The sequence below is a fragment of the Cetorhinus maximus genome, chromosome 20 (genome assembly GCF_964194155.1).
Source record: "Cetorhinus maximus chromosome 20, sCetMax3.hap1.1, whole genome shotgun sequence".
Taxonomy (NCBI): domain Eukaryota; kingdom Metazoa; phylum Chordata; class Chondrichthyes; order Lamniformes; family Cetorhinidae; genus Cetorhinus; species Cetorhinus maximus.
In genome coordinates, this window is record NC_135898.1 from 62,880,204 (window position 1) to 63,148,428 (window position 268,225).

At 42.8% G+C, this 268,225-nt stretch overlaps 3 protein-coding genes across 5 annotated transcripts; 1 reads left to right on the plus strand and 2 right to left on the minus strand.

Moving 5' to 3' along the window:
- Positions 1 to 20,325: 20,325 nt before the first annotated feature.
- On the minus strand, positions 20,326 to 39,983 carry oat (ornithine aminotransferase). Of its 2 annotated transcripts, none has more exons than XM_078564831.1 (10): positions 39,866 to 39,983; positions 35,368 to 35,595; positions 32,040 to 32,264; positions 28,918 to 29,013; positions 28,270 to 28,397; positions 28,034 to 28,156; positions 27,813 to 27,941; positions 23,899 to 24,012; positions 22,020 to 22,164; positions 20,326 to 21,015 (listed from the first exon to the last, which is right to left on the minus strand). In XM_078564831.1, the coding sequence occupies exons 2-10, from the start codon at positions 35,567 to 35,569 to the stop codon at positions 20,855 to 20,857; spliced, it is 1,323 nt and encodes a 440-aa protein (XP_078420957.1). In that variant the 5' UTR covers positions 35,570 to 35,595; positions 39,866 to 39,983; the 3' UTR covers positions 20,326 to 20,854. The 2 variants fall into 2 exon arrangements, with proteins under 2 accessions (XP_078420957.1, XP_078420958.1); XM_078564832.1 differs by having other exon boundaries at positions 35,368 to 35,590; positions 39,862 to 39,933.
- Positions 39,984 to 71,133: 31,150 nt separating this feature from the next.
- On the minus strand, positions 71,134 to 78,136 carry nkx1.2la (NK1 transcription factor related 2-like,a). Its single transcript, XM_078565304.1, has 2 exons — positions 77,896 to 78,136; positions 71,134 to 71,756 (listed from the first exon to the last, which is right to left on the minus strand). Exons 1-2 carry the CDS (start codon positions 78,134 to 78,136, stop codon positions 71,134 to 71,136), a joined length of 864 nt encoding a protein of 287 aa, XP_078421430.1.
- A 4,450-nt stretch (positions 78,137 to 82,586) lies between these two features.
- On the plus strand, positions 82,587 to 240,091 carry lhpp (phospholysine phosphohistidine inorganic pyrophosphate phosphatase). 2 transcript variants are annotated; one of them, XM_078564853.1, is made up of 7 exons: positions 82,587 to 82,767; positions 108,557 to 108,744; positions 115,876 to 116,029; positions 122,563 to 122,626; positions 132,165 to 132,257; positions 166,550 to 166,641; positions 239,283 to 240,091. In XM_078564853.1, exons 1-7 carry the CDS (start codon positions 82,619 to 82,621, stop codon positions 239,374 to 239,376), a joined length of 834 nt encoding a protein of 277 aa, XP_078420979.1. In that variant the 5' UTR covers positions 82,587 to 82,618; the 3' UTR covers positions 239,377 to 240,091. The 2 variants fall into 2 exon arrangements, with proteins under 2 accessions (XP_078420979.1, XP_078420980.1); XM_078564854.1 differs by lacking the exon at positions 239,283 to 240,091 and adding an exon at positions 199,975 to 201,994 and having other exon boundaries at positions 82,601 to 82,767.
- Positions 240,092 to 268,225: the final 28,134 nt, after the last annotated feature.

Genomic DNA, 268,225 nt, shown 5'->3' on the forward strand with positions numbered 1-268,225 from the left:
TAGGGTTAGGAATAAGCAATGTCATAAAGTAATTCAGGGATGATAAGTTGAAGGTTTTAGGGAACCAGCAGCCAATTTAGATCAGCAAAGATTGCAGCAGTTAAAGAAGACAGCGCACCACCACCTTCTCAAGGACAATTAGGGATGGGCAATAAATACTGCCCTAGCCAGCGATGCTCACACCCCATGAACATATAAAAAAAAGGGCTGAGGTAATAGGTGAGTCAACCAGGCAGTTGATCTCCTCACATTTCTATGTTGGAAGACAAAAGAAGAAACATGAGCGTCATCCAAGACACAGACATGTCCACCAAGAATAGAGGCCAAGATAATCTCACATCAGCTGAACATGCCTTCAGAATGCCTGTCTCAAGACTGCCCAAACAGGTGCTCTGCTCAGAGCTTTGCACAGGCACCAAAGGAAATGTTTCAAAGACAATTGCAAAGCCTGCATGAAGGTCTACTTTATTAACATCAACACATGGGAAGCAGTTGCCCAATTGCTACCAAAATGACAATCCATCTTCAAAAATGATGTCAAGACCTTCTAATCAACAAGACCAGCCACTGAGAGAGAATGAAAAGATGGAATGAGAGGGCAACTGCTCGAGCCAAAAATTTACCACCACCTCTACCAATGTCCTCATTGTGGGAGAGCCTGTAAGACTGAGATAGGGTTCATAAGCCATCTGTGAACTCAGAACAAACATTGATATCTCACTTAATCCCAGCCGTCCACAAATATGAATCATCCTCAACACAAGGAATTGCTGTTGATGATGATGATAGGTGAGGAACACAGTGCAAGATAGGATATGGGCAGTAGGATTTTGGATGAGTTCAAGTGTTTAGACCATGGCTGATGTACGGATGGTCAGGAGAACATTAGAAAAATTAAGTCTAAAAGGTGAATGAGGAAGAGGAGGGGAACAACTTTGGGAGTCTCCGGGGCTAATAGCGCAGCGAGGAAGAGACATCGTTGCTGGAGATTCTCAGATTGTAATTGCAAAGGTAAAAGTAGAGCCATGTTGGACGCAGATGTGAAATGCTGGCGAAGGATCAGAGGGATTGAGGGAATGAAGAAGAAAAGTGCACCATAATCGCAATTCCAGAGGATGTTGTTTGTGAAACAAAAACAAAAAATGCTGGAAAAACTCAGCAGGTCTAACAGCATCTTTGGAGAGAAAGACAGTGTTAACGTTTCGAGTCCGTATGACTCTTCTTCAGAGTCATACGGACTCTTCAATCTGTGGACTTGAAACATTAACTCTGTCTTTCTCTCCACAGATGCTGTCAGACCCGTTGAGATTTTCCAGCATTTTTTGTACTTGTTTCAGATTTCCGGCATCTGCAGTATTTTGCCTTTATCATGTTGTTTGTGAATTTGATTTGTGTTGTTTAAGTGCTGTGACAGAGATGAAGGGTGGAATTTTCCATTCTGAAGATTAAATGCAGTGGTGGGCAGGAAAGTTGGAGTGATTCCCATTGGGCAGCGGGGCGGAATTTCACACCAGATCTTTTGCTTTTTAGCTCATTATCTAGGCATCAGCGAGGAGCTCGTCGAATATCATGGCTGGGCAAGCAGGCATTCACCATCCCATCATTACCTCATGGGGTCCAAGGTCCTGGCACCACATTTAAACGGAACCAATGGATCAGTTCTAAGCTCTGCAGTCCTGCCACATCCAATTGTGAATGGTGGTGGATAAGTAAACAACTCACTGGAGGAGGAGACTCCACAAATATTCAGCTCCTCAATGATAGAGCAGCCCCAGCACATAATTGCAAAAGATAAAGCTGAAGCATTTGCAGCAATCTTCAGCCAGAAGTGCCGAGTGGATGATCCATCTCGGCCTCCCCTGGAGGCCCCTAATATCACAGATGCCAGTCTTCAACCAATTTGATTGACTCCACGTAATATCAAGAAACAGCTGAAGACACTGGATACTGCAAAGGCTATGGGCCCTGACAATATTCCAGCAATAGTACTGAAGACTTGTGCTCCAGAACTTGCCACGTCCCTCACCAAGCTGTTCCAGTACAGCTACAACACTGGCATCTACCCGGCTATGTGGAAAATTGCCCAGGTATGTCCTGTACATTAAAAGCAGGACAAATCCAACCCGGACACTTACCGCCCCATCAGTCTACTCTTGATCATCAGTAAAGTAATGGAAAGGGTCATCAACAGTGCTACTAAGCAGCACTTGCTTAGCAATAATCTGCTCACTGGCGCCCAGTTTGGGTCCCGCCAGAGCCACTCAGCTCCTGACCTTGTTACAGCCTTGGTTCAAACATGGACAAGAGCTAAACTCCCGACGTGATATGAGAGTGACTGCCCTTAACATCAAGGCAACATTTGATAGAGTGTGACATCAAGGAGCCCTAGGAAAACTGGAGCCAATGGGAATCAGAGGGAAATCTCTCCACTGGTTGGAGTCATACCTAGCAGAAAGGAAGATGGTTGTGGTTGTTGGAGGTCAGTCATCTCAGCTCCAGGACATCACTGCAGGAGTTCCTCAGGATAGTGTCCTCAGCCCAACTATCTTCAGCTGCTTCATCAATGACCATCTTTCCATCATAAGATCAGAAGTGGAGATGTTCTCTGATGATTGCACAATGTTCAGCACCATTCGTGACTCCTCATATCCTAAAACAGTCTATGTCCAAATGCAGCAAGACCTGGACAATATCCAGGCTTGGGCTGACAAGTGGCAAGTAACATTCGTACCACACAAGTGTCAGGCAATGGCCATCTCCAACAAGAGAGAACCCAACCATCGCCCCTTGACATTTAATGGCATTACCATGATAGAATCCCCCACTATCAACATCCGGAGGGGTTACCATTGACCAGAAATTGAACTGGACCAGCCATAAAAATACTGTGGCTACAAAAGCAGGTCAGAGAATAGGAATCCTGTGACGTGTAACTCACCTCCTGACTCCCCAAAGCCTGTCCACCATCTACAAGGCACAAGTCAGAAGTGTGATGGAATACTCCCCATTTTCCTGAATGAGTGCAGCTCCCACAACACTCAAGAAGCTTGACACCATCCGGGACAAAGCAGCCTGCTTGATTGGCATCACACCCACAAACATTCACTCCCTTCACCACTGACGCACAGTAGCAGCACTGTGTACCATCTACAAGATGCACTGCAGGAATTCACCAAGGCTCCTTCGACAGCACCTTCCAAACCCATGACCACTACCATCTAGAAGAACAAAGGCATCAGATGGATGGGAACGCCACCACCTAGAGGTTCCCCTCCAAGTCACTCACCATCCTGACTTGGCAACATATCACCGTTCCTTCACTGTCGCTGGGTCAAAACCCTGGAACTCCCTTCCTAACAGCACTGTGGGTGTACCTACACCACATGGACTGCAACAGTTCAAGAAGGCAACTCACCACCACCTTCTCAAGGGCAACTAGGGATGGGCAATAAATTGTGGCCCAGCTAGCGAACCCCACATTCCATGAATGAGTAAAAAAAATCCCCAAACACACATTCACTCACTACAGCCCAGGTGTGTGCTGAAGGTAGACCTAAAGATGCTGACAAAGCAAACGAAACACTCTGCTTCACATTTCAGTGAGGCCTCCCTTGGAATTCTCCTCCAGACTGTCCAGGAAAGGAGGGAGGTCCTCTTTCCGAGGGACAGGAGCAGGAGGTCCACCAGCCTGACCAATCCGGCCTGGCAGAAGGTCACCAGGGAAGTCAGCTCCCATGGGCCACAAAAAAAGGACCTCCCTGCAGTGCAGGAAAAGGATGAATGATCTGACGGGTTCCACGAGGGTAAACGAACCTTCTTGTCACTCCAAACTTACGCTCCTATAAGGGCATCAGGCAGTCTAAGGGTTAGAGTCCACAGGGGTGTCACACACTACCAGAAGATTGGACATCAGCATTGAATGTCTGTCAGCCACTTTAAGATCCCCATCTCAATTAAGATCCTGCACAAATGGTATCTTAATCCCTTACTGGAGAAGGATTAGTACACTCCGCAGGCATGCATGCTTCTGAACCGCTCTTTCATCCGCAGTGCTCACAGTCAATCCATCTGACTTTATGCAGGATAGGCTCACCCACAACAAAACAGAGAGAGGCAAGTCCGGTGGGGGTACCCTGGACGTGAGAGCAGTCACATCCCATGAACAGCAAGCTGCAGAGCTGGTTGCTGAGGACAAAGATTGTTCCTGCATTGAAGGCGAGATCAGTCTCCCTGAACAAGCCAGTGATAGTCCATCCAGTACACATCTACAACCTGGGACAATGACCTAGTATAGGAGTCTGCCTAGTCCATCACTGATTATCTCTTTTCTCTATTCCAGCCACCAGCAAGAAACAGGGCAGGAAGAGCTCCAGCAAGCGCCTCAGCCCCAGCCCCCAGACCACTTCAGATGAGGATGCTAGACACCCAACTGATGAAGATCCATCACTGTGCCCTCCACCAGCTCAGATATATGCACCTCGGTGGGTCCTAGTAGGTTCAGGTTCACAGTCTGGTGATCACCTCCCCAACACGTGCCCACAGCTGGCAGAGGCATTGACAGCTGAGGTCTCTGGCACTCAGAGGACTGCTGGAGACCAGGCCCCTGCAGAGTCTGAGCCTGATGATGGCCTCTGCAATCAGCCCTTAGAGAAATGCTGCAGATGCAAAGACAGGCAGGAGAACATTAGGCAGGGTTGTCAGAGGACATCGATAGGCTGGAATGAATGACGGAGGAGTCCATGCACATCCTGTTTGATGTTCTGACTCTGGCACACGAGTGCATCAAAGTCTCCTTTGGAAAGGTGGCGGCTGCCTTGAAGACCCAGGTCCAGCAGTTTCTGCCAAATTTTTTGCTCATACCTGCATCCTGACTTCTTGCAGGTGCCTTTTCTCCTCAAGGAGTCAGGCAGCGGTCCTCTGGCACCCAAAGGGAGAAGGGCTAGCCAGATACCCCAGGGCCATCCACCCAGGAGTTTCCAAGGGTGTCCTACTGCTCCAAATCTGCTTTGCCTGTCAACTCCAACAGGTCAGGCTGAGGAGGGTGCACCTGCCCCAGAGCAGGAGACCCTTAGCAGGTCAGGCGCTCCAGGCCTCGGGTCACCAGAGGAAGCATGCCAAAGTTATCTCAGAGATCAGAGCATAGCAGTCAGCTGGCTGTCTCCACCTCTGCTGCAGATGTTGGGGAAGAACCAAGACGTAGAATAAGAAAAATCGAGAAGTTGCGACTGCATTTGGTGGCACAAGTGTTCAATTACTATATATACTTTTCACTTTTGTAAACATATTTTGCTTTTATCCCCCTCCAAGTCTCAGGTATTGAATGGTTCATGGGTGTGATGCAAAGTCCAATGTTCATTCAAGGGTACCAAAAGCCACACCCCCAATTGTTTGCACCTTGTCCCTCCATTCCATGTCTCACTCAATCTCTTCACAGTCAATGCCTTTAGTTCCACATCAGCTTCTTGAACAAAGGCAATTCCTATGTGAAAATGATGGCTGGACAATGCACATGTAACCCTTACACCTGAGGTTCACTTTATGTGACCTCATGAGCATTGTTCATGGAAGGTTAATGATTATCCTGATGCTCCCCCACTGAAGTGTATTCTTTGTGTGTGTGGTGAGAATCTATTGCGACCCACGTTGAAGTCTTTTCACCCAAGTGCACTTTGCAATGGCCCTTACTTTATGACTGTGAGGTTTTGGTAAAAGTATTAATCATCATGAAGCACAAGAGTCTTTCATGTCTCCCTGTAGTGTTATAACGTCTCCGCTTTTAAGGCTGAACATAACTACTTCATTAGTCCCCACTCCCCCCATGCATGACGCTGAGCAATGCAAGTTGGTTCCACTCGGTGACATTTGAAATGTCTGCTCGATGGGATTGAGTGTGTGATGTCAGAAGTGTATGTTTATCTTGATGAAAACACCCAATAACCTGTGAGGATGTTACTTTGCTCCTGAGCAGCTGCCTAGTGTTGGAAGCAAAATACTGCAGATGCTGGGAATCTGAAATAAAATCAGAAAATGCTGGAAAAACTCAGAAGGTCTGGTAGCATCTGTGGAGAGAGAAACACCCGGGTTAGCATTTTGAGTCCATATGACTCTTCTTCAGAGCTGGAGCCAAGTAGAAATCTGATGGATTTTATACTGTTTAAGAGGGAATGGAGCAGGTGAAGCCTAGCGTTACTTGATGGAATCCCTCTTTGAGGTAACAGAATGTCAACCAATAGGGGGATTAATTATATGTTTGAGCAATGACTTAGGGTTCATGGCAAGGAGTGAGGTGGACAGTGTCGAGGACTGTAATAGTATGAAAGCAATGCTCCAGCAGATCTCCTCAGTGCTCCTCAGTATCTCGGAAGGGAGTAAGTTATCATTGACTGCTGTGTGAAAACTGACTGGGCCACGTCTCTCGCAGATGCCAAGGCAATGCAAAACTTAAACTTGGCAGACTTCTGACAAATGCAGGTTCATTAGTGATTAACAATAATCACACGAGGGTCCTGCTGAGCCGTTGTCTGTGAGGACAGTGCTAACATAACTCGCAGATTTGCGTCCATGCTGTTGTGCTACAGATCACTCCATCCTGATATCCAATGGCACCTTGGGGTTCAGTATCAAGATGCAGCCTCTGCATTAATTGTGCATGAGAGCCAGAGCTTGGAGAGATGGTGCTGTCCAGCTGTAGTTCTGCCTTCAGACGGTCAAGCGATAATCAGTGACAGATATTTTTCCTCTTAGAACTGCCTTGCAGTTCTGTCACACTTGCATGAGTGCATTAATGTGTGCAATAGTGTTTCTGCCTCCTGACATCTGCCATGCCCACTGATATTTGCGCTCCATGGTTGCAAGGACTGCATTATGTGTAGTTGTTTAAGGATGTGCGCTTATCCCATTACACAGCAGCCCATATGCTCCCTAGGCTACTGCACCTTCCAAAGATGCCCGTGTCATTAGGGTTCAAGGTGATTTATGCTTCCTCCATTATCATTTGCAGATTGATGACCTTTCGTCAGATGTTGAAGATGTTGTCTTCCATGCATCAAAACATGAGGAGAACTGCACTCCTTGCAGCTTGTCTTCATCTTATTTCTCCTGGAATCGTGTAGCTATGAGGTTGCCGTGGGAATTCCTCCACATCATTCACATGCAATGGCATCCTTATATGCCTCATTTGAATCCTCATGCTCTGCAAATTCATCACCTTCAACATCCTCCTCATCCAAAGAGACAATTAGCTCCTCCATGTCTCCATCCGGCAACGCATCCCCTCTTTGCAGTGTTGGGTTGTGCAGGGCAAAGCAAACAACAATGATGTGGGACATCCTCTGTGGTGAGTATTAGAGAGCCTCGCTTGATCAGTCTAAGTATCTGAAACACATCTTTAAGAGGTAACAGTCTGCTCTATTAAGGACCTAGTGGCTAAATGTGCAGCATTGTATCTCTCCTCAGATGCACCCTGTGGATTCTGAGAAAACGTCATTAGCCACAACTTTAGAGGGCACCCCTTACCACCCAGAAGCCAACCCTCTATGCACTGAGGGTCCTCAAAGATCTGTGGCACCTGCGAGTGCCTCAAGATGTAAGAGTTGTGAGAGCTCCTGGGTACCTAGCACAAATATACATGATCTGCTTCCTGAATTCACAGATAAGCTGGACATTGAGAGAGTGAAATCCTTTCCTATTATTGAATCTCAGAAGCTGCTGCCAGGGAGTTCTCAAGGCCACATGTGCAGTTGATGGAGCCTTTCACTTGCGGGAAACCGGAGATTGCAGGAAACCGCACAGCTCTGGCAGTCTGGCTTGCTTCATCCAGGCGGAACTGCACGTAATGGTGAGCTTTATTGAAAAGGGCATCAGTCACCTTCCCAATCCATTTATGTGTTGTCGATTGTGGGATTCTGCAGGAGTCCCCAGTGGAGCCCTGGAAAGATCCGTTGGCAAAACAGTTGAGTGCAGCGTTAACCTTAAGTGCAACCTGCATTAGATGCCCTCCCAGTCTGCTCGGCCTGAGTTCTTCATGGAGAATGTGGCAAATATGAGCTACCGCCTCCCCAGACAAGCGAAGGCAGCTCCGGCACTGTCTTTCGCTCATCTCCATCTATGAGCAGCAACTTCTGTAGACCGTTGGTCGCACCTAACTCCTTCATGGATTTGGACCCTCCTCATTAGCATCTGGCACTTACTGGGGCCCTGCTGGCTCTTGTTCCTCAGGGTGACAGCCTTCTCTGAGCTATGCCAAATGGTGATGGGCCCTTCTTCTCCTCATTCGCATCAAAGATATCAAGAAGACAGTATGGCCTGCAGCCTGCATTTTCAACTCCTCTTCATTTCTGTGATCTGATACAATTGAGTAACCAGTGTTAGTTCCCATTGATTTGTGTTCCTTCATTTGCAAAGCACCTATGTGTTCCCCAGCCCTTGGCTTTTCCTTAGTCTGCACACCAGCATACCAAGGCCACCCCTTGCAAGATTATATCACCCTGGAGGACGACAACTGACTGAACTTTCCCCTCAGATGTGAATGCACATTCACAATGAGGGTTAAAAACAAAAAGCTAAAAGCTACTGCGGATGCTGGAAATCCAAAACAAAAACAGAATTACCTGGAAAAACTCAGCAGGTCTGGCAGCATCGGTGGAGAAGAAAACAGTTGACGTTTCGAGTCCTCACGACCCTTCGGCAGAACTGAAGTATAGTTAGGAGAGAGGTGAAATATGGTGAAATATTTCACCTCTCTCCTAACTATACTTCAGTTCTGCCGAAGGGTCGTGAGGACTCGAAACGTCAACTGTTTTCTTCTCCACCGATGCTGCCAGACCTGCTGAGTTTTTCCAGGTAATTCTGTTTTTGTTTCACAATGAGGGTGTTCGTTAGGGAACAAAGACCCAAGTCCTAGGAACTATAGTCAGCCTTGAGTTGGTTGTCCTCCAGTGGCTTTTACAGCAACAATGGATAGCCATGTATTGCACTTGCATCTTGACTGCAAGCTTGGTGCCTTGAATGCCATGACCAATGCACTTGGAAGATTGGAGGTTTGTCAGGCCCATGCCTCTATGCAGCAAATGTGGCCATTGATTCACAGAGCATGCATCCACTCTGACATGTCTCTGTAAGGATCCGATACCAATTCAGACCATATGCACCACAGCACCTAAACTTAATGGATTGTCACCTGAATGTGCACCATTCGAAAAGCAGCCAAACTCATTCATTGCACATGAGAGCCTCAAGTCCAGCACTCAGCTGAGCCATGCTTTCCATGGTTTGAGCAAGACAGCTATAGGGTACCCCTTCAATCAGCCCAAAATATTTGTGCACAATTCCTATCACACACCTTGGGATCCCTCCCATTTTGTTGTTTTTTCATTTGTTTTTCCAACTGCATCATTGATCACAGTGGGTGAACATGGTGCTCATGAGATTCATGAGTGCAACCAGCTTCCAACCTCCCCCATCACCCACCAAGTTCCTCCCATCCTCCATAGTCACCATCTCCTAATTCCCATACCTCCTGTCACTATCTAGCCCCAACCCCTGTCACCCTTGACCCCAACTTTGTTCATGTTAATATTCTTGCCCTGCCCTCTGAACCCTTTAATGTTGATGTTCCCATGTTCTTTGTGGACATGAGCCCTCCCCTTCTCGAGGCCACATGCATCATGACTTTCTGGGACCCCCCCCCACAAACCCCCATGACATTTCAGCTACCACCTTACAGGATGCAGATACCTCCCCTGACCCCGACTGTGCCATCTCACAGTACCATGCCTCAGGACCAAATTTCTTAGATGAGTAACCACACCCTGTACACCATCCCGTGCACAACCGCACTGCCCAGAGAAGTCTACCCCTGCCCAAGACTGGGAACAAGACATGAATGATATGCAGAGCTCTATAACATAGCCCATACAGCGCCAGGATAGTCTGCTCAATATGCCCCGACAGCATGTCCTCAACCCCAGGACAGTTTCTGACTCATCCTTGGACATTCTTCTAACTCTTGCCCAGGACAGTTTTTCACTACTTTACTCTGTTCCTTGCTGCCAAGCCCCTATTCCTGCCTCCATCTTCCATCTTCCCTCCCATGCTGCACTCACCCCCTATCTCCCCCTCACCTTCTGCTGCCATCTTTCCCCTCCCCACTGGTCTTGCCTCCTGTGCCCAGCCTTGGCACAGCTTGTGAAATCTCACAGCAACGCTGTTGTAGGTAAGCAAAAGAAGCATTTATGCACCTCAAAGCTGTTGACGAAATGAAGCTTGCCAGGTGCACGCCACTTATATACAATCGGAAAACAAACTGTTCTAATTATCTGCTGACGGGGTGTTTCATTTGGGGGGAGAACATAATTCCAGCGAGTTTGCCTTTTAGTGAGCATTCACTTGATGGAAATGAATGCAAATGTGGTTTCCGACTTAGATCAGCAGGACGGTCGGCCCACCTTTAACCCGACATGAAAGTCGGGAGAACAAAATTCCAAACTAATTTCCCGCCGATGGGAAACTGACTTTTGCCATCATGCCAAATTTTGTGCCCCTGCCCACTAGGATTCCCGCCGCTGGCCAAAGTAGAAAATCCTGCCCAAAATGTACGTCCAAAAAGAGCACCCGGAATCGTCCTAGATGCAGGTTTTTATGTCATATCATCCCAAACCCGCCGCATTATATGCATTCCCGTGAATCACAGCGTTTCCATGGCGGGCGGGTCCTCATTCTCCCGCCATGCCATCACCTCGCCGCTTTATCACGCCGGGTGCCATATTTAAAGTCCAGCCGCATGCACACCTCTCAGTGCTTCCAGCCCAGGGCTACTGCAGGGAAGATATCCATGAAAGGCAAAAAGTCTGCAGCCCCCAGGTTTAATGACACATCACTAGAATGCCATTTGGACGCTGTGGAGGTCCACCATGATGTCCGCTACCCCCACTCTGGCTGCAGGATGGACAGCGACATCACCAATCCAACAAGGCAGGCAGTGACAGCAGTGGTCAGTGCCAATGTTGCGCAGAAGAGGTTGGCCATCCAATGCAGATAAAGGATGAATGATCTCATCCATGCAGCCAGGGTAAGGCAACCATCTCATCACTCCAAACTCTCACACTCAACCCCATCACACATTCACTGGCATCTCACTCACTGCCAGCTCAAGGGACATTACCACCCATTCTCACGCACATACCCTCAAATGTCCATTCAGCCTCATCTCCTCTGGAGACTGCCTCCTCAGAACGTAAGACCCGAGTTACTCGCCCTCAAACTTAATTTGAAATTTTACCATGTTGTGATCGCTACTCCCTAGAGGATCCTTAAATACAATATCTCTTATTAATCCCACCTCATTACTCATCACTAGATCTAAAATAGCCTGTTCCTGAGTAGGTTCTGCAATGTATTGCTGTAAGGAACAACCCCTGATGCACTCTACAAATTCATCTTCTGTTACCTCTGCCAATCTGATTTGTCCAGACAGTATGCAGATTAAAATCACTCATGACAATTGTAGCACCCTTCTTACATGCCTCCATTATTTCCCAATTTGTACTTTGTCCTACAGTGAGGCAACTCTTCGGGAGCCTATATACAACTCCCACCCATGACTTCTTCCCCTTGTTATTCCTTATTTCCACCCAAACTGATTCCACATCACGATCTATTGCACCTATATCACTACTCACCACTGCACTGATACATTCCTTTATTAACAAAGCTACCCCACGTCCTTTTCCTTTTTGCCTATTTTTCCGGAATGTCGAATACCCTTGAATATGCAGTTCCCAGCCTTGGTCACCCTTGGCAACCACATCTCTAATAGCTATCAAGTCATATTCATTTATTTCTATTTGTGCAGTCAACTCACCTATCTTGTTACAAATGCTGTGTGCATTCAGATAAAGAGCCTCAAGCTTTGACTTTTTTACCATTACTGCTCATTCTGGTTCTAATTTCTGCTGCACTCTTCTGCTTATATTTTCTGCCCCTTCCTGTCACACTTTGATTTTATCGTTCGCCTCTTCACTACCCTGCACCTCTGCTCTCCCATTTCTTTTTGATTTTTTAAACTTCCCTACAATTAAACCTCACCATCTTGAAGCCACTTTCACAGATCAACATGTGACCCCGCGCACACCCTGGGATACCCTCCTTTCCCAGTACAGCTCTTGTCCTGCAGCCTCTTCCCTTGCCTGAGGCCACTTATCCCCCTTCCCCAAGCAAGACCATGCCCTGCAACCATTGAAAAGTCACCCATATATGGCTGACCTGGTAGGTAGAGACCTACCTGTGAGCTCCCATAAAAGTGATGTGGTGCTGTATGAGTGCTGACCTAAGCAAGGTAGGCAAACAAACCTTGAAGTCCCAAGCGAAGTGCAGGTGCAAGATGCTTATGTGCTGTTGTGAAACGTGTTTTCCCACCAACGTGGGCGGACGATCCAGTTGGTTTTGGTGGGGGAATGGGGTTGGGGGTGGTGGGGAGACGGTGGCTGCCGGGAGGGGAGATGAGCCTGGCGGGCTGACCTTATAATGATATCCTGATGTATTACAATGAGGTTCCCCACGTCCAATGGCGGGAGACAAGGCCCGCCATCAGCAGGCTGAGCTGATAATCGCAAACTGGTTTCACGCTGTTGTGAAACCAATCATGCCATATTGTTCACTCACACCACCGAACACACCCAACGCCAGCCAGTGTTTCGATTTGCATGCAGCCTAATTACTGGATTCCAAATTAACCCTTTAAGTTATTTTAGTCCGACATAAATATAACCATCAGGCAAAGACTCAGATGCTGAATTAGCAAATAATACCAAAGTTTATTGAATAAAGAATAAAATAGAACAATACACTTATCATTTAAGTAAAAGAGAAAAAGAACAAAAAGGTATACTTATCAATAATACAATACAGACTTCACAACTTCAAATGCATGGCCAATCCAGATGCAGAAAACAACCTCAACTTTTCTCACCAACAGGGATTCTGCGGCTGTCCCTGGGCCCAATGCAACACTGCCCGTTCTCACACCAACAGGAACTCTGCCTCTGTCCTCAAGGAAACAAAACAGGGACCCTTTACTTGGTGTGCACAAACAAAGCAGTTCCCAAACCCTCTTTTATACCTAACTTTGGCATCGCCTCACCTTAGCCTGTTGTTAATAGCTCATTGGTCAATAATGTTGTAAGGGTCAATTTCATTGGATTTGTCCTTCTGCATGCATTAAGAAATTGATTATCTTAAGATGTATTCTTTATCTTAATACTGCACAACTGTCTTATTCATTAGGCCCAGTACTAGACAAGGACAGCTTGCTTTGATAGGGGTCTCTACTGGATAGGCTCGGATCTGTAGTAATAGTGGGGTCTGGTACATACAACATTAATGTGGGACTGAGTACAGTACCACCCACACAGTGATGTAAGAAGGCACATGACCCAGAGCTGGGTTCTGTTGAAGGGTCATGTGGACTCGAAACGTTGACTCTTTCCTTCTCCACCGATGCTGCCAGACCTGCTGAGTTTTTCCAGGTAATTCTGTTTTTGTTTTGGATTTCCAGCATCCGCAGTAGTTTTTTGTTTTTATCTCAGTCTAGAGATGTGTAAACACCTAGGATGGAGTCAGTTCCACACCTGTACCCTCTACTGTATATATTTACATAGTTATGAGTCATTAATAAAGACTTACTGTTAATATACTCAAAACAACCTATTTCTTGGTGCCCGAAGCAGGATTCTTTGTGGTGGCAGCGTCTGGATCAAAAACCCTTATCCTCACAAGAATGCAGAAAAACTAAGAAAAAGGACACCTTCAATGGGTTCTGAACTGAAACAAACTCCCAGCTGAAGGTACAGACGTGGAGAAAATTCACCAGAAAGAGAAAGCTCGAGAGAGAAAGAAGAGCCTTGAAGCAAAAAGGAAGAAGTTTTACTCCAGCAAAAGACTTCATTGGATCTCCCTTGGAAGTCTAGCGTCAACAAGCAGAGCTCACGGCCAGCAATGGTGAGATAACACTTTTTTAAATTCGAGACCAGCCAGTCCTGAGAAATCCCTTTTCATTCATTCAGTCAGAGGCACCGTTTGAAAGAAACCACTAGCTAATCCTGATCCCCAGCTCCGAGTCTCAACACTTGGCTCCCCGGTTCAGCAAAGAAAAAATAAATTAATTAATATTGTCTGAGTTCGGGTACCTCACGACCATCCGATTTCCTGGATGGAAAGCCTGCAGTTGTTTCCTACGCATCCTGTCTCACAATGCTATACTGCTGATTAAATTAAGTCAGCAGCCGGCTGACCCTTGCAGCCATTGCAGACCCTTCTTCTTCGGGCAGAAGTGTGCCACCACCATTTTGGAAAGCCAGCCAAAAACGGGCAAGCACGGGAAGATCCATTGTTCGGCAGTGAACCGCAACATCATCTTGGAAGCCTGTAAACTCTTAAAGCTGTACCCACACTTTTAAACACTTCAAAATCAATCACAATTCCACACTTCCAGCTCTACTGGGATTCACTCATGGCCCAGTCCAGTCACAGAATTGGAGCCTTTGGAAGAAAAGATTTTTAAGATGCAGCATTGCTACAGGTCTCAATCAAAAAAAAAATCAGAAGAATAAGTCAATACAGTTCTTTACTCAACCTGGGCAATTGCAGAAGACATTGTTGCACAACGAGCTACTGATGAGTCATCTGGCAAATTTGATGATGTTTTAAAATCATTCTATGTTTATTTCAACCTGAGATCCAATAAAATATTGGAGAGAGCTAAATTTAATAGGAGTCCAGCTCCCTGGGGAACCTGTTGATTCTTTATTAACGGTCTCTACAGGCTGGCAGAGAGACATGAATATGGAGATGTAAAGTTTGAGTTCATCCGAGGCAGAATCATGGTGGGTGTTGCACCTGATTCATTCTCTGACCCCCTAGCTAAAGATGATTTTACCCTAGACAAGGCAATCCAACTAGCTAGGCTGGCTGAGCTACGTGAACAGCACAGGACCATCCTAAGGGGAGAGAACACTACTTGGGGCAGAAACCAACCCTCAGTCCACCATAAAAGTTCACAGGGGCCATCCAAGTCAAGGAAAACAATTCCTGAACCGCCCAGCAGAGCAACCTTGCCAGCACTGTGGTGTGAAGCACCCCCACGGAAAAGATCAGTGTCCTCTGAGTACTGTCCAGTGCTTCCACTGCAACAGACGGACACTTCAGTAAACTGTGCAAGTCAAAACCCCAGCACCATGCAGATAGCCCAAAGGTAATCCACGAAGTCGAGACTAAAAGTCCTGAAGACATACAACCATGCTTCTTGGTGACATCAGAGAATGTGGTTCTTTGTTTTGGAGTGCTGACATTCTGGTAAATGGTAATCTAACAAATTTTAAATTAGATTCAGGTGCCAGCGTAACAGTCCTGTCAGACGAGAAACCATGCTCCAAGGCCTTTGGATTTGAATGACAGGCACTCCACTTTATGGAGCAGGGGAGTCCGACTCCCAGTCACCGGCATGAACCTTGAACCACTGAGGTATGGCAACAAATAGATCTTTGAGTTGATGAAAGTAATCAGCCTTTCTCCCTTCTGAGCAGATGCCTGCGTAGCTCTCAAACTCCTCCAGATAGCAGATGATGTCAAGACTACCACTGTTGCTAGCCTGCCAGAACAGCACAGTCCTGAGTCCTCAAACACCAAAGAATATTCAGACTCTGATTTCAATCTCTCTACTCTGTGTGGAGCAGGTTTGTCCATCATGACCAGGGTCAATATGGGACTGAGTACAGTGCTGCCCACACATCATGTAAGAAGGCACATGACCCAAAGCCAGGGTCAGCCTAGAGATGGATAGAGTTATGTAAAGGCCAAGGATGGAGTCAGATCCATACTTGTACCCTCTACCATATATATGTATATAGTCATGAGTTGTTAATAAAGATTTGTTGTTAATGTACTCAAGACTATGGTGCTTACTTCCTGTGTCCAAAGCAGAATTCTTCAGGTTCCTTTCTCACAACATGCAGTCACAGCATGGTTAACACTCTGGCTTTGATTCTAACATAGGAACGTTAGTAGAAAAATACAAATATAATCCAACTTTCATTAACTATCTGGTTATTAACTATCCTGCAATTACAGAGTAATTGAGATACTTCTAATACAATCATTTACTACTAGCTGGTCAGTTGCTACTTTACAATACTAGTGGTTAGTGTACTAAAATATTGCATAGTTTGGCAGGTGTTCAAATCGCAAAATGGCCTCTTTTATATAAGGTGTTAGTACAAAGTGCTGGTTCGACCTTGTTAGCCTTTTGCAAAACGCAGCTTCTAAAAATGGTCAAATTAAGCAGGCAACCAAAATCCTGTTAAAATTAAATATAAAACCTAGGCCAGCATACAGGAAGCCTGACTGCAGAGATTCAAACAGAAAGCTGCAGAAAAGGTCAAGACAGAAAGTGACAACATCTTCAAAGAATTAATAAGGGCTGTTGAAGCTGAGATAAAGTGGATGAGGACCCCGGGGTTAAGGGCAAATTTTTTGAGGGAGTGGTTTTGAGGGTCAGGAACGGGAAACTGTTTAATGAGCTATTTGATGGGTACAGAGGTCAAGGAAACAGAAAGTGAGTCTCAGGGACAAGATCAGCTCGAGAGTGGGAACGAAGGGGGTTAGGATGGAAGTGATATCATGGGATTTAGGCTGGGGCTTAGTACATACTGGGAAGGAAGCAGAAGAGGCAGTTGAACAGATGGCCTCAATTTTTATGATAAAGTAGTCTATGAGCCCCTCATACTTGTTTGCAGTGAGCTTGGAGAGGGCTTAAGGAGATATTTGGTAGCAGGGAAGAGAACTGGAATTTTGTCCTCCAGGATGATCCTGATTTTAGTATGGCCCATTTTAGCAGGAGATTGAAACCTGGTAGTGCTTGATGTCATCCAGCCAGATCTCATGATATATTAAATCAGGTGTGCCAAATATGTTCAAATCCACACACCCAGGAAATTGACCTGTATGGGAGAAAGTGAAGGCTGCAAAGCTTAAAAGTGTAGCTGTAAGCAGACTGTTTTCAGCAACTGAGGTATCTAAAACAAGGAGCCATACATGGGTAAATTAAATGTGACATTTAGAACAGAAACTTAACACAAAGTTGTGAGGTTGTGGAATCTATTTCCAGGATTTGTGGGTGATCCCAACACTACTTGCATAATCAAGATTAGATTGGAAATTTTAGAGGGATATGTAAACAAAGTCAACAATGTGATGACTATTTGCTCGCAATGGTAAGTGCCAAAATAGACTAGGTAAGCTTTCTATGTTGGAACCCCTTTCTCCCCTTCCACTGTTTAAGTATTACCTTGTTTATTTTAAATGGGTCGTGCTTCTGCAAAAATTGTAGGCAAAGGAATATCACATGAACATGCTAAACGTTTGTCCGCTGATAGCAGTCATTTTTTGGCTTTAATGCAAAATTGGGTGTGATTATATTATAGGCACCTTAATCAGATAGCAGATTGCCTGTATAATGCAAGAGTGCCCTCTAGTGATTGAGATATTTAAAATAAAGAACATGCTGTGTTGTGAAAAATTACAGTAGGATTGTGAAATACTTATCACAGTCACTAACTTTTAAGAGTAGATTTCCAGAATGTACAGCGAATGTAAATTTGCCGGGTGCTTTGAAAGCGAGTTGAGCAAGTTCCAGCAAATGGAAGAATTCTCCAATTACAGAATATAGATGATTTAATTGGAACTGATATCAATTATTAGTCTCTAGGAGCTGCTCAATTGCCTTCAGGGATCTGAAAGGAAATGCCCAGTTTTCCTAAATTGGCCAGAAGTAATTTTTCGTTTTTTCTTTTATTCTTTCCCTGAAAATTGCTGGCATACTTGATGCTTTAAATGTGCAAGGAATAAAATAAAAAATCAAAACAGCAATGTTCAAATCAACAGGCATCATGCTTAGACATTACAGTACTCTGATCAGATCACATGTAAGGAGTAAATTCAGACTTGCGTAACTGTGGCCAGTGGAAAATAAATACCAGACTGTTGGGCTGTGGTTTCTCTACCACAGCCCCCAATTATTGGAGTTGTATGGTATGTGGAAAGACTGCAGAAACAGGAGCTTTTCAACCTGAATGGAGACAGCTTAATGATCTTGGAGATTCCCAATAACAGTATGGAAAAAGCACATCTAATTCTCAACTAATTTAAGTGTAGCATGGCTCAGCAGTTCAAACTTGTTAGAGATGACTTTCCTCAGAGTAATCAATGTGCAATGGGTTTCTGGGTGGGGTTAGGTGAAAAAATTCAAACTATTTGAGAAACAACTGGATTCTACAGCAAAAGGTCGGGTCCTTTGGGACGGATGAGCTAAAATGGGAAAAATAGCCATCCATCCATCCATAATTCTCCTGAAGTCAATCCTTTATAATATTTGGATTAAATAATTGTTTGCTATAGATTCATATCTAAAGTGTACAATTATAATACAGAATGAAGAGTTTTATCATATTCCATTGCTCCGATGTGCATGCTATACATCTTGTCTGGATATTGAAATAAACAAAACCAAACTATAGCCAGCAATTATTTCACAAGCATACAGCAGGTTCCTACATCACAGACTTCTAGTAGATATAATCATGCTGTCTGAATCTAGGGCCAGAAAGACCTGTGGGAAGGAAATAATGGTGTTTCCCAGGGATCGGTATTAGGATTACTGCTCCTTAACTTAATGACCTGAACTTGGTTATAAAAGGCATAATTTCAAAGCATGCAGATGATAAAACTCTAATGTAGAGTTATACAAAGAGCATACTAACAGACTTCAGGAGGACAAAAACCGAGTAATGAAATTTGCACGTATGGCAGTTAAAATTAACAGAAATGTGAAGTGATACATTTTGATAGGAAGGAGGCAAAATAAACTAAATTGTACAATTTTAAAAGGAGTGCAGGGGCAGAGACCTAGGACCATGCTTTAGGAAGGAGATCAAGGCCTTGGAGAAGGTGAAAAGATTTAATATAATGGAACCAGGGATGAGAGATTAGGCACGAGGGACTGGAGAAGATGGAGTTGTTCTCCTCAGAGCTGTGTAGGGCTGAAGGAGACTAGACATGAGGGGCAAGGCAATGTATGCACTTAACATGAGAATATTGATTTTAATGTGACAGGGGAAATGAGAGTTAATGTAGACCAAAGAGGATGGGGCTAATTAATGAACTGGACACAGACAAGCTGACATTTCAGGACATATATTCTGTAACCAACAGGGAACAGGCAAGTTTAAACTTGATAATTTGTAATGGCACAGGATTAATTAATAACCTCATAGCAAAGGATTCTCTAAAAGCATTCATAACATGATGAATTCCGGTTTGAGGGTGAGAAATTTGAGTATTAAACTTTATAAAGGCAATTACAAGGATATGAAGACAGAGTTGGCCAAAGTGGAATGGGAAAATAGGTAAGATGGTAGAGAAGCAGTAGCAGACATTTAAGGAGACATTTCATAACTCTCAACAAATATATAGTCCATTGAGAAATAAAGATTCTATGAGAACTAAGTTTAGGATGGTATCAAATTGAAAGAAGAAATTTCCAATGCTGTAAGTACCAGTGGTAGCCCAGGAGACTGAGCAAATTGTGGAAACCAGCAAAGGATGACTTAAAAAAAAGGGGGGGGTAAATTGGAGTCATTGAAAACCAACAATATAAAAATACAGTAAAAGCTTCAACAAATACATAAAGAGAAGTGAGCGTTGGCCCCCTAGAGGGTGAGATTGGGGAATTAATAATGGGAAACAAGGAAATGGTAGAGATTTTGAACAAGTATTTTGTATCTATTTTTACAGTAGAAAACACAAAGCATCTCAAGAATAGGAGAAAATCAGGAGGCAAAAGGGAGGAACTTAAAATAATCACTATCACTAGAAAAAAAGTACTACAAACTAATGGGACTAAAGGCTGACAAATTGCCTAAAACTGGTGGCTTGCACCCTCAGATCTCAAAAGGAAGTGGCTGTAGAGATAGTGGATGCATTGGTTACAATCTCTCAAAATTCCCTCAATAATGGAAAGGTAAGTGGTCAGCACTTTTAGCCCTTACCACTACCATTAACACTCCCTTTGTCTTTATGTCCATGACATCTTTGTTAATCTTTCTTTAACCCCCCCCACCCCCCCACCTATTGCTGGCCTTTATCCAGCTTCACCTACTCCACCCCACTTAAACAGTATAAACTTCATCACATTTCTACTTCTCTTTAGCTCTGAAGGGTCATACAGACTCAAAACGTTAACTCTGTTTTTCTCTCCACAGATGCTGTCAGACCTGCTGAGTTTTTCCAGCATTTTATGTTTTTATTATGATTCTTACAACCCGAAATTTAAAACAGAGTCAAAGGGCTTCATATATCTGTGTTCATTTAAGAAAATGGAGTGTCAAAATTGAAACTACAACATTTCAAGTGAATTATTTTCAGGAGAACAGAATTTCCACAATGATGAATGTATATAATCTTTTAAATTAAGTTAATTTGAAAACCTTACGTGAACTTCAATTTCACCTAGGATTTTATTCTAGATTTTAAATCGGATTTGTAGCACAGTTCAAACTGTCACTGGTTTAACAGTCAAACAAGGACTATTTCAGATCTTTGGTCTGTGACTGAAGTTAAATGTAGTTTCCTAATTAAAGATGAAGATTTGAGAAACGCATAGTAGGTATCAGCTACTTCAAATAAAATCCTAGGTATATGTGCAACAAATACTATATAGCTGCAAAGAGATCAAGAATACATGATCATGAATGCAAGACCTTGAGTACGTATTGAAAATTCATAGCATTAAGAGTTTTAATCTGCTTCAAAAAGACAAAATAGTCTTCTGAATGATGTCCACGCATTCTCTTAATTCATCTTCTTTGATGACAAGGGGTGGTGCCAGTCTAATGATGTGCCCATGGGTTGGTTTAGCTAGCAGGCCATTATCACGTAGTCGAATGCAAACTTTCATTGCATCAAAAGCTGAAATGGGGAATAAAAAGCTAAATTAAAAAAAACTATTGAGGTTAACAATTCTGAGATTGCTCAAAAACAAATCTTGGTATTTGTTCATATTTTATGACCATTTTCCATCATGTAAAGTACCTTTCAGCTATAAGTACAGCATTAAAAATCACCTTGGTTTGTGCAGAACAGGAATGGAGCACTAAAATCATCCTGCATTGTTGAGCTGGAAAGGATTATGGTGACCTAATATGCACACTCCTGATTACTAAGCAATGACCTCATATTCGTTCTGGCTGGTTTGGGTTCAAAAATGTTTGGATTCAAACAGTAAACAGCCTATGAAAGCAGGGTTACTTGTCTAGCCTTACATGACAAATGTGACAGCACAAGTCAGCCAGCAACTGAGAGCACAGCTCAAGTTCAGCCACCATCTTCAGGAGAAAATATGTGGGCAAGGGAGAAACAAAATGCAATCATTTAGGTGAGGCAAGAAACCCTATTTGCACATTGAGCAGGAAGCAAATTAAGTTAAGTGCTGTTTAGCTTAATGCTTCATAGACCATTTTGGCTGAATAACAATTAAAAAATACACTTATCTGGCACTGGGCTCCATACACTAAGAGGATCCAAAGTTTAAATACTTGGTACATAAATTAGCTGATCTTAGCTGGGGTGACAAGAATGTGAAGACTACACCTCTAAATAAATTGGATTGCTGACTCAATAAGATTACCTAGTTTTAGCATTTCTTTGTACATAGAAGCACAAAAACAAGTTGGAGAAAGTCTGTCTTCTTTGTGGTACTCCATTGGTAGCGCGATGATTGTTTCATGTTGAGAGATTAAATTTGACATCTGTTCTAGGCACCATCATCTCTAGCTGCATTCTGTTAGGCCACCAATGAAACTTATTTATTTAAATTGTCTCTAGTGATCGCCTGTGTTGCTTGACTGGAATTGCTACAATACATTGTGTGTAACAGAGCCATAATTGATGAAAAATTCACAGGCTGTTTGTACCTTTTGTTTCTCTAATAACAATGGCATTCAATAATCCTTTTCCTCTTACAGCAGTCACAATATCTGCTGGCAGTTTCATCAGCTCACTTCGAAGGAGCATTCCCATTTCCTCTGAATTTTCTGCCAAATTTTCTTCTTCAAGAACCTGTATATTTCAGTTAAAGGGATATTGCAAAGTTTAGCTCAGTCGTTAGGAACAGATAAAGCCAACTAGGCTTAAACAAGCATTCCCTTTTTCACATAAGCACCATCTACCTGTCTCCTCACTACATTCCTCAACCAGAAACTCATCTTACTGCCTCTTGAAAACATTTATATGGTCTGTTTCAAAGGCTTTCCTGATGACAGTCCAGAACTCAATCATCCTTTGGGGGAAAACATTCCTCCAGGTATGCCTCTTTAATCCAAGCTTCTTCAGTTTTAAACACTCTGTACACCAGATCTGAACCCTTCAATTGAACAATTTTCCTTAATAACTTTCTTCATATTTCTGAACATATCAGCATAAAAACTTTTTCAAAGAAAAACTTCCAAAACAAATCTCTACAATTTCTGTCAAGCTACTGCCTTATTTCCAGCCTGCCTTTTTTTCTCTATGATGCCATCCAACTTTGCAGCCCTTAACTTTGCCTGAACACCCTCCGACCCAATTTCTGATCTGCCCACAATGCTGACGACACTGGTCAAAATCAATGTTCTATGTGCCTGCACTGTAAGCTCAATAATAACCAGCCACTTCATTCTCTTCCATGTGTGTAACCCATCTTCAACATGTTCAATTCCAACTTCCAATATGTTGTAATATGTTGTAAGCCTTCTTGTCCAACTCTCAGTTAAATCAGCAAGATGCCCCAGGGGTTCTACCCTGAGCTCCCTTTTATAACTTGCATGCTAGACCTCTAGACATTATTTGAAAGCAGGGAGTAGGCTTTTGTATTTGGCAATGATACCCAATTCTAGCTATCAACACCACTCCAAGGATGTGGCTACACTATTGGATTGCCTGTCCAACTTCAAAGTCCTGGATGAGTTTAAATTTTCTTCAATCCACACGAACAAGGTCTTCCCACTAATGCCTACATAGCAACTTCAACCTCTCAACATGGGCTGAACCCTGTGGAGCATAACCTATGCACTAGGTTAATCAACCCCATCCAACTCAGGCATTTTAATTCCATGTCTAACCAGTTTTGCCCAATGATTCTTCTCTGCTAAAAAAAGCTGCCTTTATCACTCCAAGGATCGATTTCTCAAATGGTGTTCAGTTTGCCTTCCTTTAACGGTCACATATTAATCCAAAACTGCCTCATGTTCTCAAAAGTTCTATGCACCAAATAATCTGTCCTTACCAGGTTTCACAAGTTAATTCTCCCTCAGCTTATCAACCACAAGACTCTTGTAAATTCCTCCAGTCCCATACCTTCTAAGAAATCTACTTCAGGCACATGTCTCATTCACATTCTAGGTTCCTCCAGCTTTGCACTAATACTTACCCACTGCTCCAGGGATTAATGTTGAGCACTACATACCTGTTCTTTGGAACTTTGCTGTGCTATTTCATTCCTTCTAAAGCTTGTAAGCCCATCTCTTCAGTCAATTTAAATCCCCTTCCACATCCACCACCCCCCATACATTTTCATCTGTAACCTGCTCAGTTTTCTCTATTTGCTAGAAACAGATTATCTAAATGAGCGTACTTTATAAACAGCAGCTGTTATTTTTTTTATCTATATTCACTTCAGTCATGACAATCTGGAAATCAATTATGAAAGTATTTCTGTTAAGAAGGGGGAATTCATTATAAGTGAAAATTCAAGCTGATTGGGCATAAAAACTTACTCCTGTAGCTAATTTCCACCTGTCTGGATCACAGACATACCTCAAGTGCAGCAATAGCAACACGACATGCTAAAGGATTACCACCAAATGTTGACCCATGCTGACCTGGTTTAATAGTTAACATAATTTCATCATTGCACAGCACTGCTGACACCTGTAAAGAGAGAAAAATTATCAACTTCATTCCTTATGAAAAATATACAATTTTCAGCAACATTTTCTTTGGAATAAAGTGCTTCTATAACAAACAAAAATCAGTGCAACTAGATGAAATGCTCATTTAGACAGCCAGTGCAGACATAGATAGGCTGAATGACCTCCTTCTGCACTAAAAATTCGGAACTGATTCTTTTAGCCACCTCCTGTTGAAAATCAATGGTCACAGACATAAACTATTCTGCAGAAGCAAAGAATAGGGAAATGATTTACTGTTTAATTAAGATTGCAATCTCTTTTTGAATGCGAATGAAAACAAAAACACAATGCACAATCATTTTGACACTTCCATGTGTTCAGTATTACACATACAGGGATACACAATGGTTTTCTACCAGAAATTTTAGTTATGATATAGATGCAATGTTGGTGAAAAAACTTGCAGAATAACATCAAATTGGGAGCTAGTGCTGTCTGAAGTCTAATTACAAGTATTCCCTACGTTACAAAAATTACCAGCCCTGTGCTCATAATTTAGCTCAAGGAACACATTATGCTCAGTGGTTTAGTGAAAATTGGGGGAGGTGTTGTGCTTTGGGAGCTGGTTGCAAGCAGAGTTTAATCTTCCAGGTGTTTAGTGAAAGGCCAATTTTCCCATGTTTAATGAAAAGGAGAAGGAATCAACGATGATGACCCAGACCTCAGTTTCTGAGTGAGTACACACAAGTATCATCCGCATACTCAAGCTGCATGACCAAAGCTAGAATGATTTTGGATTGAAGACAGTGTAGATTGAACAATTTCACATCTATTCTGTAAATTCTCTATACTTGTGGGTAGGTTGCTTGAGGTGAGATGCAGTATTGCAGCGAGGAAGATGGAGGAGGAGGTTCAACAGCGAGATCCTGGAAAATGTGGCCCATTTCCATATATTGGGAGCCTCCTCTCAACAAAGAGAGACAGACAACAAAATTCAACATCGCCTCCAGTGTGCCAGCTCAGCCTTCAGTCAACTGAGGAAAAGAGAATTTGAGGACCAGGATCTCAAACCCAAGACTAAGGTTGTGGTTTACTGGAACACAGTGATCCCCACACTCCTATATGCTTTGGAGTCTTGGACAACCTACAGCAGGCACTTCAAAGCACTGGAAAAGTACTACCAGTGGCACCTTTGCAAGATCTTCCAAATCCAGTGGTAAAAAAGGCAGTTCAACAACAGCATCCTCTTCCAAGCCAACATGCCTATCATTGAGGCACTAATCATTCAAAACCAGCTCCACCAGACAGAACATGTTGTTCACATGCCTGACATCAGACTCCCAAAACAACTGCTCTACTCTGAGCTCAGTTGCAGCAGGAAGCTCCCAGGAAGACAGCGGAAATGCTTTAGGGATGTCCTCAAAGCATCCCTGAAGAGGTCAAACATCTCTGACAATTCATGGGTGCCCTGGATTGTGACCCACCGAAACGGAGAAGAGGTTTATTTGGGAAGACAAACTCATTGAGACACTTTGTCAGGAAAATGCAGAGGCAAAGCTGTAGCGTCAGAAAGAGCACACAAACAATTCATCTAACCCGACCCTTCAAGCACCACCTGCCTGCATGTGGCAGAATCTGCAGATAGCACATTAGACTCATCAGCTATCTCAAAACCCATTAAACCAGAGTGGAAGCAAGTCATCCTCGATTCCAAAAGACTGCCTAAGAACAATGATAATTGTGATGCATCTGTACAATTCATTGTAAACCACTGATATGGTTTTTAAAAATAGACAGTAAGCCCTGACTGCTGAATAGAATGTAGACAGTACTCCATCATGAAAGTCATGAATATTTAGAAAATTTAACAAAATTCCCAAAGATGCCTTTGAGCTGAAGCCCAAAGACACTGAAACCCTGTAAATTAGGACTTTAATTTTTAAAACAATTGCTACTCTGCAGAAGATTCAGCAAAAATGCTCCAAGTCCTGATTTCTATTATGGGATAGAGGACAAAAAAAATACCATTGAATTGACAGGATAATTACACTGCCATGTTTGTTCAAAAATTGGAAACTTTGTGAATCAGATTATAGGACAAATGTGCCACAGGTTAGTATGCCAATTCTAACAGATGCTTACTCAGCAGCTACCCCAAAGGGTCTACCTTGAATACAATGGTCAAAGGGACAGTAACCAGAGGATACAGGTTTCAGATAATGGCAGAACCAATGGGTAGCAAATTTGTAGACCCAGCAAAAATCTGATCTGCAGTTCTGCTGGTGAACAAGGGATTAAAATATCAAAGCATAAATGCTGCTAACTGCAGCAAGTGCCAGGATGTGGAGACCATCAGTCATACATAAGCAATCACAGTTTAATGTCTTGAGATGGGCATCTGTGATTAGTTGTTTATGCACTTCCGAAAATTAGAGTTGAAAAAGCATCTCATGTTCCCTGCCAGAGGTGGGGCTAAAGTTTAGATTTTTCGAAGAATGGAGAATATAATAGAAAGCAAAGTGTGTAGTTTTAGGTTAAGTTTCTGTGTACCCTAACAGAAGTGGAATGGATTACAGATTCACTTGGCACCTCTTAACATGTGCCATGAGGTTATTTAATCCCAGCTCTAGGAAAGAGAACTACATAAAGGACACAGATCACAGTGCTCCCACAAGATGTGGTGACTGCTTCAGAGATGCAGTCTTCACATTTTCCTTCTTTACTGTTTCTTCTTTGGTGGTTTTTGCTGCACCATATTGTAGATCACAATAAAGTGGCAAGACAAAACCAAAATACTGCGGATATTGGAAATCTGAAATAAGAACAGAAAATGCTGGAAATACTCGGCAGGTCAGAAAAGGAATGAAACTGGACTTTGATGCCATTGTAAAGAGGGATGACCAACCACATTGTTCACATTAAGCCAAGAGAGTGGGGCTAAAGATGGGTCATTTGGTTTCGTTACTGTATGTAAAGTATTATGATTGTACAATTACTATAAAAGGTAATGTTTATTTGTATCAAAATTTCTTATTGTTAATTACTTGAGCATTTATGGCACAACCCCCTCATCCAATACAATTTCTATGACCAGATGCAACCCTCTGGCCAAAGTTTTCCCATCCCTGTTCTGGAGGTCTCGATTTTCAGTAATACACGACTGTAACAAATTCTACCAGACTCCCTATATGTTAGTAGCACACTGCAAGTCTGGCATACAATAATGCAGAGTTTGATATTCTAATTGCTCCACAAGCCAATTACCTGGAGAAAATTTATGTCAACAAACATGCTCTGCAACTGACCAATGACTTCAAGTAATTAGATATTTATTCCAAATATCAAATTCTAGTAACTATTTCTCATTTAATTTTCAATACTTGACTATAGTTACATCTGCATTGACCCACACTGGCCTAGCACTAATTTATAAGCATACTTTGATTTGTTAAAAAAAAATTATTTAAATGCAAGTAATTTCATTCAGCCTCTGTTTTTTCTCCCTCTTTGCATTTAAGTGATCCCAGAAATGTCACATTTATTGCCCATCCCTACCTGCCTTAAGTGGCAGACCTATTTGTATAAACTGAATGGATTAAGAGTCAACCATAAGATTTTGGTCGAGAGTCACATGTATATCACAAAACGGCAGGTTCAATTCCCTGTGGAATATATGACCTAGTTGAATTTTGCAGTAATCTAGCAAGTTAACATGTTATTCTATTTCTTGAATGCAATTTCACTATTTGCCATGGTGTCACTACCATATGCTTGCTATGTTGGAAACACTTCAGATTATATCTGAAAATCACCACTCACTGGATACACGCCTCCAGAGAGAGCTTTTCCAAGAACAACAATATCTGGTCTGACATCTTCGTGATCACATGCCAATCGTCGTCCAGTCCTAGCCAGTCCAGTCTGCACTTCATCTGCGATGAACAGGACCTATTCAATGATGCAGAATCATAACTAAAATGTTTCCTGTTCAGATTCAATAAACTAGCAATGCTTGTTATAACTATATTTCTACAACTCACATTATATTTTGTACACAATTCTCTCACTCCTTGAAGGTAGCCTTTGTCAGGAACAATTACTCCAGCTTCTCCCTGGATTGGTTCCACCATAAATGCTGCCATATTAGGGTCCTGGAATGCACGCTAAAGAGAGAACTGCAATTATCTAGTAACAATTATCTAGTAGCAATATCAACACAAAATTAATGAAAAATATAAACTGCAACAAAACATTAAAACCAATTATATTTTAATACCTCTATAGCTGGCAGGTCATTGTATGGGATAATTTCAAACCCAGGCATAAAAGGTCCAAATCCTTCATAACTACTGGGATCTGTTGAACTGGAAACAGCAGACATAGTTCGACCCCAAAAATTACCAGCTGAAGGAAAGGGTATAAATAAGATAAAGTTAATATTAGTGAACCGTCAGGCAGTCCAAACTTTCTAGCTCCGGATAGGGCATGCTGCAAATCCACTTACGGAAGTGTTTCCTTTGGGAGTTCAAGATGTATACCACAAACTTGATGCTGCATTTTTCTTGGAGAAAAAAAATCTTTGGCTACCCAAATTTTTCATTTTTCTTTTGAGGATTTACCAGAATTAGAACAATTCAAATAATAGCCAGATGAGAAAACAAGAACTTTGCACCATTATATATTATTTTAGTTGGAAATGTATGTTTCAGTCCTAGAGCAATCTAATAGAATTTAATGGGCTGTCCCATCTCCTAGGAATCAGAGTAAAATATTACATTTACAGGTAGTCCGAAATAGTTTTAAAACGTTACCACACTTGACATTTTTGAATGTAGTAAACAAGGATTACTTAATGTGAATTACAACTGCAGTGACTGAATGTTACATGGAGCTGATGTCCCACTTTTTAAAAAAACAATCTTACCTGCAAAAAGAATTTTTGCTCTGTATTTAGGAATTCCTTTAACTTCATATGCCCATTTACGAGCCAGCTTGCAAGCACTTTCTCCAGCTTCCACACCTAAAACCAAATTTTATAATTCAAAAATCCAAAAACAAATAATATTTTTGAAAAACAATTGCCAGAAGTTGATCAGAATTTGGTTTACATGCAAGGCAAATGGTTCCAAGCACAAATTTCTATTGTTCCTTCCATTTACCACAAGAATGTAGTAATGTTAGAACAATTTGAAATAGTTGGAATAGAAAAAGTCTATATTGCCAAATTTCAAGTCACGTTCTGCCCGCCTTTCAATTTCACTCCACATGACGGGGGTTAGTCCAGGATCTCCATTCCATTCTGCTGAATAGTTTTCTTTCTCTTCAGAAAATGAGCACTCAGGGCCCAAATCATGTATACAAAAATCACGAGGCCAAGAATCTCTCCCACACGCCTCATGGAGTCCCGTGTCACATGATTATATTTAAATCAAAAAGACTTTTGGGTTCCAATATTTTAACTACTGCTTAAAAAGAATAGCAAACAGTATAGATTCCATAGTAAGCAATGCAAACTTACCACTTGCTCACCAGAATGGAATATTGGGCAAGGGAACAGGATCACAATGGGCCAGAATGCAATTGCTTTAATTCATCCGAGTATGACTGATTAAAACAGTAGAAATAACAAAAAGGAAACATTGAATATTGCTGAAAAGATACGTGTCGCCGAAGCTTTTCATCTTGCATTCCATCAGGACAAATGCAAGAATGTCAAATTATCATGACAATTTATACTACAGAAGAAAAGAGTGTGACTGGTTGGCAAGTTGATTCTGATTGGCTGAGGCATTGCCATGGAGAAAGCAACGGGGAACTATAGGCTCCCAAGGTCCTGGGTAATTCAAAAAAGACACAAGGCTTGAACATACCATTCGTTTTGTTTGCAGAGAACAGGTCCCATGTATGCATGTACATCGTTTCTAGCAAGCATAAATAAGCAATGTTATAAGCTCAACTGATAAACTAAAATTAGTTGTTTGGGTAGCTATTAGTGCACTCAGGGTTATTCAACAAATGCTGCCCTAATAAAGTGCACACTAGACCCTGGGGATCTGCCTATAACTTTGTCTGGCCCCAGCTTCAACAGAGGCAGGTTTGCACCTTGGTAGCAGCTGGCACTGGTGGGCAGTAGCCCAAACTGTATATGGCCTCTCCTACCCCAGTGGCGAGCTGGAGAGAGGTGGTAGAGCATTATTTTGTGGTGCTGTTTTATTAAATTCTTTTCAGTAGCTTGATACTTTGAACTAATATTTCTAACAAGCTGTCATGAAGCAGAATTGAGTTGCAAGAATGTTATTTATCCTGCAGAGTGAAGAAACACCCATCTAAGTTGTCAGTGAAGCTCAATTGGCTTACAACTGAAATTCTTGATTAGATTACAACATTGAATTTCATTCTTTACGCTAAACTTTTTATGTAGATTTACACCCATGCTCTTTCTCTAGAGCCCTGTTTCATTGCATCAAATAGTTGGAACTTGGTATGAATCTGATCCGAATTTATTATTGTAAATTGAGAACTGTATTTAGAATCCAAGTTTGAGAGAAAATACCAAAGAACAAAGGAATAATGAAAAGGAGTCCCTAAAACTCAAAGTTCCATCACAAGAAAATCTCAAAAGTAGCCCTCAAAACAAAAAAAATTGACCCATGATGGGCAAGGCATCTGGGAATGGCAAAGGCTTTCATGAGCCAGGTTTTTTCCTTCCTCCCATTTTCATGTTCACACATCCGACTTACAAATGAAAGACTGAACAAAATTCTGGGTCTCATCACTTTAGTTAAGAGATCTTTAACACAACTACAGTTCAGTACAAACCCTAAAATGCACAAATCAACTGTACACAACAAACCTAAGGCTAGACTGGATGAAAATCTCCATAAACCAAAACCATGAATTCTGAACACCAAGGTTTAAACATGGAATCAGTATTAATTTTAAAAGGAATCTAATAATTATAAAAGTTTGATGAGAAATATCAAAAATATTTTGAGATATTATTTATTCACCTGAAGAAACGGACCAAATCAGTAGTCAACATGAATTTAGAAGCAATGGACCATGCCTCAAATCCTTTGAGCTAACTGAATTAATGACAAGGGAAGTTCAGTGGGCATGATTCACTTACATTATAAAGGATTCTGAATGCAATGTTTCATTTTCTGACTTTATTTTAATCATATTCCAGCTAAAAACTGCATATTTGTATAATGCTGTGTTCTTAAAATTCCCCACCTTACCACAAAATGCAAAGAGAAGTTGATACAAGTTAGTCAAGTTAGACAAATGTTCAAACAACAAGGCACAGGTTTAAATCATTCTGTTCAGTGCCCTGACTTGCCAGCCTAGCTAGACAGCTGACTAGATTCATGGCATCGCACGGACCAAAAAATAAATGAAATTAAAATTAAAATCTTAGATGCGCTTGCTGAGGGTTATTAGATAAGCACCCCATTTTGGTCAATTTAAATTAATTTAAATATAGCAGTTCAAAGCTCAACTAAGAGGGGTAAGATCTTTGATGAACTAATTTCCAAAAACCTCTAGCATTTTCCTTAGAACAGGAGTAAGGTAACATGCTGCTGAGCACTAAGTAATGGTACTGAATATCAATGAACTGTGAGCTGCTCAATTAAACGTCTTTAGAATCTTTAATCTGATATAAGAAAACACAATTGCCACACTGAGCAGACCATGAGGGATTAAAACCTATAACATGCAAAGCTGAACACCAAAAGTTGCATTGTAACTCAGCAGAACTCAAATGCCTGCTCTTAAATCTTCTCCACATTGAGATGTTGAACAGAGCACAAGCATGCCCTTGCAACCATCCAGAGGTAGCGCCCACGCACATTCCTGTGGGACTTTTCAAAGCTGTGCTTCAGATATTGGACAATATAAACCTGTGCCTTGTAAAAGCCAAAACAGTGAAATGGCATAGTATTTCAGCATGCCATAAGAAAAAGATTTTTTTTTTTAAATGCACATTTTTCCTTTATAATACAGCTGTGAACATTCTATATTAAATTATCATTGTTTACTAACCTGTATTCATTGGCAACACCTTCTTGTAGTTGAACAGCTTAGTGACATACTCTTCATACTCTCCCAGTACATCATTGTAGAAAGCCCGTGAAGTGAGTGTCAATTTATCAGCTTGAGATTTAAGTGCTTCAATAATCTTTGGGTGACAATGGCCTTGATTCACAGCACTGTAAGCACTCAGGAAGTCAAAATACCGTCTGTCTTCCACATCCCATACATAAACTCCTAAAAAGTTGAGTATGATGAAAGCTATGACTTTTGTAAAATATTTATTTGTCAAATATTTGAAGTCCACTTTTTACCATCAATAGGAAAAACTAATTTACCTGCACAGGTATAAGGCACCAATAGTACTGCATGACTATGAAAACATGAATCCCTCAAACCAGTTTCACATCAATACAAACTGGTTCAATATGCAAATGATACCAAAAGCTAGGAAGCATCATCAAAATTACGAAAGAGGTGAAAAACACGAGTGACTAGAAAATTAGCACATACGTTTTCAGACAGACAAGTGTTGCATATAGGAAGGAAAATGAGTGATGTATTCCATATTGTGTTAAAATGCTTGGATTGAAACTAATAGGCCTAAAAGTATGAGTAGATTCTGCACTCATCTCCAAGCAAAGCCAATAAAATATTGAACTATATTCAGCAAAAGCAGTTTAGTACAAGTCAGAGGAAGTCATGATAAAACCTGAAAAAAGAAAAGGGAAGCATTCGTAAGGGCTAGAAGGCTGGTAACAGATGAAGCCCGTGGAGAATACAAAGAAAGTAGGAAGAAACTTAAGCAAGGAGTCAGGAGGGCTAAAAGGGATCATGAAAAGTCACTGGCAACCAGGATCAAGGAAAATCCCAAGGCCTTTTATACATATGTAAAAAACAAGAGGGTAGCCAGGGAAAGGGTAGGCCCACTCAGGGACAGAGGTGGGAATCTGTGTGTGGAGCCAGAAGGAATGGGAGAGATACTAAATGAATACTTCTCATCAGTATTCACCAAAGAGAAGGACTTAGTGGTCGATTTGTCTAGGGAAGAGTGTGTAGATAGCCTGGATCATGTTGAGATCAAAAAAGAGGTGTTAGGCATCTTGAAGAATATTAAGGTGGATAAGTCCCCAGGGCCAGATGGGATCTACCCCAGAGTACTGAGGGAGGCAAGGGAGGAGATTGCTGGGGCCTTGACAGAAATCTTTGTATCCTCACTGGCTACGGGTGAGGTCTCAGAGGACAGGAGAATGGCCAATGTTGTTCCATTGTTTAAGAAGGGTAGCAGGGGTAATCCAGGAAATTACAGGCCGGTGAGCCTTACATCAGTGGTAGGGAAATTATTGGAGAAGATTCTTCGTGACAGGATTTACTACCATTTGGAAGCAAATGGGCGTATTAGTGAGAGGCAGCATGGTTTTGTGAAGGGGAGGTCGTGTCTCACTAACTTGATCGAGGAAGTGACAAAGATGATCGACGATGGAAGGGCAGTGGATGTTATATACATGGATTTCAGTAAGGCCTTTGACAAGGTCCCTCATGGCAGACTTGGACAGAAGGTAAAGTCACATGGGATCAGAGGTGAGCTGGCAAGATGGATACAGAATTGGCTTGGTCATAGAAGACAGAGGGTAGTAGTGGAAGGGTGCTTTTCTGAATGGAGAGCTGTGACTAGTGGAGTTCCGCAGGGATCAGTGCTGGGACCTATGCTGTTTGTAGTACACATAAATGATTTGGAGGAAAATGTAACTGGGCTAATTAGTAAGTTTGCAGACGACACTAAGGTTGGAGGAGTTGCAGATAGTGAAGAGGATTGTCAAAGGATACAACGGGATATAGATCGGTTGGAGACTTGGGCGGAGAAATGGCAGATGGGAGTTTAATCTGGACAAATGCGAGGTAATGCATTTTGGAAGGTCTAATACAGGCAGGAATTATACAGTAAATAGCAGAACCCTTAAGTGAATCGACGGGCAGAGGGATCTGGGTGTACAGGTCCACAGGTCACTGAAAGTGGCAACGCAGGTGGATAAGGTAGTCAGGAAGGCATATGGCATGCTTGCCTTCATTGGCAGTGGTATTGAGTATAAAAAATGGGAAGTCATGCTGCAGCTGTATAGAACCTTGGTTAGGCCACACTTGGAATATTGCGTGCAATTCTGGTCACCACATTACCAGAAGGATACGGAGGCGTTGGAGAGGGTGCAGAGGAGGTTTACCAGGATGCTGCCTGGTCTGGAGGTTATTAGCTATGAGGAGAGGTTGGAGAAACTCGGATTGTTCTCACTAGAGCGACGGAGATTGAGGGGCGACTTGATAGAAGTTTACAAAATTATGAGTGGCATGGACAGAGTAGATAGTCAGTAGCTTTTTCCCAGGGTGGAAGAGTCAATTACTAGGGGACATAGATTTAAGGTGAGAGGAGAAAACTATAGAGATGTGCAGGGCAAGTTTTTTTACGCAGAGGGTAGTGAGTGTCTGGAATTCGCTGCCAGAGGAGGTGGTGGAAGCAGGTAAGATAGTGGTGTTTAAGAGGCAGCTTGACAAATACATGAATAGGATGGGAATAGAGGGATACGGACCCCGGAAGTGCAAAATGTTTTAGTTGACAGGCAATATGATCGGCGCAGGCTTGGAGGGCCTAAGGGCCTGTTCCTGTGCTGTACTTTTCTTTGTTATTTGTTCTACTCTGGCTGGATTACACTGGTGTACTGTGTCTAGTTTAGGTCTCTGAAGCACAAGGGAAATAAGAGAAAAACAACTAGGTAGAGGTCCAGTTTCAGAGCTCTGCGAAGCAATGCAAAACTGAACGAACTTGAACTTTTCAGCCTCAAAAGAAGAAATATACAACATGCCAATATAGAAAAGCGCAGTTAATTACTAAAACTGCCACAGGAGCAGTAACACAGGTTCAAAAGTAGTCAATGGAAAGTTTCAGATTAACTTTTAGAAAGGTCTTCATGCACAGCAAAGGATACATGGAACAGGCTTTTGAACAGTGCAGATAACGTAAAAACATGCAACCATTTAAGATCTAACTGAATGTTCCAATGCAAGAGGGCTTCCAGAGTATCTCTGAATGGATGATGAGTTGTGACTTCTCCCATCCAGAAATATCGTGATTAATACAGATATCCAAAAGCAGATGTGGAGTGACCAAGTCTTAAACAAAACGTTCTGCGTTTATGTGATCATTTCAACAACTTTGAGTACAACATGAAATAAATATCAATTGTATTTTGCTCAAAAGCATAAGAAATGCTGTACAGGATATGGCTTGGGCATTTTTAATTGTAGAATCTGCTATTAAGTTTTAGAACAAGTATTCAGAACTGCCTACCTTCCCCTTTGGTCAATGCTACAGGCAGTGGACTATAATTATGTGCACCATACTTTTCTTCACGTGCAAAAACCTCTTCTGAAGTGAGTGACTTCTCAGTTTTTAATGCTGTTTCTGTGGCTGCAGAGTAAGCCACTGTCTTTAGTCTTCGCTTCAAGACTGAAGTGCTGGAATTTATGTAACGTGAGAATTGGGACAGCATTTTTCTTTAAAACGTTCCAAGCTTTGCTGTACAAATAAAAGGAACAGAGTTAATTATTTGTGTATTAAATTTTATGTAATTTATGCAGCAGTAAGCCTTGGTCTCAGCTGATATTTCATTTCAATGCTTCAGCTACAATGCTGAAACATTCAAAGAGTTTTAAACTAACAGTGAATGAAGTACATGCAGAGGAACCCTCCATTTTGAAAAAGGAATCACTATTCAATTCCCATACACCAGCAATGTTAACGTGAGCTAACTTAAATTTTCTCAGCTATACCCGAATACTTATCATTGCATAATAAAACTGGGGCCCAAGATTAGAACGTATTCAGATGATCAGTATTTAAATGGAAGGAGTGATTTATAGACTCCATCTCCGGGTTCAGTAGGTATGCAGCAGTCACTTCCTGAATTCCTACACAACCTAGGCCAATGCATGAGATAAGCCCAATTCAACAATCCCTTCCTAACATCCACAGGAGGCAAAGTCTTAACCATCCTTTATGTGGCAATGATGCAACAACATCTGATGTCAGGAAGTTGTCAAATTGTATTGCACCACAAACAGTACCTTTTCTCCCCAGCACATCTATACAACCAACTCAATGTACAATGAATTCTACCGAAATTGTCATGCAAGTGAGTTCAAAGTATGCATTCTTTAAGATAACATGATTTTAAAAATAGAAAATTTGAGATAGCAAAGCAAGCCTGAGCAAATAATTTGTATAGATGCAACATGTATATTCAAAGTTAATATAATAAAGCTATGCTTGGCTACTTTAATGCTTGTTTCACTGTCAGTGAAAACTTGGCACAGGCAGTAATCTGGAAGAAACTCATGTTATATGATGCAACATGCAGGGAGCATTGCTCTAGTTAATAGAGGATAAGTTTGTATAGCCAAGGATGAACACCACTGACGAAAGCACTAATGTACAAATATTTACACAAATTAGTTTTACTGTATTTTAAAAACAAACTAAACTATAAGGTAAGTAACAGGAAGGCATTATATTTTCTAGTTTACCCTCACCATCCACCATCCCCTGCACACCACCCCCCTCCCACCCCACCCCAAAAATAACTATCCTGTGCAATCTCTCAGTTTGCAACTTTTTTTGTTTACTCCTGTTGTAAAGTATATCATTTATGCAAACACAATCCTGGAGATGCAGGAATTTTTGAAATAAAAAAACAATTTGCTGGAAATAAACAAGTCAGAGTTAACATTTCAGGATTTTTATCACAGTGCTGATGAAAGGTCAGAGGTACAATGTTAACTCGGTTTCTCACTCCACAGATGTTGCCTGACGTGACTATCTCCCACATTTTCTCGACCATTTATGCCTTTCTTACAACTGCAAGTGCTTAAACATGAAGTTTTAAAACTATCACAACTGCTGATTCACAATGAAACTTCTGAAAAATTAGTTTATTCTATACAAAGCATCTTTAATTTTGTAGTCAATCCTAATGAAAACATTAAACAGTAAAATTTAGTTTTGTATGTTAAACTATACTTAATCCTAAACTTTGTAACTACATTTCAACTCATACTGTACCCAAATTGGTCTACAAATATTCATCATTTTTGAAACAAATTCTGGGCTATTAGTTCTTCAGAACATCAAGTATTTGCACTGAAACTTGATAATACCAGCTTGAAGGGCAAGTTACACCTACTGAATGCCTTTATACTTCAACTCACTAGAACAAAATATAAATTCTGAATCACAAGCATACAACTGTTGAGCCTAAAATGAATGGCATTCATAATTCTGAAGCTAGGTTCATTTAAGCTGATTGTCATCAACTCAAATCATTAACTTCTTCATCCTCCACAGATGCTGCCTGACCAATTTGCTATTTTAAGCATCCATTACACTTGCGCAGAAACATAGCAGATAGGAGGAGTAGGTCATTCGGTCCTTCGAGCCTGCTCCACCATTCAATATCATCATGGTTGATCCTGTCTTGACGCTGTACTCCCAAGCACTCCCCATTTCCCTTGATGCCTTTAGAGCCCAGGAATCTATCCTTCTTAAATATATTCAGTTACTTGGCCTCCACAGCCTTCTGTGGGAATTCCATAGGTTCACCACCCTCGGTGAACAAATTTCTCATCTCAATCCTAAATGGTCTACCCCGTATCCTGAGACTGTGACCCCTGTCCAGAGGAAATATCATCCCTGCATCCAGTCTGTCCATCCTTGTCAGAATTTTAAATGTTTCAATGAGATCTCCTCTCATTCTTCTAAACTCCAGTAAATACAGGCCAATAGTCAGCCCAATCTCTCCTCATACAACAATCCAGCCATCCCAGGAATCAGTCTGGTGAACATTTGCTGCACTCCCTATATGGCAACTATATCCTTTCTTAGTTAAGGAGACCAAAACTGCTCACAATATTCCAGATGTGGTCTCACCAAGACCCTGTACAGCTGCAGTGAGACATCCTTGATCCTGTATGCAGTCCTCTCGCAATGAATGCCAACATACCATTTGCCTTCTTAGCTTGCTGCACCTGCATGCTTTGAGTGATTGGTGTACAAGGACACCCAGGTCCCTTTGTACATCATTTCCCAATCTATCCATTAAATAATACTCTGCCATTCTTTTTTTCCTACCAAAGTGGATAACTTCATACTTATCCACGTTATGCTGCATCTGCCATGTATTTGCCCACTCACTCAACCTGTCCAAATGCCTTGAAGCCTATTAAACATACCTCATCGCTGACATTCCCATCAAGTTTCGTGTCATCAGGAAACTTGGAAATATTACATTTAGTTCCCTCATCCAAATCATTGATATATATTGTGATTAGCTGGGGCCCAAGCATTAGCTGGGTCCCTGCAGTAACCCACTAGTTACCACCTGCCACTCCGAAAAAGACCCATTTATTCTTACTCTGTTTCCTGTCTGTTAACCAATTTTCAAACCATGCCAATATATTACCCCCCCAATCCTATTTGCTTTAATTTTGCACAGTAATCTACGTGGGACTTTATCAAAAGTTTTCTGAAAAACCAAATACACCACATCCACTGGTTCTCCCTTATCTATTCTGCTAGTTACATCCTCAAAAAAACTCCAGTAGGTTTGTCAAACAAGGTTTCCTTTTCATAAATCCATGTTGACTTTGTATAATCCCATTGATATTTTCCAACTGTACTGTTATCACATCCTTTATGATAGACTCTAACACTTTCCCTACTACTGTTGTTAGGCTAACTGGTCTGTGTTAGGTTAACCGGTCTAACCGAAGAATTAAAATCACCAGTATCATATCAAACAATACACTATTATTTCACCTCTTTTCTATTTTTCCTTAGTTCTGTTGAAGAGTCATACGGATTCGAAACGTTAACTGTGTTCCTCTCCGCAGATGCTGCCAGACCTGCTGAGTTTTTCCGGGTATTTTTATTTTTGCACTGTATCCAAATATTGCCTTTGCTGAGAATAGGCCGGTTCAACCTTTGACAAACAGGCCTTGGAAGAGCCATCCAATATTTCTCAAGCATTGGGTTGCTGCAGTAAGATTGCCAATCACAGAACTTTGGCATTTGCTGACAAATATTTTTGGCAGTCGCGCAGCTCAGGGGGGCAAGTACTGTGTCGACCAATCAGCAGGTCCCTGCAGAACTTTCACAACTGAGTAACCTGAAGCCAGTCTTTCAGATACTGCACCACTCATATTCGTTCATATAACTTACAAAGTAAAAAGTCAAACAGCTCCCCAGTTACCATAAAACGGGTTTAACCATCTCACCTTAACATCCCAATGAGCTCCATGATCTATATCCATCCTAACTCACCCTAAAGTAGATCAAAACGCATCGACAGCTCACTACTGAAATCCTCCACAAGCGTCCACATAGAGACCTAAAATAACCTGCACTCTCTTCTGCACATTCCCCAAAATGCCTGGCATCCAGAAAGCTCGAAAGCATATAATCGCTCTGCCACCCCGTCCCTCCCCTCTCCATGTAACAGGCGGACCCGATTTTATTTCATTGCGAACTGACGCGTCGACTGGCTCTGGCACGGGCGGGACTCCCGATAATTCCAGTTCAGACAGAATTAAATGCCCAGTGATGGCGGTGCCGGGGGGGGGGGGCAAAACCACCGTCAGCACGGGCCCCGGCTTTCGGCCAACCGGCATTACCTACGCGAGTTACACCTCACGAGACCACCGCGGCCCGACTCGGAGGTGGAAGCCGAGGAGAACCATCCCGAGGAGACCGACCGAATCTGATGCGTGCTCCACCCCCTCAGACTCAGACTCACCTTCACCACCGGATTGACTGGACAGGACAGGACCGCGCGCGCTCCCGACGGCCGTTTAAATAGGCGCGTGGACCTCCCACGTGACGGCGGACACGTCACCGCGCGGTGGATGTGCGCGCGACTCCCGTGGGCCGAGAGCCGCGTCACCAACAGCTCTCACTGATCCCTTTGGTCCCTGGTGTGGGGGCTGGGCTTGGTGGGTGGGCTGGGTGCTGGTGTTTGTCAAGGGGAGATGAGGTTATTAGTGATTGTCTGCATTGTGACCAACGTAAAGCACACAGTTTCGTCAGATGAATGGCAAGATGGTGATGGGTCCTCACTAGGTTGGGAGATGCCAATCTCACCCTTGGCACAGACGCGGTCCTGTTCCTCACCAGCCAGCTCTGCTGCACGCTTGTCAAACTCTGTGAGGGACCTGAGCTCAGGCATCCACCGCCACCCCAGGATCTGTCCTTGTTTTTTTTCATCAATTCATGGGATGTGGGCATCACTGGCTGGGCCAGCATTTATTGCCCATCCCTAATTGCCCTTGAGAAGGTGGTGGTGAACTGCCTTCTTGAACTGCTACAGTCCATAACAAAAACAGAATTACCTGGAAAAACTCAGCAGGTCTGGCAGCATCAGTGGAGAAGAAATCAGTTAATGTTTCGAGCCTTCACGGCCCTTCGGCAGAACTGATGCATAGTTAGGAGAAAGGAGAAATATAAGCTGGTTTAAGGTGGGGGGGGTGCGGGGGGGGGGGGGGGGGGGAAGAGAGAAGTTGAGGGTGTGGTGATTGTGGAGATAAGCAAGCCGTGATAGGAGCAGATAATCAAAAGATGTCACAGACAAAAGGATCAAAGAGGTGTTGAAGGTGGTGATATTTGTCTAAGAAAAGTGCTAATTAAGAATGGAAGACAGGACACTCAAAGTACAGCTCTAGTGGGGGTGGGGTGGAAAAGACTAACAAGGTTTTAGTTTTAGATTTAAAAATAATGGAAATAGGTGGGGAAAGAAGAATCTATATAAATTATTGAAAAAAGGTGGGGGGGGGAGAAACGGGGTGGGGATGGGGGGAGGGGGAGTTTAAGATCTAAAGTTGTTGAATTCAATATTCAGCCCGGAAGGCTGTAAAGTGCCTAGTCGGAAGATGAGGTGCTGTTCCTCCAGTTTGCGTTGGGCTTCACTGGAACAATGCAGCAAGCCAAGGACAGACATGTGGGCAAGAGAACAGGGTGGAGTGTTAAAATGGCAAGCGACAGGGAGGTTTGGGTCTTTCTTGCGGACAGACCGCAGGTGTTCTGCAAAACGGTCGCCCAGTTTGCGTTTGGTCTCTCCAATGTAGAGGAGACCGCATTGGGAGCAACGAATGCAGTAGACTAAGTTAGGGGAAATGCAAGTGAAATGCTGCTTCACTTGAAAGGAGTGTTTGGGCCCTTGGACGGTGAGGAGAGAGGAAGTGAAGGGGCAGGTGTTGCATCTTCTGCGTGGGCATGGGGAGGTGCCATAGGTGGGGGTTGAGGAGTAGGGGGTGATGGAGGAGTGGACCAGGGTGTCCCGGAGGGAACGATCCCTACGGAATGCCGTCAGGGGGGGTGAAGGGAAGATGTGTTTGGTGGTGGCATCATGCTGGAGTCGGCGGAAATGGCAGAGGATGATCCTTTGAATGCGGAGGCTGGTGGGGTGATAAGTGAGGACAAGGGGGACCCTGTTCATGTTTCTGGGAAGGAGGAGAAGGCGTGAGGGAGGATGCGCGGGATATGGGCCGGACACGGTTGAGGGCCCTGTCAACGACCGTGGATGGAAAAACCTCGGTTAAGGAAGAAGGAGGACATGTCAGAGGAGCTGTTTTTGAAGGTAGCGTCATCAGAACAGATGCGACGGAGGCGAAGGAACTGAGAGAATGGGATGGAGTCTTTACAGGAAGCGGGGTGTGAGGAGCTGTAGTCGAGGTAGCTGTGGGAGTCGGTAGGCTTGTAATGGATATTGGTGGACAGTCTATCATCAGAAATTGAGACAGAGAGGTCAAGGAAGGGAAGAGAAGTGTCAGAGATGGACCATGTGAAAATGATGGAGGGGTGGAGATTGGAAGCAAAATTAATAAATTTTTCCAGGTTCCGACGAGAGCATGAAGCAGCACCGAAGTAATCATCGATGTACCGGAGAAAGAGTTGTGGGAGGGGGCCGGAGTAGGACTGGAACAAAGAATGTTCCACATACCCCATAAAGAGACAGGCATAGCTGGGGCCCATGCGGGTACCCATAGCCACACCTTTTATTTGGAGGAAGTGAGAGGAGTTAAAGGAGAAATTGTTCAGTGTGAGAACAAGTTCAGCCAGACGGAGGAGAGTAGTGGTGGATGGGGATTGTTGGGGACCGTTTTGCAGAACACCTGCGGTCTGTCCGCAAGAAAGACCCAAACCTCCCTGTCGCTTGCCATTTTAACGCTCCACCCTGTTCTCTTGCCCACATGTCTGTCCTTGGCTTGCTGCATTGTTCCAGTGAAGCCCAACGCAAACTGGAGGAACAGCACCTCATCTTCCGACTAGGCACTTTACAGCCTTCCGGGCTGAATATTGAATTCAACAACTTTAGATCTTAAACTCCCCCTCCCCCCATCCCCACCCCGTTTCTCGCCCCCCCACCTTTTTTTTCAATAATTTATATAGATTCTTCTTTCCCCACCTATTTCCATTATTTTTAAATCTAAAACTAAAACCTTGTTAGTCTTTTCCACCCCACCCCCATTAGAGCTGTACTTTGAGTGTCCTGTCTTCCATTCTTAATTAGCACTTTTCTTAGACAAATATCACCACCTTCAACACCTCTTTGATCCTTTTGTCTGTGACATCTTTTGATTATCTGCTCCTATCACGGCTTGCTTATCTCCACAATCACCACACCCTCAACTTCTCTCTTCCCGCCCACCCCCCCCGCCCCCCCCCACCTTAAACCAGCTTATATTTCTCCTTTCTCCCAACTATGCTTCAGTTCTGCCGAAGGGCCGTGAAGGCTCGAAACGTTAACTGATTTCTTCTCCACCGATGCTGCCAGACCTGCTGAGTTTTTCCAGGTAATTCTGTTTTTGTTTTGGATTTCCAGCATCCGCAGTAGCTTTTAGCTTTTTGTTTTTATTACTGCTACAGTCCATGTTGTGTAGGTACACCCACAGTGCTATTAAGGAGGGAGTACCGGGATTTTGACCCAGCAACAGTGATATATTTCTAAGTCAGGATGGTGAGTGACTTGGAGGGAAACTTCTAGGTGGTGGTGTTGCCATGCATCTGCTGCCCTTGTCCTTCTAGATAGTAGTGGTTGTGGGTTTGGAAAATGCTGCCTAAGGAGCCTTGGTGAGTTTCTGCAGTGCATCTTGTAGATGGTACACACTGCTTCTACTGTGCATCAGTGCTGGAGGGAGTGAATGTTTGTCAATGGGGTGCCACTCAAGCAGGCTGCTTTGTCATGGATGGTGTCAAGCTTCTTGAGTGTTATGGAGCTGCACTCAATCAGGCAAGTGGAGGGTATTCCATCACACCCCTGACTTGTGCCTTGTAGATGGTGGACACTCTTTGGGGAGTCAGGAGGTGAGTTACTCGCTGGAGGATTCCGAGCCTCTGACCTGTTCTTGTAGCCACAGTATTTATATGGCCGGCCCAGTTCAATTTCTGGTTAATGGTAACCCCCAGGATGTTGATAGTGGGGAATTTAACAATGGTAATACCATTGAATGTCAAGGAGCAATGGTTAGTTTCTCTCTTGTTTGAGATGGTCATTGCCTGTATGGTGCAAATGTTACTTGCAAGATCAAATTGTCATTTGTCAATCCAAGCGTTGATATTGTCCAGGTCTGCATTTGGACATGGACTGCTTCAGTACCTGAGGAGTCGCGAATGTTGGACAGACTGTTAGCAGGACAGATGCCAAGGCAGATGATAAGGACGCCTGCCTTCTGTGGGTGATGAGTGGATCTGCATAAGGGCTGAGGATGCGAGCGGCACAGAATGTGAGAAGAATAAAGATGTCAATGTGTATGTGAGAGTCACTGGTGATGCCCCTTGTGCTGGCAGTGTGTGAAATCCATGTGTACAGGGTTCTGTGATTGCCAAATGGGCTTGTGAGATTTCAGAGTGAGGAGAAGGTTGACTTACCCTGGCGCAGCGGATGAGATCATTCATCCTTTCCCTACACTGGATGGATGTTCTGTGGGCCACCTTGGTATTGACTGCACTGGGGACCTTCTCCCAAGCTGGAGTGGTGAGGTTAGTGGACCACTGTCTCGCATCACTGAGGTAAAGAACATCTCAGTGTGCCTCCACCGCATCCAGAAGTACCCCCAGCGCTTTGTCACTAAACTTGAGAGCCATCACTCGCCATGACCAGTCCTGAGCTGCAGAGAGTGTATCATGTGCGTGAGTGCAGCTTAAATATAGCGCCCAGAAAGATGATTGGATGCGGTCACGGTGGGGTGGACGAATCGCAGCCTGCCCCGCCACCAGACCTGACGTGGATCACATTCATGCATATATAATGAGCTGAAAAACAGATGATCTGGCACGCAAACCTGCCTTTCCTGCGGGAGATGCGCCACTTTTTCCACCTGCCACCACACTTAGTCTCCGGAGGGGAAAATTCCATCCCTCGTCTTTTGCCCTCGTGCTAGGCTCTGCCATTGTTAAGGCTGGGAATATAAATGCACCAAATATTGTGCTCTGAAATTTAAGAAAATTGGGAACAGAAGTAAATTAACACTTCTGTAGCACTTATAGATTGTGAGTGAAAAAGGTATTTTTCACTAGCTTATGCAGCAATCTCTGATTTACTGTGGCAAGATTTAATGTAACCAGCTGTAAAGTGCCCCCTACAACTTTAACCAGCACAGTTGCACAGGAATTGCATGAGCTGCTTCTTCCCATGACCCTGACTCATGTTTTTCTTCATACCAGAACCCCTATGGGTTCTAATTTCTTGTATCAAGTGGGTTGTTCTGTAAACGATGACTTGCTGTGAAACAGATAATTCACGAAAAATAAAATTGTTTAAATTTCAGTTTAAGAAGGCATTCCTGCATTGGACAGTGAGGAAATGGCAGAAATGCTAAATATACACTTTACTTCAATTTTCATGGAGGATGTAAATTTTGGCTTTATGTAAGTGGCAAAGGTGAGTGTAAAACTCAATGGAAGTTGCTACTGGAAGAAAAATTGGGCAAAGGAAGTTAAACTTGAAGTAAACAAATCACGAGGTTTATAAGTGGAAATTCTAAATGAAGCTAAAGAAGAATTAGCAGACTCTGACTATAATCTCCTAAGACTTTGTGGAAAGAAAAATTGTGCCACAGCAAATGTTGTATTCCTTTTCAAAAAGACTTGAATAAGACGGGAAATTATGGACCTGTTGGTCTTAAATTGTTGGTAAATTACTACTCTTTATTACAGGATTAAATTACTAAACATTTGGAGAAACATGAGTTAATCAGAGTTAGCAACAATTTCTCAAGGTCTTGAAGATTATAAAAGAGTTATGATAAGCTAATAATAGAATGTTTCCACTGATTGGTGAAAAGGTGATGGGAGGACAAAGACTGAAGATAATCACACAGGGTGGTTAGAATGTGAATCCCTCTGCCACAAACATTTATTGAAACAGAATCCATAAATTCCTCTAAAAGATAATTTAGTTAAAACGAAAATAAGCTTTGTATTTATGTAGCACTTTCACAGCCACCGGATATTTCAAAGCTCTTTATAGCCAATTAAGTACATTTTGAAGTGCAGTCACTGTTGTAATGCAGGAAATGCAACAGTCAGTCAATGTGATAATGACCAGGTAATCTATTTTTTGTGATGTTGATTGAGGGATAAATATTGGCCAGGACATTGAGGAGAACTCCCTTGCTCTTCATTGAAATAGTGCCACAGGCTCAGTTTAGCGTCTCATCGAAAGACAACACCTCCGACAGCGCATCACATCCTCAGCACTGCACTCAAAAGTCCGCCTTGATTTTTGCACTCAAGCCCTAGTGTGGAACTTAAATTCAGTAACTCAGATGCAAGTGTGACCAACTACCACAGGCCACAACTGAAACTCTTAAAAATTACTTAATTTATTATTTGATATAATAAAGATAAAAAACAATATTACAGAATATGGAGAGAAAGGAAAGTCAGATTATACAAAATGGCTACTATAGATAAAAACAGTGCAGACTTGATGGGTGACTATCTCTGTCCTATAACATTTAGCGTTTCTCGTACCAATAAAATCTCAATCTCGGCCTATCCTTGACCCAGGGTCTGTTTAAATGTATACATTGGAGTGTGAAATATACAAATTAATTTGTAATGACAGTTCAAACATGGACTTCTGATCCTATTAACTATGCTTCTCATTTACAAGTTACCAATTTTACCTTTTGCAGTTAGTTGTTTCTGTGCCAGGAACAACCGAACCTTTCAAGTGATATATGTTAGCTGCATCTTTGTTCCATTCTGATTATCATGAGCAGGGTCAGAAGTTAGTACTCTGTCTTCATAAGCACACTTCTGTTCCAAGCCACTTGCAAGCCTCGACTTTTTCAGAAAATTGATTGGCAGTTTCTACTTGTGTTCTGTCTGTACGTGAAAAGTGGCTACGTGTGGAAAGAGCAGCAGTAAGAAGTTCACACACATTGGTTTACAAATTAATGATAACTTTAATTCAGTAATTTACTGATATCTTCTAATTGGTGACCAAATAACTAGAAGCATCAACCTGTATTTATAAACATTTGCATCTACTGCATGTCTGACATCACACTTTAAAGTGTCAGAAGTATAATAATAAAAAAGCCAATGCTGTCTTTCTGATCTTAATAACCTGGCCTATCTCTAAAAGCATATGATAAATACTTGCAAATATCTGCCAAGCTACCAAAACATCCTTCAACAATTAACATCTACTTGACTAAAGGATATACCTATTTAGACCACTTCTCTACAGAGAGTATTTGAGAAATATGTAAAGGGATGGTTAAACACACTGAGCATTTATCTGAGCAGATATATATTGTAACCATACTCCAAAAGCCAGACTACCGTGAGCAATACAGCTGGCAATATATTAAAATGTTTTCCATACAGCATACATTGCATATTAAATGTATTTGTAATGCAAATAATTGTCACAATTTTCTGGATAGTTCAGAAATTTGACAGGGATGAAAAGAAGAAAAAACCTATCAGTTTACTTATATACACGTACCTCACAATATACCCCAATGCCACAAGGGACCCACCAGCAAAATTTGAAACACAGCCCATTAAAGTATTAGAACTTGAGTCATTACTGAAAGTGCAATCAGTGAACATTATTTAGCTATAGATAAAATGAGATAGACTAATTTAGTGATTTGAAGAGAAAAAGTAGATAAAACTGGTGTATTACCCCCATTTCTAAACACTGACCCCGACCCAACCCTAGAGTAACAAATGCTACTTCAATTCAGTACCAGGCTGTTCCTTTATCATTGCCTTTTCTCAAGTGGAAATACAATGCTATCTAAATCTTATTCTGCCAAGTAAACTGTTAAAGAATTCACTGGTATAACAGTAAAAGAAATACATTCATTTATAGTGCTGTCTGGCTAGTGAACAATTGCAGTATTTTTCACTAACGTAATTTCCTCAATGAGTTTCAGTGAAATTCATCAAGTCTAAAAGTCTTGGTTCTGCCAATGGACCTGCTTTCATAATGAATTGCCCCCAGGATCTTTGAGTTTTTTTTGTGGTGGGGGACAAAGTGGGTAGGAACTTGACTTTGTGTGATAGTGTAAAACAAGCAACAGCAAATCGGCAGCCTGTTTTGCATCTCCCCTGCATTTTATTTTCATCCCCTTTGACCTGTTTTACGCTATGAAACCGAGCCAAAATTGTCTCCAGGGATTCAGTCCAAAGGCACTTTTCAGGTCAAGCAGAGTTAGAGGGCTAGGAAATAATTGAACTGGAAGGGAGAGAGGAGGGGTGGGTGAAAAGGGAGAGAAATTGGATGAAAGACAGAGGAGGGGAGGGAGAGAGAAGTAGGTGAGAGATGATATGGAAGAATAGGGATGGGAAGTTCCAAGAAGCATTGAGGAGGAAGAGGAGGGATGTAGAGGGGAAAAGAAAGTGATTTTCACTCCTTTGCATATTTTGCATCTGAGTTTTCATTGCTGTTTCCTGTTATACCACATTTCTTTATGCCAGGTTTCAGTTGCTCGTTTGCTCATCGCATAATATGATTTCTGGGTTCTTTTGCTGTTCAATGATGAAGAATATAGACTTAGGCCTGAAATATCGCTCCCAGGTTGGAAGTGCAAAGTCAGAATGATTCCCAGCTCCGCAAACCCAACCTGGGAACAAGTGCCCTGGCAGTTCCAATCTTCAGTCTGGGGAGGGGGGAGGGGGGTGCATGGGTGAAAATGGGAGTTATGATGGGCAACCCGGGAAAGAGTTCAGAAGCTGCTGGGTGCGGAGGCAGGCTGGGCGGAAGGCTTGCCTCAGTGCTCCGGCACTTAGTCAAAAATGTCCAAAGATTATAGGACAATAAAAGACCTCCAGACTTTATCCCTCACATTCCCTCACCCCCCACACACCCCATGCCCATTCCATGCCTTCCCATACTACCTCATGCCCGCACTCCATAGTCCCTCATACCCTCCATGCCAACCAATGCCATTCTACCCACCCCCAAAGCCCTTTCTAGCCCCAATGCCAACTTAGTGCCAACTCACACCAGCCACCCTTTGCCCTTACACTTACCATGCCAACTCATCCAGTATGGGCAGCCTTAGGACCCATGCTAAGATTAAATAAAGCTCTTAAGTGTCTTTTGATTAAATCACTATTTAATAAAAACAGTCTCCTTGATAAAAAGAAACAATTCACGACATTTAAATTCTTTTAATCCCCAATGAAATAAACATTTTTATCTATAGACCCATTTCAAAGAGTTTATAACCACTTGGAACTGTCAGTCAAGCTGTGAACTGACACCCTTCTGTGATAATGATAGGTTGTGAAATCAGCCATACAACACTAATCCTGTAATGATAGTTCTAAGGCTTAAGTCACAGATTGAAATAGCATGCACTAATTTTCTTTTACACATTTAAATGCCTTGACAGCTTAATAGTTCTTTTGATAGTTCTCTTGACAGTTTTTCTGACAGTTATTTTGACAGTTCTCTTGATGCCTCTTTTGACAGTTCTCTTGATGGCTCTCTTAAGAGTTCTTTTGACAGTTCTCTTGACAGTTCCAATGACTTTATGCACTTTTTAGGCATATTCATGTCTATCTTTAACAATGCCAAAGGGCACCTGACCTCTCCCAAAGAATACCTGAACTTTCGCAAAGGTGTCCCAGGACCATATCCAAAAGGTACCTTACCACTCCAAAAGGGTACTCTATCTCTTCAAAGAACTCTGGCAGCTTAGACCTTCTCCTATCAGATCTAAGGTGCACAAGTCATGTTTTGGACATCCCATTACCCAAAATCAGATCTGACTGAGGCAGCTGCTCCGTGCAAAAATGGCAGAGGCCCGGTTCAGGAGCAGGGCTTCTAGATCTAGGCCTCTTCTGCCATTTTTGCTACGACAGAGAACCTCTCCATCTATGCAAAAATTATGCCCTTATACTATGTAACTACCTCAGGAGATCCCAAAGCATTTTGCAGCCAATTTTATGACACAGCCGATGGTAAAGGCTGAGTTGTTAAAATCCCAGAGGGAAACTTGAAACAACTGTCATAACCCATTTCTGCAATTTGTATGTTTCGAGATGCAGGCTTTGACTTCAGTAGTAATAAAACCACCGAGTCTCGAGAATTTTTTATAAAACTAAATTAAACATTAATAGAAGAAAGATTGTAAACACATACATATGTCTGCAAAATCACTACTATAATAACTACAAAATTTCCTAATTAACTTGACTCTCGTTTACACCCCCGTTAAGGCAGCAGCAAAACTCATAGGCCAGAACTTTTCTGTCGGCGAGTTGGGGACGGGGACCACTCGCCAACGCGAAAATGACCTGGGATGATGTCAGGAGGATCCATTTAAATATTCAGGAAGGTGGGCGGACAGCGCGATCAGCTGTCTGCCTGCTGACCTGTCAATGGCCAATTGATGCCATTGACAAGGTAGTTAACCCAATTAAAGGACCTGCCCATCCAACCTTAAGGTTGGCAGGCAGGCCAAGAGCCCCAGCGGGCAGTAGAAAAAACATGAAACCTCATCTACTGGCGGGATGAAGTTTCATGTCCATTTTAAAAATCTTTATTAAACTTTATGTCATATTTATTAACATGTCCCATCTCGTGTGACATTGTCACATGAGGGGTCATGTTAATAATTTTTTTATTTTTCTATTTTTGAGGTTTTTTAAACTGTCACCAATCCCCCTGAGACAGCACTTAGTCTCAGGGAGATGCGCAAAAAAACGCACTTTGACAGTTGGGGAATCCCTCCCCCCCTCTGCACAGGAAGCACTATGCGCTTCCCGCAGGGCATCACTCTGGGCGGGCCTTAATTGGCCCGCCTACTCAAAATGGCGGCGGGGCCCGTTTTCGGCGGCAGAGTTCGGCTGCCCGTCCGCTGCTGAGCCGGTGGGGCCCGCCCACCCATCGAGGGCTAAATTCTGCCCATAGATTTAACAGACATCTGACAAAGCACATTCTGGACAGTCGCATTCAAAATGAGTTTCTTTCAGCTCTGGGTCCTTGCAGACAGACTTGAGGCTTACAGGCTAGAGGCTTCTCACACTTGTTGATTCTTAAAATGCCTCTACCTTACACACAATCTCCTTCCTCCTTGATACATATCTTTCTCTTTGAATGTAAATTTTCCATTGTATCACTGGGCTTTTAAATTTACCTCTTCTAACAATAACATCCTTTCATCCCACCAATTTTATTAGTAACATCAAAAAAAATAAACACCTTGCTTGGCGTCTTCTAGCTAGGTGTAACATTTCACCCACAGTCTTGAATGGTTTCTTTTAACAAATGCAAATTTACACTTTACCTTCTACCCTCCTTACATTTATCTAATTAACATCCCAAAACTACTATACATCAAAGCACCCAGACTAGCTGGCTTTAATCCATCTAAGATACAAAGAGACACAGACCTCACTAGAACTCTATTTTAAAATAATTTCCCATAACATTAGGCATTAATATCTCTTCATGGCAGCCAATTAAATACTTAATTAAATAAATGTTATTAGTGTTGTAGGAAATACACAGCCAATCTGTGCACAGAAGTTCCCCCAAAAAATGAAATAAATGGTCAGACCATCTGTCTTAGAAATTGTTTGAGGGGTATATATTGGCTGGACATCAGAAGAATTTCCCTGCTCCCTGAATAGCACCATGGGAGCTTTTATGTCTACCTGGGTGGAGAGATGAGGCATCAGTTTAATATTTCATCTGAAAGACGGCACTTCTGATGATGCAGTACTCCCTCAGTATTGGGTGTTAACCTAGCTTATTTACATGTCTATGGGAAAGGAGGAGGGGACTGCAAGTAATTGGATAATTCTAGCAAAGAAGGCATGATGGCTTCTTCTGCATTTTACCATCCCATGTTCCTATGATTATGTGCTCAGATCCCTGGAGGAGAGCATGAACCCACAAGCTTCTGATCTTATATACTCTTCCATTATTTTTAGATAGCCTTTCTCTAAATGAGTGATATCAAACATGGGCTTCTTTTTACAGGTTTAGGTCACATAATGTTACACTCACAGCTCCACCACCAACAGGTGCAATAACTTTGGAATGTTGCCACCACTCAATATTTATCATATATAATAGCTCATTTGTTGACCATTTTGTTTAATTTTTCTTTCTTCTGTATCTGATTATACTGGATATCTTCATAGAGGAATTTTTAGGTATATATCAATTATTATATGTTAGTTGTCGTACAGATATGATAATGCCCTACTGTTGCACAATCACATTTGTCTTTTAGCCAGTGCTCTGTTTAGTCTGCTAAGTACTGATTCAAAGGTGGAGTAGAATTGTGATACTTTTGTCTTTAAAGTCCTGGGGCTGAATTTTCCCGGAATTGCATTAAGTGCGGTAGCGGGCAGGTAAATGGAGTCCTACCCACCGATGAAAATGGTGGATTTTCACGCCGTATCTTCCCAAGCCCGCCTCATTATATATTCACACCCACGAAACATGCCATGTCATTTACCCACTCGCCATCACCCTGCTGTTGCATCATGCCAGCGCCATCTTTAAAAAGCAGCTGCCAGCAAAGTGCTCATCACCACAAGCTCACCATCGCTGCCAGGGAGTCACGTCCAGCAAAGGCAAAAAGACTGCAGCTCCCAGTCTTCAACGACGGGTCCCTTGAGTGACTGCTGGATGCCTTGGAGGCCCACTGGAATGTGCTGTTACCCTGGCTCTGGCCTCAGGATGGGTAGCAATGTCACCAACCTGACTTGGGAGGCAGTAGCAGCGGGAACACCCTGCAGAGGAGGACAGCCACCAGGTGCTGAAAAAAGGATGAATGATCTCCTCTGTTCCACCAGGGTAAGTCACTCTTTTCATCACTCCCAACTCACACACTCACAAACCCATCACACATCCACAAGGCCCTCACTCACTGTCAGTGCAAGGGACATCACCATTCACTCTTTCACACACACCGTCATTGTTCTCAGCCCGTCCATGGGACCACCCACCACCTACACTTGGCATACTTGTCATCTGGCCCGGCAGGCGTCCTGATACACTCTCCCCACCTCTATGCATGCAGGACAAACCGGCACACGACATGAGGCAAAGGTCGCAGACAGGTGAAGAGATGCCGGAATTCAAAGTTCTGACAGAATTCGAAAACAGAGCCATCCAGCTGGCCGACGATGAACGGGACCTTTCCTGTGCTAACGATGAGGTCGGCACTGCTCTACCAAGTGAGGACCCAGCAGTGCAACATCCATCAGACAATCATGTTGTGAATGATGTGTCCTCTTTCACAGGCCGCTGCCATGCACTAATTATCTCCCCTTGCTTTTGCAGGCACATCTGGGAAGCAGCTGACAGAGTACACGATCCAGAACCTCCAAGCTTGCTCCAAAGAAACCTCTGAAGAGGAATCTGAAGGCACCCTTCCTGAAGTCCTGTCACAGCGCTCACCCACACCCTCCACCAGCGCAGAGATACTCATCTCCTTGGGACCTAGTTTTAGAGTAGCCTCGGTTTCACAATCTAGTGAGCACATCATACTTTCTGATCCACAGCCGGGGAAGGCAGGGACTTCCCAGGTCCCCAGCACTCAGAGGACTACTGGAGGCCAGAATGTTGCTGAGTCCGAGTCAGATGACGATCCTCTGGACTCGGTCATGTCACAGTTGCTGGACCTGCAAAGACAAGCTCGGGAACATCAGGAAGGGATGTCCACTGCACTCCTCAGATTGCAAGGCACGATGGAGGAGTCCGTCCATCTTCAGGCTGAGGTGAAAGCGCCGGCAAAGCAACGCACTGAGATCAACACTGGCATGATGGCGGCCACCATGGAGACCTTGGTCCAGGACCTCACTTCTGCACTGCTGCGTGGGCTTAACTCCATCGCTGATGCCATAGTTGACCTCCAACAGTGTGTACATGAGAGGGGTGCTGGGCAGCTTGATCTCACTCCAGCTACTCCTTCCACTCACGCAGTCAGCCACGGGCCCTCAGGCACCCATAGGGAGGAGGATCAGCAGGTGCACACTCTGGGGCCATCCACCCAGGTGACTCTGGGAGTGACCGGCCCATCTGACTCCCCGCTTCCCGTGACCTCTGCAGATCCAGCTTTACAGTCCGAGGATGGTACCACTGCCACAGCAGGTTCCCGAAAGCAGGCCGGGGCCCTCTAAGTCTCAGCCCTCCAGAGGAGGCCCGCCAAAGTTATCACATACAGGGTATCACAGTCAGCAGGCTGCCCCCATCTCTGCTGTGAATGTCCGGGGAGCACCAAGACGTAGCGGCAGGATTAGGAAAGTTAAGGAGAATTAGTTGCACAGCCTGGGCACAGGTGTTAATCACTTGTACATAATGTTCACTATTGTCAATAAACTCCCAAGAATGTTTCCCTGCCTGTGGCTCCTTATTCTGATGAGCAGTGTTCTTGTCACTCAGATGTGAAATCTTTCTCCACAAGATAAAAGACAAGTGTTTCAGTCCAGGGCCTCTTCCCTGTGCTCTGTGTGGCCTTCAGACCACAGTGATGGTCCAGCCTTACACTCCCGAGAAACATTACCGATGCCTGCACCTGGGCAGTGCTGGTTATTGCTGCCAGAATGTAGTGGGCAGGCGCCACAGAATTCTCTCATACTCTCTGTGTGCTTTCAGCATCTTTAGGGTGGGGCTGGCCCCCATCCCACCAGCATCTGCGACCAGTGATGCTGTGCACCAGCTCCTAAAGGGCTGAGGTGCTGAAAGCAGACACAGCATCAGATGCATCTAATGCATCATGGCTGCGTCTCTGAGATGGTCCTGATCATGGAGCATAAGCGAGTTGCCCTCGTCCGAACAGGAGTCGGACATTCTCAAAGGCTATGTGAAGATCTATGGAGAGTCCTCACTGCATGTTGTCATCATCCTCCTGTGATTGAGCGTCTACTAGGGCCTCCACCGCATCTCCATGACAGGAGCATTCTCACAGAGGGTATTGGCGCTGCCATAAGCCAGACTGGAGTCAAATGTTCACAACTACAATGTGAGGATCTACGGGGACCTCTCTGCATGTCGTCATCATCCTCCACAAATCTGGCAGCTATGAGGGCTTCCCGAGTGTGCCTGCCTCATCTGGTTAGTGCAAGAGCCTCATCCCGTCGTCGCCACCACCGAGGACCCCTTCACCCGCATCCCCGCCAGCATCCTCCCCATCTGAGGAAATATGCAGCTCCTCCATCTCCTCCTCAGCCAGCTCCTCACCCATTGCAGCGCCAGTTTGTAAAGGGCACAGCAGACAACAATGATGTGTGACACCCTCTGCGGACTGTATTGCTGGGCTCCATCAGACCAGTCCAGGCACGGGAACTGCATCTTCAGCATCCCGATGGTTTGCTCCACCAAGTTGTGAACTGCTGCATGAGCCTCATTATAGCTTCACTCTGCTGCAGTCTGAGGCCGCCACACGGGTGTCATCAGCCACGGCCTCTGCGGGTAGCCCTTGTGCCCAAGGAGCCAACGCTGCAGCCTCTGTGAACCCTGGAAGACTGCAGGGATCTGCAAGTGGCTTAGGATGTAGGCGTCGTGCACACTCCCTGGAAATCGTATGCATACCTGCAGGATGTGTTTCTGGTGGTCGCATACCTGCTGCACATTCAGCGAGTGGAAGCCCTTGCGGTTGATGAAGTCCACTGAGTGTAGCGATGGAGACCTGAGCGTCACATGAGTGCAGTCAGTCGCACCCTGCCCCTGTGGGAACCCCGAGATCAGGGCGAACCCAATGGCCCTTGCATCCTGGCTGTCCCGGTCGCAGGCAGAATGTACAAAGGCATGTGCCATGGAGGAGATGGCATCCGTGACCTCATAAATGCATTTTTGGGTGGCGGATTGTGAAATCCCACAGGGATCACCTGTGGAGCCATGAATAGAGCCACTGGCATGGAAATTGAGCACCACGGTCACTTTCACAGCCACTGGCAGTGGATGCTCTCCATGTCCCCTTGGCGCCAAGCCCTGCAGTAGCTGGCAGATGTGAGACACCAGGTCCCTAAACATGCGCAGTCATCGGCGACACTGGTTCTCAGTCATCAGCAGGTATGGCAGATGGCGTCTATAGACCCTGGGTGGCGCTAGGCGCCAACCAGCCATGGCTCACTGTCGCTCCTGGGCAGCGTGTGCAGGAGCCCCTGCTGCCACTTCTTCCTGAGGTTGCTGCTCCTGCCTTTGCACAGCCAGGTGCCTCAGTCACTCTTTCCTCCGTCTTCTATGGTCTCTGGAGGCCGTCAGGCATACAGCTAGGTCACCAGAATCCATGATCCTGATGTGGTCCTCCTGCAGCATGAAAGAGAGAGACGTGGTTATCATGGCTGTACTTAGCACCTTTCCTGGCCCTGTATGACAGCACCTGAACGTTTTCCGGAGAGCGCTGGTCCCTCCTCGGATGACCAGAGGTGAGTGCACTGCATGGCTGCCTTGTCGACCTGCGACATGGAGGACACTGGTCCAAAGCAGGATGCTGAGATTGCAAGGGGCTGTGAACGTCTTCAACAGTGACTGCTACATGGCCAGTGTTGGTGAGGAGATTGTACAACGTGTGCAGCCCAACTGCTCCACGGTCCAATAAAGTGGTGGCGGACTCAAAGTCTGTGCTGGGCGGGTGGGTGTGGTGGGGTAAGGTATGGAGTGCTTGGTGGCCCTTTGGTGCCTCCATGTTGCTTGCATGGGCAGGCAGGCTAGGAGCCTGACCCCAATCATATCACTGTGGCTGCGCCTGATCTGTCCCAGTTACAGAGGCATGGTCAGTTTGTACAGGTGTCCCTAATGCGTGGCCACTTCCCTCGCTTACTTTGACCACCACCTCAATTACCTGTGCGCAAGATGCAGCGCCAGGGCAGCTTTTGACCCCTCCTCAGCAGTCGCCTCCGAGCCTGGCCAGCACTTGCCCCCAGACACATCCCCCACCCCTCAGCAGTCACCTCCAAGGCTGGCCAGCACTTGCCCCCACACACCCCCCCACCCCTCAGCAGTTGCCTCCGAGGCTGGTCAGCACTTGCTCCCAGACAACCCCCTCTGTCCCTCAGCAGTTACCTGCGGTGCCAGGCATCAGTTTCCACCCCCCGTCCTCCCAGTGTCCCTGAGGCCTGAAAACAACAGGTGAGCTGTGGAGAATGCTGCTGCTCTCTCACCTCAGTTCCCCCAAAGTGAAGGCCGCCAAGTGCACATCATCTGCGTGCTGTTATGAAATACGCATGCTTTCCCGCCAACATGGACAGATATTACGACAGGGTTCCAAGAGCCTTTTAATTATATGCTAATGTATTACAATTAGCTCCCCGCCGACCAATGGCGGGAAATGCAGCCCACCAGCAGTGGGCTGAGCAGAAGATCGCGACCTGCCTTCACACCGTTGTGAAGTGGGTCCCGCCATATTTTCCACGCATGCCAACTATCACGCCCACTGCCAGTGGGCTCGGAATATTCCACCCCTAGTAAGGCAGCGGAAATAGCTCCTAAGCTTAGGTTGGTATTTCATGCCAACATTCTGAGTGCAAACAAAACATATATATTTTTACAATAAATTGCAGTTACAGGTTAGGGTGGATTTAAAAGATTCTATATTCATTGGTACAGGAATTGAAGAAATGGAGCACTGGCCCTAACTTGAGGGACAAACTATAAATCACACCACAACTTTCAGAGTTGGCTATCTTTGAAGGAGTTCCACCAGTTCTCAGCCAAGTAAGTCAAATGAATCACTTTATAGCAGCAGAATATTCAGTTTTGGAAAGAGAATCAAAGATGCAAAATTGGTCAGTCTATCAGATCACTATCTGATAACATTGATGTTTACCAGGGAGCAGAGTTCAGCCCTGGCTCTCCTACCTTCCCAGTCAAAGAGATGAAGTGTAGCAGTGACAGGTGATGTGAACAAACAATTAAGGATCTAAAATGGGAACATACTGTAAAATGAAGAAGATCTGAAACCTGCTGACAATAACAGGCAATAGTTTTGTGATTAATCTTGCATGTCTCAGCCAGTGAGTGAACAAATAAAGACAGTTGGTTAGCTTTTTTAAGCAGATGGGTGTTTGGATATGGAAAACCCTGACAGATTTTGTGTTAGAACCAGGATTCATAATGGATTTTAAAAAGAGAGTGGATAAATATTTGGAGAAAGAAGTGTACAAGGAAAGAGCAGAGGAATAGAACTATGTGGTAGCTTGGTAGCTTTTTTAGAGAGGCAGTACAAGTGCAATGGGCTGAATGGCCTTCTACTGATCTGTAAATTCTATGAATCTATGAGTTTAGTCAGCCTTTTGGAGAATAGGATAAACCCAAACAAAGTATTGACTGCATTTGTAGTGTTACTTTCACACACTATCAATATACTTTGGGATTGGTGACGGTAGCACTCCATGAATAGTGAAGGTTATTAAACTAGTAATGTACAGATGGTATATCATACTGACAGAAAATTGTTACATGTGAATAGATACTCACATCCTCGGGGAGCTGTTATATATCAGGCTTTGCACTCATATTTCTTTCTTGCGTAAATAAACAGCATTTGTTTCAGTAAACAGAACATTCACTGACCAATTCTCTTATGAAATGAAATCTGAGTCTTTTACTATGTATTGTGCTATAGTTTAGGTCTAACAGCCAACTCTGAATATGATAGGTTGCTTACTGAAGTTGAAGTGGATGCCCTATTATGGCAAGAAACTACTGATCATGTTTATTTCCAATTAGATGATTCAGAAATTCAAATAAATAGATAAAATACTATAATATCACCAATGGTAATTTGTAAGCTCATATTTTTCATCCCTGTTATCATTGCAATATATCTAAATATGCATTTTCAAGGGTCCAATATATTTTCTAAACTGAAATTTCCAGGGCTGAATTTTCCCCCCGTTGGCGGGGAGGTTGATGGGCAGGCGCGTACGGGCGCACTTCTGATCGGCGCCCCCAATCGGAGGCACGGCGCCATTTTACATGGGCAGGCCAATTAAGGCCCGCCCAGCGTGACGTCCGCAGGGAAGCACTATGCGCTCCCTGTGCGGGCCGGGGCGGGGGGATTCCTAAAATCGAGAGTGCGCTCTTTTGCACATGCGCACGAAAGAGCACACTCATCTCCCTGAGGCTGCACTTAGCCTCAGGGAGATCAGCTCTAAATGTGAAAAAGCTCAAAATAGAAAAATAGAATTTCCCTAACTTGTCCCCTCATGTGATAATGTCACATGAGTTGGGACATGTTCAAAATTTCCAAAAAAGTAAAATTAAATTTTTTAAAACCCTACATGAAACCTCATCCTGCCCGTGGATGAGGTTTCATGTTTTTTCTAGTTCGCGTCGGGGCTCCTGGCCTGCCCGCCAACCTTAAGGTTGGACGGGCAGGTCCACTAATTACTTTAATTGATCTGTCAATGGCCTCAATTGGCCATTGACAGGTCGGCGGGCGCACTGCTGATTTTGCTGCGGCCCCGCCTTCCTGAAAATTTAAATGGGGCGCAGTGACGTCGGGAGTTCCGCCTGATGTCACCACACATCATTTTACGCGTCGGCGAGCGGGCCCCACCCCACCGCTCGCCGATGGTAAAATCCAGCCCCCAGAATTGCATGCAGTACTCCAACTGTAGCATATGTTCCAGTTTTGTACAAGCTTGACACTCCCTTTCAATATTCTTCCCCTCAGGTTCTAAACTGAGCTTCTCTACATTACTTAAAGTTTTAAGTTATTCAATCCTTTTCGCTGCTCTTTTTATACCCTCCTTATTGCATCAATTTTGTCCAAATATGGCCTTACTAAGAGCTATGCAAGATTAGAATAACCTTTATATTTAAAGGATCTCAAATTCCATTCTAGCACTTCAATATTAAATTACTATAATCAGCAAATTGTTGCTAATTTCTTTGTCAAGACACTTACATTTTCTACATTGTGATATCTAAGAAATAACTGCAGAAATCTTTCTGTCAGTATATTCAATATATTTATAACTGTATTTATCAAACAATAATGTTAATAGAACACTTTATAAGCAAACAGGCATTGTAAGTTAATTCACTGGCAGGTGCAAGTAACAAATCTACCCTTAAACCTATTGACATTCAAACATTGCCATGAATAGCTATTTCCTTTTTTTAAATCCTACTGATTCCACCATTTGCCATGTATCTCAGTCTGTTATAATGGTTGTCGTGAAATTGTCAATATTGTTGTCCATTAATGTTCTATGCCTTTACAGGAAACAAGATAGTGCCAATAAAGAAGGGTCAAGGAGCTTTTATTACTATATGTCCCTTGTTTTAATTACATATTTATATTTCATATTTGTTTATACACTTTCATCTGGAAACTGTATTTTGCAAGCAACAAGTGCTTTGCAATGTTAATAAACTTAAGTAGTTACAGGTTTAATTATTTAATATTAAATAATAATCCAATCAAGGAAACAAATTGCATTATAGAAGGGTGATCGTTAGCAATTAACCAAGTAATTGTGCTGAAAGCCCAGTCCTGTTACCAAAAATCCATTATTTCAGTTGGATTTTTAAAAATCTTAACCAGACTGCTAAATACATCATACGGAAGATAAGCCATTTCATCACTGAAACAAAGAAGTAGATGTTCCATGTTGAATTGTGTTTGTTTAGATTAAGACTGACAATAAAGGAAACAACAATATAATGACTGAAGTTTGCAAATAGAGAATAAGTATATCTGATAATCAGTGCTATCCTGCAGCTACATTAGTGCTATTGAAAGAACAATGTCCATCATCTGAAAGCTTTGCCGGGCAGTTGGGAAGCCAAATGGTCAAAACAGTTAACAAAAAAAACTAGTAGAACATTATCTTTAATGAAATTGAAGAAGTGAGAAATGGAATCCATTCTTTTTTCTCAGCAACTAAGGCTGTATTTTGATTTAGCCTCGTTAAAAATAATAAAATGGAAGAGCTGTTAGATTGAATATTAAACAATATTTATTAAATTGTTGTTAAGGATCCACTTCAGAGCAAAATTCATTTCTTACAATTAACCATTATATTCCACTTAAATTAAGTCTTAAACACTTAAGTTACAAAACTGCTTCTGCATAATTGCTATCATTTACTGATAGTTCTGATGTTAATCTTCTTGCACATTTGTTAACTGCTAAAAATGACTTTTCTTAGACTTTTATTATAAGAGCCACATAATACTTCCCATTTGCACACATGTAGCATATGTACAAATATATATCTATGTATATACACGTATGTATTATACATTGCTTAATATGTCACAGGACTATTTACATTCATTTAAGACAGCAAAACATAAGCATGCAGTCACTGTGGATATTCATTCATTAATAGAACTTCAGGCAGTAAATAGTAAATAATATTATATTGTACAATTACTCACGTTAAGTTATCCATTACAACTGTATGATCTTTTGATGCCGTAACTCTTAGGAATTTTATGTTTTACTTGTATACTTGTTATTTCCCACTTGTGTTTCATTAACAATATCTTGGTGTCCTTGTAAATGTTGATTTACGACCAGGCATCCCCTACAAATGTTGACAGGCTGCTGAAGCCTCAATTTCCCAACTTCCAAAGGAAATTAAGCAGAGAAAATCATTGCTATTTTACAAGAATATGTTTATTAGAATACAGTGACAGAAGTAATGTGCTAGTATGTAATAAATCAGAAAAATACACAAATCTGATGACATAGACAAGGATATATCCTTGGGAAACCCTCATAGACTCCACTTTCAAAATCCATGACAACTAATCCAACTTTGCCATTAAAATATAGGTCACATTTTAGAATTAAAAACAAATGTAAAATTATCTTACCTCTTCCAGTCAGATTTGAATCCCCACTGACTGCAGAGTTCGAGAACAGCAGGTCCAGTAACATTGTTGCTGATTTTAAGTAGTCACTTACGGGTATTGTATTTCTTCATCTGGCAAAGAAACATTCACTTACACCATTTTACAAAACTTACCTGAAGTAAATATTATATTTATTTGTATAGTAAATGTTCCCATTATCAATGTTGCTATCATCACAAATATAATTGGCTTTCTAGTATTACGGAGTTTCCATCATTTTGGTCTATTTATTTCAAGACTTGATACAGAGACAAGCATAACAAAATACGGAATAAGTAAACTTTCCAAGAATTTATGTTACTTGATAACTGACCCTAGCAGCAATCCATATTGACCTACACATTTGGTCAGTCTTCTGTATAATTTCTCACTGAACAGGATTTTCTTAAAGTACAACCAATTAGTTTTCCATTGCAGTCCCTCAGTCTGTTAATAATTCCGGGATGAATTATTTCCTGCAACTAAACTAGAACCAGGAGTTTTAAGGAGATTGATTAAGAAAGCCAGGTTCAGCATACAGAGAGATGTTATGTGCTTTGTGATAATGAGACACCAGTGTTTACATTAACTATCAGACATATTCCACTGTTTCTTATTCACTTATGAGAAAAACTAGTGCACAGATGGTGACTATACAGGATACTAATTTAATTACATTGCTAGTATTAATTCATTTCTTATTTATTTTACCAGGGTCCAGAGTAAATGGTTTCAATTGTGCTGGAGGTTTAATTTCTCCAATTATGACCATGCCAGTCCCATTCAGCATAAACTAGAGCTGACCCAAAACCTCCCCACCTCAATTCTCTCCTGCACCAGGTCCTGCTCCTCTATCATCCTTGTTTGATTCCCCATGAACTCACCGCAAAAATCATGTATTTTAACGGCATAAGCATGGACTTTTTTGCATGTTTGGAGAGCGCATAAGTTAGTGTCAATGTTGATTAACCTAATGTTTTGATAATGTAATGATAATGTTTTGGAGTTTCCTTTCCAATGTAACTCGAACTATTAAAAATAAGAAATCTAAATTTTAATTTTAAATTGTTCTGTAGGGTTGTATTATTTCTATTGTAGACAGTTCTATAAATTACAAGTTTTTTGACTATGGTTGAAGTGCTGGCTAATCTCTCGTGGCATTGCTCTTGTGTAGTCTGAGTCCAGTCTTGGCACACCTGTAATATTTAGTATGTTCCTATTCTGAGCGAGGAAGCACAGAACAGAAGGGCTGGGCGAGTAAAAGATGATAGAACTTTAATATTGGAAGCACTGGAAAATAGATAGGTTGGGTCTTGTTATGTTCTTCCTTCCAATAACTATGGAAGAAGATTTATGCTATATGCTACCTATAGAAAAATTACAAACAAATCTATAATAAACATATTTACAATTTTCTCTTTTGCACTATCTTTACTGTGGAAAATGCCCCAAAGTTCAAGAAGAGAAAAAGGAGTGATTTATAACAAGCAGTAAGAGAAGCAGTATTAGGGGAGGTGATTGAAAGCATAGTTAAAGAGGTCAGTGATGTCAAGAAATGGCTGAAGGCACTGGATTTGTACAGCAAAGGTTATAGGCCCTGACAGCATCTCTCTGTAATACTGAAGATTTCTGCTCCAGAACTAGCCATACACTTGGCCAAGCTGTTCAAGTACAGCTACAACACTGACATCTACCAGTCAGTGTGGAAAATTGCCCAGGGATGTTCTATCCACAAAAAAACAAGACAGAGCAAATCTGGCCAGCTACCGACCCATCAGCCTCCTCTCGATCAAAGTGATGGAAGGTATCGTCGACAGTGGTATCAAGTGGCACTTACACAGCAATAACCTGCTTACTGATGCTCAGTTTTGTTCTGTCAGGGTCACTTAGCTCCTGGCCTCATTGCAGCCTTGGTCCAAGCATGGACTAAAGAGCTGAACTCAAAAGGTGAGGTGAGAGTGACTGCCCTTGACATCAAGGCAGCATTTGACTGAATGTGGTGTCAAAGAGTCCTAACAAAATTGAAGTGAATGGGAATCAGTGGGACAACTCTCCAATGGATTGAGTCATATCTAGCACAAATGAAGAAGGCTGTGTTTTTTGGAGGCCAATCATCTCAGCCCCAGGACATTGCTACAAGAGTTCCTCAAGGTTGTGTCCTAGGCTCAAATCATCTTCAGCTGCTTCATTAATGACCTTCCCTCCATCATTAGGACAGAAGTGGGGTGCTCGTTGGTGATTGTACTGTGTTCAGTACCATTTGTAACTCATTAGGTACTGAAGCAGTCCGTGTCCATATGCAGCAAGATCTGGACAACATTCAGGCTTGGGCTGAATAAGTGGCAAGTGACATTTGTGCCCACACAAGTGCCAAGCAATGAACGTCTTCAGCAAGAGAGGATGGAACTATTTTCCCTGACATTCAACACCATTACCATTGCTTAACCCCCCACTATCAACATCCCAGATAGCCATCTAAAAACTGTGGCTACAAGAGCAGGTCAGAGGTTGGGAATCCTGTGGTGAATAATTCACTTCCTGGATTCCTCAAAGCCTGCCCACCATCTATGAGGCACAAGTCAAGTCAAGTCTCCACTTGCCTGGATGAATGCACTTCCAGCAACACTCAAGAAGCTCAACACCATCCGGGACAAAGCAGCCTAATTGATTGGCAGCCCATCCGTCACCTTAAACATTCACTCCCACGACCACTTACCCACAATGGCAGAAGTGTAAACCATATACAAGATGTACTGCAGCTACCCACCAAGGCTCCGTTAATGGCAACTTCCAATCTTGTAACCTCTACCACCTAGAAAGACAAGGGCAGCAGACTCATGGAAACATCACCACCTGCAATTTCACCTCCAAGCCACACACCATCCTGACTTGGAACTATATCGCTGTTCTTTCACTGCCATTGGGTCAAAATCTTGGAACTGCCTTCCTAACAATACTGTAGGTGTACCTACACCACATGGGCTATTGTGGTTCAAGAGGGTGGCTCAGATCTTCTCAAGGAAATTAGGGGTGGGCAACAAATGTTTGCCTAGCCAGAGACACTTACATCCCATGAAAGAATTTAAATAAGTGTTAAAGAGGCTTTGGGTGGTGGAGAGACATATAACAAGGTGGAAGGTTTTTGTGAGAGAGCTCTGAGGCAGAACCAAGATGATTGAGATCTATCACTGAGAATGCAAGGAAGGTAAATGCACAGTAGAGCAGAATCAGAAGTATTGCGTGTACAAGCTAAAACATGGAGCTGTAAGAATACCAGAAGACTCACTTTTTTATTTTCTTTAAAACATTGATTCAGTGAAGTTATAAATCCAGTTGTAACTGCCTCCATTTTACAATAATGCCCCAAAGACCCAAGACATCACCAAGCAGGGCCTACGATAGTAGGTTAGCTATTACTTGTTATGAAGCTAAAGACTACATATTTCATTTTACTACTGTTTGATAATGTTGGGAAATGCTGAAGCATGAAAAAAAATCTGGATTGGATTTCCATTCAGGATTCTGCATGTTAGTGCAATATTTAATGTTTGTCCAATTAGAAATTCAGTTGTGTTTTTAAAGCAACAGATTTTTTAAGATAAACACCAGGGGGGTGAATTTTCCCCCCATTGGGGGTGTTGTGCAGGGGCGGGCAGGAGCGAGCGCGAGCCCGATCAGCGTCCCCAATTGGGTGCATGCCGCCATTTTACGTGGGCGGGCCAATTAAGGCCTGGCCAGCATGACACACACCCGGAAGCACTGAGCGCTCCCTGTGTGGGCGGGAGTGTGTATTCCCTGAGAGGTTCCCTGCGCTCTTTCGCACAGGTGCCTCAGGGAGATTGGTTTCAGTGCTAAAGTTTGAAATGTTTGAAGTTTAAAACATGTCCTCTCATGTAACACTATCACATGAGTTGAGACATGTGAAAGAATAGAAGTATAAATTGTTATTACATTTTAAATCAATTCATGAAACCTTATCCCACCCGTGGATGAGGTTTCATAAAAAACACGAAGGCCGCCTGGGCTCTTCGCCTGCCTGCCAACCTTAAGGTTGGACGGGCAGCATTCTTAACAGCTTTAATAACTTTCTTAAGGGCCTTAATAGGCCTTTGACAGTTCGGTGGGCGCACAGCTGACACAGCTGTGTGCCCGCCGAATTGAAAATCTAAATGACTCGCGGTGACGTCGGGACGCATGCCCAACATCACCACACGTCATTTTACGCTCGGCGAGCAGGCCCCGCCCCCGCTCGCCGACGGGAAAATTCTTCCCCAGGACTCACTATCAGATCATATTGTGATTTTCTGTTTGCAAGCCTTACCCCTCCAATTTGACCACAAGAAGTTGTTCAAAGTAACCTAGTGCCATCTGGATGTTTTAATTCACAACCAGCTGTGATTGGAAGTACATTGTAGGGTAACAATGATGAATTCTGGAAGTTGCTGTCTATAAGATTGATGTGCATAAAGTGAGAATCTTAGAATTGTCAGCTGTAACCCAATGAAACCTCCATATGAATAGGAAATGGATGCAAGTTTCAATAACTCATGCATTAATTCAGTAATTCATTCATTCGTCCTAGTTCTCTCACTGGGACCTGTGTATTTCAGTGATTTCAAACAGAGAAGCTAGCTCTAAGGATAAGTTTAATTATACAGTTATGAATTATTTAGTTTTTATATATTTATGTTCTTAATTAGAAATTGTATTAATAGTTTTTCACTGAAGAAAAAGTTGCTGAAAAAAGAGGCATTTTTCAGAGAAGCTTTGTGTCTTGCACTCATCAGGACAATTCGCAAGAAAGTACCAATACTGGTGCCTTCTTCAAGGCAATGCCTCTACTAATCAGAGTCCACATGCCAACCAATCAGCACTCTTTTCTCATACAATATAAACACGTTGTTTCTCCTGACATTGATATTTTCTTGTGAATTGTCCTGATGAGTGCAAGACAAAAAGCTTTATCAAAAGTGTCTCTTTTTTTTCGGCTATACTTAAGTTCTCTGCTACCAAACGACTATTAGAAGGAAAAAATGGCCATTAAAAGAATTTTCAAAAATTATTTTGGTTTATTCTTTGTGAATCACCTTGAGACATTTTCTTATGTTAAAGGTGCCAGATACATACAAGTTGTTGTTGTTTTAAACAATGGAGTATACTTTCTCCCGTCCCACCTCATTTGATTTGTTTGGTAGTTTGTTCTCATGTTCACTCCCTCTTAGGTGGACGTATAAGATCCTATGCCACTTTTTGAAGAAGAGCAAAGGAATTCTCACACTATCCTCACATCATTTATCCTCAATCAACACTATCAGTAACAAATTGACTGGTCACTCATCCCATTACTGTACTGCACTTGGGACTTTACTCTGCACAAATTGGCTGCCAGATTTTCCTACAAAGCAACAGTGACATTTCTAAAATAATTAATGGTTTTGAGGTGTCTGGAGATGTGAAAGGTGCTATATAAATGCATTTTTTTTCTTGAGCACCTTTTGAGCCTGCTTTCCTCCTTGTTCAACAATATTGAGGCAATCACCATTGTTCCAAGATTTGTTTCTTTTTCATGAATGTGATATTTGATCAAGTAAATGTGATGGGCAATTTTTCCATGCACCACTAGTGCATGCTAGATGCAAGATTTTTAATTGTCTCTATACCTACGCTTAGAAAATGACATTCTGCAAAATTAATTTAGGCAACAAAATATTCCGATTTTAGCGAGAAGCAAATTTATGATGTTACAGTGTAAAGTATGGGGTCTACTTAAATGTTGTTTCTGTTTAAATGTTGAACAGTGCTTACATAAGGTAGTCTTTTTCTTTTATAGCTACCCACACCAGTTAATGATTATTGAATAATGTATCATAGTAATCCTTTCACACTAGGTGTGTTTAGGAATAAAGTTTTAAAAATACGCAACATTAAATTGAAGAATTTACGTGCTAAATGAAGGTGCTTGATGGATACTGGTGCCATATTATATTGTTCAGGTAAGCTTGACTGGAGAAAATACAAGTAACAAAGCCATGAGAAAGTTTTGTCTGATCACACCCCAATTTATACAAATATAGCGGGCAGAATTTTACCAGCTGTGCACCTAGCTTTGGTGGCAGGTGGACGGGGGAGGGGGATCTTTTAAAATGGCTTTTCAATTCAGCCACCTAACACCTCCATTCCTCTGGCCAAATCTTGCTGGGCAATGGAAGCTACTTGTGTAAGGAAAGTTTTACTAAGTGTCAGTACTTTGTGTTTCAACTTTTCTTCTCAATGTATGTACTTTTGAAACAAATTTTTATTGTAAGCAATCATTTCCACTGATGTGGAGATATATCAAACGCAATACTTTGATGTGGTTCAGTATGGACTGTTGCTTTTGTCCTAGAGCTAAGACCTTACTCTATATTTTTATAAAATATATATATATATAGCATCCTGTCTAATTTATAAATATTTTTTAAACTGGACAAAGGCTTTAAAATGACTGAAGCCATGACTGACCATGAATCACATAAAAGGAACATCCTGGCATTCAGGACAACTGCCTCCTTGTTATTTCTAAAGAGGCGCTAATGCTCCCTGCGACTGCAGAGATCAAATCCCAGGGAATTGTACAAAGTCCATTTACATTTCTAAGGCCAGGCCTTGGCCAACAGAGATGACCAGTCTGCAAGAACAAAGGAGCCTGAAACCACATTTTTGAAATTGTTAGTGGTTGAAACATTAACCATCTCAAGAATCCAGACAAAGGAATATATAGCCTTTGTCCGAACCACAGTGGAGAAGTGAAAGTCAGGTCACAGGACACCAATCCCGCGCCCCCAACACCCGCCGTACCCCCCCAACCCCCCCACCCTCCGCCACCCTGCAAGCCTGGTGGAGCTTATAATATTGCTTTGTGGAGTGAAAAATCTCAGACTGCCATCTTCCATCAACCAAGCAGCAGCAGAACCAGAGCTCTGTCCAGGCCTGGGCCCATCTACACTATTTATATTGGAACTTCTGCTCCAGTCCTACAAGACTAAATCATCTGTACGTGCCTTTCCCATTGTGGAAGTCATCTCTACTTCCAGAAGTAGTGAAAATTATCCAGCATCCATCTTTAGCCTGCCGACTCTGTGAAAGAATAACCATCGGACTTTGTTTCTCACTCTGGACTCACGTGAAACAAAAATTCTAATTTTGTCTGTAATCTTTTCCCTCTACGTCTTTCTGTTCTCTACCCCACCTTTATTGTATGAATGAAAAGGAGGCTATGTTGCAACCCTTCTTTCACGTTTGTGTGTGTGCAAAGAAATTAGCCCTTTTAGTTCCTCCTATCTAGAGTTTGCTGTGGGGTTATTAATAGAGAATTGGATCACACCAAAACTGAGGGGTTGGGAAAAGATGCCACTACATATAAAGGGGGAAATCAAAAATAAAAAACACCTCTCTGTTTACAGATGGGTGCTGAGAGGAGAAATCAAGGCTGTTCAGATTAAACCCCCGCCTGCCTGTAGCAGTGTATAACGGTAAGATTTTTGTAGCCTTGCAAATTTTAGTTTTTACATGATTTCATGTGGAAATATGAACACAAAAAACTATACTCTTCCAAAAAATTTGGATGGCATAAAGACTGTTTCAACTTCTCTTCATTTTCTACATTTTATTGAACCTTTACGTTGTCCTTAACATTGTTTCAAAATTTTGCCTGAAATATGTTAATAATGCATATCCACTGGTTTTTTTATAAATTTGCTCTGGTTTACAATTTATTTTTATTTAAGCTAATAAAGAAACAGTGGTGCAGTCAGCTAGTACCTGTTTTTTTTCCTAAACTTTATTATTATTATATATTATTCTTTCATCTGAATAACTTACAGCAAATACATAAACATGGACCATGTGTATTTGAAAAGCATGTGAAATTTAATACTATGAAATTGAAATTAAATAGCATTAAAACCTCACTGAAGAATCAAATATTTAAACTAATGCATTGAATAATATTACAAAGTTCGTGACCTGGCATTTTTACCATTATTTCTGGTGGATTGTCACAAATCTTATCTGGATTGTAATGTCAGTTTGAATAATTGACAAATGTTTAGCTAGAGTGAAGGAGAAATAATGGGGTTAGCAATGAGAAGCAGTGGGGATTGAAGATGACCCTTTACCCAAACATCTATAACTCACAGGAATTCTGCAAATAATTTTGCTAACCTCCAAACAGAAATTTCATATTTCTTTTACTTATAATGGACAGAAGACAGTGCCTTCTTTCATGGTGTTCTAAATGCTATTATTACATTATATTCAAAAATTATTTTTAAACTAATTCCAATGACTTCTCATTAATGTTTGGCCAGCTAAAATCTGGGTGTTTGTGTTATTGGGTTCAGAAGACCACCATGCATGAATAAGCTTACAGAATGTCCATAAATGGTTTCTACATCACATTAATTCATGTTTATTTTTAATCAAATGCTGCATTAAATAGCTAAGTACATTGTCTGAAGTTATCGTAATCATGGAGACAAATAGTTTAAAGCAAATCTTCAAGAAAACACAATATGGTTGCACTGTAATATCTACCAAGAGAAAAACAAATGTGAAAATGTGTTGCTTCTATCCATGGACAATAAGTAGTAACCCACTTTCCTAATCTTTTATTGGCCAAACTGAAACCAATTTAAAATTTGAAATACATATCCTAACAGAAAAAAATCAAATTAGTTTATGAAGATTATTGAGTTTGATGGTAAAAGTCATTTACCTTTGTTGCAAATAAATCGCGTTATAATCATCAAAGCCAAGTTACTTTAAGCATGTAGGAATACCTGATGGTACTTTAGTGAATTCATGTAGTTGACCAAAGTTAGCCTCTTGGAAAAAGTAAGACCGTGGAATAATTTAATCAAAGTTTATTATGTTGTTGAAGTAAAGTCCATATAGCACCATGAAATGCTTACTATAGTACCACATCTAGATGAGCCAGAATAATTTTAGGTACCTCCAGATATGTTTATTTTCCTGCTTTAACTTTTTAAAATGTTATCTCCAATAGCAAACTCAGTACATGTTTATGGGATGAAATTTATCCATCCCATCCACTTTGTTATTTAATTGATGTAATTTGCAACATGTGCCTTCCTTTAATTTAAGAAATGGAACAGTCCACCATGGATTCCTGTAATTTCTGTTGTTAACATTTGTCCCAAGAGTTTGAAATCATTTAATATGGATAATAGTAATGAATCCACAAAGGTAGAGTTTAAATACTACAAGGAACAGAATATCAATAATTGAGTGCCCTTTTTATTATCTATGGACACAAAGGTGTAACTGGCCTCCTAATTTCATAATCATATAACCTTAGACTTAACAATGTTCCATAAGAACCTATCAAAAGTTATGTGTCTTCTGTGTGGATCTGAGCTTGGCAGGTTTGTCCATTCTCTCATTGAGGGAGAGCAGCAGTATTTGTCTAATACCTTGCCTCAGACTTTGAGCTTGTCATTGTGCAGCATTGAATTAGACTGACTGTTGAAGACAGATTCCGAACTGTAGACTACTACTGGAACTACTTGGTCCCTTAGGCGTGGTGATGTTGCTGTTTATATTACCATTGAACTGTTAAAAAGAAGAAGCACACAAGATGTACAAGAATGGCAGCTCAAGGAAAAAGTTGGTTGTCAGTATATTCCACATCAGTGTTTGTAATTTGCAAGAGACAATTTGTATAGTTTTCACAAATGTGGAGCGTAAAATGGTGTCAGGTAGGCAGAACTCAGAAAGGGAGACATCAGCCCTGCAGTAGATGATATTAAAGGGACTGGAGTTGCTGCCTGGCAAATGACATTCCCTGCAGCATATGTCTGAAAAGTTGGGAAGTTGAGTACACTTGGTCCAGGAGGGCTTGGGCTGACTCGAGACAAGCTAGTAGATCCGGGCTGCATTGTACTATCTGCCCCAGGGTTCTGTTTTTTCCACTTGGTACGTCTGTTTTGAAACCAGATTTTAACCTGTGTTTCTGTAAGGCTGAGGGCCAGGGCCAGGTTGAGACGTTCACAAACCGACAGATAACGAGTTGAGCGGAATTTATTCTCCAGGGCCACTAGTTGCTCATACGTGAAGGCAGTTCTAGCTCGTCTTGGTTTAGCACAGCCTGGCTCAGCTCGACGTCGTTTTTGTCTGGGTGCAGTGTGTTCCGACCTGGCTTCCAATTCAGTTGAGGCAGTGTGCTCTTTGTCTAATTCAGGTTGTGTCGGAATTTTATCCTCTTTAAATGGTTGAAAGCTTTCATGAGGTTCTAGAGACTTTTTTGGTGTATTAGCATTGGAAAGTGTGTCTTGTTCCCAATCACTTCCATCTGCAAATAAGCATTTAAAATTTTATCAGCCAGATAAGTTATAGAATGCATGATGACACTACCACCTTTAACCCCCCTTTTCTCTGCTGATTTAAACAAACAAAGATGCATCCTATCATAGTTAGGTAATTGCTATTCTCAAGCTTAAACTTAACATAAGAGGATAAATAGGAGCAGGGGTAAGCCATTTGGTCCCTCAAGCCTGCTCAATCATTCAATAAGATCATGACTGATCTGCTCTTGGCCTCAACTCCACTTTCCCACCTGTTCCCCATAACACTTAATTCCCTTGTCAATCAAAAATTAGTCTAACTCAACCTTGAATATATTCAATGACCCAGCCTCCACTGCTCGCTGGGGCAGAGAATTCCAAAGTCTGCCTACCCTCTGAGAGAAGAAATTCCTCCTCATCTTAGTCTTAAATGGATGACCCCTTATTCTGAAACTATGTCTCCTAGTTGTAGATTCCCCCATGAGGGGAAACATCTTCCCAGTATCTACTCTGTAAAGCCTCCTTAGAATCTTATATGATTCAATTCTAAACTCCAATGAGTATAGGCCTAACTTGCTCAACCTTTCCTCATAAGGTGACCCCTTCATTCCAGAAATCAACCTAGTGAACCTTTTCCAAACTGCTTCCAATGCATACATATCCTTCCTTATGTAAGGAGACCAAAACTGTACAAAGCACTTCAGGTGTGATCTTACCAATGCCCTGTACAGTTATAGCAAGACTTCCCTACTTTTATACTCCATCCCCCTTGCAATACTTCACTGTTGGAGTACTTCACTGTTGGAGGTGCTGTCTTTTGGATGGAACATTAAACCTGGCCCTATCTGCCTTCTTGCATGAATGTAAAAGGTTCTATGACACTATTTTGAAGAAGAGCAGGGGCTTTATCCCTGATATCCTGGCCAATATTTATCCCTCAATCAACATCACAAAAACATATTATTTGGTCATTATGATAGTGCTATTTGTGGGAGTCTATTTTTCTTCTTGAGTTCTCAGCAGGTCTTTGGCAATTATTTATCTAACCATGGCAAAGTGCCATGATATTTTACTACAGGTAGGACAAGGAGGCAGGTTCAGTCTCTAATTCAGCTGGAACGGGGATCAAACCCTCTGCTGTTGGCATTCTTCTGATTCACACACTGTCCATCTAGACAACTGAGCTAACCATCCTCAAAAAATAAATTTGTCAAACATGACATCCCTTCCATAAAACCATGTTGACTGTTTGATTGTATTATGATTTTCTAAAAGCCCTGCTACTATTTCTAGAAATTTCCCAATGACAGATGTTAGGCTAACGGCCTGCTTTCTGTTTCCCTCCTTTCCAATCCACTATAACTTTTCAAGAATCTAGGGAATTTGGAAGATTACAACCAGTGCAACAATTATTTCTGCAGCCACTTCTTTTAAGACGTATCAGGTCCAGGGGACTTGACAGCCTATAGTCCCATTAGTTTGCCTAGTCATTTTTCTCTAGTATATAAAAACAGAAAATACCAGAAATACTCATCGGGTCGGACAGCATGTGTGAAGAGTCATGTGTGAAGAGTCATTGACCTGAAACATTGATTGTTTTTCTCCACAAACCCTACTGACCTGATAAATATTTCCAGTATTTTCTGTTTTTATTTCAGATTTTCAGCATCTGTGGTATTTTGCTTTTGCATTACTTTTTCTCTAGTGACGGCGATTGTTTCAAGTTCCTCCCTCTCTTTTGCCCCTTGATTTTCTTTTATTAGGATGCCTTTAGTGTCTTCTACTGTGAAAACAGATACTAAATATTTGTTCAAAACCTCTGCCATTTGTTGAATGTCTTCCTGTCTGTGTTTCTTTTTTATTTCTTGCGAGTTTGCTTTCATACTCTATTTTCTTCCTTTTTTTGTCATCCTTTGCTGGTTTCTAAAATGTTCTCAATCTTCAGGCCTACCACTATTTTTTTCAGTATTGTATGCCTTTTCTTTCAGTTTGATGTCATCCTTAACTTCCTTTGTTGATCACAGATGGTTCATCTTTCTTGTAGAGTATTTCTTTTTCAATAGAATATATTTTGTTGGGAATTATGAAATGTCTCTTTAAATGTCTGCCACAGCTTACCTACCATCTTACCTTATTTATCTGTGTTCCCCATCCATTTTATCCAACTCTGTCTTCATACTTCTGTAATTGCCTTTATTTAATTTTAAGACTAGGCATAAGTTTCTTGCCTTCATGTTATGATCACTCTTCCCTACAGGATCCTTTACTATGAAATCATCCATTAATTCTATCTCATTACACATTACCAGATCTTTTATGGCTGGTTACACTGCATATTGTTCTAGGATACTGTAATGAATACATTCTATGAACTCATCCTCAAGGCTACCTTTGCTAATTTGATTTGTTCAATATATATGAAGATTAAAATCACACATAATTATTGCCAGACCTCTCTTGTACTCAATCTTAAAGTACTATTAGGGGGCTTATAAACTACTCTTTTGCTGTTTCTGATCTCCAACCAAACTGATTCTACATCTTGATCTTTTGAGCCAAGATCATTTCTTACAACATGCTGATCTCAACCTTTATTAAGAGTACCCCACCTCTTTTCCCTTTCTGACTATCCTTCTGAAATGTCAAATATCCTTGAATATTCAGTTCCCAACCTTGGTCACCTTGCAACCTCTCCCCAGTGCTCTCTGTTTAGATGCACCATATCACAGCAAGAAATCCCATAAGGAAGAAAGAGAAATGTGTGATGAGAAACAGAAGTAGGAATAATGATAGAAATCAGGAGGGGCAAATGAGAGAACACGTGTGCGCCAGAAAGGAAAAAGCAAAACATGAGATCAAAGCAAACCAAAAAAAAACAAAGGGGTAAGACACATGAACATATAAAGTCAAGGTTAGCCAGTGATTCTGCTGGTTCACATTAATTAATATAAAAAGGGAGGCTTACACAAACATGTTAAGATAATTGCAAGAATAGTGGCCTAATTGATATAATATCAAGCCTGAACTACTGCTGGAAATTCCTAACACAGTCCAATCGAAGCTTCCATTCCTTTATTATCTCTCTTGTTGCAATATATCTTGTATAAAGTTTAGCTGCTTAGTACACAACCCCGACAGGTACAATCAATCAGTTACTACAATAAATGGCATTTTAAAAGCTCATATCGCCAAACTAACCCGTTTTTAAGGTACAAGACATTGCATTAGCTCTAATTTCATTTCCCGTTGTACAATACCCTCCTGTAACGCTTATTGTTTTATACAGAGAAGCAAGAGTGTTTAGGGGTTACTAATGCAGAATCAATCTAGACCACATTTGATCTAGAAAAGTACTATACGTTTTCTGTTTCACCCATTTAATCACACCCTTGCCTATAGTTTCTTAACACTAATTTTCTTTATTTCCCCACTTGCTGTTTCACTCTATGTTTGTGTAGATCCCTGTCTTAAACCAATTGCTATTAACAGTTGTATAAATTCTGAACCAATTGATCCAGCCCCCGCCCATCAATCCGCTCAACCATTGGTCGCTTAGTCATAGCTATTTTCCTCTCTTCATTTCGATCCTAGAAACAGTAGTTGCTTCCGGCTCATAGATCAGTGGAAATTTTGACCCACTTGTACTGATTGTAATGCAATATATTAGGGATGCAACAACGAAATCCCACAAAACACAGCATGCTACAAAGTGGCAATAAGTAATATGAAAATGTAAGGTCATAGATTGGCTGTTCTGTATGTCTTGTGTTAACTCTATGGCATTCCCCCTACGTTCTTCGGTAGTGTTTCAAAGTTGTTTCTAACAAATTGGTGACATTAGAAATTACAGAGTCAGCTGTAATGGACCTTCTTCCAGCAAAGTTAAAGATCGGCCAACTATATATGTATAGCCATATATATATATATATATCTATATGGAATGTCCCATTGAAAATTACCCGTAAGTGCTCAAGTATCAGCAGTTCAATTTGCGAAGCGTTCGTCAGTCTCACTCCAAAAGCTGCCCATCTTGAGCAGACGTTTAATGAAAGAGAGTGACGCCCAGTGCGCCACCATTTCAGAGCAAGGGTTAGAAATCATGGAAATCCGTGGCTGGCGATGCTCCAGCTATTTCATCAGTGAGAAACCGTGTTTTACAGCCGAGTACTTGTGTGGAAGTGCACAGCAGTACTTGAGCATCATTTTGGGAATGCATGTTCCCTACGCCACCCGCCCTCCCTCCCCTAAGGTGCAAGAGTAAGATTTTAATAACGGTATAGTTTTTATCCTTTCAGTAACGGTATAGTGTTTTATTTGGCGTATGACATTTTTATTGAATCGTGGCTCTATGACTTTTTTGTTGTTTTGTGGGGAATGTAAGGAGGACAACGGTCATATGCACTGATCGCATCCCGATTGGGAGGAAGCTAAGAAATACTTAAAGGCAGATGGAAGAGTTATGGCAGGATACACGAAAATGTGTCCAAATCTGCACCAGCCACGATGTGCAATTAGAGTTTCAGATTTTAACAGATCGATAATGCCATCTATTAAATGTAAGTTTTAATCGAAAAATATTTGGACCTTCGATCTGCTTCAGACTCGTGTTTTCACTGCTGTACCTGCAAGCTGTTGGAAGGAGATATGCACAACTCAGTAATAGGATATCGATCATTTGAGCAGCGGCATCCTCCGTGGGACGATTTAAACAATTACCCAGACTCTCTCCCAGTGCCAATCACACCTAGCAAAGAGCTGTTATTGAACAACTGTAATTGTTTTTCAAGATATAACACGTAGTGTATGTCATATTTATGATTTCGGTGGATTTCACGATAAAGAACATAAGCGGAATAGTAAATTAAATAGACTAAATGTTCGATGTCGTGGAAGTGATCATGGCAAAATTATCTTAAATGAAACAAAATAGTTGTTTCTCATTTGAAACCTGCCTTCCGTAGGAGATGTGATTGTGCATACGTCGAGGAGCAGATGAATTTTGCAAAGTCTTAACCAAGTCTCTCCATTTAAAAAACAACCTGAGCCACAATGTTATTTATCTGACTCATACACTAATTCATTTCAGTTACTATGCTTTGTCGCGTCCGGGGGAGTAAACAAGAAGCGTGGAGTTACATAATACAAACACTCACCTATGCCCATAATACAAACACTCACCTATACCCATAATACAAACACATCCCTACATCCACAATAGATATACACTCTCTTATACCCACAATACAAACAAACACTCACCTATGCCCATAATACAAACACTCACCTATACCCATAATACAAACACTCTCCTACACCCACAATAGATATACACTCTCTTATACCCACAATACAAACAAACACTCACCTATGCCCACAATACAAACACTCACCTATGCCCACAATACAAACACTCACCTATGCCCACAGTACAAACACTCACCTATACCCATAATACAAACACTCACCTATGCCCACAGTACAAACACTCACCTATACCCATAATACAAACACTCACCTATACCCATAATACAAACACTCACCTATACCCATAATACAAACACTCACCTATACCCATAATACAAACACTCACCTATACCCATAATACAAACACTCTCCTATGCCCACAATAGATATACACTCTCCTATACCCACAATACAAACACTCACCTGTATCCATAATGCATTCACCTATACCCATAATACAAATAAACATTCTCCTATACCCATAATACAAACACTCTCCTATACCCATAATACATTCACCTATAAAAACACTCACAATACAAACACCCTCCTATACCCATAATACAAATAAACATTTTCTTATACCCATAAAACTATAACGCTCCTACTGCAACCAACTTCTTGTCAATTTCATAAATTCAGAACATCCGCTCTGGATCGGTTTGAAAATACATGAGTTAGAAAATAGAAGGCCTAGTTATTCACTTAATAACACTATTCTCGTGTGAAAGTCAAGATAATATAACATAGGCAATATAATATAACAAGAGCTGCGCAATTTCTTCAGAGAAATAAAAAGCCTGTAAGAGGCCCAAGCAAAACAATGTAATTTGGCACCGTTAACCAGAGTTATTATTAAAATGTCGTAACGCTGGCTAAAGATGAGACTGTGCTGTTACTCACCAGAATAGGTGCCGATTTGGTTGCTGTTCTTTTCAGCACTTAGTTTTACACCTGTCTCTTTCAAACTCTGTTCTTCACTGCTGAGTACTGACACCTCACTGCCTTCATTTAGCCCATTCTGTCGCAGCTCAAATGCCTGCGACTTGCCTGTGAATTTCTGGGGGTCGAGGATGTCTATGATGGAGAAGGAAATCTTGTGAGTGGGAGCCATCTCTTCCCCACTGCCCGGGCACTCGAACATCGCCCTCTTCCCCTTTAGACACTGTCCAACGGCTAGAGTTTGCTCCACAAATCAGACAAGTTCAGCGATTCTGTCACAAATAGTGCGGGAATGCACACAAGAATTCACTTTAGACTTAACACAGATTTTCAAGACAATGCAATTCACAATTCACACATGCCACTAAAATGATTAGCTGATACTTTAGTTTTGCAAGCATCAGTAGATGATGGATGGACCCGAGATCAGTTCTGCTCGTCAGATTGCCGTTTATAAAACAAATTGCCGGTGCCTCTACATGAAGGTGTAACCTCTGCCACGGCGCTTGTAATGTGGGACTCCTTTTCTAGTTTGAAGCTGGTCTGTTGGACGTCTGGCTACAGTGACAGAGACTAATAATAACAGCGCACGTGGTATAGAGCCCAGCAGCACATCAGCTATTAACACTACAGAGGCCTTTGGATATGCATGGACAGATTCGCCACGTGTGATTACAATAATAGTTTAGCTGAACATCAAAAGGATCTCTCCTGACATTACAATATATAGAAAACAAAGCTTTCTTTTGTTTGAGAAGACTTAATTTCAGTTAACTGTTGCAGTAAATGGAGAACCATTTAACACAAAATGCTCCCTACAGCTGTAATTTTTTATGTTAATCTTGCATGGTCTATCAACACTTTTGAATGGATATTCAGCACAGAACATTATTTCATAAACTACCTCTACTTACGACAGGATACGCATGTTTAAGTAACCTACGTAAAATATTTAATGTGATCTTCTCATTATATTGGCACTTAATCATTTTCATTTGAATCCCAATTTTGTATCAAAGTTGGAGAATGCACATCCAATAATTTGATTCAATTATTTTACTGAACTACTGTCCTGCTGTTAATTATTTCTAAATCTCAGGTCCCATTTGATCTTGCGCTTCCTGCTGTTCAGCAGTGCTAATCTAGAGTGAGGACAAACGTGTTGGCATTTCTATACCAGCCCTTGCCTTTCTATTTAGACATCGAACAATACTTTGTGAAAAGTTAGTTTTTAGGTCCGGACAGAGCTGAGGACTTCCAGCTGCTCTGTAAAGACTTTACTTAAGAAATCAGATTGTTCACACAGCACTTCCACACTTTAAAGTTGTAACGGGCTAAAAACAATGAAATCATCTGTCCCCGTGAAAGGTGAATCTATTTTTCTGCCCACTGTCCTTTTTTAAAGTTGGCGCATCACACTGGTACAGCATCAAAAGCTATGCATCTGTCGTTCGCTCCACAATGTACCTTTAACTGGAGGAGGGCATTTTCAAAGTACCCAGCAGAGTTATATTTTAATGATGTGTCCCCCAGTTTGACCGCATTTTTCTTCGTTGTCATTGAAATGAAGTGGATGTACTTTGAAATAACCTGTTGTGGATAGCGTTTTAAACGTCCAGTAAAAATGTTCTAAAATCCATTCGATGCGGCCCATCTGGGACTTCTCGCAAATCAGCGGAACAATTCATGTTGCACTTTAACCGTCCATCCGGCACTGCAATTATACCCCATTGTCCGCTCTAATTACATGGGTCTTTTAAAAAACATTATGTAGATCAATTTATTTGCATCCGATAATACCTTTAGGGGCGTTCCCAGACGGGTGGAAATGCAGAGAGCTGAAGGATATATCACAGATCAGTGTTATAGCCATCCTGCACCCAGCTGGCAATGCAAATAAAGCTTAAACACAACCTTACACTCACTTTTGACTAACTTCTCAACGCTCCTGTTTTCTTGCAATACAAACTACAACATTTACTTTAAAAATAGTTTCCCCGTGACTAGTGCTTAATATGCTGCAATAAGCTGAATGTACATCACATACATCGAAAGTGATAATTTGTAACGCTTACTGTCAGCGATGTTTAGGCTCCTAGTTTTTCTTTAAATCGTGCCGTTAAATCTAGGATGAGCAGGCGCAGCGACATTAAACTGTAATAAATGATATCGAGCTGCCTTATCATTAAATATTCCTAGGGCTTCACATCATTACCTCAAAGTGCTGCAGTAACAAGGTTCAAATGCACATTTTTCAAATGTCACTTTCAAGATAGTTATACAAAAAAAAATCTTGCAGCAACATATAAGCACTTTTTTCATGAGATTTGAATGGGATTAGGGCTGTGGATGTTCTTGAATCTGATGTCCGCTCGCCCAGTTGGTTCTAACCTTTGTACGTTGACAAGATCTGGGACCGGTTTGTTGGTGCTCTGCAGCAACAAGGCCAGCACTGTATTTAATGGAATATATTTCAATAAGTGAACCTCACCCATCAGGACATATTCATAACATTAAGACAATGATGAACTGTTAGTTCACATTGGTTAAACTGCACGGTGAATTGATTCAAAAATAACGTACAGGTCAATAATGGTGCTGTGGCCGAGATTGTTTCATTCTGTATGCTAATAGAAACAGTACTAGGATCTTCTGATGCCCACTTATCCGAGATTCAGTAAAAAGGCTCCCCTACCCTTCTTTATATATGTTTCTAAATCCTGTGCTAAGATGTCCATCTGTGCAATGTTGGCCATTTAAGGTCGAGGTATCCCATTATTATGGACGACATATTTTACCGGATAAATATTATAATTGAAAGCTGTGTTGTCTATTTTGTTAGCTTTGTGGGTTTAGTTCAAATTTTGAAGCATTTATGCACAAGCTAGATGTGCCTTTACGCCACCATTCTATTGGCACCGTTCTATTCACTGTTCCTTAAATGTTCATGCTCGACCTAACTTTAACAAGCGTTACCCACCTTGACGGGCTGGCAAAAGAAATAATGCGTCATGAATAAATGACTGCATTGTACGTAATGCAAGGATATTTGTTTATAGTTTTAGTTGCAACTCCCATTCAGAACTGCAGTCATGTAAAAAAGTTATACTGCACAAATCGCTTTTAATATGGATAATAAATATTGTGGCTCTTCCGAACAACCAGAATGGGTCATCGAGCGATGGTGTTATTTTAGTGAGTTCCGCCTAAGGTCAACTAAGGTAATATCAAGTATTTATAAAACCATTTCCTTACTACCCCATTATATTATAGATCATACTTTTTAGTTACTGACCTGATTACTTTTAGTGTGCTGCAACGATGCCATTGAAGTTCTCAAATGGTTAATTTTTAAAGTTATTTTCCACAGACTTGTTGTGAAATGTCCTGCTTTTTGGCAGTTTTAAGTGGCTTTGCCAGGGCAAAGGATTAGAATTCAATGTGAGTGCTGTCTTTAAATTGCTTTGACGCCAGGTGGGATTCAGACCTGACCTGTCCTTATGGCAGCTGATGGCTTGAAACAAGCTGGAATCAATATTCACAGCGGGTGTCCTCTGCTGATAAGACTGTCCAAGACAATGTTCACTATCAAAGTAGACAGCTGAGATATTACACTATTAGTAATGTTGTTTTAAATAACTTTCTCAATCTCTTATTCTAGTTAATGAGTTTTACAGCATAGATACTATCTGCAAGAAGATAGAACCATTGCAAACCAGTAGTACGCAAAACACTGTTGGAAATTATATTCAGATTTTCAAAGAAATTGGTCGGAAAGAGAGAAGACACAAACCAGCACAGAGACAACACAGCGAGAAAGGGTCATACCCTATAATTTATTCGCCGATCCCAGAGAAAAATCGTTACTTACTATATAGATAGGTAAGAAGCGTTATCTTGGTAATTACCATAAAGAGTGATTAATTACGTATTCATGGGGACATTAATTAAAGTCTGTTCTCTTCTATCTTGACAGACGTCTTGTGTAATATATGGCCTGTCTACTATTTTCTTTATCATAACTTATGGTACATAATTTACATGTTTCCTTATAATACAAATATTACGCCCTCGCCCAGTGCCACTTGAATTGAGGGTACTAACATTTGTGCTCTGCATGTTTGCCAAAGGAATATAATAAATAGGTTATTGCATTGTCATTTCATTGATTGAAATGTTATACATTTGTTATTCAGTGTCTGTTTAAAGTTTTGAAGTATATATACATGATCTTTCTTAAGGCACCTTGTAGCAACAATGTAACCGTTAAACGGCACTAAAGATACATTTAACACTGAAATATACATCTCTGTCAAAACTATTATGAATTACTCAGATTAATTTCATACATCAGCAATATGAATGCTGTACGCCTAATTGAATGTGTGAAATAGTATATAATTCAGGTTTTCTTGCTAAGTTCTGTAATCGTGTGCAGAAAATATATCTGTGATATTATTACTATTAGCATACAGCGCACATTCCTATCTTATATTACACAGCCCAGCACCATGGAGCGGTCAGGGCATAGCACGGGATTGGACATTGAGCAGAGTTAAGCTTGTGCACCAATTATTGTCTTGGGCTTTGGGAGGTAGCACTAGCGCACGGGGCACTGGTATCTGTAGTCCATTTCCTCTGAGCTTGTATAACTAGCAGCAGTTAACAGACTGCATCTCCCAAAATGCAGCGTGTTTTAATTTCCATGATGGCCGAATGGTGTAAGCCTGCAGGAAGAGTGAGAGGGGTGCTGTTAGATATTAGTGGGGTTCTGTATGACAGTGGGGAAGGAGGAGGGGTTCCTATCCCCGGCTCGACGGAAGCGGTGAAAAGGTGAGTGTCAAAGCTGCATTAGAAGTCTGTTTGCTCAGCAGGGGAGAAAATCTCCCTGGCACTTTGTGACAGATGTTAGGTGACACAGCTTTGGTTCTTTGTCAGATAAACATTGGTCTGGGGGAGTTATTGGATATGCTGCCAACCCTCTTGGGATGGAATGGGTTGGCAAGCTGCCTCCAACTCTTTAGTGGTTTGTGAGTGCACCATAAATACTGGGTTTGACAGTGCAGTACCTCCCCTTTCTGGCTGAAACACTCAAGGTGTTTCTCTAAACTCCAAAAAAAACTTTTAAAAAAACATGTAACCTGGTCAAATCCCAACAAGAGAGCTACAATTCAGTGAGTTTCACATTGGGGGATTTAAAGGGACCTCCATCATTTCAGAAAACTAATTTATGTGACCTAGAAAGCATTAGTGAGGGAAAAGTTGGACAGGAATCCAAATCCGGGTTGTTATGCAGTTGGTCCTGGAGAGTGAGTTAGGACAGGATCCAGTTGGCCTATGATGACCTCGTTCCTGTCCACAATCACCAGCATCTCTCCCCCCCCACCATCAGTGCAATACCAACATTCACTTTTAAAGTTTGAACATTCACTTTTAAAGTTTGTGAGATTAAAGACAGTTATACAGAATTAAATGTTCAGAATTCTGCCTTCAAGTTCTAAACTATAAATCTGTTTCTGTGAGGCTGCCTGTGTTTATTTTTCGTAGAACACCATGCTGCAGGAGTAACATTAATTGAAGACAAAAGGCAGTTCTAATACATATAAAATTCCATGTTGATTAATGTTTCTATTTGATATTTCCCATGGGTAGCTTCAAAGCATCAAATATTACAGAGGAAACATGGAAACGTACAGAAGGGTAAGGAAGGGCCATCAAGCCTGCCCCATCCAATGCAGTGCAGCAAAACACACCACTAACCCTTCTTCTCACAATGTAATTTACTGGAGAAGGATAAAAAAGTGGAAAATCCTGAATTAAATCCAGAAAACCCTCAAACATCTGTCCTATTCCCTAAGGTAAAATGCTGGGAGAGCGAGGTTCCTTTAAATCACAACTAGTAGGAACTTGCTCTCAATAACTGGAAATATCTTCTTCATTCATGAACCCATTTCATTCCTTCTAATAGGCTCCACTATATCCTTATCCATAAGTATTCAGGTAGTCTGTTCTGGAGAGAAATATTCTGGGAATAAGTATTCTCTGACATCTGACTTAAGGCTTTGCCTACATGCTTTACATGCATGTCCTCTGGTTATAATTAAGAACTCAGTTATCTAAAGTAGAACAATTCAATAAAGGATAGAACTGGAACCTATTCTTTACACACTTGCAGAGAAAGGGAATTAATGTCCACCACCTGAATACAATTAAACAATTAATATACAATTAACAAACTCCTGGGTGAGCTATCATTCTGGTTCCCTTCCTTTGCATCCTCTTCAGAGCCTCAATATCTTCATCATGTGCAGGGACTGAAACTGCACATTCCCAAATCTGAATTATATAATATATTCATATATAGTCTAAGTCTAGCTTGGACTCTAGCTCCTCAAACTCCATCAGCAGAACATCATGCCTTGTCCTAACTGTGTTATTGGTTCCTAGGTGGACCAGAACAACTGGATCCTCCCCCTCCAGGTTTCTTTCCAGTCACAAGGAGATATCCTTAATCCTGGCACTGGGCAGATAACACAACCTTCGTAACTCATAGTCACAGCTGCAGGGGACTGTATCTATACCCCTGGACTATACTGTCCCCTATCATTACCACATTCCTTTTCGCTCTGCCATCCCCTTTGAATGGCCATGAAAACTTGGTAAGTTTGCTCATCCACCCCTCAGACTTTGCCATTATTCACAGTGGCAACAAGATCCTCACATCTCTTGAATAAGGGCAAAGGCTGAGGCTGCTCCAGCAGTGCACATGGAGTTTCCTTACCTATCTAATTTGTAGTCACACTCCCCTGTTCCTTACCATTAACCAGATATGTACCACTTACTAACCTTAGAGGTGTGACTGCCTCCTGAATCAGTGTTTAGGTAACACTCCTCCTCCCCTGTTGTCCCGCAATGTTTGCACCTTGGACTTCAGCTTAACAACTCTAATCTGATATTCCTCAAGATGCAGACACTTACTGCAGATGTGGTCGTGTAGGATCACAGTGCTCTATACCAACTCCTACATGTTGCAGTTGTAGCACACCACCTGCGCTGCTGATCTGATATAACCTTGTTTCATTTCATTAATTAATTAGTCTATATAGTTAATCAACTTAGCTTATAGTTTTAATTAACTACTTGATATTAATTGTTTCTGCCTATAGCTTACACTAAGTATTTACTGCAACACGAACCACTACAAGTATTCGAGGCAACAAATAGCACCTCCTTTCACCTCTGCACTAAATTCCCAACTTTTACACTCTGGCAATGTTCTGTGTCACTCTGCATTAATAACCAGCATAAAACTGTAATGAATCATAGAAGCCGTTTATCCAACAGTAATAGCACCTGTCAGGAGAAGGGTCATTGCTGAAGTTGCTTCAGGATGCAATAAAACGCTTAATATACTGTTGAATGTTCATATTGAACATTGAAACAGTTTCTTAGTTCCTGTATATAAATGCCTGTAGTCCAGTGTGAGTGGTTTTGAAAATCTTTCTGATGCGCTTTACATCTTGTGTTTATTGAACTTCAACTTTTATATTTTCTAATGTTGTAATAAAAATAATGAAAACTATTATTTAATGGTAACAATTAACAAGTGGATATATTATGTCCGTATGGCTTCTTCTACAGAAAATCACTGTTGCCCATGAGGTACCAGCCTTGGCTCAGCTGGTAGCACTCTCATCTCTGGTCAGAAGGTCATTAATTCAAGTCCCACTCCAGAAACTTGAGCACAAAATCAAGGCTGATACTCCAGTGTAATACTGAGGGAGTGCTGAACTGTCAGTGACGTCATCTGGTTGTGACATTAAACCACCTCTCAGGTGGATGAAAAAGGCCCCATTGCAGCACGATATTTTAGAGAAGAGCAGGGGACTTTTCCCTGATGTTCAGGTCAATAATATCCCTTAACCAAAATTCATTTTAGGATAAAAATTCCATCATTGTCACATTGTTGTTTGTGGGACCTTGATGTTGTGCAGATTGGTGTTTCATACGTTGCAACTGTGACTACATTTCACTGACTGTAAAGTGTTTGGGTCATCCTGTGGTCATGAAAGGCACTATTGAAATACAAGTATAGATATAGAAATTACAAAGACGCTAAATTACAGGAAAAACTTCAATTTTTCCATCGTTGCAACATTCCAGTACTTAGTATGTTACAGTGGAAGGCTAGAGCTGATTATAGGATTAATCACAGCCTTCTGCTTTAATTAGCTTTAATCACCCCCTTTTCTACCTTCTACACAACTACACCCCCCCCCCTCCCCCCCAACCACCTCTCCACCCCTTCCACTGCCCCCAGCATAAAGTGTATTGGACTTTCCATTATAACCAATACTAATTGAAATTGTTTTCATGTGAATTATGAGTATGCAGCATAAGAAAGTATGTTATTTTTTTGTCTGCTAAGCTCTTAAGCATTGGTCATTTACTACATGTTCCACTTCTCAGTTAACAAGTTGGACTATAATTAATATTGTGTGGTCAAAATTGAAGAAATGTACCTTTAGAATATTTCCTTAAACATAATCTTGTAATCTTGCTAAATTTTGGCTTTAGGGTAGAATTGATACTATAACCCTCAAAAGGTTAGTTATTAGTAATGTGAAATTGCTCCAGTAAATTGCCAGAGTTGTTAAACTGCTGGAGAATGTGATTTGTGCTCCCTTTTTGTATTTTAGATCTGTGAAATATCTTAGGGTCCATTGAGGCTTAATTTCTCCAAACGCGCTACTCATTTCTTTCATCCAGTTCAAAAATATGTATAGCACCAGGATATGTTTTAGTTCTGCTATCAGCGGTTGGCCTTTTACATTTAAATCGATATACTGAAAATGAGCGTGAAAAATACAGAATAAGTTGGGTTTTTACTTCCATTTGGAAATATCTTCTGAACTTTCCCATGCCTCTTCCTGACTTCAACTATTTTGAATCTGACAGGATTAAAAGCTGCTCAAAAGTTGTATAACATGTGATGTATTGGGCTAGAATATTCTGAAAGAATTTACCAAAAGCATTGGAAATACAAAGGCAAAATCCAGTTTATCACCTACAAAAGGAAAATCAGCCAGGGTTCCTGAATCTGATCAGATCTGGTGGCCTTTTGTGGAATGCAAATAATTGAAAATATGTGATGTGTTATGCAATGGAATAGCTCCCTAGCAGATAGTATGGAGGCTCATGTATCAAAAATAATAGATGGGATGAAAAGTTTCTTTGAAGCATACCTCACCAACAGGAAAGCAGGAGTAAGGGGCTCATCATCCTGTAACACAAACCTGGGCTTAAACTCAGATCACAGATGAAAGTATGTTCTGTAAACTACATGTACAGGAGGTACTTCTGGACTACTGCTATTTGCATATCAGTTTAGCATAGTCAAAGAAGATGTTGGAGAAGATATATGACTGGAGGGACCTAAGGGTGGTGTGAGGTCATGGAGGGAGTTAAAAATGGGGACTCGCATTTTAAATTAAATATGTTGGATGTCAGGGAGACAACACAGATCAGTTGCAGATGAGGATGGAGATCTTGATGTGATACAGGGTATGGGAACCGAACTTTGGATACATTGGAGTCTATGATGGGTGGTAGATGAGAGGACATTGGAAAAATCAAGTCCAGGGACGACATAAACATGAATAAGAATTTCAGTAATGAAAGGGCTGAGGGTTGGGGCAGAGGTTGGCAATGATACTGAAGTGGAAAATGATCTCAGTGATGAATAGGATGTGATTTTTGAAGCTTGGCTGTGGGTTGGACAAGATGCCAAAGTTTTGAAAAGTTTGTTTCGCCCTGAGCGAGTGACAGTGGAGCTAAGTTTGTAATGGCCATAAACAATTGCATTAGTTCTCAATTGGAGGAAATATCGATGCATCTATAACTTGATATTTGATGGGCAGACTGACAACAGTCTCAGTGTTGAAGGTGGTGAGGGGCAGGGTTGGGCATTGCAAGTGTGCACATGAAACCTGACTTCATGACTGTAGGTGAAGTCAGCAAGCAGCAACATGTAGGTGAGGAAGTGAAAGGTCTAAGAATAGAACCTTGAGAAATTCTAGCGATTACATCAAGAAGTCAGACAATTGCTGGAGATAGGCCGACTGTGTTACCAAGATGGAGTGGAACAAGTAAAGACAGCTCAATGGAGCTGGTCAATGAAAGAAAATCATTGGAAATCATTAGAGTGGACCATTGTACCGAATGCAGTGATTGAAGTGCAGAAGTCAAGGACAAAGAGGGATGACACACCATAATCACAATTACACAGGATGCCATTTATGAATTTAGTTAGGGAAGTCTTGGTTATGCAGGTAGGGCAGAAGCTGGACTGAAGGGATTCAGATGGAGTTCTAGGAACAGCCATGTGAGGACCTATTGAGAGAGGAAAGAGATTGGAAATGAGACAGTAATTGGCAAGGATAGGTAGATTGACACTTTTTTTTGAGTGGGGCAGGTGTGATGATAGTGGTTTTAGCAGGGAGTATGAACATATCTGAGCAACATGAACTATTGATATTAGCTAGGATGGGGGCCAGGAGGGCTCATTGAGGAGAAATGAGAGGCGGTCAAGAAAGTGGAACGTTGGTTTTAGGGAGATAAGTTTGGCAAGGACATGGGGTGTTGGGGGTTAGGGGAGGGGAGAGGGGGGTTGGAAACAAGGAAGGTAAACTGTTTAAAATATTGTGGAATTGGGACTAGAATGGTTAGGAGACTAGGAAAAGGTGGGGTTGCAAGACAGGAAGAGATGATGACTGCATAGGCAGCTACATGGATGATAATCAGTTATGAAGATGAAGATGTCTGTGCTCCTTGCACTTACTGTTAGAGATGAGGTTGGGGTGAGCAGAAAGGTTTCAGGAGGCAATTAGCTGTGGAAAAATGGATCTTTGCCTTCACGAATGATCTTGAAATAAATTGTAGTAGAGAAGAGCAATGGATGGTAATGGTCAATATAGTAGAGCCAACCCTGGTAGTAAATGACTGGATTGCCTTTGCGAAAATTGAGATTTTTATAATACCAATGAAACCTGAATTTAGTACTCAACTGTATTCATTTGAATATCCAGTTGTACAGAAACTCAAGAGTATTGGAGCATTGTGGATATGAAGGGCATGAAATGAGATGACCACACAAAGAAACTCTAACTGGAACAGTGATCAAAATCTGTGAGAAGGGGAAAACTCTTTTGAACTCAGTCACATTAACACATCTCAATAACTGAAAGTGCCTGTGTCCTGTACAATATCCCAAGTGATACAATATTGTAGCATTTATCATTAGTAGGAAGTAAGCTCCACTCTACATCTGCAAACACTAGATAAATAAATAAAAATTGAAAATTCAGAACATTTTCTTCTAGTTTAATGTTGACAAAACCCAAGCTTTTATTTTGGGTGCCTCCCAACACCTCTTGTCTTAGCTCCATAAACCTTCCTGACTGCTGCTGCAAGCTGAGTTATAAAGTGTGGAACCTTGACCAGTACCTGTTTGGACCCCAGCTCTGTTTCCTCCTCCTTTTACACCACGCACCACCCCCCCGCATTACCCTCATCTGCTCCAGTACTTCTGATGCTTTTTTCCACCTCTGCATCATTATATGGCTATGTTCCTAACCTCCTCCTCTCACTCAAATCCTATTCTATGGATTTATTGCCTCAAAGTCCAACTTCCAACACGCTCAAAACCGGGAACTTTACCCCCACATGCTCAACTCGATGCAGCAAACATCTTCACTCACACTCACTGTTGACACTTCTTTTGCCTTCATCCTTTGACAAGCCCCCCATGCTCCATTGAGCAGGCTTTAGAGTTTTCATTGTCACTTTCAAATCCTGGCATTGGTCATATCTTCCTGCTTTACATTGCTGTGCACACAATCCTTGCTGTTTGCCATTGGTAGCTACTCATTCATCTATGACATTCCTGTCCTCTGCAACTTTTTGACCAGTTCCCTCTGTCTTTCCTCTTCCCTAATTTCCAAAAACCCTTTTCTTTAGTCCTTTAGACCTTTAGTCTTCTACCCCAGCCATTCCAATTTTTTCCTTTTTGCTCAGCATTCACTATTTTGTGCTCTTAATATAAAGCTGTTTCACATGGCTTCCTGCAAATAAGGTGCCCTGTATAAATATTGTTTGTGTTGTGCTTCTGCTACTACATAAATACTTAAATTCTCTGTAATGATACTTCCATGATTTCTGAACTCACAGTTAACTGAAGAATATTAAGTGGTTGTAATCTCTTTAGAGTAAATCTACAGGGAAACAGCACAAGGAGCCATTCAGCCCATGTTTTAAAATAAAATAAAATAAAAACGATGTCAGTTTTTTACATAGAAACATAGAAAATAGGGGCAGGAGTAGGTAATTTAGCTCTTCGAGCCTGCTCTGCCGAAAAATATGATCATGGCTGATCCTCTATCTCAATGCTAGAGCAATCCTGAACTAATCCTTGCTTTTGTCCCATAGCTATGTATCTTCTACTACTACAAATATTTATTTTATTTTCTTACTAAGATGCATTGGGCACTGCCTCAACCACACGCCATATATAATGTAGTCTGCAGTTGAAAGTTTGTAACTCAGCGTAACTAACAATAGCACCACCTTCAGTTTAGCAATTGGAAGCAAACATTTTCCATTAACAGCAGGATGCTGCTGTAGTAGGCCATTGCTTTGTGGAAGGTGAGCTGTCTGAAGCCCCTATTCAGTCATAGCTCTGTTTACCAGTACTTTCCATTTGTATCCTGATAGCCTGCCCACTGAGAGTGATTCCATATGAAAAGCAAAGAAATCTTGGAGTTTTACAACATCCTGTTTTTGGTTTGGTGGTAGTGCATCTGTTAGCAGAACTTTAAACAAGGAACATGGGATATTAACAAAAGATCAGCAAGGACTATCCACAAGAAGGCAGTAGGAGCAGCTGGCCAATATACGGCCAGACAAAACCCTGCAGAGCTGTAATAGTGCCGAGATCACAGGAAAACCAGCAAGGGGCTTGTTGGTTACACAAATACACCCATAAAGCAATCTACCACCAGGGAGCCCCACATTTGTTAATGATCTGCCAATCCTGGTAAGAAAAGATGAGTGAATCTGCCTTGGCTCTGCTTAACCCAAGTTGACCCCAACCTACAGAATTCAAACCACATCACATCCCTGAGTTCCAAACCCCAAGTTACACAAGAGGAAGGTTGCAACAAATCTTATGTTTTTTCTTCCTGACAGTTGGAGGAAGAACATATCTGCAATTTTTCACTATTTACCTGGGAAAATCATTGATTTCGTGAAGGCAAGCAGTTCTGTGATATCGGTGTCAAAATTTCAAATAGCAGATGTTCTTAGAAGTTGTTTAGGATTTAAACTATACATCCTAAAAGATAATCTTAAATGGAAGGCCAGATGGAACAATTTAATGGAATTGAATAGGTTTCAGTCAAATCCAGCTTTCCTAGAATGAAGAGGTTGCATCTGTTTACCAGAATTAGCACACTCCTAAATGAATGTATTTCTTGCAGAAAGTCTTGATGTTTTGATACATGTGTACAGCAGTGATTTAACACACTCCCTTCCCTCTAATTGTGATTTCAGGTGGCACTGCCACTCATGCCCCATTTCTGTGACTAATCAAACTTAAAGTTGGATGTTTTAAAACTTATATTGACCAATTACACCCCTTTGAAGGTCTACGAGATGTTTCTGCTACATTAAAGGCACTATATAAATGCAAATTCAGTGCAAAAGGAATTTTTTAAAAAATATACATGTTAGTCTATTTTTCTGTTCACTCTGTCTTGAAATGCACCAAAGGAGTTATCATTGCATAGGCAGTGGTTCCTCTGTGTACAGTGGTCACTATTCATTGTGAGAATTGATGAGCTAATAGGCGACTGAATATGGCAACATCAAAGCTGACCTCGATTCTGTATCTGCCTGTTTGGGGCGGGGGGGTGCGGGGGGAGGTGTCTGTGTCTCCGTATGTCTGTGTGTGTATCCAACACGTAAATGTTATCAAATAGTCTCTGTGACTCTATGACTGTCTTCAGTAGGTAGAGAGTAACAGCTGCCAGAATGTAATTCTTTTGATTTTCATTACTGCACTGCTCATTTTCTGGAATTGTTCTACAAATATGTTTAAACTTTTTATATCTTGGAGTACTGTACTGCATATGGTTGGTAGAGTATAAACTTATAACTTTTTTTTATTCTTGGGGACCCATATGAGATTATACCACCCGCACAGCTCGCCATTGCTTTTCTGCACTGTTAGCCAGGTGAAACTAGATTGTTTGTTTTGATATTCATTCATGGGATGTGGGCATCACTGGCTGGGCCAGCATTTATTGCCAATCCCTAACTGCCCTGGAGAAGGTGGTAGTAAGCTGCTTCTTGAACAGCTGCAGTCCATGTGATGTAGGTACACCCACAGGGCTGTTGGGTGGGAGTTCCAGGATTTTGACCCAGCAACAGTGAAGGAACGGTGCTATATTTCCAAGTCAGGATGTGTGTGGCTTGGAGGGGAACTTCCAGGCGGTGGTGTTCCCATCTATCTGCTGCCCTTGTCCTTCTAGATGGTAATGGTGGTGGGTTTGGAAGGTGCTGTCTAAGGAGCCTTGGTAAGTTTCTGCAGTGCATCTTGTAGATGGTGTACACTGCTGCTACTATTCATCAGTGGTGGAGGGAGTGAAGGTTTGTGGATGAGGTGCCAATCAAGCAGGCTGCTTTGTCCTGGATGGTGTTGAGCTTCTTGAGTGTTGTTGGAGCTGCACTCATTCAGGCAAGTGGGGAGTATTCCATCACACACCTAACTTGTGCCTTGTAGATGGTGGACAGGCTTTGGGTAATCAGGAGGTGAGTTACTCACTTCAAAATTCCCAGCCTCTGACCTGCTCTTGTAGCCACAGTATTTATATGGCTGGTCCATTTCAGTATCTGGTCAATGGTAACCCCCATGATGTTGATAGTGGGGGATTCAGTGATGGTAATGCCATTGAGTGTCAAGGAACGATGGTTAGATTCTCTCTTGTTGGATATGGTCATTGCTTGGCACTTATGTGGCGCGAATGTTACTTGCCACTTGTCAGCCCAAGCCTGGATATTGCCCAGGTCTTGTTGAATTTGGACGTGGACTGCTTTAGTATCTGAGGAGCCATGAATGGTGCTGAACATTGTGCAATCATCAGTGAACATCCCCACTTCTGACCTTATGATGGAAGGAAGGTCATTGATGAAGCAGCTGAAGATGGCTGGGCTGAGGACACTATCCTGAGGAACTCCTGCAGTGATGTCCTGGAACTGAGATGATTGACTTCTGTTATGACACAGCAGTTGATAAAGGCTGAGTTGTTTAAATTTCAGAGGGAAACTTGAAAAACTGTTATAATCTATATTTTCAATTGGTATATTTGAGATGCAGCTCTGAATTCAGGAATAAGACCACCGAGCCTCAAAAGGTTTTTTATATAAAATGGAATTAAACATTTATTAATTTACAACAGATTAAGCACATATACGTGTCTACAAATTACTACCATAATGACTTTTAAACAAATCCCCAAATTAATCACTCCCAGGTAAATCTTCACCAAGGCAACAGTAACCCATAGAGGAGAATTTTCTGCTTGTCGGGTGGGCCAGTCGGGAGCGAACGCAGGAGGGTGCAGAGCCGATCGCTCCCCGCAATCGGCTGCATGCTGCCATTTTATGTGGGTGGGCCAGTTAAGGCCCGTCCAATGTGATGCACGGCCGGTAGCGCTCAGCGCTACCTGTGCGGGCGGGGGGAGGAGGGAGAGTCGGAGCTTGCACTCTTTCACGCATGTGCGCGAAAGAGCGCAGAAATCTCCCTGAGGCATGGAGCTTCCTCAAGGAGATTAAGTTCAGATTGAAATTTTTTAATAAAGACAGATAAAAAATTATTTACACATGTCCCCTCATGTTACAGTGTCACATGAGCTGGGACATGTTTATCAATTTATCAGAATTTATTTATTTATTTATTTAATAAAACCTTCAGGAAACTTCATCCCGCCTGTGGATGAGGTTTCCTGAAAAATGTGAAGGCCGCTTGGGCTCTTCGCCTGCCCGCCAACCTTAAGGTTGCTTTAATTGTTTTTTTAATGGCCTTAATAGGCCGTTGACAGTTCGGCGGGCACGCAGCCACCTCTGGCGCGCGCCAACCGAACGTAATATCTAAATGACGCGTGTTGACTTCAAGACGCAAAGCTGACGTCACCGAGTGTCATTTTACGTGTCAGCGTGTTGGGCCCACCCCCGCATGCCGACGTCAAAATTCTGGCCATAGGTTTTAAACAGACACCAGGCAAAGCACATTGACCTTATGAATTAAAATGAGGTTCCCTGTAATTTGGTTCCTTTGCAGACACAGTTGTAGGCTTACAGGCTGGTTGGATCTACACACAATCTTCTTTCCCTCTTTATACCTAGCTTCCCCTTTGAATGTAAATTTATCATGGTATCTTAGGCTTTTAAAGTCACATCTTCTAACGATAACATTTTCATGCCACTAATTTTATTAGTAATGTAAACGCATTGCTTGGTGTCTCCCAGTTAGGTGCAAGATTTTACTCCCACTCTTGAATGCTTTATCAACAAATGCAAATTTACCCCTCACCTTCTATCCTCCTTACTATTTACCCAATTAACATCTCAAACTACTATACATCAAAGCAGCCAGACTAGCTGGCATTAATCCAATTAAGACACACATACACACACATAGATACAGACCCCACCACAATTCCTATTTAAAAATAATTTACAATAACATTATAGACATTAATGACAACCTCCAACAACCACACCCATCTTCCTTTGTGCTCGGTATGACTCCAACCAGCAGAGAGCTTTCCCCCTGATTTCCACTGAATCCTATTGATGCCACACTTGGTCAAATGCTGCGTTGATGTCAAGGGCATCTTGACATCACCTCACCTCACCTCTGGAGTTGAGTTCTTTTTGTCCATGTTTGAACCAAGGCTGCAATGAGGTCAGGAGCTGAGGTTTTTTTTAATATTCGTTGTGGGATGCAGGCTAGGCAAGCATTTATTGCCCATCCCTAATTGCCTTTGTTCATTAAAGAGTCAACCACATTGCTGTGGGTTTGGAGTCACATGTAGGCCAGGTAAGGATGGCAGATTTCCTTCCCTAAAGGAGATTAGTGAACCAGATGGGTTTTTACAACAATTGACAATGGCTTCAAAGTCATCATCAGACTTTTAATTCCAGATTTTTATTGAATTCAGATTTCACCATCTGCCATGGTAGGATTTGAACCCCGGTCCCCAGAGCATTACCCTGGGTCCCTGGAATAGACGATATCACTATTCCACTCCCTCCCTCCCGGAGTGGTCCTGCAAGAACTGAAACTGAGCACCAGCGAGCAGGTTATTTCTAGCAAGCACCACTTGATAGGACTGTTGATAACCCCTTCCATCACTTTACTGATGATCGAGAGTAGGGTGGTAATTGGCCGGGTTGGATTTGTCTTGCTTTTTGTGGACGGGACATACCTGGGAAACTTTTCACGTTGCCGGATAGATGCCAGCGTTATAGCTGTACTGGAACAACTTGGCTAGGGGTGCAGCAAGTTCTGAAGCATAAGTTTTCAGTACTATTGCTAAAAACCTTTCAGGGCCCATAATCTTTGCAGTATCCAGTGCCTTCAGCTGTTTCTTGATATCACGTGGAGTGAATTGAATTGGCTGAAGACTGGCATCTGTGATGCTGGTCACCTCCGGAGGAGGCCGAGATGGATCATCTACTTGGCACTTCTGGCTGAAATTTCTTGCAGATGCTTCAGCCTTATCTTTTGCACTGATGCGCTGGGCTCCCCCATCATTGAAGACGGGGATATTTGTGGAACTGCCTCCTCCAGTGAGTTATTTAATTGTCCACCACCATTCATGACTGGATGTGGCAGGACTGTAGAGCTTAGATCTGATCTGTTGGTTATGGGATCGTTTAGCTCTGTCTACTGCATGCTGTTTCCACTGTTTGGCATGCAAGTAGCCCCGAGTTGTAGCTTTGCCAGGTTGACACCTCATTTTTAGGTATGCCTGGTGCTGCTCCTGGCATGCCCTCCTGCAGTCTTCATTGAACCAGAGTTGATCACCTGGCTTAATGGAAATGGTGGAGTGGGATATATGTGTCAGGCCAGGATGTTTCAGATTGTGTTCGTGTATAATTCTGCTGCTGCTGCTGATGGCCTACAGCGCCAGCGCCTCATGGATGCCCAGACTTGAGTTGCTAGATCTGCTTGAAATCTATTGCACTTGGCATGGTGGTAGTGCCACACAACACGATGGAGGGCATTCTTAATGTGAAGACAGGATTTAGCTCCACTTCCACGATGACTGTACGGTGGTCATGGACAGATGCATCTGCAGCAGGCAGGTTGGTGAGGATAAGGTCAAGTATGTTTTTCCCTCTTGTTGGTTCTGTCACCACCTGTCGCAGACCCGGTCTAGCAGCTATGTCATTTAGGACTTGACCAGCTGGTCGAGTAGTGGTGCTACCAAACCGCTCTTGGTGATGGACATTGAAGTCCCCCACCCAGAGGGTACATTCTGTGCCCTTGCCACCCTTGGCGCTTCCTCCAAGTGGTGTTCAACATGGAGGAGCACTGATTCATCAGTTGAGGGGGTGAGGTATGCGATAATCAGCAGGAGGTTTCCTTGCCCATGCTGACCTGATGCCATGAAACTTCATGGGGTCCAGAGTGATGTTGAGGACGCCCTCCCGACTATACCACTGTGCCGCCACCTCTGCTGAGTCTGTACTACTGGCGAGACAGAACATACCACTAGGGATGGTGATGGTATCTGGGACATGACCTGTAAGGTATGATTCCTTGAATATGACTATGTCTGTGAGACAGCTCCCAATTTTGGCATAAACCCCCAGATGTTAGTAAGGAGGATTTTGCAGGGTTGACAGAGTTTGCTGTTGTCCATTCATGGTGCTTAAGTTGATGCTAAGCGGTCCATCTGGGATCATTCCTCATAGGATTTGTAGTAGTTTGATGCAACCAAGTGGCTTGCTACGCCTTTTCAAGGGCATGTTTTGACCACATTGCTGCGGGTCTGGAGTCACATATGGGCCAGATTAGTGAATCAGCTGGATTTTTTACGACAGTCGACAATGGTGTCATGATCATAATTAGACTCTTAATACCAGATTTTTATTGGATTCAAATTCCATCTGCCGTGTTGGGATTCGAACCCGGGTCCCCAGAGTATTATCCTGGGTCTCTGGATTATTAATCCAGTGACCATACCACTACACCACCATCCCATGTTTTTGAATAAAGTTCCTTACTTGTTTTTAGATAGTGCTTCTTTTGGAAATCCCCTTCTTAAATATGACTTGATATGTTAGTTCACGTATAATGAGAAAATGGATATCCATTTTATTTGTGGTAACTTTCTTTACCTGGATCTGTTTTAAAGAATAATTATACACTTGCGAGAATTTGCTTTATCTTAACCAGTGACGGTAAATTGTGCCTCTGAATTCCGTGCATACCTCTAACTGAAAATGATCAAGCTGCTTAAGAGTTAACACATGAAAACAAATCTCAGAACTAATAATCTGCAGTGTCAGGCGTGTACTGTGTAGAGCCTTTGTTCCATCTTTGTGTACAGTTTAAGCCGTATGGAAAAAGTGAGAGAAAACCACCAAGCCTATTCAAACTGTCCTAAACATAAGTAAATGCTAACTCCAGGGAGTGGCAAGCAACCTGTGGCCAGCTAATGGCAAAACCTGAGTCGGATGATAAGTTTTCCAAAAATAATTGAGGTAACTCCAGGAAACAGTAACTCATTGCACATAACTTAATAATTCCTTCCCCCTCCCTCCACACCAAATGTTCCAATTTCTTTAAGAACAAAATCATTTCCAGTCTTGTATAGTTACCATACATAATTTCCAATAGTTTTCAGTTGACTTCTCCGTTAAAAATTGATCCATCGCTCTGTTAAAATTTGCACCATTACCCACTTCAACTATCTCCCTTGATTGTTTCTTCTACATATTTACCTCCCTCTGCAAAAGTAACTCTTAATCTTAACTTTGTATTCAAAGTTTCTAATCTAGAAATTTTAATCAATATCCCCTTGTGTTAATATTAAACATCGTTCTAGATCCAGTTTAGTTGTTCCCTTGAAGATCTTTGCATCTTGCAAAGTCACCTAAGGTGAAAAAAGTCACCTCAAATGTGAACATCTCTAATATCTTCATATTTTCATAGCTCTGGTTGAGTTTCCTTTTGTGCTGTCTTCAGGGCCAAGAGGTCTCCTGTTCAGTAAAGACACAGGACCATGAAGCATACTGAAGTTGAGGAGGACCATTGTTTTGCACAAGCTAACTATCACTGGACATGTGCTCTATCTATTGAGCTGTACATCCAAAGATCTTTTTTGCCCTTTTCACCATTGTTGCACATTGTGCTGATGACTTATAGGCTTTCCAACTAAAACTGTCAGATCCCTTACCTCTCTCATTTCCTATTTGTTTTACACGTCTGCTATTTTGTTTCCTCAGTGTCATGACTTTTCACTTTTCTACGTTTAAACATTTCCCTTTCTAGTACAACCCTCTTACTCACCTAGATATCTCCACTAGTCTGGAATGTACTGCCTGAGAGTGTGCCGGTGACAGATTCAATCGTGGCTTTCAAAGGGAAATTAGATCAGAATCTGAAGAGAGAAGATTTCTATGGCTATAGGAAAAAGGCAGGGGAGTGGGACTAGCTGAGTTGCTATAGTAGAGAGTCGGCACAGACACGCTGGGCCAAATGGCCTGCCTCTATGCTACAATTGTTGTATGATTCTAAGAAAATTGAAACCTTGCTCCTCACATATTGTAAAAAAAAGCATTGTTTTCCCAAATAATTATGAATTTAATGCTATATTTAAATAATTTGTTGCTTTTCCTAGTTAGAGCTTCTTGTCTGTGTACTTTTCATTTTAAATGAGCAATGCTTTGTGTAGGTCGAGATTTTGGGTCTGGAGTGTCTTCCGTAATTGTGTTTTGATACACACACAATTTGAGCACAAGCTAATTTTGTGGCTTAAAAGACATTGAATTTTGGGTGTGAATTGCTATGATACACCCAAGTCTTTTCAGTCTTTTATGTACGTCCATTAATCTCCATTCACAAATTGGCCACGTTCCTGACTCTCCCATGCAAATATCCTCTAATTATGCTTGCTCAGGGGATCTCTCAACATTGAGACCAGATTACAAAATAATTTTGCTGGTTTGTTATGTACAATTTTGCGTGCTTTTCTTTAATCCTTACTGATGCTTTGTATTCACTGCATCTTTTAATGTTACGTATAAGTGATATTGGAAAGCTACTCAGGTTCTTAAAAATATTGTGCATGAGCGATGATTAAATGAGTTAAAACTTTAAATTTCAAGAGTGGAAGAAATAGATTGGTTTAGTTTCGGCACTTCCTTGGGCCCTGATTTTTTTGCACTGATTTATGCCAATTATACACTCTTTTCAGTTTGGGAATATTCTAATGAGATTGGGAGGATGCTTGGCAGGTTTTCAACATCGACATAATGGGCACAGTTTCAGGTGCCATTTCAGGTGAAATCTGTACCTTGTGTCCACGGAGGAAATCTTCTGGCTTTAAATTTATGCTGTCATTCTGCCTTCCCAATGGAGGATGTGAGTAAGATTTTCTTGTGTGAAAGTATCTCAAGTACTCTTACCTTCAGAGCTGCAAACATGTAATAGAAGCTGATTTGACCAGAAAGAGGAGGACCTATAACCTCTATAACATGAAGCCTATTTGTGTTATGGAATGTGGAGTAGATATACTTTTATCTACTATACAAGTTATTGTACAAGTGTAGTTCCTCCACTTTTGGCTCATTAAGCACAAACCTGATTTTAAATTGAAAATTGATTCCGTGAGCTGCTAACAAATCAAATGCCAGAATCCAGATTGCTACTCTCTGGATTTGTGCCAGTGCAGAGGACATCAAAAAATGTCTTACTGGACAGGGACTACATTTCCTGTGCAAACCACACCTTGTTGCTGTGTAAGTCCATTGGAATCCACCATAGACATAATTATGGAACCTCAGTTTCCTGCTTGAGTTGTGTCAATGGAAATTGGATTTAATGTGATCCAAACCACTTTCTCAATCACTTTGTGTTTAGATATTTGTGTCCATGGCTACTACTTTCATGGCTCATTATTGCGTAGTTTTATGTACAATTTCCCAAGTTTATTTATTTTTAACTTTACAAGGTGAGGGATCTTAGTGCTAAGATGTTGAACATTCTTCTGATACCTGGTATCTTGTTTGAGAGTTGAGTGATTTCAGGTGAGATGTAGCGATGAAAAGCTCACTCCAGCCTGACCAGCTTTGGAGCCCCCTTGCTGTGTCTGTGCTGGCACTTTTATTCCATTTCCACCTCAGTTGTTCTGTAGCTTCCCTGAATTAGACTATCAAAGTGGAGATGGTTTTCTGCTTTGGGCCCATACATACCTGATTTCACATCAGACCCTCGCAGATGAAGGAGGCTTTTCATGCTAACTGTCTGGACAAGGTTCACTCAGTTCCATCGCCAGATTTTAGATGTTCCTGTTTACCATTAACAACATTGAGAACTTTTGGATCTGGCCAGCAACAGTAAGCAGTCTCACTAGTTTGGCACACACTGAAGTTTAAACCAAGGAGTGCTGCCGAGTTAAATATTCCAATTGGAGAATATTTGCATTCTTCAGCATTGAGCAAAATGTGAGTCCCTCTTCTGTCTTTTCCAGCTTGCATCTGGAAATGAATGAATTTGTCCAAAATTCATTCACTAATGTAGATCGCTTTCAACACCCAAATACCCATGGCTTAAAGGGGTCATGAAATTTAGATTTACACAAGGTCAGTTGGGATGTTCAGTAATTGTCATAATGCTTACCTGTTCTGGGGCAATAACAAATGCTTTTCATTATTTGCACATGACTGAGCGTGGCAGATGCTGACAGCCAGCAGATGTGTAGAATTCTGGGTGATTTGTAAGGAGTTGCACATCTGACGCTCAGTAATTGCATTGTGGGGCATCATCAGACTGTTGACCTGTTAGGGCGAGGTAAAGGTCAGTTCAAAGCAGCCTTTTAGTGGCTAAACTACAGATCTTCAGCCAATTTTTAACTCCTCTGACTGTCCTGCATTTCATCTGATAATGATGAGTGTCTGTATAGGCAGACAGTGGCAGCATTTCAATTGATTAGCAAGCTTTGTACAACATGGCTTGAGATGGAATGGATTGCTTTGTGTGTTTGCCTCACGCGCTGAACAAAGTGCTCTGTGCCAGCCTCAGGAAGGTGCAGATAACTAGAGACCAGAGTGTACCCACTTCCGCTGACCAATTCCAGAATAATATAGTTTATTTAAAGAGTAACATTGTTGGCGACCTGGGAACAGGGTTCTTGATCACCTCCTGTCAGCTGGGAAAAGGGAATTGTGTGGGTTTAAAGAATTCAAAGAAAAGGAGAAATGACCCTTCAGAAATAAGTCCAGGGACAGGATATTTGTATATTTGGTTCTTTACAACCATTTCAGCTCTGAATCATTTGTACTTTGACAATTTTGTGAAAGACTGTACTGTAATTATATGGTTCACAGTAATAACTAAGTGGCATTTAACAGTAAGTGGTATCACTTCTGGCACCTCTCCCCTGCACCCCCCCACCCACCCCATCCTCAAACTTTGCTGAATTGTTTATATCAGTGACACCACAACAATTAACTACATAAGTGGGTGAGCAGAAGATGGGGTAGAAAAGAAAAACAAAAGAGCTGTGATTTTTTTTCTTTAGGCTAAACTAAATGAGGAATGTTAGTGCTGGACAATGGAGTTCTCCCATTTCAGGCACCCTGCACCTGAATTAAGCACTGCCATTCTGAGGTCAGTTGTAGCGCAGCCAGATACAAAACTCCCACTACTATGACCCAACAATATGCCTGAGTCCCCACTTTGAAAGCACACCCCTGTGCCGTCTATTCTATTTTCTACTCATACATTCTGTGGCCGAGTGAGATTGCCAATTAGTGCCAGGTTAGGAAAGGCTGAGTCTGTGTTTGCTGGGTACTGGATGGAAACTGCCTAAAATAATTTGCAAAGACCGCTTCTAATCAGCTTACAGAGGAGACTTCCATCCCATCAGTTCAGGCTGGATTTGAACCCAGAGCCAAAAGGCCTACATTCCACCCACTGTAATACTTACTTGCCTCAGACAGTCATTCTTAAGCCACAGTCTAGCACCTCCTACTCCTGCTCAGTTATGGAGAAACATTGATGACTTGGGAAACATTGGGTTCCTCTCTGCCTTTCAGGGTGTGTATGGCCTGAAGAGACAAAAAGGGAAAAATAATGGAACCCACCATTACAACAAAAATCGATCAATAAATCCCAAAGGGATTGGGTAATGTTTTGATATATCTAACAGTGTCTCCTGCCAATGCAAGATGGCTGCACAAGATGGCTACTGATACCTGACTGCGCATGTTCACTGGTCCCCGCATGTGCAGAAACTGAATGACATCACCCTTGTGGGGCTGGCAGGACAATGTAACCGCAATCCAGTGTCAGGGAAACAATGGTTTGGCATTGGTACTGGAGTCGTGAACTGGAAGGAGATGGGAGTTGTTTAACAATTGTCCTCAGGCAGTTTGGCCTTTCCATCATAAAACAATGATAGTCTCCTCAGCAGGTGTAGAATAGGGTTAGGAATGGACAGCTGCAAATGCAAGAAAAATACATCATTGGGTAAGGGGAGTGGTGAAACTCCCCGCACAGACACAAAACCCCCCCTCCTTGCCTGGGAAAACTCTCACTCTGGACTCTGTGTTGGGTGGGGAAGGCCCTGGTAACGGCTGCCATATTAATGTTGCGGCTGGAGGGAAAAGCTCGGTTGGGAACTCTTAAAGACAGTCAAAGAAATCCACGCTTCCTTATTTCCCAACCATGATCCTGCCCCATGCTCCTAAACCCCTCCCAGAGTAAAACACTAGAACTGCGCATGCACAGCATTGGCAACATATATATCTAATTCTTCTGACACCTCTCAGACCTGCATTTGAATCCATTGGAGATGCAGGCATTAAGGGCCCCTCTGAAATGAGTTTGAGAACAGCCTAAACTAAAATTCTTGAGATTGCAGACCACAGTACTCAATTGCCCAGGTGTAGAATTGGTTGTTTTAATTGGAGTCCTCAAGGAAGGCTGGTGTGGGAAATGGAAGAAGTGATAATTGTGCAGTAGCTGATGCTACCAACTAGACATAATCTATTCCTTATTTTGCTAATAAAAAGATCAACGAGAAACATCTCCAGAACTTGCTTTCTATTAGCTTTGGACACATCACATTTTAGTGGGATTGGATGTGTAATCAACGGCAAGAATGGGACTAGCCAATGTCGTTTGAATGATCCAACTAATGTCAGCGTTGTGTACAAAATGCCATCAGAATGTAAGCTATTTCATGTCCAAACAGAAATTCCAGTCACTTTAATTCCATCAGCGTACTTAAGTGTCTTAGATATAACTAACTAAGCATTGGAGTCTCATGGCATGTTTGAGCCCCTTCCATTTATAGTCCCTGCCTATAAACATTATTGTCAAAATTACGTCAAAATGCCAAAATGGTGAAAATAAAACTCAAAATTAAATTTCTGACTCCAAATATTGAAAACAGAATTGATAATTTCATAAAAGTTGACTGTTTAAAATATAACTTTTATCCCTTAATGTCTGGTATTAAAGGTCCATGCACCTTGATGAAAGTAATGACAATGTACTCTAATTCGTGGATAATTATCACTTTGCCACATTTTCTTCCAAAACCTCATGACCTGTGACATGCTACGTGCTTTTATACAAAAGCTAACTTTTTATTATTAGAAAATGTTTGAAAAACATCTGAAAGTGAAGAAAGGTTGAAACCATCTCAAACGCTAACCTTTCCTTTCACTTTCGTTACTGCAGGGTTTCCAGTATCTTGTTTTAACTTTGACTTTTTTCTTTTTTTTTGCACTGTTTGTTCTGTTGTTTCTATTGGTTTTGATTATTGAGGTTATTCTGCTCTAGACAGTCAGAACTAAGTGCATGCAAATAACTGTATTTGACTCCATAATGTGAACACAAACTTTGCTGAAGTGAAAGTTCCAGCAGATGTCAACTGTAGTTATCCAAAGGGAGCATGTGTTGTCCATTACCCTTACAAGGTCAAATGATAATTCATTATCACTGATTAGCCCCATGACAGTCTCTCTAGTTATTCAGTCAATTGCATCAGTAAATTAAGAGAGGCTCTCCTGTGAAAAATGAAATTACTTCACAATTTAAAACAATGGAGATATATTGGTAATGTAAATGTGACCGTTAATTGTAGTATTATATTAATGGCCCTGAATGAACTAAAAAAGCTTTCTGTATGAAGGGCAATTACTTCTAACTGTAATTGATAATTCACACTAACTGTAATTAGCTAAGATAAATAGTGCTAAAGAAACTGATCATCAGTCTCATTAAGAAAGACCTGTTAAGTCATGTACTTTTTTGTTGCTCAGTACGCAGGCTGACCTGCTTTCCAACACAAACATTGATAAAACTCAATGGCTTCATTATCTTATCTTCATTGTTCTATGTTCACAACCAATATTTGCCTGTTATGGAATATTTGGCAATGTTTAAAAAGAGTTCAGTTGATTAGAAATCTCTTAATGAATTGATTATCTGATTTCCCTCCCCACCCCCCCCTCCATTGAGTTCAATAAAGATTCTGAAACTTTTGGGAGACACACTTTGCCGCTCCCTAAAATGCATAAATATTGGCCGGAATTTTCCAGCCCCACCCACCCCACCTACCTCTCCCTTGTGGTGGGGCTGGCGAGCCATTGAAATCTCCGTACACATCGGCAGGACCAGAACGTCGGTGTGAGGGGCTGAAAAATTCCGGCCATTGAGTTTCAGCTGTGAACTGGATTTAATATTTTTTAATTGCATTGTTGTGTCTTTGTGTATCTTAGTGAACCTCCTTTAAAAATTGTGATCTAGCTGTGGATGTGAATTGCCAGCCTTTCAATTAACCTCATCTCCTGCGGTGACCTTCCCTCTATGGCTTCCGCCTCATAGTTCCCCAAAACCCATAAACTGCCCTGGTAGACCTTTCGAGCTGGATTTCACGGGGCACATATTGCTTGCCCCCCTTGCAAAGATCGAGTGCCAGGTGGACTGTTTTTAACAAAAAAGCCTGCCCCTCAGCGATATCTCGCTGGGAGTGGGCTCAACAAGCAGAGAGTGGGACTTCCTCCCCTCAGTGGGAGGAAGTCCAGCCCTCGAGACCTGCCAACCAATCTGATTGGCCGGCAACTCTATTGGTCCCAGCAGCACCAGAACCCAGCTGTGGGTGTTAATGGGGCTGCAAGCAGACCCTGGGAGGTAGGCAGCCATGGTGTCTGGAACCAGGCAAAACCGTGGTTTGACTGGGGAGGGATTGGGGAGCCTCGGGGTGGGGGGAGGGGGTTGGCTTAGGGCGAGGGAGGTGGGGGGGATGTGTTTTGGAGGATGTGCGGGGAGGATAAAAGGGAGGGTAACATCTTGGCTGAAGGGGTTTGCATCCAATGTGCACAGGGGACCCCCCCCCGCCGAGAATGACATGCTCCCCTTCCTTTCTGCTTTTCCACAAAATTAAATATTATTATTTAACTGTATTATGGCATGGGCAGAGTAATATTCAGGTCAATTGGCTTGGCGACAACCTCAATTGCCTGTTAATGGCATACAAGGCTGCTGATTTTCGCGCCCGCCTGCCTACCATTTTATGGGGACCAGGTCATGGAGTGGGCAGGAGGGCAGTGGGCTAGCCACCTGTCATACTTTACATGCTCCCCAGCAAAAACATGCCTGGACCGTAAAATCCAGCCCACGATTTCTTGCCACCTGGACTATTTTTTCTCCCCTTGTCCAGTCTCTTCCCTGCCTACAGCCATGGCTCTTCTGGTGACCTCTGTCACTTTAACAGTTCCGAATTTCTAGTTCCTAACCATCTCCCCTCAACACAGGCACCCAATCTCTCTACACCTCCATTCCCCACCAGGACAGTCTGAGGGCTGTCCGCTTCTTCCTTGAACAGAGACCCAACCATCGACCATCACCCTCCACCATCCGACTGAACTTGTTCTCTCATTAAATAACTTTTTAAACTCAACTCACTTCCTCCAAATAAAAGGTGTTAGTATGAGCACCTGCATGGGTCCTAGCTACCCCTGTCTTTTTATGGGACGTATGGAATATTCCTCATTCCAGTCCTACTCCGGGGGTGAGGGGGGGGGGGGGGCGTTCACAGGACCCTCCATCGTGTCTGATCCATTTCCTGCACTTCTCCTCCCTCCCAAGACCATGATAGGGTTCCCCTTGTCTTCACCTTCTACTGCACCAGCCTCCATATACAATGAGTCATACTCTGCCTTTCCCACAACCTCCAGCGTGGTGCCAGCACCAAACATCTTCCTCACCGCAGACCCCCCCCCCCCACTTTCAGCTTTGCGAAAGGACTGTTCCCTCTGTGATACCTTGGTCCACTTGTCAATGATCCACAACACACCGTCAACTTCCTGCAGCACCATGCAATGGCAGGAGGTGGAACACCTGCCCTTTTACCTCCTCTCTCCTCGCCTCCCAAGGCCCCCAAACACTCCTGCCAAGTGAAGCAGCGATTTAGCTGTATTTCTTTTAATTTAGTACATTGTAGTCACTGCTCACAGTGTGGTCTCCTCTACATTGGGGAGACCAAGTGCAGATGGGTGACCACTTTGCGAAACACCTCCATTCTGTCTGCAAGCATGATCCCAAGCTTCTGGTGGCCTATCGTTTTAGCCCTCCACCTTGCTCTCACCCTATTATTCGACCTACTGCGCTTTCCCAGTGAAGATCAACGTAAACTCGAGGAACAGCACCTCATTTTTCGATGAGGCACTTTACAGCCTTCTGTCTTCATGTTGAGTTCAGACCCTAATCTTTGCTCCCCCATTTTGTTTCCTTTTCATTGCCTTGTTTCAGTTTTACTTTCAGACAGCAGCACACCTGCTCTAGGCACACCTTTTATTTCTTTGGGGAGAATTTTCTACCCCCTCGGGTGGGCCAGTTGGGGGCGGGCGCGGAGCCGATCACCGCCCGCGATCGGATGCACAGCGCCATTTTACGTTGGTGGGCCAATTAACACTCAGCGCTAACTGTGCGGGCGGGGGTGAGGAGGGAGAGTCGGAGCCTGCGCTCTTTTGCGCATGTGCACGAAAGAGCGCAGAAATCTCCGAGGCCCGGAGCTGCCTCAAGGAGATTAATTTCATTATGAAACATTGAATAAAATAAAAAGAAACATTATTCAGACATGTCCCCTCATGTGATATGTTTATGAATTTTGATACATTTTATTTCATTCATAAATCCTTCGTGAAACCTCATCCCGCCCGTGGATGAGGTTTCATGAACAATGCGAAGGCCACCTGGGCACTTCGCTTGCCCGCCAACCTTAAGGTTGGACAGGCAGCCCTGCCAATTACTTCAATTAGTTTATTAATGGCCTTAACAAGCCTTTGACAGTTCGGCAGGCGTGCAGCCAACTCCGGTGCGCGCCACTGAACTAAAGATCGGAATGACGCACAGTGATGTTGGGACTCATGCCCGACGTCACTGCGCGTCATTTTACGCGTCGACGTGCGGGAGCAGAAGTTTCTGCCCTTTGTTTCTCTCTTGCCCCATCGCAACTCCCTTTGACTCTGTATGACTAACTCTTCTCTCACATAATCACAGTGCAGAAGAGGCCCTTCGGCCCATCGAGTCTGCACCGACACATGAGAAACACCTGACCTACCCACCTAATCCCATTTACCAGCACTTGGCCTATAGCCTACAGAAAATCTCTCTTGTTTTCCACAAACCTTCCTTTTGTTCTCGACTCACCCACCCCTTACTCATTTCCTGTTACATTTCTAACTTTTCCTGATGAAAGGTCATTAACCTGAAACGTTAACTCTGTTTCTCTCTCCACAGATGCTGCCTGGCCTGCTGAGTATTTACAGCATTTTCGGTTTTTATTTCAGATTTCCAGCATCTGCAGTATTCTACTTTTCTCTTGTCTTTAATGTGCGAATGCAATAATTAGTGAACGATATTACTTATCACTAATTACATGAATCAAGTGCTTTTGTTAAATTTAATGCTGACATTATCTCTTGTTGCTGTTGAATGATTGTTGAACTACTTTCGGAGTGCATTGTGTAAACACTTTGAGATATTTCAGTAGCATCTGATGTTTCTATTTACATTCCTTTAATTCAGTTGTTGAAAATCTACCAACTTGACACAAGTTAAAAGGTCAATTCAAAATGTTTTCATGTGTACCCAGCACTGTTAGGAGCACTGATCCAATGATGACATAAGGTATCTCACATAATAGCCCAAAACAGGTCATTTGTGACAGTAGTTTATTTTTCTTAAAACTCTGGTAAATGGCAGTATTAATTTAAAGCACTGTTAAATGTAAATGATTTACTTTTTCTGGTACAGACTCAAAGAGGCCAATTTAAAGGTGCGTTTCTGCACCAACGAAACTCAGGCCACCCGGGAGAGGTTTGTGAAGAAGTTGCAGAGCCTGGGGTTTGATATCGCTCTCGGAGAAGTCTTTGCTCCTGCCCCTGCTGCTTGCCAAATTTTGAAGGAACGTGGACTTAGACCACATCTCCTCGTACATGATGGTTAGTGCTCAAATGTCTCGTTTATTTTTAACCACTGAATTTGTTGGTTCTTGGTGAATAACAAATGTTATTGTTATGAAATTATTTGATGCTGTTTGTGTTTTACTCGTTTTTAATAATCAAATGTTAGTTTTGTGGCGAGATCGGTCATAATTTAGGTGAATAAACTCGGCAAGTTTGGCCTACTCTCTGTTGAGTGGGTATAGATATCAGGAAAAGGATTGACAAGCTGGATTCTCTTCTCTCTTGAAAGAAGAATGCTGAGGGGTGACCTAATCGAGGTTGTTAAAATGATTAAAGGTTTTGCTAGAGTGAATACAGTGAAAACATTTCCTCTTGTGGGGAAGAGCACCAGAGGCCATGAAAATGAGATAGTCACCAGAAAATACAATAGGCAACTCCGAAGAAACTTCTTCATCCATAGAATGGTGAGTGTGTGGAACTCGCTACCACGGGGAGCAGTTGAACTAAATAATATAGATGCATTTGAGGTGAAACTAGACAAACATATGAGGGAGAAGGGAATAGAGCGTTACAATGGTAGATTTAGATGAGAGAAAGTGAGAGGAGGTTTGAGTGGAGCATAAACACCGCATGGACTTGTTGGGGGCTGAATGTCCTGTATATCCTGTGTTCCAAAATGAGCTTACTTGATAGTTCTGGGACTTTTGAAGAAGATAATGGGATTTGGTAAATTAGGAATATTGTACTAAGACTGGTTAATGGATGAAAATGTTTAACATTGTGACAGCTGGATCAATATCAAATGCTCTGTCTAAAGACACTAAGTCAGTCTACTACGGAATTGCAAAAAGCATATTTGTGTACACACTCTGATTGTTAATGACCAGGAGCTTTGTGTGCATAGAGAAGTAAAGTACCAGGGGCATGGGAATGTGCATGGCCACAAAAGATCGGTTTGGTCCATCTACCCAGAAGACAGTTTACTACATACATAGCTCCACTGATTTTCTCACCAAATGCCTATCCTTCAACCACCAATCCCACCCACCACTCCTTGTAAGATTATTGATGCTTTTCGCTTCAATTGCCTCCCTGAGCAGTTCATTATAAGCATTCACCACTCGTTATTTGTAATTGTTATAACTCATCCATTGGTTCACCTTATTTCAAGCTCACTCCTTGTTATTCTCTGGGGTACTAAGCTTTGGATTTAAAACTTTTTAAAGTACTTTTGCAATTTGGACATTAAGGGGAAAGAAAAAATTGAAAGCAGTTCAATTCTGCCGAAGTTGTCAGATTTTTCTGTCAACTAAAAATAGTATATTAAATGCTAACTGCTTGCGTGGAGCTGGAGTAGAATACCCCAGGTGTATATTCAGAAAGCATGCCCTAGTAGTGCAGTATTTGCAAAGTAAGGGCTTTAGGTTTAAAATTTTCATGATTAACTTAGCACAGTTAGTTACGCTAAATAATACCTGGACCTTCTTGGGTGACATTTGGAACAAACATCCTTGCTGTGACTCTCTGTCCTGTATGGCTCATTTTCATTTGGTTGTTTGTTTGTACCAATGTTGGACTATAATTCATTTTTGATTTGTTTTGGGGATGTGGGCGATGCTGGCAAGACTGCATTCATTGCCTATTGCTAGTTGCCCTGAAAAGGTGGTGATGGGCTGCTGTTTTTAAATGTGCTAATTGTTCTTCTCCAATGTTCTTGGATCAGAAATTGCAGGATTTTGTGATAAAGACGTGACAAAATGGTCCGGATTTTCATGTAGATTTGGGGAAATCCCAAGCTGCGCATTTTTGTTCCTTCCGAAACGCACACCCGAACCTCGTGTGACTTTGCTCGGGATTTTTGTCTTTTCACAGGGGTCAGGCTTGCAGTACGTCTTGTGAGCTGTGGTAGAGTGCAAGAGGAGTACGGGTGCGAAGGTGGGCCAGTTAGAAAGCCCGCCTCGGTTCTCCACCACAGCAGCCCAGCTCCCAACATTGTTTAAAGCTGTTCCCATTTCCATTTCAAAGCAGTTTACCTGTCAATCAATGGAGGACAGCACGTGCATAGATTTTTTTTTTCAACTTTCAGAAGCAGGGCTTTTGTTGTAACATCCAGCAAGGTCCGTTGATTTAAATCACAGCGCAAAACATGACAGCAGAGACTGACAGATCATCTTTTTAATGTATTATGGCATTTTTGATAACTAGAACAATACTGTAATGCATGACAACACTTACACAATGCTGGTCAATGTAAGGGTTAACTTACCTTTGCAGGACAAATCCCTATGATGAATCACTGCATTAAAAACAATACAACACAGCAACAAATAGTGACATTTGAAGGTGTCAAAGCATTTTACACTTAGCTTTCTGAATCTTCTCAACTCCTCAACAGGCTTCCCCTCATGGTCAAGAACCCTTCAAGGAGGTGTGTATTTTTTAGGGCTTACAGAACCCCAGCCAGTTTACAAGAATAGTGTGTGGGAGGAAATGCAATTTTCCTGTGGTCCTCACAATGGGCTACGTGTGCAATTTTCACTCTCAGCCTTCCCAACCCGCTAGATCATCCCTCAGGCATTGAGGAGGAAGAGATGCCCAAGGAGGCAGTGTCACATCATACTAGGCACACTTCTTCAATTCGGATACGAGCATTTTGATGTAGAGCATGCATCTAGAGTCGGTGGCACAGGGTCAGTCACCGCACTAGAGTGCAGGAGGAGATCTCAGAGTCGAAGTGATCTGTGCACAGTCTCCCTCAGAGGAGGGAGAAAAGCCACAATGATGCAGGAACCTGCAGCCTCAGGTGTCACCTTTTGGGAAACAATGTTTAGATAATCAGCAGCAGATGTGTGGACATTAACTGAGTTTCCTGAAGCAGTGGGAGCTCTTAGACTGTGAATGGAGAAGCCCATCACTGTCATAAACTCCACATTATCCCAAGGGCTCAACTATATGAGCTGTGACCATGCGCAGCAGCAGCAGATGCAAGAGCGTCTCAGCTAGGAAAAGGTGCAAGGTTCAGTAGCCTGGATCAGTCTGCTCAGAATATGAGCGCTGACATCCATGAAATACACGAGGAGCTGTGTACCCTTAACAGGGCAGTCACACTGTTGGCACAGCGGTTCCTGGAATGGACGACTGCTGTGCACCAGCAGCCGTTCCCATCAACCCCACCTGAAGGCCAACCCAGGGCTATAGAAGTCACTGAGGAGGGTGTAGGTATTGGGAGCTCCTCAGCACCTTCACTTTCCTCCACCTCCCCGGCCCCTCCACCAGAGCCCTCGTCTGCTGCATGTGTGCCAATGCCCGTGCAGAGAGGCAGAGGCTGCAGTCTGAAGGAGTGCCTGCATGACGAGGCAGGCCACCACATTCCCCACTGCTGTTTATGCAGAGAAGTGAGCGGCCTGCTTCCACCTCCTCTGAGCCAACAGGGATGGCACTTCATAGGAGTGTATGAGAGGGAAGGGCACCGTCTCGCCTAGAGCGCGAATGGATTCACCATGGTTACACTTTTCACATTGTATATTACATTTGAGCACTTCTTTAACTTATTTACTTACACTTGTACACTAGAGAGCTCACAAAGAATGGAAACATTATGAAGGCAGTTCTTACCAGTAATAAGGAGGGCGGTCCATCTCAACATGCCCTCTTACGGGATCAAGGTTGTCAGCTGACTTGTGGTGCTTTGGAGGGCTTCTTCCTTCTCTGCTGTATCACGTAAGATTCCAAAGGTTAAAAGCTCAAGTACTAGATGCTCCTCATATCTTTCATTGTCCATCCAAGCTTGACTTTAAGGGAGGCTCAATGATCAGACTGCATGAACAGATGTTGGGCAGCAGGCACATCTCAAGCATGAGTGCTGGGTGCAAGGCCTTCATCTGCACTGCAGTGTTACACATTGGCCTGGGTGGAGGCAGAACAGCTCGAGAGGCCATGTATTGTGCAGGTAATATTGGTTGTCTGCTGTGCCCATTACTTTGGCTGTGTTCGCATTCCAAGTGTCACAGGGTGTGCTTTGTGTGGTACACAGAGGTATACAGAGGTTAGGAATGTTGCATGTGGTGCCCACGTCAGAAACTGGGCCATTGGCCAGAATGGATGGTGCACAAGTTCTTTCAGAGAGCTGTTGTGCAGAGCTTTGGGCTCATTATGTGCGAGATGCCTTATCTGCTTGTATGCAACTAACAATCCTATCAGCGTTTATAGGGTTTGAAGTCTGACGTTGTCTAACTATCAGTATTGTGGGCATGGTTTGATTATGGACAATTTGGAATCATGGGTCCCTCATTTACAGTCTTTGGTGTTTATGTGAGGGGGCCAGGTTATGAATGACTTATACCAAGTATGTTTATAATACAATGAGGCCCTTGGTTATGATGGTGAGGGTTTCAGCCATATGATTGTGACTGAGTCCAACTCATTGATGTTTATTCTCTCCTTCCTGGGCGATTGGCAATCCCTTGAGTAATTGTGGAGTTATCGTACAAGGTTCTTTAGGTGGAAGTATGTCACCAGGGACTGGCTGATGACAATTGTGATATCTGAGGACCCTATGAGAATCTATTTTGCACAAGAACCCACCTGGTGATGGCCCCCCCCAGCACAGAGTCAGCCCTGACTATATGGCCATGCCTCCCAGCTGCTCTGTCATTGGCAGCCTCCTCATCCATTTCAGAATCTTCTGAATGGACAGAGGTTACTTCATCTTCCTCATCCTCCTCTTCAGAGGTTGGAGCTCTGCCCATGGAATCGTCATCATCGATTTGTAAGCCCCCCTGCTGCGCAATATGCCACAACACTACCATTCTTGATAACCTTGCTGGGGCATACTGCAGAGCTCCACCCGAGCAAAGGTGCATCTGAAGGGCATCATTAAAATCCCAATTGTCTTCTCCATGGTACACCTAATGACAACATGGCTGCTGCTGTGGTTGCGCTCTGCCTCCCTTTGTGGGGTCCTAAAAGGAGTCATTATCCAACTATTTAATACTGGTCATCTGCTGTGCCCATTACTTTGGCTGTTTGTTCCCTAGAAGCAAACCAAGGATCTGTGTTGGTGGCTAAAATAGCTGAGGGAGTTGGGAACTCCTTAGTATGAAGGAGTTGTAACAGCTGCCAGGGAACCTTGTACACACATGAAGGAAGACCTTGTTGTGGTCACAAACTACCTGGTACATTGAGCGAGTGGAAAGACTTCTGTTTGACAAAGGTGTCCGCATGTTGAGTTGGGGCCTTTACAGCAATATGGTGTAATCAGTAACACCCTGTACTTGAGGGAAGCCTGCTAATTGAGCAAAGGCTGTGGCTCTCTGCGTCTGAGATGCCAAATCTACAGAGAAATTAATGTGATCCCCACACGAGCAAACAGGGTATTAGTTACAGTCTTAATGTAGCTGTGTGCTGCTGACTGGGATATACCAGTCAGGTCTCCTGATGATCCCCGGAAAGATCCTGAGGCATCAAAGTTAAGGGTGACGGTCACCTCCATAGGCTCTGGCAGGGCATGCGGGTGGATGGATTGTGGCTCGAGCTGCTGCTGGACCATGCGACATATGTCTGTCACCACCTCACGGCTTAGCCTCAGTCACCTTCAACACTCTGGCCTCTGGCTGCTCATGGTGACTGGCTTCTATGACCTCTATATGCAAGGGTGCCATGCTCACCTTCTGTGCAACTTCGCACAAAATGCCATGCGCCCTTCACCAGGACAAAGCTCTTCCTGGCATTTGGGTGCACAAATCGGTAAGGGCAAAAATAATTGCCCTGTGGGACCAGGAGCCCCACCTTCCTACTACCTTGGGTTACGGGAAGACAGTTGGAATTTTCTTTTGTGCCACTTCTGGGGCTGTGAGTAAAATTTTAAGGCAAATTCCATGTGGGTCCTCGGCTATCCAAAGAAATATGCCAAGTTCAGACCTGTTCTTTACCAGGTCTACTTTTCACACTTGGGGATCCACACTCCTGGGTTACCAAAATCAGACCAGAGTGGAGGCAGCTGCTGATTTAAATTGCTAGCTGGCTCCGTAAAACACTTTTGCATGAAACGTGTCCCACCCCGACAAAAATGGGAAGTGCCATATTCGCAGGCAGGGCTTATGATTTTCAGGCAGCTCTGCTATTTTTGCCACGATGGAGAGATTATTTGTCGTGGTGAAAATCTGGGATCTAGTTCAACGTTTCGCAACCGGATTCGCATCTCCGTCAGGAGACGAAAATCCAACCCTTTATGTCTGATTCAGAATGGTGTGTGCTTGGGAGGGAAGTTGGCACTTGTGGTGGGATGTCACTGCTCTTTGTCTTTTTGGTGGTATAAGTTATGGAACTGGAAGGTGCTGTTGAAGTAAGCCTGGTTGTCACTGCAATGTGGGACATTGTGTATGTGCTGGAGCGACAGTACACCTGGGGTGCATATTGAGTATAGTGGCAGGGATGTCATTGAAACGAACTGCACTGTCCTGGATGGTGTCAGACTTGAAAGTTGCAGCTGCACCCATCTAAGCAAGTGGTGAGCATTCCACCACATTCCTGATTTGAGGCTTCTATGTAGCAGCCTTTGAAGGGTCAGGAGACAAATCACTCGTCGCATCTCTGCACTTGTAGCCAGATTATTGATCTGGTTGGTCCTGTTGCCATTCTGGTCAATGACAACCTCTTAAGATATTGATGGTCAGGAGCTGGGTAGCGGTGCTTTTGATTGCCAAAGTTTGGACTTTTGTTATTATCGTTGATCATTGCCTGTCCTGGTTCAGTCAAAGCCCTCACCTTGTGCAGCTCTCATTGTAGGCTAGCATAGCTTGCTTCATTTTCAAATAGTCCAGCCCTTGTTTTGAAAAATACACCCAGCAACTGTGCCATGAGATTTTGTGCTTTGAATTTTTTTTTGAAGGACTATGTGTGTGCGTGTGTCGGCCTCTTTTAGATCATTTGCAGTTGAGGGTATCTCTTATTTCCTCCATCACCATTGCTAGGTATATGACTAAAGAAGTATTTGTAAGGATCTTGAAGGTGGTAGAAAACAGTTAACACGAGGTGTTACTAAATCTCCTGTAGTAGAGTTCGCATTGTAACCATTAATTCTTAACATTTGAAAATTGATCTAACAAATGAAACGGTAAAGCTGTGAGCACAGCATTTAATGTGATCCTCTCTTCAATTCAATTCTAGATCTTCTGCCAGAATTTAACCAGATTGACCAGTCGAATCCCAACTGTGTCGTGATTGGAGATGCTGCAGATAATTTTTCTTACAAGAACCTGAATGAGGCCTTTCAAGTTCTGATAGGCCTGGAAAAACCTGTCCTGCTATCTCTTGGCAGAGGGTAAGAGGCTTTTTACTGTTGGATACGAATGCCTTGAAATCCGCAAACATTTCCGCCATGTGAATAATTTAGTCTTAAATCGTGTAAATGGAGGAAAAATTAATGGGTCTCCCCTCATGAGATCTACGCTGAGAAATTAATTACCAAAGGTTATTCCAACAAAGCTCTAGTTTGGTTTCGGGTGTGTCATTGTGTAAGGGACAAGAATGTAAAGTTGTCACGTTCCATAATAATAATTCAGCCTTATATTTTAATTATTTTGTTAGTTTATTTCAAAAGGAACAAATGTATTGTAAGCTAAGATTTTGCTTCTTGGACTATCAATGCAGTCGGCTCTCCAGAAATGTGCGCCCTGACAGTTTTGAAATGGGGGATATTGTAATAAGTCTCTAATCAAGCTCCCATGATGCTCATAATCAGGAGTCAAAACCATGTGTTGTTTTCATGTCAAGTAGGACATTTGGGCTATCTGGAGGGAGGGGGTGACACAAGGGTGGGAGGAGTGAAAATGGCTGGGAAGGGGAAATTGGATACCTCTCTGGGAGGGTGGGAATAGCCCCATGAGGGCCAGAAAACTAGCCCAGTAAGGAAGACAGCTGAGCTGAGGGAGGATGGTTGATGAAAGATTTGAATAGGGAGAATCGTAGGCTTGCAAATATGCTGAATTCCACTTGGCACTAATATTTGTTGATTTGAGTTATACAGCTTGGGATGAAATCATGAATTCAGTATTTGAACTAATAAAGTGAATTTGGTCAGATTTGCTGGGGGTGAGCGGGCTCTTCTGGTTGCATTAACAATGCCTTAAATAAGTCATGGCATGCAGTGAATTAATAAGCCCATGAGTATGACCTAGCTGGAGAACTGACTGAACAATTTTTGCTTCTGGCTGCGTATGCAGTTGCAGGGAGGCAAGGCAACCAGTCAGCTCAGCATGGCAGACAGACTGAGATCTTTACTGTCTGAGGAGATTGTCAAATTTCTGTCCAACAGATAAAGTACAAAGTTAATTTTCTTAACTTTTTGCTAACACCTTGACATTTGAACAGATCAAAAGTCCACTGTTGTCATATCTGACAGAGTTTGGAACCCAAGCTAGTGCAGAGTCACCCAGTGGCAAGAACATGGAACTGCAGGGAGGCTCAAACCAGGTATTGCAATATGGGATTGTGCCTTCAAAACTCAGCCCTTCCCTTTCCCTTTACTTACATGGTCCATCACCGACTCATCTCTTCCTAGACGTTTCCTTTTCTTTTATTCTCTTACCTTTTTTCTTGACATCTATTATAAATGCACCAACTTTCTAGATACATTCCTTCCCATCCATTATTATGTAACAATTCCGTTCCCCCCTTCTAGGGAAGAAGAGGGCACTGTGGAGAAGGCTATAACCACAGCACTTACATTGTGCCTTGGTGAAGGCCAGTTAGGAATCAGGCTACTTCACTTCACTAAAGAAGCTAAGTTACCTGCTGCTACCACAACTGGAGCCTCAAGACCTGCCTGTGGCTGTTGAGGTCCTTGTGGGTCTTGCCTTTTATACAGTGGGCTCCTCCCAGGCTGATATCTCCCAGGTTTCTATTCATCACTGCACTGAGAAATCATCGAGGCTGATTGTGCTAACAGGGAAAGCTATATCACACTCCCAACGGACAGAGCCAAGCAGGATGAGAGCATTAGGCTTTTCTCACATTGCAGATGCCCCCAGGGCGCAAAAGGACAAAGACTGAAGCTCCAATGCCTTGCATACTTCCCACCACTATTCAGGTATCTTTCTCAGTAAAAAAAGAATCAATGGTCCAGTTTTTTTGGGACCACAGGCATCACTGCTCTGTGCCTGGTTTCCTGCCAACCGTCATGACTCATTCATTCTGCACCAGTGCTTTGTGCCACCTTAACTTCAACTAGGAGGTCAAGTCAAAAGCTGTTTTCTGTGTGAGAAAAGATATTCCCTCCAGACACGGCTCATGACTTCTCTCAGGAACTGGTGCCTAGCCACTGAGGTGGCCAGCAAGAGCGCTACGATGCCACCAGAAATATAACCGAGTAGAAAATTAGTGGGCTCGTGCAACATTATTATCGGTTGGGCTGTTTGGGAGGAGCTTTACAGTTACCCCTGACAATGTTTCCAGATTTAGAAACAGAGGAACATGGGTTTACTCATCTTTGCCTCAAACCATCCATACCCTTACCTAACAAAAATATATTGAAAATTTCAGCGGACCCAGATTCCACAACCATCTGGGGAGCACATTCTAGATTTCCACTGCCCTTTGGGTGAAAAGCATTTCCTGATTTCACTCCTAAATGACTTAGTTTAAGTTTATGAGTTACTTAAGTTTATAATCTAAGTTTATGATTATCCCCCCTTGGACATCCCCACGGGAGGGAAATGGTTTCTCTGTATCCACCTTAATGAATCCCTTAATCTTTTTAAAACCTTGATTTGATCATCTTTCAAGTTTCTGAATGCAAGGGAATACCAGCCAAACTTATGCAAAAGCCTTCATAATTTAACTCTTTAAACCCTATGGGGAGAATTTTTCCATTGTCGGGCGGGCACGTGCCCGACCTGAATGAGTGTAAGATGACCCGCGATGACATCGGACGAGCATCCCAATGTCATCGCGCACTCGTGCGATATTTCGGTCAGCAGGTGCGCGCGGGAGGTGACAGCGCGCCTGCCGACAATTTAAAAGGCCTAATTAAGGCCATTAACAATCCAAATGATTTAAACTTTTCACTTCCGGTTGGCGGCAGGCGAAAAGGCCAGGCGGCCTTTGCATTTTTTGTGAAACCTCAACCTCAGGCAGGATGTGGTTTTGATCCAGCATTTAAAAAAAAAATTCCATCCTAATTTCTAACACGTCACTGCTCATGTGACATGAGGGGACATGTTTTTTAACATCTTGCAATGCTTTATTTTTAATTTTCAAAACTGTTCATCTCCCTGAGGGAGCTTTTCCATGGCGCACCCGTGTGTCCGTGTGAAATTGCGCGCTCGCTCTCCTCTTCCCCCCCACCCCCCCCCAGCTGCACAGGCAGTGTTGAGCGCTGCCGCACGTGTTTCATGCTGGGCGGCCCTTAATTGCCCCGCCAGCATAAAATCGCGGTCTACCCCGATCGCGTGTGGTGGTCGGCTTCTCGACCTCTCTCACCCACCCTCACTGAGCCCACCCAGCGAGGGCAAAATTTACCCCTGGTATTTGTTGGTATTGTGCTGCATTCTGCATAACTTTGTGATACTTAGGGACCAGTCCTTACTACCACATGGGCAGTATGAAGTGCACAAAGAGGACAAAGAGCAGGAGCCATATCAACTGTGTCAATTACCATGCCTCTATGTGGGAATATGAAGTCCGCAGCAATTTACATGAATTGTACCTGCGATTACTTCAGGTTTTTGAAATACTAAATCTTTGATTGCAGTCGTTCATCAGTGTCAAGTTATTGATCTGAAGAAAGCCAAATTATTTGATCTGTGGCTGTCTGTGGGAAAGCACACCTGCATGATCTAATAATCGGTTGGGAAGTTCTGTTGTCCACTGTTGAGGTTAAATTAATAATCTTTCTTCTGCACTGTGGAGAATGGTGTTTTTGTCTCTGGCATTCCAGTTTTAAAAAAAAGAGCACCTCATATATAAATGAAGTGGACATCTCAAAAGCACTGTACAGCCAATGAAGTACTTCTGAAGTGTAATTACAGTTCTAATTTTGGAAATGTGGCAGCCAACAGCCATTTGTGCACAGCAGACTCCCACAGACAGCATGTGACAGTGACTGGATAATGTGCTTTTTGTGGCATCAATTGAGGGATAAATATTGACCAGGACACCGGGAATAACTCCCCTCCCCTTTGAAATGGCGCCATGGGATCTTGTACATCCACCTGAAAAGGCAGACAGGGCTACAGCTTAACACCTCATCTGAAAAATGGCACTTTGACAGTGCAGCACTCCCACAGAACTGTACAGGAGTGTCAGCCGTGATTTTTGTGCTCAAGCTCTGGAATGGGACTTGAAACCACAACCTTTACAAGTTTCCTTGCAAGTGTCATCTGCCCCTGCACGATAGAGGTGAAATGAAACTCTGCAGATCAGAGAGAGATCGCGTACTGACCATCACAACCTCTGTTTAAAAATAAAAAGCAAATATGTTCAGCTATTTGATTTCCCACCATTTGGATGGGCTAAATTGTGTGGTGTGCAACTTGTGGTGCAGAATGACTCTGTATTGAGGTGATGGTGAATGTTGTGGTATATTAAACATTTGCATGTTCTGCCGGTGGAGGTAGATTTCAGATCATGAAAGCTGTGGATGAACGTATAGAAACCCCATAAGATTGTAAAATTTGGGAGAAAGCTCTAGTTTTGACAAGGGTAATGCCACTATTGTTCAAACATTGCTCCTTGGAATAGGAAGGAAATATCAGAGAGAGTGATAAGTAGAAGGTGGGAAGAAAGGAAAGAAAGGACACTATCTAGCCAGTCAACTGCAAGTTGTCAAGTCACATTTATCAAGGGGAAAAAAGGGAGAAAAATAACAAGAAAGGGTGGACAGTTGCTCACAAAAATATTCCATTGTTGGAAGTTTTTAATAATAATCCATAATTCAAATTCCTTTGTCATAGGCACTAAAGCATAATCACCCGCTGTAAAATCACTCAGTAGAGAAGTAATGTTTATGCAAACATGGATACGGTATATATCTAGGTTGACAAAAATACAATGTGACTCCAGAATGAAGTCAAAATTGGCAAGGCAGACCTATACTATAGTCAGTAAATGAGAAGTTAAAAGTTATGCCAGCATGACAGAATTACTTAGGGAGTCTCCTCTAAATGTATTGATTTACATTCAGCATCTATTTTAGATGGGATATGGAATTGGTAGTGTAATTTCTCCAGTCATGCCAGTGTCAGAAAATTAAGCTGCTTACCCTAGTCTATGGAAGGTTAACGGTTGCGCAAGCAGAGGTCAAGTGGTCATTTGAGAGAGAGGCTTTGATGTATAATTGAAAATGGCAGAAAGATAAACCATAAAACCATGTCCGACCATGTTGCGCATTTCTCATCTGCTGTCGGAGATCTTAATGCAGTCCATCTGGCATGGAGCAGAAATAGTTCTGAAAAAATGATTTGCTCAATAATTCTGTCACTCAGCTGACATTATCTGCTTGAGTGAAGGTGAATTACATTTAAGTGAGAGAACAATATGAATTATTTTTTTAGAAGTTTATTTAGCTTGCAATAGATTGAAAGTCATTTAATATTTCATCCCCTACCCATTAACCTACAGATTTTCCTCATGCTTTTGTCTCTACTGCAGGGTTACTCTGAAAGACTTCATGGAACAATGTGCTCTTCATATTGGCAATGAAATATTTGATCACTTTTGTTTTTCTTAATGTGCATGTCCTAACATAGAGGAGGAGGCTATTTAGCCCATTGTGTCCCACCTGGGGCTAACTCCATGTTGGAGTTAAAAAATAGAATCATAGAATGGTTACAGCATAGAAGGAGGCCATTCAGCCCATCGTGTCCATGCCAGCTTTCTGCAAAAGCAGTTCAGTTAGTCCCACCCCTTTCCCATTGTCATGCAAAATTCTTCCTCTTCAAGTGCTTATCCAATTCCCTTTTGAAAGCCACGATTGAATCTGCCTCCACCACACTCTCAGACAGTGCATTCCAGATCCTAAACACTCGCTGCATAAAAAAAGTTTTTCTTCATTTATCCAAAGGTCGTTTTGCCATTCACCTTAAATTTGTGGCCTTTGGCTTGTGACTCTGGCCAATTGGAACAGTTTCTCCCTATCTACTCTGTCTAGACCCTTCACGGTTTTGAACACGTCTATCAAATCTTCTCTCAACCTTCTCTAAAGAGAACAACCCCAGCTTCTCCACATTACTGAAGTCCTTCATCCCTGGAACCATTTTCGTGAATTTTTTCTGAAGCTTTCAAATCTTTCCTAAACAGCGATGTCCAGAATTGGACACAGTACTCCATTTGAAACCAAACCAGTGTTTTTATAAATGTTCAGCATAGCTTGCTTGCGTTTTGAATTCTGTGTTTCTATTTATAAAGCCCAGGACCCCGTATGCCTTCTTAACACTTTCTCATTCTACCTTGCCACCTTCAACGGCTTGGGCCCATGTACCTCCAGGTTTCTCTGTTCCTGGACACCCTTTAGAATCGTACTGTTTATTTTATATTGCCTCTCCTCATTCTACCTGCCAAAATGCATCACTTCACACTTCTCTGCATTGGAAGGAATTATTTTCTGCTATCATAAATCTCCTCTTCGACAAGATTTGTAAGGTTGAAGCGTGTTAGTCCCTCACCATGTAATTATGTCATAGTTGTAACCTATTACTCAGTTTCATCACTAGTCGAGAAACCACACAAGATGCCCTCTCTGACATGCTGGATGCTTTGGCTAAGCACTCTGTATCCTTCCAAAAGACGTCTTGCAAAATGGCCTATATATATTTGATGATACTTATCTCTACATTTCTTCATGTTTCCATACTCTAGGCGATATTATAAGGAAACGGATGGGATGAAACTTGATGTTGGAGTTTACATGAAAGCATTAGAGGTATTAGAATGCTTATGCTAAATCTTCCTTTTCTATTCTGGGAATATTATGGCATTGAATAATATCATATTATACCTCAAAAATATTAAATTTTTTGCCTAGTATTCCAGTATTTTTAAATTAAAATGTAACCAGGTCACCATTTGGAATGAGACATACACAACACTTTGAAAACTCTACAACTCCAAAATTGGATCATATACATACAGAGACCCAGATTCTTGCCACGACAGAGAGCCTCTCCATCATGGTGGAAGTGGGCGAAAATCTTAAGTCCTGCCCCCAAACACGGCTCTTCATATTTTCGTGGGGGCGGGAATGGGGGCAGGGCATGTTTTACGCAAGCACATTTCACGGAGGCAGCTGGCCATTAAAACCTTTGCTGCCTCCAATCAAGTCAAGAATTTTGGTAGCGCAGGAATGTGAAACCCGAAGTGTGGTAAGAGCAGGTCTGGACTTTGTGGATTCGTTTGGATAGCCAGGGTACCCTTTTGGACAGATAAGATACCCTTTGAATCTGGTCCCAGGACACTTTTGGGGGAAAGTAAGATGCCCTTTGAGGTAGGTCAGGTTCTCTTTGGAATTATTAAAAGTAGGCATAGATGTGCATAAATAGTGTATAAACTCATTAGTGTCAAGCTCATTGGAACTGTCAAAGGGACCTGTCAATACTGTCAGAAAGATCTTTTGTTTTATTCAATCATGGGCTGTGGGCATTGCTGTCAAGGCCAGCATTTATTTCCCATCCCTAATTGTTATTGAGAAGGTGATGGTGAGCTGCCTTTTTGAACCGCTGCAGCCCATGTGGTGTAGGTACACCCATAGTGCTGTTAGGGAGGGAGTTCCAGGATTTTGACCTAGCCGACCGTGAAGGAATGGCGATATATTTCCAAGTCAGGATGGTGACAGGCCTGGAGGGGAACTTCCAGGTTGTGGTGTTTCCATGTACCTGCGACCCTTGTTCTTCTAGACGGTAGAGGTCGTGGATTTGAAAGGTGCTATTGAAGGAGCCTTGGTGAATTTCTACAGTGCGTCATGTAGATGGTACATACTGCTGCCACTGTGCATCGGTAGTGGAGGCAGTGGATGTTTATGGATAGGGTGCCAATCAAGCGGGCTGCTTCATCCTGGATGGTGTCAAGCTTCTTGAGTGTTGTTGGAGCTGCACTCATCCAGGCAAGTGGAGGGTATTCCATCATGCTGCTGACTTGTGCCTTGTAGATGGTGGACAGGCTTTAGAGAGTCAGGAGGTGAGTTACTCACCACAGGATTCCTAGCCTCTGACTTGCTCTTGTAGCCACAGTATTTATATGGCTAGTCCAGTTCAGTTTCTGATTAATGGTAACCCCAGGATGTTGATAGTGGGGGATTCAGTGATAGTAATGCCATTGAATGTCAAGTGGCGATGATTAGATTCTCTCTTGTTACAGATGATCATTACCTGGCACTTGTATGGTGCAAATGTTACTTGCCACTTGTCAGCCCAAGCTTGGATATTGTCCAGGTTTTGCTACATTTGGGCTTGGACTGCTTCAGTACCTGAGGAGTCGCAAATGGTGCTGAACATAATGCAATCATCAGCGAACATCCCCACTTCTGACATTATGGTGGAAGGAAGGTTATTGATGAAGCAGCTGAAGATGGTTGGAGCTAGGATACTACCCTGAGGAACTCCTGCAGTGACGTTCTGGAACTGAGACGATTGATCTCCAACAAGCACAACCATTTCCCTTTGTGCTAGGTATAACTCCAACCAGTAGAGAGTTTTTCCCCTGATTGCCATTGACTCCAGTTTTACTAGGGCTCCATGATGCCACTCTCGGTCAAATGCTGCCTTGAAGTCAAGGGCGGTCACTCTCACCTCACCTCTGGAGTTCAGCTCTTTTGTCCATGTTTGAACCAAGGCTATAATGAGGGACCTGTCAAAAGTGTCAAGGTGTTTAAAAGTCCTGCCCTTTAAATCATTGAAAAAAAAATGTCTGCAGTTTTTTTAAAAAAAGATTGCTTGCTATTTTACTCTGTCAGTTGACATCAGCCTGAGGATTTTCATTACTGATTTGGTACTGCCTGACTGATTTCACAACCATCCATGATACAGTAGGGTGCCTGACATTTCCATTTGATTGACAGCTACAAGTGGTTATAGACTCTTTGATGTGGCACTATGAATTTCAATGCTTAGTTGTTACAGGGAATTGTACACTAGAATTAAATATTTGTTTATATAAGGCTTTATTTAGTTGAAGGAATGTAAATGTAGTAAATAGGTTTTTTAAATGAAAGTTTTTATTTGAATATAGTGAAGTCTGCAATAGACACCTAGAACTTTATTTTATTTTATCTCATCTCCGCACGGGTCCTGAGGTCTGCCCATGGTGAATACTAGGTAAGTTGGCATGGTGGGTTTAAGGGGAAAGGGTGGTGGGTGGGGGCGCATGGATTGGCAAGAGTTAGCACTAAGTTGTTATAGAGGCTATAAAGGGCTAGGGGAGTGGGTGGAGGGGCATAGGTTGGCATGGAGGGTATGAGAGGCCATGGGAGGTGAATGAAGAGGCATAGGTTAGTAAGGAGGGTATGAGGGGTCGTAGGGGTTGTTTGGGGGCATACCTTGGCATGGGGGGAGGCATGAGGAGCCGTAGGAGTGGATGGGGAGCATGAGGTGGTATTGGTTGGAATGGATGGGGTATGGGAGTGTGTGGGGAGATTGAGAGGGTGTGAGGACTGACGGGATATTTCATGTTTTATACTTTATTTTTGATCTTTGGACACAGTGCCCGATCCCCAGGCAGGCCTCCACACCCAGCGGCCTCTTTAGTTCTTCCCAGGTCTCCTGCCCCAACTTCTAATCCAGCCTTCCGCCTCCAGACCAAAAATCCGATGTCCGGGCATCGATTCTTTAAAGGTCAGGTTTGCGAAGCCTGGAATTCCCCCCTCTCTGCACACCCATCCCGGGGGCGAAACCCTGGGCCAGAGTATGAAGAATGTAAATTACCAGAAAAGTTCAACTGAATCTGTTCCTAATGCACATATTAATTGTGTGTTTCATTTGTTCATATAATTTTTGAAATGCACATTTTTTCCTTGCTATGCTTCTTCCAAGTTGTCTCTTCCCTCTCTCCAGTGTGTTGTATCTTTCAAGATATGGCTTCAAATATGCCCGTCAGCACCTCTGCCGTTCACCAAGTGACTCGGTACATTTGTGAAGTTTGCCAAGATACGTAACTGTAGGGTGCATCATAATTTTAGTTCAATTGTGCCCTCAACTGACATTCAGAAATGTGCATAACAGTCAGAAATAGGAGCACATAACACCCCTGTCACCATCTGGACAGAGGTCAGCTCATTCAGCAGAAACTGAGAATGGAATCCAGAGCTTTCCCTGTCTGTGCAGCTCAGCTACTTCCAGATAAACTCCCAATAGGAGAGTCTTCATTGGGACACCATTGACTTTCGTCGTTTGATAGTACAGAACTCCAGTATTGCTGAAAAAAGAGACATGCTATCAAAGCTTTCATCTTGCACTCATCAGGATAGCTCGCAAGAAATGACCAACTGTAACGGGGGAGCAACAATTTCTATTGCACGAGAAAAGTGTGCAAGTTGGTTGGCAACTGGACTCTGATTGGTGAAGGCGTTGCCATGGAGAATGCAGCATGAAACAGTTAGCTGCCCAGCTTTGCTCAAATTCAAACCGGCAGGTCGACTCTGATTGGTCAAGGCATTGCCCTGGAGAATGAACCAGGGAATGACTGTTCCCTGAGCTTTTGTTTAGATGAAAAAGGTGCAAAGTGTGCACATGTTCCTTCTGTTGGCAAAGGACAGAGCCCTGTGTGTGAATATATGTGGCTTCTAGCATGTGTAAGTGAGCTACACCATGAGCCTGACTGACAACCTTAAATTGATTTTCAGTGTAATTCTGAGCACGATCAGGATTTAAGATTGCGGTTCACTAGGGAAATCCAAAGGGAAATCTTCAAGATCAGACAGAGGATATGGCTAAAGTATTACACCTTGCATTTGGTTCAGTTCCAATGGAAAAGATAGAGTGAATACATAGAAGAATTGTTCGGCGATGGCAAAGGACCTCGACCACCAATCAAAAATGAAGACATAGGCACAGAAACTTTGCGAGGAGAAGTGAAACTTGTGCTGAAGAAGATAAAGAATTGGGAAGGCATTGGGAGCAGATGAAATAACAAAAGAGATTATTGAAGCAACAGGACAGCTAGGAATTGAAAAACTGAACTACCACACTGGCGTTATCCCTGAAGATCTAACTAAGTCTGTTTATATTGCTTTGCCAAAGAAACCTGGGGCAGTAGGATGCAAGATACTTCAAACAATCAGCCTAATCAGTCATGTAGTAAAGATCATCCTCAGAATCCTAATGTCCAGAGTTAGAGAGAAAATTAAATCAGAGATTTCAGACACTCATTGTGGCTTTGTAGAAGATAAATGGACATGAAATGCAATCTAACTAAAATAGAAAAAGCCATTGAAATGCAAAACAACCTTTACCTATGTTTTATTGATTATAGTAAAGCATTTGATAAAGTCCAACACAATCATCTTGTTAAGATGCTGGAGTACATCAACATCGATGGTAAAAATCTTTGATTTGTCAGGAATATTTACTGCAATTAGGTAGCGATAATCAGCTATGAGAACCAAATTAGTGATTGGAAAGCGATCAAAAGATGGGTTAGACAAGGCTGCGTTCTCACTGCACTGATTCTCCCTATACCGTGAATACATTCTCGGAGGAATTGAAGGGATTTCAAGGTTGGAGGGAGCGTCATCAATACAATCTGTACTTAGAGCAACAAATGATGAAGACTTGCAAAAATTAATCAATACAGTCATAAAGGAAAGTGGTAGATACAGGTTTACACTCAACTGCAAAGTACGCTATGGTAATGACAAAGAAAAAGGGCATTTGAATATGCAACATCACAGTAAATAGAAGCAAGTTAGAAAATGTCAATCAAAGCAACTATCTAGGAAGCACAGTAACATTCTATGTCAAAAGCAGTACTGAAATCTGACAGGCTAAAAGTGTTTTCACAAAATTAAGCAACATTCCAAGAAATATCAGCTGGAGTCTTAAAACGAGAATCTGTGTACTAAAATGTTATGCCTGTCAATAATGAATTATGGATGTGAACCTTGGAGCATTGGGAAAGAGGAAGAAAAGAAAGTAAATCTGACGCTTAAGAAGGATCCTAACGGTAAGCTGGGTGGAGAAAAGAATGAAGTGCTGAATGAGGCCGGAACAACAAGAGAACTCTTAAATAATATTGAAAGAAAACAAATGGAGTCCTGTGGAGCAGAGTTGGATTGCCTAACCACCACCAGAAGGATTAACTAACGAAGCGCAAGAGGCGGACAGTGAAGGATGCAGCTAGACAACATTGAAGACGGGTTTAACCTGAACTCCAGCAATAAGGTCACCCACTGTTGCTGTGGCCGGAAAGTTTGGAAGACTGTGCTTGCCTATGCTACTTGGCGTGGCGCTTAAATGATGATGACCTTGCATTTGTCTTCACAAAGGAAGCAAATGATGTGAAGGCTACACTAAAAACAAAAGGGAGTTATAGACAGGATAACGATAGAGAAGGCATGGTAAAAAGATTAGCCTTACTGAAAGTTGATAAGTCATCTGGTCCAGATGGAATGCATGCTTGGTTGCAGAAAGAAACAAAGGTAGAAATAGCAGAGGCATTGGTCACAATCTTTCAATCCTCATTAGATACAGGAGTAGTGCCGAAGGACTGGGGGAGTTGCTGATTATAATATCGCTATTCAAGAAAGGGGAGTGGGTGTACTAGGAAACTACAGGCCGGACAGCCTAACATCGATGGTGGGGAAGTTATTGGAAACTGTTATCAGGGACAAAATAAGTTTTCATTTGGAAAGCCATGGATTTGTTAAAGACAAACTGTGTCTGACTAATTTGATTGAATTCTTGATTGAAGTAACAGCGAAAGTTGATTATGGTAGTACAGCAGATGTTATATATATATGGACTTTTGGAAGGCATGCGACAAAGTGCCTTACAGGAGACTTATTAATAAGATGGAAGACAATGGAACCAAGGGGAAAGTGGTAGTAAGGATATAAAATTGGCTCAATGACGAGAAGCAAAGGGTGGTGGCTGAGTGTTTTTCTGACTGGGGAGCATTTAACAGTAGCGCTCCCCAAGAGTCTGTTTTGGATTCATTACTCTTTTCAATTTTTATAAGAAACCTTATCTTAAGTGTAGGGAACAACTTTATAAAGTTTGCAGATGACACAAAATTTGGCAAAGTAGTAGATGGTGGTGACGATATCTACAGGCTTCAGGATGACCTTGACAGGATGGTGGAATGGGCAGAAACACGGCAGGCAGAGTTCAATGCTGAGAAATATGAAGTAATGCAATTTCACTTCAGGACAAATGTAAGGGCCTTAGAAAGGATGCAGAAGAGGCTTACTAGGATGATACCGGGGATAAGGGACTTCAGTTATGAGAATAGGTTGAAAAAGGACCTTTTTTTTGGACAACAAAGGTGAAGACAAGATAGAGGGTTTTCATGATGATGAGCGGTTTTGATGGAGTAAACAGAGGAAAACTCTTCTTTATGACAATGGGCCAGTAACCAGAGATCATAGATTTGAAATCATTGGTGGAAAATCTAAAGAGGACATGAGATTTTTTTTCACTGAATTGACAGAATCTGGAGTGCTGTACTAGAATGGAAGCTCATTCCATCAATATTTTTAAAAGGTACTTGAGGATGAGGGACTTACAGGGTCATGGACAAAAGCAGGGAAATGAGACCAAACAGGACTGCTCTTTAAAAGAGTCGGCTGGTACGGTCAGCCGAATGGCCTTGTGCTGTGCTATACGTTTCCATTATCCTATGAATTCAGCAACATAGAATTGTGGTGTGCGTTATAACTAAGTTTTCATAAAATTGCAAAAACCATCTCTTTCACAAGATCAGCATATGCCCTTATTTCTACAGAAGTACATTGTCTGGGCATAGGGATGAAGGGGGGCGGGGGCGGGGGCGGGTGTTGCGGTTAGCTAGATTGCTAGTGTGTGGTTCAGAATAACCCCAACAGTCAATCCACATCCTGGCTGAGGGTCTCTCTCCTCACCCTGTCCCATAGCAAAATCACGGCATAAACCATTGTTCAGTGGCCCTCGAATAATCAAAGGTGCCCCCTAGAGAAGAAGAAGCACATTATTTATCTTAGTGTGCCAATACATCTCAGCCAAGAGTTTGCTAAATAAATAATAGCTTCAACCCTAGAATTAGGCTCCCTTTGCTGGTTGCATATGGAATTATGTAGTTGGCTGAAAGCATGACACTGATATGAATGGTCTTGCCAGAAACAACATCAAGTGCTTCTTACTTGAATTGATATTTGTGTTATTGAATGTCTTATAAAGTGAGATAATTATAAGAAAAGGCACACATGCAAATGGAGTGAATGTCAGGATAAAAATGGTAAAAACTGGCAGGCTCCCATTTTTCACTTCCATTCGCTTCTGTGATGCATGAGACATAATGGGCTGGATTTTCATCCTCGAGGCAGGTGGCGGGAGTTGGGAAAATTCCTGTATTCACCCCCACCCCACCCTCCAGCCTGCCTCAGGAGAAAGTGCCAGGAAGGATGGGATTTTCATTCCGGTGGAGAGGGGTGCAGTAGACAGTAGAGAGTGGGCTGTAGACAGGCCAGTCAACATGGGAAAATGTTCGGAGGAAGACACACGGGATAAAGGACCCACCTCAATGCTATGGGAAATTGTCCCAGTTTATAATAAAAACAGGCCCTCCAGCCCTAATCCTTCATGCCCCCTCACCCCCACACACACCCCATGCCCCATCCATGCCATCCCACGCTCCCCATCCACCCCCTATGGCCCCTCATGCCAAGCTATTACCCTTCCATGCCCATTCACCCACTATACACCAATGAACCCTATAGTGACAGTAGGATGTCTTTAAAAAGACGCTTTAACGAAACAGTCATTCATTGATAACTTACACCTTTCTTTAAAAAAAAATCCTCTTTACTACAGCACGATAAAAGGTTCAATCATCTAGACCCTTTAAAATATCCATAGCTGAACCTACAAGTGCTTGAAACCTCTTTATCTTGTGCAAATGAACATTGTGCAATTCACAGCATAGATAAGGGAGTTAGAGCTGTCTATCAAGCAATGTTTTCTCTCTTCTGGGGATCAGGTATTACTTTTGAAACATCCAAGCCTCCTAACGCACCCCCCCCCACCCCCCTCCTCCACCACCCTGTGTAAAAATTGCTTGATTGACAGCTCTGGCCCTCTGATCTGTGCTGTTAATTGCACAATGTTTGTTTACAGAAGCTAAAGTGTTTCAAGTGCTTGCATTTTCTGCTGTTGATACTTTAAAGGGCATGGATGATTGACACTTTTATTGGGCTGTAGTAAAAAGATTTTTTTTAAAGTATAAAGTTAGCAATGAACGTTTGTCATGAAGCTTATTTTATGCATCCTATTGTCACTATAGGGTTCATTGGTTAATTACAGTGTATAGTGGGTGAATAGGCATAGAGTGCCATAACTTGACATGGGGGGGGGGGGGCATGAGGGGCTATAGGGATTGGTTGGAAGCGGCATACCTTGGCTTAGAGGGCGTGAGGGGCCTAGGGGTTGGTGGGGGGCATACCTTGGCATGGGGGCATGATAGACCATGGGTGTGGGTGAGGGACATAGATTGTCATTGGGGGCATGAAGGGCCATGAGTGTGGTGGATTGATGGGGCATACGTTGGCTTGGGGTGCATGAGAAGGACCTTTTTGAAGTTGCCTTTCAAAAAGTTCCTTTATGTAGACTATGGTTCATGACACCTCTGAGGTGATGACTCTTTGAAAAGCTGGCTTGAATCCATGAAAATTGCAGGGGACTAGGGCCTATCCCCACAATGGAGCCGGCCAGGTCGGGAGTGCAGTGTGTGGGCTCGCGACCCGAACCAGCCCGAACCCTTAAAAGACACTCCTGTAAATGAGAAACCCTGGGATAAGGTCAGGAATCCTGGGACCGGGGCATATCCAACGTTTTTAAAGGTTACCCAACTCGGCGAAAATCCAGCCCAATATTAACTGCCTTTGCTATACACGGTAACTGTAGTGAGGACCATCATTAATCTGATAAAATGATTCATCAGCATGACATTTTTGGATCAAGTTTCTGAGAGAAAAAGTACAGTGACCCAATGTGTACTGTAATGTGACTGCTTCACCCAGGAAATAGAAACTCACTTAAAAAAAAATCAAAATAGCTTGCAGCACAATAATTTCTACAATTAATCATCAAAGCAGCCACTTATTGCCTGTTGCAGTTTGACAAGGAAGTGAATAAATAATCCACAACTAAACGACCACTCTTAATTTACTGAATATCCTTCAGTGCCTTTAATGTACATCTCTATTCTGCCTTGAAGTTTCAGATACCTTTCGCTCGAGAAGTACACGTGAATTTGATTTTATTTTTATTTCCTCCTTCCAGTATGCCTGTGATATTGAAGCTGAAGTTGTAGGCAAGCCGGCAAAAATGTTTTTCTTGTCCGCTTTATCCGACATGGGCTTGGAGCCAGATCGGGTAAGAGCTGTTCGTTAATACTAGGTACTGTCATCTGTTTGATTTTTAAAAAACTTGTTTGAACTGTTTCTGGCGATTTTGGTACACTTGATTTATCAAATGGTTACCGATTTTTCTTCCAGAATTGTTAGTTAAGGTTCAATATTAATGAATTATGGACACAACTGAATTGTTGTTGTGTTTGCAGCAAGCCAAGCTTTTAGTATTTATAAGGAGTAATAAATGTACAGCAAACAGACTTTTCTTTCTGATCAATTGGAGGATATAAAAATCTAACCCACGTACTTCTTCAAATCCATTTTAGATGAATTTTTAACAGTATAAGTCATGGATTTCAAAACCATAGATCTATACATTAACATCAGCTGTGCTTTAACTGCATCTGGTACCGAAATCTAGAGAAGGGTGAACAATCGTGTATCGAATTTAGATTCTTGTGGGACCATGCAGCCCTCAATCGATGCTTAATGAACTGTGATTTATAACTTGAAATTTGTAACTTGAAGTTTATCTTCTGGATAAAAGTTGTTCTTTTCACCTCGCGAATATAGTGGCTAAACAGGTCTCACTTTCAGTTTATTAATAGGGTTCTAAAGATGAATGCCTCAGCTAGAGACCAATAATGAGTGAGAATGACAAACCTGTTGATTGAAAAATTGAAATATTAATGTTTCATCAATTTCCATCTACTATTCAGCAGTGGACTATTGAAGGAGCTCATTGCTTAGCGGTAATATGTTGGAAAGGTTTTTTTCAACTGTGTGGCATCTTTCCATCTCATTTGGTTTGCGCCATGGTGATCAACTCTGTGTTAAGCACCGTCTGGTGTGGCTTGGGAACCCCACTCCAGCATGGCACTCTTTGCCACATTTCCTGCAGAGGACAATAGTGGGCTGAAAGCGTACATGATTCACTGGCCTCTAATTTCTCTGAGCCCCCTTCTCCGCCAGCTGAGCTTTTCGTTTCTGCTTGCCTCTTCCAATGCCCTTCCAGACAGTCAGCCTCCAGAGGCCAAAGCCGTCAACAATTGTCTCCCAGTTATCAGTGTCAATATCCGGCATCTTCATATCTCGCTTTCAGGTGTCCTTGTAATGGAGGTATGGATGCCTAGGAGGTCATGTCATGACCCTGTGCCCAATTCATCATACAGAAGATGTTTGGGTATATGGCCATGATCCATCTGATGAACCTGGCTGAGCCAGCGCAGAATATGTCAAAGAATGTCAGTGCCAGCACAAGACCCCATTTAACCCCACTGTGGATCTCAAAGGGTTCTGATGTTGCACCATCATAGCTGACGTTACCCATCATGGAAAGAGGAGGTCACATTAAGCAGCTTCAGTAGGCAGCTAATTTTCTCCGGTAGCTTAAATAAACCACCTTTGTTCACATGGTCGAATGCCTTGGTGAGATCGGTGAAGGCAATATATACTAGTTGCCTTTGTTCATGGCGTTTCTCTTGCAGCTGCCGGACTGAAGATTATGTCAAATGTAGATCCTCCAGTTCTAAAACCACACTGAGATTTGAGATAAATGTGTTCAGCCAAGATCTACATTCTGACAAAGGCAACACAGGCAAATACTTTTACCATGGTGCTCAGTAGGGAGATGCCTTGATAGTTGTTGCAATTGTTCTGGTTGCACTTGTTCTTGTACAGGATCCCAATCCTTGCATCGTATATGCCCTGGGGTGCTGCCCCTCTCTCCAGCAGAGACAGAGGTTCATGGAGATGATGCAGGAGTGCAGGTTTAGCGTACTTGATGATTTCAGGCAGTATAGCAGCTGCAGCTTTGCTCATGGCAAGTGAGTCAATAGCTTTTCTAAGCTCTTCCACTGTGGGTTCGATATCCAGCTCTGCCATGACAGGCAGATTTTCTATGGTGTCTAGAGTTTCCTTGGTGACAGTGTTCAGCCAAGAGTACAACTCCAACTGTTTATTGCATTACGGTCAGGGTTTTCTTTGCTGATGAACTTGTTGCCTTTTTGACCTCTTCATACATGTCCCTGCCATTCCTTGTGTCGAGGACATCTGGATATTCAGGCAGAATTGTAACCAGTAGTAATTGGCGCACTGCCTATCAGTCTGTTGGACTTTACTTTGAGTGGCTGTTAGTGCATTCAGAGTCTTCTTGCTCAGCTCTCTCCTAAAACTAATGAGAACGAACTGTTTGTTTTCAATGATAAGTTCCATCACAGTGATGTTAACCTCGAACCAGACAGCAAAATTCTCCTCTTGCTTCCCATATATTGAGTGTGCGGTATTGTAGATGGTGTCTCAAAGTATGTTCTATTTCGCTTCTGCACCCTGTGTGGGAATGCCAGAGGGTGTCTGTTCAATCAAGTCGCAGAATATTTGGAGTTTATCTGGGTAGGCAGTACGGCTGATGTTGCTACAAGGACAGCATCTCTGCTTTAAATGAAAAACTTTCAAGGGTTGCATCCTCAGCCTAGTGCACACTAGGGAGTGATCTGTATCACAGCCAGCACTGTGGCAGCTGTGTGTGTTGAAAATACTGTTCAGAGAGTCACCTGTGGTTATAGTCAGATCCAGTTGGTGCCAATGCCCTGATCTTGGATGCCTCCAGGACACCTTGTGGCATGGTTTGTTCTGAAAGAAGGTGTTAGCTTCACAAAGTTCGTGGTAGCAGCAAGACTCCAGTAGTCTCTGTCCGTTCTCATTTATCTTTGTCAGGCCACAATGTCTGAGGCAGGAGGGTCATGCCTCACGGTCCGTGCTCACTCTTGTGTTGAAATCCCACTGAAGGTATAGATGTTCTGATTTAGGGATTCTGATGACAGAAGTGTCAAGCTCCTGATAGAGCTGGTCTTTTGCCTCTGTAGTGGAGCACAGTGTTGGAGCACAGGTACTCATGAGGTTAGCTGGCCCTGTTTGAGTGGAGAGGTGGATAGTGAGAACACATTCTGAACCATTTGTGGGAAGTTCTATCAAGAAGAGTAGCGAGTTCCTTACAGTGAAGCCTGCACCTTGCTCACACGTTTCTTCTGAACTCTCCAGACGAATATGTAATGATTTTCTTTCAGTGACCCATTCTTGACGAGCCTGGTCTCCTGTAGGTATGCTATGTCGATGTTAAGCCTGTCAAGTTCCATGTCTATCACAGCTGTGTTGTGCACGTTATTGACCAACTGAAGTTGTCTGTCGATCCTGTGCATGCGACCCTGATGTTCCAGTTTGCTAACTGAAGTGTTGGCATCTTCTTCCTTTCTGTTTGTTTTGTATTGTTTGCCTGATACGATGGATTCCATCCACTTGTTGAGCAGACTCTAAGCTCCAAGAACCAATTGAAGTAGATGTACTGTGGCAGGTCAGCACCTTACTTATTCAGGGGCTGCCCAACGAAGCGGCCGGTGGCTGACCAGTGGCTCAGCATGGTACCTGCCACCTTCAGAGACAGCCCATAGCACCCGTTCTCTATGCTAATTGAATTGGGTTTATCTCTCGTAACTGCTGTCTCTCATTTTGTGTTAATGCTGTGCAACAAAGCTGGAAAGTGTTCTCCAGCGCGCAAGCCTGGGCAAAATGTATGGAAACCTTGGGCTGCCCAAACATTAGGGTCCCCCCTTCGACCTCCCCACTTGGGTGAAAAGGAATTTAAAGCACGACATTTGGCACCAGCCTGGTTGCAGGAGTTACCTGGAAAGATGACATGTTTAGACATCAGTCTGTCCTTGTCATGGTTTACTCACTTTGCCTTTAACTCCCGAACTATCCATAAGGCAGTGAGGCTATTCGTCCTTAGCTGGGAGTTTAACTCATGACTGCTAGGGTGTGCCCACATGCTGGTAGCAGACATAACACATGGCATGTCTGGGGGCCAAATCTCCTCCAAGTTCCTCTGGGGCCCAAAAAGACCCAGTTTCAGTGTCGCCACGAGCTGGCACAGGACAGAACTTGTTGATGGAGAGACTGTATACTAACAAAGAGAGACTTTACACTCTTGGCTCTCTTTTTCGCATTGCTGCTAGCCAGCGGTGTGGGTTGAAAATGAGAAGCAAACTAGCACACAATAGTGGAAAGCATGCTAACTGACTTCACCCACACACTAGACGCATCACATTAACCTGTTGGACACACACAGGTTCCCTGGTGATCTGTGGATTCGATGCTTTCACCGACCCAGCCAGAGTTCAATTCTGGATCAGGGAATGAAGAATTTCAGCTTTGTTTAGCTGGAATCTGTGCCATGCTTAGTTGGTATCCGTGCCATGTTTAGCTGGTATCCTAGCTTGTTGGTAACTGTGCCGTGTTTAGCTGGTATTGTGCCATGTTTAGCTGGTTGGTATCCCTGCCATGTTTAGCTGGTATCCTAGCTTGTTGGTAACTGTGCCGTTTTTAGCTGGTATTGTGCCATGTTTAGCTGGTTGGTATCCGTGCCATGTTTAGCTGGTATCCTAGCTTGTTGGTAACTGCCGTGTTTAGCTGGTATTGTGCCATGTTTAGCTGGTTGGTATCCGTGCCATGTTTAGCTGGTATCCATGCTATTTCAAAGCACAATGTTCAGGCGGTCACATGCTGTTTCAATCACTAAAATTGTATTGTAAACATTGCTAAATGATGATGAGTCAGCACATTTGACTTTTTTTAGATAAACTGTTGACCCCATGACTTCAAGTGGAAGCCTGGTTGAATCAGTCTTTTGACTTCTCATCCGTTTATGATTATAAGACAGTTGAAATATATGTATGGAAGTGATGTGAGCACTCTTATTTTTTTGCCTTGCCATGCCTGGAAAAATATACTCTAGCCACTCGTTGGAATAAATGAAAAAGTCCATCCAAACAGTTTTGGGTCACAGTGGAAAGTGCATTTTGTACTAGCTATAAAAAAAAAAGTTGTGACTTCTAGAGGTAAGCAAAGGCATTCAATATTATCTTTTCTTCTTGTATATGGAAAAGAAATGACAAGAGCAGCTTTTAATTGTAGAAAGAGGGCACTCGTGCCAACTTCTGCCTGTGCTGCATCTCCCAGGATGAATCTGGTTGTTTCTCGTTTCCCACGTATACTTTTATCCACATGAAGCAAAACTTAGAAATGAGTGTTTCCAGTATATAATCTGGAGATTATCTGAATCATTTGATATATTACATAAAATATAGAACACAGAAATGCACTGTTATCAAACCTGCCGACAAGGGTGGTGCTGTTGTTGTCTGGCGTACTGACCTCTACCTCGCAGAGGCTGAACGCCAACTCGCAGACACTTCCTCCTACCTCCACCTGGACCATGACCCCACCACCGAACATCAAGTTATCATTTCCAAGACTGTCACTGACCTCATCTCCTCTGGAGATCTTCCCTACATAGCTTCCAACCTCCATAATTTCCCAACCTCGGACGGCCCGCTTCTACCTCCTCCCCAAAATCCACAAACAGGCTTGTCCTGGTAGACCGATCGTGTCAGCCTGTTCCTGCCCCACGGAACTCATTTCTTCCTATCTTGACTCTGTTCTGTCTCCTCTTGTCCAGTCTCTTCCCACCTACATCCACGATTCCTCTGAGGCCCTACATCATATCAACAATTTCCAGTTTCCTGGCCCCAACCGCCTCCTCTTCACCATGGACATTCAATCCCTCTACACCTCCATCCCCCACCGGGATGGTCTGATGGCTCTCCGCTTCTTCCTCGAGCAGAGACCCGAACAATCCCCATCCACCACTACTCTTTTCCGTCTGGCTGAACTTGTTCTCTCACTGAACAATTTCTCCTTAAACTCGTCTCACTTCCTCCAAATAAAAAGTGTGGCTATGGGTACCCGCATGGGCCCCAGTTATGCCTGTCTCTTTATGGGGTATGTGGAATATTCCTTGTTCCAGTCCTACTCAAGCCTCCTCCTGCAACTCTTTCTCTGGTACATCGATGACTGCTTCTGTGCTGCTTCATGCTTCTGGACCTGGAAAAATTTATTAATTTTGCTTCCAATTTCCACCCCTCCATCATTTTCACATGGTCCATCTCTGACACTTCCCTTCCCTTCCTTGACCTCTCTGTCTCAATTTCTGGTGATAGACTGTCCACCAATATTCATTACAAATCCACTGACTCCCACAGCTACCTCGACTACAACTCCTCACACCCCACTTCCTGTAAGGACTCCATCCCATTCTCAGTTCCTCCGCCTCCGTCGCATCTCTTCCGATGATGCCACTTTCCAAAACAGTTCCTCTGACATATCTTCCTCCTTCCTTAACCGAGGTTTCCCACCCACGGTGGTTGACAAGGCCCTCAACCGTGTCCAACCCATCTCCCACGCCTCTGCCCTCACACCTTCATCTTCCTCCCAGAACCATGATAGGGTCCCCCTTGCCCTCACTTTTCACCCCACCAGCCTCCGCATTCACAGGATCATCCATCGCCATTTCCACCAACTCCAGCATGATGCCACCACCAAACACATCTTCCCTTCACCCCCCCTTGGCGGCATTCCATAGGGACCGTTCCCTCCACGACACCCTGGTCCACTCCTCTATCACCCCCAACACCTCAACCCCCCCCCTCCCACAGCACCTTCCCATGCAATCGCAGAAGGTGCAACACCTGCCCCTTTACTTCCCCCCTCCTCACCGTCCAAGGGCCCAAACACTCCTTTCAAGTGAAGCAGCATTTCACTTGCACTTCCCTCAATCTAGTCTACTGCATTCGCTGCTCCCAATGCAGTTTCCTCAACATTGGAGAGACCAAACGCAGACTGGGTGACCGTTTTGCGGAACACCTTCAATCTGTCCGCAAGCATCACCCAGACCTCCCTGTCGCTTGCCATTTCAACACACCACCCTGCTCTCAATGCCCACATGTCCGTCCTTGGCCTGCTGCATTGTTCCAGTGAAACTCAACGCAGACTGGAGAAACAGCACCTCATCTCCCGATTAGGCACTTTACAACCTTCCGGACTGAACATTGAGTTCAACAACTTCAGATCATGAACTCTTCTCCATCCTCACCCCTTTTTGATCCCCTTTTTCAAATATTTATTTATTAATTTTTATATATTTTTCCCCATGTATTTTCATTGTTATTATAAGTTTATTTCCATTCATTGTTTTATCCCCACCTTTTGGCTTATTTCGATCTTTTTTTCCACACACACAACACCCCCACCCCACCTCCCCCGCCAGGGGCCATCTGTCACTTGCTCATTCTACTTTCTACTCTTAATGTCACCATTAGCACCTCCTTTAGCCAGTATCACCACCTTATGTTTGTGACATCTTTTGCAATCTCCTCTTTGCCTCCACCTATCACTGGCCTTATATCCAGCTTCACCTGTCCCACCCCCCTCAAACAGTATATATTTCACCACATTTTTACTTCTCTTTAGTTCTGAAGAAGTCATACGGACTCGAAACGTTAACTCTGTCTTTCTCTCCACAGATGCTGTCAGACCTGCTGAGGTTTTTCCAGCAATTTTTGTTTTTGTTACAGAAATATGCATTTGGCCCCTTTGGTCTAAGGCAGCATTTATGCTCCATACAAGCATCCTCCCAATCTTATTCATAGGAACATAACCGAAATAGAAGTAGGAGTAGGCCATGTCCCATTGAGCTTGACCCACATTCACTTAGACCATGATCTTATACCTCAGTCCACATTCCCACCCTATCCTCTGACCTCTTGACTTCCCAACCCTCTCAGAACTCAAGAACACGAAATAGGAGCAGGGGTAGACCATATGGCCCATCAAGCTTGCTCACCCATTCAGTTCGATCATGGCTGATCCTGAGCTTCAGCACCACTTTCCTGCCTGCTCCCCATAGTCAATGTATCAGTAATTATACTGTCAAGGTCCAATAACAATCATCTTGTTGTCTGGCAATTACATTGTATGGCAATTATATTGTTAAGACAATTGCATTGTTAAAATGGGTGATGGGCATTGGATCACCTATAAATGGGTACAGCTGTAACACTCTGGGGTGGGAGGGACTGGGAGTTTGTTACTCTGCAGTGCTATCTTAAGAATAAACCTGCTTGAGGTAAAACACTGGCTTTGGCCTCATTCTTCCACGATAAGCACTTGTTGGAATAACAGCCATATCCCTTGGTTCCCCGAGAGACCAAGAATCTTCCATCCCAGCCTTAAGTATATTCAACAATGGTGCATCCATAATCCTCTGGGATACAGAATTCCAAAGGGTCACAACCCTTTGAATGAAGAAATTTCCCCTCATTTCAGTCCTAAATGGCTTCCCCCTTATCCTGAGTCTGTGCCCCTGTGTTTTAGATTCACCAGCCAGTGGAAACAACCTCTGTGTCAAGCCCCATCATAATCTTGTGTGTTTCAATGAGGTCACCTCTCATTCTTCTAAACTGCAGAGAGTATAGGCCCAATTTTCTCAGCCTCTCATTATAGGACAACCCTCTCATCCCAGGGACCAATCTAGTGAACCTTTGCCTTCAATGCAAGTACATCTCTCCTTAAATATAGAAACCAAAACTGCACACAGTATTCCAGATCTCGTCTCACCAAAACCCTGCACTTCCCGTACTTCAATCCCCTGCAGTAAAGGCCAAAATGCTATTTGCCTTTCTAATTGTTTGCAGTACCTGCATGCTAACTTCTGTGTTCCTTGTTCAAGCACACCCAAGTCTCTCCGTATGTCAACGTTTTTCAAGTTTCAATCCTTTTAAAAAAAATTCTGCATTTCTATTCTTAACGACTAAAGTGAATAATCTCACACTTCCCCACATTCGACTCCATCTGCCATCTTGTTGCCCACTTACTTGACCTGTCTGTGGCCGGGATTTTCCATTCCCACTGGCATCAGGCATGTTCGGTGGCGAGAGCGGACAATATGGTGAGAAGATCAAAAATTGGAAACAGTGGGTTTGGGACAATACGGTGTGAAAAGCTGCCATTTCAGCCGCTGGGTAAAGCATCATTTTTCCTGCCTACTACCGCACTTAGTACAAATCTAGGACGATTCCACCCTATATCTCTCTGCAGCCTCGCTCTGTCCCACTCACAGCTTACGTCACAAATGTAGATACATTATTCTCTGCCTCTTCGACTAAGTCATCAATATTGATTGTAAATAGCTGAGGCCCCAGCACTGATCCTTGTGGCACTGCACTGTCCTAGTCACAGCCTGCCAATTTGAAAATGCTCCATTTATGCCTACTCTTTGCTTCCTGTCCGTTAACCAATCCTCTACCAATGCTAATATATTACCCCCAACTCCATGAGCCCTAACCTTTCCTGTTAACTTTTTGTGTGACACCTTATCAAATGCCTTTTGGAAATCCAGATATACTACATCTTTTGATTGACCTTTTATCTACCCCACCTAGCTTCATCCTCAAAAAGCTCCAGTAAATTTTTAAAACACAATTTCCCTTTCATAAAAGCATGTTGATTTTGTCTGATCGTAGTATGTTTTTCTAAGTGCATTATTCAGTCCTCCTTAATAATAGATTCGAGCACTTTCCCAGTGACTGATGTCAGGCTAACTGGCCTGTATTTCCCTGTTTTCTTTCTCCCTCCTTTCTTGAATAGCAGTGTTACATTTGCTAACTTCTGATCTGCTAGGACCATTCCAGAATTGAGGGAATTTGGGAATATCATAACCAGTGCACACACTATCTCTGCAGCTCTCTCTTTTAGAACCCTAGTATGTAGGCCATCAGATCCTGTGGATTTGTTTCTCCTGTACTTTTTCTCTGCTGATATTAATTACCTTAATTTCTTCTTTTTAGTCCCTAGGTTACCCTCCATTGCTGGTGTGCAACTTGTGTCTTCTGCTGTGAAGACAAGACAAAATATTTGTTCAATATATCTGCAATTTCCTCATTTCCCATAATAATTTCTCTATTCTCTGCTTCCAAGGGACCAACATTTACTTTAGCTACTCTCTTCCTGTTTATAAAATCTCTTACAACCCTTTTTTAAATTCCTGGCTAGTTTGCACGTGTATTCTTTTTATTTTCCTTTTTATCAACTTTTTGGTGGCCCTTTGCTAGTTTCTAAAAACACTCCCAATCCTCAGACTTGGTACTTTTCTCTGTAACATTATAAGCCTCGTTTTTTAAAAAATATTTATTCTTTCATGGGATGTGGGCGTCACTGGCAAGGCCAGCATTTGTTGCCCACTAATTGCCTGGCTTCCTAGGCCATTTCAGAGGGCAGTTAAGAATCGACCATGTTACTATGGGACTGGAGTCTCATGTAAGCGAGGCCGGGTAAGGATGGCAGATTTCCTTCCCTGAAGGGCACTAGTGAACTAAATGGGTTTTTAACAACAAGCAATGATAGTTGTCGTGGTCTAGCTTTATATTCCAGATTTATTAATTGAATTTAAATTCCACCAGCTCCTATGGTAGGATTTGACCCTAGGATCAGAGCATTAGCCTGGGCCTCTGGGCTACTAGTCCAGTGACATTACCACTATGCCACCGTCTCCCCCTTTTTAAAAATCTACTACTATCCTTAACTTCCTGACCTAAGCCACGATGGATCTTTATTGCTGACTTTTTGTTTTTCAATGGAATATATTTTTATTGAACCTTTTGAATTGCTTCTTTAGATGTTTCCCACTAATTATTTACGACCATAACTTTTGGTCTATTTACCCATTCAACCTTAGCCAGTTTCCCCCTCATACCTATTTTATTGACTTTGTTTAAATTTAAGATTCTTGTTTGTGATTAGAGTTTATCACTTTCAAACTTAATATGGAGTTCAATTGTATTATGATCACTAGTTCCGAGCAGATCTTTTACTATAAGATCACTAATTAACGCAGTATTAGATCTAAAATAGCTTTATCCCTAATTAGTTCCACAATGTACTGCTCCAGGAAACTGTCAAGTAAACATTCTACAAACTCATCTTCTAGACCACCTTTGCCAATTTGATTAATCCAGTCTATATGAAGATTAAAGTTCTCCACAATTATTACATTGCTTTTGATATATGCTCCAATAATTTCTTGTTTAATGCTCTGACCAATGGTATAACTAGTGTTAGGGTGCTTACTAACTGTTCCTACCAGCATTCTCAGAGTTTTGCTATTGCTGATTTCTATCCATATTGATACTGCTTCATGATCTTTTGAGCCAAGATCCTTTCTCACTAATGTCCTTCACAATCAGGGCTACCTCTCCTCCATTGCCATTCGGGCTGTCTTTTTGAAATATCTTGCACCCTGGAATACTTATTGCCCAGTCTTTGTCACCATGTAACCATGTATCTGTAATGGTGGAGATCTAACCTATTTATCTTTATTTATGCTACTAGTTCATCAATCTTATTGTGGATGCTTTGCACATTCATTTTTTTACTACTATTCTTTGAATGGACTTTCTCATTTATGCACTGTTACACTCCCTGTCCCTTTATGTCCCACCGTGCCTGTTTTTATCCTCATCGCTACACATTTCTATTGCCTTGACTTTTCTCTTTAGATTTCTAAATCTCCCTTCACCCTCCCCTTCCCTCATCACTAGCACCCCACCCCACCCCCCCCCCCTTATGTGTTTATGTAGTCTTTCCTTAAATGCTTCAATGCAATTCACCCCCAACTACTCCATATGGCAGTCAGTTCATCATTTCCACTCTCTCTCAGTAAAGAAGTTTCTCCTGAATTTCATATTGGATTTATTAGTGACTGTCTTATATTAATGACTCCTTGTTTTGGTTCCCCCACTAGTGAAAATATGACTTTAAATATAATGTAGGACTGCAACATGGGTTTCAAGGGAGTGTGAAGGAAAATGTGGTGGGGTTGGGGGGCATTGGAGGAAAGAACATTAAACCAGCTGGGGAAACTGGAAAGAAAATGGAAAAAATCAAAATAAATACGTTTTGAACAGATCCTCGTTCGGGACAGAATAAGAGAATAGTGGATTTTCATACAAACAAGAAATTCTGTGGGTAAAACCTCATGTACTTTGCCTTTTTGTGTCCAAAATGGTTCTTTGCATGTTTAATTGTTTGAATGCCTATTGAACTTTGCCTTATAATGTATTCTTGGCTGAGAGCCCAGACATCCATTACAGTACCAAGCAAGTGAAAAGGTGGAGGATGAAAAAGAATAAAAGGGAAGGTCTGTGATGGGGTAGAGGGTAGGAGAGATTAAATGACAAAAGGATTCATGGTGCAAAGCAGTGGTAAAGATAAAAGATTTCTCTGAGGTGTGAATGGCAGACCCTGAATAGTTGCTGTCTGAACGCAAAAAAAGGAAAACAGAAAGAAACAAGAAAAATAAACTAACCATCAAAGATAAAGGATAAAGCACAGATCCCTGTGGTATGCCACTGGACACTGGCTTCCAGTCGCTAAAGCTGTCATTACCCTCTGTCTCCTACAACTTAGCCAATTTTGAATCCACCTTATCAAATTACCCTGTATCCCATGTGCATTTGCCTTCTTTATAAGTGTCCCATGTGGGACCTTGTCAAAGGCCTTGCTGAAATCCATATAGACTATGTAATCTATATAATTATTAAGAGAGGTTGGTTAGACTTGGGTTGTTTTCATTGGAGCAGAGAAGACTGAGGGGAGACCTGATCGAGGTGTACAAGATTATGAGGGTCATGGACAGGGTGGATAGGGAGCAGCTGTTCCCCTTAGTTGAAGGGTCAGTTACGAGGGGACATAAGTTCAAGGTGAGGGTCAGGAGGTTTAGGGGGAATGTGAGGAAAAACTTTTTTACCCAGAGGGTGGAGACGGTCTGGAATACACATGGGATGCAGGGTAATTTGATAAGGTGGGTTCAAAATTGGCTTAGCTGTAGGAGACAGAGGGTGATGACAGAAGGCTGCTTTAGTGACTGGAAGCCAGTATCCAGTGGCGTACCACAGGGATCTGTGCTCGGTCCCCTATTATTTATCATTTATATAAACGACATAGATGACTGTGGGGGGTAGGATTAGTAAGTTTGCGGATGACACAAAGATTGGCCGGGTGGTTAATAGTGAGGTTGAGTGTCTTGGGCTACAGGAAGATATAGATGGGATGGTCAAATGGGCAGATAAGTGGCAGATGGAATTTAACCCTGAAAAGTGTGAGGTGATGCACTTTGGAAGGAGTAACTTGACAAGGAAGTATTCAATGAACGGCATGACACTAGGAAGTTCTGAGGAACAAAGGGACCTTGGCGTGTGTGTCCATAGATCTCTGAAGGTGGAGGGGCATGTTAGTGGGGTGGTGAAAAAGGCACATGGGACACTTGCCTTTATCAATCGAGGCATAGATTACAAAAGTAGGGAGGTCGTGTTGGAGTTGTATAGAACCTTGGTGAGGCCACAGCTGGAGTACTGTGTGCAGTTCTGGTCGCCACATTATAGGAAGGATGTGATTGCACTGGAGGGGGTGCAGAGGAGATTCACCAGGATGTTGCCTGGGATGAAACATTTAAGTTATGAAGAGAGGTTGGATAGACTTGGGTTGTTTTCGTTGGAGCAGAGAAGACTGAGGGGCGACCTGATCGAGGCGTACAAGATTGAGGGGCATGGACAGGGTGGATAGGGAGCAGCTGTTCCCCTTAGTTGAAGGGTCAGTCACGAGAGGACATAAGTTCAAGGTGAGGGACAGGAGGTTTAGGGGGGATGTGAAGAAAAACTTTTTTACCCAGAGGGTGGTGACGGTCTGGAATGCGCTGCCTGGGAGGGTGGTGGAGGCGGGTTGCCTCACATCATTTAAAAAGTACCTGGATGAGCACTTGGCACATCATAACATTCAAGGCTATGGGCCAAGTGCCGGTAAATGGGAATAGGTAGTTAGGTCAGGTGTTTCTCATGTGTCGGTGCAGACTCGATGGGCCAAAGGGCCTCTTCTGCACTGTGTGATTCTGTGAAACAACATTTGAGCAGAGGTTGCAGTCTAAAACTGTTGAGCTCAATATTGAGCTTAGAAAGTTGTAGAATGCCTTGCTGAAAGATGAGGTGCTGTTCCTTAAGCTTGCATTGACCTTCATTGATACATTGCAGGAGACCAAGAACAGAAAGTTCGAGTGGGAGCAAGGTGGAGATTTGAAATGACAGGCGACTGGAAGCTCAAGGTCATGCTGTCAGGCTGAATGGAAGTGTTCTACCTAGTCTGTGTTTGGTCCCCAAGTGTAGGGAAGACCATAGTATGAGCAGCAAATACAGTATACGAAATTGAGAGAAGTACAAGTAAATTGCTGTTACACCTGGGAAGTGTGTTTGGGGCTTCGGGCGGTGAAAAGGGTGATGGTAAAAGGGCAGCTATGACATCTCCTGTATGTGCATGGAACGATGTGGTGGGAAGGGGAGAAAGTGTTGGGGATGATTGAGGAGAGGACCAGGGTTTACCAGTCCCTTTGGAATGCTGAAAGTGAAAGGGAAGTTCTGTTTGGTGTGGTATCATGCTGGAGTTGGCAGAGATTCTTCTTGTTTTCTACCCAAAATGGGATATCTGCCTGTTTAAGGATTTTTAATGTTTAACAGTCTCTGTTTAATATTTCTGGTGGAAAATGCCTTCTTCTATTTGAAACTGACTGTTCTGGTGAGAATAATTGGCAGTGAGTTCAAACACAGAAGTTCACACCACATTTTTCCATTGGTGCCCTGGTTTAATGCCAAACCTACTTCCCAATTAGAAGCAGATCAGGAGCAGACAAGCCCCATTATTGTTATCGAATGTCAAACCTGGCCTTGCTGGTTGGAAGCTAAATTTCACAGCATGTTGGTACATGAGTTAGCTGCAGCATAGAATATTAGAGCACAGTTTTTTTTTCTGGTCCCTTAGTCTAGATTAAATATCACTTCTCCCTGTGGCTACCTGAAGCACATTATTATTGGTGCTTTATGCCCAGTCAGTTGGCGGAGGTGCTCTTTGTTTCTTTTATTAAATAAACAATACTTACACCCTTTCTTTGGGTTGCTTTATGTTATATTCAATTTACCTATGGTGAGGTTTTTGCAAAATGTCTATATGTTTTAGCTCTATGTTATGAGAGTCAATGGTCAGTAGTTTTCCTGATGTAAGAGAGCTTGGGATATACGACCATCCCAGGGCTCACCAAGCTCTGGGTGAGAGTCAGGTTTGAATGTTATGCTTCTTGCCACTGGAGGCTAGTGTCACCCTGGTTGACTGGTGGTGCTTGGGTATCTGGCTGGGGGTTGAATTCAAAGCCAGACCATTTGGTATCTCTGGAAAGTGGGATCAGATTGGATGGCTACCTATCAGCCGGTATGGACACAGTGGACTGAATGGTCTCCTTCCAAGCTGTAAATCTCTGTTTCTATGATTCCGTGGTAATTCTAACAATCATCACCTCTGAAGGCTTTGACAATATTTGAAGATTTGCCAGTCGCAAGAGAAAACCTGCAGCTTCAGTGCCCCTTTTATTAAAAAAACGTGTTTGCTTTTATTTTTCCTTACCTGACATCTGTATAATGAAGTTACATTGACCTGCAGAGTTGCTGTTGACAGTATGTTGGATGACCTAATTGCCAGGCAGTGGGCTTGGTGGGCATTGGACAAACCTGCCACAGAATCAGAAGAAGAAATCAGATAAATAAATTATTCAGTAGTGTAAACACTTTGATTGTGAGTAGAGCTGTTACTATCCCAGCACTAATCTGATCCTGATAGCCCCTCTGTAAGTGCTGTTTGTAAGTGTAGGTCTTTAATAGCTCATCAGAACTGCAACATTCACTTGAGTACATTCCCCCAAACTTAATCTGTTTTTTATTTCCTTCAAATACCCTTTTAATAATGGAATAAATTTTATTTTTTTTAAAGTTTCATAAATATGAAGAGAAGCTTTGTGTTTAAAGCTGCTTCAATCAATAAAGTTGTCATCAATGATTTCTGCTGTTCAATATTGTTGAATAGGTATTAACTCTGCATTCCGTTATGAATGCAGTCTTGTTGTACGCAACATAAAGGAGAACAGTCTTTACCCCGAGGACTTGGAATAATGCACGGTCTTTACTCCTTTTGAAGGAGCCAAGAACTGAAGCTTTCGAACAGAGCTTGCACGTTGTGCTGCTCCTCCCACTTCTACAGCCATAGTTATTACCATTTAAAATTACTTTTTGGGCAGCAATTCTTTACGGAACTTTAAATATATTCACAAATGTTTGCATACTGAAAGTATAAGGTGATTCCTTTAAATGCATGATGATGTAAACCATTAATCTTTCTCCCTGGGGTGTCCATCATATGTGTCTGGCAGAATAACAGGTGACCCTCAGCCAGGCCTCCATTGATATTATGACTGAAAAGTGAAAAGGACAGTTCACTTCATTTGACCACCTCCCCCACTTCAACCCCCCACCGCCCCCTCTCTATTACTCGTGGAAGATGAGAAATTTAATAAGTGAGGAATCGTGCCTGTATTTTTCACTGCTGCGATGTGTTAATGTAGCACCACTTGTTGCCACAATATTACAGCCTGTGTTGAGCTTGTTAAAATAGCCCCTGCCAACTTAATTGTGAAAACTTTAGGCATAATTAATAATAGAACTCGACCTTCTGGGATCTGTTTTTCAGCATAAATCAGACACATTAGATCATTGATTTTTCTCTATTCTGACTGTTAAGGTCTTATCCTAAGTGACATGAATTGAATAATTCTCCCAACCCATTGCCACTTAGTGTACTCCTCCTCTCTGCACCATCCCTTCCTCCACCCAATTTTGTCCTGACTGGTGCTAATTTTATCAAGCCGGCCTTGAGAAGCTCTGAGTAATCTGCAGAGGGGTGGACAGGAAAGGAAAAGTCACACTGACTTTGTGTCAGAAGTGTTTGAAGAACATGTAAATATTTTGAAGGCATATTAAAAATAACTTTCAGGTCTTCCTTTATAAGCACTCTTCTCAGTTTTATTAACAGGAAATTTAATGATTAAGTAATCCCACAGCCAACGGATCAGATCTAAGCTCTTCCACCCTGCCACATCCAGTTGTGAATGGCGGTGGACAATTAAACAACTAACTGAAGGTGGAGGCTTCTAAAGCATCCCCATCCTCGATGATGGGGGAAGCCCAGCACATCAGTGCAAAAGATAAGGCTGAAGCATTTGCAACAGTCTTCAGCCAGAAGTGCCAAATGGATGATCCATCTTGGCCTCCTCTGGAGGTCCCCAGTATCACAGATACCAGTCTTCAGCCAATTCAATTCACTCCACGTGGTATCGGGAAATGGCTGAAGGCACTGGATTCTGCAAAGGCTATGGGCCCAGACAGCATTCCAGCATTAGTACTGAAGACTTGTGCTCCAGAACTAGCTGTGCCCTAGTCAAGCTGTTTCAGTACGGCAACTACACTGGCATTGACCTGGCAATGTGAAAAATTGCCCAGGAATGTCCTGTCCACAAAAAGCAGGACAAATCTAACGCAGCCGATTAACCACTCCATAAAGTGACGGAAGGTGTTATCGACAGCGCTATCAAGTGGCACTTACTCAGCAATAACCTGGTCACTAACGCTCAGTTTTGGTTCTGCCAGGACCACTCATCTCCTGATCGCATTACAGCCTTCGTCCAAACATTGACAAAGGAGCTGAACTCCAGAGGCGAGGTGAGAGTGACTACCCTTGACGTCGAAGCAATGTTTGACTGAGTTTGGCATCAAGGAGCCCGAGCAAGACTGGAGTCAATGGGAATCAGGGGGAAAACTCCATTGGTTGGAGTCATACCTAGCACAAAGGAAGATGATTGTGGTTGGTGGAGATCAATCATCTCAATCACGGGATATTGTTGCTGGAGCTCCTCAGGGTAGTGTCCTCGGCCTAACCATCTTCAGCTGCTCCATCAATGACCTTCCTTCCATCATAAGGTCAGAAGTGGGGATGTTCGCTGATGATTCAGCATCATTCATGACTCTTCTGATATTGAAGCAGTCCATGTCCATATGCAGCAAGACGTGGACAACATTCAGCATTAGGCAGACAAGTGGCAAGTAACACTCAAGTCACACATGGTCAGGCAATGACCATCTCCAACAGGAAAGAATCTAACCATCTACCCTTGACATTCAATGGCATTATCTTCACTTAATCCCCCGTTTTCAACATCCTAGGTGTTATCATTGACCAATAACTGAACAGGACTAGGAATATAAATGCTGTGGCTACAAGAGCAGGCCAGAGGCAGGGAATCTTGCAGCAAGAAACTCACCTCCTGACTCCACAAAGCCTGTCCACCATCTACAAGGCACAAATCAGGAGTGTGATGGAATGCTCTCCACTTGCCTCGATGAGTGCAGCTCCAACAGCACTTGAAACTCGACACCATCCAGGACAAAGCACCCCACTTGATCAACCCCCATCCACCACCTTCAACATTCACTCCTTCCGCCACCGACGCACAGTAGCAGCAGTGTGTACCATCTACAAGATGCAGTGCAGGAACTCACCAAGGCTCCTTCGACAGCACCTTCCAAACCTGTGACTTCTACCACCTAAAACGACAAGGGCAGCAGATAGATGGGAACTCCACCACTTGCAACATCCCCTCAAAGCCACTCACCATCCTGACTTGGAAATATATCGCCGTTCCTTCACTGTCGCTGATTTAAAATCCTGGAACTCCCTTCCTAACAGCACTGTGGGTGTATCTACACCACGCGGACTGCAGCGGTTTAAGAAGGCAGCTCATTACCACCTCCTCGAGGGAAATTAGGGATGGGCAATAAATGGTGGCCTAGCCAGCAACACCTATTCCACGTAAACGATAAATAAAAGAAAATTGGATGAAAACTGTCAAATTGTGTGAAGCGCAAATGGAAGAGAATTGCTAATAATGAATTGCTGTTGAACAAAGAAAGAAATAGGAGAATTCCCATCATTTGGAGAAAGCTTCAAGCCCAGTGCACAGAGGGCCCCTGACACTGAGTTCTGTTGACAGAGGACTAAGTTACGAGGCAATGTTAGAAAATGCAGAGGAAGTAAATGAGGATAGACCTTTTATTAAATGGGTGAAGATGTTATTAATCCAGAGCACTATTTAAAGTTAACGCATCAGTGTAAAGAAGGTATGTAGGTACAAACTGATAAAAGCAAGTTTTGTATTGCTCTGAATAAGCACTTCCTCATGCAATGAGTGATTGCCTGGAAGATAACATCAGATATTGGAGACAGAGGTTCAGGGATATTTAAGAGGCAGTTAAATACTGTGGGAAAATCATAAGTTAGATGGGTTGAATGGCCCTCTCATGTAATTTTGTGATGAAATTAAAATCAATAATACAGTAACATAAGAGCCAAGCTTATGCAAGACCTAGTTTGGTTCCTGTAAAACTGAAATGCTCCATAATTAGTCTTTCTGACAGGTTACCTTCACTAATTGGCGAAGCTCAAGATTCTTATTGATAAATAATGTGCATTTTTCAACTTGGTTGGAATGATCTCTTAAGAATCTGAAACCACTATAATTTCTTAATTTCTCAGCAACACCAGAACTTTTGATTTCCAGTTATGTGTAACAATGAACATGGAGTTTCTGCTGAATGCTCAATCTTGGTGAACACTTTTCAGGGTTGGCCTGTTAGTTAGTAAGCCATGTATTTGTTATTGGTTTAGATTGTGGGTGTGGGGAGAGGGCGGGTGGGCTGGTGGGTGGGTGCAGTGTTGGTGTAGTTCACTAGTGCAATGACAAGCTGGTAGTATATTACAATTAAACCTGTTGTTTTTCCATACAATGCTCAGTGATTTTTTTTTCTCTAGTGTTTTCTTTTTCCTTTTACGCTCTCGCTCTCTGCTTTCAGCGTGCATCTGCAGCCTAGTTTTGATCATAGGTGTATTCAAAAAAAAATTGCAGAAATGTGCCACTCTTCAATTGCATGATTACATTTCAACAGTAAGTAGTCTGAAAATTACTCGGTGAATAATGTAATATTGACAAAGGGACACCAGGGAATGACTTTAAATGAATGGAGTGAGCTCGTTAAATTAAGCTGTGGATACACTTAATCTATAGGATGATGAAAATGCACAAGGTCATCGTGAACCACATCTGGTTTTGAGAAACTACTGATTACAGCCAAAGTTACTTTTGCCTGGGGTCTGAGAGGTTGCAACCCTACAATGTTATTCTTTGTTACAGGAAAAACTTGGTCCTCTCCATATGTTGTTAGCATGGAGATGTCAGTGAGTGGAAAGTCAGAAAGTCCTTCATTGTATCACTATACTTTATTTACTGCAAATATACACTTAATTGTTTGCAGTTACTGTCATTTTAACTGGCTGATCAAGTTGAATAAAAATATGTTTACCAGTATGATATTTTGCTCAAATTAAAATTTAATATTCATAAACGTTTCAGAGCTCCAGTGGTGAGGAGAACACTACCTTAGAACAATTGCACTTTAATAAGTTATTGCACTATTTTAGTAGTCTATTTTAGTGGTCATTTTCATATATTTTCTAGTAAGTTTTGGTGATGTGCCGGTATACTACGCCAATGATGGAGCACCAATGTACTGCGCTAAAGATGGCAGGCCAACTATGCCAAAAAGTGATAGGAAGTGTGCTCAGGACCATATATTTCCAGATTTGTGGGGTTTGTACAATGTGGAAAGTTTAATTTTCGCACTGTCATTCAGCCATCCCAAATTTCTGTATTACATATGAGCAGGACCACTAGATTTAGATTTGCTAAAATGATACCAGAAATGAGGGGCTATATCCATCAGGATAATGTTACAGACAGGAGGGAGGTTTAATTTAAACAGCCCTGATTTCTCCTCTCACTAGCTGTCCGTAAACAGAGAGGTGTCTTTGATTTTTGACTTTCGATTTGCACCCCCCCCCCCCCACTTAATAAGTGGTAGTGTGTTTTCCCCAACCCCTCAGTTTTGGAGTGATCCAATCCTCTATTAATAACCCCGCGGTAAATCCGAGATAGGGTAGAATCAGAGGGTGGGATTTTCAGGCCCTGCCCGCCACCAGGATCGTCTGGTCCTGCCGAAAGTCAATGGACTTCTGGCTGGGCCGCCGTACCTCCCCGCGGTGGACCCCACCACGACAGGGCTGGAAAATACCAGCCAGAGGGTTAGTTTATTTTACGCTCGGAACGCAGGGAATGGGTGTTGCTATGTTACCCTGGTACATTCACGCAATAAAAGAGGGATAAGGGAAAGAAAGAGACACTTGGCAAAGACGACAGACAAAATAAGACTTACATGAGTGCAGAGTCCAGTAAGTCACTGTCCAAGGAAGGTTCTTTCAGTTGGCTTTGTCTGGCCGAGTTCCTGGTCTTTTTCCTAGCAGCTCAGTTGAAGGCTGAGGCAGGTGAAGATGCAGCAAAGCGTTCTTGTATTCTGGGAATTCATTCACTTTGCAGGCAAAATGCAGGATTCTTTCTGGAGATCGGGCTTTGAAAGAGTCAGAGGTCAGAGCCAGGTTGCTGTAGCCTGGAGTCCTGTTGCCTCTTCTGAGGTTAAGCAGCAACTGAAAATAGAAACCAAAAGCTGTATAATTAAAGTAATTCAAACAACTCAAGTCTCGGTCATTTGACAGGGTGGTTTTAGGTCGGGCCATTCAGGTAACAAGGCCCCCTTGTTAAAACCCATTGTATTTTGAACAGGCACTTGTGAAACCAGTAACACAATGTTGGAGATGAGGCTTGTCTACTAGTTCTTTGTGTTGGCTTGGCTGGAATGCTCATACAAAAGAAGTCACATTACAGGAGGTTGATGAGTTTGTCTGTTGGAATTGCTCAGAATTTTACAGAACTACCAGCATGTGACTAGCTGGGGCCATTTTATCAGCCAAGCATTTGTTCATTTAAAAAATAGAATTTAAACAAGAGAATATGGAAGAGAAACAAATTCCTTTTAGATTTCCTTCCCTCATGCTTTCTTGGCATGACAATAGATTGATTAGGCTTGGGGCCCTTCTGTCTAGAAAAGGGAAGATTGAGAGGTGACCTGATTTTTTTTTTGTTTTTTTATTCATTCACGGGATGTGGGCTTCGCTAGCTGGGCCAACATTTATTGCCCATCCCTAATTGTCCTTGAGAAGGTGGTGGTGAGCTGCCTCCTGCAGTCCATGTGGTGTGGGTACACCCACAGTGCTGTTAGGGAGGGAGTTCCAGGATTTTGACCCAGTGACAGTAAAGGAACGGCGATATATTTCCAAATCAGGATTGTGAGTGGCTTGACGGGGAACTTGCAGGTGATGGTGTTCCCATCTATCCGCTGCCCTTGTCTTTCTAGATAGTAGAGGTCGTGGGTTTGGAAGGTGCTGTCGAAGGCACCTTGGTGAATTCCTGCAGTGTATCTTGTAGATGATACACACTGCTGCTACTGTGCGTTGGTGGCGGAGGGAGTTAATGTTTGTGGAAAGGCTGCCAATCAAGTGGGCTGCTTTGTCCTGGACAGTGTCAAGCTTCTCGAGTGTTGTGGGAGTTGCACTCATCCAGGCAAGTGGGGAGTATTCCATCATACTCCTGACTTGTGCCTTATAGATGGCGGACAGGCTTTGAGGAGTAAGGAGGTGAGTTACTTGTCACACAATTCCTAGCCTCTGACCTGCTCTTCTAGCCACAGTATTTATATGGCTAGTCCAATTCAGTTTCTGGTCAATGGTAACCCCCAGGATGTTAATAGTGGGGGATTCAATGAAGGTAATGCCATTGAACGTCAAGGGGTGTTGGTTAGAATTTATCTTGTTGAAGATAGTCATTGCCTGGCACTTGTGTGGTGCGAATGTTACTTGTCACTTGTCAGCCCAAGCTTGAATATTGTCCAGGTCTTGCTACATTTGGACATGGACTGCTTCAGTATCTGGGGAGTCGCGAATGGTGCTGAACATTGTGCAATCATCAGTGAACATCCCCACTTCTGACTTTGATGGAAGGAAGGTCATTGATGAAGCAGCTGAAGATGCTTGGGCCGAGGACACTACCCTGAGGAACTCCTGCAGTGATGTCCTGGAACTGAGATGACTGACCTCCAACAACTACAATCATCTTTGTGCTCGGCATGACTCCAACCAGAGAAGAGTTTCCCCCTGATTCCCATTGACTCCAGTTTTGCTGGGCTCCTTGATGCCACACTTGGTCAACGGTGGTCTGAAAGTCCAGGACAGTCACTCTCACCTCACCTCAGGAGTTCAGTTCTTTTGTCCATGTTTGAACCAGTAATGAGGTCAGGGGCTGAGTAGCCCTGGTGGAACCCAAACTGGCCATCAGTGAGCAGGTTATTGCTAAGCAAGTGCTGCTTGATAGCACTGTTGATGACCCCTTCCCTTACTTTACTGAGGATGGAGGGTAGACTGATGGGGCAGTAAATGGCCGGGTTGGATTTGTCCTCCTTTTTGTGTACAGGACAAACCTGTGCAATTGTCCACATAGCTGGGTAGATGCCAGTGTTGTAGCTGTACTGGAACAGTTTGGCTAGGGGTGTGGTGAGTTCTGGAGCACAAGTCTTCAGTACTATTGCTGGAATAATGTTAGGGCCCATAGCCTTTGCAATATACAGAACCTTCAGCCGTTTCTTGAGATCATGTGGAGTCAATCAAATTGGCTGAAGACTGGCACCTATGATGCTGGGGACCTCCAGGTGAGACCGAGATGGGCCATCCATTCGGCACTTCTGGCTGAAGATTGTTGCAAATGCTTCAGCCTTATCTTTTGCACTGATGTGCTGGGCTCCCCCATCATTGAGGATGGGGATATTTGTGGATCCTCCTCCTCCAGTGAGTTGTTTAATTGGCCACCATCTTTCACGATTGGATGTGGCTGGACTACAGAGCTTAAATTTGATTGTGGGATCGCTTAGCTCTGTCTATCACTTGCTGCTTATGCTGTTTGGCGTGCAAGTAGTCCTGCGTTATAGCTTCACCAGGCTGACACCTCGTTTTTAGATATGCCTGGTACTGCTCCTGGCTTGCTCACCTGCACTCTTCATTGAACCAGGGTTGATCCCCTGGCTTGATGGTAATGGTAGAGTGGGGGATATGCCAGGCCATGAGGTTACAGATTGTGTTTGGCCGCTGCTGATGGCCCGCTGCGTCTCATGGATGCCCAGTTTTGAGTTGTAGATCTGTTCGAAATCTATCCGATTTAGCATGGTGGTAGTGCCACACAACACGATGGAGAGAATCTTCAATGTGATCTTTAAAGGGTTTGATAGGGTAGACGTGGAGATGTTAATTCCACTTGTGGGTGAAACCAGAACTGGGGGCCATAAATGCTAAGTATTCACCTATAAACTTAATTAGAAATTCAGAAGAAAAGTGTTAATCAGAGAATGGTTAAAATGTGGAACTCGTTACCACAGGAGTGGTTGAGGTAAATAACATTGATGCATTAAACTGGATGAATGCATTAACTACATGAATTAACTAGATAAACATATGAGGGAGAAAGGGTATATTTATGGGTTTAGATGTAGAAAGGTGGCGGGAGACTCCTGTAGAGCAGAAATACCAGCATGGATCTGTTGGGCTGAATGGCCTAGTTCTGTGCTGTAAATTTCATGGAATAATTTGTAGTGTGTATGGCGATTGAATAAATCAGATTTTGCTGCTAAATGAGATTCTGAGATTTTTACCATATTTTGGGGCTCACATTCTGCAATTCTAACTTAGTGATTCAGACTGCTAAATTATTGATAGCGAAACATTACATGGGATTATAGAGTATATCACGGTCGCTGGATCAAAATCCTGGAACTCCGTCCCTAACAGCACTGTGGGTGTTCCTACACCACATAGACTGCAGCGGTTCAAGAAGGCAGCTCACCACCACCTTCTCAAGGGCAATTAGGGATGGGCAATAAATGCTGGCATAGCCAACGACACCCACACCCCATGAACAAATTTTTTAAAAATTCAGGGGTGCTAGTCAGTATTTTGTGGTCATATGTGATTTTGTACCTTTCCCATGTGAACTGAGACATTGACTGAGATCTAATTGCGGGCTACCTGCCTCCTCGCTCTTCCTTGGAGGCAAAGGCATGGGGCGAGGCAAAGAATTTTTAAGAGAAGCTTAGGGGAAAGATTTGCATGACGGCTGTATTTTTGTTTGTGTATAATCACTCTCTTATTTATCAAGCTGTTTACCCAGAAGGTAAATGAATATCATTGTTAGGAAGAAAATAAATAACAGAAGGTTCGTTAAAGGCCTAAGCAATTGTTAGTTCTATTAGTAAATTGTCTTACAGACTAAAAGAAATGCTGTAACTTTTGCAATCGTGTTCTGTTTGACATGGAATGTTTGAGTATACTGTTGAGACCGGACCTTCACTTTACTGAGGGATAATTCACACTTATCTGTACATCAGAATGACAAATCATATGTAGGGATTATCACTTAATGCCCAGCAGTGTTTGAGACATGACTTGAAGTAGTTGAAAATCCCTCAGGAGACATCTACACATAGAATAAGCCAAATATTTCATCAATGACAAGGAGTTCTGGGTGCTTTCTCATGAGTGCAAAAGACTGTCATAATACGCTCATGGCTACAATGGGCATGGATAGTAGATTTTTCAGACTTCTTAACGAACTGCTGTAACTCGGTCACTGGTAACCCATACAAGAAAAATGTGATTTAACGAGGAACATTTATTCCCTCGGAGGATGAACCAATTTAACTAAAGTACCGGTGACCTTTTATCTGTAGGTATTATTTTATCCAAAAGGAATTTATTCAAAATGTATTAAATGTTTTTAGCAGTTGGCAAACGTGTAAATTCCAGAAGACATCCAGTACTCAAGAGGGTTGATCAGTTTATTTTGTTTGACTTTGTTTGTTTGTTGTGCATTTCCATGTGACTAAATTTAGCCTGAATGGCTAACTTCATCTTGACAGCCAGTGTACTAGTCACAGAACATTAATTCTTAACTCTAAAGTGACCAGTTCTACTTCCCCATTAATCAAGAAGCTGCTATTTACTTTTCCAATTTACTGCTTTTATTATAGGCTGGTCACACTGTCTGTCACGGATGTTCATCCTCTTAGATATTCCTACCTACCTTGTCAGCCTAAAAAAGTATTTTATACCTTACTTTTGACGACCAGAGCTTTTTATTTCCCCTGACATAAGACCTTTCGACCTCTATCTTCTCACCAATGATTTTTTAAATCCTGAATGATTTGGGAATAATTGCAGTGCCTTTAGTGATTATTACCCTTCACTGATAGTAAATCACTGAACTCCCCTGAGGCCAGAACCCAATTTTTGTATGCGTCTGCCACTGTCTGTTGCTGCAAGCACCACTGCTCACATGCAGCTGTATTTTAAGCAGCATCTGCATGTATCTGTCCTTGCTTTCTTGGTTTGACGCATAGGATGAAATATTTGATTTTAACAATTAAGCTGCTACTGCCACTGCTCATAACTTAATTGCAGTATTGGTGAAGTGGGGAAACCAGTTTGAATAGGTAGTTAACTGGCTACCTTATTTGCAGTCCAGCCCGTTCAGGTACCCAAGTTATGGCAGGAGAGCAACAGAATCCCATTGAAAATCGACACCAGCACATTCACTGAATACCTTCTTTCTTGATCATTTTCTCTGCTTGCTATTGGCTGTTTGCAGCAACAAATGTTCCGCAAACATTCTTTTACGTACTTTGCCCAAATGACTCTTACAACGTGAGCATTGATGGAAGATGCCGGAAAATATTCAACTGCAGAAGGAATCGCTGTTGGACCTTGTTCTCACCTGATGTTCACATGCAAGGGATTGCTGAATAGTAACTGTGATGACAAGCTCCATCAAATCTTTCCACCCCCGAGACCCAGAAGCACTGAAACCAATTATATCCCCTCCAACAAGGACTTGAAAATGGCTAACTCAATATGTTATTAACTTATGACTAAATCTGGAACCTTCTTGATCTTAGTAAGATCCTTTGCGTGCTGCTTGGGGGCTTTTAAGAGAGAATTTGATTTAGCCACAGAGTCACAAAATGGTTACAGCACAGAAGGAGGCCATTCAGCCCGTTGTCTGCGCGGGCTATCCAAAGGAGCAGTTTACCTCGTGCCACTTTAGCTGTATGGCTATGTTTTTTTCTTCAATCTCCCTCTCACTTTAAAGGTGGAAAATCCTGATTGGGTACTATACAAAACATTCTTCAGTGAATTCCTAGAGGATGGTGATGACTTTCTGGTAACTCATCCAAGTGGCAATTCTTTGTGCCTGAGTGTTGACTTGTTTTTTAACGTAAGCCATCCCAGTTGAGTGATCCCTGTCCTTTCTTGATGCCCACTTAAAAGTTACAGATGTTTTTAAGTCTGGAAACTCTGACCAGTGATGGGTTACGTAGAGTGCCTGTTTGTTCAATTCCTCACTTTGTACAGGAATGCTAAGGCCCAATGCCTCTCTCTCTCTCTCTCTCTCTGCCCCTCCCCTCCGCACCGGAAAAACTTACACCCACTCCTAGATCAGCTAACTGGAGACAAACTGCACATTGGCCTTACCCCCGATCGTTGGGCTGGTTGACAGGCTGGCAGGGTGGTGTTCTAATTACCTTTCCAGCCGCTTTTTATAACCTCATCTACTCCAGTTGCAAAATGCAGTGAATAAAGATTTCGGCTGGCTTTCTACAAGTCTGAGCAATGTACTGAAGAAAAACCTCTAATTCAGCCTTTTTTTTTAATAAAAGCTGTGATCTGCAGGTCCAATAAAATGGGCACATACAAAATAGATGCTATCTCTCTTCAGAGGGATAAGCTGCTGTTATTTCTACAACTTGTTCTTGAAATCTAAACTGATATGGGATCCTTTTCGCAAACTCTCTCCTTTTTTTTACCATTTCACTGAAAATTACTAAATTTACACTATATCTCAAAGCATGTAAATGTCCTAAAAATAAAATACATTCTCTAATCAATTCTGCAATTTTCTGGATTTAGACAAAGGAAATGCAAATTCATGGAAAATTACATAGTAACAGTCTTCCTGATGGCTTGTGTCTAAAACCCCTATAATAAGTCCTCACTTGCATAACAAAAGATCTAACTGCACAATTATGATTCTTTAAATTAAGACACGATACTGGTATACAGATTATTAAAAAAAAAGTACCATTCAAATTGCTCTCCCAGTGTTTGTGATTTGGTTAGGTTTAAGATCAAGTATCTAGCTGCATGAGCAGCAGTGGATTAATATACTTGGGTCATTAATAGTTTTTAATGATTATCATAAATTAAAAGATCACCTAAACATTATTAAAACGGCTGCTGTGGGAATTGCATAATGCATTTGCTTGCAAAGTTCTTTTTTTTAAAAAAAAAACAAATCACTTTCTGCGTTCTGGTTTTAGACGGCTGATGAATAATGTCGGTCTGACTGACACGGACAAAATCTTCGATCTGAAGTATTCGGCGGAATTTTCTGAGCCCACTGGTGGTGGGCGTGATGGGTGGTGTGCGCAGAAAATGTGGCGGGACCTGCTTTACGGCGGAGTGAAGGCAGGCCGCGATTGTCCATCCAGTCTGCCGATGGTGGGCCGCGTTTCCCGCCATCAGTCGGCAGGAAGCTAATTGTAAAACATCAGCGTATAATTAAAAGGCCTTCCCGCCAGGCTCTTGGAACCCCCGCCATGTCATCTGCTCCTGTTGGCAGGAAAGCACTTGGCGGCCTTCACTTTGGGGGAACTGAGGTGAGTGAGCATCAGCATTCTCCACAGCTCACCTGTTGTTTACAGGCCTCGGATGGGGGCGACGGCGGGGGCAACTGATGCCCGGCCCCGGAGGCGACTGAGGTTGGGGTGGGGGGGGGCAGTATTCGGGGGCAGGTGTTGGCCATCCTCAGAGGTGACCATTATCAGTGGGTGGGGGGTGGTGGGGGGGAGTCAAGTGCTGCCCTGGCGCTGCATCCGCGCACAGACAATCAAGGTGGGGGGCAGGGTAAGCGGGGGAAGTGCATATTAAAGCTGATCCATCATTTTCAGATGATGCCATTGGGCAGCATGTAGGTGAGGAAATGGAGAGAAGCTCAGGCTGGGTGGGTCATTGGGGAACTCCAAAATAATGATGTTGGAGGGGCAGGGAAATGGTAACAGAAACCATTGATAGATATGCTCCGACTATAGTCGGATAGGTAACAGTGGAACCGAGGAAGGCAGCTCAAGTGAGCTGGACAGTGGAAGAGTGCCATTGAGTCAGAATGGTGTGGTTGATTGTAAATAGCATAATGCGCCATGGCCACAGTCAGAGAATTGAGAGTTTGGTTATGTATATTTTGCTGCTGGAGAAGAGGTGAAAATTTGATAGCAAAATTTCAAACAGGGAATTCTAAGAAAAATGGTCATGATTTTGTTTTAGCTCAGCGATAGTACCATTGTCTTGAAAGCTAAAGGTCATGGAATCAAGCCCTACTCCAGGATTTGAACACAAAATCTCATATTTCATTGCAATACTGAGGGAATATAGCATTGTCGGAAGTGTTGCATTTCAGATAGACCATTAAACCAAAACCGTATGCCCTTTCATGAGGACATAAATATTCTCTGCAGTTAGTTAGTTGTGTGCCTTGAGTATTCAATATGCAGCTGCAATTTGGTTCATCTGTAGGGGTAGAACTTCTGTAGCCTTTGGAAATGCAAACTTCTAGGTGCCAAGGAAATTATTCAATGCTCAATATGTATGACATCTCTCACTTCCCGGACTCTTCTGCATCATTGCTCGGAACCTTTTTTATAAAACCTTACTCTCCCGTTATCTTTTTTCTTGTCATATTGGTGATTGATTATGTAGGTGACATTTGAAAATTTAAGTATTTGGAATTTATCCTATTTTAGATTAGACCCCTTTGAGCACTTCTGCTAGGAAAAATAGAGTTACATTCTTAAAGGATGCTTTTTCTTTTAAAAAATTAAGCTTTCCACAAATAGGTGCAAGCGCAGAAAACCAGGCAGATCCAATTTGTCTGCATGAATTTTATGCACCAAATATTAATATAAACATATCTTTAGTCCTATCCTTATCCAAAGATATCTTGCGGGAGAAATGTAACAGAGGCCGGAACTTTCCATCCCCGTTAACGTTGGTGGACGTGAGCGGATAATATGACGAGAAAGCCAAAAATAATTTTCACGCCGTCGTGAAAACAGTTTGCGATCGTCCACTCCACCCGTCAATGGTGGGCCACCTTTCTCGCCACTGGCTGTTGGGAACATCATTTAAATACATCTGCATCCCATTATAAGCCCTGCTCGCCGGAATCATTCCACCCGCGCCCCCCTCCCCCCCCCACCCCACCCGCCAAACGTCAAATTTACCACTCACGTTGGTGGCAAACACGCCGACCCAGAACACGTCTTGACAAGTGTGACATGCAGAAGTCAGGACTGACCATTAGGGCCTTGATCACATTGTGGACATCCGAGGAGCAGAAGATGCTGGAGCCCGACAGCAACAGGACCCTGGAGGAACACGTGCATTGCATACTGGGTGGGTTTTGATAGACATGGCCTCATCACGAAGTGGCTCACAGAAGGTGGAAGGTCACCGCTAGTGTCTGGGGTCTACTTCGGGACATCAGTGTCTCGGCCATGGTCTGCAGGGGGAGGACATGCGAAGCCTGTAAATGAAACTGAAGGACACCATTACACATTACTCCATGAAAGTGAATATATTTTTAGATTATAAAGTGACAAAATGTGTTCACCCGTACAACCACTTGTGATCAGAAATCCTTAACTTTTCTAGGCTGACCACTTCTTCCTGACATCTGCAACAGGGGTGGAGACAGCCTGTGCAATGGTTGGCCCTGTTGCCTCTAATGACTTCGGCATGGGTCCTCTGGAGAGCCAAAGCCTTGAGGACCCTGGCTTGCATTGGCTGCCCTCCTGTGGGCCATCTGCTCCCTCTGTGAGGCTGAGGGGGTCATGGACAATGGGGACGCAGAGGGAGAGGACAGCCTCTGAGACTCCTGAGTGGATGACCCAGGGGTGCCCAGCTGCCGCTGCTCCTCCCTTTGGGTGTCCAAGGGCCTCGGCCTGTCTACCTGAGGTGAAAGAGTACCTGGAGGGACGTCGAGGTGCCCTGCCTCCCTCTCACGTTGTCATTGCAGGAACTCGCCCATGGCTGCCACGATGGAGTGCAAGTCTGCGTGCATCTCCACGTTCTGCTGAACCAGTTCTCCATGGTGTCCGCCATCCTTCCTATGGAGACCTCCATATGTACACAAGTGGGCACCACTTCATCAGAGAGCAGATGGACGCATTCCTCCGACTCGTGTGCCACTCAGTTGAGGGCTTCTAACAGCTCTGCGTGATGTTCCCCCACCTTCTGTTGACTGTCCCTGATGAGCTGGAAGGCCAAATCCAGAGGCTTGTCATCTAACTCGGACCTCACAGATGCCTCTTCCCTAGCAGTCCTCCGAGTGCCAGAGAGCTTGGCTGAACCTGCCTCCTCCTGCTGCGGACGATTGTCCAAGCAGTGACCACCGAATTGTGAACCCAAGCCTGCTCTAGATCTAGGTCCCACTGATTTGTCCCAGTGTTTGTCTCTGCGCTGCTGGACGGTGTGGGTAAGCGCTGTGACGGGTCTTCCAGGCTGCTTATATCCAACGCCTTATTGGAGGAGGTGTCCTCTTTGCTGGAGGTGAAGACCTGGATGGAGCTGAGAGACTGGCTGGCTGAGGGTGTCACTCGCTTGGCAGAGCTCCCTGGCAGAAGAGTTAAAAGCAGGAGAGAGAGCACTCACAGTTGCGTTGAGAGAGTGAAGATGTGGTGCAGGATCCTCACGTGGGTGTTCGCCACCAACCTCACCGTTGCCACAGGCATAGTCCATGTCCTCATGAGTCAGCACGATGGCACGCTCCTCAAAGTGAGTGAGGGGCCTAATGTGGGCCGCTCCAGCCCCAGTCTGGGACCTCTGCCTACTGAGTCAGCTTCTCCTGCATGAAAATAAATGGAGAGAGTGCATGCAGGACATGAGGCAGAGAGTGGAATGTTTGTGCAGTGAGCAGAGACATGGACGGGATGAGGATGTGAGTTCCAGAGGATATGAGCCTGATGGAGAAGTGAGGGTGTGAGAGGGTTGTTCCTCGAGGTGTGAGATCCCTGTGGATGTGTGATGGGTTTGTGAATGTGTGAGTTGAAAGTGATGAGAAGAGTGATTTACCCTGACAGAACAGATGAGATCATTCATCCTCTCTCGGTGCTGGGTGGCTGTCCTCTTTTGCAGGGCGTTGGCGCTGACCACCGCTGCCACTGCCTCCCATGCTGGATTGGTGACCTTGCTTTTTAACCTTTGCCCAGAGCGGAGGTAGAGGACATTATGGCAGGCCTCCACTGCATCCAGCAGGTGCTTGAGGAAAGTGTCGCTAAACCTGGGGGCAGCATGTTTCCTCCCTTTGGCAGCTATCCATTCCCGGCAGCTTCCTTTCCATTGAAGAGTGCTAGCATTTGGCAGGGGTGGCCTTTAAATATGGTGCCCTGTTTACTGAGGTAACCTGAGGTAACAGCGGGGCAGGCGAATCAGGGGACCCCCCATCAGCGACCCAGCGTGTTTCCCGGGAACGCATAATTAACGAGGCAGGAATGGGACGATATGACGCGAAAACCCGCCATCGCAGCCGGCTGCTACCACACTTAGTGCAAATCTGGGGCAATTCCTCCCAGAGTTTTACCTATATTCAGTTTCATCATTAAAAATGATTTCTGACCAGTTGCCTGTAATATTAAAAGCTACTGTGTGAAATTACATGGAAATGGAAACTATATGACTTACGGCGGGATTTTCCTCTGCGATCTCCCGGTCCCGCCGCAAGTCAATGGACTTGGAGGCAGCACCACCTCGCCTGCAGCGCCCTGTCCGCGACAGGGACCGGAAAATCCCGGCCTTGAATTCAGTTGAACAAATTGCATGCAGCGTCTTTTGAGAGAAGAGAAGTTATTTTTTTATTTAGGAATTCCTTGTATTGTTGTGCCCTATTGTCTTGCACGTGCGAGCACAGTTCGGGTGTAGATTTGCTTTGTTTGTGTAGTTTTGCCCTGTGTGCTATTCCGGCAGCATAGAATGAGCCTGACAGTTAAGATTTTCAGTATCTATAATTCCAACCAGACTGCTGAACTGCATTCACCCTGACTAAACTGGGTTTTGCATGTACTGGGCAGGTACGAAAAAGTGCTTTTCAGGTACCTTTTAAAAAGACCAGGGGACTTCTTTTGCATTCTTATATCAGCTAGGCTCCTCTCTCCACCCTCAGCCATCAATTGTCAATGGGTAAAAGAAATAGCATTTTGTTGTTCTAACCAACGCCGGAGTGGAATTGGATGTCAGCGTACCTGAATGTTCTCACCCACCTAGTTGGAGGAAGGATGTACATTTCCAACTGGCCCTCTTAACCCTGATTTTTGTGTTTATATACTGTGGCTGACTCAAATAAGGGAGTTGGTACTGAAATCAAATCTCTCTGATCCAGAACTGATACAGACGAGATTGTTCTTTCTTCACCCAGTTCCTGCCTCAGAATGCCACCGCAGTAAATCTCAAAATTGTGTCTTTCAGTAGTGAAATGACACTGTCCAATTTCAATGCAAAACCGCATGACCAAATTCCAAAGAACATCAGAAACCTAGGGGCCTGGCAGTTTCTCAGTTTTAATGTCAGCCGGAAGTGCCATTGGTTATAGTTATACTTCTAAAAATCCTAAACATCAAACTGATAGCCTCTTGTCTGTTGCTCTAAGGTGCCCTGGGAAGCACTTTATTATACCTCCCAGTACAGACAAAACTCAACCTTCTGGTTGGAATTAAAAATGCTGAGAGTTTTATTATTGGACCCATGCTACCTGAATACAAAATCCACCACAAAAACTATTTTCATGGAACTTGGCCTCAGATATACATCAATACCGAAGGTGGATGTATGACATTTGCCAACTTGCAATCTGACACCTGAAAACACGAGAGCCAGGAGATGTCAGACTTCTTCAGTAGGCTATCTCGTTGTTTGGATGTCTCACCTTGTGATATGGAACTCCAGTCTGACAAAGATTCACAGAAATCCTGAACTTTTCTCAACTTTTCTGTTAAAATTTCTGGTGCTCCAGAAGGTTTATTTTAAAATTCAGACTAGTTTACTTTTAAATAATGTTAGTTTTGAACTTCATGTTTTTGACTTGTGTAGAATTGGTTTCAAAACAATAAAATGGTAATTTAACTTTGGAAAAGCTTATGATAACAGCTTGTTGACTTGACGGTTGCACATTTACTGCCCAACTTTTACAACCTGCCATTTCCTTGTGTTGTATATGCCGATATCCTCTTGTTCAATGACAGTGTTCAATGTCAGCTAATTCATCTTGGTGACTGTTCACATCAAATATTCTGAGAAATGCAAACATATCAAAATAATCTAACCTGACATCAAACACATCATTCCTTTTTCTGACAGGTCATCATGATCGGGGATGATATTGTGAATGATGTAGGTGGAGCCCAGCAGTGTGGTATGAAGGCTGTCCAAGTAAGGACAGGAAAGTACAGGTTAGTAAATTTTCAGACCTATTTTTCATTATGTAGGAGTCTTGACCGACCTAATAAGAATGACTGCACCTCAATGGATTTAAATGCCGGAAAGGCATCATTGCACAACCACACTAATGGGTGGAGAACTTCAAGGAAGAAAAGAAAGGAAAACTGGTGCATTACAAAAAGCCCAGATCGCAGCTTCCCGTAAAAGAGATTCTCCGTTCTAATCATAGATGTGGGACCAGAAAAAAACAGTAGGCAAAATGAAAGGACCTTTAATTAGTATCTATTCCAATGTGAACATTTATTAGCTTTTTAAAGGTTGGCAGTTATTTTTGTACTCCCACTCTGTTGTGTAGAATGCAAGATAGAGAAATTATAGCATTTTTTTTTGCACTTGTCAGTTATTCTAGTGGCTGTAATAATCCATTGTAAAAATTCATTCAGACAACAGGTGGTATTTGCATTACAAATGTCATGAGGATAAGTACATATAAGGGAAACAGAAATACCTGGAAAAACTCAGCAGGTCTGGCAGCATCGGCGGAGGAGAGCACAGTTGACTTTTCAAGTCCTCATGACCCTTCAACAGAACTAAGTAAAAATAGGAAAGGGGTGAAATATAAGCTGGTTTAAGGTGTGGGGTGGGGGTGGTTTGTTGGGACAAGCAGCCAGTAATAAGTGGAGCCAATACTGGCTGCTTGTCCCAACAAACACCACCCCCACCTCTCCTTAAACCAGCTTATATTTCACCCCTTTCCTATTTTCACTTAGTTCTGTTGAAGGGTCATGAGGATTCGAAAAGTCAACTGTGCTCTCCTCCGCCGATGCTGCCAGACCTGCTGAGTTTTTCCAGGTATTTCTGTTTCTGTTTGTTTTGGATTTCCAGCATCCGCAGTTTTTTGCTTTTATATACATATAAGGGAGGCCATTTGACAATACCTGATTCTCCTATAAAACCTGCAGTTTATCCCCCACCACAATTGTCACAACATCCAACTGCCTTTTGAATAACTACAGATTTTGCTTCTACTGTACTATCCAGGAGGCCATTAAGGTTTTATTCTTTGTGTGATAACTTCCTAATATTAATCTTGAACTTGCTTTGCCAGTTTACACTTTTATCCCTTTGTCTTGTACTTAAGGTTTGGCTTGAAGTCGTATTGACATTTTTTATTTGACTTAGTATCTTTATTAATACCTCTGAAATGTCCCCTTTCTTTTGAGGCTGAAGCATCGCAGTTTGTCAATTCTTTTGTTTTGCTCTATCCTCTTGCGAATAGAGATCAGGCTTATAATTCTCTTCCAGTTGCTTGGACATTTCCCCTTTGTACTGTGTCCCGCGGTGGTGTGACGATGCCTTACACAAAAGCGCCAAAAGCACTGTACACGTGCTAGCTAAACACGAAAAACAACTTGCAGGCACTGAGCACCATTAAATATAAATATGGGCGCAGGATAATGTTTCTTTTGGTCTATTTATAAAGTGTCAGTTCGGTCACATATTCCAGTGGATAGTTTTTACAGCTGAACAAGCTTTGGACATATTTTGCATTTTTTGACTACAATTGGGAATGTAGCTCTCCAAAGGTCATACTTCTGAATTCTTTTTAATTTATCTGTAAACATGCTGTCACGTTGAAAGAAGAGTTTGGTTTGAAAAAAGAAACATACAGCACATTTTATTAACTGCTAATTCTGATTAACCTCTGGTCCTGGATTTTAATACTCCCAAGATAAAATGATCAGTGGAATTGAAAGAGAGAATAAGCAAATAATGACTATTTGGGTTTACCTAATATTTCTGTTAATTACATCTTTTTTTATTTGAAGAGGACTCCAATAACTCAATAATTTGCAGTTTAAATAAAAGAGCAGTTGTTTTTAGCATTATTTCAATTTGAATTTAAGATCATTCAAATTAAGCTACTTTGAATTAAGCCTGCAGAAAGTTGCTATTCTTTTAGTAAATCACGTGTGCAACAGTTGACCTGGTAACAGATTATTTCAAGGTAATCGGAATGGTTACTGGGGAAATTACGTTAAACCGGCATGTTTTTGGAGTGGAATTGCTTTTTAAAAGTCCTGTAGCATCAACCAGGTTCTTCTTCCACAGCTTTCCTCATGCATGCTTTAGCATGTTAGCTTTAATGGCTCAGAAGTTCCTCAAACGGTGTAATCAGCAATTTAGACCGACGTTTGCAACTGCTCTGGTCAGCAGTAGCTTACACTGAAATTTTGTGAGAATCTTATTGAAGTATACAGCAACGTAAAACAAGCAGGAGTCTAAACAATCATGGCCCGAGGAAAGTGGAGAGCCTATTCTACATTCTTTTTATTAGGTTTGAAAATGGAAGTTTGAAGCTATCAAATCATCATTTATGCGTGTTTTGCACAGCATGTTTGAGAAAATAAAATTGTGGAAGATTGCAGCTTTTAATGTAACTCATTCAGAAAAGCACTGGTAGTTTCACTGATTCAGTGTAAAAGATAGAGGAGACACAGGTGGAGCATTAAAAACTGGTGCAATTTCCTCAATCTTTTGTACTGAAAATGAGCATTCTGCTGCACTTACGCTTTTGTTTTGACACCGGTGTTCTGAGCCACGATTTCCAAAAAGTACCTTTCAGCTGTTAATGCTGTTAACTGCTGTCGGTGTTCCAGATACTGCCGTTTGCTGAGCTACTTGTTTTGTCTCTTAACCTGAAGTGTTCCTGTTTTTTACAGTTATGCTCCTGTGTTATTTTTCAACTATTTTAGACCACCTCTAGGTGGTGCTGTGAACTGTAAATCTGCTCCATTGAAACACTCCTGAACCATTAGATAAATCTATGACATTTTCTATAATTAAATCATCGCCCTTAATTTTTGTCCCAACCAGTTGGCGTTGAATTCTGCTGTTGCTTCTAACTATGTCTGTAATTGGGATATTTGGAATCTCGACAAGCCAAGGTAAATCCTTCAAACTTGTGTTTCAGCAACTAAAATGGATAGAATTCAGTGAAGTGATGTCATCAACATGGGATTTAAGCAGAAAAATGTATTGTCCGTAGATGCTACACAGAGTAAATTGAAACAAAATCGTGATTCTCACTCGCTGGGCAGAACTTACTGCCCTCCATCGTGGCGAGCTTGGTAATACGGTTGTAGGGGGGGGGGTTGCGTTTAATCAGGCAGGAGTGTGGTGGGTGGGGACCACCATGGTGGGAAGACCCTCCCACCCCGCTCTTAAGTGGGCATTAAATTCTCATCCTGCCACCACTGGTATTAACCAGGTTGGGGAACGTCATGCAGACAGCATGACAAGCAAACTGTGTGGGGTTGCTTGTAGGCGAGGGGTGGGGAGGAGAAAGGGGAGGGAAGGAGGAGGTGGGGGGGAGAGGAGGGGAGGGGTCCATCGTTCAAAGGCACTCGGTGTCTGATTGCAAGACCTGACATTGGAAGATGCAGGGGGGTGAGTCTCTGAGACCCAACCTCTTCCTTCCTGCCGACCACCCCTCTCTTGCAGTTCCTGCTTGGGGAACCCCTCCCGCCATCACTCACCTGTGGCCTGGGATCCAGCGACGATCCTGAGCCCTCAGGTGGGTGTTGTAACCGGCATCAGCCGCCACCTCCCCAGTTTTCCTGCCGTCCAGCAGAACTGCCAGCCTCTTATTGGCCGGCAGCTCTTAGCGGGCGTGGCTTCTACCTCTGGGCCCCTTGATTCTGGGGAAAGCCTGCTGCTATCTGGTTAAGTTCTGCAGTGGCACTTAATTCAGTGGGCCTTCACTAAAAGAGGTGACACGAGACCTGTGCTGGCTCTCCGGCTAGAGGCCGAGATCCCCATCACCTCCATTAAATACCACCCCCCGCCCCGCTTCTGTCCAACAGAATGGGAGACCTGAGTAGGTCTAACTGCAGCTTCTCCTTTTGAGTCAGTTGCAGTCTGAACCAAGCTACTCCAATCTACATGTAGGATTCTTGTTTTGAATATATTTTCACTCCCTGTAGGGACGTGGCCCATTTTCCCAAGGCGTACTCCTCGAGTTTAACTAGGCTAGAACATTGTAGTCTGTTGGTAAATGACCTGCTGCTTATCCAGGTAGCACTGTCCTCTACCCACTAAGACATTGGCTTGTAGGGTTTTTTGGGGTGGCAGGAATCTCAGCCCCAGTGGCAGGTACACTATCCTACTTCCATTATTGAACCAGATGGGCAGGTTAATCAGCAATGCTGTCCTGAAGTACTATAAATGGCTTGAGTTGACTATTTCTCTTTGATAATTAGCATTTGTTACACTTCCTAGTATAGTTTGATTTCTCATTGCCATAAATGCCACTGAGCTGACAACGCATTAGATGATTGATAACTACAGTGAATTCATAGCTAGTAGAATTTTATAAAGATGGCCTTTTAATCTGTTTGTCATCTAATTGCCCCGGCCTAATCCAATAAATCCTTCTGCTTCTTTGTTCCATCCTGTTTCATGTAATCTCTTCTATCTTTATAACACCTCCTGAACAGTCCATTCTTCAGATTTTGGCCTTCTGTGGACCCCATTTTCTATCTGCACCCCACCCCAGAACATTGTGACAGACATTCAGCCTCCTTTGTCCTTCTCCCAACTTCTCGAACCCGTCTGTCTCTGTATCTAGCTTTTTTCAATCTCATGTTCTGTTTTTCCAAATTTCTTTGAAAAGAAAATCTCTTAAACCTATCTTTAGTGGCTCAGCATCCATTTTAATTGCACTTACTTTATCAATGAGTGTTAGCTGATTATTCTACAAGGCAGGTGAGGGATGGAGGATTGGATTACCATAACCTGGTCATGTCTTAAACTACAATCCCCACATGGAAACTTAAAGTGGGGAGTGGATGAACAGCAATCAGGATTTGGCACCGTGGGTGCTTTTCACCATTCCTCAATCCAGCTCTGAAGCCATTGGCAATATCCCTAAAGCTACCCATCTAAAATCTAATTCCATATTGACCTGGGAACTAACCTGGCATGTCCTTGTCTTCTGCACAGATACTCACTGGATTAACTTGTTAAGCACTTTAAAATTTGAATAAGAAGTGGAAAATGTCAAAACCATAAAATACCATGGTTTCATGATGGAAAAGTAAATACCAGGCTATCATATTCTGTAAAGAACGCTAAAAGACTAGACGCTGGCCGTTGATTCAGGCCAAAGCAACTGTTTGCAACCTCAGAGTCCCATTTGACCCCAAAGCTGAGCTTCTGATCTTTGATCCTTCCCGTCACCAAGACGGTTTACTTCCACCTCTGTAACGTTGTAAGCCTCAGAACATGCCCTCACCCATGCCTTTATCACCTCCTGACTCAACTAATGCAATGCTCTCCTGGTTGACCTGCCACCTTCCACCCTCCATTAACTTCATAACATGCAAAACTCTGCTCCCCGAATCCTATCCTGCACCAAGTTCCACTCACCTTATCCTCACAGGCCTTCAATTTAAAATTCTTATCCTCTGTATTTAAATCCTTTCAAGGCCAGATTTCCCCTCTATCTCTAAACTCTTCCAGCTCTACAATCAATCCTCCTCAGACGCGCCATGCCTCTGATTACAGCTGCTTGTGCAGCATCACCCCTTCATCCCACCATTGGCAACTGTGTCTTTAGCCATCCAGGCCCCGTACTCTAGAATTTATTTCTCATCTGTGTTTGCACCTCTCTCCCCACCTTTAAGACCTACCTCTTTAACCAAGCTTTTGGTTGCCTTTTCTAATATTTTCACCTTTGGATTGGTATGCACCTTTCGATTAAGCCTCTGTAAAGTGTATTGGAATGTTTTTATATGTTACAGTTGATACAGATGCCACAACAAATAAATATATATATGTGCATATATCATTCATATAATCTCAGCCCTGTATATGGGGCACTGCCCTGAAACTGCTGTAATCCCATCACTGCAAAATGAGATGGTAGGCATTTGTGTACTTAGATATTTTCTATTTTCCCCAACACCATTTCTGACTGTTCATCTTAACGTAGACATCTGCTTCAGGTCTGGAATTGGACCAGCCCACTGCAATGCTTTGAATCCTCATCTGTCTTTTCATTCAGTGCAGTTTTTAAATTCTACCAAGTTCAAATCTCTGAGAAAAGAATGGGATAACTGCATGCTATATCATAAGTATAATAATCTACAGGAAAATAAAAAAGGACCCAGCACGGAAACGTGCTTTTGTCACCTATTATGTGCCAATTGAATATTCCTGTGTTCAGGGTGTTTTGGGACTCTGATTTTATTAACACAATTAACACAATTTGAACTTTGCATGGCATGCCTACCTCATTTTTCTTTTGGCCTCAGATCAGTCCATTTTTCAGTTAGATTAGCTCTACGGGCTGGATCAGTTAGCTGTCATTCAGCTCGTGTTGTATTATGGCTGCCTGGCATTACAGCATATTAGATTAATATCTGACGCAGAGGAAACAAATTGAGCAGCATATGTATTTTTCCAACGATCATACATCAAAACCTTCCAGGGTGTTGATGAACTTTGTGCTGTCACTGAGGGGGAAGATGAGAGGCCACTAAGCGTCACAAGACGTGACTGTGGACATGTGGTTTTTGACATTCCATTTTCCCAAGATTTAAAAAAAACGTACGCTTTATATTGCTTTGTAGAATTAAGTCAACTTATAAAATGTTTAGTCTGCAATGAGCCGGGTATCTGGATTTGATCAAAATATAACCCAGCGCTATTAGATCCAAAAATTAAAATCGTATAGTTCATTGCACGGTCATTTTGAGGAAAAAAGGAAACTGGGAACTTGCATTGAACCAAATATAAAGGCTAAGTTTAATATAGACTCCCTGATTTATTTTGAAATTTGTAGCTATTGATTTAATGAATCGCCGGGAGTTTCCCTGGTCTAAAAGATGTGGAAAAGAGGGTAGAATGGTGCACAAGTAGAGAAAGGAAAGATTTTGATTTTTGATTATTACTGTTATTTTATTGACAGGTTTGACTTTCAGATGTTTGGGCTATAATGAAAGTGTAATTTAAAAACTTTTGCAATTGGGTGTTCTGAAATCTATTTTTTAAAAATACAGCCCAATCATGATTTTTAAATTAAATTTTAAATACTGCACACAGTTCATGTTTAAGATAATATTCCCTTCCCTCACTCCTACCCTTTGACCGGGGTCATCAATTTTTTGGCTTTAAAGTTGTTTTGGTTGAGATTGCCTAACTCGGTATAAGAGTGGAAGTCAAACCTAGGTGCTTTTTTTTTATTCATTCATGGGATGTGGCTAGGCCAGTATTTATTGCCCATCCCTTGCTGGTACACTTACCTCAGTAGCATGCTATAGATTGTGCCATCGGGAGACAGAACTATTTATATAGGGCAGTTTTGCATTAGATTACACTTTACACTCATGATGCTGAAGGGTGTTAATGATGGATCCCATTTTCTATGAATAACTTTTTTTTTAATTCATTCATGGGATGTGGACATCGCTGGCTAGGCCAGCATTTATTGCCCCTCCCTAATTGCCCTTGAGAAGGTGGTGGTGAGCTGCCTTCTTGAATCACTGCAGTCCCTGTGGTTTAGGTACGCCCACAGTGCTGTTAGGAAGGGAGTTGCCATCAATATGTGTGTGTCAGTCACATTCACTGGCCTCTCTTTGCATCTCCTTATGCTTACTATGATGTCTTGTATGAAATGGTATCTTTCAGCTTGTGTGGATTCCCACAACAGTAGATTGCCATTCACCAAAATTCCAGTGAACTGCAGCTCATCACAGCATGGTACAAATTGATAGCCAAATAAATTACCCACCAATGAAGTTATCCTTGTTGTACTGAGTAACAGCGCGCACAAAAAAAAAGCTACCAATAGACATCTGGTGGGGCGAGTGTAATGTTAACACGAAAAGCTTTGTTTGCACAGAGGCACTTACTTTGGTTTTAGTGTTGCTCCCGTTATTTTGACTTATCTACTAAATCAGTCAGGTTTAATTTTGTCCCTCTATGCTCCTGTCAACTATTTTTGAGCACACTATAACCTTAGTGTCCTGTAATTTTACAATGATACAAAGCTTGTGAAGCTGGGGAAACCGTGTAGCTAATTCATACCAGAATAGGTAATGATACATAAACATTGCCTAAAACTACAGATTCAGTTGCAAGATGAGAGATAGGTAAAGATATCCTGTAAATTCTGTGTTGGCTGGCACTTCTACCAACCGGAATTCCTAATGTTCCCTTAATACGGATTGTCACTTTACCAACCGGAAGCAATTGCAAAGTTATCCGGAACCCGTGCCAGTATACTGGATCATTTTATACTTGAATTTATGTTTTAATGTACTATTAAAGATTAGAAGTAAAATGAATACTATTCTTTATTACTTCAGTACTTGCATATCAGTTCATGCTGCAAGTATCGCACTGTATCCCATTGGTAAATGGAACTCTCCATTAATCAGTATTTTTGATTAATCGGCACCACCCAATCCCCATGAATGCAGGATAATAAAGATTTGACTGTATCTGTAAAATATCTTCATCAAGACTTCACATGGGAACCATAACAACATCCATGAAGATCCTACTAATTTTAGATGAATTTCTGATCATCTGAATAAGTTGTAGCAAAACCAAGGATTGCGGGTCTTGAATTGGTTGCAAAAGTATGTTGTCCCCACGTAATTCCAGATGTTTATGGACTGCTGTGGCAATTTGTGCAGCAGCTTCTCTTCACTGTGTATCCCAATTTAGAAAGTGATCATCTAGTTGTTGTATAATCCAGCCCGTTTTGTTACATGGGAAAATCAGGCCTGTGAATTACTTCTTAATCTTACAGTAAGGAGTTACCCATTTAAGACCGAGAAGAGGAGGAATTTCTTCTCTGAGGGTAGTGAATCTGTGGAATTCTTTACCGCAGAGGGCTGTAGAGGCTGGGTTGTTAAGTATATTTAAGGCAGAGATAGACATTTTTAATCAATAAGGGAATCAAGGATTTTGGGGAAATGGCAGAAAAGTGGAGTTGAGAATTATCAGATCAGCCATGATCTCATTGAATGGTGGAGCAGATTCGATGGGCCGAATGGCCTACTTCTCTTCCTACATCCTGGTCTTACTTTCTATCACCCTCCTAAAAAAATCTGTTATCTTTAATATTCCTGTCAACATGTGTTCTGCAGATTGATTTTAATTTTGCAGGATTAATTAATACATCAAAATTAGTAAATTGGTGTGTGAGTGGAGAGAGATGGGTTAAGTTGAACTAGTCAAAATTGTCAATAAATCTGTTTTGTAAAACCTCTCTTGTGAAGTAGCCACTACTATCATGTTTAAAACATTTCTGATCTTGCTGAATACAAAAAAGTGGGCCAATTAATAAATAAAGCTGTTTGGGAACATGAGAAATTGGAGCCGGAGTAGGCCATTTGGCCCCTTGAGCCTGCTCCATCATTCAGCAAGATCATGATCCAAATCGTCCGACCACCGTCGGAACCACTGTGCCCTTCACTGATCGGACAGAAAACTCTGCACCTACCTGGATACGTTTTAAAAAGGCCAACTTTCAATGCAGCATCCAGAATTACTCCCTCAGTGCTGGAATCCATGGAGAGGCCTGCGAAGAGGATCAGCACAGGAGACACACCCCTTTTTCATGGCACTAGCTGCCATATTCTGGTAATTAGTTTAAGGTCTAATCTTTTAATGTTTGAGTGTGAGTTAGTGAATGGATGAGTGAGTGGGTGAACGAGTGAGCGAGTGGGTAGGTGGGTGAGGACATTAGGTGGGCGAGTGGGTACTTGGGCGGTCGGAGAGTAGTCGGGTGGTTGGGGGTTAGTAGGGTCGGGTAAGCAGGTGGGCGGGTGGTGGTCAGGTCGGTGGGGGCGGGGGGTTAGTCAGGTGATTAAGAGGGTGGTCAGGGGATAGCCGGGGTGTTGACTGGGGGGCCGATTGTAGAAGTACATGGGTGTTATATCAAGTTTTAATCTGTCTGATGTTCCCTGGATAACTATACAGGTTAATACCGCGGAACTGTCCGAAGTTTCTGACTCCAGCTCAGAATCAGAGATGTTCACAGAGAGTCCCAGGAAGCAGTGGAATTGTCCATTGGAAGTTTAAGCTTCCTGGGCAGTTCCCACGTAGGTCCACACGTGAGGACTTCCACAGGGTCCAGGTGGGCATCTTCGGCCATGGGTCTGGTCTCCGACAATTCGGAGACTGGAAGATTTGAGCCCATGATGGATCTTCTACCTCAACTCCACTTTTCCACCCATCCCCATAACCCTTGATTCCCTTAGTGCCCAAATATCTGTCAATCCCTGTCCTGAATGTACGCAACGACTGAATATCCTAGCCCTTTGGGGCAGAGAGTTCCAAAGATTCACAACCCTTTGAGTGAATACATTTTCCCATCTCAGTCCTAATTGGTTGCCTCTTTTCTGAGGTTGTGACCTCTAGTTTGACACTTCCTAGCCAGGGAAACATCCTGCAGCATCTAATCTCTTAAGCCTCTTAAGAATTTTATATGTTTCAGTGCTATCACCTCTCATGCATCTAAACTCTAGGAAATATAAAGGCCTAGTTTATTCGATCGCTTCTCATAGGACAATCCTTCATTCCAGGAATCAGACTGTGAACCATTGTTGCACTCTCTGTAAGAATAGTATATCCTTCCCTAGGTAAGAAGATCCAAACTGTATGCAGTACTCCAGGTGTGAACTCATCAGACCCCTACATTATTGCAGTAGGACTCCTTTACTTTTATAAACCAATCTCTTTGTTTAAAAAAAAAAGGCAAACATACAATTTGTTTTCCTAATTGCTTACTGTACCTGCATGTGAACTTTGTGATTTGTGTATGAGGACACCTTTGAATGCAAGCACTTCCCGGTTTCTCATATTTTAAAAAAAAATGCTGCTGCTTTTATTTTCCCTACCAAAGCTGATAACTTCACATTCCTCCATGTTTTATTCCACCTGCCGCTTTCTTGCCCACTCACTTAACCTACCTGTATCCCAGTGTAGCCTCTTTGTGTCCTCCTCACAGCTTACTTTTCTGCCTAACTTTGTATTGTCAGCAAACTTTAATACATTACACTTTTCCTCCTCATCTAAGTCATTGATTTAGATTGTAAATTGCTGAGGCCCAAGCATTGATCTTTGCAGTACCCCACTAGTTACAGCCTGCCAACCCAAAAATGAGCTAGAATCATAGAATGGTTACAGAGCAGAAGGAGGTCATTTGGCCTGTTGTGTCCATGCCAGCTATCTGCAAAGCAACTCAGCCAGTTCCACTTCCTTGTGTACTCTAGTATCCATTTATAAAGCCCAGGATCCCATATGCCTTTTTAACCGCTTTCTCAGCCTTCCCTGCCACCTTCAATGATTTGTCCACATATAGCCCCAGCTCCCTCTGTTCTTACACATTTGGAATTATACCCTTTATTTTATATTGCCTCTCCTCATTCTTCCTACCAAAATATATCACTTCAATCTTCTCTGCCTTAAATTTCATCTGCCACATTTATTCTTAATGCTTTCTGAGAGTTAATCAATGCACATTCCCATGAGCCCTAATTTTGTGTAAATGCTCTTGTATGGCACCTTATCAGATGCTTTTTGAAAATCTAAATATGTCGCATCTATTGGTTTCCTCTTGTCAACCCTGCCAGCTACTATCTCAAAAAACTGTAACAGATTGGTCCAACACAAATTGCCTTCCCCAAATCCATGCTGTCTCTGCCCAATCTTTATATGATTTTCTAAGTGCCCCTCATACCACATCCCTAATAATAGATAATAGCATTTTCCCTACCACTGATGTCAGGCTACCTGGCCTATAGTTCCCTGTTTCTTTCTCCCTCCATTCTTGAATAGCAGGATTATATTTGCTACCTTCCAATCTGCTGACACTATTCTAAAATCGAGGGAAGCCTGGAAGAACAAAACCAATGTACCCAATATCTCTGTAGCCTGAAAGATTAACCCTGTTGCTCTATCCACACAGCTGCTGCTTAACCAGCTGAGATTTTTTTCAGCATTTTCTGGTTTTATTTCTGTGGCCACTTCTTTTAAAATCTTGGGTTTAGGCCATCAGGTCCAGGGTGTTTGCTCCTATTATTCATTCTTCATCTGGTTTGATCTGTCTCGGCACTTAGATGAGAAATGATTAGTTCGTTGACATATTTAATGAGTTCACTTGGAACATTGACCTTTACTGGAACCATAGGAAGATGAAGTAGGCCCCTTAATTGCTGCACTTCCTGCCTGTCCTCCATTAACCATTCATATTCCATAGTTACTTCAAGTATAGGTTATCTCAAAGAACAGAAACCAAAGTACCCGCGAACGTAATCTGTTTTGTTTCAAACAAATATATTTAATTGAGATATTCCAAGTGCGTATAGAGTTTATTGTGCACCGGTTGATCAATGGTCCATTTCAAAGATTCTGTTTATTCAGAATCCAATTGTAAAACACAATCCCAAAACAATAATAGACCCTATTTTCTCCCCTTCTGGTGTCCATTTATAAAACACAATTTTAAAGTTGCCTGTTTTTAATATAATCTTTCTCTAGCATGACGTCAAGATAATTACACGTGGCAATTAGCAATAATAATGTCAAATGGATAAGATTACAGAGATTTTCTGGTGAATGCTCTGATACAAACAAATGGACATTTTAATTGCAAGTGAAGTGAAATAGGTCAAAGCACAGACAGATTTGATATTCTGTGCGATTTTATAAGTTCCTAAATTCTGAACATTTTATCCCGTTTGAAATGCAAGTAATGATGCATGCCAGAAAATTTCAAGCTTTATGTTGCAGTTTATTTGATGGGCCTTTTGTAATGGTTCATTATCTATATTGTTGTTTTTCATGAATTGGTGAAAAACAGATTGGCTAATTAAATGTGCATTTGCACTGCAGTGGTAGCATCTGGTTTCACTTCGCACCGACACTAATGTTTTATCGTGTAAATCAGAGCTGCAAATTTGCCTGACTCTGGGGCAAACAGTGTGAGACTGCCTCCTAAAGTTGGGCCCTGACTCAGCTTTTGCACTGCAACTTCCGCATCAGTGAAAAGCAAAATGAATTCACACTAACATTATTATTGCAGTTTAAAGTCATGAAAGAAACCCGACCGGAAGCATATGTAAAGTATTTGTTACTAAGCATTTAAGACTTGTCTGTCATGTAATCATTGAACTGAGCTCCATCTCCATTCAGAGATTAGGTGCAGATTTAACCAACAGATCTTTATCAAATTAGTTTTGCCACAGTTTCACAGACACAACAGACCTTTCTTTCCTCAATTAACAAGGATTTCCTGTACCTCTGCACCAGTTTTATAAATAGCTTCAGAACTAAATAATATAATTGTCTGTGAAGCATGCAGAGTAACACTGGGCAGAATCTTGTGCCCTCCCTCATGATGAGTTTGGTGGTGGGGATGGTATTTAATCAGTGGGAGGCTGGCGAGTGCACCTTCCCACCTCTACCCCAATGAAGTATGTGGTGATAAGGCCCATGGATGGCCTGCCCACCCCGCTGCCAATTGAGACACTTAAGGGTCTCATCCTGCTGCCGCTGGTATTAACCCAGTGGGGGGGCTTGCCATGCAGGAAGCATGACAAGCAAACCTGTGCAGTGTTCCTGGAGGCAGGGGGCGTCCCCTCATTCAAATGCACTTGGTGACTAATCAAGGGACCTAGGATCAAGAAGGGGGGGGGTGGAATCCGCTAAGAGCCACCTCCCTGCCCTTGCTGCCGACTCCCCTCCCCACGACCTCCACCCTTCTAACACCCTCCACTAAGCCCTCTCCTACCACCATTCACCTCTGGCCTGGGATCCAGCAACGATCCTAGGCCTCGGGGTGCGTATCATACTGGCAGCAGCCACCGCCTCCCTGATGGCGATGCCGTTCAGTGAAGGCCAGCAGCTCTTGGCGAGCAGGACTTCTTCCCCCAGGGTCCTTGATCCCAGGGAAGGCCCACCACTGGCCTCTCGAGTGCCTGAGTGGAACAGGATGTGGCGAATCTTCCCAGCCAGCAGCCGAGACCCCCACTGCCTTCACAAGATTCTGCCCATTAAGTGAGAAAACTATTCAGTGCAGAAAATGATTATAGAAACTTTAAATATATTGGAGGTGAAAATGGGTGTTGTGGCACCTTTTTTTTGGCACTACCAAGCCCCTTAAAAGTTCCAAAATGGCATCCATGGCATACATACATACTTTAGATTTGATGTGTGCCGGAAAGCATCTTGATAAAGGGATGAGTGTCTAACATCCACCAGGAATATGCAGAACAGGGAGACCACACTGAGCATCAGTGATCTATGCTGATTTGATAGCAGCGCTGCCATTTTGGAGCTCCTCATTCCAACCTGCATCCTCGCTTAACCTCCCACAACTGAACACACATCAAGCAGCATGAACGACCCTCCACCAGCACTATTTAAAGGGATCATTAACTACTTGCAAGTTGGTTGCTGGTTTATTTCTTCTGGCTATTGCTGCAATCCTGAATTTTGGGTGCTTTCTGTTGTAGGTTGAGGTTCCTGTAGTCTACAGGGAGCGAATGTGGATGGTGCTGAATTACTTCTTTGGTGACTGCAAGGCTTTTGCACAGAACAGTTGCTTCAAGACATGTGTGGGCCTTCCTTTTGATATTGAGCATGACTCTGAGAGGCCAGGCAGGGGAGGACAGGGTGTTAGACAAGGGAAGAGAGGGAAAAGGACACTTATCAGAGGACCATATTTACAGAGGGTTTTTAGAGAGCAGATCTGTTAGAGGATGGATTGTTGGGGTGCTGTGATGCTCTGGAAGCCACATCCAGAGGTGTCATGGCAGCATTCTGGCCCTGCACGGCAGTAAGCTGAGATTGCTTGACAGGAGTCTAAGTTTCCACTGCAGCATCCAGAAGCTTGGTAGGTACTGCTTGTGCTGCAATGGAAGCTGAGATATTGGCCATCAGGTACTGTGTCATTGTTAGCTCCACCAGTGCATCGATGGAAGTAGCCCCTAGTTTGATGTCGGAAAGAATGGGCTCCAGGTTCTGCACAAACCCCCCATGCCAAGTTGCTTCTGGACTCCTCCATGCCCCTTGACGTTGAGGACAGGCTTTCTGGTAAGGTTCCCAGTGCACTAAGCGTTTGGGCACATACACCCATCAGCACTCTTCTGTAGCCTGGCCCATTAAAGTCATCATCATCTGAGTCCTCTGCTGTAGAACTTGGCCTCGCCCTCTAGTGAGCTGGTACTTTCAATATCCCTTCCTCTGCCCTAACTGTAGTGTACATGCCCAGTGCCTCACCACGTGCAGATCTTTAGCGATCCACAGTGAGCTGTGACTATGAAAACAAATGATGATGTGTCTCCATCTTCACGCTGCCTTTTTGCTTTTCCTGCAATGCCTGGGCAGGTTGCAGTTCTTGGCATGTGAAAGGAAAAAGGTAGGGTTGTGGTGAGGGGAAGAAGAGAAAGTAAGAAGAGCATGCTTACACTTTCTGCAGCGTCTCTGTCAGAAGAGCATGTGGGCTGAGGTAGAAGTCGATGAATATGAGGATTAGGTCTGTATTTATTCTCACCTTCAATGGCTTCAGCCTGACCATTGACCAGGGCCTCAGTAATAGCCCCTTCCCAATGGCTAGCACCATCTCCTCCATTGGGATTAGAAAATGCAGGCGGCCCTCTACCTCTTTCGCCTCTGGTTGTGTGTCACGTCCCTTCTGCTGCAAGAGAAAGGAAAGTGTGTCAAGTACGTGCCATGCAATCTGTGTGGCTGTGGGGCTTGCAGCAATGCAAAGCGTGTGAGAATGAGGTGAAGCAGATGAATGTTGGATATGAGAATGAGGTGAAGCAGATGAATGTTGGATATGAGAATGAGGTGAAGCAGATGAATGTTAGGTATGAGAATGGGGTGAAGCAGATGAATGTTAGGTATGAGAATGGAGTGAAGCAGATGAATGTTGGATATGAGAATGAGGTGAAGCAGATGAATGTTAGGTATGAGTCGTGTTTGATAGAGATTGTTGGTAGGTGAGTGATGAGGGTGTGGTTAATTGAACAGTGGCTGAGGCTAATGGTGCAGTTAGTAGGATTGGCATTCACCTTGACCACTCGTGTGAGATCATTAAACTTCCTCCTGCACTAAAGGGTCCATCTCAGTTTATATGTGCTCAAAACCTGGAACAGGACTTGAACCCATAATCATCTGACTCAAAGAGAGTGCTACCACTGAGCCAAGCTAACACTCGTGAATGGATATGCAAACAGTTGAATTCCCAATGTGAAACCCATTTGTATAATGTGGTATAGTTTCCCTTTTCCACATTAGTCTTAATGGAATTTTACAGGCATTTTTCATTTTCCCTCATCTTACCCTCACTTCAGGTGTGGCCATTAACCATTCTGAGAGTTTCCTATTGGAGATTACGATTGAGTCTTGATGTACGCCCAGACCTCCTCCTTGAGTTCTCTGCCTGAAGGCAGATCCTTGGTGATTATTCACCAAGCCACGGCAATGTGCCATGATTTTTTTTACTACTGGTAGGGCGCAGAGGCAGGCCATCTCAACCGGAACCTGGAATCAAACCCCGTACTGTTGGCATTAATCTGATCCGCACACTAGCCATCTGGCCAACTGAGCTAAACCCCACATAGGCCCTGATGGGTTTTGTTTTAACTTTAAGCTTATTTTGGAATGGTTTCGTTTTTAATATAAATGAACGTTTTTGAAACACTTTCTAAAAAAAAATGTCCTTCGTCACTGTACGGAAATAAAATGTATTCATAAACCACAAAGATCTGAAGTGCAGCATTTTCAGTCAAAGTATATCTGAATGCTATAGACTTTTTGGGTTAAGAGAAAACAGTCCTATTCATGTACTCTTATGGCTGGGATAAATTTGGTGTTGTATTATGCACGATGACTGGCACTTGGCTTTGATACCCACTTCAGGAGAATTGAGGCAAAGCTATTCAATGGATCTCAAGAATTGTGAATAATTTTGCTGACTCTAATGACATTCAAAGTGTTCAAATGTTGAACCCATAAATGGTGGCAGTAACTTCACACAGACAGCAATGTCTGAATGTAATCCTAAGAACTATTGAAATGCTAATTATTACCACTGAAGCACATAGGTGTTTTAAAATGCACCGTGTATTAAATTAGAAACAATCTAAAACCAAGGCCTAAAGATATTTAGCAGTCTTTAGGTCGTTGGTGCATTAAAGAGCAGAGTTCTGTGAATAGAGATTAAAACTAATCTAAAGTTTGAGAAGGAACTGATAAAACTAGGGCTAATTATATGGAAGAAAATCATGAGGAATATTGAAAATATTAGGAGATTAGAAAATTTAACAGGGAATATGTAAACATTCTACCAAATACAATAAGGGCTATTTATAAGCAAATAAAAGTTTAAACAATAGCGTCAAAGTCATAGAGTTTTACAGCATGAAAAGAGGCTCTCCGGCCCATCGTGTTCGCACCGGTCATCAAGCTCCTATCTACTCTAATCCCATTTTCCAGCACTTGGCCTGTAGCTTTATAGGCTATGGTGTTTCAAGTGTTCATCTAAACACTTCCAAAATGTTGTGAAGGTTCCTGCCTCTGCCACCCTTTCAGGGAGTGAGTTCCAGATACCACCCCCTTCCCCCCCACCACCCTCTCTGTGTGAAAACATTTTTCCTCAAATCCCCTCTAAACCTCCTGCCCCTTACCTTAAATCTATGCCCCCAGGTTATTGACCCCTCCACTAAGGGGAAAAGTTTCTTCCTATCTACCCTATCTATGCCCCTCATAATTTTGTACACCTCAATCAGTTCCCTCTGCTCTGCTCTTAAGAAAAACAACCCCATCCTATCTAGCCTCTCTTCATAGCTGAAACGCTCCAGCCCCAGGCAACATCCTGGTGAATCTCCTCTGCACCCTCTCCAGTGCAATCACATCCTTCCTATAGTGTGGCGACCAGGATTGCACTCAGTACTCCAGCTATAGCCCAACTAATGCTTTATACAGCTCCATCATAACCTCCTTGCTCTCAAGGCCTCAACTAACAAAGGCAAGTATTCCATATGCTTTCTTAACCACCTTATCTACCTGTGCTGCTGCCTTCAAGGATCTATGGACATGCACACCAAGGTCCTTCTGATCCTCTGTACTTCCTAGGGTCCTACCGTTCATTGTGTACTCCCTTCCCTTGTTAGTCCTCTCAAAATGCATCACCTCACAATTTTCAGGATTAAATTCCATTTGCCACTGTTCTGCCCATCTGACCAGCCCGTCTATATCGTCCTGTAGTCTAGTTACCACACCACCAATATTTGTATCTACTGCAAAGTTACTGATCATACCTCCTACATTCATATCTAGATCATTAATATACACTAAAAACAGTAAGAGACCCAGCACCGAACCCTGCGCTATGCCACTGGACACAGGCTTCCAGTCACAAAAGTAACCTTCAACCATCACCCTCTGTCTCCTGCCACGAAGCCAATTTTGGATCCAATTTGCCAAATTGCCCTGGATCCCATAGGCTCTCAACTTCTTGACCAGTCTCCCATGTGAGACCTTGTCAAAAGCCTTACTGAAGTCCATGTAGACTACATCAACTGCACTACCCTCATCTACACACCTAGTCATCTCCTTGAAAAATTCAGTCAAATTTGTTAGACATGGTATCCCCCTGACAAAACCAAACTGACTACCCTTGATTAATCCTTGCCTCTCCAATTGGAAATTAATTTTGTCACTCAGGATTTTTTCCATTAGCTTCCCTACCACTGACTCACTGGCGTATAGTTCCCTGGTTTATCCCTACTACCCTTCTTGAATACTGGTTCCACATTTGCTGTCTTCCAGTCCTCTGGCACCTCTCCTGTGGCCAGAGAGGATTTAAAAATTAATGTCTGGGCCCCTGCAATTTCCTCCTTTGCCTCCCACAGCAGCCTGAAATACATCTCATCTGGGCCTGGGGATTTATCCACTTTTACCCCCGCTAAAACTGTTAATACCTCCTCCTTCTCAATGTTAATTTGTTCAAGTATATCACAGACGCCTCCCTGATTTCTATACCTACATCATCCTTCTCTACAGTGAATACGGATACAAAGTACTCATTTAAACCTCACCCAAGTCTTCCAGTTCCTCACACAGATTGCCGCTTTGGTCCCTAATGGGCCCTGCTCTTTCCCTGGTTATCCCCTTGCCTTTAATATATTTATAAAGCACCTTTGGATTTTTCTTTTTTTACCTGCCAGTGTCTTTTCATGTCCCCTCTTCGGTCTTCTAATTTCCTTTTTAAGAAACTGCCTGCACTTTCTATACTCCTCTAGGGCTTCCGCTGTTTTGAGCCCTCAGTATCTACCATAAGCTTCCCTTTCTTTCCTTATCCAATCCTGTACATTCCTCGACATCCAGGGTTCTCTGGACTTGTTGGTCCCACCCTTCACCTTTATGGGAACATGTTGGTCCTGCACTCTCACTATTTCCTTTTTGAATGACTCTCAGTGCTCTGATGTACACTTTCCTACAAGTAGCTTCTCCCAGTCTACTTTGGCCAGATTCTGTCTTATAATTTTAAAATCGGCCATCCCCCAATTCAGAACCTTTTATTTCCAGTCCATCTTTGTCCTTTTCCATAGCTATCTTAAATCTTACTGAGTTATGGTCACTATCACCAAAATGCTCCCCCACTGACACTTCTATCACTTACGCGGCTTCGTTCCCTAAAATTAGGCGCAGCACTGCCCCTCTCTTGTAGGACCTTCTATGTGCTGGCTTAAAAAGCGCTCCTGGATACATTTTAAGCATTCCACCCCCTCTAAGCCTTTCACACTTTGTCTGTCCCAGTTAATATTGGGGAAGTTGAAATCCCCTACTATTATTACCCTATTATTTTAATACTTCTCTGAGATTTGCTTCCATATTAACTTTTCTATCTCTCCCCGAGTGTTTGGGGGTCTGCAGTACAGTCCCAACAATGTGATTGCCCCGCTTTTGTTTTTAAGTTCTATCCATATGGCCTCATTTGAGGAACCTTCTAAAATATCATCCCTCCTTATTGCAGTAATTGACTCCTTGATCAATATTGCGACACCACCTCCTCTTTTACACCACCCCCCCAAACTGGTCTCACCTGAAGATTCTATACCCTGGAATATTGAGCTGCCAGTCCTGCCCCTCCCTCAACCATGTCTCCATGATAGCAATGATATCATAACCCCATGTGTTAATCAACACTCTCAACTCATCTGCCTCACTCGCAAGACTTCTTGCATTAAAATAAATGTCATCCAGCCTTGCCATGTTCCCTTGTGCCTTAACTTGACTATATACACTCTGCCTTCCAGACTGATTTGGTTTTTCTTCTATACTTGTCAATACATCACCCCCTACTATATCTCCACTTCGTAAATTAGTTTAAACTCCCACCAACAGCACTAGCAAATCCCCCCACAAGGATGTTGGTCCCGTTTCGGTTCAGATGCAACGTGTCGGACTTGTATAGGTCCCACTTTCCCCAGAAGTGGACCCAGTGATCCAGGAATCTAAAGCCCTCCCTCCTGCACCAGCTCTTCAGCCACTCACTCATCTGCTCTATCTGCTGATTCCGATACTCACTAGCACGTGGCACCAAGAGTAATCCAGAGATTTACAACCTTTTGAGGTCCTGCTTTTCAATGTGCTACCTAGCTCCCTTAATTCTTATTGCAGGACCTCATCCCTCTTTCTACCTACGTCATTGGTACCAATGCGAACCACGATCTCTGACTGTTTGCCTTCCCCTTTCAGAATGCCCCGCAGCTGTTCAGTGACATCCTTGACCCTGGCCCCAGAGAGGCAACACACCATCCTGGAGTCACGTCTGCAGCCACAAAAACACCTGTCTGTACCCCTCACTATTGAGTGTCCTTCCACTATTGCTCTTCTTCTCTTTCTCCTCCCACCTTGTGCAGCTGAGCTCTGGCTGCACTCCCCAGAGGAACTGTCACTCTCACTGTTTTCCAACACAGAAAAAACTGTTCCTGAGTGAGATCCACTCTGGGGCTTTCTTGACCAGCTGCCTGCCTCCCTTCATCTGACTGGTGGTCACCCATTCCTTCTCTGACTGTACTTCCTTAAACTGCGGGGTGACCACGTCTAAAAACATGCTGTCCACATAACTCTCAGCCTCACAGATGCATTGCTCTGTCTCCAGCTGATGCTCAAGCTCTAAAAGCTGGCGCTCAAGCTGGTCAAGCCGGTGGCACTTCCTGTAGATCTTGTCATCCAGACCGCCAGGAGCGTCTAAGCCTTCCTGCAGGCCATGCAACACACGGGACTGAACTCCCTGGCCATAACTTTCGTTAAAATACTCTTACCCTAAATTTAAGCCAAGTAGAAACATTTTTTAAGTTTCTTTCTATTTTAAAAAAAGCTAGAACTCTTACCTTTCCTTAATATAGCTTTAAAGTGGAGAAAAACAACTTACCCACGACCTACGAATCAGCTGTCTGCTTTGCGCTGACGTCACTTTCGTCAGCCTTTTCGAATTCTGGTGGGGTTCCTGTTGGAGTTAGCTGCTGCTCCGACTCTCTTGATCTGGGCCTCAACCCTCAGGCTTTTATTGAGAAGCTCCACTGGCGCCGTTCACCCCCAGGCTCACTTCGCTCCACTCCCACTGCTGCTTCAACTGGCTCGATCTAGGCCTTGACACCTCAGGCTAATAGAGAGTAGATTTGCTCTGGGATAAAGAGAGAAATCTAATTGTGGAGGATGAAGGATGACAGTGATACCTAATATTTTTTCATCTTTCTTTCACAAATGAAGGAGAGAATGAAACTTTAACTGCACTAGAGGATAAATGGAGCAGTGGTGTGGTGGAGGACGATGGAGAACAAGTGTTAAGGATGACTGCAGAAAAGAAATAGGTAGAGAGTTGGAAGTGGATAAGTCTCCAGTCACTGATGGAAAGCACCTGGTACTGTTGAAGGAAATCAGAAAGGAGATAGAAGAGGCTCTGACTACAATGTTTGAATCCTCCTACACGTATATTGTGCTGGGGGACCAGAGAGTACAATGTAACAACAGATACAGAGGGATAAGAATAAAACAGGGAACCACAGTCCAATAATTTAGAAAGGGTTAATTCAGAACTGATTTGCTTTTGTTTTGGGTGTTAAATTTCTACTTTCCTTTTTGGATAGTTCAATTTATTTTAAGGCACAAATACCTTTGAATTATTAGGAGCATGCTCTGTAGAGTAATGTAATGTCACATGTGAATAAATGCTTGACATCAAAAATCAAATTAGTCAGCATGTTTAACTGCATTGACTAATCAGGCTGGCCAGCATGGGTATTTGTTAAAGGGAAGTTATGTATTTAAAATATGGTAACATTGAAGTGACTGTTAGATAAAGGAAGCACAGTCGATGAGCCATATAGGGATATTTTGTTTTAAGTTGTTTAATAAGGTCCAAGAGGCTGTTTTTTTAAAAAAAGGTTACGTATAAGAGGAAATGCAACAGCAAGACAGATTGTAAAACCCAGTTAACAGAGTGGGGTAGGAAGGCAGAAAAACAGTTTAATATAGAAAAGTGCAAGGCCATACATTGAGAGGTAAAAAATAAATGGGAATATACACTGTGACAAGGTGAAGGCTATGGAGGAATAAATAGCGCTAGGGAATTGAAATACATCATTCTTGAAGTTGATTCTGGTGGGCGCTAAGTTAACCAAACTCATCTGGAGGCACTGCAATTGGCCTCAGCACCCCTGTGATAGGCTTGGGCCTGTGTCCTGATAAGTGTTTCCTGCTGGGAGATCACAAGGGCTGCACTGAATAGGCTTTGTTGTGATGTCCTCCATGGCTGAAGTGCCTTGCAATGTTCAGGTTCACATGTAACAAATAGGCACTTAGAGGAAGTTTCACAGGCTAGGATGGTGCACAGGATCCGCACCCCAGGAAGTGTCGTCTACTTCAGGAAAGGAATGGGGATAAAATAACACTCCACCCTACTCTCTTGCCCACATGTCTGTCCTTGGCTTGCTGCATTGTTCCAGTGAAGCCCAACGCAAACTGGAGGAACAGCACCTCATCTTCCGACTAGGCATTTTACAGCCTTCCGGACTGAATATTGAATTCAATAACTTTAGATCTTAAACTCCCTCCCCATCCCCACCCACTTTCCGTTTCTTCCCCCTCCCTTTTGTTTTTTCCAATAATTTATATAGTTTTTTTCTTTTCCCACCTATTTCCATTATTTTTAAATCTATAACTGTAATACCCTTTCAGTCTTTCCACCCCACCCCCACTAGAGCTGTACCTTGAGTGTCCTGCCATCCATTCTTAACTAGCACATTTTCTTAGATAATATCACCACCTTTAACACCTCTTTGTTCCTTTTGTCTGTGACATCTTTTGATTATCTGCTCCTATCACTGCTTGCTTGTCCCTACAACCCCCCCCCCCCCCCCCCCACCTTAAACCAGCTTATATTTCACCCCTCTCCTAACTTTACTCAGTTCTGCTGAAGGGTCATGAGGACTCGAAACGTCAACTCTTTTCTTCTCCGCCGATGCTGCCAGACCTGCTGAGTTTTTCCAGGTAATTCTGTTTTTGTTTCATATGCTAACATGCATAAGAGATGAATCCTCCATTAATCTTCCAAAAATATTCCCTGTGATTAACTCAAAATACGTATATTATAGCAGTGTTCCTGGTTAAGAGGTGGCTGTGAAGTACCTTATACTGACTCAGTATTATAGTGTATGCTTCTATTTGATGTTACAATCCTGTTAGGGACCATTTAAAGAAGAAATCCAAGCACCTAGCAATTAACCGACAGAGCTACGCCACAAGATTCCATGCTTTTTTAACAAAAACAAACTTTATTATAAATACATATAAAGAGAAATTAAACAAAGCAGGCACCACTAACAACACTATAGCTCATAAAGACTTATGCTATAAACTCAGTTCCACTTTTTATTCCCCCTAGCTCTCCCCACCTCAAGAGTCCCAAATCTTCTAAAATCTCAAGGGTTCATTCACTTTTCCTGGGACCAACCCAAAGGTATACTATAGCCCTCCAGGGTTTACTTTAATTCTCCTTAGCATTCCAGTTAATCCACAACGTACAAATTTCTTGGGGATCCTTCCATTAACTTTTGTCTAAGAGATCCTCTAATTTTCTGTAAAGACCTCACGACTGTGGACTCTTCAGCTCCTTGACCCAGCTTTAGGCATACATAGACTGCATTTTCCCAGTCTGCTCCCACAGCTCTTTCCAAGCTAACTATTCAAGCTTACTGCTTTCTGTCACAGGCTCTGTGAGGACAACTGCAGATTTCTTCCACTAGCTGCAAGGTAGAGCAAAGCTTTCAGCAACCTTTCGGTTATGGAACCCAAACTGAACTGCCTGCTTCTGTCAGAAAATATACACAAGTAAATTAAACTAAAGAACCTTCTAACCAAGGCTCCACCCTGAATCACCATCTCCATGGCAACTTGGCATGCTTTGGGATGTCCTCAAACAGAAACATAAGACCAGGATTTTACAGCCCTGCCATAGCGTGTCTCCCCCTGGCAGATGCGGCGAGCAATTTAAATACCCATTCAGTTCAGCAGGACCATAATATCCCGCCGGGCGGGAAGGGCCGTAAAATTCTGGCCATGAATTAATAATTTTACCCCCAACACAACTCTTTGATTCTGTAACCCATATGAATAATTTATATTTCTAATGGATGTAATTATCCTCTCTCTAGACTCCTTGGTTATATTACAAGCTTTGAAGTGGATCATTCATTGTTCAATTTTTTTGCACTATCAGCTCTGACCTTGTAAGATAAACAGAAGTTAGCTTTTAACTGTAATTAACTGCAAGCTTATCTGAATTGCATTTACTTCAAGGTTGCTTATCAGTTTCTCAATCAGTTGCCCCCATTTTTCTACAGTTAAAGCTTTAATTCCTAAAACTAAAAGTTATTTTCTAAAACTTATAAATTATGAACTAGGTAGTCACAAATTATTTAAACCAATGTTATTGAAGTGTCTTTTTTGTTGTAGGAATAATATTAGTAGAACAGTTTTGAGTTTCGTAAAACATCTGCACCTTGCAATTATCTTCAGACCTAGTGATGAGGTACTTAAGAAGCAAAACTAAAAGTTCCATACTCAGGAAGGGCACAGACACAATGCCTGGCATCTACAGACCTGTTATGGTGATCTAAATAGAAAAGATAATTAAATAATCAAAACCAGAATATAGGTACCAGTGAAATTAATACCTGGCAGCCAACATGCAATCAAAAGGAGTAGATGGTGACTTAAACTCAGACTTCCTCGAGGAGGCGGTGTCCCTATTGATGGAGGGAAGTCTCATGAAATGGTGCATTTAGAATTCTAAAAGGTTTTGAAATGTTGCACAACAGACTTCTTCACAAAGCTGAGTGAGTTTCTAGGGGAGGACGTGGAAACAGGTGTAACTGAATAAAAGGTAGAAGATAGAAAGAAGGAGACTTGGATTAAGGTGGAAAGGTATTGAGTGGGATGTACTAGGGGTGTGCCCTGTGAATGGTTCTGTTACTTGCATGCTTAAATAACCTGGATTCATAGTGCAAAATGGCTGAAATCACAACCGTGCCAAGGTGGGGGAACTGTGGAATTTGAAGAGGCAGTGAAAACCTTAATAGCGTGCTGACTAGGGTTTATGCCTTTGTTGATAAGTGGCAAATTAATTTGATTTGTGGGCAAGTTAAAAGTGCTGCAATATTAAAAGCATAATATTTAGATATGTGAGCTTTGTAGATGGAATAAACTTTCATGGGGAATAAGGTGAGAGTGGCGAACTTGAAAGATGAGTAAGGATGTTGTCATTTACAACCATATCTGAATAGTGAAAAGCAGCTTTATTGCTAAATGCATTGAGTAAAAATCCCCAGAAGTTATGATGGAGCTATACAGTGTTTTGAATCACATGTTTGCATATAGCCCTGCTTACTGATATTGAGACTTATCAGTGGTACAAGGCTGATCTCAGGTCTTGGATTTGAACTGTAAGCTTAGTACCTCTTCAAAGTCACTTTTTGCTGCTGATTTTAAAAGCCACAGGCTTGTCTCAGATGTTTTTAAGTTTTTATTTTTAGTATCAAAACTTGGGAGAAATTCAAGATGGCGGGGACTTAAACCCACAAAAGTCAGAAAAATATGGAGAACTTCACTAAACCTCAAGAGGACTAGTGTGAGACTAACAGTTATGCAGTTATACTAAATGATAACCCACAATGATTGACACATTTCACATACTCTACTTTTATCGGCAGTTCCAATTGTAATGTGATCATGCAAACTTGCTTTAGAACGTGTTGTCAAGCTACTTTAACAATGAAATACACGTCAATTGAAAAAATGAACATGTTAAAGTAACACACCATTATCATGAGGCACAAGTATATTAAAAGTGTGACTGAAATATGAATAGTTGATGTTTACTTTCATTTTTCACTAAATGCTATGTACACTGCACTATGAACAGTGTATGCGAAATCCATTTTGTTAATATCCTCTCCGTAGTCACTATCAATGGACAGACTGACTTTGCATGTGCACACGCCCAGACTTGATTTTTGTCAAGAAAGCAATGGGAAATTTTACTGCAAGGTGAGGACAGTGGGTGGTGGTGATGGTATTTTCCTCAAATTCAGGAGAATTTTTTTTCACTTTGTCATTACCTAAAAAAGTCAGCAATTGCATCACTGAAACTTGGTTTAAAAATTAATTTTAAAGGCCCCTAGCTGTAAGGAATGATTTTAAATGATACTGTTAAGCCTCCTGGGAACTGTGATATACGGGGTGAATACAAAAAGTTCATCTGGAACAGCCACTTGCATTTATATTGTGATTTTAACATATAACACAAATGGAGGTCACTGGGGCACAACAAGAATTAATTTTACATTGTGATTATACAGCTGGACTAGCCAACCAGAGAAGACAGTCAAGGCCAGGTCTTGAGAAACCATTAAATATTATAATGGAGAGATGATGGGATTGGTATTCTTGAAAACTAGCATCAAATGTGCGAAAGACTCATCTTCATCTGAGCTAATAAAGAAAAAGGAAGAGCTCCCATTTACTTAGTGCTTTTAATATCCCGACAGCTTCACATCCAATGGATTACTTTCTGACGTGCAGTCATTGTTATTTGGGAAGATGGTTGTAGTTGTTGGAGGTGAGTCACCTCAGCTCTAGGACATCACTGCAGGAGTTCCTCAGAATAGTGTCCTAGGTCCAGCCATCTTCAGCTGCTTCATCAATTTCCTTCCTTCCACCATAAGGTCAGAAGTGGGGATGTTCGCTGATGATTGCACAATGTTCTGCACCATTCGCGACTCCTCAGATACTGAAGCAGTCCATGTCCAAATGCAGCAAGACCTGGACAATATCCAGGCTTGGGTTGACAAGTGGCAAATAATATTCACACCACACGAGTGCCAGACAATGACCTTCTCCAACATGAGAGAATCTAACCATCACCCCATGACATTCAATGGCATTACGATCACTGAACCCCCCCCCACTATCAACATCCTGGGGGGGGTTACCATTGACCAGAAACTGAACTGGACTAGCCATATAAATACTGTGGCTGCAAGAGCAGGTCAAAGACTAGGAATACTGCGATTAATAACTCACCTCTTGACTCCCCAAAGCCTGTCCACCATCTACAAGGCACAAGTGATGGAATACTCCCCACTTGCCTGGATGAGTGCAGCTTTCACAACACTCAAGAAGCTCGACACCATCCAGGACAAAGCAGCTCACTTGACTGGCACCACATCCATAAACATTCACCCCCTCCACCACCGATGCACAATAGCAGCAGTGTATACCATGTACAAGATGCACTGCAGGAATTCACCAAGGCTCCTTAGACAGCACCTTCCAAACCCACAACCACTACTACATAGAAGGACAAGGGCAGCAGATAGATGGGAACACCACTGCCTCTGCCACTGCCACTGAAATTCCCCTCCAAGCCACTCACCATTCTGATTTGGAAATATATCGCTGTTCCTTCACTGTCGCTGGGTCAAAATCCTGGAACTCCCTTCCTAACAGCACTATGGGTGTACCTACACCTCATGGACTGCAGCTGTTCAAGAAGGCAGCTCACCACCACCTTCTCAAGGGCAACTAGGGATGGGCAATAAATGCTGGCCCAGCCAGCAATGTCCACATCCCGTGAATGAATAAAAAAATAGTTGACACACAGTTGGGTCACATCAGCAGCAAACGATATGAATAATGGTTTTCTCAGTTTTCTAGGTCTTTGAGGGAGTAATGTTGGTCAGGATACCAGGAGAGTTCCCTGCTCTTCTTTTGAACAGTAATTTGGGACCTTTTCCATCCACCTGACTCATCAAAACAGGAAAATGGTGCTTTTGTTTAATATCTTCCTGAAAGGACAGAACCTCCAACAATGTGCTCCCTCAGAGCTGTACTAAAGTGGCAACTTCTCTTGTTATCGGTAAACTGTAATGCTGTTTATTTTTAATTATATGAGTGCTATTTATATTAAATATTTATGGGTCTGTAATGGATGCTACATATCCAGCAGAATCAACTGAAAAGCTTCATTGTTGTCAGTGACATATTGCACTACTTTTTAACCTAAGTGGCTCACTGATGTGTTAGACTCAGACAGATGATTGAGGAACATTATAATGTCCCATGTACCATTTGCTCATAAAGCTAGAAAACCCACCAGATTATATGTGCAAAACAAACTTGATTGATGGTGCCTACCACACTAAACAAGCACTTTATTATTAATACAAAAGGCAAAGTAGTGCAAATGCGGGAAATCTGAAATATAAACAGAAAGTGCTGGAAATACTCTGTAGGTCAGACAAAGTCTATGGATTTCTCTCCCCAGATGTTGCCTGACCTGCTGAGTGTTTCCAGCATTTTCCGTTTAAATATTAATCATGCAATTTCTTCTTTGGGTTACTTTTCACTTTGTCATTTCTTGAAATACAATTCAATCTTTCTTCATGCTCACTGGCAAAGACAGTGTCCCTTTGCATATTCATCTGTGCGGCAGCCTTCTGCCTCGTAAGACAAGGGTTTGCATCATAGTGGTCAACTCTGTGTTAAGCATCACCTGCCGTGGCTGAGGAGGAGCCCCCCTCTGGCATGGCAGTCACTGCTGCATTGGCTGCAGAGGAAGACAGGAGGCTGAGATATTCCAGCACACTCAAACTTCCTGTAAACCTAAAATCTAATCCGGTGCGCAAACTATTTGGGGTAGTGAATCACAGGGAGAACCATAAATCTTTCACCATGGGTTATGCATCAGAATTAGTGTGGGAAGCTTCTAGATGGGCTGGAATTTTCGTCCCCCTCCCCTGCAGCGGATGCGGCTGGCCATTCAACCTTCAGCAGGACCAGAAGATCCCGCCAAAGGGAGGGGCCAGAACATTCCACCCACGCTCCTCGTCTCTCCCATCAAACAGAAAAATGCCGCAGTGACCATCCAAGTAGCTTAGGCTAACCTTGCTTCTCCTTCCTTAGTCTAAAAGATGGGAAACTTTCACCTTGATTACTATGTGCTGGATTCAAATCCAGATTGGAGATTATAGTATTGTTAACAGTAACACAAATTAGCTGGGGGTCACTTTGACTTTGTGCAGTGGAAAATGGGTGATAGCGAACCAACAACCTGTTCTATATCTCTGCCGATATTTATTTCCATTGGTCAGGATATCACATAAAATTAAAACACCCGCCATTGTGTCTGCATGGCACTATTTAATGTAATGAAGTAACCTAATGTGCACCTCATGAGAGAAGGAAGAAGTTATGCTGAGTACTTTGTTTGCTGCTTTTAAATAACTAGATAGATATCTAATTTAAGTTTTGTATCTTTGACCTCATCTAAGTCTGCCTTATTTTGGTTCTCCACTTGCATCCTAAAGTATTCTATTGATGTCAGATGTGGGAGCTGTTCTAGCAGCTCAATTAATTTTAAAGAGAATTGATGATTTCGATGAAAATGGAGGCTGATTTTGAGACACTTAATCCTTTGGAAGAAAATACCAAAGAGAATTGGAGACACAAATATATCAGTTAAACCGAGACATCTTTTAACAGATTGAAAAGAAAGACTTGCATTTATATAGTGCTTTTCATGACCACCAGATGTCTCAAAATGCTTTACAGCCAATAAATTATTTTTGAAGTGTAATCACTGTTGTAAAGTAGGATTTGGGGGTAAATTTTCTACAATCTGTTAATTAATTTTGAGTAGGGAACCCACTTTATATTTGTGTTTACTCGCTAAGCTTAGTAAACAGTGAAAAAGGAACCTCCCTTTTGTTTTTTTTATTAAAAGGGGTAATTTTTCTGCAGAAAGCCCTTCCTCCTTTCAACCACAACACCACACAGGACTTCCTTCTCCCTAAAATGTTTTCTCGTCGATCAGTAGAATCCCCAGAAAATTTCACTTAATCTGACTACTTTCCCAAAAATATTTTATACTTTCAATAGCATGCCACTTTTCAAATTAAGAATGTAAATATAAACACTGCTATTTCGGAAAGTATTAGAAAAAGGCTGTCAGACGATAAATTAGACCTTGTATTTAAATGTGGTATTAGATCTGTATCCTGCTGCAGAATTGTGTTTTTAACAACTTAACGGAGACTATACCTGCTAAGCATAAACTTTTCAGTTACTATAATTATTTAAGCAACAAATTAAAAATTGCAAAAAGTGATTAATGTGCATTTCAAATTTTAACAAGCCACTAAAGTGTGTCACAGAGCACCTCAGTTAGATTGATCACCTTAGCATTGGCTGAACACCATTACTCAAATAACGATTAACATGAAAAATCTAATGTAACATTGAGCATATACACAGTATTACAATGTGCCTATAACTTTTGGTTCAGCAAAAGGATCACTTACAATTTTCTCCCACGTCTATTTGTTCTAATGTTTAAAAGTGTATATTACTCTCATTTCTCCTGATAAAGACCTTCAGAAAAAATGTATCTACCGTCAGAAAGAAAACATGAAATCCAATCAGGGTCCCCCTCTGATCAGCAGCTTGATGAGGGTCAGAATCCGATTTTTCCAGTTCTTAATGTCCATCCTCGTGCAGAAGCATTCGCTAAAGGCTTGAAAACGAAGAAAGCCATGTTGATTTAACTCATTAAAAAGCAGCCATTTTCCCTTTTTTTTTTCCTCGCTATATTTTGTCCATTTTAAATCTTTTTGGTTCTAAGCATGTTTCTCCTGGAGGGAGAGGCAGACTTGGAATTTGTTTGTGACCGTCATTGTCAATAGAGTTCTTAAATTCATCCTGAGCACCAGCTGAAAAGATGGGAAAGTTGGGCAAAGTGCAAAAATGGTTACTGAAACCACTATCACCTGCTTTGTGCTGCAGTCCAAGACTATTTTGACCCCATTGTGCCCAGCAACTAAAAAGTACAATATACTGGCTTCATTGAGATCTGTCAATGTGTATACAAGTCTCAAAGTGGTGTGTGCAAAGCACTGGTCTACAGCGCCCCCCCCATCTTTAAACTGTGTACAGTTCCCATCTTTCGCAGAACTCCATGTTTGAATCCCTCCAATCAGGTTGCTACCCCTGCTGTAATACCAAAACAGCTCTTATCAAAGTCACAAACAACATCCTATGTGACTTTGACAAAGGCAAACTTTCCCCCCTTATTCCTCCCAGCTTGTCTGCAGCCTGACATAGTCTGACTACACCATCCTCCACCAATGCCTCTCACTGTCATCCAGCTGGGTGGGACTGCGCTCACCTGATTCCATTCCTACCTATCTAATCATTACCAGAGAATCATTTGCAACGGCTTCTCTTCCTGCTCCTGCACCATTACCTCTGGTGCTCTCCAAGAACACATCACTGACCCCCTTCTATTTCTCACCTACACGCTGCTCCTTGGTGACATCATCCGAAGCATTAGTTTCCATATATAAATGCAGATGATACCCAGCTCTAACTCACCACTTCCTCTCCCGACTCCTCCACTGTTGCTAAATTATCAGACTACTTACTCAACATCCTGTACTGGTTAAGCAGAAATCTCCAATTAAATATTGGGAAAACTGAAGCCATTGTTTTCAGCTCCTGCTCCAAACTCCATTCCCTATCTACTGGCTTCATTCCTCTCCCTGGCAACAGTCAAAGATTAAGCCAGTCTGTTCGCAACTTTGGTGTCAAAATTGTCCCTGAGGTGAACTTTCTACCTTATATTTGCACCATTTTCTTCAGAACTGAAGGGAGGTAGAAATGTAGTGGTTTTGACACTGTTGAAAGGAAGAGAAGGAATTAGAACAAAAGGAAAGTCAGGTAAAGGTTAAAGGGTGCGAGAAATTAAATAAGAAATATGTCATGGAGCAGAAGGCAAAACGAGTCGTAATGGTTGTAGTAAAGAAACAAAGCATTGGTCCAGAGTAAGTATTAATGGCAATTTTAATCACACCATCTTTGGTGCTCACGTCTTCAGTTACCTAGGCCCGAGGCTCTGAATTGCACCCCTCCCCCTACACTTCCCTGCCCCTCTATCTCACTTTCCTCCTTTAAGACACTCCTTGCAACCTACCTCTTTTACCAAGCTTTTGGTCATCTGACCTAATATCATCTTATGCGGCTCTATAAAAATATAAGTTGTTGTTACTGTACCACAGGGCCAAGCATCTTCACTTTACCTTTGATACAAAGAAGGGTAAGGGTCAGCATAAATTGGATCAAGAATGATCAGTGGTAATAGCATTGGGACAAGTGACATAGATTCAAATTTATGGGCAGAATAGTTGATACACAGTTATTGAGCGGGGTTGGGTGGGGTGGGATGTTGCACTGTGAAATGGTAAGCATATAGATTAATCAACCCTGTGGAAGTGGAGGATATTATGCATTTTAAGCATAAAAGGGTGATGGATTAACTTTGACAGGCAGAGCCATTGAAGGCTATCAGATGTAAAGTGAGGCGAAAGGTCTGTTACATTTGGGACTAGTGTGATGGATGGAGAAGATGGACTGAGAGGGCTATTGGCCTACATTCCTAAATAAATTGGAAATTTGAGGGAGGGAATGGGGCTAGTTATTTGGCAACAGTAACCAAGGTCTTCTGGAGCTTGTTTTGGCTTGATTGTTAGGGGAAAGTTTGCCAGAGGTTTTTTTTCATGAAATTGGCTAAAGGCTTTCTGTTTCACTGTTTTTTTGTTTGCTTTCCCAGTTTATTAGCAGCTTAGCTGGCTCAATCTAAAGGTGAACTTGGATCAACCTGACTTCTTTACATTTCTTTTCACATCTTCACCCAGAGGCCAGATATATTCCTGGAGGAATGGAAGTTAGAGATCAGGTTATCCTCATACATTCTACAAGGCAAACTTGAAAAACAGATCCTTGAATGCAGGTTGCAAGTCTGCCCTCTTGCCTGGGGAACGTTTGGACCAGGAAAGGCTGAAGAGGGAAAATATGGATTTAAACAGATTTTTATTTTCTAATCTAGTTTACAGCATCCCTGAAATGTAGCAATTGTAATTGTTACAGACAGGAGTGGGGGAATGGGGGGCGGGGGGGAGGTTAATTTAAGCAACCCTGATTTCTCCTCTCACCACCTGTCTATAAACTGAAAGGTGTTTTTTGGTTTTTGATTTCCCCCTTTACAAGTGGTGGCATATTTCCCCCAACCCCTCAGTTTGGAGTGATCCAATCCTCTATTAATAATCCCACAGCAAACTCAAGATAAGGTAAAATCAGAGGGGTGGTTTATTTCTCACACACAAAATGCGGGAAGGGGTTTTGCAACGTCCACCCCATTTTGCACTCATACAATAAAAGAGGGATAAGGCAAAGGAAGGGGGTCAGGGCAACGACCACAGACAAAAAATTACGAATTATGGTTTCACTTGAGCCCAGAGTCCAGAATCAAAAAGTCCAGTGGTGTATTCCTTCAGAGGATAGCAGGCTGAAACTGTTGTATGGTGATCCGCTTTCCCAGAAGCAATGACTTCCATGATGGAAGAAGGCATGTAGAGACAAATTAGCCTTGTAGACACAGATACAGAACTTCAAATGTTCCAGTGGAACACAGTGTAGATGAGGGCCAGGCAATTTAAACTTGGGCAGAGCTCTTTGCCACCTGTTAGGTGGTAAATGGTAGACAGAGGCAGGCTGTTAGCCTGGAGTCCTGCTTTTGTTCTGGGGCTAAACAGTGACTGAGGCTAGAACTCAAAGACTGTATAATTAAAGCAATTCAAACAGCTCAAGTATCAGTCATGTGACAGGTTGGTTTCAGGTCGAACTATTCAGCTAACGGAGCACGCTTGTTAAAACCCAATGGGTAAAATTTTTCGCTCGGCAGGCGGGCCCGTGCCCGACCCAACTGAGCATAAAATGATGCACGATGACGTCAGGCAAGCGTCCCGTTGTCATCACGTACTCACACGATATTTCAGTCGGGCGCACGCCAGAGTCAGCGGCGCGCCCACTGACAATTGAAAGGCCTATTTAAGGCCATTAAAAAGTTAATTGAAATAAATTTTTTGCTGCCCGTACAACCTTACAGTTGGCAGTCAAGCGAAAGTGCCAAGCGGCCTTTGCACTTTTTTGGAAACCTCATCCACAGGCGGCATGAGATTTCCAGAAGTAAATAAGAATAAAATAAAAAACTTTCATTTTTCATTAATAACATGCCCCTGCTCATGTGACAGAGTCACATGAGGGGACATGTTTCATTACATTTTTATTTTTTAAATTTTTTTTTTCATATATCTTCATCTCCCTGAGTCAGCTTTCTCAGTTTCCTGCTACCGGCAATTGAGTTTCATGGAAAGTAGTACTGGTTGAAGATTGGCAGATAGACTGATAATAAGAGAAATAAATTAAATGGGGCAAGAGAAGGCACAGGACTGGAGAGATCAGGGGCTGTAGGTAATGTGAGAGACTTTCGGGGCAGAAAGAAAAAAAGAATGTGATATCCATCTGCTAAAGAGAACTAAGAGAGAACAAGATCTAAGAGAGTGTCTCTCAGCCGCTGTATCTCAGGTGTAAATTAATTTGATCACAGCATATCTCTAAAAGGAGGATGGAGAGGCTATAGTGGACAGCAATATTTTGTAAGTGATGGAAATGCAGCTACAAATGCATGACACTGCCTTAATCCGCCTTGAAGTGAATGCACGTGTACCTTCCTTTGGCTTGGTGTCCAACTTTTCCTGTTCTCACCTTTGCGAAGTGCTGGAACATTGTTCTATATTAAAGATGTTATGCAAACAAAAATTATTGCTTTGACGTTGTTATTCAGTAAACATTGTAATTACTAATAAAGTTTAACTTGTAGCATTCATTGTGTGTTATTTACATGTTCCAACTTGGAAATTTTTCTTTAATTTCTCAAAGGAGAGAATTTTCCCCCCCCACCCTGTCGGGGGAAGCCGTTGTGCAGGAGCAGGCGTGAACCCAATCGGCGCCCCTGATCAGGCCCGCGCCGCCATTTTACGTGGGCGGGCAAATTAAAGCCCACCCAGCATGACACACGCCCAGAAGCGCTAAGCGCGCCCTGTGCGGGCTTGGGGGGGGGGTGGGGTGTTCCCCTGAGTCGGGAATGGACTCACACAGAAATCTCCCTGAGGCACCTGTTTAGTTTAAGTTTTAAAACACTAAATAAAGAAAAAAATTTAAGACATGTCTCCTCATGTGTCACATGACAGTGTCACATGAGCTGGGACATGTCAATGAATTTTTATAACAATTTTTATTCAATTTATAAACACTTCATGAAAGCTAATCCCGCCCGTGGATGAGGTTTCATGAAAAATGCAAAGGCCGCCTGGGCTCTTCGCCTGCCCGCCAACCTTAAGGTTGGACAGGCAGCTCACTTTATTGGTTTACTTAGTTTTGAAGTGGCCTAAATAGGCCTTTGATAGTTCAGCGGATGCGCAGCCAAACTGAAAATCTAAATGACGCGTGGTGACGTTGGAACACACGCCCAACATCAACCCGCGTCATTTTACACCTCGGCGAGCAGATCCCGCCGCCACTTGCCGAGCCAAAAATTCTGGCCAAGATAAATTTCAAAACTGATTTCTCTAAAATATCCCTATCTATTAGTGAGAATTTCTTTTTAGTTCAATTCACCTTCATCTGATGGGCAAGACCCTCATCCTTCTCTGCCTCCTTTACCCTGGCATAATACATGACATCAAAATGTGAATAGGATTAGAAGTTGCATATCATGTTTGCTTGTTATTGAGCGAAGATATGATTGTATAAGATTGTGTTCTAGCCTCAGGTGACCTTTTTTGCACTATTTGTGTGGCAAAACATTGATGTTTCTCCAAGGAATGTTTTGCTAACGATGATTAATTCACCAAGCAACTGTTTGTAATATGTGAAACCCCACTGGTAAGGGTATCCCCCTGCTTTAGATTCTTTTCTGTAGCCCAAGTCTTGCATTAATGTAAACCATTTTTACTTTACTTGGCATTTTCTCATGGCATCATCTGAGCTTTCAGTTGGAATATACCTAAAAAATTGAATAAAAGAGAAATATTAAAGCACGATAGTGCAGGATTCAGCACTGATTATACAAGCCCAGCTATGAGGGGTACTGGTCTTTACAATAACAAATGAAGCCCAGGTATGAAAAACACAGATCATCCATCAATACCAAAGGTTTCTAATACATGTTTTTGTTCTGTATTTCATTGTAGACTTAAAGTCCATTTTGATCTTTTGACTTTTTTTTTTTCTGTGATCACTGTTGTGACTGGAGAATATAACTCTGAGATTCAGGTCATGATAAGAACACTTAAACCAGAGTAGGGTGATATCCTTCCATTGTGGGGGAGGGAGGGTGCATTTCAGTTTTTACAAATAAAGGGAGAGGCAGGCCTGGTCAGTAAATTTTAAATGGAAAATATCCTACATTTCTATATGTTACTTTATATGGCATGAGTATAAAATTGAGTAAGTGTTGTAATGAATAGGACTCACCATTACAGGGTTCGTTGTTGAAAGTTCACTCGCATTAAATTTAATGAAATTAACTTTTCATTAAATAACACTTTCAGTATTCCTACTTCTCCAAAACATCAAAGCATCATGCATCAAAAGAATCTTGAAAAAGATACTCATTGATGTCATGCTGGAGTGCTTCCTTGAGCAGCTATTAACTAGGTCCTAATACAAGAACACAAGAGTTAGGAGCAGGAGTTAGGCCTTTGGCCCCTCAAGCCTGCTGCACCATTCGATAAGATCATGGTTAATCTGATTGTAGCATCACTCCACTTTCCTGTCTGGCCCCCAAAACCCTTGACTCCTTTGCTGATCAAAAATCTAACTCTGCTTTGAACATATTCTATGACCCAACCTCCACTGCTCTCTGGGGAAGAGAATTCCACAGACTGAGAGAAAAAAAATTCTCCTTATCTCAGTCTGAAATGGGAGAGCCTTAATTTTTAAACTGTGTCATCTGACCTCAGGATCTTATATATTTCAATAAAATCACCTCTCATTCTTCTAAACTCCAATGGGTATAGGCCCAGCCTGTCCAACCTTTCCTCATAAGATAACTCTTCACCCCAGGAATCAGTGTACCTTCTCTAAACTGGATCTAATGCACTTATAACATTTCTTAAGCAAAGAAGCCAGAACTGTACACAGTACTCCAGATGTGGTCTCACCAATGCCTTGTATAACTGTAGCGTAAATTCCCTACTTTTATATTCAATACCCCTTGCAATAAACACCAACATTCCATTTGCTTCCTAATCACTTGCTGCACCTGCGTACCAACTTTTTGTGATTCATGTACCAGCACACCCAGATCCCTCTGTATTGTAGAGTTCTGCATTCTCTATCCATTCAAATAACCTACTGCTTTTCTATTCTTCCTGCCAATGTGTGGACTAGTTCACATTTACCCACATCATATTCCCTCTGCCAAATTTTTGCCCACTCTGTTAACCTATCTAAATCCTTCTGTAGACTCTTTATATCCTCTTGACAACTTACTTTCCTACCTATCTTTCTGTCATCAGCAAACTTAGCTACCAAACCTTCTGCCTCTTCATCCAAGTCATTGATATAGATTGTAAATGGTTCAGGCCCCACATCATCTATTTTCTTAATGCATCTTTGATTAGCGAATACAGACTTTGCAATGAAACATCTCTGTCAGACTCTTCAGTAGAAAGAAAAATCAATGTGGGATTGACTGGGTGGTACACATTAGAGCACAATGGTGCGATTCAGGTTCAATTTCCTTACACTGAATTTTTAATCCCATCACAACATGGAAAGGTACAATGTCAAATGACTGGCATAGCTCTGCAAGGGAATGGATAATGTGATGGTGAAACATCAATAGGATGCTTCTTGTACTTGTTTCCTGGCAGCTAGCTCAGATTGGATTTGTGCCTATGTTAATCAGACCATGTATTAATGTGGTAGCCTTCCATCTTATAAGGTGATAGTTTGTGCCGTGGTGGTCAAGCATCACCTGGTGTGGCACAGGAGCCCCTCTCTGGCATGGCAGTCTCTGCCCCGTTTGCTGCAGATGGACTGAGAAGGTGCATAACTCGTTGGCCTCTATTTTCTCTGTGACCTCTGCCAGCTGACGTTTTTGTTTCTCCTCGTCTCTTCCAATGACCTTCCAAACAGTCAGCCTCCAGAGGTCACAGCCATCAACAACTGTCTCCCAGTTATCAGTATCAATGTCCGCCATCCTAATGTCTCACTTGCAGGTGTCCTTGTAGGGGAGGTATGGACACCCAGGAGGTCATGACCCTGTGGTCATATCACCATACAGATGGTCTTCAGGTATACAGCCATAATTCATCTGATGAACCTGGCTGAGCCAGCGCAGACATCGTTGGCTTGGCAAAGAGTGCGTGCTGATGGAATTAGCACTGAAGGACCTGGCAGTCTGTCATTTGATGCTGAAATCAAGACACACAGCACAAACACTGCAGCTTGTTGTGTCCAAGCTGAGTAAGACTGTGTGGAACAACAGCAACGTGACTGAGAATACCAAACTGCAAGTCTACCAAGCTTTCATCTTCAGTACACCCTTCTACAATTTTTTATTCATTCATGGGATGTGGGCTTTGCTGGCTGGGCCAGCATTTATTGCCCATCCCTAGTTGCCCTTGAGAAGGTGGTGGTGAGCTGCCTTCTTGAACCGCTGCAGTCAATGTGGTGTAGGTACACTCTCAGTGCTGTTAGGAAGGGAGTTGCAGGATTTTGACCCAGCGACAGTGAAAGAACAGTGATATATTTCCAAGTCAGGATGGTGAGTGAAGTGGAGGGGAACTTCCAGGTGGTGGTGTTCCCATCTACCTGCTGCCCTTGTCCTTCTAGATGGTAGTGGTCGTGGGTTTGGAAGGTACTGTCCAGCGAGCCTTAGTGAACTCCTGCAGTGCATCTTGTAGATGGTACACACTGCTGCTTCTGTGCGTCGGTGGTGGAGGGAATGAATGTTTGTGGATGTGGTGCTAATCAAGTGGGCTAGTTTGTCCTGAACAGTGTCAAGCTTCATGAGTGTTGTGGGAGCTGCACTCACCCAGGCATTTGGGGAGTATTCCATCACACTCCTGACTTGTACCTTGTAAATAGTGGACAGGCTTTAGGGAGTCAGGAAGTGGGTTACATGGCACATAATTCCTGGCCTCTGACCTGTTCTTGTAGCCACAGTATTCATGTGGCTAGTCCAGTTCAGTTTCTGGTCAATGGTAACCCCAGGATGTTGATAGTGGCGGATTCAGCGATGGTAATGCCGTTGAACATCGAGAAATTGGATTCTCTCTTGTTGGAGACGGTCATAGCCTGACACTGGGTGGCACAAATGTTACTTGCCACTTGTCAACCCAAGCCTGGATATTCTCCAGGTCTTGCTACATTTGGACATGGACTGCTTCAGTATCTGAGAGGTCGCGGATGGTGCTGTACATCATGCAATCATCAGCGAAAATCCCCACTTCTGACATTGATGAAGCAGCTGAAGATGGCTGGGCCGAGGTCATTACCCTGAGGAACTCCTGCGATCATATTCTGGAGCTGAAATGACTGACCTCCAACAGCCACAACCATTTTCCTTTGTGCTAGGTATGACCCTAACCAGTGGAGCGTATTCCCCCTGATTCCCATTGACTCCAGCTCTGTTAGGGCTCCTTGATGTTACACTATGTCAAATGCGGCCTTGATTTCAAGGGCAGTCACTCTCAACTCACCTCGGGAGTTCAACTCTTTTGTCCATGTTTGAACTAAGGCAACAGTGGTGAGACCTGGACAACATATTCTTAGTAGGTGAAAAGGGCGAATAGCTTCCACCTTTGCTGCCTCAGACGCATCATCGGCATCTCTTGGCAGGACAAGGTCACCAGCTCAGAGACTTTAGTATGTGCTAATTCCATCAGACTATTTTCATGCTTTATATGCATGAGGTCTTTTGTTGTGGGGGCGGGGGGAAAGACCACTGGTGCAAATTTGGGAGAGGGGAATGTGCCAGCAATCATAGAACAATTAACTACAACTGTTCAAAAAACAAAATAAGCAGAATGAAAGAATAAAAATGAGGGATGTGGAGAGGAAAATGAACAGAGACAAATAATGGAACAAATATAGAATGAAAAATCATTAAAGATGAAATATTTAAGAAAATACCAGAAGAAGAGTGAAATCAAAATGAACGGATGTCAATAGAAAATGGAAGAATGATAAAAGTTAACCGCATTCCAAAAATATAGCATAGCCACTGAAAACCCTCTTTGATGAGCATTTGGATTGTGATGGTTTTGCTGTTGAAGCCCCTACCCCTCCCGTTAATACTGCATTTCTGCCTAAACTTTGTCAGCATTTCCACTTCAACTAACTTGTAATTTGAGGTATTGTGTAAAATGTGGAACATCTGTTAGCCTCTCAACAAGAATTCCAGTTCTTACAAAGTATTAACCTTCCTAGAGGATGTAGACATTAAATCTTTGAAATATTTCCACCTAGAAGTGAACAACTTAATATTGACAAATGAGAAGATTTGTCCCCTTTTTTTTTAGCCAATTCTTCCCCTGCCTTAACTCCAATTTGTAAAAACACATGTAATCAACACCACAGGACTGGTTTTGGGCCATGTGCCATTTAATTTAATAAAGAGTGACTTGAACACTCGAGGCTGTGCTTCTATCTTTATGAGATTGGCTGTTTTTACAAAGACATACGGGGTTAGACATATGGATTGCTATCAATAAATCAGTGTAAAAGAACAGAAGCTTTGTTCAGAGGTCTGATATCTGGGAGTCAGAGTGAAAAAGGAGTCGTTCTGTTCTGGATCATATCCAGATGAATTGTGCTTTTTTTAAATAACCAAGTTGATACTGTTGGTTTCAGCCCTGCTCTGGTAATTTTTAAAAAAAAATTAATGGCATCATGAATTTAACAAAGCAGCAATCAGCATTTGAAAGTTTAGTGTCTAGTTTTAATGCTTATTTTCATCTTTCCCTGAATCTTGTTGTGGAATGGGTCCTAAATGTATACAACTTCCTTTAAGGACCTGATGCATTGCAATTTAGCAGAAAAATAAATTTGGGGAATTCTGATGAGGTTATTTCTAATTTGTTGAGGCCAATGTTGCAGAAAGAAAACAATTGAGCCATCTTGTTTTTACCACACCTTATAACCAAATAAGGGAAATTGGCCTGGAGAAGCTTTGCCAGATCCTGAAGTCCAAGCACCTTTTTTTGGGTGTGTTGTGTTTTAACTCGGTTTGCAAGTGATTTGAGAAGGCAATAGCCTCAATATTAACACACATACACACGCGCGCACACACACACAGACACACATTTTATATACATGTGTGTGTATATTTTTTTAATTCATTCTCAGCATGTAGGTGTCGCTGGCTAGGCCAGCATTTATTGCCCATCCCTAGTTGCTCTTGAGAAGGTAGTGGTGTAGCCTGCCTTCTTGAGCCGCTGCAGTCCATGTGGTGTAGGCACACCCACAGTGCTGTTTGGAAGGGAGTTCCAGGATTTTGACCCAGCGACAGTGAAGGAACGGTGATATATTTCCAAGTCAGGGTGGTGAGTTACTTGGAGGGGAATTCCAGGTCGTGGTGTTCCCATCTATCTGCTGCCCTTGTCCTTCTAGGTGGTAGTGGTCGTGGGTTTGGAATGTGCTGCCTAAGGAGCCTTGGTGAATTCCTGCAGTGCATCTTGTAGATGGTACACACTGCTGCTACTGTGCGTCGGTGGTGGAGGGAGTGAATGTTTGTGGATGTGGTGCCAATCAAGTGACTGCTTTATATAAATATTTTTTAAAACTGGGCAGTAGGGGGAATGAGGGACGCGCCACAACTCACTGTATACATGTCCATTGCCATTTTTATGGCAGTGAGTGTACTGCCAGGCACCCACAGTGTAATTATGAATCCAATTTAAATTTAATAGGTGCCACGTGCATTTCCCTAGGGTCTGGAAACCCAGCAGCAAAGGAGAGATAGGAGATGCTAGCTAAAGAAAGCCAGTGCCTTTTACAGCACTCCTTGTGGGCCAGGAGGTGCATGAGCGTTCCCCCAGCCTCTCAAGGAAGCTTTCAGCGTCTCTTCTGCCAATCAAGGTCTATATTCCCCCCGCCCCCCCCTTTCCCTGCTATTATGCAGCTGACCGTTTTCCCACCAACCCCACTCCACCCCAGAGAACTGATCCCTTGCTCCCTCTCCCCTCCTAATTGTCTGTGAGCTCACAGGTCCCCAACTGCAGCTTCCTGCCACTGATTTGCGCGCCTGGCAATCCGTCAGCCTGTCAATTTGGCTGGCTGGCGGGTGGGAAATAGAAGAAAAGAATCATAATGTCCTCCCACTATAGTCGGCAGGACATCCATGTCTCTGGCCTTGCCAGGTTTCCCTGTGCCACCGTGCTCCTTTGCCACCTTCCAATAGAAAGCGGGACCGATTAATCCCAAATCCTGGGGCAGAATTTTTCAGTCAGTGCGCTGGGGCGGGCCCGACACACCGAGGCGTAAAATGATGCACGATGATGTCGGGCGTGTGTCCCGACTTCATCGCGCTGAGTTGTGATGTTTCATTCGGCGGCATGTGCCGGAGTCGGCTGCGCGCCCGCCGATATGTAAACGGCCCTATTAAGGCCATTAAGGATCTAATTAAGGTTATTGTAATCGCTGCCCGTCCAAGCTTAAGGTTGGCGGGCAGGCGAAAAGGCCAAGCGAAGAAACCTCATCCACAAGCGGGATGAGGTTTCCTAAAGCTTTTATTAAAACAATAAAAAATTTCTCATATAAATAAAAACATGTCCCATCTCATGTGACACAGTCATATGAGGGGACATTTTTAAATACATTTATAAACCTTTTATTTCATAATTTCAGAAGCCCTTCAATCTCCCTGAGGCAGCTCTGTGCCTCAGGGAGATTGAAACGCTCTTTCGCTGAGCGATACTGGTCGTGTCTTACGCTGGGTGGGCCGTAATTGGCCCGCCTGCATAAAATGGTGGCACAGAGCCGATTGTGAGTGGCGATCGGCTCCACGACCACTCCCGCCGAGCCCACCCACCAACTGAAAAATTCTGCCCCTGAAGTTTTTGTTTAATCCATCACTTTTACAGACTGAACTATTGCACCACACTCTTATCTTCCATCCTTTCAGTTCTGTTTAAGTGTCGCTTGTAAATACAGTGAGACTTTGCTGTATTAAAACAGATCAACTGCATCAAATCAAGTACATTAATCTTTTTGTCGTGTAACTTCTTTGCTTTTCTATTCCAGACCTCTATAAAGTCAAGGATTATGTATGCTTTTTTAACAGCCTCCTCAACTTGTCCTGCCACTTCCAAAGCTTCCTGTATGTAAACTCCTAGGTCTTTCTGATTCTGCACCCTCTTTAAATTATAAAATTTAGCTTATACTGCCTCTCCTCAATTTCCTTCCAAAACATAACACTTCACATTTCTCTGCATTAAATGTCCTGTCGTGTGTCTGCCCAATTCACCAGTCTGTTTATGTTCTCCTGAAGCGCGCTACTATCCTCCTCACTGTTTACTACATTTCCAAGCTTTGGGTCATCCGCAGACTTTGAAATTAGGCTCCCGAGAGCCAAGTAAATATCATTAATAAATATCAAAATGAGCAACTGTCCTAATTCCATCCACTGAGGGGCACCATTGTATATTTCTCTCTAGCCTGATAAACAACTGTTCACCAATATTTCCTGCATTCTGTCAATTTTGTTCAACACTGCCTCTACTACTTTAATCCCATGGACGTCAATTTTGCTATTGTGTGGTACTTTATCAAATCACTTTTGAAAGCCCTTATATACATCAACTGCGTTACCCTGATCAACCCTCTCTGATATTTCATTTGCCTTTAACAAATCTGTGTAGGCTGTTATTTATTAGCCCATGTTTTTTCAAGTAATTATTCATTTTGTCAAAGATTATTGTCTCTAGAAGTTTCCCCATCACCAATGTTAGGCTCACTGGTCATTACCTCCACTCTTTATATCCCACCTCTTTTTTGAACAGATGTCTAACAAAACCTGTCAAAATCGCACATCCATTCTGTGACTAATCTTCTAAATCTTTCAACCTTTAAAAAAAAACATTGTAAGGAAGAAGGAAAAATTGTATTGCATGTTATCCTATACTGCTCTTGCTCACCTCATTGTTAGTGCACAGGGGCCTGAAAACATATCAATTGTAGTATTGTTCACAGCAATCTAAAGGACTAAACAGTTACATGTTAGAAATGGGCTGTTGTTGGCTGGGGAAAAATGTGCATGAAGAATGCAGTAAATAAAAACAATTTAGCAGTGATTAGGAGAGAAATATACAACTGAAGTAATGTTACTTAACCCCTAGCATTACTTTCCCCTTTAGAACAACAGTTTTCAATAGATAACCTGTCCCCTTCTGGTCAGTTTAGGGATGGGCACTAAATGCTGGCCTAGCCAGCTACATCACCATCCCATGAAAGAATAAATTTTAAAAATCTAAAATAACTGGGGACTCTAATTTAAATGTTATCGGACATTAATAGGATATTAGTTGTTCCCACATAGAGTTGCTATAACTAACAAAGCAATAACTAACCTACTGTCTTGATCTCTGTACAGGAGCTCCCATTATAATCGGTATCAAACTGTAGTACCAATGCAAAACTCGATCATCTGACAGTGGCTCTGTTCTAAGATAGCAGATCCAACTTTTGAGGGTGTTGCTGCATGACAGACTTGCTCTGCCACTCACCGACATAAAGGACTTTACCTTGGGAGCTCTGATGACACTGAAACTGCAGGCTTTTGAGCAGGGATTGGCAACCTTAAAAAACAAGAGCCAGTTTTTAAATTGTCATAAATGCAATCACTATCTTAAGAGCTGGATTGCTGTTACTCAAATGTCAATAGTAACGAAAACAGTACAGACACATTTCAGAAACACTTTAAAGGATTTTACAAGAAGCTATTAATTGTATAATACTTTCTCACGAGTACAGTGTTAATATAAGTTTAAAACAAATCAAAATAAGCCATTTAATTACCATCAAAATGAGATCAATCAATCAGGGTCTGGAGCTGCAAGAGTCTTTAATGAACTGTGTGTGGATCTGGAGCCACAGCTTACAAACCCCTGTTTCTGTGGATCTTGAGCAACCTCCTTGAACTGCTACAATCCACCTGGTGTGGATGCACCCACAGAGCTGCTGGGAAGGGAGTTCCAGGATTTTGACTCCACGACAGTGAAGGAATGGTGATGTTGTTCCACATCAGGATGGTTTGTGGCTTGGAGGGGAATTTGCAGGTGGTGGGGTCCCCATGCATCTGCTGCCCTTGTCCTTCTAGGTGGTAGGGGCCACAGGTTTAGAAGTAGCTGTCGAAGGAGCCCTGGTGAGTTGCTGCAGTGCATCTTGTATATAGTACACGTTGCTGCTATTGCACCGTTGGTGGATGGGGTGCTGATCAAGTGGGCTGCTTTGTCTTTGTCGAGCTTCTTGAGTGTTGTTGGGTCTGCACTCATCCAGGCAAGTGAAGAGTATTCCATCACACTCATGATTTGTGCCTTGTAGATGGTGGACAGGCTTTAGGGAGTCAGGAGATGAGTTACTCACCACAGTATTCCCGGGTTCTTGCTCTAGTAGCCACAGCTTTTGTGCAGCTTGTCCAGTTGGTCCATGGTAACCCCTAGAATGTTGATGGTGGGGGATTCAATCATTGGTAATGCCATTGAATGTCAAGGAAGAACAAGGTAAATTCTTCTCTGGAGATGGTCATTGCCTGACACTTGTGTGGCACAAATGTTACTTGCCCAAGCCTGAGTGTTGTCCAGGTCTTGCTTGATGGATACAGATGGCTTCAGTATCTGAGGCGTCACAAATGATGCTGAGCATTGTGCAATCATCAGTGAACATCCCCATTTCTGATCTTATGATGGAAGGAAGGTCATTGATGAAGCAGCTGAAGATGGTTGGGCCTAGGACACTACCCTGTGGAACTCCTGCCATGATGCCCTGGGACTGAGATGATTGACCTCCAACAACCACATCCATCTCCTTTTATGCCACGTATGACTCCAAGCAGTGGAGGGTTTTCGCCCAATTCCCATTGGCTTCAGTTTTTCTAGGGATCCTTGACGCCAGTTAAATGCATCCTTGATGTCAAGAGCAGTCATTCTAACCTCACCTCTTAAATTCAACTCTTTTTTTTAACCATATTTGGACCAAAGCTGTAATGAGGGCAGGAGCTGAGTGGCCTTGGTGTAACCTAAACTGAGCATCAGTGAGCAGGTGATTGCTGCATATGTGGCGCTTTCAGCCACACCTTCCAACACTTTGCAAATGATTGAGTGTGGATTGAAGGGGTGCTAATTGGTAGGATTGGTTTTGCCCTGCTTTTTTATGGACAGGACATATGTGGACGATTTTTCTCATTGCCAGGTAGATGCCAGTGTTATAGCTGTACTGGAACAGCATGACCAGGGGTGCAGCTAGATCTGGAGCACAAGTTTTCAGTACTGCTGCCTGGATATTGCCAGAGCCCATAGCCTTTGCTGTATCCAGTGCCTTCACCCGTTTCTTGATACCACATGGAGTGAATCGAATTGACTGAAAATTGGCATCTGTGATTCTGTGGACCTCAGGAGGAGGCCGTGATGGATCATCCACTCGGCACTTCTGGCTGAAGATGGCTGCAAGTGCAAGTGCTTCAGCCTATTCTTTTGCACCGATGTGCTGGGCTCCCCCATCATTGAGGATGGGGATATTTGAGGAGCCTCCTTGTCCAGTTAGTAGCTTCATTGTCCTCCACTATTCACTGTTCTAGGATCTGATTATTATGGTAAAGATATTGTCATAGACCATACATGTTTTATGTGTTTTATTACTGCCTATGATCAGTGTGTTTTGTATGTGAGGGAGGTGTGTTTTCTTACCCTCCAAGTGATTGTCCCAATTTAAATGATTCCAGGAGCAAGCTTTTTGTGGATTTAAAAATAAGGAAGGTTATTTATTATCACACACATGCCCCAGAAGTTTAAAATTTGATGTCTCACCCATTCGATTCACCCACACTATTACTCATGCAAATATTAGACACAGACGAGGGGAAAAAATACAGTTACAATATATGATTATCTCAGTCTCTCTTTCATGGCCGGCCTGTAGTTTCTTAGATGAGTAATGGTCTTGATTATTGGAGTAACGGTCTTGTACAGCAGAGGATTCTTAATAGGCTGCAAAGCTTCGTGTAGTCAAATTTTCTAGAGGTTGGTTCTCAGGCAAACTTGAAGTTGGAACAGGTAAGAGGAATCCTCCCACTTTCAAGATATTGTTGTTCATTACCTTGGCAGCTCGGATGACCTGCAGCTGGTTGATGGCTTTCAGTGAAATCCCTCTGCAGAACAGCTTGCTGTTTTAGAAGCAGGCAACAAACATGACTGTCTCTCCATGTGATCCGTTACAAGTCCAAAGGCCTTTACCAAATAAGGTGGGTGACCAGGTCGATTATACATCCTGTGTGATGACTTTCATACCTTGAGAGTTTGAGACAGCCAGTGTCTCTGCATCTGAATGATACATTCAATTTGAAATTATCCTTTTGAATTCAGGAAAAGGCATTGAGTCAACATCATTCTGGAAAGTTCCTTTGATTCCCTCTTGTGACACGGGAGTGTCTCAATCCACAAGAGAAGTCAGCTGATCCTCATACAGCCACTTCCTGTAGCCTTTTGTGGTTTTTAAAAATATAAAGTATTGACTGAAAGTTCAGAATATACTGGAACATGACACTATCTAGAGTGCTACCTTGCTGTAGCCATCAAGTAGCCGTTTTTTTCAATGTGAGATCAGCAGCTGAGATATAGGGCGGAATTGTCACAGATTTGCACTAAGTATTGTAGGGGGCAGGAAAAGAGGTGTTTTACCTGCCGGCCGCAATGACGGCTTTTCAGGCTGTACCGTCCCAATCCCGCCTCATTAATCATGCAGTCCCAGGAAACACACCGTTTCGATGGTGAGTGGGCTGTCATTCGCCCACCACGCCATTACCTCGCTGCTTCATCACACCGGGCGCCATATTTAAAGTGCAGCTGCGCGCACACCCCTAAGTGCTTCCAGCCCACTACTGCTGCAAAGAAGATGTGGCCCCGAAAGGCAGGAAGACTGCACTGCCGTGCAGGCTGAACTCCATCACTGATGCCATAGTTGGCCTCCAACAGTGTGTACACGACATGGGTGTGGGGCAGCTCGATCTCGCTCCAGCTACCCCTTCTCCTCCATGAGTCAGCCAGGGGACCTCAGGCACCAATAGGGAGGAGGATCAGCAGGTACACACCCTGGAGCCACCCACCCAGGTGACTCCGGGTGCATCCGGCCCATACGAATCCACTCTTCCTGTGACCCCAGCAGCTCCAGCTCCACAGGCCAAAGAGGGCACCACTGCCACACAGCAGGACCCTGGAAGCAAGCCGGGCCCTCCAGGTCTCGGCCCTCCAGAGTACGCCCGCCAAGGTGATCACAGACAACAGGGTGTAGCAGTCAGCAGGCTGCCTCCACCTCTGCTGTGGATGTCCGGAGAGCACGGAGACGTAGCAGCGGGGTTAGGATGGTTAAGAAGATGTAGTTGCACAGGCTGGGCACAGGGGTTAATCACTTGTACATAAGGTCCACTATTGTAAATAAACTCCCAAGAATGTCTCCCTGCCTATGGCTCCTTGTTCTGATGAGTAGTGTTCGTGTCACTCAGATGTGAAACCTTGGTTCTTCCACAAGATAAAGGCAGGTGTCTCAGCCCAGGGCCTGTGCTTTGTGCAGCCTTCAGACCAAAGTGATGGTCCGGCCTCACACTCCCTGGACACATTAGTGATGCCTGCACCTCAATGGTGCTTGTCATTGCTGCCAGAATGTTGTGGGCAGGCATCACATAGTTCCATCATTCTCTCTGTGTGCTCTCAGCACCTTTAAGGTGGGGCTGGCCTCACCTCGTCAGCATCTGTGACCGATGACGCTGTGCTCCTGAAGGGTTCAGGTGCTGAAGGCGGACAAAGGATCAGGTACGTTTAAAGTATCACGGTTGCATCTCTATGATATGACCCTGATCACAGAGTGCAGGTGAGCTGCCCTCGGCCAGAGGCTATGTGAAGATCTATGGAGTGTCCTCACTGCATGCCATCATCGTCCTCCTGGAATTGAATGATCCAGAAAATGAACCTCATTTTCAGCATCCCGATGATTTGCTCCACCAAGGTGTGAGTTGCAACATGAGCCTCGTTGTACCTTTGCTCTGCTGCAGTCTGAGGCCACCACACAGGTGTCATCAGCCACATCGTCTGCAGGTAGCCCTGGGTCCCCCTAGCCAACTCACATGCTCTGTTCAAACTTTCCCTGAAATTTGATACGTAATCCAGGAGGGTAGTTGCTGAATTTTGACCCACCAATGTCTCATGAACCAATTTCAGTGGTCCCCTTACCTCATGATCATAAACTAGTTCAAAAGGGCTAAAACCAGTCGATGCATTAGGAGCATCTCTAATAGCAAATAACAAAAATGAAATTCCTGTATCCCAATCTTGTGCATAATCAAGACAGTATGCTCTTATCATAGCTTTTAAAGTTTGATGCCACCTTTCCACAGCCACCTCGTCTGCAGGTACCCCTGGTCCCTGAGAAGCCATCTCTGCAACCTCTGGACCCTGGAAGATGTTAAGGATCTGAGATCAACTGAGAATGTAGGAGTCATGGACATTCCCTGGAATCCGTACGCAGACCTGTAGGATACGTTCCTGGTGGTCGTGCACCAACGGAACATTCAGCAAGTGGAAGCCCTTGCAGTTGACATGGTTGTGACTGCCATGGAGATCTGAACTACACGTGAGTGCAGTTGATGGCACCCTGAACCTGTGGGAAATCTGTGTTCTGGCCAAATCCCATTGCTCTTGCATCCTGGCTTTCCTGGTCCTGGGCGAAATGCACAAAGTTGTGTACCTTCGCGAATATGGTGACTGTGACCTCCTGGATGCGTTTGTGGATAGAGACTGGTGAGTATCCCACAGAGGTTGCCTGTGGACCCCTGAAAGGAGCCACTGCCGTAAAAATTGAGCACCACGGTCACTTACATGGCCACGGGCAGTGGATGCCCTCCATGTCCCCGTGACACCAAATTCTGCAGTAGATAGCAGATATGACTGGACAGTTCCCTAGACATTCGCAGTCTTCGGCAACACTGGTTCTCGGTCATCTACAGGAATGAAAGGCGGCATCTATAGACCCTGGGTCTAGCTAGGGGCTGACCAGCAACGGCTCTCTGTGGCTCTTTGGCTGCATTTGGGGGATCCCCAGCTGTCCGTTCTCCCTAAGGGTGCTGCTCCTCCTTCTGCCCGGCCAGGCGCTTCCGTCGTTCTCTTCTCCTTTGTCTCCACTCCCTCTAAGCCTTGAGGCATACAGCTAGGTCACCAGCCTCCATGCTCCTGATGTACTCTTCCTGCAGGATGAAAGAGAGAGACGTGTTGGTTAGCTTAGGTGTACAAAGAACCGTTCTTGGTTAAGTCTGAAGGCCCCTTAGCGCATCCCAGAGAGTGCTGGCCCCCACTTGTACGGCCAGAGTTTAGTGCGCTGCATGGCTGCCCGAGACCCAACTCCGCCCCACTTCACCTGACCGATTGGCGGCTGCTTTGCTCACAGGACTGCATACTGTGCTTTCAGCTCAGGCACAGATATTCTCCTAACCCACGCTGCAAGGTGCACTATTAGCTTAAACCATGGGGAGACTAATCCAAACTGGAATGATAACCTTGAAAGGGGCTGTGAGCGCCTCCACCAGTGACTGCTCCATGGCCAGCTTTAGCAAGGAGACTGTACAACCTGCCCAGTCGTCCAACTGTTCTGCAATCCATTAAAACACTCATTAGTTTGCAGTCTGTGCCTGAGGGGTGAAAAGCTCTGGAGCACTTGATGGCACTTTGATGCCTCTACATTGCTTGATTGGACAGATAAGCTAGAGGCCTGACTCCAAGCATGTCAACGTGGCTGCATCTGAATTGTCTCAGCCGCAGAGCAATGGTCACTTTATATAAGGTTTCCCTAATGTGGGGTCGCTTCCCTCCCACCCCACCCCACACACACTTGTGCAGTACTATCAACCGTTCCCCCCCACCCCGCCCCCCAAGTCGCCTCAACCCCAGTGCAGCCCCAGCCAGCTGGGAAAAAGCGACTTGCCTGTGCCCACGCCTGAATGCGCAGCGCTTCTTCCTGGAATAGGTGATCCTCGCGAGCGCTGCGCAACGTTACCATGCACTCATCTCCGATTTCCCCTCAAAGTGCAGCCCGCCAGGTGCATGCCTTATATATGCTGTTGTGACACACATCAGTGTGGAATCACACCGGCGTGTTCAGATGATCCAACGTGGGGGGTATGATTCTGGCGAGTTGGGCTGATAATGCTATGCAGGTGTATTACAATGAAGTTCCCGATGTCCAACGGTGTGAAACACAGCCCACCATTGATGGGCTGCGCAGGCAATTGCAAACTGGTTTCATGACGTCATGTAGTCAATTTTGGGCTGGCCATATTGTCCGGTCACAATGCCAAACACGCCCACCGCCAATGGGCACAGAAAATTCCGCGTGTAGCCCTTGTACTCAGTTTTCAGATGGAGCTTCCTGTCAAGCCCCTTACTTTTGATTCCCTACCCCCATCGAAGAACGTCACACCAAAATGCATTAAATCCTAATACTAATCGTCTCTAGTTCAGCTATAGTCGGATTCGATCAGAAAAGAAATTGGTCATGTTCGTTGCAGGTTGCCATTTGTTAATACCCACCGTCTTCACGAGCCATTTTTGATGATCAAATGATGGATGGTTGTTCTTCCAATCTCCTCAGACACTTGGAATTCAGTATAATTTACACAGTAACATTGTGTGGCAAATCCTCTTCAATTATTCCAAAGCAGTTCTCCGTTCTCATGACAACTGTAAAGATATTGGCATAATTGCATAACACGTGGCACAAAGATCACTGTACTCTGGCGTTGTTTGTTGTCTGGCAATCAGATAGGATATTGACTTGTAGGAGTTGAGTATAATCAGTCAGAAAAAGCTCCCTGACACTCCACTGAATTGCAAAATTGAGCTGTCTGTATTTCTAAAGACTGGTTTTAAGATGGCTCACATTCAGAATGAAATGACACTGAAGAAATAAAGAATCCACTCAGTCATGTAAATGAATCCATTCAGTTATATAAATGGATCTCAATCAAGGTGTCCCTTTAAAAGGAGAGTTAAAAAAAACAAATGATGTTAACAGCTAAAGAGTTCAATATAACAATTAATAAAAAGTTTCTACATAGTTTAAAAATACAGTACCACAAAGTGTGGTCCTAGAAAAACAGGCCTTACAGTATTTTTAAAATGTTCCTTTTAGAACTGTACTTTGTTTACTTCAGCAAGGCTTGCCCTTATCAAACTAATCCCTGGGGAGATCATTCATCTTTTCCCAAAATAATCTCATCAGTCTTCATCCTTTTTATTGGGAGTTACTGTAAAAACAAACACTTCACCCTCTTCAGAAGTGCAGGGCTGGTAGAATGTTTAAACTAACCACGTGCTACAGGCTGTACCAAATGTTTGCAGTTCCTCTTTGTTGAAAGAAACCTTAAGCTGTGTGGTTCTGAAGCTTTGAGTGTGTACACCTGTGCTGCAGCTATGGAGAAAAATCATGGAAATACATTTTGATGTCTTTCAGGGAATGTTTCTATGCACAGGCTAGACCATGTGAGAAACACACCTTAATATAGCGTATGTATTGTAATTTCCCTCCCCCCACCCCCCGCCCCAAAAAAATCTCACACAAGAAGGTCTAGTCAGCTTACAATGAGTCAAGTTTGGCTGCAACTTGAACTGCCATTTAATTTCAAGGTAAAATATCCTTGCTTACGAAATCAAATAGTTTGAACTTTTTCAAGCTCGTACAGTTTGAAATTGCAATTAGTCATTAGGCTAAAATTAAAAATGAAAAGCAATGTTTGGACTGAACCTGTTAAAATAGACAAACCAGATTAAGGGGGCAACCAACAGTTGTGTTCAGCAGAGATGTCATCTGTTGGTTGGTGTATTAACACCAGCCTAGGATAAATTTACAGCATCATTACTCCATGTTTGTGAGCTAATGTACAGTGCTGAGTTCAAGTCCTGACATGCTGAGACTCGTTTAACTTGATACTTCTTTCAACTGCCTACGACTGGGTCGACAGAAATATCCACTTTCGCCTACCCAGAAATTTCCCTTTTCCCTGTAACATGCTTGTATTTATTCTGATTCTAGTTAAACTCTAGGCCAGTGTAGATTTTCGTATCTGTATAACTGGAGTACTGACGTTTTTCAGAATAATCATCACAATGAGTTGACAAGTGGAACAGAATTTTGTGCTCTCAATGGTGGCGAGCTTGGAGGCAGGAAGGGCATACACTTACACGGGCTGATGGTGCATTGGAATCTGTCCCCTTCCAGTCTCTGCCCAAATTGAGCTCTAGGTGGGAAGGCCCATGGTCGACCTTCCACCCTGCAGCCAATTGAGGCCCCTAAGTGGCCAATTAATGACCACGTAATGGCTTCATCCCACCACCGCTGGTAATAACCCAGCTGCAGGCGGGCCTGTCGCCATGTGGCATGCACCACAGGTTAAAAACCTGTGCCGCCAGCTTGTCACCTCTGGTGGAAGGAGAGGCCCTCGATCAAAGGCGCTCAGTGCCTGACCGAGGGACTGGACATCGGGAGGGGGAGGCCAACTGAGAGCCACTCCCTGCCCTTGCTCCCAACCCCCTTGCACCCCACTCCTCGCGACCCCCACTCCATGAAAGCACCCACGCCCCCCCACCCCTTCCCAAACATTACTTACCTCTGGCCTGGGTCACTCCACGATCCTGGGACTCTGGTGCTTGTCTTTTCAGCAGCAGTCACAGCCTCCCCTGTGGTGCTACTGAGCACAAGAGCTGCCGACTTCTGATTGGCAGTAGGTGAGACATCTGCCCCTGGGGTCTTGATTCCAGGGGAAGACCTGCTGGTGGCCTTGCCACTGCCTTATTGGCTTGTTGTTCGGCAGGCCTTCCTGAAAAGAGGTAGCGTGGATCTCTTGCTAGACCTCTAGCCAGCAGGCGAAACTGCTGACGCCTCAATAAGATTCTGCCCGTGGTGACCATTCTCTTTAATCACAGATTTTGTTTTTGTTTTATCCTTTTTATTCTAAATAATTTTGACATCAGATTTCAGATTGTGCTCCTGGCTGAATCCAGCTCCCCTCACCATAGAGAGTTTACACTTGCCCAGATACCTGGGGTAAAAACCAGAGTATACCTAGGGAATGATTAGGAAACCCTTTTTCACATTATCTCAGCTACTGGTTCTGTCCTGTGCCTTCATGGGATCCTCTTATTTTTAAAAGGTGTTAAAATAAAATTAGACCATGTTTAGGCTTTAACTGCCAGTGCATTGATTAAACTGTGCCAGAGTAAATGAATAATAGCAGAAGTACATTTCCAGGGTAGTTAGGAAGCTTCGCTAGTTTTTCATATTGTAGAAAATAGTTTCAAACTTCTATGCTCAGACTAAATATTAAAATTAAATAAAGTATTTAAATTTTTAAAGTTATTTCTAAAAGCGATTTTTTTTTATTTCCTCAATTTAAGAATTTCAGGCTTAGCTCTTACAAACCAACTACAGAGTGTGGACAAATTCCAGTTTCTTTGAAGGTTCTGGATAGACTTGATAAGCTTTCAGGCCCTCAGGATAAGTGTATTACTTGGACCTCATGAATTTCAATGATAAATTCAAAAAAAGAGTTGCCATGCACACACATGTTTAGAGAAATCACAAGGAATAAAATGAGTATTTGAACTGAGTGGCTCGGCTCCTCTCTCAAGCCCCTTTTCTCACATAAACGGACAATTTCTGTAACAAAATGAGCTGGCATATTCTTCGTTGAGCAGGGTTGGCTTTTAAGCTCTTGGGAACTATGACAGAATTGATCAAGCCAACACCAAGCTAAACCTTAAGCAAAAACACTCCATTTTTGCCTGCGAAGCAAGTTGGCCATTAGGCATTGTTTTTTTTCCTACCAGCACTTTGCAGAATTTCTATTTGACCTTTCTTTTAAAGCAATTAAAGTGCCGAAGATCCAAATAAGTTACATCAACATCTGAAAGGAAAATAATGGTTGATGTTTCAGATGTGACTCCACACCTGATAAATGATCGTACCCAAAGCCCTTGCACCAGGCCCTTGCAGCTGTTTTCCATTACAACATCATGTCTCTCTTATTGTTTTTCTTGCCAACACGCTCTCTTTGTAATTGCTCATCCCTAAGCTGCCTCCTGCTATAAAACTGGCTTGTACTCTGTCCATAACATAAAGCTGTTTTCTAGGTGACCAAACCAGTAAATACGGCTCGGATTGAAGCATTTGGGGCCAGAAAAATGGCCGTATTGTAGCTAGTGTTGCTAGCATTTTAATTAATGTGTGACATTTGCGACCAAGCAGTTGGGGGCAATGGAGAGGGTGGTTGTTGGGAGAGCAAAGAGTCACATTGTGTGATCAGGATGCCAGCAAAACTGGCAGTAAATCAATATCAAGCACTTGTATTTATATACCACCTTTAATGCAGAAAACGTGCTAACACACAAGTATAATCAGACAAAGATTGACACTGAATTAAAGGAGGATATATAAAAGAGGCTGAAGCAGCATACAAAAAGTGGAAATGTCACCTGACCCTCTTGCTGTTCTTTGTGTATAGCAGTACTGGGCATCACGCGCATTACTTCATGCTTGGTATACAGAATTGCTATGACATGCAGGGCTATCGATTCCACTGCTTAATCCTAGGAACATTTTTTTTTGCAGCTGTCCACAGCTGCTCGTTTTTTTTTTGAGCAAGAATCCAACACTTTGGTGCATGATTTAATGATGGTTCTGAGCCAACTGCAGCAGACGCTTAGGAATCCTTTTGTAATGATCTGACAATCGCTACTTCTTCGAAGAAGCAATTGTCTATCTTTTTGTTAGAAAGATCTATCAACAAGCCAACCTAAGAATTGCAATTGCTGGTTTAACCCTCTGCAGAAATGGTTCGAAGCTGCTGTTTTGGGGTGTTGAGAGAGGGGAGCGTTGACATTCAATGGTTTCAATAGCAGCCTCATACAAAACCTTTAGACACAATTCCACATTTTACTTTTGATAACGTGTTTTTACGGAAGCCCCAATATTGATTAGTGCTGTGTATTATTTAATTATTAAATATTCTGCTGCTGGGTCGAATCTTGCTTTGTGACAATCAATTCCAGTTAGATGACAGTGGAACAGTGCAATATAGAATGGTTATTGACACTTCTGTGTGCACTTGTTAATCAAGAATTTGGTGCTATGTTTATGGTCATAATATATAGATGCAATTTGAAAATTAAATGATATAACCAGCAAGTCAAAAGTGGCTGTAACTGGGTCCAATCACTGTATTAATGATGTGGTTAAGATCTAGCAAAAGAAGATCCTGGAACTACCAATGCTAGTAGACACATTAGATCACAGTCCCACAAGGGTGGGAGGTTGTACTTGAACCACATGGCAAATGCAGTAACGTTAGTATGCCTGTTTTGTCTGACGTCCAATGTTGAATAAGCCTTAATTTCCTCCAGTTAACCATTAGGAACACTGAAGCCATTATCCTCCGTTCCCATTATAAACTTAGTATTATTGCCACATATCCATACTCCTCCTCAGCTGCTGCCTCAGGTGGAACCAAGCTTTTTGCAACCTTGGACTCCTATTCATTACCAAGCTGAATTTCCAAACCCATAACCTCTACAAAGAATAATAAGCTCACCTGCTGCGGAATCCTTCATCCATGCCTTTGGTATGACTATCCCAATGCTCTCCTAGACTGCCTCCAATTCCCCTATCATCCATAAATTTTAACCTATCCAAACCCCGCTCCTTTTTGCCCATCACTTCTGTCCCACTGTTGTACATTGGCTTTCAGTCCCTCAGACCCTCAAATCTAAATTCTCATCCTGGTGTTTAAACCTTTCTGTTGCTTTGTTGGTTCCCCCCACCCACCCCCATCATCTGTAACCTCCGCCAGCCCAACAACCACCTCCCATAAATATTTTCCATTCCTGAATCCAGACAGTTGAAGGAGAGGGGAGAAAGCAATAAATGGGAAATATGTATCACAATATTGCGAGAAGCTTCCTGGCACTTTTAATGTTCGACAAAATTATCAACGTCACTAGTAAAAGACCAATTACTGCCAGTGAACTCTAATTTGAATAATGGATGAAATCAAATAGACGTTGGGATTAAATGCTAACAGTTCTCATCTTTCAGCTGTTAAGATTTCCTTGACATTGGCGGCCAGGTGTGGCTCAAAAGCTTGCCAGTATTTTCAGTTAATATGTAAGAAGGACCAGAAAAGCTAGGATGTTGCCAAGTTTATAATTTTGCTGGAACCTGTTTTCCTGGATCCTAGTTTCAGTATGTTATTTTTCAATAGAAACGATAAAAGTGTTGATACAATTGGACTTGAAGTAACTGGTTCTGTTAATCAGTGTTGCATCTTTCCCCCTGAAATTGCATTTTATTGCTTCAGTCGGCAGTACTGGTTTATCTTTTGCTGTTTCACTTTAACCCTAAGGTTGCCATCAGGTCCAGGGAAATCCCCGGACAGATTGGTTTAGTATTTAGTTTATGTACCGCATAACTGGAGTGCATAATTAGAGTAATTCAGCTGTTTAAATTGGGACCAGCTTTATTAATACAATGATCTTATAGAGCTAATCTATGCACAAAGCACAATTTTGACAATCTTAAAAAATTCAGTCTGACCTATAATGACCCTCCCATACGTTCCATTTGCTCTCCCAGTTCTAATCCTTATTTATTAGCTTTAATTTTTCCTGCCTGATCTATTCTTCCTTCCCTAACTCTTTTCAGAAAAATAGATAACTGTTCAACTGCATTATTTTTTTCCACCATCCCACCAATAAAGTTGAGAGAAGTTGGGTTGTCGATTGGCTTAATGTCAGCTATAAAGGCTCCAACCAATGAAAAAATTGGCCAGACTTGGCAAATTTAAATGAATGCATCATGCTGATTTTATGCTTTAACATAGGAAGGAGTCTGCCAAATCCTTGGAATCTGAAAGTATTCACAGTTGTGGATGAGTTAGTGTCAGCTGGGACTAGATTAATGAAAAAACTTTTAAAAGCGTAACACTAATTTAGTGATACTTTAGGCACGCAAAAAAAAACATGCAAAAATGCAAATCCTTGTATTTTAAACATCTAAAAGCACCTCAAATACAATACGTTGAAATTCAGTGAGTTGTTAAATGCAAACTGTCTACCTAACACCAGTCAATGTTTTATGATGAATGATCATTTGGGTGGAAGGCATCCAGGCCCATAGCAGTGTGATAACATCAAAACGCCTTTAGAGAAAAGGGCAGAAAATTGGTGTTGGTGGAGAGAAAGATGATGGCGGAGGGAGGAAGGCCTTCACCTAAAATTTACATGGGGAAGGATTCTCCCCCCGTCCTTGGGGGGGGGGGGGGGGGGCAGGAGAGCGGGTGGGCCTGCTTCCAATCGGCGCTCCCAATTGGGGGCACGTTGCCATTTTACATGGGTGGGCCAATTAAGGCCCGCCCAGCGTGACGTCCGCCAGGAAGCACTATGCGCTGCGGGGGGGGGGGGGGGATTCCTTTAGCCGGGAGTGCGCTCTTTCACGCATGCGCACGAAAGAGCGCACTCATTTCCCTGAGGCTAAGTGCTGCCTCAGGGAGATCGGTGCCAAATTTAAAAATGGTCAAGGAGCAGAAACAAAATTTCCCTGACGTGTCCCCTCATGTGACACTGTCTCATGAGTTGGGACATGTCCATCACTTTAACTCTAACCTTTATTAAATTTTTTAAAACCTTATGAAACCTCATCCCGCCCATGGATGCGGTTTCATGCTTTTTCTGAAGCCTGCCAGGGCTCCCGGCCTGCCTGCCAACCTTAAGGTTAGACGGGCAGGTCCATTAATTGAGTCAATTACTTTTTAAATGGCCGTTGACAGGTCGGCGGGCGCGCAGCTGATTCGGCTGTGCCCCCGCCAACCTGAAAATTGAAATGTCGCGGGGTGACATCGGGAGTTCCGCTCGACGTCATCCCCCATCATTTTACGCATCAGCGAGCGGGCCCCGCTCGACAACCTAAAGATCTCGGCCATGGTGATGCAGCTTGCCACTTTTACCCGTTTATTTTTGGCACAAGGCCTCTAGTGTATGACTGACTGGCAGCTGAAAAACTGTTAGCGGATTTTCCGTGGTTATAGTTGCAACAGAGGATTGTTAATCCTACAACAGCTTCTGTGTGACATAGGCCCGAGAATTTTAAACAACAGTCTTTAATATGCATTGACAATAACAATATATAATACTCATACAATAGCTCTAAAGATTACATTCAATGACAAGTAATTAATACAACTTAGTTCCTAGGCCTCCAGTGATTACTTCCAGCTATCTAGACTGCTAAAGTGAACGGACTTCTAGCTGATGTGAGAGCATTAACCTTTGGAGGGAACAGGTTCCGTTCTTATCCATTTCGGCTATCTTGGCTACGCCTACATAAAACAGCATTCCACCAAGCCAGTGCCACATTTAAGATGTTTACCCAACTCTCTAATATTCTTGGCCTTTAACCCTGGCCTACAAACTTTATTTATTATACTGTAATGTGTGGGATAATCTTTATCTTCTACTGTGACGTGTGGTGTCTAAGCAACTCTCCCTTATTTCGGCATTGGCTATCTCTTGACCTGGGTGTTCATCATTCTCTGCCTTTTGCATTTCCAAGCTGTCTTTGACATTGTTTATGCTCAGTTTCCCTGTTCCTCCCCATTCACTGTCTGGATAAAATGCTAGGGCAAAGCATGCTGGGATACTTTGACCCTTAAACCATTTTAAAACACTCTAACAATATCACGGTTGACAGTTCTGCCAAGCTACAGTGGACAATCTACTGTTAAGTTCAATGACTTTACATAAGTGGTCAAGATTAGTGAATGTAGCTTCAAATGCCATATCCATCCAACCACGGGCCTCAGACACTGCTTAATGCACCACACCCCATCACTCAGTTACTAAAGACCTTTATCAGTCAGCACTTATATCTCACATTCATTGCTTCCCCTCATCCTCGCACATTCAGCATTTCTGTAAGTCTCACATCTTATAGTTTACATACACTAGCCAGCTATTCAATCATGACAGCCACATCAGCTGAACAGATTGTTCCATGCACTGAGACACTTGCCTCTCTCTTGGAGGATAAGATGGCACACAACTGGAAATAGCAGGTGTTAGCAGGTAGGATCAGTTGAAGCTGTATGTCTTTATCCCCACGGAGTGGACAGTGTTTGTCATCATTAGGAAATCCATTGCTAAGGCCATGGTCAGTGGTGAGGCTAAAACGATAGAAGATGACAGGATCCTCTTGCCTAATCCTCTTTCTCACATCCCAGTTCCCTCTCAACTTACAATCTCTTCTGATTTACAAGCTGCCGATGGTATAAGCAAGCATCTGTAATATCCACCACCCCTCCCCACTTCCCCCCCCCCCAACCTTCCCTCACCATAACCCTGCTTTCAGATACCCAAGAACAGCACCCTGGCCAGGCAGTGGTGGAAGAGCAAGCAGACTGTGATGATGAAGAAACACTCAACAACAAAAGCAACTTCTATTTGTACAGTGCCCTTTACTGTATTGACATGTCCCAGGGCATTTCACACTTTAATCTCACACTTGCAGTCACCGGCTGACATACTGACACTGCTTGTACTTTAGAGGATCTGTATGTGATGAGTGGCAGACAGAACAGGAGGCAAGGATAGTGCAGTTGCCAGCTTCCCAGAGGATAAAGTCGCACACGAGTTCTGCTCCAGAGAATTCAGATGAGGACTGTGATGGGCCTGATTACAGCAAAAGGCTCATGCGTATGCATAATGAATTGCTTGTTGGATTGGAAGACCTTCCAGAGAGACAGCAGTTACTGTTAAGGACCTTGGAGGAGTCTGGCATCAAATTTGCACAGGGCTTTGCACAGAGTTTGAATCCCATACTTTCTAGCATGAAAATGGCAGCCAACTCAATTAGCCCACTTGTGGGCCTAACCATGATTCATCTGATGGCCAATGTCTTAACTTCTATTGCAGCACAAGTAGAGGGCACCCCGACACCTGGCTCCTGTGGAAGTTCAGACTTATGTCATGTGAAGTCAGCTTGCTCTCAATGCAAGCTCAGGCTGTTGCCATCATGGCTGTGGATATCAGTGTTCAAAGGGGTTTGCAGGGTATCACAGCAGTCCAGCAATCTGTCCTCCAACATGTTACTACAATTGCTGAAGTCGCAGGGGGAGTGGCAGTGGCTCCATGGAGGACAAACCTGCTGTCCTCTCTCAGGAAGATAGCATTCACCCTCCCCCCACTCCCCAACTTCCTTGCTGTTGTCTGTCAGCTAGCCAGCTCGGAGTGCTGCAGCCCAGAGTCGAGCATTCTGGGCCCAGAGCTGCTCAACGCCACCCACAGTCTGCTGCACTAAAAGTCAGCAGATCCGGCAGCCATGCTGCAGCCAATGGGATAGCATTGCATAGAAAGCTAGGACACAGGCATATGGGATAAAGGCACTAAGGGAATGCACGAGGGCGATTAATTGACATTTGTGTGCAGTACGGTATGGTTTGATTTATAAATTTGGTTTGGAATGTTTATTTTGTGTTGGCTTTTATTTATGTGTAGTAGCCAAGTGGGCGTTGTGCTAACAGTGACAGAAGGAAGGCAAGGTGTCAGACTGGAGGTGAATGGAGCATTTGGGCTGTAATTATTTGTATTGCACTTAGAGGAGCTAAACAGAATGGCCAGAAAGGGGCTGTCTAGGTTGCCTTCTTACTTCTCCTCCATCTCCTCCTCATGCTGCTTCCTGTCAGCTGCTCGCCATATTATTGTGGCAAGGACTGTGTCCTCATAAAGGCGAGGCTGTGCTGCATGCAAGAGGAGCATCACAAATCTTGATATCTGCTCTGCTGAATACTGCAGGGCTCCTTCAGAGCAGCTCTGGCAGCGGAAACGTTGCTTCAACGTGCCAGTGATCTGCTCGATCACATGTTGTGTGGCTGTGTGGTTTTCATTTTCTGCATGTTGCACATGTGTGCATGAGCGGTGCACTGAAATCATCAGCCGTGTGGTCAGTGGATAGCCCTCGTCTCCCAGTATTGACCCTGTGCTTTGCTGCAGTGGCTCAAAGGCAGATGGCAAAGCGAACTATTGAAGACGTCGCGACTGTTGCCAGGATATTGGGCACTGACCTGCATGATTCGCTGCGTATGGCTGCTCGCCAGCTGGGCATTAAGGGAGTGGAAACCATCTCAATTGCAGTACATCTTCGATTTGACATGCAGCGCCCACAAAGAGGTGCGTGTGTCAATGGTACCCTGCACCATGGGAGAGCTTGCAATCTTCGCAAAGCTGCATATTCACTCTACCTGCTGCTCATTGGCAAGAGAGAATGAAATGTAGTCCACTCCTATTGAATAGAGAGCCTCGGTGACCTCCTACACACTGCAAACTGCAAGATGTTATATCTCAAGCCTAGAAAGAACTTAATGCATAAAAGTCTGTGGCCATGGTCATCCTCACAGCCACTGGAAATGTGGTCTTTTTCCTGCTGCAAGGTTGCATTTGTGGCTGCAGCAGGTGGTAGATTTCAGTGAGGACATCCTTATTGAAGCACCAACATCTCCCACACTGTTCTCGCTGAGGTTCAGGTAGGAAAATTACTCCGAGCGGATATCACCTCCTGCTAAAGGCCTTTCTCCCCACTAACCCCACATCCCCCAACTTCCTGCCATTTGTTCTTCTCTCTATCACCAATGCTCAGTTTCCCAAACATGCTGAATTCCATGGAAATGTCTCCTAGCGCATCCGTGTCTGGGAGCAACTGGTTTGTGCAGAAACCGCGAAGTCAGCAAAAAGTCCTTCAGCACTTGGCACACCACTCCCTGCAGACTTTGGCAACTCAAAAGAACCTTAGAAAACACCAAAGACTTTGTACAATCATAGCAACAGCAAGCAGAAATCAAACAGCAACTAACCTGAAAGCAGTTGATAAGGCCTTTAAATAGCACTGGTAGGGCTCCCTCCTGCTGTTGAACGTGTGTTCAGCTGAACATGATTAACAGATGGTGTTAACTAAAGCAGTGAGCTCCAAAATGGCAGCCCTCGACAATGTGGCGTCCAGCATGACTTGCACCTGAAGTGTGTGCCCACGCCGTGGTCACCGCTTTGGACCTCCAAGGCTATTGTGTCCAAAAAATGTGCATTGCTCATTTCTTATCACAACAAAATAACCTGGGGGTAATTAGAAACACGTGCAAATGCACTGCATAAAACAGAAAGCTTAATCTCTAACCTACGTAAATTTTGCTTATGGTTTACAAACTGCACACCTAACTGAAAATATTTGTAAAACCTGATCTTTCTTAACAATTTAAGCAGGGAAGTATGTCATCAGACATGAGTTATTCTGCAATAGTGCCATTCCCTAGTCAATTGCATTTTTTATTCTCCAAATTGTTTTCAACCAGTTGTTTTTGCATTTGCCTAATAGCCAAATTTGAAGGATTCCTGTTGTAGATTTGAAAAGTATGTCCCATTACATTCATCTGATACCTTCATTCCTAAAGTGCCAGTCCATTTTAATTTGACTTCTGTGAGGCTCAGCATCATGGTGTGGCTGACCTGTCTTTAAACAGTTATGTCACTCCATGATTGAGTGCAGACAGAAATACCTTACACTCTAGAACAAAGCTGGGCATTGTGCCATTCTCTTAAATATACAGTATGGAATGTGTCGGGTAGGATGGAAAACACCATCATTGTATATTGAAATTTATTCTTCTCAAATACCTAGGACATAAAGTGAATCCAATTAAACACTGATTGGACAGTTATATTTTCAAAGAATTGAAATTCTGTGGTGCAGTGAATTGAAATGCAGTTGACATCTTTCACTGAATAAAAGCCATTGGAAAGCTTATTTTGGCTTGCGACTAAAACTCACGAAGCTGCACACTGCTGTGAATGTGTCTATGATCTCAGCTCTGTATGTGGTGTCCTCCTATTTCACTCGTATGTGACATTTCTTTGTACAAATGAGCTCTTTGTGTTCAGATGTATTGCTGTTTTGTTCTGTTGCACTTAGGATTTAGGAGCCAGTAGGTGTGACTTCACCCCGGGCAGATGGTAACAGATTTATCTCTGGTTTCAGCCAAGGCAATTCCACATCAGCCCCAAACTGAATTTTTCTTTTGGTGACAAAGATAAAGGAGTGTGTGCTTGCTCGGCAGACTTTTCTCTGCATGGGTTGTTAACATTCAAAACTCCAGAGAGCTGCTTGTAATTCCAATGCTGTGCATTTTTTGCAGTTTAAGCAAATATTAGTGACAGGCAGTGAAAGTTAGAATATTGTCCTTTCAGCACCAAGACTTGGATTCACATTATTTGAAATAAAGAAATTAATTTTTTTTTTTTCGCAGTTATTGGACCCAGCCCCAGTCAGTCTGTGATCAAAACCTGGCCTCTCCTCTCCCTCTCAGGGGGTTTATGTGCTACTTGACTCCTCCAACCTTTCTTTTAAAATTTTCAGCCACAAAACAGAAAGAAAGGTGCCGGCTGTCTGATCAATGGTGCCCAACACTACTGTACTACATTCTTTTATACTTTTATTTTCAACTCATTTTCCACATAGAGGAAGATCCAGGAGCTCTGGTCTAGCTGTAGGGGTTGGCTACCACACCAGGCTACAGATGCAGCAAGCTAGGACAGCAATTACAGCAAAGGTTTGATGTCACAGATGACTCCAGATGTCAAATAGGATTGCCCTGTGCTCTGTTCACTACTCCAGACTGGCTGATTGGCAGATAACCTATCTACGGTTATCTACAGTTACATAATTTTGAATGTTTTGCATAGCATTTAGCCAAACACAAAGCATGTTGGCATATTTCTCTGAGAATTAAAATTTCATACTGCCATTCTGCAATTAGGTTTAAAATGTATGACATTTCAGTAAGACATGAAAGAAATCAAAACTGTGTACATCAATTTTTTTTTTGTTGCTATTTTAAAATGGACTTTTGCTGAACCAAATGATGGCTGCTACGGGTCACATGACTCAAGATTGGCCATCTGTTCTGGATGCTTGCAACAGTGAATACAAGAACAAAAGTGTCCCACTCTCATCCTCACACCCCATTGTAAGGCCACATTATAATCACTAGAAGGCTAACAGACTAATTGGCTCCCCAGCCTGGGCAATAACAAAGATAGAGACATCAGGCTGAATAATACAAGTGGGGTGGAACCCCCATCCTCCAGAAACAATGTCGGCGTAAAGCCAACATGTTTCATGCCGACTCGCTGTAGCTATAAAGCCCTGCTGGGTGGATTAACAAGAACTGAGTGAGACTTCTGCCTGTCGTTGGAGAGAAAGTTCCACCCTTTGGAGCTGCCGGCCAATTGGATTGGCCGGCAACTCCATCAGTCCTGGCAGCTCCAGAAAGGTGTCAGTGGCCACTGCCGGGACTGCTGAAGAAGAAAACAACCAAGGCCCGTGGATCCCCAGACCAGGTAATTCCAGGGTCTTGGGCCAGGATAATTTGGCTAGGTTAAGGAGAGGAGCGGTGGTTGGGGGGGGTGGGGGGCGGTGGTCGGGTGGGTTTAGGGGAGGGAGCGGGTAGGAAGGAAAGAGGAAAGGGGGGGGTTCAATGTGAGGGGGCCGCCCCATGATCGGCAAAGGGCAGCACCCAAAGAGCGACCAACCCCTTCCCTCCCCCACCTCTTTAAGCATTTTAGTAAAATAATCGGGCTTCCCACTCCCACCCAGCTGCCTGTGCCAAACATTTTATGACGTGGGCAGCATATTATTAGGCTTAATTAGCTTGGTAAGAAGCCTAATTAACTCTTGATTGTTCATTTAAATATGGAAATCGTCAACCTGCCAACCCGCACCGTATTATGGCAGTGAGCTCAGGGGTGGGCGGGAAGGTGGTAGGGTGCCCGCCAGCGGCACAATAAATTCAGCCCATCGAAACTCATTATACCTGAAGGAGATGTTAACAGCCACCATTTCATTCCTAAGGGAAACAATGGACTTTGGACAGAGGCAAAGAAACTACTTGTGAATCTGCAATTAACTCATTCATGGGCCACATCACATGACCCCATGCTTCTAGCCTCTTGGACAGTTTTAATGTTACATTTCTAGCCTCAAGGATCAGTCTGTTGATTACTCCCAACCTGAAAAGAAGACAGCAGGGCTCCCGGCTGACCAAGCAGCCAGCCACCATCTCTCAGCTCCTGTTTTATTTTAAAAGCTTCTGACCATTGCCTGCTAAGCAGCCCAGGCACATAAACCTCATTGTGCTGCATTCTCATTCGTTTTAAAGGATTTTCGTTCCAACCAGGAACTCATCTGAACTGAACTCCACCACAGAGGAAACTCCCTCTGGACTTTGATTTTCTGGACTCTGAAAATCATGTGAATGAATATTCATTTCTGTGGCACTTTTACTGTTGTTATCCATAGCTGTAAAAAAGACTCCCTCTTTTCTATCCCCCCTTATTGTATATGTGTGTCTGTGTAAGGTTGCGCATACATCATCCCCCACCCACCACCCCAGGTTTGAATGTGATATAAACTAACCTCCTGAGTTAATCATAAAGAGAGTTTGCTACGTATTACTTATAAAGTTGGAACACACAAACAGGGTTTGGGGAAACACGCCACCGCCTACTTTAATAACAATTAAAAACACTTCTGCTTACAGACAGACACTGATAGGATGAAGAAGTTCAGTTTGCCTCTCTCTCCTGTCCGTAGCCTGTATTATTTAAAGAAGGCAGAGGGCATGATACCATGCTTTTGACCCATACTTAGTTGAAAGTGCATAATGCTCACAAGTGCCCACATTGAAAAATCTTATTCCGCAGCATTGAAGTTTCTCAGATTATCCGTAACTTTGAAAGTTCAGGCCTGGTTCATGCCCCTCCTCAGTTCTCCACCCCTGGAATTCTGCTATAAACATGGAAGCATTTGTGTTTGATATCTCAAAATCCTTTGACAGATTCTGGCATTCTGTGCTCCTAAACAAGTATATTGTCTGCTGCCAAAAGAATGTCATGGCTGTTTAGTTGCTCAAAGCATTCTGTTCTGCAATTGGAGACTTTTTCTATTAACTCAGGACTTTTGGAAAATTTATGGTTAGTTCCTCCATTGTCCCCAGCCTCTTTTAGTATTTTGCAATGTGTACTAGCTAGGCTTAGTGACTTTTCTAGTCTTAGTTCCACTTTTTATTCATACAATATCCTTTCCCCTTGAGTACATTTACAGTCGTACACTCACACATCTGTCATTCCTTCACTCAAGTGCAAGATGGCCCACTTTTGTCTTTGTGGTCCACCTTCTTTCTTTGTCCTTACAATTCATGTGTACTTATAAAAATCCCTTATTGTTTGCCTAATGTTGCCTGTCAGTCATCTTTAGTATTCCTTTTTAGTTTTCATAATTTATCTTTTTCCTTCCCTTCATATTTCTTGGAGCTTTCTTACTTCTTCTCTCTCTTTATTTATTGTATGTATCCAGAACATATTTTTTGCCCAAACCTCTTTTTTTATTAATTCATGGAACTCTTAACTTTTTATTTCCTTACTCCTAGTCAAAATGTTTGCATTGAATGGTATGAAATTGCTTGTATTTGTGTGGTAGATGTGAACCAAACCCTTCATAGAAAGTTAAGACAAATTGTTTCAATTTTAAGCGCCCTTTTAATGATGTGAGAAGTGTTAAGTGCTCTGGCACTGAAAATGAGCTATTACAAGTGTGGAGTCTCATTTCTTCAGGTTTAAATTGTTGTTGGAGATTTTAAAAATGAAAAGTTAACATTTTGTTTTTCAACTTTTCCACTTCTTTCTCTCTCACAAGCCATCTAGTCTTTCTTTCCCTTTCATTATATGTCTTTCTGTACCTGATTTGACATTTCACACATCCTTCTCGCTGTTGATTTCACAATCTATCAATCTGGTTAAGGAGATATACAATTGCTTGCCCTGTTTACTCTCATTCCAGATGATTTGTTCCTTTGGAGCGATGTTACCAGCTCAAACTTTCAGCAACTTCCTACTCGAAAAATGTAAAGACCGAAACATGCAAGAACAAATCTAACTAATAAAAGATTACCATTAGATGTCCTGCTACAGCAAATTATGGCCCAATATATTTTTCCAGCCATTTAACCTGCTCCACTGCCTTTCATTTCACTGAAATTAGCAATATATAGGTCAACACATTTAGCTTATACTCCTTTCTCTTCATTTGTTTGCAATATGAACCTAATTAGACAATGGTTAACCATTTCTCAGTGTATTTCTATCTTCTGTTCAATTATTCAGAACCACTGTATCCTTATTTGTTGAGCATGCATCATACTGATTAAGGAAATGGTGCTAAATGCTTTAAGTAGCACTCTTCATTTTGACTGCAGACTTTTATCTTATTCCGGTCTACTTTGATGAAAAATGGAATCTAGAACAGGAGTGGTCTGTATAGAATGGAAATGACTCTTTTCAGCAGGGCTAGGATCAGGGTCTTCCCTGGGATCTTAACTAGTCTATGGGGAAAATTTTAACTTAAGGCGGAATGAAGAAACTGGATGAGGGATTTTTCAGAAATGAAAAAGAGGGCTGGATGTCGAAAAGGATTGCTAAATAAGTTGGAGTCAGGATTGAGGAGTAATTAAGTGAATGCACGTGGCATTCAAAGCAAATTTGAAAGTTTGAAGCATTATTAACTATGAAGTGGCATCACACAGTTCTTAAACAGATATAGTTTAGCTTTGGGCAAGATGAGGAACTTGATATTCCTGGTTATTGTCTCTGCAAAAGAGAGGGATGGGGCAGGATGATAGTATTACTAAAGCCTTTATCACAGTGTTAGGGTGTAAGAATGCTGGACGGATTGGATATGGATCAATTTAGAAACTAAGAGGGAAATGGTGCATTAGAGGGAATGTGCATTAGAAGCCATCAAACATGTGCAGATAGAAGGGCAGATTTATAGACAGCTTAGAGATCTAGAAGAATGGGGTAATAATATTGGATAATTTAACTATTCCAAGATAAACTGGATAAAAATAGTGTAAGTGGTTGAAGTGGGGAAGGGGAAGTCAGCAGCAAAGCATTGGTCTAGTCATCAGGTGGTGACGGTGATGTATTTGAAGGTTTCAGTGGTAAAGTAGTGACAGAAAAAGGAAATGCTGTGAAATGGAAATAAGCTGTTTTTCTGATGGAGAAGACATGGATTCAGACATTCCCTAGATCAGTATGCTACTTAACTAACAAGAAAGAAAGTGGGACAACTAATTGATGAGAAGGGAACAACTGGGAAATAGTGAACACAACATAGTGTGGTTCAATGTGAAGTTGGAAAGGATAATGTGTAAAAAAAACTATGATACTGGACCAGAAACAAGTGAAATTCACTGAGATGAGAAGGGATCTGACCCAAATAAACTGGGCAGAAAAGTTAGCAAACAGAGGGAAGGATCAGTGTGGGGAATATTCAAGTACTGAATGAGGAATGTACAAAATAAATATATTCCCTTCAAATGGGGTGCATCAATATGTAAAATCAGCAAAGTAGAGATTAAAATTGAACCTAAGCTTAAAAAAGAGGTGGATGTTAAAATTAGGGCTGTTGAATGAAGTCAAATAGATGGCAAAAGATCCAACCCCAATTTTTCAATCCTGCTAAAATATTCAAATTGAGCTAGAGGGTAATCAGTGTAATGACCCTCCAAAAGCAAGGGAAGGATGGAATCAGGTCATTATAGATCAGTTAAGTTAGTACAATGTTATTTGTGGACAAATTTTTGAATTCATAATTTGAGATCCAATTCATGAGCATTTAGAGATACTTGGCTTAGTGAAGGACAGCCAGCATGGTTAAAGTCAAATTGTGTTTCACGAATTTGAATTGTTGAATAGATGGACTGTGCAGATAAAGGGAATGCAATAAGTTTATTATAGATATATTTCCGAAGGCATTTGATAAGCTCTGCCTTTGGAGGGTTGATACAAACATTCAGGTGAATAGATTAAGATAAAATATAGCAGCATGGATAGAAAGTCAGTTGGTGAACAGGAAACAAAAGGTTAGGTTTAACTAAATCAGGTAAGGCAAATGTATCTGATGCTGCAAGTATAAGTGTGGTAAGGTATTGCACAAAAGCATTACATGTATTTGCAGTGATCTGGTTGTGCTTCTCCCCTGTTGGCCCAGAAACTGTATAGTGAAAGGTGATGCAAAATGGACACACTGCTTTCCAAACAGAATTGGTTGTGTAACTATTTAGTATGAAAGTGATGTGATGTTTATTCTTGGGGCATGCAATGCCATCTCAGTTCTTCTAATGTGCTTCTGACTAGTAATCCATCCCAGGCTCTTTTCTGATATTTGGTAATGGTGAGTACAGATGGCGCTGCTTGTAGGACTGGATGTTAAGCTGAGATTTAACTGTTTGAGGAAGTATGAAGAGAGTTTAACTTGTTCTGAGATAGTATCAATTTCTGGTTTCCTTTACCATCTGGCTGGTTTGCTCGAAACTGTCACTGCTATTTTTTTTGCAGTTGAACCAAACTGTCAGTTGTTCATTAATTGTGTTTGCACAGTTTCAGCGCACTGGATTGGTGGAGGTAAGTCAGTAGTAAACTCAAAGCAATGAGTATTTACTGTATGATTCATTGTGGATTACGATATAGAAAAAATTATTTTGTTGTAAGCTCTTGGGAGTGGTATTCAGTGAAAGAGGTAGTTGAATTCTATTTCTAAGGCTTCATTCTATAAAGGACAACTATATTTATATGATTTTTTTAAATCGTCCTCACCAACAGTTCTGCTCAGTAATTAAGGCTCCATTTTCTGCCCATTTACTATGGATCGGTGGAATTATGTTTTGCACATCTTTGGTTTCAAAAAACTGGAGAATGAAATTTCATATATTTTAGCATCTGGGATGCAGGATAAAGCTCCCTGCACTCTCTTCACAAGCTCTGTGCTTAGTGTCATTTATACAAGACCACGATTTATAATAATGGCGGAAACCTATTCACACAGTTTTGGACCCTCTGCCCCACCATGCAATTCCCTTGCTTCCTGCCACATCAAACTAAAGATCAACCATGTAAGGGAAATGGAAACAAATTCTTTAAAAGGAAAGTTACGAAAGGATGTGAAATCTGCACTTTAAGAAATATCACTTGCCCTTTTACTGCAACAATTGCTCCTATCAGCAAACACCTGTCATCGTGCTCAGTTTGAAAGCTCATTTTGTTTGTGTTCTTTCGTTTCCCCTGCCCTCTGTCTCACCTTTTATATGTCACCACGTCAAACAGCTTGCTCAGGCAAGTTGTACCGCACTTTTGCATATGTCAAGAATACATCACTATCACAGCATCTTTTGTATTTTTCCACACTGCAGATGGTGCTTATGAGCAGTGTGTACTTAACAGCGCTATGATCTTGTGCTTCTGATTTCATCATGTTGCTCAGTTCCCAATTTCTTTCAGTTGCTGTAGAAAATGGGTGATTGGGGAGCAGGTGCTTTCCTGTTCTGTGCAGGAAAGAGAGGGAAGGAAGAGGGATAATCAGAAGAGTCATCTCAGAGCAGCTCCTGCATGGCTTCTGGGGTTGGCTCAGAACTATATTGGTCTAATCCGGGAGAAAAATCTTGCTGCATAGTCTAGATATATTTAAAATTTAATTTAACAATAGAGTTCATTTTCACATGAACAAATACAGAGAAATAATGTTATTTGACTCACAAATTATTATCATGTCTAACCATGATCTACATTCATGAACAACTATAACACTTTTTGGATGCTGATCATGATTTATTGTTAACCACATAAGATTAACGAGCCATTCTTGAAGGAACAATGCGTCCAGTAAGTGAATTCTTTTTCTATGACTTTATTTACAGACCATGTGATGAACAGCACCCCACAGTGAAGGCAGATGGGTATGTGGACAATTTAGCACAAGCAGTCAGAATCCTTCTCGAACATCTACACTAGCAACTTGAACACTGGATGAACAAAGAATCTGAAGTCATAAGAAATTTACAAATTAATTTAATATTTTGCTGCTAAGATGGGGAGCAACCCTTGAGGTTACATGCCCTCTCAGAATTAGGATTGTTGTTTAGGGTTTGGTGATTGTTGCAAAGCAGTAAATACTGGATTAAAGAATTGTAGTAAGATGCTTTACTGCCTAAATGATGTATTTATGTATAGCTATGTAGACTTTGATAAACCTGGTATCTGTAAATCATACTGCGGTACTCTGAATAGACATAATTTAAATCTAACATTGAAGTTTGTCATTTCAGTAAGTTTTTCTCAAGAACTGGACATGAGCTGGTAATGGCAAACTGTAGGTAAAATGGTAAAAGTTATGAGAAAATATAAACTTTATTTTGAAGATTTCTATTATACTGTGGTACCTTGGTTCTGAGTTTGACTTGTGTCCAGCTACTTAGAGTAACTGTATTTCCTCTCTAAAGGTTAATATGTGATCGAGAAAAGAACCACAAACTCAGTTTGTTAAAATCCAATAACCAGAGAACATGAGGTCACAAATCTCAAAAGCAAACTTGCCAGACAAACTCCTACAGAAAACCCATGTCCCTGGGCCAGAATGAGTGGTGTTAGGGCAGTTTGGATGTGTGCCTGTTTAGCTTCATATGTTTAGCTTAAATATAGAAAATAAAGTTATAAGTTGAAAACTTTATGTGTTGTGAATTTAAATGATAGTGTTTTACTGAACTGGTATGGAATGCTCAGGATAATTGTACTGCTTACAATTTTACTAATGTTTGAGTTAACATTCAAAATTCATGTTTTGAGAGTCTATAGAAGGAGAATAAATTTATTAGGGAGAACCTTTGGCGGAAAAGTACTGAGAGAATTTTAATTACTTTGCCATGTAGATGAAACATCATGCTGTCCTGCAGGAAATTCTAATAAGAATATTACATTTGGGCTTTTCCACAACTCCCTCTCCCTGTATTCACAGCTAACTACAGTTTACTTAAGAACATCCCTGACTCCAATGATCTAAATCTTACTCATCTTATTCACAACATATCTAAAATTGTGAGCCTTTCATTAACAATTCTATTGAGTTATTCTCTCCAGAAGTCATATGCATTCTCATCATTCATTTTCAATCTCTAGCAATACTTAGCCTGGCTAAAAATCACATGGAAAAATATATTGGAGGACAAAGTTGTACTGCTTTCAATTGGAGTTCCAAGCATATGACCAATGTTCGGGTATTCATATATCTTTCAGTAATAATTTGCTGATTGCAATGGTCACTAACTGCAGTGTGCTTCACGTGGTATGTTCTAAGAGGCTGGACAACAACACGATTGTAATTTTCTCTTTCCAAACCTGCAAGTTTCCAATCTTGACAAAGCTACAGAAAGGTGCCATGTGGGAAATAGGCAGTTTACCATAGGGAGAAACTAGCAGGTAAGTCATATCATTGGCGAGTTAACTATTTGCAAATGTCTGGTAATTCTGTACTGCTCCTACATGTTGCTGTATTCCTCCTTTTCATGTTACTTATGAAGGAGAAGATTTGAATGTCAGCACCAGATTTGTATGTTTTCTGTCAAGTTAAAGGGCAGCAGCTTATCTATTCATCACCTTTTTTAATTGTTTCTAGTCTAATGCCAATGCTGAACCACAAGCCGAGTATAGAAGAATCCATGCATCCATAATAGCATATATTCCGGGAAATCATCGATGAGTTTTTGATGTGTGGGTGTTGGATATCTAGGGATTGTTTCTTCCAACATTTGAACAGTTTCAGATCTGTTTTAAAAACATTATCTTCACGCAAGTTGCATTCCATCGACTTATTGATGCTGTCAGGTCATTTTCTGTTTCTAGAATCCAAAATGTAAGGAAAGAAATACTAAAATCATTTTTTCTTCTTTCAGTTGTTCTGTAAGTAATTCTGTAGTGCAGGATACCACAGTATCACAGAATCTTTACAGTGCAGAGGCCATACGCCCATCGAGTCCGAACTGGCTCTCTGAGTCCCACTCCCCTGCCTTATCCCCATAACCTTGCACATTCTCTCTTTTAAGTAGCAGTCTAATTCCCTTTTGAATAGCTCAATCTAACCTGCCTCCACCACCCTCTCAGGAAGTTTGTTCCAGACTCCAACCACCCTCTGGGTGAAAAGATTTTTCCTCACATCACATTTACTCCTTTTGCCAATTATTTTGAATCTGTGTCCTCTAGTTCTTCTTGCTCTCTTGAGTGGGAACATTTTCTCACTATTTACCCTGCCCATACCCCTCAGGATCTTGAATACCTCTATCAAGTCTCCTCTCAGCCTTATTTTCTCCAAGGATAACAGTCCCAACCTCTCCAATCTATCCTCATAGGTACAGTTCTTTATCCTGGGCATCATTCTTGCGAATCTCCTCTGTATTCTCTCCAATGCTTTCACGCCCTTCCTCAAGTATGGTGTCCTGAACTGGACGCAGTATTCCAGATGAGGCCTAATTAGTATGTTATACAAGTTCAACATGACCTCCTTACTCTTGTATTCAATGCCCCTATTAGTAAAGCCTAAGGTACTATATGCTTTATTAACTGCTCTCTCAACATGCCCTGCCATCATCAATGATTTATGTATGTATGTACTGAGGTCCCTCTGTCCCTGCACCTTCGTTAGAGGCTCTCCCTTTATTTTATACTGTCTCACCATATCTTTCCTGCCAAAACGAATCACCTCACACTTCTCTGCATTGAACTTCATCTGCCACTTGTCTGCCCTATCCACCAACATGTCTATATCCTTTTGAAGTTCAAGACTGTCCTCATCACAGTTGACAACATTTCCAATCTTTGTATCATCTGCAACTTTTGAAATCGTGCCCTGCACGCCACAGTCTAGGTCAGTAATATATATACCAGGAAGAGCAAGGGTCCCAACACTGACCCCTGAGAATCTCCACTACAAACCTTCCTCCAATCTGAAAAACAACCATTTATCACTTCTCTCTGTTTCCTGTTACTCATTCAATTTCTTATCCAAGTGCCTACTTTCCCTTTTATTCAACGACCTAAAATTTTGCTCACAATTCTGTTTTGTGGCACTGTATCAAATATCTTTTGAAACTCCATATACACCACAGCAGCAGTGTTTCCTTTATCAACCTTCTCTGTTACCTCCTCAAAAAACTCCAGCAATAAGTTAAACATGATTTTCCCGTGATGAATCCATGCTGGCTTTCATTAATTATCCTGCACTTGCCTCAGTGATTATTGATTTTATCCCGTACTATAGGAATGGAATGTGACAAGTAGACGAGGCCAGAATGGGACAAGCGGGTGAATATGGCTACTCAGTAGCATCTAATAATTGTTGGAATATGCATACAGGTATTTGATTTGCATAGTGTCTGGCAAGAAACACATATTCTAGAACAAAGCCAGTATAATTAATGTTTAAACAGAAGCTTGTTTTTTATATATATTTGAAGCCATACATTTATTGAAAGATGTTTTTGAATCGGTATAATGGGAGAATAATGATCAAGAGTTACTGTAAATTCCGACTGACAACCTTTCACTACATAGCACAAACCATACTAGAAATAATCAAAGAAAAACACTCCTATGTACAATTACACAATAGTTTCTATTTGTTAATACACACTTCTGTCCCATGCTCTTTTTCAAATTAAGATTTTGACGAATGTGCGTTTGAGCTCTGTCATTTCACTACGCCAGCTGCTGCTAAAATTCAAATACAAATTTGTAGGAAAAAGAATATTGTGTATGAGCTAATCTGTTTCGTCCATGCAGGGAAACTCTTTGAAGATTTGAATTGGAAACACACCACTCCCTTAACTTGCAATAATCCAAATGTGGCTTGCTCCAGTAATAACAGTTAGGAGGGGCTGTAACTTTGAACTCCTGTCTAGGCCATCATTATTTACGTTCAGAAGTGTTGGACTGTTATTATTTTGGTAATGCCATTCTCCAAAATTTCTACAATATCATCCCAAACATTTAACACACCCATACAAGGCCACTTCCAAGATGGTGGGGGGACTTGGTGGTGGGAGGGGCTTGTAACAGTGTAAGCGCTTTAAGCCTGCTGGAATCTAGAAATGATTTTCATACCCAATAATACATAGTGTACTAGGGAATTATTCATGAGTGATTTCATAGTGAGTAGCTTCAATTAGCTCAATTGATCCAATGCCATCAAAACTGCTTAACATATAACAGACTGGATATAATACAAAGGATTTACATTCAGAGCCTTTATACAACTGTGACATAACCTACAGCCCCCTTGAGATGAAAGCTAACATTCCATTAGCCTTTTTAAAAATTGTTTGTACCTGCCCATTAGTTTTTAGTGATTTCTGTGCCTGGACTCCTAAATCTCTCTGGTCATCCAGAGTTCCGAGCTTCTCGCCATTTAGAAAATATTCTGTCCCATCTTTCATAGGTTCAAAGTACACATTGAACTCTATCTGCCACAGTTTTCTCCACTCACTTTATCTGTGTACCCCAATGTACATTTGCAACTTCCTGTTGCCATCTACACTATTGTGTCATACAATTTGATGTTGTCAGCATGCTAGGATATAAGATTCTCTATTCCTTCAACAAAGTCATTTATGAAATGTAATGAAAAGCTGAGTACAAACCCTGGGGTGGGGGGGAGGCATCACTAACCACATTCTGCCAACTGGTGTACATGTCTGTTACCCCTGCTTTGTTGTCTCCTGAACCAATTCATTACCCATGTCAAAATGTTATCTCCAATTCCATGTGCTTCCATTTTTCCTCTCAGTCTCTTGTGTGGAACTTATAGACAATTACCTGCCACATTAGTGAACCCCACAAAAAATTCAATGAGGTTTTAAATGGGCATGACAAATCCATGCAGACTCTGTGAGCTGTTCATATTTCAATAAGTGCTCAGTCACTCTGACCTTAATAACAGAATCTATTAACTTGCTACGACAGGTTTTAGCTTAATAAAGTTATAATTTCCTGGCTTATCTTTCCTATCACTCTCAAATAATGGAGTGAAATTGGCAATTTTCCGATCCAAGGAAATTGGCAGTGGGAGTTAATTGAAAGATCATTTACCTATATTCAAATGAAAGATCATTTGAGATCATTTCAAAGCACTTAAAATGACTTATTTTAGTCACTAATTGCTGTATGCCATGTAAAATGTAATTTCCAGTCTCTCCACATCCCCAATGCCATATGTATTTCTCAAAAAGAATTTAAAAAGAGGACTTGGAACTTGGTGGATGAAGATCTATGGGCTCTCCTTATGAAGTTGGATGGTACTGAGAATGCCTGCTAGAGATGGAATGAAGGAAGATGCCTGGTAAGGCTGGCAGCACAATGTGGAAGAAGGTGGCAACAGTCCTGATCACCACCTCACTGGCAATTATGTGTCAGGGTTCCAGTGTCACGAAAATTACCATGACCTGAACAGGGCAGGCAAGGGAAGAAACTCAGCACACTCTTGAAAAAGGGTAAAAAGAATCAAAATCAGAAGTCTATAGATTTCCGGTCTTTACAGTGGCTGGATGTTTTGCTCTGTGTTTGCAGCATTTTGTGGTCTTGTTTCATGTTATTTAAAAGCATAGGGTTCTTTAAAATCTCTGATGTTATGAGACACAACTTAGTCCTGAATAATTTATCAATCACTGGAAGATATATGAACCTTTAAATGCAGGAATTTGAGAGGGGTTGGGCAGGCTGAATTAGGTGTTCAGGCTGCAGCGTATTTGTGTAATTGGGTTCAAACTCGCTGTTAACAAACTTCTAGCATCTCTGGGAGAAAGGCTTTTAAAAGTGGGTTTCAGATGAATTAAGCAGCTTCAGGTCACCACTCAGGAACATACAGCAATGAGCAAATGAGTAACAGAATCCCCTAAGCAAGCTTGGAACTTTGATACCTGCACTTGGTGCACATCGAGTCAATGGGATGGGCAACTCTCCTATATACTTCTCACACTTCATAAGCTAAGGTAGTGCACAGTGCACGTCAACACATGAAAACCAGAGCAGATTCAGTTTGAAAGCACTGACAGTGCATGAGGAGTGAGATGCTAACTCCAGGCATAAAGGATTCCAGTGTTTGGAGAGACTGGAGAAGTTGGAATTGCCCCATTTGGAGTAGAGAAGATGAGGGGGAGATTCAATAGTGTGGTTCAAAATTCTGAAAGGTTTCGGAAAAAACTTTTCACTGTCAGGAGGGGCAGCACGCAGAGGGCATAGATTTAAGATAATTGGCAAAAGAATGGGGGAGGAGGAGAAACCTTTGGTGCAGCGAGTTGTTACAATCTTGTGCAATGCCTGAGAGAATGGTAGAATCAGATTCAGGAGTAACTTTCATAAGAGAATTGGTTATATATTTGAAAAGGAGAAATTTGCAGGCCTCTGGGGAAAGAACAGATAGCCTTTCAAAAAGTCAGCATAGACACGAGGGGCCGAATTACCTTAGTCTGTGCTGTATGAACCTATTATTCTGCGATTCCATAGTCCCTCTCCAGTGATGAACGCTGGAGTTGCCAATGTCTACAGGCCACAGGTTGAATCAAAAAGGCCAATGTTTTGTTCCTGGGTAGCAAACTGCCAAAGACAGCATCTGAGGATGGACATGTTGCACCATTCTAATCTGTTGTCTTTCATTCCCACTGGTCTAAAGGAGATGAGAGGAGAGTATGTGCTAGAGAGGAGGATAAAGGAGAAGAGGACCAGGAGGAGAGTGAGGGGCTGAAGTGGTCCCAAGGGAATTCAGGATGCTTTTGGCCCACATCCTCTGGGTTTTGGAGCCTCTGAGGTCCCTTCCAAAGACTGCTCCACTGGTGCCTGTGCAGAGGCAGACCCTGTCATTGGGCGACAAGGCAGCATGTGGGGGGGAGGAGGGATTGGGGGGTTAGTAGATAAGAAGTGGAAGTGCTTTGAGTGGAGTCCCCAATTTTTGCGTGACCTCTTTTATCATTGTCCGTCTTGTGGCCACAATCTTCTGATTCAGAGGAGAAAGTGCTACCCACTGAGCCGCAGCTAACACAAGAATGTATTGGTGCAAGTGAGTTCACCTTGCAACATACTAACCTAGTGCTTCCGTCAGAACCATCGATTGCCACTCCGCGACTTTTTATCTAGCCAGGCAGGGAGCTGCACATATCTCGCCCAGTCTTCCAACCCAGACCTGGTGAGAAATGTGCAGTTCAGCAGCTCTGGAGTCCTCCCAGTGCAGGGCAGCAGCATCAGGGGTAGTGAAGCCATGCCTCCTTTTTACAGCACTAGCTACTGTAAACTAGGTAAGTTTAAAGGTCCCAGCTGCTTTGAGAAGCCAGGGAGAAGGTGAGTGTGTAAGGTGAAAGGGTGAGGAGTTAGGGTTCTCAGGGGGTTGGAGGTTGGGATAGTCGGGTTTGGGAGGGTTGTCGGGGGATCCAGTGGGAAGTTGGGGTGGAAGGGGTAGCGGGTGTCAGTACCATAGTTACACAGACATTAGAACTGGTTTCAATCCTTCTAAGTTTTCCTGGGTAACTATTCTGCTCAGAGAGTCGGAACCATCCGAAGTCTCCGATTTAAATCAGAGTATCAGATGGTTCCAGGTGCAGAATTATTGCCCATCAGAAGTTTAAGCTTGCGTGGGAACTTCTGGGGAGTTGGTCTGCCATCAGATCTTCTGGGGTACTTCGGGGATAAGACTTGCCCCCCCTCCCCCTTCCCCCCTCCCTCGGGAACAGAAGTTAAGGGCCACCATATCCAACCTTACATGAGGATGCTCCAGTGAAGGAGGGGGAGACCAGTGCACCCTTCCTTGCCCACCTGCAAGGGCAGTTTCATTGCCAGCTCCCACTCTGCCAATCATAGACAGCAGCCTGGAGAACAAGCACCTCACTGGACTGATAACCAGCCAAGCCTGACATGTGAGGGCCTGGACACATCAGAAGAAGGGAGGATGTGCCCCAGGTGCCATTGAGACAGGGGTGGTGGCTGGAGGACCACTGCAAATACACGTGAACACTGGGGTGTATCAACTGCCATTTGCCTTCCCACTGCTGTGGCCAGGCAGAACACTTCTTGGTCACGAAGATGAGAAAATAGTTTTAAGGTGACTGGAGATTTATTTGCTCCCCTAGTTTTAATCCATAAATAAGTAACATTGTTTTTAGATTGGAATTATACTAAATCATCCTCACACATTAGTGAACATATATCTTTTGATCTAAAATATCAATATTGTATAAATTGAGGAGTTACTGTGAGCAACCAGCTTTTCATTAGCGACCGGAATGTTGCAAAAGAAATCTCGTTTCTCTCATTGATCTTTTATTTTCTGTGTCTCCGCTCCTGTTTTTAATTCATTTTTTACAATTTCTCCATCAGAACCTGTTTTGATGCATGTTTATCCTACATTGATGGTTAGGGGGAAGTGCAACATGTTTTGTATGTGAGGAGGCAAGTGGAACAGTCGCAACCCTGGATAGGCGAGAATCCAGAAGGTCCTGCAAAAGATGTCTTTTGCATTCAGCACCTTTTACATTCTGCACTGTTTTTCATTTATCGTTGGCAAGGCTTCTCTCTGGGGTCCACCATTATTTAGGTTTCACTGGCAGCTCGGTGGGAACAAATCTGCTAAGCTCAGACAGGACTCCCAGTTTGAAAAGCCACGCAGTAGATCACCTGCGATAGCAAACAGTGGGTCTGCAGAGATTCGAAAATCAGCAGAGCTTGACGTAATCATTTAAAAACAAATACTAGTCACAGAGCATGACCATAAAATGTGTGAGGGTGCCATACCTGATTACAGTGGTCACACCTGATTTACAACATCAACACAGATCTAGGTTAAAGCTGTCGAATCAGTGTTCCTAGAACCGTTATGTTAAAAAAGTTTTTATTTTTACAGGTGTGTGCGCCCTGTTCTAACCAGATTTCTTGTGTAACACTCCAGTCAGTTCTGAAAAGCTGGCTGCTCACCGTAACTCTTCCAATTACACAATAATATTGATATTTCAAATCACTGGATATAAAATGTTCATCAACACCCTATATGTATGAGTATGGTTGAGCTTAATTTCATTCTCAAAACATATGGGCTTAACTTGGAGAGCAAACCTATCTCTTACCATCCTAAAACTAGTAGTCCTATTTTTGTTCATTTTGAGACTCAATTACAACACAAACCCACTCCTCATGATTGAGAAAAAGACAGTGGGGTTAAGTTGCTGCTTGCACAAAATTGCGCACAAAATGTACTTGGAATTGAGTTGGTTAGGTTACAGTTCAAATTCCCCCTAAAATTAATTTGCATAATCACAAATGTAATATCTTCAATGATCAGCACGATCAGGCAGCTTTATAGAATGTAATTGTTACGTTTCTTTTCTCTCGGCATTAAAAAGTATCCTGGATGTATTTAAGAGTGGTGACCTGGTGCAATATGGCTGAAAATTGATTCATCAGAAAAAATAAACATTTTTCCTCCATCATTTCATAGTTTCATTGGTGTACATTAGTAATGCTGAAAAAAAGAGACATGCTGTCTAAAATTTTCATCTTGCACTCATTAGGACAGGTTGCAAGATTACCAACAGTAAAGTGAACAACAATTTATACTGCATGAGAAGAGAGTACTGATTGGTTGGCAAGTAGACTCTGATTGACTCTGACTGGAGAATGCAGCAGGGAACAATTAACTGCCAAGCTATTGTTCAAATTCAAACTAGCCTGTTTGACTCTGATTGGTCAAGATATTGCCATGGGGAATGAACCAGGGAATGGCTGGTTCCCAAATGACTACCAAATGACTATTTGTACATTCTTAAGTTTCTTAGTAAATTAAATATTTTTTATCTGAGACTTGTTTAAAAAAAAAATTGGCTTACTAGTACCTGTGCACCTAAGAAATTGAATGCAATTTGAAGACCATTCATTGAAGACCAGCACAATTAGTGGCATATTGCAATTTCAAACTGGGGACATGGTCAGTTTTGTGGTTGGGGCCTGATTTGGGTGAATTAAATCTTAAACCAGCATCAAAGACCAATGGAAAACACCAATGGAAGTGGTTTTGGGCATGTAAATTACGTTTAAATTTCATGATCTATTGCTCTGGTTTGGCAGTTCTGCCCGGTTGGCGCTGATACTCTTGATGTAAACGAGCGGAAACACTGCCCCAATGTGTTTTAACAGAAGCCTATTTCCCTATGTTTGTAAGAGGCTGTGGGCTAGTTGTAACCACAGAACCATGTGTTGGGTTGGAAATGTGAAGTGATAACAATCTAAACTGGGTACTGTAAGCAACTTCTATCTTTCGGCAGCATCCAGTGTTAAAATGTGGTCTCTTGTTTTCACAAATGAACAGCTATTTTTTTTCAGTTCTGCTCACAAATTTTCGATACCGATTTCCTCTCTGCTCCTAAAGACATTGATGCCTTGATTGGGGAGTGTTGGCAAGCTAATCAACTGCAAGAGGCATCACACACAAACCTGAAGCTTTCTTTCAAGATTCACCTATGAGCTCTCCCAATTGGAATCACTAGGTCCTATCATGAGCAGAATCTCTGGCTGATTTTCTCTTCCTAACTGAGGGGTGCTGAAGTCAATTATGTTTCCCTTCCTCTGACACTGGCTAAAATCAGCCAACTCAGCACAAACCAGGGATCAAACAGGGAATCCTTCTAATCTATGCTGTTCAACTACTCACAGTATATTCACTGGGCTATATCAATAGGGATTTCTGTAACATAGTAAATTAATTACAAACTTCAGAAAGATTGATCATTTTTATGCATTCTGTATACGACCACTAAGCTTCACAGAATGGTTACAGCACAGAAGGAGGCCATTCAGCCTGTTGTGTCTGTGCGGGCTCTCCTAAGAAGCAACTCACCTAATGCCACTCCCTGGCCTTCTCCCCATAGCCCTGTACATTTTTCCATTGGGAATAACCCAATTCCCTCTTGAATGCCTTAATTGAACCTGCCTCAGCCACACTCTCAAACATTCCAGATCCGAACCAGTTAAAAGTTAAAAATATCATCTCTCCCTTTCTACTTTCCTTGAAAAATGGATCTGGATTCTAGGTTAGCTCTTGAAGAGGCAATGTACAATGACATCTGATTAACTTATGGTTCTCTGCAATTGATAAATGATTAACCAAGGCTGAAGAAAGATGCATCAGGTCACATTTTGTCCAATGAGTTCAGTACTTTAAGTGCTGAGGAGACTTAAAAGATGCAGAGATTAGAAGCAAAAAGTTTCACCTACATTATACTTCCTTGATTCTACTGTTATCTGTCTATCTCATTTTTGGGTAACTGAAGATGATGCTGGAAGTGAAATTGAAAAATAAGTTGCTTTTTTAAACTCATTTATGGGATGTGGGCATTGCTGGCTAGGCCAGCATTGTTGGCCATCCCTAATTGCCCTTGAGAAGGTGGTGGTGAGCTACCTTCTTGAACCGCTGCAGTCCATGTGCTATAGGTACAACCACACTGCTGTTAGTCCCAGTATTTTGACCCAGTGACAGTGAAGGAATGGCGATACATTTCCAAGTGAGGATGGTGAGTGACTTGGAAGGGAACTTCCAGGTGGTGGTGTTCTCATGTATCTGCTGCCCTTGTCCTTTTAGATGGTAGTGGTCGTGGGTTTGGAAGGTGCTGCCTAAGGAACCTTGGTGAATTTCTGCAATACATCTTGTAGACGGTACACACTGCTGCTACTGTGCGTCGGTGGTGGAGGGAGTGAATGTTTGAGGATGGGGTGTCAATCAAGCGGGCTGCTTTGTCCTGGATGGTGTCAAGCTTCTTGAGTGTTGTTGGAGCTACACTCATCCAGGCAAGTGAAAAGTATTCCATCATCTCTCACTTGTGCCTTATAGATGGTGGACAGGCTTTGGGGAATCAGGAGGATTTGACCTGCTCTTGTAGGCACAGTATTTATGTGGCTAGTCCAGTTCAATTTCTGGTCAGTGGTAAACCCCAGGAAGTTGATAGTGGAGGATTTAGTAATGGTAATGCCATTGAATGTCAAGGGACGATGGTTAGATTCTCTCTTGTTGGAGATGGTCATTGCCTGGCAATTGTGTGGTGTGAATGTTACTTGCCACTTGTCAGTGTCACAGAGGGTTCCAAACATATGATAAATATCTATTTTATGATGGAAAGACCAAGACCAAATCTACAATTAGCGCGGAACAAATATTTCCTTTGCATGGGAAGGCTGAGGGTTGTCATGGACACACCTAGCTCAACTGCCAAGCAGCTGACATTTAGAAACTGTACCTTTGAATACAATTAAAATGAAAACCTATTTGCATCATATCCACTTGATACATATAAGATTTTAAACCTATTTTCCAACACTTTAGCAAAGGTTTATAAGTGTTACGATCCCCATGGAGATATAACTTTTCAAAAATAAAGGAAGCCCCATTACATCAACAATCACAATTGTGTCACTTACTACATGCCCCTGAAAATAAAATTTGCCACATGGAAAGCAAAAACTATTTAAAGGCCTTTACAATCAGCTTTGATGCTGATTTAAAAACACGGCCCCTTTTCAGGTGTTTTACAAAAATTTATTTTTTGCATCAAAAACTACAAGAAAAACAAGTGAAAGGAATTAGTGCCCAAAAAGCAGCATAAATTCAGAGAAAATCTCTAAACCTGAAATTCAGCAGGAAATTACTTTTAATCAATTCAGCACCCCAAAAAAATCCAATAAGCTATCAGCGGAAGTCCGTTCAAACTGATTTTAAAAGGTGCCAAAAATATTCATGAAGTAATCATGAACTTCCCCATACATTTGGTACCAATAACCTCCCCTGCATTTACAGAGAGTATGATGATTCCAGCTGGGGCCTCTGAATATCTTGGACTGCAGACACACCTTCCTCTCCTCTACCCCATGGCCTGAATTTTTGCCTCGTTGGACGCCTGCAGTCGGCATACTCTGAAGCAGTCGGAAAACAGTTCCCTGACCGCGATCATCCCACGACCACAATTTCACGCTGGCTGGCCAATTAAGGCCCGCCCGGCGTGAAACACGTCTTCCCAATGGCCGGGAAAGGCCGGGCAGGGGCAGGAACCTGTCGGGTGCCAGGTCTAATCAGTGGGTAGAAGCAGCTCCCTGGAGGCTGCCAGTGGATAATCTGTCTGCGGTCTGGAGACTGGAGCAATGGCCTCAATAGCAGCTGAAGACATCAGGTCTGGTGGGCACTCAGGGCCCCCCCACCCCCTCCGTTTTTTGGATGAGTGCCTCGTGGTCCTTGTGGGTGACACCCTTCTTCCCAGGGATGGCAGGAGGAGGCCACCTCATCAGACAAGAAAAATTTGGGAGGAGGTGGCAACCGAGGTCAGCAGCCATGACGTCGTGAGGTGCACATGGGTGCAGAGCCGCAAAAGGTTCAATGGCCTGATGCACTGGGGAAGGGTGAGTACCGAGTTGGCATGAATCAGTGTGGAGAAGCTTTAAGGGCTGACCATTCCCCCCATGGAGCTCAGGGGTGTTAGCCTGGAGTCTGAGTTAGCAGGAATCTGAGTGCCAACTATCAGTGACGCCAGAGCTGGCCAAGGGGGTGAGCCCTGGCTACTTCGACTGAGTGCCTTGAGGCTTGAGGGCCACAACTCGGATGTGCCCTGCGAGATGGGGTTTGCCAGGCTGCAAGGGCACTGCAGGTAGAGAATGGAATAATCAATGCTTCTCTGTCCTTTCAGGAGAAGACAGCCCATAACAATATTGAGAGGTCATGGACAGGCGGAGGCCCCTCAAACCTCCTAATCATGACGAGGTTTGAACTGGACACTTTGGCACTGCAGAGCCACCACCCACCTCGGTCATCTGGTCGTTGAGAGACAGGGGTCTCTGACGAAGGTAAGAGCACAGCGCACAGAGGTGAGAGTTTCAGATTGTGCAAACATTCTCATGTAGTCTCATCATTAATGGGAGCCTCAAAATTGGAGTCCCCATTGATCATTGAAAGACGATGGCATCATGATGCAGATCTCCATAGTCTCACCAGGATGCCTGGCAATGCACAGTGACAGTGTGATGACTTAAACTAATGACATGTTGTTGTTCTCCCTTAGATTGGCCAGCACGCAGGACCCCAAAGAGCCACCCTTGACACCAGAGGCCTGCCAGGCTTCATTTGCACCTGCATCACACCCGCTCTCTGAACCAGGCACCAGTGCAGATACCAGCATTTCGGTGTGCATTAGATTGTCAGCTAGAATGTCGGTGCACAACGGTGAGAGCACTTCACACTCGCTTAAGGAGCAGGGAGAAGCAGAGAGCGCTGGCAGTCGGAGGACTGCTGGAGACCAGGACGATGCTGAGTCAAAGGCGAATGATGAGCCTCAGGAGTCATTCATTAGGCAGCAGGTGCTGGATGTCCAGCGGGATGTGCGGGAGGATCTGGCAGAGATCCATGAGGGTAAGCATTCCATGGTCTCCATTATGGAAGAGTCCATGCGGAGCATGAGCACTGCGTTGACCCTCATGACCGAGCACTGCCTCCTCCATTGAGAGAATGGCGACTCTCATGGAGAGGCAGCTCCAAAAACAGAATCAGGGGTCCCTGGGGTCACACAGGCACTGAGCTCAGCTGGTCAGTGTCCATGTGTGAGATGGATGAGGCACCCAGTATCCCAGCCAGGTGCCCGTACATCAATTGCAAGCAGGGAGGTCCAAAGCAACCTCACGTTGGCACATGACCTGCTTGTTATCTCTACGGGCTCTTCTTTGGGCGCTCTGGATGATGGCAGCAGCTCTTCCTGCCCCCCTGCCAGTGACTGTGGCATCTGATGAGGCTGCGATGACTGGGGAGATGCCATCTGTGGCACTGGCCACTCCTTCCCAAGCGGGGCCAGCACAGGCTCCACTGGCCAGAGGATGACCACCAAGGTCATCAAGGCCAACAAGACAGCAGAGTCAACAGGCTGTCTCCAATGCCGCTGCCAGCGAGGGCAGGGTGGAGGGGCACCAAGACGTAGCACAAGAGGGACTGTCCACTGATGATCTTCTGTTCTGCCATGTTTTGTCTACTTGTTTACTGGTGTGGCCATTAACACCAGAGATGGTAATGTTCATTTGATGTGAGTGTCAAAATTACATAAATTTTGCTTTTCTCTTAATGGCCTGAGTATGGTTCACCTTTTTTTCTGGTGTAGGGTATGCCAGTATGTGATGCTGGGCATGAGTGACTCTAAACTTTATTGCACTGGCACGGAGTGGACTTTGGATTCAAATTAAAGGGCCATTTATGATGTCCAGGATGGAGGTGGCAGCCCATGAGTTGGAAGCAGGTCTTTGGCAGCCTAGCTGAAGATCAAGGCATCCCTGGTGTCTCTGCTTCCCTGAAGGATACAGAGGTCTGCCTCCATGCCCTCAGCATCCTCCTCACCGTGCTCCTCTTCTGACTCACTACTGGATTCATCCTCTGTGGCATGTGATATGGCATCAAGATCCTCTTCCTCCAGTGGATCCCCCCTTGCCAGTGACAGATTGTGGAAAGCACAACCACTATCAGTGACACCCGCTCTGGGGTGTATTGTAGTGCTCCCCCTGAACGGTCCAGGCATCAGAAGCGCATCTTCAGAATACCTATGGACCTCTCTAGCACCGCCCTTGTGGAGGCATGACTCATATTGGAACATTGCCCTGCCTCTGTTCTTGGGTGGTGGAGAGGCGTCATAAGCCACCTTTTCAATCCTTGTACTCTTATCACCAAGCAGCCATCCATCCAGTCGGGCTGGAGCACTGAATAGCCTCGGCACCTGGGAGTGTCTCAGGATATAAGCATCATGGGAGCTGCCAGGGTACTTTGCACAGACTTGCAGAATCTGCATCCTGTGGTCACACACTATCTGCACGTTCATGGAGTGGAATCCCTTCCTGTTGACGAAGGCACCCAGCTGACCCGCTGGCGCCTTGTTGGCCCAGCAATCGCTGCAAAGCCTCTGGCTCGCTCAGCCTGGCTGGCCTCATCCCTACAGAAATGAACTAAAGTCAATACGCACCTGAACAGAGCTTCTGTTACCAGCTTGACGTAACTGTGGACAGCTAATTGGGAGACTCCACAAAGATCTCCCACTGACCCCTGGAAAGAGCCAGAGGCATAGAAGTTGAGGGCCACTGTGATCTTCAGAACCACTGGCATGGGGTGTCCACCCACACAGTTGGAGCTGATCTCAGGTCCAATCATCTGACAGATGGAGGTCACAGTCTCCCTTGAGAGGCGGAGTCTCCTTCGGCATTGCACCTCAGACATATTGAGGTAGCTGCATCGCTACCTGTAAACCCTGGCAGCAGGATAGTGGCATCTTCTGCAACCCCTTATGCCTTGGACTTCCTGCTGGCCCTGCCCCCCCTTGTTCCTGCGCCTCTCCTCCCACAGATCCCTCCCCTGGAAACTGCATTGGGATACCTGGCTTCCTCTCCCTTCTGCCCTTCTCTTCCTCCTCAGAGGAGGTGCCTCCAGTGGAGACCACAATCCCCGTTACCAGGGTAACAGAAGGTTACCTGGTCTGATACCTGGAAAGGTCCACATGGTCTGAGTTCTCCAGGAGCCTTGGAAACATCAATGAATCCTGAAATGAGGTCTGGAATTGCTAAGAATGAAGCTCAGAACTGAGATGAAGCTGTCAAGTTCAAATAAGCAACCAGCAGCAAACTATCTCCTAAACTCCTCAATACTTACACTGGCAATGCTGCTGACCCTTTTTATCCCGCCCTTGGATGAGGCTTTGCAAAATGTGGGCTGCCCGCCTGCCCGTTTTGCCTATGTGACGAGCACAAAATCGCACAGGCAACATAAAATCTGAATCAATTGGCTTTTTAATGGCCTTAAGTGGCCCTTTAATTTATGGCAGGAGCGACTCCGAGCTGAAGATTGCTCGCGTGCGGGATGACGTCAGGACGCTCGCCCAACGTCATCTCGCACAATTTTACGCCTGATAAGGTTGGGCGCGATCCCGCCCACGAGGCGTAAAATTCTGCCCCATAAGTCACAATCTTCAGCCAGCTAACTGGCACTCTCAGCTGTAGAAAGCTAGGGGGGCTATTTTCCTGGCCTTTGTCCTCAGTGATCATTAACTCACTGGGTGAAAAGGTGAGGGAAAAAGAGTGCGGGCCACAGTTACATTGGACCTTTGTTCCCTTTACGGAGCTCTGGAACTTCCACAGAATCTCTGAACTATGTTTGCCTGTGCAGAGTCGAGGCAGAGGGGGTTATAGGGGTGGTGGGTGGGTGGTGGGAGTTCGTGGGGCAAGAAACACAGACCTTTTAATTCCCAGGCATTGCTCTACTGCCAAGGTTGAAAACACGCAAAGGACTGGCCCCATTCTTCATATAACCAACAATGTGAACTTGTTATATACATACGCATCTCCAATAAATGAACTCACGATATTATTTATTTCAGGCAGGAGGGATACGTTTGATTGAAAATGCATGCATTTAGCAAATGAGAAAAAGATAGTTCAAGGATTTTTTTAAATTTCAATTCATTGTACTCGTTGAAATGTTGGGAAGGATTTTGGGAGTGAGGGAGAGCAGCAAAAAGTTACTGTTAGGTAGAAACAGAGCAAATAAGGAGATAAATGAGGTCCCATTTATAAAATAACGGGGTTTAGAGAACTGAAAGAAATCAGAGACAGAGACAGGATAGGAAACATTACAGAAACTGCAGAAAGAGGAATCAAAACAAGCACTCAGACAGAGAGGGATAAACTATTCCCGAAACAGTAGAAATGGGCATCGAAACAATGAAGCAGAAAGTAACTCAAACTAAAATAAATGAGGGAGGGAAAGAAAATCTCACAATCACGGACCGAATACAAAATCACAGAATCACAGAATCACAGAATAGTTATGGTGCAGAAGGAGGCCCATCATGTCTGCACCAGCACTCCGTCTGAGCATTATGACTCAGTGCCATTTTCCTGCCTTTTCCCCATAACCATGCATGTTGCTTCTATTTAAATAATGATCTAATGCCCTCTTGAATGCTTCAATTGAACCTGCCTCCACCACACTTCCAAGCATTCCAGACCCGTAACACTCACTTTGTGAGAAAGTTTTATCTCACATTACATTTGCTTCTTTTGCAAATCACTTTAAATCTGTGCCCTCTCATTCTTGATCCTTTTATGAGCGGGAACATTTTCTCCCTATTTACTCTGTCCAGCCCCTCTTGATTTTGAACACCGCTATCAAATTATTTAGCCTTCTCCTCTCCAAGGAGAACAGTCCCAACTTCTCCAATCTATCTTCACAACTGAAGTTTCTCATCCTTGGAACCATTTTTGTAAGCCTCCTCTGCACTCTCTCCAATGTGTTCACACCCTTCCTATAGTGTGACGCCCAGAACTGTACACAATACTCCAGCTGAGGTCTAACTAATGTCCTATGCAAGTTCAGCATAACCTCCCTGTTCTTGTACTCTAATGCCCCTATTAATAAAACCTAGGATACTGTATGTTTTATTATCTGCTCCCTTCCCTTTATGTTGGCTGCTAGTCTTTTCTCTTTGCTTCTCTTATTTGCTTCTTCACCTCCCCTCTGAACCTTCTGTATTCAGCTTGATTCTCAATTGTATTTTTTACCTGACACCTGTCATATACACACTTTTTCTTCTTTATCTTAATTTCTACCTCTTTTTTCATCCAGAGAGCCCTGGATTTGTTAATCCTAGTTAAAATGATGTTGTTAAGACCCCCAATGGCATGTTCATCTCTGCCCATCACGCTGCCACCTATTCCTCATCCCACCCACAAACTGTGAGAGGTAGAAGTTGGGAGGCGGCTATTTCCAGAAGTATTTAAAAGGAATCCTCAGCTGCTCTCAGCTAAAACAGTGGACAGTTTGGGACAGATTTTGGTTGTGTAGTGTTGCTGCCATGAGGAGGTGTGTTTGCAGGAATACTTACCCTCCAACAGAATGTATCAGCCCAGCACAACATACCTGCAGTTCTCTGAGGAGCAGTACATCTCAAGAGGCTGCTACAGACTTCTCTCACCTCCTACAAGACCTTCAAATACCGAGTACAGCCAGCACAGCATTGCCTGGTCACAGACAAGGTCACTGCAGCTCTGAACGTCTTTGTTTTGCCTCCCTTTAGGCTGCCACAGGGGCTATCGGCAACACTTGGGAGCATCTGCACAGAAGTAGGTGATTGATGTCATGTTTGATACAGCAAACATTTTCATCACTTTCCCTTTGTACATGAGACAGCAGTAGGGTAGCAATAGGAATAGGCAATTCATCCTCTCAAACATGCTCTGCCATTCAGTGAGATCATGGCTGATCTGAATGTTAGCTCCATCCACCTGCCTTGGCCCCATAATGCGAGTCAGCGCCCACAGTTGGGATAGTTTTGAACTTCAAATGAAGTTCATTGCTGTGGAGACCACTGAACTAAAGTTAAACATGATAGGATCAGCAGTTTGCTCAGATTACAGGCTGTATAAGAGGATAAGTCTGCCTGTCAGGCAGATCTACCTGTCCCTCTCTATGCAGAACCAACTGTCTCCAATTGCTATCCTGCCATAATAGAGAAGCTGAGCTGCAAACCTAGTGTGTAAGGAAGGAACAATGCAAACCTATTTTGTCCCATTTCCCAGCTCTTTGTCATTGGTTTCCCTTCGTTTTGAAGATGGCTGTTTCTTGTGTGTGTGGGATTGTCTGGTGTGTGTTCTAATGTGACTGTGGAGCCCAATCACAGACCTGCATGGCTTTCCACAATGAGAGAAGGAATACATTGTATGATTTTGCTAGGACTGCTCAGTCTTTCTAGCTTGCATTTTATCCTTAGCTGCTGGAAGCAAGGCCATTACTTGAGATCGCTCCACAGGTAGTTCTTTCTTGTGCATTTTTCTCTCACTCCGTGATGGACATATCACATTACATGAGGTTCACCGTCAAAGAGTTCTTGAACCTTAACCTCGGCCTACATCACAGGTGGTGTCCAAGTTTAAGTTGGGAACTCACAACACCTTATGGATTTTATCATCAGCCGAACGTACTGCATGTCCATTCCATCTGAACTGAGCAATAATGATGAGTGCTTCAATTACAGATGTTTCTGCTCTTTGAAGTACCTCAGTGTTAGGCACATTATCCTCTCATTTGATACCCTTGATGTTCTGAATGCATCTTACATGAAACCTGTCCAACTTCTTGATTTATCTGGAATAAGTAGTCCATGTCTTACAGGTATATAAGAGGGGAGGCATTACCACAGCTTTGTATACAGCAAATTTTGTTGTAAGTATAATACCTTATCTCTTCTACAATCTTTTGCATAAACGGGCAAATGCTGAGCTTGCTCTGGCAATTCTATTTACCACCTCACTGTTAATGCAGACATTTATGGAGATTGTGTTTCCAAGATAGGTGAAGTTACCTGCAATCTTCAGGCTTGTGCCATTGATAGTTATAGTAGGTGGAGTATCTCCGGCTTTCTTAAGCTAACGGTTAGCTCATAGTCGTTAGCCACTTTTGAAAAACAGTCCACGATCCATTGTAGACCATGCTCAGAATGTGACATAAGAGTACAATTAGTGGCAAACAGCAATTCCTGTACCATCATCTCTGATATCTTAGTTGAGGATTGCAGTCATCTTAAATTGAAGAGATTGCCATCTGTTCTGCATTAGATGCCTATTCCTTCAACATTTCCATCAAATGCCCCAAAAAGCATGACAGCAAAGAATATACTGAACAGCAGAGAGGGCACGACACACCCCTGCTTCACACCACTTGTTACATCAAAAGAGTCAGTGTATCCACCACAGTCAGCAACTCTGGCTGCCATTCCATCGTGAAACTGCTGTACCAGGACATGCAATTTGGCTAAGACTTTTCATAAGGCCTCTCTGTTTACCATGTTGAAGGCCTTCTTCAGATCAACAAAGGCACAGAAGAGCCCCATCTGTTGTTTGTGGCATTTCTCTTGGATGTCGTAAGTGCCTGTACAGTTCCTGAACCCATTTTGACCTTCTATCAGTACATGTTCTGCTATACCAGTCTGTTGAGTGGGACTTTTGCTAGAATATTACCAACCATCACAAGCAGGGAGACTCCTCTGTGATTGTCACACACAAATCTTTCTCCTTTTCCTTTGCACATGTAAAAGATTGTGACACCCTTGAACTCCTGGGGAATGGTTTGTTAATCCCACATTAAGTGATATAATTTTGAGAGATTGACTGCTAGCTAAGGTCCCCAAAATCTGTAAATTACTCCTGGGATCCCTGAGGGTAGGGATATGACGGCTTTGTCAGCCTCCACAGCAGAGGGTTTGCTGTCCAATTTTTCACACATGGGTCAGACAAAATGGTCTGCAGCAGTCCCATTTACGGTGGATGGGCGGTTAAGCACACCCATAAAGTGGTCAGCCCAGTGCTCTTTGATAGCTGTCCTGTCTGTCAGGAGAGATTCCCCATCAGTGTTGAGAACAGATGAGTAGCCAGTAGCCATGTGGGGGAGGAAAATACACAGTCTTCAGCTGGCTTTATTGAAATTCCTCATATTGAGCTGATCAGCATAGGTTTTAAGCTTTCTAGCTTATTTGACCCACCATGCATCTTACTCCTACCCAGCTCCTGTTGCAGATTCCTTTTGCTCTCCTTGAATGAATTAATGGTGGTGGATATATCTTCGTTTCCCAGCCATGCTGCATATGCTGCATTTTTCTCCTGTGTTTCTCCATAATTTGATCATTTTTGTTGAACCAATTTTGATGGTTTCTGTGTTCCCAGGACATCACTGGCAGCTTCCAGAACTGTTGATTTGAAGATTGACCATGCCATTTCAACAGCATCACTTGGATTTTCTTCGGAAGACAGCTGGTCCTCAATTCTGAGCCTGAATAATTCGTAGCAGTCTCCGGATACCAATTTCTGCACATCTAGCTTTTGAACAGGTCTGGTGCAAGTTAGTTTTCTCCTCAGTGAGATAGTAAATTTCGTCTTGGAGCGTAGCATCCTGTGGTGTGTGGAACACTCCGCCCCTCTCATAATCCTGCTGATCATACCATCTTTTATGTTGCTCTGCCAGGTGATGATAGAGTCAGTCTGGTACCAGTGTTTAGATTTTGGATGAATCCAAGTATTTTGGTATTTTGCCTTCTGCCTAATTATGGTATTGGTGACTGACATATTCCAGCGGATGCAATTGCTGTTGCATTTCCCTATATTTTGCCTTACTGGGACACCATCCCAGGCCTGATAGTCAGCTTGCATTGAAATCCCCATCACAAAGCGCTTGCCCTCCTGTGGTGCATTTACAATAGCCCTGTCCAGGTGCTCTCAGAATTTGTCCTTGATACTGGGTTGTATGCATTGATGATTGTTGCATATTTATTGTTCTCAAGAGGTAGGCTTAGGGTTGTGAGACGATCATGTACACCCCAAGGGAGAGCATCCAAACTTTATGCCATGTCAGACTTGAAAGCTGATAGCTGCCTCTCACCTCTCACTCTGACTCATCACATTCCACCGCTGGTGTTCCGATATACGCTGCCATCATATCATTCTGTAGCTGCTTTTATTTAATGACTGGATCATATCCATGGAGTTAGTTATAACACTGACTGTGGGATTCCATACAGTTAAATCCCAGATGTAAAATTATCTTTATTAAGCCAAATTCAGAATGATCCTTTGTGAGTCCTTTGGCCTCTTTTTTTTTGTTATGAAATAATCTTAATTATAGGTGTGACCCAAATTAAACTATTTAATAGCTTTTCTTTTTATCTTGCCACTTAGCTCAATGGCACTGATTTCAAAAGTCTGGATACTAGTGTTCACTATGTCCTCTGGCTGTGAACTATATGAGTGTAATTTCTTTACAGTCCCTGAGTTCACTACCATGATAATCAGACACTTTGAAAAGGTGAGATTCTATTTGAGTCATATCGCTTCAATTCAGCACATAACTTAGTTATGTATAAATTTGCTGAATTTACAAATGTAATTCAGACTTTAACCACTTGGCAATCTTATCTTCCAACTCAAATTTTGAGTGTTCATGGCCCAGCAAAATTCTACTGTAATGTCCTTTGTTACAATTATGAGGGTTATAAGATTGTTATATTTTGGGACCATAGCTTTTAATTTTCTTTTATTATTCATTCATGGGATGTCGCCATCACTGTCTAGGCTAGCATCCTTAATTGCCTTGGGAAGGTGGTGGTGAGCTGCCTTCTTGAACCACTGCAGTCCATGTGGTGTAGGTACACCCACAGTGCTGTTAGGAAGGGAGTTCCAGGATTTTGACACAGCAAAAGTGAAGGAATGATGATATATTTCCAAGTCAGGATGGTGAGTGGCTTGGAGAGGAACTTCCAGGTGGTGGTGTTCCCATCTATCTGCTGCCCTTGTCCTTCTAGATGGTAATGGTCATGGGTTTGGAAGGTGCTGTCTAAGGAGCCTTGATGAATTCCTGCAGTGCATCTTGTAGATGGTACACACTGCTGCTACTGTGTGTTGGTGGTAGAGGGAGTGAATATTTGTGGATGTAGTGCCAATCAAGTGGGCTGCTTTTTCCTGGATGGTGTCAAGCTTCTTGAGTGTTGTGGGAACTGCACTCATCCAGGCAAGTGGGGAGTGTTCCATCACACTCCTGACTTGTGCCTTGTGGACAGGCTTTGGGGAGTCAGGAGGTGAGCTACCTGTCACACGATTCCTAGCCTCTGACCTGCTCGTGCAGCCACAGTATTTATATGGCGAGTCCAGTTCAGGTTCTGGTCAATGGTAATCCCCAGGATGTTGATAGTGGGGGATTCAGTGATAGTAATGCCATTGAACATCAAGCGGCAATGGCTGGATTCTCTCTTGTTGGAGATGGTCATTGCCTGACACTTGTGTGGCATGAATGTTACTTGCCACTTGTCAGCCCAAGCCTGGATATTGTCCAGGACCTGTTGCATTTGGACATGGACTGCTTCAGTATCTGAGAAGTCGCGAATGGTGCTGAATATTGTGCAATCATCAGCGAACATCCCCACTTCTGACCTTATGATGGAGGGGAGGTCATTGATGAAACAGCTGAAGATGGTTGGGTCAAGGACACTACCCTGAGAAACTCCTGCAATGATGTCCTCGAGCTGAGTTGACTGACCTCCAACAACCACAACCATCTTCCTTTGTGTGAGGTGTGACTGCAACCAGTGGAGTGTTTTCCCCCTGATTCCTATTGACTCCAATTTTGCTAGGGCTCCTTGATGCCCTAATCAAATGCAGCCTTGATGTCAAGGGCAGTCACTCTCACCTCATCTCGGGAGTTCAGCTATTTTGTCTATGTTTGAACCAAGGCTGTAATCAGATCAGGAGATGAGTGGCCCTGGCGGAACCCAAACAGGGTGTTAGTAAACAGGTTATTGTGAAACAAGTGCCACTTGATAGCACTGTTGATGACCCTTTCCATTACCTTACTGCTAATTGAGAATAGACTGATGGGGTGGTAATTGACCAGGTTGGATTTGTCCTGCTTTTTGTGTACAGGACATACCTGGGCAATTTTCCACATAGGCGGATAGATGCCAGTGTTGTAGCTGTACTGGAACAGCTTGGCTAGGGGTGCGGCAAGTTCTGGAGCACAAGTCTTCAGTCCTATTTCCAGAATATTGTCACGGTCCATAGCCTTTGCAGTATCCAGTGCCTTCAGCCATTTCTTGATATCATGTGGAGTGAATTGAGTTGACTGAAAACTGGCATTTGTGAGGCTGGGGGGCTCCGGAGGAGGCCGAGGTGGATCATCCACTTGGCACTTCTGGCTGAAGATTGTACCAAATGCTTCAGCCTTATCTTTTGCACTGATGTGCTGGACTCCTCCACCACTGAGGATGGGGTTATTTGTGGAGCCTCCTCCTCCAGTGAGTTGTTTAATTGCCCACCACCATTCATGACTGGATGTGGCAGGATTGCAAAGTTTAGATCTGATCCGTTGGTTGTGAGATCACTTAGCCCTGTCTATCACTTGCTGCTTATGACAAGTAGTCCTGTGTTAAAGCTTCACCAGGTTGACATCCCTACTTTAGGTATGCCTGGTGCTGTTCCTGGCATGCCCTCCTGTACTCTTCATTGAACCAGGGTTGATCCCCTGACATGATGGTAATGGTAGAGTGGGGGATATGCCAGGCCATGAGGTTACAGATTGTGTTCGAGTACAATTCTGCTGCTGCTCCACAGTGCCTCATGGATGCCCAATCTTGACTTGCTAGATTTGTTCAAAATCTATCCCAAATAGCTTGGTGGTAGTGCCACACAACACGATGGCAAGTATCCTCAATGTGAAAGTGGGACTTCATCTCCACAGCAACTGTGCGGCAGTCACTCCTACCATTACTGTCATGGGCAGATGCATCTGCAGCTGGCAGGTTGGTGAGAATGAGGTCAAGTATGTTTTTCCCTCTTGTTGATTCCCCCACCACATACCACAGACCCAATATAGTAGCTATGTCATTTAGGACTTGACCAGCTGGGTCAGTAGTGGTGCTACTGAGCCAATCTTGGTGATGGACATGAACACCCTACCCAGAGTACATTCTGCACCCTTGCCACCCTTAGTACTTCGCAACATGGAGGAGCACTGATTCATCAGCTGAGGGAGGGCAGTACATGGTAATCAGCAGGAGGTTTCCTTGCTGATGTTTGACCTGATACCATGAGACTTCATTGGGTCCAGAGTCGATCTTAAGGACTCCCACACAATTCCCTCCCCACTGTATACCACTATGCCACCACCTCTGCTGGGTCTGTCCTGCCTGTGGGACAGGACATACCGAGGGATGGTGAAGGCGGTGTCTGGGACATTTTCTGTAAGAATGATAATGTCAGGCTGTTGCTTGACTAGTCTGTGAGACATCTCTCCCAATTTTGGCACTAGCCCCCAGATGTTAGTAAGGAGAACTTTGCAGGGCCAATATTGTGGTAGTTGTTTCCAGTGCCTAGGTCAATGCTGGGTGGTCCATCTGGTTTCATTCCTTTTTTGTGATTTTGTAGCGGTTTGTTACAACTGAGTGGCTTGCTAGGCCATTTCAGAGTGCAGTTAAGAGTCAACCACATTGCTGTGGGTCTGGAGTCATTTGTAGGCCAGACCAGGTAAGGACAACAGACTTCCTCCCTAAAGGGCATTCATGAACCAGATGGGTTTTTTACAACAATCGATAATGGCTCCTTGGTCATCAAAGACTTTTACTTCCAAATTTTTGTTGAATTCAAGTTCCACCATGGTGGGATTTGAACCCAGGTCCCCAGAGCATTACCCTGGGTCTCTGGATTACTAGTCCAGCGACAATACGCTGCACAATACTGGTCCAGCTGCACTCATCCAGGCAAGTGGAGTGTATTCCATCACACTCATAACTAGTGCCTTATAGATTGCAGACAAGCCTTTGAGAGTCAGGAGGTGAGTTACCACCGCAGGATTCCAAGCCTCTGACCTGCTCTTGTAGTCACAGTATTTATATGGCTAGTCCAGTTCAGTTTCTGGTAAATGGTAACCCCAAGGCTGTCGATAATGAGGGATTCAGCGATGATAATGCTTTAGAATGTCAAGGGTATATGGTTAGATTCTCTCTTGTTGGAGATGGTCACTGCCTGACACTTGTGTGGCGCAAATGTTACTTGCCATTTTTCAGCACAAGCCTGGGAGGCAGTGGTGTAGTGCCATTGTCATTGCACTGGTTATTTAGAGACCAAGGATAATGCTCTGGGGACCTGGGTTCGAATCCCACCACAGCAGATGGTGGAATTAAAAGCCTAATGATGATCACAAAACCATTGTTGTCAGACCTGGACAATATTTTTTTTTTATTCGTTCATGGCATGACGGCATCGTTAGCTTGGCCAGGATTTATTGCCCATCCCTAATTGCTCTTGTTCAGAGGGCATTTAAGAATCAACCACATTATTGTGGATCTGGAGTCACATGTAAGCCAGAACAGGTAAAGACAGCAGATTTCCTTCCCTAAAAGGCATCAGTGAACCAGATGGGTTTTTACAACAATTGACAATGGTTTCGTGGTCATCATTTACTGCTAAGCTGAAAGGGAGTGGGGATCAAAGATAACTTGTTAGCAATTCTACCTATATACAAGGCGTTTCACATTGTCATGGGGAAAGAAGGCAGAGGAAACCATTTTGATTGATATTAGGTTATAGGCTTCCTTACAAATCAGTGAATATCACAGATATGCAGCAGTTTGTTTTGGATGCTCTACAGCCATCAGAAAGGCAGAAAGCAGGAGACAGAGATAACCAATCCTGCACCTGAAGCCGAGAAAATCCTGACTCTATTGTTCAGCACACAGAAACAGGTAGGAGCTTGCACTCAGATTGAAGACACTGCAATTGTGAAGATTTAAAGGAGGCTGGAAGATTTGCCTAGCTTGGGCTGGAGGAAAGGAGTTTACAGTGCAACTCTTGCAGTGAAAGGGGGGGGTGTGTGTGTGGTGGGGAGGGGGGTTGGTGGTGGTGGGGGGGTTGGTGGGTGGTGGGTGGTGGGGGGGTGGTGGGGTGATGGTGAGGAGGGGGTATGGTGGGGTGGTGATGATGTGGTGGGGAGGGGGGGTGGGATGTGGTGGGGAGGGGGGTGTGGTAGGGAAGGGGGTGGGGGGTATGGGGGGTAGTGTGGGGGTGGTCCGTGTGGTGGGGGGGTGGTGGCATGGGGTGGTGGGTGGGGTGGGGTGGGTAGGGATGGAGGTTGAGGGGCGGTGTGCCATTGGAGCCGATGGCTTCATGCCCGATGACAAGGTCGCAGGGATGTAAGGCCGTACTCACAGCTCCTCCACTCAGATGGCCCTACTGGCTTTGGGACTCTTCCGTTTTCAGAATTTTAATTGTGTTTCCAAGGCCGCCTCCATGTTGAGGTGCCCACACAGTCCCCAACCTGCTGCAGCAGCGTGCACCTCTCCAGAGCTACGGGTCCTCTGATTGCACCTCAATTCCACCTCAGGAATCTGCCTGTCCCCCATTATTGGCTGCCTCCCGGCAGTTGACACCAGAAGATGGACTGCAGACCTCTATGGGGTCAAGATCCAGAAATAGTCCTGAAAATAATCGATTAGCAGATTCCGCCCTAACAAAGCAGCATTAAAAAATACCTGAACAAATCATTTGCTCACTCTCTGGTTGAAAAATAATCTAATGTATGTAGGGCCTAAAGAGAAAGACAAAAATAACATCTTTATGTATGATATATTTAAAATGTAGTTTCTATTGCATGAAATTAGCATGTATTTGCACACGTAAAATTACCTCAAACATATTTCTAAAATATTTATGAATATTTTCTCTCCTCCAAGGATGTCACTAAGATACTTATACTGTGATGTAGACGCTGAAATGAAAGTGCCAGTTACACATCAAATATATCAAGTAGCCAAGGGTTCTTGTGTTAGGAACAAAAGCTCTGATAATTTATTTTTCCTTGCATTAAACATACCTTCTGAATACCCATAAACTGTTTCTATGTAACCAGGGAGAGACTAGCTGTTTAAGGACTAGTACATAATCTACATGTTCAAAGTCTTGCATATATGCTTACTTCCTCTATATGGCAACTAACACCTTCCTGTCCCATCAGTTTCCATCATCTTTTTTCTATCATGCTTGTTTCATCTGTAATGCCTGCCAGTCAAGTCTAAATTCAATTTATCTGTGCTTTAAACATCCCAAATCCCGACTTGCACTTCCATAATGTTCTAGTGTCACTAGTATGCATCCCTGACCTAATTCTCTCATCTCTGATTGCTCCTGTGTGCTGCAATGTCCAACTTGCAGCCCTAGCCAAATCCATTCCATTCCCTGTGACCCAAAGAGGACA

Coding starts and splice junctions, on each gene's coding strand:
- oat (XM_078564831.1), bottom strand. CDS start 35,569: ATGCTGTCCCAATTCTCACGTTACATAAATTCCAGCACTTCAGTCTTG. Junction 32,265..35,367: donor AGCATTGACCAAAGGGGAAG/GTAGGCAGTTCT, acceptor TCAACTTTTTAG/GAGTTTATGTATGGGATGTG. Junction 27,942..28,033: donor AATTGTGTACAAAATATAAT/GTGAGTTGTAGA, acceptor ATCATTGAATAG/GTCCTGTTCATCGCAGATGA.
- nkx1.2la (XM_078565304.1), bottom strand. CDS start 78,136: ATGTTCGAGTGCCCGGGCAGTGGGGAAGAGATGGCTCCCACTCACAAG. Junction 71,757..77,895: donor CCAAATCGGCACCTATTCTG/GTGAGTAACAGC, acceptor GCTTATTTGCAG/ATGGAAGTGATTGGGAACAA.
- lhpp (XM_078564853.1), top strand. CDS start 82,619: ATGCAGCGTGTTTTAATTTCCATGATGGCCGAATGGTGTAAGCCTGCA. Junction 82,768..108,556: donor TCGACGGAAGCGGTGAAAAG/GTGAGTGTCAAA, acceptor TTTCTGGTACAG/ACTCAAAGAGGCCAATTTAA. Junction 122,627..132,164: donor TTTACATGAAAGCATTAGAG/GTATTAGAATGC, acceptor TCCTCCTTCCAG/TATGCCTGTGATATTGAAGC.